The sequence below is a fragment of the Canis lupus genome, chromosome 8 (genome assembly GCF_048164855.1).
Source record: "Canis lupus baileyi chromosome 8, mCanLup2.hap1, whole genome shotgun sequence".
NCBI classification, from domain to species: Eukaryota; Metazoa; Chordata; class Mammalia; order Carnivora; family Canidae; genus Canis; species Canis lupus.
In genome coordinates, this window is record NC_132845.1 from 44,099,293 (window position 1) to 44,301,624 (window position 202,332).

Genomic DNA, 202,332 nt, shown 5'->3' on the forward strand with positions numbered 1-202,332 from the left:
CGAAGCGTGCTTTTGTTCACCGTCCTCCGGGAAAACGGCTGCTGCAGGCAACACGGGAGGTGCGGCCTGACTTCATCCATTAGAGCTGAGCAGAGGCCCTTGGCACTTTGAGGCTTTCCCCGGGGCGGGCATCACTAAAGGGCAACCCGCGGGTTCCGGGGTGGAGGAGGACGGCAGCACCCCGGTACCTTTGCTACCTGGAAGAAATTGCAGCTGGCCTACGTGAGAGGTGGGTCTCGCTCAATCTGGAAAGGAAAACAAGTACCGCATTCAGAGGAAGAAGGTTTCCTTATTGCTAACACTCTGCCGGAGGCTGGGATCAAGCTCCCACCCCTGGAGCTAGATGTGGAGAACTGCTGGCCCAGAGGATCCTGATCAGGATTCCCCAAAGCCATCTGGTCGGAGCTCTGCTGCATAAGGAAGCTAATCCATCTTTGAACGTGGTTCCTCCCCATCATCAGAGAGGGGGTGGGTGGATGGAGGGTGGGATGTTGGTTGAAGACAATTGACTGTCACATGCGCCTGAAGAGGGAGACCAGGGCAGCCCTTGCGGATGAGCCGACTCCGAATATCTGAAAGGGAACCCAGGCACCTGCATTTACAATTAATTTCCTCAGTGGTTCTCATACACACTCAAATTTCAAAACTGAAAAAATAAAAAATAAATAAAATAAAATACAATTTCAGAACTGCTGGGCCGTGCTAGAAATTTCCCTGACCCTAGCTGAACACTAGAATTTGTAAAGAGACTAAATATAAAGCCCACCCCAGAAATCCTGATTTAATCAAGGAGGAGCATGGCGTGGAGAGCTTGCAATACTTCCCGGGTGATTCTGGGGTGCAGCCAAGGCTGACCAGCAACCACTGAGCTAGAGGGGCAGTAGGCTCTTGGATTTCCTATGAATTAGTATCTGCACTCAGCTTGAGCTTCTGCAAGTGATGGACTGCTCACCACTTCACCAGGTACTTCATTCCCTTCCCAGACTAAGGGCTCTAATGGAGAGACCTTATCCCCCTAACTGAACCAAGATTTCACTCTGGACCCATGGCACTGGCTGGTCCTCGCGGCCCTGAGATCGGATCACCCCAGTGGACACAAGTGTGGAGTGGATGAGGTCTGCATCATCCTTCTTCCTTCTCCAGCTCACTTACCTCTTTGCCCCTCATCACCTCCCCCTATTCCCGCCCGGAAGCCAACGCCCTCGTCTCTCTCCCTCCATGAAAAGCCACACTCTGCAATGAGTCTGTTGCACGTGAGCATGAAGGGGTCAGCTGAGGGCATGAGCACGGAATGTCAGAGACCTGCCTCCACTTGGCTCTACCTCTGAGGCCCTCCGACAAGACCCTTTCACTCTGGGTCTCTGAGTTCCCACCTCTAGAACAAGGGTGGTCCGTCTAAATTAGTTCTTAGGACTCATTCCAGCCACTCTAGTCTAATCTATGGAAGGATGGAGACCGGTAGGTGTGGCCGCTAATGTACTCAGTCAGTAGAAGGAGATGAGGAAGGAAAAAAGAACACAGTTAGACAAGAAAGGGATGACTAGGGGGGTGGGGGGGGGAAGGATGGAGGAAGAGAAGATGGAAGGAGGAGGGAAGGAGCAAGGGAGGGAAGGGAGGACAGGTCATTGGAGCCTTTCGAAAACTTTCTAATGCATCAAGCAAAATATTTTGAAAATTTAGACAACACTACTCTTTATATAGTTACTTATTACATGGTGCTAGTGTGCTGTTTGAATCACAAATTGCATGCTAATGGCCTAATTCATAAACCATTGACATTCTTTATGGGTCCTTAGCATTCAGAAATGAAGAATTTGTGTTCAAAATATAATTTGCATTGCAAAATTCAATAATTTAGTTTCTCATATTCATTAATGCCTAAAACCACAACACATAACTTATCCCATTCCAACTCCCTCCTTAGGACACTGAGAAGGGAAGTGTTTCAGCCGGGAAATCAAGAACTGCTTTTTATGGCCAGGCTCGGAACTGCTCTGAGAGCCATGGCGAACGGAAGCCAATCTGTTTCTCCTTAAGGAGTGGGCCCTGAAGGCTTCCAGCGCAGTCGAGATGACAGAGCCACAAGGGCCTCCCAAGCACATGTGTTTTTAACGTCCTTGATCTCAGCAACCTCCCACCACCACCACCCCCTCCACTCAATCTGAGACTCAAAGCCCTGATGAGCATTAGATGTGCGATTCTCAGTGAAGTGGTCAGTGGAAAAACCATCGAAATTATGGACGTAACATGCGGTTGAATGGTCTGGGAGACACTCGGGAGTGGCGTCCATTGGATATCAAACAGAAAATTATTCTGTGAACTAGAGATGGGGAACGTTTCTCTTGGCAAGTGTCTCTCCTGTTGAATGTACAATCCAACAAGTTGGATTCATGGCACGCCCAGCTATTTTTGTACAAGACAAGGAAAGAAAGGAGAGATAGGCAGTTGATGGAAGAGCCCATGGGCAGGTTCTCCTTACGAACAGGTGCTTCGGATACTTCCCGCGCTGCCGCAACCATATGCCGTGCTACACATACACATACATAGCACGTGAAATCGTGCTATGGTTCGTTGTATTGGAATGTGCTAGTGTAAATCTTCTCTTGTGAGACAATATGTAAGCTACTGAGTCAAAGCAGAACCTTTCAAAACCCAGATCTCAGTGTCAGGACGACGAAATTGAGCAAATACAATCTCCAGGGTCGGAAGTTGTGCATTTTAATACCCCCTCTCTGCCTCCAGCCTGTTGCATGAACTTGTCCAGGTTGTATCTCTCTGGGGCCTGTAAATAGGGCAGTTTGGAGGCCATGGGCTCCAAAAAAACTCTTCCAAAACCGAAAGCCCCGGGCCTTTATGATTTGACCCTAGTCTCATGACCAAACTTGGACACTGGTCGCTCCCTGCCTGAGAGATGGTTATCTGAGCTGCGAGAAGTTCAAAGACCAAAGACCTTAGTGGAACGCAAGTTGTCTGTTGTAAGGAAGCACCTGTGTTTCCTTGAAGGCTATGTTCCCAGATTCCAGCAAAAGCCTGCGTATCATCAGCGCTCAAGGAGTGGCCACTCATTCACTCAACAGACGTGTTCTGAGCACAGTGTGATAGGCTACCTTCCACACAGTAAGGATACAAGGATGAACACATTGCTAAGTCCCTACTTTTAGGTATTTATATGGATTTTTGTTTTACATTAGAGCAGAAGAGATAGACGACCCACAACTCAAGTGCATGTGAATGAACAACACAAACAAGTTTGAAGATTAGTTAGAGCTGATAAGATGGGGTAACAGGGTGGAGAGACATTGAGATGAAGGGATGTTTTAGATTAGGTGCCCAGGCATATCCTACTTGACATTTCAGGGAGCATTTGAGTTGAGGTTGAAATGACCAAAAACAAGCCAACCATGGAAAGATGTGGAGGCAGAGCATGCTGGGATGAGGGAACAGCACGTACGAAGGTCCTGAGGCAGTAACACACTCTTGTGTGTTCAGGGAAGATGCGCAAAGGCGCATGTGGATGGAGTCTTGCGAGCAAGGGTCAATGAGTAGCTGAGGTGGTCGGAGGAGCTACGGGAGGGGATCATGGAGGCCTTACAGGCTTGTGGTCAGCAGTCAGGATCTTATTCTAAGAGTGCTAAAAAAAGAAAACACCAGAACGTTTTAAGCAGGTGAGTGGCCTGATCTGTTCCATAACGCTGAAGAACCCACTGAGTGCTCCATGGAACATTGGGTTGTTGAGTAAATGACACGCAAAGTCCCCACTCTATGAGTCTTGCCCATCGGTGACAAGGACACAGTCAAGTATTTCGGGAATGAGGGTGTGACCCTGCTATAGTGGCAGCTGACGCAAAGCCCCTCCACACACCTCCTGGGGAAGCCTGAGGTGGCTCTCATTCCAAGATTCTCTCAATGTCCTCCTCCTTCCGTCCCTGCAAAGTTGGCAACCTAAAAGTGAGAGCAAGTCATTCGTCAGCAGATCTAAGATATTTATTGTGCATATTTTAAAGGCCAAAGTGCTACATCATCGAGCTCTGCCCGGATAGGGACAAGGTTTCACGGTCCCGGTGACGGGGAGGAGGACGCGCTGAGCAAAATTGCAGACAATTAATCCGAGCAAATGGAACTCTTCGAAAGGGACAAAAGGACGCTCTGAGCACCAGAGACAAACCAGCCCATAATGACCGCCATTAAAATTTAATACAATTTTATTTAAAAAAAAAAAAAGAGGAAATCCTCATATATTTTATGGCCATCACTTATGCTACGGGGAAAATGTGAGAGATGGTGGGGATGGAGGGTACAGGACTGCTTGCGAGGGTGAGATTCTCCTTGGAACTGGGGCTGGCGCTAAGATGCTGGTAGAAGAAGAGGAGGGCATGGAGGGGGGTAGAAGACGAGGAGGGCATGGAGGGGGGCAGTGGGAAGGCTCACCATCCAGCCATCTGCTCCACGCAATCCCTGAGCCCCCTCCTGCCTCACTGTCCCCAGTCAGCACACTGGGGACCACTGTGCACCTGCACTTTTCCTTAACATTCATTTTTAAAATAAAATACAGTAATAGATATGAAGGCCCTCATAAGGGTTCCAAAGCTACCCGTATGTATAAGGTGTTGATGGTTATTGTTCCTTAAATAGAGAGGGAGGTATTTTGTTGTTGTTATTATTTTGATTCCTCCAGCCCTGAGATAGCAGATAAATCAGAGAAGCGTCAAGTCAGAGTGAAACATGGATTTCCAGGAACCAGGGTACAGAGCTTCATCGAGAATTTTTTTTTTTCCTTCTGCAATCTTTGCTGAAAGACATTGCAAGTGAAGTTAATAATTGAAACGTAATGAATAATTGCAGTTTGGGGTCCATACCACAATCATAATTGCCAGTTTATTACTTTTTTAATATATTTGCCGAGTATTAATAATATTGAAATAATGCAAGAAGATCATGGGGAATAAATGAAATATATCATTTGTCAAGGAAAAAGGGTTTCGGCTCTGTAGGCACCGCTCTTAGGAGTTCTGTGATGAATGCACCCTTGCCCTGGATCCTTCACGGGGAAGATACCACCTGCAAATGCAGCTCCTGCAAAATTCTCATCGAGTCAAACGAAGGTGAAGGTACAAAGGCTCATTGCACAGACAGCCCTGTCATCTCTCGTGAGCTTCCTGGGGCGCGTGGAGCACGGTGCTGAAGACATCCCAGAGCTACAAGGAGCAGGACCCAGGTCTTAGTTCTGCTCTGTGGTTTGATCTTGGGCAAGACCTTCCCCCGCCCCCTCAAGTCCCATGGTCCTCACTGAAAAAATGAAAGGCAAAAACAGGAAGACGGAATGAACGGGTTGAAATAGATCCTGAAGCCCATCTCCTCTGTGGCTCAGAACCCCCATTTTCCTACCATTTTTCTCTCCCCGGGGGGACTGCATGTTTGGAAAGCTCTTTATAAAGGTGGATATGGACAGAGGTATTCGAGCCCAGCCTCTCGGCATTGGTGAGCGGTGGCCGGAGGTGGGGCAAGCCACAACTCGTTCATCACCAAAATCAGCTACGGTCAAGAAGTCCGCAAATGAGCCTCTAAAACAGAGAGTGGATTCCAGGGCCCCTCTGACAACACCATCCTTGCTCCCTTATGTTCAGACGCCTCCCTTTCGTCTTGTCTAAACCGTTCCCAGGGTGCCAGGTACCAACTTGGGGACCCCCCCCACTCCAGTTGAGGTCCTGGGGATTGCAACCATTCATGGTCTATGTGGTCCATCCTCAGAATGTAACAGGAGGTCCCTGTGGGTCTGGAGAGCAGAAGATGAACCAAAGAGAATTACTCTCCAGCCTCAGGAGTTTGTCTTATAGTTTGGAGTCACCTGGGACCCGATACTCTGTCTTCTTTCCCATTTCTCTCTTTTGGAATGGAAATCCCATCCTATGCCTGTCCCACTTCTGTATTTCTTGTTATAAAGATTTTATTTATTTATTTATTTATTTATTTATTTATTTAGTTTATTTATTTATGGGAGAGTGAAAGCGAGAGAGATCACAGAGGGAGAGGAAGGAGCAGACTTGCCCTGAGCAGAGACTCAGATGCTAGGCTCCGTCCAGGAACCTGGGATCACGGCCTGAGCCGAAGGCAGACCCCTAACTGGCTGAGCCCCCTGGGCGCCTTGACCACCACTGTGTTTTGGATGCACACAGCAGTCTCTGGGTTCATGTGTTCACAGCTTGAGAGCGACTCGCTCCGTGATGAATTCAATTTCTGTTTTTTTTTTTTACATATAAATTTATTTTTTATTGGTGTTCAATTTGCCAACATATAGAATAACACCCAGTGCTCATCCCATCAAGTGCCCCCCTCAGTGCCCAGCACCCAGTCACCCCCACCCCCCGCCCACCTCCCCCTCCCACCCCTAGTTCGTTTCCCAGAGTTAGGAGTGTCTCATGTTCTGTCTCCCTTTCTGATATTTCCCACTCATTTTTTCTCCTTTCCCCTTTATTCCCTTTCACTATTTTTTATAATGAATTCGGTTTCTGATTTGGATGAGGTTTAAGTGAGGCTTTGGATTTTACACTTTAGAGTTGACCCCAGAAAGAGTTAAAACTCTGGGGGCTGTTGGGATGGAATGAATGAACTTTGCAGGGGAGAAGGACATGAATTTCCAAGAGCCAGGGGCAGGATTCTATAGATTGTTTGGCGCCTCCCACCTCAATTCTTAGCTGGAATCCCAGCCCCCGGTGTGATGGTGTTAGGAGATGGACCTCAGGGAGGTGATCAGGTCATGGGCAGGGGACACCTCAGGGATGGGATTAGTGCCCTAATAAAAGAGACCCAAAGAGTTCCCTGGCCCAAGAGCACTGGGTGTTATTCTATATGTTGGCAAGTTGAACACCAATAAAAAATAAATTTATAAATAAAGACAAAAAAATAGTTCTCTGGCCCCTCCTGCCACATGAAGATGCAAAGAGAAGACAGCAACTATAAACCAGAAAGTGGGTCCTCACCGGACTGAATCTTCCAGCACCTTGATTTTGGACTTCCGGCTTCTAAAACAGTAAGGAATAAATTCCTGTTGTTTATAAGCCGCCCAGTCTATGGAATTTTTGTTGTAGCAGCTGGGATGGATGAAGGCACTGATGCTACTACCTTAATGAACATCCTTCCCAACTCCTATAAGTATCATATACATATAGATTCAGTTTTACGTCAGTAGGATAATACACGTGCTATATGCTCATTTCTTTCTCCCCCATTCTACGCCAGGAAGTTCTTTCCATTGCAACAAAGCCCTGCAGAAGTTTTTCACCGTATTGATTCACTGTTAGTAATTCACCATCGACATCCATACAGTTATCAAAAAGCAGTTATAAAAAGAAGAAAGCTTTCTGTGTATTGATACGGAACAATCTCCGAGATCGGTTGTTAAATGTAAAAAGCATGGTTAGGACACTGTCTACTTTGCCTTCCATTTGTGTAAAAACAAAAAGAAAGAAAAAAGAAAAGAAAAAGTTGTGTGGGGAGGTAAAATATACAAACGCATTTGCTCTGGAGGAGAATCCAAGGAACCCACAGTGCTGGTTGTTTCTAGAAGAGCACCAAGTAGGCAGGGATCCGAGCCAGGACAGAGACATTTCATTGCATCCCCTGGTGCAACTATGGGATTTGAGACCGCAGGATTGCCTAGACCCAGACAAGACATGTGGGTGTTGTGTTTTTTCTACTTCCCTGTGTGTAGGTATATACATATATAACTTTAATGGAATAAATCTGTGTTATGTTTAAATGACCTAATTTATAGTGTGTATATCTGTGGCTGTAAAAGATAGTTCATCATTATATCCTCAATCCCTGGCCAAGTACCTGAGATATAAAAAAAAAAAAAAGAGCTCAGTGAATCCTTAACACATAACTTTAATGCCTGAACAAAATAAATACACTGATTATTAAAATATCCTATTTGCGAGTTGCAACTCTTCTCAAAATTACGTCCATTCTTTCTCTTTTTTTTAAGATTTTATTTATTTATTCATGAGAGAGAGAGAGAGAGAGGCAGAGACACAGGCAGAGGGAGAAGCAGGCTCCATGCTGGGAGGCTGATGCAGGACTCGATCCTGGGACTCCAGGATCACACCCTGGGCCAAAGGCAGGCGCTCAACCGCTGAGCCACCCAGGGATCCCACATCCATTCTTTCTTCATTTGGAGGTCACCATGGGGACATCGCCACAGGAACATATCACCTATGTGAACTAAGTCCACCTTGTGTGCAGGGTGGGAGTGGGGCGGGGGGGACAAATGTTTGAGAATCCCTGGGCCATCTTTTGTTCAGGATCCTTCCGGCCAGTACAGTCCAGAATTCCGAGGCGGGATCTGGAACACACAGGCTTCGGGAATCCTTTCCCTCTGCGAAGGGACTCGGGGAGTGGGGAGGACAAGAGGACGGGCAGGGCTGGTGGAGGCCAGCGCCCCCACTGCCTCTGTCATCTGTCGAAGGTTGAGAGACGCAGCAGCGTTCACAGGGGCCAAGGGCAGATGTTCCCGTAAAACAAGGCTTCCGTTGAAACTCAACTTCCAGGCTCTTTGTCTCACCAGGAGCAAGAGCTCTAGGCCCCAAGCACCTCTGCAAGAGTCCCGGCTCCACCACTCCCCAGCCTCATTTTGCGCATCTGTAGGATGGGGGTGATAATAATTGCATCGAACTCTTTGGACGGTTACAAGACTTGAAGAGACCGCGCAGGGAAAATTCCTAGAGGCTGGCAGGTGCTCCAGAAAAATCCCAGCTCTCATTCTCGTTATAGGGACATCCATGTTTTCCAAGGTTGGGGACTTACTGAGTGACTCAAAAAAAAAAAAAAAAAAAGCCAGGCGACTTGGAGCTGGCAGGGACAGGTGTAGCAGAACCCAAAGGGTCAGTAATGGGATGGAGTCCAGAGACACCGGAGAGAGGCCACGAAGGGGAAAGCAGGGCTCGGTGAGGTGGGAGCTAAGCATGGGCCAGCCCCCTGCAGGGCCTAGTATGATGTAACTACAGATTCGACAGCAGCCGCCATCAATTAATCACCTGCCGTATGCCAGGCACTGCACCGGGCGTGTTATACTATCTCATCTAAACTCACAACAGTATCATGACCTTACAGTATTATTATTTACACTTTGCAAAGGAGGACATGGGCTAAGGAAAAGGGAAGTGGCTTCCAAGAATTTGATTACTTATGTACGGCTAAAAAAGCCCTTCGGTGTCAGACACAGGACATTGTACAATTTGTCACGCAAGCAGGAAGTGTGAAAGGGACCTTAGTAGCAATGCCAGGACCCACAGACATAAAACAAGACCATCCCAGGTGATTCCAAAATAATACCTCGGGGTAAAGAAAATGCAAGTACTTTGTAGGCGATGACACCCGCCAACAGACCAGAGACAGTGAAGCCGACCATGGATTCAGGGAGGAGACAAGGACTCCGTGTAGCCAGAACATTGCTTTCTTAAATCATTTTCCCCCCTCCTCTAGAACAGAAAGCCCCATTGTACCAGTCCCATATATCTTAAATATATTTGACATTTCAAAAAAATAATTAATCTCGTCGGTTTTATTAATGTTTTAAAATATAAATTAAAAATGTGACAAATGAGTGAGAAACAGCAGTCTGTTTTAATGAAAATTTCATACTCTCCATCAATAAATCATAGACCAAAGAGAACCCAACATGGCCCATGATATTTCTTCCCTGTCAGTGTTACTGGAGTTGGCCAAAGTTAACTCGGCAGGAGGGTTCCACTTGGGGACTGCAGAGATTCTGGGGTTCTGCAGGACCCAAATGGGCCAGACTTTGGGGAGGAGGGCAGGGGGAGGGTAGCCACAATGGGGATGGCTGGAAGAGACGTGGCGTGGTAGCCCAACACAGAGTAGGCCGCACTGGGCAGGTTCCGCCCGCCGGAACACCACGGCGGTAGGGGTGAGACGTGGCGATCCAGTGCTGCCCAGCAAGAAGAGCCACCCACGCTCAGCCTGCCGGGGCGAGGTGGTGGGGATCGTACCCAGAGGAGCGCTTTGCCCAGGGAGGGAGCAAAGCCAGGCCCCCGTCACCCCCAGATGCTGTTACAATGTCAGGGCCTATTCTCAGGCTTTTCATCCAGAACTTCTACTGAAAGTTCACTTTGTCTTTCTTGAACTCTTACAAAAGATGCCTTCTCCGATCCCTGGGTAGCAAACCAATTACATCTACTTTGCAGATTTTTTTTTTTTTTTAAAGAAATCCAGAGGAGGAGATACTCTGCTCTCCCTGGTCAACCATGCTAGGTTTTTTGTTTTTTTTTGTTTGTTTGTTTTTAAGATTTCATTTATTTATCCATGAAAGACACAGAGAGAGAGAGGCAGAGACACAGGCAGAGGGAGAAGCAGGCTCCCTGCAGAGAGCCCGATGTGGAACTTGATCCCCAGGTCTCCAGGATCACACCCTGAGCCGAAGGCAGATGCTCAACCGCTGAGTCACCCAGGCAAACCCCATCCTAGGTTTTTTTTTTTTTTAAAGATTATATTTATTTATTCATGAGAGACACAGAGAGAGGGAGGCAGAGACACAGGCAGAGGGAGAAGCAGGCTCCATGCAGGGAGCCCGACGTGGGACTTGATCCCAGGACTCCAGGATCACACCCTGGACTGAAGGCGGCACTAAACCACTGGGCCACCGGGGCTGCCCCCCATGCTGGGTTTTAATCCTAAAGTTTTGCTCCTTCTTCAACACTACCTCGGAAAACCTTCATATCTGATTTGGGGTTTACAGAGGATCAAGTCAATTGACCGTGATCTGGGTCAGCTGTCCAAAAACATTAACTACGAATAAGGAGGATTTGCGGGGAGTGGAGGGGTTGAAAATGCAGATTCCTAGGCTGGTGGTCTTATAAATGCTGACTCCATGGGTTGGGACAGAGGTGACACGAGTGCTCCTCATACCCAAGCATCCCCGATGGGTAGATGCAGGTAGTCTGCAGACCACACTTCGAGAAGCGCAGGGCCGAATAAGCCTTGGCGAGAGGGTGCAGCAGAGCCCTGGGGAGGTAGGTTCTTTGGGGGAAACCAGGCTATTAGTCATCCGAACCACCTCAACGTCAACCATCCCAGCTTCCTGGCTGTTTCCCCACATCCTCCTTCTACACCAGAGTTTAGCAAACCCAGTCTTCTGTGGCCAGATTGAAATGCCAGAATGTATGGAGATTAATCACCGAATAATACAAACTGCCGCTTATCATCTCCCATATATTTGACATAATTACCCTATAAGCAACATGAAAATGTTATACTGTAATAACTCCCAGCCAGAAGAAAAAGCAGCACCACTGATAACATGAAAATAGAGAAGAATACAGAATAGAGCCCTTCGAAACTTTTAATTAATTTTTCCCCCTTTCAACATAATTGATGTCAGTTCAGGCTTCAGTGTTTTCAAAGTGCTTGGCCTCATAGCAGAGAGATGTAGGACCCGTGTGCGCTGACTGCAGAGCGAAGCTGGGCCCTGGTGGGGGACGTAGGGGGCCTCTCTGCATCTCTGAAACGTAGAACTTACCCGCATCCCCTCCCCGCTGAGATTATCCACTCCCTGCTGAGATTATTCCTAGGTCCGCATGTCCTACCCCACAGAACCCAAGACCCCACGTCCGTTGGTGTCATTCACAGTCCTTTGGGGTCCAGCACTTGCTTGCTTGGCTTGGCCGTCTTACCTTTTGTCCCACCCCCTGCACACACACATGTGACTCAGTCTTACCAAATTGCTGGAAACGTCTCTGAGGCACCAGTCTCAGTCCAGCGGGGCTGCTGTGACAAAGCGCCATAGCTGGCTGGCTTATAAATCAACAAAAACTTATTTCTCACAGGTCCGGAGACTGGAAGTCCAAGATCAGGGCAATGGGGGGGGGGGGGAGGCAGGGAGCTCTGGGAGGTCCCTTTGATAAGAGTACTAATTCCCTCATGACCTAATTATCCCCCAGAAACCCCACCTCCTCAAACCACCCCACTGGAACCTACGCAGTAGATTCCTGGTTGAAACCACCCATCTTGGGGCACCTGGGTGGCTCAGCGGTTGGGCACCTGCCTTTGGCTCAGGGTGTGATGCTGGGGTCCTGGGATCGAGTCCCGCATCGGGCTCCTTGCAGGGAGCCTGCTTCTCCCTCCTCCTGTGTCTCTGCCTCTCTCTCTCTATGTCTCTATGTCTATCATAAATAATAAATAAATAAATATTTTTTAATAAATATTTTTTTAAAAAAGGAAACCACCCATCTCTCTCTATGATTCACCGTCTGAACCAATATGGATATCGTATTATTTCCCTTTTCTCCTAGACTTCCAGGAAGCTCAAAAATGAAATGTCATACTGACTCATCACTAATTTTCTCTTCTCTGCTCTATGATTTTATTGTTGCTGCTGTCTCCTATTTCCAGTTCGCTGGCCCTATTTTCTCATTTTATCCATCATCAGTGTTGCAAACGACATCGCACAGGTGAGCCACAAAAAAGATTCATAAAGGATGTATTCCCCCTACGACTTGCTTTATGTTCGACTTAACATAAATTAATTCATCTTAAGCACACCTCTTAGATAAATAACAAGCGTAATCTGTCTGAGCAGTGAATCAGCAAATTATTTGTTGAGCATTCACTGTGAGATGGGCATCCCGCTAGTCCCATGCATACGAAGAAGGAAAGAACACGGTGCCCTCACTCGAAGAGCTCATTGCCCACTGGGAAGCAGACATGATTACAGCCTAGTGTGGGTTCCTGCCACGGCAGAGGTACGTCCTGGGTGTCCTGGGGGAAGGGAAACATGAGGCTTCCCAGGAAGTTGGGGAGAAGTTTTCTGGGAGGAGTGATATTTGAACAGGGTTTTAACGGATAAATAGGAGTTCACCCACGGAGCAAATGAGACATGCTAAAACGAGAAGTGCTAAACTTCAAAAACATCGGGTACCTGGATACGGCTGGGAGACCACACGTGGACTGAGGGGCTGGTGGACTCCCAGCATGTTGAGAAGAGGAAGGCCGGGTCATAAAACACACAGGGGCAGACCTTGCAGCTAAGTTCAGAGTCTATCCCGCAGGCCACCGGTCTATGACAACTGTTTTTGCGTGTGGGGACTCCATTTCAATGTTCAGAAATTTCATGGCAATAGTTTCAGTGCAAATTGTCTGAGAAAACCCATCACAGCCGAAGTTATGGTAAGTTCAGCGATGCGTTTAAATTAATTTGTACTTTGTTCAGCCCAATCAAATCTACAGACATTTGAGAAATAGCTGCACCCAGCAACACATACGCTATTCTCCTCAACACCATAAATAAAACATGACCGAGTCTATTTTGTGTGCTTACTCTTCTCTCCAACATCTTAGGTCGTGATGCTCAGCACTGCAGTGGGCTCTCTGCCTCGTGCACTTCCACCGTGGGGCCAGCTCACGGACTGTTTTTACCGGATGCTTCTCTCTTTTATTGAATCAGGTCTGTGCTGTAACCTTTCTCTTGTTTTTCTGATTGTTCCTCTGTCTTCAATGTCCTCTGTCCATAATCTATTATTGTCTAGTGACCATCTGATGTGTCTGCCTCATTCGCTGGTCCTCATCGGCATCCCCCAGGGGCCTGTTAAAGCAGATTACAGGGCTGTGCTCTCAGAATTTTTAACAAATTCCCGGGCCAGACTCCTGGGTGGCTCAGCGGTTGGGCATCTGCCTTGGGCTCAAGTCATGATCCCGGGATCCAAATCGAGTCCCGCATCGGGTTCCCTGCGGGGAGCCTGCTTCTCCCTCTGCTTGTGTCTCTGCCTCTCTCTTTTCTGTGTCTCTCATGAAGAAATAAGTAAATCTCTAAAAAAAAAAAAATTCCTGGGTAACACTGACACAGCTGGTCCAAGGACCACGCTTTGAGAACCACCAATTTACAGCATTTCTCTCTCTTTTTTTTTTTAATTTACAGCAGCTCACTTCTGCTTTGTTATCAGTTTGCCTACAGTCTCATGGATTTCTTGCATATTTTTACCTGTCTTAAAGTTTTCCAGCAAGAGATGCTCAAGACATATAAAAATAATAAGATAAAGACATAAATGTCCACAAATACACTCGATCTCTAATAAACCCGTCTATATCTGCGTGATGTTTGAGATGGATAGCACCGCACGTTCTCGACTCATTTCAGACCAGTAAGTAAATCAGTGCATATCATCAGTGCGACCTGTACCTGTCACCTGTCTGTAAATATAAACATCTACAAAGTGAGAGCCAAGACTTTCTATATTTATATATTTCTATATATTCATCATGAGAAACTGAATATGCGAACAGACGACGGCCAAGGTGGATGTAGAAATAGAATTCTGGGGCAGCCCGGGTGGCTCAGTGGTTTAGTGCCGCCTTCAGCTCAGGGCCTGATCCTGGAGACCTGGGATCAAGTCCCACATCGGGCTCCCTGCAGGGAGCCTTCTTCTCCCTTTGCCTCTCTCTGTCTCTCTCTCTCTCTCTGTCTCTCATGAATAAATAAAGTCTTAAAAAAAAACAAAAGAATTCTGACCCACAATCTGCAAGCAACCAGCCCAGGAAACCAACCCATCGTCTACACCCACCAGCCCAGGAGGCCAAGCTGCCCTCTATAAGTCAGACTGTGGGATGTGAGACCAGTTTCTCTAGCACCCAAATCTAACAGTTGGCTGCAAATAAACAAGACTTGATTAATCACTGACAGCACCCCCACACATGAATTTTTGACCCTTCTGCCAACTGGGGACCAACCAGAGAAAGCCAAACACACGCCCCCAACCAGTCACCTAAGAAGTCTCTGCTTCCAGTTGGCCCACATCCAGCCTCCCCAAGCCAACAGCCTGTGATCAGGGCACGTCCTAACCATCTCTTGTTTCTACCACAAAGCCTTTCTCTCCTGCCTGCCTTGGAGCCCATGCCAAAGGGCAAGGGAGTCAGCCCCCACCACCTGGGTCTTGGCAAGCTCTGAATAAATAGCCTTTGGTTGGTCTTTATTCCCAGAGAGCCGAAGGACCCAGAGAAAAGCCACAGCCAGTTGAACCCCGGGGAGGTGTAAGCATTTCCTGAAAAGAGTCACATGTGCAAGGTCCGTGAGGGCACTTATCGGGTCCACACACAGGGGTTGCTGCCTGTATGGATGCTCAGGTCCCTTTCCTTAATCAGGTAAGAGGACCGCGTGGACTTGGTGTTGACTGCCACTGCCAAGGCCGTGGGGGAGCCCTCTAGGAATTTTCCAGCTGAGATGCACCATGATCTGTGCAGGAAACACATCATCCTGGCAGCTGTGTGGAGGATGGGGAGTAAAGAAAAACAGAATCTGTCAACCAGGGTTGCTCTACGTAGAAGGACCAAGAATGCTAGACCAGGTCCTGTCCCGTGATGGAGACGTTCCTCGTCCTGAGGTGCATTCCCATTGCCCTTGGAGAGCCGGGCTTTTCCTTCCTGAGCACGAAGCACGGTGGCATCATTGTCCTCCCAGGCAGGTCCTCACATGGCCTCGAGATGAAGTCGTGCACAGCGGCAGGCCACAGTCACGGTTATTTAATTAGCATGATAGACTTCCATGAGGAAGCCAAGGGGCACGCTCACGGCTGAGAATCCCCTCTTAATTGCTGGGCATGGGAGACCCATCATTCCTTTGATGGGCCTGTGGCTTGCTCTTTCGACCTCCAACAGCTGGACCTACTGGAGCCATGGAAATGATTCCCGGTCTGGGTAAGACAAATCCCAGGAATGAGACTCTGGCCAGAACATTTGGCCAGACTCTAAATTTCATGAGGAAACAGAAATGTCAGCAACACCATCCTGGAGCTGCTGCAAGCAAGACCCTTCCCCACTCCCCAGAAAACCCTGATCCTAAATAAGTCGGTCAGATGTCCCGAGTGGGAGCCAAGCCCCAGCGCTTACAACAGTAGGACCCTAACTCTGCAGGTACCCAACCCTCTCTACCCTCCATTTCCCCATGTGTTAAAAAAAGAAGGGGTGCATAATGTGAGCGTCTGCCTCTCAGGGCTGTGTGAAAAGATGCATTTGAAGGGTTTGGCAGTATGCCTGACCCACAGCAAACTCTGAGAATTTTAACACCCACTCCTCAAACTCCAGGTGGCACCGAGAGCAGGTCCTGCAGTCAAGACCGGCGATTCCCAAATGCCAGCCCCTTAGGTCCATGCAGATTGACAGCAGTGCCTCACGGCATTTTATCCGTTGTCACCTTCCCATATAGAGTCTTTTAGGCTTTTCTTTCTAATCTCCACCCACACTCATGACATACTAATAGCCCATGAAATTTTGAATGTACACTGCAGATACATCTATATATTTTTTAAAGATTTTGTTTATTTATTCATGAAAGACACAGAGAGAGAGAGAGAGGCAGAGACATAGGTAGAGGGAGAAGCAGGCTCCATGCAGGGAGCCCAACATGGAACTCGATCCAGGGACCCTGGGATCACGCCCTGAGCTGAAGACAGATGCTGAACCACTGACTCATCCAAGTGCCCCTGCAGATATATACATATATATCTGCTTCTGTACTAGGGCCCTTTGTAGAGCCATGAATCAAGGCAACAGCCAGGATTCTTTTCACCCCCCAAGAGACAATTTTCTGAGCAGAGATAAGATCTTATATGCATCTTTTATGTTTTGTCCCTCCCATTGGGAAGTGAGTGAGGATTCGCTGTGTATATATGTCTATTCAAAGTATACACACACATACATGGACTATGGCGAGCCTCCTTTAATTGATGGGCATGACAATGTAACATATCTACATTTTGCATAGTCAGTAGAGGAACTAGTGTCAAAAGACAGCGTCTCCTAATTTTTTAAAACAAGCCAGTTTTTGCTCATGTTAAGAATGCATGCTTCCAAAGTGAGTGAACTAAAAAAAAAAAATTTTTTTTTTAACTCCACAAGTCTTCAGTTTAAAGTTCAACCTTTGGGATACCTAGGTGGCTCAGCGGTTGACCATCTGCCTTTGGCTCAGGGAGTGACCCCAGGGTCCTGGGATCGAGTCCCACATCAGGCTCCTTACGGGGAGCCTGCTCCTCCCTCTGCCTGTGTCTATGCCTCTCTCTCTGTGTCTCTCATGCATAAATAAATACAATCTTAAAAAAAAAAAAACCCTACCTCATTCTTTAAAAAATAGATAAAGTTCAGCCTTTGATTCCAAAATATTGCCCTTCCTGTGTGTGTGTCTGTGTGTGTGTGTGTGTGTGTGTATGTGTGTGTCACCATGACACTGTTGGGACAGGAGATGGTAGTGGTTGTCTTTCATCCATAGGTCTGTGTGTGCCTGTGTGTTTGGGTCCTTGCTTAATTGATGGACTTACTAGGCAAGACAAAAAGTGGGTAATAGCCTTTGGCCTCCAGAATTTTATTTTCTGTTCTGGGAAATCAGAATCCGGGTCCATCTTAGCACACCACCCCTCAGGGCTCCGAAGGTTTGCCTCCCACCCATCCGTACTTTCCCACGGGCTGTGATCTCTCCAGCTCCCGGTGGTCCCTGCCAGATCCACTAGATAGGATACCCACTGCCACCCTTGGGAGGCAGCCGCAGTAGAAGGGCTGGGCATTACTGGGCAGGTCTAGTCTGCACCAGGCCTTGTGCTTAGCATAGGAAGGTAAAAAGTAGGCAACGCACAGTTCTGACACCCAGGGAGCTCAAAGTTTTGCAAAGGTGACCCATCTTTCCCAGCTTCCTGCTTCCTCACTCATCACTGAGCACCAACCATTTACCTCCTGAGAGATATGGTCTGGTCTCCAATACTAGCAGATTTTTCTCTCCAATGGAGGAGACTTCCTTGGAATTCTGGTAAAGTCCTCCATGTTGTTATACCTAATTGTGTAAAAGCAAAAATTAAAATTAAATATATATATATATATATATATATATATATATATATATATATATTAAAGAGCCAAAGCCTTCCTAGTAGCCAAAGCAGAGAGAGAAACTCCATTATTCCCAGAGTTCTTGGATAAAAATCTACTAAAGGGCTAAAGAGAAAACTTGCCTTTCTGTCCCCGAGAGAAATCCTTCTTCTTATAGAGAATAGCACAGCTGACATTGTGGGGACATCTCGATCAACACCCTGGAATCAAATCAAACCTTGTGTTCCTGATGGATGTTTTGGGGGGGGTCTTCCCCCACTAAAACCCACGAATCGTTCCGTGAACGTAACTGTTGTGATTGCCAAAATCTGGAAACCACTCAAACTTCCTCGGGTGGGTTCAACAAGCCGTGCTATACCCACGGCTGTGGAACACTGCTCACCAGTGAACAATATTGGTTCATGCAGCAGCCTGGGCGGGCAGAGGGGGGATCTCATAGGCATTCCGCTGAAAGAAGAAAGGCCCATCTCTAGAAGGTACCTGCTGTAGGATTCCATCCATGTACTGTTCTCAAAGTGACAAAGCTCTGAGCCAGAGAACGTATATGTGGTGGCCAAGGATCAGTCTTGGGGTGGCCCTGGGCTTGCAACCATAATAGAAGGCGGCTCCTTCGTGCTGATGGAGAAGTTCTGTATCTCAGTTACAGTGGTGGGTGCATGAATCTATCTTCGCAAGAAAACTGTCACACACACAGACACCCACACCCACACACACAATAGGTCCTAATGTCCCACCGACATCTGTCTCCAGACTTGGATGCAGTAAGGATGTTGCCCCTAGCGGAAGCTGCGAGAAGAGTTTACAGGACACTGTGTCCTTTTTTAATTTTTATTTTATTTATTTATTTTTTGAATGTCCTGTGGGCCTATCATTAGTCCCAAATACAAAGGGAAACCAAGCCAATGGCTGTAATATAGGGTTTTGCAGCCTAAGAGCAGGTTGGGCTTGAAGGTGAAGCGGTGCTGAGTCAGCGCGCCCCTCCCGGCCCCGCCTGCAGCCTGATTCACAGCGTAAGCAGCTCCCAGGGCCCGCTGAGCTGTGATTCTCAAGTCCTCTTTGATCCCCCACTTTGGGTCTGTTACCACTTAAGCTGCCTGTGTTTAAACTCTCCCTGAGTGATCTCCAGCCTTTCATCCAGGCCCTTTGATGACTCAGTTCTGGTCACTTGCTAATCCGGCTGAGAACTCTGCCTCCCACCAGGTTTTCCTCTGCCTTCACATCCTATTTCCTTTGTGGCTGACCCTTGGCCCAGCTGAGAGGCCGGGGCGCAGAGGCCCTGGGAGCACATGAGTGCTGACCACTGCTGTTTCTTCCCTTAGTCTGAAGACACTAAGCTGACCCCCCAGGGGCATTGGCTCAGTGTTTCCAAACCAAGCCCTGTGATCCAATCGGCCTCATTTCAGAACCCTTTGAAATTGGAGTTCTGGAAAAATCGCAACAGGTGGTCCCTTCCGAGGGTATCTGTGACCAGGGAACTCATTTAGGGGAATGGAAGTGCCCAGAGTTTAAAGGACCGGGAGGTGGGGGTCCAAGCGTATTGGTCCACCAATCCTCATCAAGTCCCTCTTCCTCTCCTGCAGATGACCATGCTCCCCTCACCGGTGAGCTCCGGGTCTCCGAGATAATAGCAGGAAGGGGACTTACAAGCCGGACAGCACTTTGCAAGTAAAACTTAAATGGGATTCTCGCAGTTTCAACTTCCTTCTCCTCCAAGACCACCTCCTGGGTTGCTTCCATCCCTGATCACCAACGTAACTTGTCATTAGGCACACCTCGGGCTGTCCCACCTGGAGGCCAGGGGCCAGGGGGCCGGAGCAGCTACTGTGGCAGGTGGCAGCAAAACAGACTCCTGAGGCCAGAGAAGGTCCTCAGGTTATAGATGCTTGTGGCAAAACCCATTAGCCCATACAGGGAAATGCTGCAGCCCAGGAAAGCAGGCCAGCCTATAAAACACTATTCCACAGCCTACCTATTCTATTATCCAGTGCTGCCTCAACCGCCCCAATGCTGGGGGACTTAGCACAGTGGCATTTATTCTGCTCACAGATCTCCAGGTAGGCGAGGCTTGGTGCAGACCGCCAGGCTCTGCTCCACTCACCTCCGCTGGTGCAGCCTGAAGGCGGGGTCTGGAATCATCTGCAGGTTCACCCCCCTCCCACGTCCTGTGGGTGACACTGGTGGCTGGCCAGGAGCTCGGCGGGCCCTGGAGCTGGAACACTTGGGCTTCCTCATGCCATGGTGGCTCACAGTTCCAAGGGCACGTGCTGGGAGAGGGACAGAGACAACCAGACAGGTTGTATCATCCTTTATGCCCTTGCCTCCACCTCCGAGGTCAGGCAGCGAGACTTCCAGCACCTACCGGGTTGGGGCTAATCACAAAGGCCAGCTCACCCTCAAGAGAATAGGAATCAGACCCCACCTCTTCACAGGGGGCATGTCAAAGAATCTCCGGTTACATTTTAAAACCATTACACTATGCACGTATTTCATTTCAGTTTTATAAATGCACAGCGTTTCCTCTATGCCAAGGACCAGGGAGACAAGTAGGCAATTCCCTTGAGAAGAGAGACTTCAAGAACAACTCCAGAGTCGACGCCTGGGTGGCTCAGCGGTTAAGCACTTGCCTTCGGCTCAGGGTGTGATCCTGGAGACCTAGGATCGAGTCCTATATCGGGCTCCCTGCATGGAGCCTGCTTCTCCCTCTGCCTGTGTCTCTGCCTCTGTCTCTCACAAATAAATAAAATCTTTAAAAAAAAAAAAAAAAAGAACAACTCCAGAGTCAAAGTGCCTGGGCTCTACTTCTCCAACTATAATTTCATAATCGGCATGAATTTTGCATGATAATACCTATTTCAATAATGCCCGCATTGTTCAAGAATGCCTTGGTGCACCCACAAATGGTCGGGCAGGTTGAGCACTGCACAAGGGCACCCCTCCAAGCAGCCAAAGTGAGGGTGAATCCTAAACTGCACCCGCTCACCAGACTATGTGTCCTGGGGCAGGGCTAGTTTGCAAAAGGATGCTGTCTGCTTGCACCTGCTAAGCCACAGGCCCTTACTTGGAGGGGAGACCTTTTGCTAATTTACATAAAGGTACCATCAGAGCTGGTGCCACACAGGCTGATGGTAGCCTTGTTTATATAAGCAGGTGCTTCCATGACATTTAAAGAGGACAGAAAGAGAACACATAGAAGAATTAGGGGAGGGACGCCTGGGTGGCTCAGCGGTTGAGTGTCTGCCTTTGGCTCAAGTTGTGATCCTAGGGTCCTGGGATCAAGTCCTGCATTGGGCTCCCCGCAGGGAGCCTGCTTCTCCCTCTGCCTGTGTCTCAGCCTCTCTTTCTCTCTGTCTTTCATGAATACATAAATAAAATCTTTGGGGGAAAAAAAAACAAAGACACAAACGAATGTCCCCATTGGCCCCTCGGCCCCTCTCTGTGGCTCTTTCGACCAGCAGGCCCTTGTCCATCCCTCCAGCCTCCTTTCTCACTAGGGACTCAAATAGATTGTGGGACTCTCCTGGGAACCAGAGCTGGGGGTGGCCTCCAGCCACTGCATGAGAGAACGAACCCAAAGTGCCCAGCAGAGCCCTTCCCCAATTCCTGGCCCTCTGACACCCCAAGAGAGATCAAATGATGGAGGCTGGCTTTAGCCATGCTTGGGGTGACTTGTGCCATGGGAACGAGGAAGACAGGCAGGCGTGGTGCTCAGGAACACAGGTGCTGACCGGCCAGCCTCAGTTCCAGGTCCCAGACCCACCTGTCCCAGGGGCCAGGCTTGGGCCCCCATTTCCCCTCCCAAGGCCTCGGTGTCCTCGCTGTGGAAGAGACCACAGCAGCCGGGATACCGATGGGACCGCAGATGACAAAGCATACTCTGAGGACAGCAGGCACTTGACAGTGTAGCTCTTACTACTACTCTGATCTTCCAAATGACCCTGTGAATCTCCCTGAAGGAACCTCCCAGGACCACCAGGTCAAGAAGCCCCACAATCCGGGCAGCTTAAAACTACAGAAATTTAGGGGTACCTGGGTGGCCCAGTCAGTGAAGCATCCACCTTCGGTGCAGGTCATGATCCCGGGTCCTGGGATAGAGTCGTGCATCAGGGTCCCTGCTGGGCGGGGAGTCTGCTTCTCCCTCCCCTACTCCCTCTGCTTGTGCTAACTTCTTTCTTGTTCTCTGTCAAATAAATAGAAATAAAATCTTTAGAGGATCTCTGGGTGGCGCAGCGGTTTGGCGTCTGCCTTTGGCCCAGGGCGCAATCCTGGAGACCCGGGATCGAATCCCACGTAGGGCTCCCGGTGCATGGAGCCTGCTTCTCTCTCTGCCTGTGTCTCTGCCTCTCTCTCTGTGTGTGTGTGTGTGACTATCAAAAATAAGTTAAAAAAAATTTTTTTAAACTACTTTATAAAAAAAAAAAAAGAAAAGAAATAAAATCTTTTTTAAAAAAATCCTACAGAAATCTACCCTCTCCCAGTCTAGAAGACTGAAGTTTGAAATCTGGGTGTCAGGAGGGCCTGGGGGAGGCTCCTGCTTGCCTCTGTGGTTTCTGGGGGCTCCAGGCGTTCCGTGGCTCGCGGCCACGTCCCTGCAGTCCCTGCCCCGTCCATCACCTGGCCTCTTCTGTTTATCTCTGTGTCTTCGTGTGGCCTTCTTAGAAAGACGCCTGTCGCTGGGCTTAGGGCCCACCCTAACCCAGCGTAACCTGTTTTCGAGGAACAAATCACCCTCTGCAAAGACCTTTTTTCCAAATACGGTCACATTCACAGGCACTGGAATTATAACTTCGATGTATCTTTTGGAGCATACGCTTGGACTCACAATAGTCCCCTCCTTTTTAGGGAGGCCACTACGGCACCCCGAGTGTGCGCATCACCTCCGGGGCCTCTGGAGTAAAAGGTGAAGGTCAGATGCAATGTGATCCCACCCCAGTCCCACAGGAGCTGGTTCCATGGTGCAGAATCGGGATCGAGTCCTAGGTGAGGAGAAAAACCAGCGTCTGGCTCCGGGAATTCCAGGGGAGCCAACAGCTCGCCTCCCCTCGGGTTCCTGAGGGCCGCAGCTTCCAAGCAAGGACCCAAGGGCCCAGGGGGTGCCGAGGAGGGGGAGCCAGCCCCAAGAAGGAACGAGGCGGAAGGGGACAGGAGCCAGCTCTCTCGATGCATGCATATTTTATTAGTCATCAGATGGTTGTTCATCCTCTGGGGCTGCGAGTATTGCATTAAATTAAGCATTCCTAATTGAGGGACTAGGAATGAATATGGAACAGAGGCCCGTGTTCTTACAGAGTCCCGGCGTCGTCCTCACGGGGAGAGGCCCCTTCGCCCGGCGGCCGTGATGCTGCGGATTGTGTGCACCTGCTGATGGACAAGCCGCGTGAGCGCCAAGCCAGGCACCCCCGGGCCCAGCAGCATGGGCCTCAGGACCACAGTCAGGGGGCACCACCGGGGATTCCTTAGACCCCACAGATGGTGGGTGGGGACACAGGATCACATGGCCTGGGTCCGAGTGATGCCCCAGTCAATGACTCTGGACACATCCTGGCCCCGCTGAGCTTCTGCAGGCTCTGTCCATCAGTGGGGACAGTGGTGGCGGCCCCCTCCCCGCAGGACAGTGGCAAGGGTCCGATGAGAACCTGCCGCATGCTGTGGAAACTCTGAAGTGCTCCAGAGCCCGGGAAAGAAAGGCGTGGGTGCCGTGCGGGGTGACTCATCCTATACCAGCACGGAGGACAGTGACTTCCAGCTGAGCACAGGGAACGCCTCCTGGAGACATCCAGGGACCATCTGACATGGGTGAAGGGAGGTCAGATAGGGACGGCGTGACTCCTCATTGCCCTCTGTGATGAGCACACACCCCCTGGGTGGGTGGGACACTGGGGCACAAGGCTTCCCCCCGCCCTAAGCCCCAGCCTGCCTCTCCCCAGTCCTCACCTGTTTCCTTATCTGCCAGCTGCACATCTGGTTTCTTACAAAATCTGGTTTCTCTCTCATCCCCAGGAAATGGGGACTGGAACAGCCCGACGGGGGCTGTTAGCCATTCCCCTAAATAGGGCTTTTCAGACCCAAAACTCAACACCCACAACTGCTTTTCCACCAGGACCTCAGGATGACCTGCTTCGTTGGCTGATGTGTGACCGGTGTCTTGGGAGACCTTTGTGGGGTCGCAGCATCCCAAGCAGGCTGGGAGGGGGTTGGTCCACGTAACCCAGAGAACAGGGGGCCTGCTTCACAGAGAAGAAGACTGAGGCCCAGAGGGAGACGGGGACCTCCCAGGGCCACGCCGGGGAGCTGGGACAGCGAGGAGGAGAAGCTCAGGCGCATGCGCTGCCCCCTACCCCCTGTCCCCACCCCCGGCCTCCCCGCCCTGAGTCCTCCTGGCCCTGATGTCCCAGCCAAGCTGTGTGCCACAGAAGGTGAACCCGCTCGCATGCACCAGCGGGAGCCACCGCGGGGCCCAGGGGCCACGGACCCCCATGGGCAGCAGGGCCCAAGGACCCCCGGCGGCCAGGGAAGCCACAGAGCTTGAGAAAGCAAAGTTTCTCCCTCACCACTGGCTGTCTGTGGGCCCTGAGATGAGGGGCCACTGTGGGATGGGGCTCCCGGCCTGGCCCCTTCCTCCCAGACACGGCCTCCTGCACCCCGCGCCCAGGTCCTGCCCGGTGCAGGTGCACGCCCAGGGCTTCCCTCCCCACCGCCTCCAGCCCGTCCCTCCTGCTGGGCACCCCCTGCGCCCTTTCCCTCCGCCCCCACATGCAGGAAACTCCATCTTCTCTTCACTTCCTCGAGGAAAGAGAACACACCTCCCAGAGACCCCCGATGTGGGGGGCAACTGGGCTTGTGGGGGGCAACAGCCACTCTACTGGGAAGAGATTCCCAAAGTTCTACAAAGCCGCTCATTGATTTGGTTTCCATCTGGCCTGTCTCCACCCCCGAGAAACTTGAAAAAAATCTTTTCCTGGGATCCCTGGGTGGCGCAGCGGTTTGGCGCCTGCCTTTGGCCCAGGGCGCGATCCTGGAGACCCGGGATCGAATCCCACATCGGGCTCCCGGCACATGGAGCCTGCTTCTTCCTCTGCCTGTGTCTCTGCCTCTCTCTCTCTCTCTGTGTAACTATCATAAATAAATAAAAATTAAAAAAAAAATCTTTTCCTTTTTCTTTCTTTTTTTTTTTTTTTTGAGACTAATTCAGGGACACCTGCGTGGCTCAGTGGTTGAGCGTCTGCCTTTGGCTCAGGGCGTGATCCCGAAGTCCCGGGATCGAGTCCTATATCGGGCTCCCTGCATGGAGCCTGCTTCTCCCTCTGCCTGTGTCTCTGCCTCTCTCTGTGTGTCTTTCATGAATAAATAAATAAAATTTTAAAAAAAGAAAAGACTAATTCATGCAGCCCTCCACTGATCCCCGCATGCAAGCTCATCTCTGGATCTTTCTCTCCACCGCCACCAAGGAGTCACCACCAAGCTCTGCTACACGATGGCGTTACTTAAGGTCTGGCCCTTCCTCCTTCCCCGATAGGCTTGGCGAGGACAGGGGGGCATTGTTGGGGGACGCTTGTCATTGCCTGCGGCTGCCCAGAATCAGTGCTCTCGCCCAGGCCGGGGGGACACCCATTCTATGATTCATGGCACAGGGAGCACCTGCATCTCACCAGGGTGACCCAAGACCTAGATCCTCAATTTCCCAGCTTCCCTTGCAGGTTAGGGGTGAGCACACGACTCTGCTCATCCAACTGGATCCACCTGCCACGGTTGGGGTGCGGGGGGTGGACACCAGGACCCCCATGACAGCCAATGGCACAAAATCCGGTGCTGGGGACAGCACGTAGACCTGGGCTCAGCCGTGGCACTGAGCGTGAGTACCCTCCGCAGAGCCCTCGGACGGCATGACCTGCGCCATCATCCTGTCTGCATAACCCCAAGCCTATTCCCCAACCTCCCAGAAACGTTTCTCTCCTTTTGTGCTGACCCCGGCAAAATCTGTGTCTGTTGCCTGCAGCTATGAATCCCGGCTGGATCCAGCAGGGTCCCCATCCACTCCCCCGCCCCCCGCAGGAGGAATCATGCCACCCCCTCTCCTTTTAAAAAAAGACAGAATCAGACACAGTCAATGTTCATTATAAGAAGCCGTCTCATTGTTAACGTCCCTCCTTCCATGCTTGCATTGCTCCCTGCCTGCCTTCTGTCTTTCCTCCCTACCTCTCTCAAATAACCATTGCACACCCATGTCACATGAAGACTGCTCTAGGCTGGGGCCCCAAGGGATCTGCTTCCTTCCCCCGCCCCCCCCACCGTAATGCATCAGTGTCTAGCACATAGGTGACTCTTAATAAATTCCCATTGAAGTGAATGAATGCCTCTGACTTCACCCGCTAGCCAAAAAAAAAAAAAAAAGCACCCAACACCACCCCCTCAAGTCCTGATACTTAGAATTTCCAAACAGAACAAAGAGCCGACCCATGCCCCAGGGTGTGCATGGGGTGGAAAATTTGCTCAGAGAAGAGACCAGAGGCTAGAGTCTGGGGTTTGCACATTTATCCAAAAAGTGATTCTTATATGTGTCAGGAGTCAGCCAGGAATGGGAGAGACGACTCCCCGGGTTCGCGTGGAGCACGGCGTCCAGCAGGGAAAACAGACGGTGAGCCAGGCGGACACAACACAGCGCGGGGTGCCCGGGGGGGTCAGCTGGTGAGCATCTGCCATCGGCTCAGGGCGTGATCCCGGGGTCCTGGGATCGAGTCCTGCGTCGGGCTCCCTGCTCAGCACGGAGCCTGCTTCTCCCTTGCCCTCTGCAGCTTCCCCTGCTCGTTCTCTCTCTCTCTCTCTCTCTCTCTCTCTCTCTCTCTCTCTCCCTCTCTCTCTCTCTCTCTCTCTTTCGAATAAAAAATTAAAATCATTAAAATGAACGAACAAACCACAGGGCATGTCACATAGGGGCGAGTGCTCAGGTCAAGAAAGCATGAAAGGGGGGGTGAAGGGCTTGCAATTTTAGCTCCGGAGCCAGGGAAGGCCTCATCGCTCTCAGGTGAGAGAACATTCCAGGTAGGGGAACAGCAGGTGTCCTGAACAGTAGGACCAGATGTGTGTATCACCCGCTTCTGTGCAAACTAGGAAGGGCAGGGATTTTGTCACGCATCTGCACGCATGTGTCCCCAGGCCCTAGAACAGTTCTTGACACATTGTAGTGTTTTATAGAACGTTTATCAAACGAATGTGATGATTTTCAGCTCTGCCTTTAGTTACCGGAATACACACATGCTCTCTTTCATGACAATTCGTTTCTGCACCCCTCGCAGGGTTCTTCAAGCTCTGCACGATTCGCACGGGGGGCTAGGTAATCCTTGGGTGTGGGGGCCGCCTGGAGGATGCTCAGCAGCAGCCCTGGCCTCTGCCCTCCAATGCCAGGAGCACTCAGCCTCTGCCGTGACAACTGCACACGTCTTTAGACATGGCCATCGTCCCAGGCCGGGAGGGGATGCGAATCGCCCCAGCAGAGAGCCCCGGCCTGCGGAGTCAGAGCCTTGCTGGGCACCCAGAGCGCTGAAAACCAATGTCCTTGGACGCGTTTGAGAATCAGGTCCTTGGACTCCTGGGAGGCTCAGTGGGTGAGCGTCTGACTGCCTTCGGCTCAGGGTGTGATCCCGGGGTCCTGGGATCGAGTCCCACATCGGGCTCCCTGCAGGGAACCCGCTTCTCTCTCTGCCTGTGTCTCTGTCTGTCTCTGTCTGTCTGTCTCTCTCTCTTTTGCTGTCTCTCATGAGTAAATAAATAAAATCTTTTTTAAGAGACTCAGGTCCTGCCTCTGACGCAATCCCCCACCTGACAGCAGGTGGCAGCAAAGACCGCGCTCTCACTACCATGGCTGCCCTCACTTTGCGAAAATGTTCATTTCTCTGCCCATTTTGCACAACTGATTCTGGAATTCGGCTCGCTCCCCCTCCCCCCCACCCCCTGCCCCGTCCCCGTGGGGTCTTGTGAGCAATCCGCTCGGTCTGCACTTTTCCAGACCAGACACACAGGAAGCAGCAACAACGTCAGGAACCCACCTGCAGAGAGGGCGCTGCCTGGGTGGTGCAGGTGTCGCCGGTGGGCGCGGGAAGGAAATCCTCCTGGAAGCAGGCAGATCTGAATCCCCATCCCAGCTGCACTCATTTCTCTCTTTGTACCCTCGGGCCCGTTAGCTGAGCCTGCCTGTGCCTCAGCTTCCCCATCTGTACCCTGCCTTGCTTCTCTCCATAGTCCTCCCCACCACCATATGTTTTGCACGCCTCTCTCCTCCAACATGTGGCTGCTCTGGGAGCGAAGGCTTGTTCTGGTGGGCCACTGCCCCCGGTTCCTAGCATGCCGGGACCTTCAACAAGTGTTTGTTGAGCGACTGATTGACAGAGTAGTGCACTAGAGTAATAAGGACTCAGTGAGGGTGACCTGGGTGGCTCAGTGGTTTAGTGCCGCCTTCAGCCCAGGGCTTGATCCTGGGGTCCCAGGATTGAGTCCTACGTTGGGCTCCCTGCATGGAGCCTGCTTCTCCCTCTGCCTGTGTCTCTGCCTCTGTGTGTGTGTGTGTGTGTGTGTGTGTGTGTGTGTGTGTGTGTGTCTCATGGATAAATAAATAAAATCTTAAAAAAAAAAAAGGACTCAGTGAATGTCGGGATGGAGGGGGTGCCGTGGTAAGGGTGACAGTGTCGTGGCGAGTGCAGTGACATCATGGTGTTGGGAGTGCTGTTCCACCCCTAGGTACCACCAGAGCATGGACTCGGCCTGGGCATCCGGGTTTTTAAAAGATGCTCAGGTGATTCTAACATGCAGGAAGGTGACAACAAAATGCCCCCGATCAATGCCACACGAAAGATGGCCCCACACCAGCAGCACCCATGTCACCTGGGAGCTGGTTGGAACTGGGGATTCTGGGCCCCGCCTGGACCCACTGACTCAGAGCGCCCCAGGGCTGGCACTCACCAGTGGACTTGGACACCACCCCGCAGAGTCTGGGCACGCTGTACTGTTAGGAGCGCTGCCCCAGGGGATGCAGATGTGCAGCCACTTTGGACACGTCCGTGCCCGCCGGTAACACCGGACGACAGAAGGGAAGGATACGACCGGTCCCTGAGGAGCACCCCCTGAACCCCTAGTTGGTGAGCTCCATGGGAATCTTTCACTTCGGATCCTAGACTCACCCCCACCACGTACACTGAAAAAAAGCCCATGTCACACCCAGGCTGGCGTTTGCCCAAAAGAAGCCAGGCTTCCCTGGAGAATGCTCAGTGCCACCAGGGTCAAGGAGGTGGGCACCCCTGTCCCCGACCCACTGAGGCCACACAACAGCTGATGGCGCATCATTATACAGGGACCAGGATAGGTCCTTGGGACTCAGCCCATGACAGGCTTCATACCCTTTTTGCTGGTGCAGAAGCAACCTAAGTATACCCTGCTGCAGGCAGCACAGAAGACGTGTGCATGTGCGTGTGTGCGTGTGCGTGTGTGAGAGAGAGCTCGACTTTACAAAACCTCCTTCCTGGAAGCTTGTTAGATGTTGCAGAATTGGGGCCTCTGGGGGGCTCAGTAGGCTGAACATCTACCTACGGCTCAGGTTGTGATCCCGGGGTCCTGGGATCGAGCCCCACGTGGGGCTCCCTGCCCAGAGGGGAGTCTGCCGCTCCCTCTCCCTCTGCTGCTCCCCCTGCTTGTGCTCTCTCTCTCTTTCTCTCTCTCTCAAATAAATAAATAAAATCTTAAAAAAAGAATTGCACCCCCGCCCCCACCCACTTACTGAATCAGAACCTGCATTTTCACAAGCTCCCCTTGAAAGCTTCAAGTGCCCTGGGATAAACCAAACGGTGGCGGCCACTCGCAATGCTTAGCGGCCCCCACCCCCCCAGACTGTGATTCTGCTGGCCTAATGTGGCCCCGGGCACATTTTTTAAATTCTAGTGAGTGTTGAGAACCAGCTGACGTCTGTGGGTGTCGGCCTTCCTCCAGGGCTCCAGGGGGACCCACAGACCACCCTGTTCATCCTTTCCCAGCACATCTGAATCCCACCGGTCTCGGACTTCAGGCCAGGGAAGCAGGCTCAGTCAACACCATCACATGGCATGAGGTGACTCGGGGTGACAGGTGGTGCTTGGGTCCCACAGTAGGTCCGGGGGTGATCACTGGGTGTTTGAGGACGTGCTTCCCTCCCAGTTGTGAGTCTGCGGACGGTGCTTCCTTCTCGGGGTGAGCCTGCTGGTCATTCTTCCTTGTGCACCTGACTGCTCTTCCTCAGGCTGTGAGCTGGCCCGGGGTCTCCCCGGGGTCTCGAAAGTGACACGTGAAGGGGAGCAGCACCGCCCCCCCAGGTGGATGGGCAGCTCAGAGGGGCCCCCGCATCCAGGACGACCCCTGATCACCAAGTCACCGCTCCGAGGAAGCCCGGCCTGTGGCGCTTGGGGACCGTGGCCAGGCCGGGCAAGCACCCAGCTGAGGCTGGGGGACATTCGCACCGCCCAGCTGGTCAGTAGCCCAGATTTCTGCTCTCGCCCCCCCACCCATGTCACACTGCGCCCCATGCAGGGGCTCCAGGTCACATGAAGCCTAAGGACCAGTGTCCGAGGTGCAAGCCACCCCCCACAGAGCTGAGCCCCTCAGGGAAGCTCTGGTAACCGACTGAGCACTGTCCCTGGAGCAAGGACGATACCACCAGCTCGCTGTGCGCCTTTTTACAGCTTGCCTAACCTCTCTGGTCTTCCTTGTCCTTAACAAAGAGCGGGGCAGCTGAACCATGAGTGGGAGCAAGGACCGAAATGAAGCCAGCCCTCCCAAGGGGGCTGCAATCCAGACAGTTCTGGTTATGATAAAGGGGCTGTTTGGTCATCTCAGGTGAGGTGGGGTCCGCATTCCCGCAGGCTCCTCCAGCCCACACAGACACACATGGGCACGGACACATGGACACACCACACCAGGGAGCACGGACGGCACGATGGTGAGAGCCAGGCCCGGGGCTCAGTCCACAGCGGTTCTTGGGTTGGACCCCCAGGGGCCGCCACTGCTAGGGGCCTCTGAGGAAGAGGAGGCCGCAGCCCACGGGACAGGTCCCAGGGCCCCCCCGCCTCCCACGGGCCCAGGTGTGGGGCTCAGATGGCCTGGTTCTGCCTCTGTCTCAGGCTGAGCACACGGGCCGCCGCCACGAAGGCCGCCCCGGTGAGCAGCTCGGCGACGAAGCTGATCCAGCCCAGGGCCAGAGACCAGCCGAAGCGGATGTCCACCTGGTCCAGGAGGGCTTTCTCCTCCAGGAGACACAGCGCCTCCCGGAAGGCGGCAGCTGAGTACGCGATGTAGACGCTGATTCCTGCCAGGGTCACCAAGGCTGCAGGGGAGGCAAGGGGAGCAGATCAAAGCCCCGGGGCACTGCTTCCTCCTCCTCCTCCCTCTCCTACTCCCCTCGCCTCACCCCACCTACCTCTCTAGGTGGCCATGCTCCTCCTACCACAAGGCCTTTGCCCCTACTCAGGGCACCCTCCTTTCCCTTCTGTTTCCCTCCAGTCCCCTGTCGCTCCTATCCATCCTCCCATCCCAGCTCATGCATCCATTCCGGGACCTCTCCCAGTAGGTCGAATCCCCCTGGGCTTTCACAGCACCACACACCATCATGGTCCTGGTCAGAACTGCAATTTTGCGTTTGTTTTTGAAATCGCTTAGCAAATAAATGTCCATCGCCCCCACAATGGGCTGTGAGCTCCAGGGGGGCTCACCTTGGATTCGCCAGCACCCGGCACTGGACTGGCACGTGGTGGGTCCCTATGACAATGAGTTAGAGCGTGCAGTCCTGGGCCACAGCTGCCAGCCACAGAGGGGGGCTATTGAAATTTAAATTAAATTAATGCAAATGAACATCTCAGCCCTCCCGGGGTGCCTGCCACAGAATGAGTGTCGGTAGCCTGGCTTGAGGCTCCCCCAGGGCACAGCGTGGATTAGACTTCCTGCCACCGCAGAAAGGCCAACTGGGCTGAGTGGTTTCGAGAATTCGTCCCTGGGTGAAGCATTAACGCCAACGTCAATAACAGTAGTGGGTGCCTGGAGGGCATCTGAGCCTCACAATATTGTCACCTCCAGACATTCTTTTGTATTTTTTTTTCCTCCATGGATCCCAAGTGTGTGCATCACCTCTGTTCTTGTCCTGATTTTAAGGAGGGACGATTTCAAGCCCACAGGAAGGAGGGAGGCCTGAGGACACCGGCCGTGTGCTGGATTCCCAACCGGATTAACCCAGGCATTGCCTGGCTTTTCATCAATCAACAATCAAGCAAAGCAAGATGCGTCAGAAGGGCAGGGGGCATGAGAGAGCGAGGGTGTCCTGCCAGCCGGCAGCCCTCAAGCGGGAGCTGTAGGGCCATCTGTGAAACCAGGAAAACAATCCTTGGGACCTGCTCCCACCCTCTGCTTCTCTCTTGGAACCACAGACCCAGGGACGCCGTCCTCCTTTCCCGCTGTGATGTCGCAGAAGAGGAAACCGAGCCCCAGAGAAGACGCCCGCCCCTCCCTGGCTGAGGAGCCATGTGCAGCCCCTCTGGGGCCCCCACAGTCCATGCAGCTGGGGTGGGGGAGGCACCTACCTCCAAAGAAGAAGAGGGTCCCTGTGAGCAGGAGGAGAACAGAGACTCGGAGGAGGAAGCTCAGAAACCCCGTCATCCCCCCAAAAACCATCAGGATCAGGCTGAGCGGCAGCAGAATCACAAACGTCCCGTGCATGGCTTAGAAGAGAGGACGACAGCAGGCAGAGGAGCATTACCATCTTTCAGTCAATCAACAAACACTCCTGAGCCCCGCCTATGGGCCAACCCCCAGATGCTGGGAGAAAAAAAAATGAACGTCATGGTTACTACCATGTCTGATGATGATGATGATGATGATGATGATGAAACAACATGTCACCAACAACAAGGTCTCACTCTTTTTCACAGCCGAATAATATCCCATTACATAAGTGAAATAAGCAGGACAGAGAAAGATGCGTATCGTATGATTTCACTCATAGGCGGAATCCAGAAAACAAAACAAATAAGCCAACAAACGAAAAGACTCTTAAATATGGAGAATAAACTGGCATTTGCCAGATCAGAGGGAGTGGGGGGGGTGAAATAAAGGGGGTAAGACGCACGTACTTCCGGGTATAAAATAAATAAGTCACAGGGATGAAAAGTGCAGCATGGGGAATACCGTCAAAACACTAGTACCGGAATGACAGGTGGTGAATACACCTGTTAGGATGGCACCGGGTCACGTGGGGAACTGGCCAATCCCCGCGCTGCGCCCCTGAAACTAACGAGGTAACATTGTATGTCGACTGGACTCCAATAATTTAAAAAGAATCATTTTTAAAAGGGACAACCGTTGTTGAAAGTCATGTGCGCCAGGTTCTGGGTCACTCACAGGCTCTCTGGGTCTCTCACAAGCGCTCTAATTCAGACACACGCACTCTGGTTCACACGAGCATGCTCTGGTTCACACACCCGCGCTCTGGGTCGCATACGCGGGCTCTGGGTCACTCACACACGCTCTGGGTCATACACACGCGCTCTGGGTCGCAAACGTGCACTCTGGGTTGTACACGCGCAATCTGGGTCTCTCACGTGCGCTCTGATTCACACACACGCGCCCTGGTTCACACGCATGCACTCTGGGCCTCTCATGTGTGCTCTGGGTCGTACACACGCGCTCTGGTTCACATGCGCACGCTCTGGGTTGCACACGCGTGCATCCTCATGGCAGGTAATGCCACGTTCATCCACATATTCACTCAGCGTGTTTACGGTGCGCACACTCGGTGCCAAGCACTGTTCTCGGCCTGGCGAGTTCCAGGGCAAACACACCCCGACCCCTGCCCTCCAGAGGCTGGCGCTCTAGTGAGTAGGGTCAAGCAGTGAATCGACCCATAGTGACAGAGTTGAGAGGCGGTGACAGTGGCTGGGGAGGGCAGTGACCACGGCACACAAGGGGCCGGGCCAGTGAGGAAGTGATGTGCAAGCAAGCCTCAGGGGAGGGAGGGCAGGAAGGGCGGGGGGGTGGGGGCAGGCGAGGGAGGAGCAGGTGCAGAGTCCGGGTGATGTGCCCAGTGGGATGCAAGCACCCTGCCGCAGGTGGGGGCCGCGTGCAGAGGGCGACGGGAGGTGCAGGGGAAGGCAGCGAGCTAACAGCACAGCACGGCCGAGATTGAGAACTTCCGTCTAAACGAAGGAGGTCCCCGCACCCCGCAGCCCGGGGCCAGAGAATCCCACAGTGTCACTTCTCTTTCTCAAGACTTCTCTGCTGGGAGTAGATGGCAGAGGGGTGCCGGGGACGCAGAGGGGGCTCCCAAGCTCGTGTCCAGCAGGAAGCTCCACAGATGACCTGATCTGGGACGAGAGTCTTTGCAGATGCAATGAATGAGGGGCCTCCGGGTGAGATCATCTGGATCCGAGGGGGGCCCCCATCCAATGGCAAGTGCCCTGGGAGGAAGCAGCTGAGACCATGGAGAAGACGAAGTGAAGGGGGGTGCAGAGATTGAGCCACCGGCTCCACGCCCAGGGCTTCTGGGGACGGCCACCACCACCTGAGGCCGGGAAGGCAGGGACCAGATTCTCCCTCGGAGCCTCGCGGAGGACCAGCCCTGCAGACCCCTGCCTCTTCAACTTCTGACCCCCAGGACTGTGACACAATGCAGAAAGCAGGAAAAGGTGAGTCAGGTGCGGTGAGCGGGGGATGGAAGAAATCTGGGGTCTTGGGATCCCCAAGTCTAAACATTTGCCATCATCTTGGCTCTGAGCTTCCTGGCAGCCAAAGCAGAAAGGGAAATAATCGCTAAGTTCTTCTTCACCGGCCATTCGTTTACCAAATATTTATTGATCATTTACCGTGAGCTGGGTACTAAGCCTCTTTCTATCCTTACGGCAGCAAAATAGGCATGAAAAATAAATACTTTGGGGCCCCTGGAGGGCTCAGTGGTTTAGTGCCTGCCTTCAGCTCAGGTCATGATCCTGGGATCCTGGGATTGAGTCCTGCATCAGGGTCCCTGCATGGAGCCTGCTTCTCCCTCTGCCTGTGTCTCTGCCTCTCTCTGTGTGTCTCTCATGAATAAATAAATAAAATATTTTATAAGAAAAGAAAAAAATAAAAAGAAATACTTTGTCTTGCTCTGCAGAGCATGCTAAGCTCATTTCTTCCCGAAGTCTTTCCTCACACCCACATCCATGGTCTGCTCAGTGCCCCCTCCCCAGGCTCCCCAGTCGCCCTATCCGGGCATCTGTTGGAGGGCATCTTCTGTGTCTCCCATTAAGCTGTGGGTTCCTTGTCCAGGTTCCTCTTGTACGATCGCATCCCTGAGTTTCCAGGAGAGCTCTCAGGAGATGGTGAGTGTGCCCAACAGGTATTTGTCGACCTCGTTAATTAAGTAAGAGCTAGACGGTGTTTCCCGAAGGCAAGACATGATGGCAGTTTCCAAGAAATGAGAAAGAAACCAAGAAGCTTGAGAGAGGACCCCACAGTGGTTCAAACCACGGACTTTCAGACTTCGGAGCCAGGTACTCTGCGTGCGAATAAAGGCTCTGACTCTGGGGCCACGGCCATGTCTCTTCATTCGGCTGAAACCCCATTTCCACATCTGTGAAAAGGAGGCAATACTAGGGGGCTCACAGTATTACCATAAGGACGATGTGCCCGTGGAGCACCCGGAGGGCTCAACAGTGGAGCATCTACCTTCGGCTCCAGGCGTGATCCCGGGGTCCTGGGATCGAGTCCCGCATCAGGCTCCTGGCATGGAGCCTGCTTCTCCCTCTGCCTGTGTCTCTGCCTCTCTCTCTGCATCTCTCATGAATACACACATAAAATCTTTAAAAAAAAAAAAAGGCAGTGTGCGTGATGATGGGGCGACGTGGAAAAGCATAAATGTAGGTCCCACGTCCCATAGAGTAAGCTCTAGATAGGTCATCACCCTACCAGTAATACCAATGCTGGAGACAATAATCCAGCCCACTGTGACCAGATCACTTTGTCCTCAACCCTCCAAATGCCACCAACCTTGGCAAGTCAAGGAGATAAGACCAATCTCCCTCCCAATGCTTGTCCCTCCCTCTCTTTCTTCCTTCCTTCCTTCCTTCCTTCCTTCCTTCCTTCCTTCCTTCCTTCCTTCCTTCCTTCCTTCCTTCTTTCCTTCCTTCCTTCCTTCCTTCCTTCCTTCTTTCCTTCCTTCCTTCTTTCTTTCCTTCCTTCCAGAAAAATCTTGGGCCAGAAACCACAATAGCTGGTGTGAAAACCTAGCCCTGGAAGATGTGTCCCCCTGTATGGCATTGCCTCCAGACTGTGGCTGGAAAGTGAAGTCATTTCTCTTTTAGAAATTAATGAGGTTTCCTGGCGCCGGCACGGCCCTGGCGGCGCCCCGTGTGAGTTCCCCAGACGTGCCGCAAGCCGACTTGACGTACATGTTCAATTAAATGTCTGGGTAAGAACAGGCCTCCCGTGTGAGAGCTGTAAAATCTCCTGCTGAAGTTTGGCTTAGCTTCTCGTGGGGTGTGTCTGCGTGTGTGTGCGTGCACACCCGAGCGCCTCAGTCTTTGTTATTTTCAGGGCCGCAGACGTGGGAAATGAAGATTGATTCTGAGTCCCATTCTCCTTAGGAATGTATCCACTTCCAACCCCATCTCATTTGGAAACACGATGGGCCCCTAGTGCAGGCCACGCGCTGCTGCAGAGCTTGCTGACACCACAGGGGACAAGGTCCCTGCCCGCCCCCCCCACCCCGCCCCATGCCCCGCCTTGGAGATCGGGGTCTAGGGCAGGAGACAGAAGAGCAGGGAAGCAAAGTCGCGGGCTGTGATGTGTCACGAAGGAAGTAAGCGTGATGATGCAGAAAAATGGGGTAGGCAGGCAGTGGGGGGCACTTCTTTGAATAAAGTGATCGCTTTGATTTCCTTGGGCTGCATCACGAATTAGCACAAATCTTGTGTCTCCTACAGGAACATATGCTCCTATAGTCCTGGAGGCCACAAATCCAAAATCAAGGTGTCCCAGGACCACACGCCCCACCAGAGGCTCCAGGGGAGAGTCCTTCCCTGCTTCCTGCAGCCTCCCAAGGGTGCTGGCCATCCCTGCCACCACCTGGCTGGAGGCTGTGCTTTCCCAGTCTCTGTCCCCATCTTCACGTGAGCTCTTCTCTCCTCTGTGATTCTCCTTTACTTGTAAGGACCCTTGACATAGAACTCAGGGCCCACCCGGGTAATCCAAGATGATCTCTTCTCAAAATCCTGAACTTAATTACATCTGCAAGAACCCTTTTTTCAAATAAAGTCACATCCTCAAGTACCAGGGGTTAGGATGTGGACAAATCTTTTTTTTTTTTGAGGGGGGGGAATAACACCTTCTAATTCACTACAGTGTTTACAGGAGGAGCTCAACAGAGAGCAGCCAAGATTACGACATAAAATTGATAATAATAAAGGTAGACAGGCCATTTTTTCATGAGGGCAAACACGTGCCCAAGGGCAAAAAGCCTTTCAATTCAAAAATACTTTGTTGCCCCCCCCCAAAAAAAAGACGCTTTGTTGCAAGCAAAGGGAAGAGCAAATCCAGAAAGAAGCAAAGATGTTCATGCCAGGGAAAAGATGACTGTGACTATCTGGTCATCAAACTGTTCAAAGAGGTGCTCAATGAAAAAAAATTGTTTTAATTAAAAAAAAAGAAAAGAAAAAGAAGAACTGCTCAATGGGAAAACCAGGCTTCCAGTTCCCCAATGCCAGCGAGGCCAGGAAGCCATGGGGTGGTTAGCGGTGCTCTTAAAGAAAGCGGAGACAGAGCTTTCTGCAGAGACATCAGAGGCGCTGACGAGGGGGGGAAATCTCAGGAGCCAGGTCCCAAAGGGGGAAATGTCACACTGTCTTTATGTGCAAGCCTCGTCGGTGTGGCCTGGAGACCCCCGGAAGGGCTCAGAGGTATCCAGTCCTGTCGTGCCTGGTAAGGAAGTCAATCGTTACATTTCTGCAAGTCTTTGTTCTTGAATCTGTAGTGACCAGAACACAGTTCTTTGGAGAACAGGGGCTGCGTCTTCGTTCCCTTTGGGCGCTCCAAAATGCATTGCTGTGATACGGATAAAAGCAGGACACTACTCCAAGCAAAGACCTCAGTTCAAATCCCGACTCCGGGGATCCCTGGGTGGCTCAGCGGTTTAGCACCTGCCTTTGGCCCAGGGCCTAATCCTGCAGACCTGGGATTGAGTCCCACATTGGGCTCCCTGCAGGGAGCCTGCTTCTCCCTCTGCCTGTGTCTCTGCCTCTCTCTCTCTCTCTCTCTATCATGAATAAATAAAATCTTTAAAAAAAAAAAGCAAAAACAAATCCCAACTCCACCTTTTGCAGAGGGAATGTCATTGCCTCCCAAGGACCTGTCACTGTTGCCTCCCCTGCCCATTGGCCCACAGGCCCTGATTTTTGCCACACTGCTACGAGCACCAAATGTGAGAGTAACTGTTTCTTTCTCGTCCTCCAGCCACCTTGGGCTTTACCAGGTAAGAATTCTGATAATGCCCATTTCACAGATGAGAAAAGTGAGGTTCGAGGTACTGAGAGGTCAGGTGCCCGCAAAGGTACAGCCAGCCGTCAAGTGTCAGAGCAGGGATGGAACAGCCAAAGAGGTTGACCAAGGGGTGGCAGGATGGTGGACAAGGGACATTTAACCCAGCCTGGGAATTAGGGAAGGCTCTCGGGGTGCGGAGAGATCTCAGCTTAGGATCAGAGAGATGAGAAGGCGTGGGCACAGGTGTTCCTGAAGGATGTCCCAGCTCCCACAGCTGGAGAGGCGGGCAGGGCTCAAGGCTAGTTCCACCGGCCATGCAAAGGAGAAGTCCAGCCGCCAGGGCAGGCCTCCCTGGGCTTGCCTTACATGATAGCATCCTTCCTAGGAAAGACCAAACCAAGACCCACGCAGCCCCCACTCAACTCCTCCTTCGTCCCCTCCTCCCCATAGCGGACCTCTTGCCTTTTTTCCACATAGTTACTTATTTTCCTATGTTTCTACCTGTTGCTCTAATTCCAAAGGGCACCCCCGGTCACACTTTAACATCTGGAAAGAGAACGTGTCTGAGCACCCACAGCATCATCTTGCCCGTAAGGCTCTGTAAACTTCCTTTTCTCATCCCATGGCATTTCTTGATCTTTTATCCGCATTACTATATTCTCTTTACAGACTACATGATCTTCCAAAGGACAGACATACCACACGCAGACGCTTAGCCATATTTCCACCCATGAGCGCTGAGGCTGTAGCTTATTCGCCACTGTTACAACATGGCCTAGAAACCTCGGGTCCCTTGGATATGAATTTTGTTTGTTTCTTTGTTTAAAGCATGTACCTGGCTTTCAACAGGTACCCCAAGAGATGCTGAGACCCCAGGTGGCCTCTGCCCCCCTTCACCCCCCCGCCCCACCACACAGCTGTGTATAAATCACAGCGAGACTTTCCTCCTGGACTCAGCCTCTGGATCCCATTATGTCCCCAATCCCTTTGCTTCCATCCCCCACCATCTCCTCTCTCAAGTCTGCACCAGGCATCATGAGAGGGCCGGTTTTCATTTTCCTTTCATTTCTCTGCAAACAGCTGGGGACCCAAGAGAGGCCCAGAGACCCAATCTTGTGATTTTCCAACCTAACCTCCTCAGAGGACAAGCAGGCCAGGCCTCTGACCCTCGGTCAGGCTTCTGCTACAACCATGCTGTGTTGGGCCAGGCATTTGACCTCTCCGGGTCTGGTGTCCTTAGCTTAAAATGGTCAGTCTGGCCATCTTCCTGGCTCTTAGCAGATGCAGCTGAAGTAAGGCATGGGGAGGACCCCAGGTATTGCAGGTAGAAGCACTTTCTGTGCTGTCTCTGGATCACCCCACCCTCCATCCTACCGCTCACCTCTGCTACTGCTATTACTCCTTGTAATTCAGATCTCTGATGCCCAGTTGGAAGAGGCAGCGTAGGACGGGGGACTCTGAACCCAGGAAACAGGTGAGGAGCTTCTCTTCTGGCCTGCCATAGCCTCGGTCTTAGCACACCCACATTACACTGGAATTTTACTGCATGTAGCAGCCTCCTTACAGGGTACAAACTGCCTGGATCCACATCGCAGGTCTACCCATTATTGTGCAAGCGTTGGTAACTTACCCAACTTCCCTGTGCTTCCGTTCCCTCATTTGAAAAGTAAAGGGGAGAACAGTTCCTGCCTCATGAGATTGTCGTGAAGACTGGGCGAGCTGATAGATGTAAAGCACCCAGGACAGCGTCTGGCATGCAGGGACTGTCCCATAAACATCGACTGCTCCTCTTACTGCCCTTCAACTGCTCCATTGAAAGCTGCCTCCGCCACCCTTCCTTCTGTGACCCTATGTCATTCCCTTTGCTACACTTCCTGCTATTTGAACCAAGTGTACGCTTATTTATTCATTCATTCCTACGCTCTGCGTGGGCAGGCACCACACCTGCCCTGTCATGTTCTATGCCCAGTGCTGAGTGAAATACATATGTACTAAGCAAATAACCGAGTCTCCAGCAGTTAGCTCCATTTTACAGATGAAAAGCCTGAGGCTCAGGGAGGTGTTATGACTTAATTGACATTAACTGAGCTCCTACTATGCACAGTGCACCTCTGCTAGGTGCTTTTTTTTTATGTGCTCTCATTTCATCTCAGAGCACCCTGTTAATGAAAGCAGAGGATGGCCCAGAAGCCACACAGCTGGTTAGATGTGAGCTCTTATCTCTGATGGGACTGTCCCTACTCCTACCCCTTGTCACAAGTGGCACATCTCAGCCTGGTGCATCAGCACATCAAGGATTGGCTCAGCCCTGGGAATGTGATCCAATCTGGTCAAACGAGAAGTCTACCTGGAAGATCTGCAGACTTTTGGGAAGGAGAGAGCCTCCTCCTGCTTGAGTGGCTAAGACTGGAGAGGGTTTATTGAAAACAAGACCCAAATAAAGGCGAAGCCCAGAGAGGAGAAGAAAGAAATTGAGTTTCATTCTCTGGATCCCAGCACACTTGAATTTTTCAGTTATTTGGACTGGGAATTCCTTTTTCCTGTTTAAACAGGGATGATTTGCGTTCTACCACAGGACCCCTGGCTGATACAGCTAGCCTGGTTGTTTCTAGATCGTGGCTCTTTTTTCAACAGGGTGCTGAATTTGATGACTCTCTCCTCCTCCACCAGAAATAATTCCAGTCCCTGGCCAAGGAATCAAACCCGTAACATCCTCAGAGCTAATCTGGGAGACAAAAACATCCAAGCAAGACGGATTTTTAGTGGGCGCTGCTTGGGGTTTCTTGCAGGAAAAGAGTTCCTCCCCAAACACCCCCACTGGGATTTGTCTAGGAGGCTGGCTCGGAGAACATGCTGCTTTGACAACTGTCCTCTCTGCTGTGTGACCCCACCGGCAGGTCCTCAAAGGAATAAAACGTCTTCACATAATAAAAGAGCTTGGACAAGATTCAAAATTCATTCCGGGGATAAAGAGATTCTGAGAAAAGTCTCCCTCTGGGGGTGGTGTGCGGGGAGCATGCGGTCTGAAGGGGCAGTCCGCTCTCTTTCTTGGATGATATCACGGTAATAATAGCAGCTCCCACTCCAGGCGCACTTACAGAGGCCAGGCACCACTGGAGCTCTTTAAATACGCCTCCCATTCCATCCTCGCCATATTCTTATGAAGAAAAGTGACAAATACCCTCACTTTGCCCTTAAGGGAACTGATGCTCAGGGAGACATAGGAACGCATCCCCGGCCGCACGCCTACTTGGCGGTGAAGCTCGGGCTTAGACCTGGTTCTGAAACTGAACGGGTGAGAACAGACTCTGGATGTGTTTCTCAAAATCCTGGCACACACAAGGTCGCCAGCATTATTAAGTTTCACAAAGAAGCCAAACAAATGCCAACTATACTTAGTCATCCGGTTTACCCATAGATGTGACAAGGATGCTAAATGCCAGCACCCAGACCAGCAAAGGGTCAGTGCTCCAGAGATGGGACCGCATCTAACAGAGACCGGAAGGAACAGTAAAGGCTAGTGTTTATCGAGCACCTACTATGTGTATTTTTTACCTTAGCAGCTCTGGCTCCCTGGTTAGTCTCCACTTTCATGCAACACAGAGATCCCACAACAACCAGGCACTGTGTGAGGTCCCAGGTGAGGTCAATCTTTTCAGCCAACTGGTTTATGGAATTCTGAGCACACCCCCCTCGTAGTTTTGACATTTCATTTTAATAGACGTGGGAAGTGAGTCTCAGAGGTTAAGAGTGCCTGTTGTATGATCACAGAGGGCCCGGGAAGGATCTGAGCAGGTATCTGATACCCGTCTCCCTCACGTCTAGGGCAGGAACTCTACATTATTCTTGAAACATGCTCTGAGAACAACCCACATTGATTGCAGTCAGCTTGGGGCTGAGGACAGAGTTCATGGCACATCCACCCTCCCTCGGCTCCCGCATAGGTCAAGTGCCTCGGGGACCTCTCCTGCCCTGGGACCTTACGCAGTGGTGTAGCAGGTGGATGGTATCCGCTCAAGAGAGCCAACTGCTAAGTTTATAGGAATTTGGGGAGCCACTTGACATGATGTTGATAGCTAGAAGCTAAGTTCCAAGCACTGTGCTAGGCACTTGGGAATCAGCCCAGAACAGGACAGACAGGGTGGCCCCGGGGAAGGGGCTGCCCTCTGCCCCAGATTGCCTTTCTTGAATCATTCCATTTATGGCATCCCTGCTGCTGCCAGGTGCTCCTGCTAGGCCCTGAGGATACAAATCAGGCTGACACGGGGTGTGCCTTCGGGTCTGCGGGCTCAGACCTCCTCTCTTTTCAGCATTCAGCTCTGCAGGCTGGTTTAGGCATCTCTTCCGACCCCCCTCCTCACTCCCTCACACTGCTCGTCACTCTGAAACGTGACTGCACATTTCCACATCTGTCTCCACAGCTAGTCTGTGAGCTCCTGGAGGGAGGGCACGACCTGGGTCTTCATCATCAGCCCGGTGCCCGATGCATACAGAGCCTGCGATCAACGTTTGTTGAATGAATCCAAAACCGCACTCCAGGATAGGTAGGTAAGGCGGGGTGCAAAGAGAGGCTTGGCAGCTGCCTCCATCTCCACTCCCTCCTCCCTGCCCCCCCCCCCCCCCCCCCCCCGCCCGGCAGGGCCCTGCTCCTGGGAGAAGCGCTCCAAAACGTGTCCAGACCCGGGATCCTCCTGCGATCCCCACCCTCCCGGACTCACTGAGAAGTTGCCGGCTGGAGTCGCTGACGGTCACGTTCTCCTGCCAGAAGGGGTTCATCAGCGGCACACACGGGCTCTGGACTGGATGGGGCGGAAGAACCGGTGGGTGCGGGCCTGGAGGTGGGACCCCAGCCCGGGGACTCCATCCACCCCGGGAGGGCGGGGCGCGCGCGCGGGGACCCGAGCAGCTCCGAAGCCCTCCTCCCCCCCGGCCCAGGGCCCAGGCCCCCCCACCCCGCCCCGTTTTGTGCTCTGGGGCTCCGGGGCAGGGCCGCGAGCCCAGCAACAGGTGCAGGCGGGCGCGCAGGGGGCCCGCGCGCCCCTTACCGCGGCAGGTGCGCCAGAGGCCGGAGTGCGAGCTGAGGGGTTCGAGCTGGCTGCGGTTGGCGGCCCCCGCCCGGCCCCGCGCCCCCGGGCCGCCCCGCTCCAGCCGCTCGGTGTCAATGATGTACCAGAAGTCCGTGCCGATGGCGGCCGCCAGGAGCACGAAGCTGAGCGCCCCGGCCAGCGCCGCCGCGCCCGCCAGCATGCCCAGGTGCACCCGCATGGCGCAGCGCAGCTCCTCCTCCAGAGCCTCCGCACCAGGCTGCCCGGGCCTCCGGCCTCCAGCCCTCCCTCCCGCGCTGGCTCCGCCCTCAGACCCTCACCTGCGCCCTCAGACCTGCACGCGCTCCTCCCGAACCGCTCCCCCGCGCCCAAGCCACCGCCGCTCTCCGACCCCCTACCTGCGACCTCAGACTTGCACCTCCGCCTTCAGATCCCCATCTGAGCACTCATCCCTCCCCATGCACCTCTACCTGGTCCTGCAGCCCTCCATCCCCACCCCCAACCTGTCCCAGACTCTCCACCCTCGGATGGCCTCACTGCTTTCCCGGAGCCGCTCCCCGCTCCCTGCCCGGCAGGGACCCAGCCTGCCCTGCCTCTCCCTTGCCGCCCTGAACCTCCCCCCTGGCTGCTCTCCCCACACCACCTAGACTCCCCCATCCAGCCCCGCCCTTCCAAGGCTCCCCCTCCCCCGCGGAGTGTGGCCTGCGCCCCTCCTCCTGGAGCCCAGCACCCAGAGGGGGCTGGAGTTGTGCGGGCTGTGCTGCTGGACAGCACCTTCCCGCAGCCTGGGGGAGCGAGACAGTGGGGCCTTGCGCTCTGACAGCCCCACCTGGGGTTTAATCTTCAGCACCCCTCTTCCTCCATCTCCAATTACCCTTCCTCCAAAATCCACCTGCAGTTGATATTTCTAGGTTGACTACAGAGGCAAAAGGCAGATGGGATTTTCATGAAAGTTCTTTAAAGCCATGGGCTAGGCCCAGTGCTCGGAGTCTATCACCTCTACTACCTCTTTGGTAGAGATCTCCACCACTGCCATCATCATCGTCACTAGCATCACCATCATCATCTCCACAACTGCCGTCATCATCATCACTAGCATCACCATCATCACCATTATCACCATCACCGTCGTCATCATCACCATCATCCTTATCCATCTCACCACCTTCTTCACCATCGTAAGACCTTCCATTCCTTCAAGAAATACTTCTTCAGTGCCTACTATGTGCCAGACACTACAGCTTGTGTAGAGAATATAGGCATGAGCAACGCAAACACGGCCCCTGCCATTAGGAAGTGCATAGTGTGGGCTTCTCAGCCTTTTCAAAGCAGGACACAGAGAGAAAACAATTATATTTGCATGACACACAGGTGTCCATGATGAGGATTCTAGGTGCTGGAGATGACGCTCTTTGGGACCTTCAGCACCCTTGCGACACATTTGTAAAGAAACATTGTGCCAAGACTCAAAATTTGATTAATTGGACAGAGAATCATTAAACAAAGTGTCCTTTGGACAGGGTGCCATGAGAGAAAGTAACAGGAGGAGATTGTTTGGATTTGGAATCCAGGAAACGACATGGATGCTGAGACATAAAGGATGAAAAGGCATTTCATTCCTAGGGGATGACTTACATGAAAGGTTTGGTATATTCTAGAAAAGCCAAAAGAAGAGTAATCAGGCTAGAACATAGCAAGAAAGGAGCAAGTAGAGGGAAATGAGATCGGGGTACGAGTAGGGGCCGGGTCCTGTCGGTCTTGAGGTCGTGATAAAGCATTTGGATTCTAGTAGAAGCCACTGAATAGGTTTGAGCAGAAAGGTGAAACTTTAATTTACACTTCCCAAAATGTCACTCTCCATACTGGCTTTAGCATGGAGCACAGAGTATAGGGAGGCACGAAGGCCAGCAAGGAGGTCAATTAGGAGGACGTAGCCGTAGAAACAGCGAGAGCCGCCAGTGGCCTGGGCTAGGGTGGTGACCGCAGTGCATAGACAGTGTAGTGGATAGAGTATTTTTAAAATTGAAGAGGGTAGAAGTGATAGGACTTGGTGATAGACTGGAGTTGAGAATCCTTTTCCTTGTGCCTTTATTCTCTTAATCATCACTGGCATCCTCGCCTTCATAATCAGCCGCATCGGCACCCTGGATAAAACTATCGCCAGCAAGAACATATCCTCGCCTTGATCGTGCACACCATTGCACTCCATCGCTCCTCGCACCACCACCATGATTAGGATTGATCTTTCCCATAACCGTCACCACTGAAGGCTTTGCTTTCGACTCCATCCCACTGTCGCTCTTCTCCTTGCTGGCAACATCATCAAAACAGCGCTCAACTGTTCCATCAGCCCTAGGAAGCCAAGACGAAGGGGAAATTCAATGAGGTTGGCCCCGGGACCACCAAGGACGTCTTTAAAGGTGAACCTCTTCTTTCTCTCGGCTGTTTTTCTCTCTCTTGGCTTCACTCTAACCCAGGCTCTCATTTGTTGGACCCCTTCTCATTTGTTGCCTTTCACAGATTGGCAACCCCGACAAGAACAAAGAATCCCATTTTCAGTGGTGCAAGTCAGATTTCCAAAACTGAAGCTGGTAGCTCCAACTCTGACCAGTCTCTTTAGGTGGGAGGGATAAAATGGACAGGCTGGCCAGGTCGAGATCACCTGCCCACTCCCGGAGCTAATGTAGGGTGGATCCGTCTCGCTCCAACATTTGAGCTAAGGGGTGTCAACGGTCATCAAATGTAGCGAATACAAACAGAGGGGACCCAGTCAAATTTGAATTTCAGATAAATGATGAATGGATTTATAGCATAAATACGTTCCATGTTATATCTGCAATATACCTATACCCCAAAAAATGTTTTTGTTATCCAATCTAAGTTCAAATTTAACAGGGTATCCTATATTTTTTCTGGCAAACCCAGTGGCACCCCAAAAGAAAACCAAGGTGCCATTACTAGAATTAGGAGAAGGGATGAAGGCAGACCAAAACAGGAGATGCCCCTACCCACACCCGGCCTGCCCGTGTGCCTCTCCCAGGTCCCGCTTCTCTCACCTACATCACGAGGACTTCTTCCAGGCGCCTCTGCAAAGATAACCTTGTTGGTCTTGAACATTCTGTTTTTCCTGAGGATTTTAATATAATCTACGTAATCATGCTCAGTCACTCTTGAAAAACACAGACAGTAATTTTTTCAATAAATATGGAAGCACATGAAACGTTGGATGCTATCATTACTCAGCCAGTCAACTGAAAAGATATGATAAAATCGGAAGACTCCTGAGGCGGAATCCAAACAAGCCACAGCATTGAGAATTAAAGCCACAGTGGGCACCATGCTGGGTCCTGGAGTGGCAGAGAACAATGTCTGGATGGGGGTTCCACAGGCTGGTTTTGAGTCTTAAATTAGCGTCTGACAGGCTCTGGGAGCCCAGAAAGGTTGCTTTCTTTCTCTGAGCCTCAGTTTCCTTAGCTGTAAAATGGGGATGCTCATACTAGAAGTCCCTGAGGGGGCACTTCAAGGATGGGATGAGCGTGCGCTGATGATGGGGATAAAAGTGCTTTGTCACTTCTGCAGAGGTAGACCAACGTTATGACTATTAAAACATGGGGAAAGGGGACACCTGGGTGGCTCAGCAGTTAAGGGTCTACCTTCAGTTCAGGCTGTGATCCTGGGGTCCTGGGATTGAGTCCCACATCGGGCTCCCCATAGGGAGCCTGCTTCTCCCTCTGCCTGTGTCTCTGCCTCTCTCTCTCTGAGTCTCTCATGAAAAACTAAATAAAATCTTTTTAAAAAATGGGGAAAGCATTTGGAGGCAGGGTAGGGGGCGTGGGCTTTAAGAATGCAAGGAGGAGGAGTGCCTGGGTGGCTCAGGTCATGATCCCAGGGTCCTGGGCTCCCTGCTTGGTGGGGAGTCGGCTCCTCCCTCTCCTTTCCACCTGCCACTTCCCCTGCTTTCTCTCTCTCTCTCTCTCTCTCAAATAAATAAAATCTTTTTTTAAAAAAGAATGTAAGGAGGAAATACTTAAAAAGAAAGAGAAGGAGGGCAGAAAGGAGAGGATGCCAGGACGTCAGGAAGAAAGGCTACCTCTCTCTCATTCTGAAGCACCAGGCGCCCTGAGAAAGGAGACCTGCTTTAATGAGTGAGCTCCAGTCCGTGCAGCTCTGCAGCCCTGAGGCCCCTGTTTGCCTCACCAACCTCACCTACCCAGGCCTCGACCACGTGAAGTTCTTTCCTGGCCCTGGGCCTTCACACATGCTGCTCCCTTTAACTGGGACACTCCAAGCTCCACTGGGGTTTTTTGGTTTTTGTTTTCTTGTTTGGGCTCAGAAATTACTTCTTCAGGAAGGGTTTAGCTAACACCCCAGCTTAGCCTAAAGGCTTTTAGATGATGTGCTGACTCGGGGGTGCTGAATGCCCCTCCGTACCCACTCCAGGATGCAGCTTCCCAGCTCAGGCCTGCAGCATCCGAACCACACACCCCAGTGCCTCTCCATGTATGGGGGTGTGGGGGGGGAGAAGGCTGGAATTTCTGGAGAGGGAAGGCCCCCAGGAACAGCCACGGGGCGGGGGGGGGGTGGAAGATAAATAGCCCCGGCTACTTCACCCCTTGGAGGAGGACAAAGCTCTGAGGTTCTCAGTGCAGACGAGCCCAGCTGCCCACCGCACCGCCCTGTTCGATGGTACGGCCTGTGATGATTTCTTCCTTCTCCACCCTAATGCCCCCACTTGTAGCAGTGTGTCCTAGGATCACCCCCCAAATAAAATCACTTGCCCTCAAATCCCCATCTCGGGGTCTACTCCAAACTGAGACACGCATGGAGACTCTCCAATAGTCATAATGATTAATGAGGAAGCTATCTGCTACCTGTCTGCTGGCTCCTGTGAGCATTCAGGCAGCCTGGTAGGTCCTGTAGGATAGCTCATCCCACATCATCCTGATCCGACTCCCTCTTCACACTTCTAGACACCGTTTGGCCAGTGGTGACAAAAGTCTGGCTGATAAGGTAGGAGTACAGTCTGTTGGGAAGGGAACACCCAGGAAAAACAAAAAGACCTTGGGAGGAGAAGGCTTTTGGTCCACCTGGAATACAGATGGGATATCTGGAAGTACAGCAGCCATCTTGCAACCATGGGGATAATAAACCTCCTCATGGGTGGCAAAACCGAAGCAGAGTCTGAGTCTCTGCCAGGATTGCTGAACACCTGCCCCGTCCTTCAATGGCCTATCGCCAAAACACTGTGAGAAGATAAAAATAAGCCCCAATCTGCTTAAGCCCCCATTTTAGGGTGCCTGTGTTTGCAACTGAATGTATCATGAACTGGTGTAGACGGGGATTGTGTTGGTCCTATCCAGTGCATATTGTTGGCTTTTAGGTTACTGCATAATACACAGTAGATGTGTAATGAAGATTTGTTGAGTTAATAGATGAATTCTGTCCAAATTCTCTCCCTGCAAGCACAGAGCTTATTTTGTGGGGCAAACCCATAAGGAACAAACTCAGGGCTGTCGACATATAGCCAGAGTATCTGTGCAGTTATTAAGATTGCAGCACTAGAGAGAAATGGTCTCTGTTATTAAGCCTCATGAGATCGTGGTGTTCTACTGGCCACTTGGACTCCATAGGCTTGACCCGTTTCTACCCATTTACATGCAAAGCCTCCATCTGTCCATGAGAGACACCTAGAAGAGCTGGCTGCCACTCTTCACGTCCTATATGAGGAAATTAGCTTAGAATGAAAAGGGATCAGTAACCCACGGGTCTAATTTCCCCCATTAGACCCCTGGCACGGCACCAAGAGATGAAAGCAGGCTGCCCTTTCTCCATCTCTGGAAACATCTTTCCCAAATCAGAATAAAAATCTCTCGGTGGCCAGAGAGAAGCTGCTTCCAGGAGCAATGTGGTAGGGAGAGCACTAGGACCAGAAGCCAGTGCGTCTCGGTCTCAGCACGGCCAGCCTGCTGAACAATCTGGAACTGGTTACTTCCTCTCTCTGAACCTGGGCTTAAGTCCTCTTCTGGAAATCTCTTTCAGCAGCAGCTTCCGTGCCGAACTGTTACAACATGGCAGGCACATCAGGTGTGCTTCCTTTTAGACTCCTCACATCAATTTTATCAGAGAAACACACGGTCCCAACCTTGTAATTGTACAATCAGTACACACATGCACAAAAAAAAAAAAAAGAAAGAAAGAAAGAAAGAAAAAAGAAAAAGAAAAAACCTATACAGGACTAATTTATACAATTCAGTGAGTTTAGATATTTGTACACACTTGCGTTACCTGTCACCACAATCAAGGTAATGAACATATTCATCACCTTCATGTGTCCTGTGGGTTTTTTGTTCCTCGTTTTTTTTTTTAAGATTTATTTATTTATTCATGAGAGACACACACAGAGAGAGAGAGAGAGGCAGAGACACAGGCAGAGGGAGAAGCAGGCTCCTCGCAGAGACCCCGATGTGGGACTCAATCCCGGGACCCTGGGATCATGCCCTGAGCTGAAGGCAGACAGATGCTCAGCCACTGAGCCACCCAGGCGTCCCTTTTTGTTACTGTTTTGTTTTTGTTCTGTGGTAAGAATACTTAACCTGAGATCTACCCTCTTAACGAATGCTAATCCCATCTGGGAACATCCTCATCCTTCAGACACGCCCAGAAAAAGATGTTTAGTCAGTCCAGTGGACACATATAATTAATTGTCGGGTTGGGGGGAGGGTGGGGATGAAGGAGTAAAGGGGCATGAGGTCATTTGGGGGGATGAAACAAATGTTCTAAAATTGCATTATGGTGATGGTTGCACAAGTGCGTAAACTAAAAGCCATATATGTTTTATATATCTATTATTCATATATTCAGTGCATACACACCTGTATATATATATATGCAAATATATGTGTGCAAATTTGTAAAAAGCCACATCAGACTTGCCCAGGCCTGAACAAAAGGAACAAGGAGCTGCAGGTGGAGAGGGTGATGGCGGGGGTGATGACCAGAACCATAGCAATCGCAACGGCACCGCCTGTGGGAAGTGGATGTCCGCCAGGTGCCAGGCACTGTGGCTCCGCTACCTCACCTCAGAGACGTTGCCATCCTGGGAGGTGTTGAGGGTGTGGAGGTGGGGAGTCCGCGATCAGCCCTCGGGCTCCGGAGGCGGGCCACCGGGTGCAGACCATCCCTGCAGCCCTTCCTAGCCCGGGACTTGGGCAAGGTCCAAAGCCTCCCCAAGCCTCAGCTTTTCCATCCGTAGAGAAGGCATAAGAGGCCCCCGACCGTGGGTTCAGGCGGACATGACCTGTAATCAGGCACGGGAAGCTCTGAGTCCCAGGTAGCCCATGAGAGCGGCCGGTGACCTTTAGCTCCGGCTATAAGCCTGGGTCCCTGCTTGATGAGACATGCACAGAGGCTCAGAGTTTGACCCAGTGAGGCCACACAGCTAATAGGACACGAACTTGCTGTTCCAACCCAGACCCAGACCCAAACTCGAGGCTGTTGCCACTACCCACCCAGGTATGAATCTAAACAATTAGGTCTGACACCTCCGCCTGCCCCAGCCCTGCCCCAAGAGCATCTATCTCTCTGGATGATTAATGCCGGAACTGCCACATCAGTGCCCAGCAGCAGCCTCCAGTCAGCTCCCCGCAGCCCCCCAAAAACAGGGCATGCCAAGGCCATACTCAAAATTTGCTGATAGGGATTCTGAACAGTACAACATGTAGGTCTGGAACCAAGCAGATCTCCAAGGTCACGTTCCCTGGAACGGCCTGCTGCTGGGGCCACTGTCCCTCGCCTTCCCAGCCAGGACTTGAAGGGAGAGACCGTGAGAGGGGACTCTATGCTCCGGCTCAGCAGGGGCTGGGAGAAATCACAGCATCAGCCCACATATCTTACAGAATGAAAGGGGGGGGCAAAAATAAGGGTACAGTCACTCAAGCCCTCGCAGAAGACACAAAGAGGGCCACCTCTGGTCAGCCTAGCAAGTTCTCATTTGCTGAGCAGCGACTGTGTACCAAGCACTAAAGAAAGAACAGGAATAGGACAAGGTCCTCTTCTTCTTCTGAGACCCCCACAGTGTCCTGGGGGACACAGAAAAGGGAACGAATGCATGCCACACGATGTAGCCAGCAGTGTGGCATCTTCTCCCCTCTCTGAACCTCTGCCTCTGTCTTTACACTCTCTCCCTCTGACCCTCCTGCCCCCCCCTTATAAGGACACTTGTGATCACATGGAGCACACCCAGAAAATGCAGGAAAATCTCCCCATCTTCATTCGAGACCCTTCACCTAACCACATCTGTGAAGGCCCCTTCATTGTGGAAAATAATATGGCCACAGGTTTCAGGGATTAGGACGTGGAAACTTTGGGGTCCCTGGTTCTGTCTAGCACAAGCCCTAATAAGGTGGGGGCTGACCATCACCCCCATGTTAGAGATGCAGAAACCGAGGTTCGGTTTATGAACACTGACGCAATTTATCCAATGTCTCAAAAGGGGAAGGGATTTGAACCTGGGTTTACCTAGCCCCTAAGAGTACATAAGTTCTGGTGTTCACTCTGCTACAAAAGACAGTGGGAAGAAATCCCCAGCAGTCAGTGAAAGACTCTTCGAGAAAGAGGAGATCCCAAGTCCAGTGGCACCTGTAGGGCATCCTGGGTCTGAATGGGCGCCACGGCTCCCCAGGGCGTCATCCACGCATGCAAGATGGGGGAAAGGAGCTTGGTAGCCGTCTCCCCGAAGTTCCAGATCATCACGACAAAAATAGTAGCTGACCTGGAAGCTTTAACCATCCACCCAGTTATCTCTACACAGGAACTTAATTTGAATATTTGGACCCTCTACGAGCATCTCCCATCTGAAAAAAAAAAAAAAGAGAGAGAGAGAGAGCAGAATTGATGTCTATTAAGGTAAGTGTATTAACCACCCTCCCTATATCCTTCCATTCGTCTCTCAGGCCCCGGAGTTCTATTCAGAAGCATTTTTCCAGTATGAAGAAGGATCTCATTTCTACAACAGCCGGGGGAAATAAGGTGTCTAGACACAGGCCAGACAAGCCTGGCCTTCCCCAACCTCTGCTGTTACTCAGTCTGAGTAGAAGCCCTTGGAGAAGTTGCAGTCAGGGACTCCTGGGGCCGTCCAGGCTGGGAAGGAGTGGAAATGGTTAGTATAAAAATAGTACGTAACCTTTTTTCTTTTTTAATCTTGGGAAAAAGGAAGAAAATAAAAGTCGCCTATTACCCCATAGCAGAGCAAGCTCTATTAATATGGGAAGCGCATTTCTTTCTCATCTTTTTTCCTATGAATAAAATAATGATAATGGCAATTATTAAGCTTACTCTGGGTGCAGGGTGCTGTTCCGAGTGTCTGCATCCATTGTCTCCATCCTCGTGGCAATTGCATGACGGAGGTGTCGTTATCATCCACAGTTCAAGGTGAGAAGAAGCAATAAAATGATAAATAGGGCCAGGATGGTGGACAGAGAGCAGAGGCTTTGCAGGCAGACCACCAGTTCTTTCTTTTTTCTAACTTTACATATTTCTTGTGTAGGTAAAATTGAGATACGTTGTGATTTGCACAAGCTTTAAAATTCAAAAAGCACAAAATGCCACACCATGCAAAGTCTCTCTGCCTCTCCTGATCGCAGCCACCAGGTCCCCTTCCCCAGAGGCAACTGCTTTGAGCAATTTCTTTGTATCTTTCCAGAGGTATTTCAGGCAAACAAATATGGTCTTGTACACCCATATATGCAAGTGCGTGGGCGTGCGTGTGCATTCCTTTTTACAAATAGTAGTATATTCCACACTTCTGTTTGTTAATTTAACAAAATATCTCACTGGTCACTACAAGTCAGTCGAAGGTGGGCTCTCACTTACCAGATGCATAGCACTGAGAAGCCCATTTCCTCCTTCATCCCATCATTGTGAGACGCAAATAATGCAGGTAAAACACTTAGCTAGAGCCTAAGCACTCACAATATGTAAGATATTATTATTAGAATTGCAATCATACTGCTTGTCGAGTCTTCTTTTCAACTCTAATTGTATCTCATCATATACAAAAGTAAAAGTGAACTTCAATCCTTACCGTGTGCCCCATATTAGAATGGGCTCTACATGGACCACAGATCTAAGCACAAATATCAAAGCTATAAACTAGAGAAGCAAGCACATGGGAGGAAGGCCTTGGGGCCTGAGCATAAGTAAGATTTTTCAGGCTGGACACAGCACCACTCATAAGAGAAAACCATGGTCCCCAGTGATACTACCCCCTGGTAATCCCACACACACATAACCCACTCTTTGTGAGCGGGGGCGGGAACCTCGACTTGCTCATAAACAATCAAACATGGGGCACCTGGGTGGTTCAGCGGTTGAACATCTGCCTTCGGCCCAGGGCATGATCCCAGAGTGATGGGATCGAGTCCCACATCGGGCTCCCCACATGGAGCCTGCTTCTCCCTCTGCCTATGTCTTTGCCTCTTTCTCTGTGTCTCTCATGAATAAATAAATAAAATCTTTAGAAAAAATCAAACACAGCAAAGTTGATGAAATGTCATTTCCATCATGAAGTTACCCAATATGTGGTTGGAATGTCCATCTTGCCCGCAGACTTTGTGCATTTGCCTTCTCATCCTGCACACTTCGTGTCGGCAAGACCAACACAGCCAAAAACTGCACGTGGCTCTCTAGCTAGCACCGGTGAGCCACTCACACCCTCAGCTCTAGAGGAGGTGAATTCTACCAACAACCTGAGGAAGCCTGGGATCAGACCCTTCCCCAGTCAGGCTTTCAAATGAGACCTTGGCCCTAGCCAACAATGAGGTTGTATTCTCAATCTAAGACAGACACACAGAGGACCCGACCAAGGTATACCTTGGTCTCCACCCCACAGAAATGGCGAGATAAAGAGATGTGCGCTCTTTCAAGCTGCGAAATGTGTGGTGTTTGTTACACAGCCACAGAGAGCTGATACAATCAGCATGTTTCCAGAAACCAGTTTGGTGCTGTGTGTTGAGGACCTCAACACGTACATGCTCTTTGATTCTAGAATTCCCCTTTGGGAAATAGCCAATTTCTCCAAAGAGCAGTACACACAAGGATATTCATCACAGGGTGCCTAGTCCGAAAAAAAGTATCAAACATTTAGTGAGGACCTGCTATATGCCAGGCACGTTGTGTGCTTTACTTGACCTAAGCCATGTAGCAATCCTGTTCTTATAATAATATTACACCCATTTTACATGACAGCTAATAAAGTCTCCGAGACAGGAAGTGACTCACCAAAAAATGAATCAGACGATGCTCATTACATTCGTAGCACAGTGTCTGGCACTAGGCTAAGGGTTCAATAAATCTTACAGTGCTTGTGCTTATTTAGTTTTGAGTGGCAAAAACCTATCCCCAAATAGTCTAAGCTAAAAAGAGCTCGCAGGGCAGCCCAGGTGGCTCAGCGGTTTAGTGCCACCTTCAGCCCAGAACGTGATCCTGGAGTCCCAGGATCAAGTCCCACGTCGGGCTCCCAGCATGGAGCCTGCTTCCCCCCTCTGCCTGTGTCTCTGCCTCTCTCTCTTTCTGTGTCTCTCATAAATAAATAAATAAAATCTTAAAAATAAAAATAAAAATAAAATAAAAAGAGCTCACAGAGTTGGGGAATTCAAAGAAGTGGCTGCTTCAGGTATGGCTGTATCGAGGAGCTGGAAGACTATCTACCATCAGGATTCTGTCTTTATCAATCTATTAGTTCTGCCTACTTCTGTTTTTCAGGTTCTAGGCACATGACAGGCAAAGGCCCCAGACTTATTTCCTCCTGGCCTAGCAAACCTGGGAGAACTAGAGCATCGCTTTCCCCAAATCCATAAGCTCATCTCAGAGAAGAATCTGATTGGCCCTGATGGGGTCATATGCCCTTTTCTAGAAATACATTGCCAAGAGGTTATGGCTGTGTATGACCGGACATCCCAGATCACACAACCATCCTTCACGGGCATACGTGTCTTGACTCACTGTCCCTCCCAGAACCACAAGCATGGGACAGAGTGATCCCCGTGAGGAAGGAAGTGCTGCAGACAGAATGGGCATAGCCACCCCCACTGGCAAGGGTTGTTTCAGCATGAACATTGAGGCCAGACCACAGTCAGGCACCACCGTCAGCTCTGGAGCTCACACCACACCCCCATCTCTTACCTCCCTGCTCTCAAACTTCAGGGCAGCTCCAGAGTCAAGCCGAAGGCAGCTGTCAGCAGGCCTGGAAAACTGCTCCCAGGCCTGACAGCATGCGGTGAAAAGCAGCTCGTCGGAGAGTTCGGTGAATGAAACCAGCTGGATGCAAAGGTCAGAGCCGAGCAGAGCATCATGACAGGCCCCCCAGGTCCTCGCACGCAACGGCCCGGTGCTGCTGACACCACTGGCGATGCAGCCAGCCCAGGGGAGGCCCTCTAGGAGGCTGTGGGGCTGGCCACTTCTCCCAGGTCGCCCCCATATTAATGGAAATGGTTATAAATTGGCAATTATAGTGGTGGCTGAGATCTATCTGAAGTGTGACTTCCAAGGAGAACAAGGACTGGGTCTCTGGCTGCCCCAGCACCCATGGACCTGGAGCTGGAGCTGGAGCTGCATGCAACATTGCATGTTCCTCGCATACAGAGGTTCGGTCCTCAGGAAACAGCCCACCCACTCCATTTCCGACTAGGCTGACTTTTCCTGACACCCCGCCCAGTAGAGCCCCAGGGCTCGGGCCGCTCCCACGCCTCGCCTCGCCTCTCCTAACGGGAGTTATGACGGCCCGGCCCTGTATGTTAGCTGGCATGTTGTCTGTCCCTGCTGCCAGAGTATAAGCTTCATGAGGGTGGGAACGGTTGTCTCTTTTGACCACTGCTAAATAAATAAAGATTTTATTTATTCATGAGAGACACCGAGAGAGAGGCAGAGACACAGGCAGAGGGAGAAGCAGGCTCCCTGCGGGGAGCCCGATGCGGGGCTTGATCCCAGGACTCCGGGATCACGTCCTGGGCTGAAGGCAGATGCTCAACCGCTGAACCCCCCAGGCGCCCCTAGCCACTGCTTTATGCTCAGCTTACAGAACCTTCCTGACACCTCACATGCACTCAACATGTGCTTACTGCATGAAAAAGTACATTTCTTACGACCCGATCTCTATCAATTGTGAAAAACAAACACACAACAGAGGAGACCCAGAGATGTCCTGTTTTCTTGTTTCAGGAAAAAACGGATGAGAGCATATGAGAGCATATTCACCTGCAGAAACATTTGTGTAAGCAAACCACGTATTGGCCTGACCGGCCTGATGCCTTTAGCATTTGAGGTTAGCTGTGGAACCCTAGTCTTCAGTGAAAATCTAAAGAGAGCTGAAGTTTCCTATAAGCATCTATCTTATATATACATAAAGACTCAACCAATGTCTACTCAAGGGGCCAGAAAAGTAAATATTTGAGGCATTCCTGGCCGTATGACCTCATCACAACTGTTCCACTCTGCCACTGTAGCATGAAAGCAGCTGTAAACAGTTGCAAATGAGTGGACCTAGCTGTGTTTCAATAAAATTTTACTTCTCAAAGCAGACAGCCCCACTGGATTTTTGCTGGCTGGTTCTACATGAACTCTTCAGGGATTAAAGAGAAGAATCTGTGTTATAGAGCAACTATTATATATACCAGGTGGCAAAATAACTTGCCCAAAGTCACGTGGCTCATTAGCAAAGGTCAGGACTTGAATCCAAGACTCCAAAGCCCTGGCTTTTGTGGCCACATTGCACTGACTGCACTAGGATGGTTGTTGGTTCCAGTGATCCCCCTCCAGGTCCCTCAGCGCCTGTACACCCCTATCCCCACTGGCATTCCAGCCTCCCCCCACCCCCGCCCTGCGCCTGTGGAAGCCTGCTCATCCCTGACCGTATGCAACCTGCCCCATTTGCCTGCAGCCCTTCCAAGCAGCCCACCCTCCCTGGATCTCCCTCCCATCCACCCGCCCCGACAGCTGTCTTGCTGTTTCCTTCCCCCGGAGCTCAGCGCTGCTCTGTCAGCAACACATTTCCCTACCCGGGAAAGAAGAAATCGAAAATTTTGTTTTTGCACAAGCTGTCCTCTTCGCCTATGGCTAAAATCCCAGAGAACAGGAATAATAACCAAAGTTGTACATAAAGTCGATATATATTGAGCTGGCACATGAGCCGGCAGCTGATTAGGTGCTGGTTAGAAACTGGAGAGGCAGGAGGAAGAATGAAGAGCCATCTCCAGGAGTGGATGGAAGCAAGCACAGACCCTCCTGCAGGAGCATGGAGTTCCCTTAATTCAGCCTGGCAAGGGAAGCGGGGAGACTCCAAAAGATGGGAAGCTTGTAGGAGCTCATCAATGGGAAAGTCACAAGGAAGGGCATTTCGGTGCAAAGGTCTAGAAGGAGAGCATGGTCCTGGTGAAACAGCCAGCAGCCTGGTGTGGCTGGCCACCAGGAGGGAGGGCTGTCTGTGGGCATCTGGGGTTTCAGGCTGCCCAGCACCTCTTCCCCCTTCTACACAGGAGCACCATACTTTCCACTGCACAGTCCTAGTGGGGCTGTCAGTCAAGGTGTCCCACCCCCTCACAGCAAGCTAGACCATTCAGATGCTCCCGTTTCTGGAATTTGCCTCAGGAACACAGAACACAATGAAGGAAAATGCTTGGGGGCATTGGGTTTACTCATTTCTAAGATGATGCCTCTCAGAAGATCCCTTTGCTTCTGTCTTAAATTTTCTGAGCCTCTCCAGCCCCTGTCCCTTTCAAGGCCTGGCTTCTCCAGCTTGTCCTTCCATTTGCTATGAGACCCCCCACATGCATTGTCACACCTTTTAACATCAATCAGCCATTGCTGGTTCCAGGGGCTTCTAACCAGGCCGTCCAAACTGATGCCAAGCTGCATAGGGTCAGGCGGTCATGGGAGATAGTAGAGAAGGGATTGGACGATTGGACTTTAGAGTGATTGAGTCTGGTGTCAGAAATGCAAGGTGGGCAGTTACTGCAGAAATACAGGTGAGCAACAAGGTGGCCTGAACTGTGACAATGACGTTTGGAACCAAGAGGAGGGTTGTGGTCCAGCCCAATGCCAGAGATGTGCATCATTCATTCAATCACAAGCATTTCTCTAGCACCTGGCATTTGCCCACCTGCCTGCTTCTTGGTCATCTGCCACTTGTCTCCTGCAGTAGCTGCACAACAAACTACCCCAGAAGTTGACAGCACAAGTTAATACAATAAGCATTTGTTATCTCCTGTGAGTTGGGAATTTAAGGGAGGCCTCGGGGGTTCTGGCTCTGGACCTGTCTCAAAGCTGCAGCCAGGATGCCAGTTGAGGTTGTAGTCATCTGACGGCTGGACTGGGGCTGGAGAGTCTGCTTCCAAGACGGCTTGGTCACATGGCTAGCAAGTTTCTGATTGCTGCCAGGAAGGCTCAGTTCCTGCCACATGACCTCTCCATGGTTGAGCATCTGCACGACATGGCAGCCAGCTTCCTGGAGCAAGTGATCCCAGACAGAGCAAGCAGGAGCCTGCGATGCCTTCATGACACAGTCTTGGAAGCCACACATCTGCTGCTTTCTATTCGTTATAAGTAAGTCACGAATCTACATGCGAGGCAGGAAGGGAGGCACATCAAAGAATTTATGGACATATTTTAAAACTACCACAAAGTCACAATACTGCTCTTCCTCCACCTGCCATCTCTATGGGATACTCAGGCAACTCAAGCAAATAATAACAAAAGCCCCCATCTGCTGAGTACCTACTATGTCCCAGGACTGTGTTGGCTTACTAGGGCTGCTGTAACAAAGTGCCACAAATTGAGTGGCTTAAACAACAGAAATTTCTTCTCCCACAGTCTGGAGCCTGGGGGTCTGAAATCAAAGTGTTGGCAGGGTGGGTTCCTTCGGAGGCTGGGAGGGATCTGTTCATGCCTCTCCCACTTTCTGGTGGTTTGCTGGCAACCTTTGGCATCCCTTGGTTTCTGCTACATCATCCCAATCTCTGCCATCCTCTATTTGGTGTTCTTTCTGTGTGCATGTCTATCTCTTTCTCCAAATCTCCCCTTTTTCTGAGGACACTAGTCATATTGGATTAGGGCCTACTCTCATGACCTCATTTTACTTTGATTATCTCTGTGAAGACTCCCCATCTCCAAACCAAGTTACACTTGGAGGTCCTAGGGTTAGGACTGCGGTATATATTTTTTAAGGAGGACACACAAAAAAAAACCTGTGATAGGCTCTGTCCTAATTCCTTATATATTTAAATTTTTTTCTCCTTGGGGCTCCTGGGTGACTCAGTGGGTCAAGCATCTGCCTTTGGCTCAGGTCATGATCTCAGGGTCCTGGGACGGAGCCCCACATCAGGCTCTCTGCTCACCAGGGAGCCTGCTTCTCCCTCTCCCTCTGTGCCTCCCCCTGCTTGTGCTCTCTCTGTGTCAAATAAACCAAATCTTTAAAAAGAAAGAAGACGAGGGGACACAGACATGGAGGCAAATTCCACATGAAGACAGGAGCAGAGACTGGAGGGACGCACACCTGCCAGGAAGCACCCAGGGCGGCCAGTCACCACCGAAGCTGGGAGAGAGGCAGGGAGCAGATCCTTCTGGCAGACTTCAGAGGCCCCCAGGACAGTGAGGGAAGGAATTTCTGCCATATAAGCCACCTAGTCTGAGGTCCTTTCTTGCAACAGCTCCCAGGAAACTCCTCCACTCAACCACAGAGGCTGGATTCCCCTTGAGCCCTCCCATGCCGGCCCTGTTCTGCCTCTCTCTCTCTCTCTCTCTCTCTCTCTCTCTCTCTCTCTCTCTTTGCAGGTTCAATCACATGCATGTGAGTTCTCATCTCTGGGTCTGCTTTCGAGAGAGCCTGACCTAACACAGCTTCAAATTTCTGAAACAATTTGCAGCCAGACTCTCCCCAGGCCAGTCCTCTGGGAGCTGAGTGACTGCAAGCAAGTGACTTCGCATCTCTGACCTGCAAAACAGGGCCAGCCTTGAACCTTCCCCATCAGGGGGCCTGGAGTATGTAAGCACGGGTATGTAAGCCTGGGCTTGGGTGCCATGTTCTGCACTGTGTGGTGGGAACGGGGTGGGCAGTTCCCCAGGCAAAGCAACTAAACCCCCAGGCAGGCTCTCGAGGCACATTCTGGAAGATGCAGACTCTCCACGAGCCCCTGGCTGCTCGGTGGTGACCAGAATTGGTGTGTGAAGCGTTCCCAAGATAAAAGGAGCTGATGACGAACCATATAATCAAAGTGTATTTGTGAGATGTGAAGGCTCACGAAATATCTTAGGATAAAACAGAGAAAAACGCAAATTGGAGAGAGGGAAAGAAGATAGACCACAAAGGCCGAACAGCCTGCATTGGGACCCTAGAATAACAGTCCCCATTTCTGTCCCCAAGGGTGGTGCTGACATAGGGGGCAGCATTGCAAGGGAGAAAGCATTGAATAATCCTGCCCTCGGTCATCCAGAAAGAAGCCAGAGCTCAGCGAGGTTGCCCACAGTCTCCTGGGCGGGGGGAATCTCAACCCCAGGTCAGCTCCAGTCCAGAGCCTGGACTCCCAGCCCCTGCCTCCCTGATGCTGCCCAAGGTCCCTCCTGACCCTGCTTTTCTCCAGCCTCCAGCCTCCAGCCTCTTCCATCTCCACCAAATTCAGCATTTCAAATCACAGGCATTTTTGGAGGTTCCTACTCAATACAGCCATGACCCCCAGAGGAATGATGGTGTCTCACAAACAAACAAGAAAGCGTCCCCATGTGACAAGCAATGGTCATCCATCAGACCATCATTTTCCTGGATGACTGCCCACCTGTGCAGATTTCAAAGTGCCGCGAGGAAACAGCTAACTACAGCTCAAGCTGGGAGCATCTCTGCAGTTAGTTTTGGTGTATGAATGACGTAATGAAAAAGTACTCTGGTGGCACAGGGAGAGATTTAAATGCACTTCCTCCTAGACAGGGCTGGACAGAGTTTAGAATTTCACCTGCTAGGTGCATCCCTCTACTTGTCCAAGTGAAGTTGAGGCTGTTTGAACAAATTCATGGCATCTTTTTTGCTCCACGTGGGGCCAACACAGCTGAATACAACTGAAAGAGCAGATGTAAAGTTGCTGAGATGGAATCACCCCAATGTCCATCACCGTAGTGTGAATAAATAAATAGCAATATATATTTTTTAAAGGTTTTATTTATTTACTCATGAGAGACACAGAGACTGAGGCAGAAACAAAGGTAGAGGGAGAAGCAGACTCCCTATGGGGAGCCCGATGCGGAATTCGATCCCAGGACCCCAGGATCACAACCTGAGCCAAAGGCAGATGCTCAATGGCTGAGCCACCCAGGCGTCCATAGCGATATGCTCTTTCCATGAAATAACATGCTGCAGTGAAAATGAGTGCCCTGCCCCACCTATGGCACAGACTAACCTTGAAGCACTGGGCAACAATACTCAAACGCAAAAGAATAGACAGTTTCGTATGAGTGTGTTTTAAGTCCAAGAAGGCAAAACTACACTATACTGAGGGTGTGCATGCACAAGTGGTAAAACTCTAAGGACAAACTAGTAACTGAGCACCTAAGTTACCCTCGTTACCTAAGTTACCTAAGTTACCTTCTGGGGGTTCTGGTAATGCATAGATTTTCACCCGGTAGTAACACAAGTGTTGGCTTTATAACTATTGTACTTTACACGTATGTCACGTGGGTATATCACAGCAATGCTGTATTTCGTAATGGGTTAAGACAGTCCTTATGGGGTTGCAGATGAAAACAACAACGAGGTACCCTTACGCACCTGTTAGAATCGCCAGAATCCAAAGGCTGACAACGCCAAATGCTGGTGAGGATGTGGAGCAAAAAGGAAGCCTCATCTGTTGCTGGTGGGAATGCAAGATGGCAAAGCCACTTTGGAAGACAGTTTGGTGGTATCTCATAGAACTAAACATACTCTCACCAGGTGATCCAACAATCGTGCCCCTTGGTATTCTCTTAAGTGAGTTGAAAACTTAATCGTCATACAAAAACCTGTCTGGAACAGCTTCATTCTTAATTGCCACAACTTGGAAGGAACCAAGATGTGCCTTGGTAGATGGGTGGATAACTAAGCTCTGGTCCATCCACACAATGGAATGTGATCTGTCTCTAAAAAGGGATGAGTTCTCAAACCATGACCAGACATGGAGGAAGCTTAAATGCATATCCCCAAGTGAAGGAAGCCAATCCGAACAGATGGCATGCCATAGGATTTCAACTATATATGACCTTCTGGAAAAGGCAAAACTATGGAGATGGTAAAGAAATCAGTGGCTGCCAGGGGCTAGAGCGGAGGGAGGAATATATGAGCAGAGTGCAGAGGATTTCGGGACAGTGAGCACACTGTGTATGACTATGATGATGGACACATGTCATTATGCATGTGTCCAAACCCACAGGATGCACACCACCACCAGGAGTGAAGAACAAGGCGACCTATGGATTTGGGGTGATGATGACGTGTCCCCATGTGCGGTCCTCAGTTGTAACAAATGCGCCCCTCTGCAGAGGGTGTTGAGAGTGGGGGAGGCCCCACGCATGTTGCAGGAGGGGCCTAGGGGCATATGAGAAGTCTCTATAATTCCCCTCAGTTCTGCTGGGAACCTAAACCTGCTCTAACAAAATAAAGTTTGGGATGCCCGGGTGGCTCAGTGGTTGGGCGTCTGCCTTCAGCTTGGGACGTGATGCTGGAATTCCGGGATCGAGTCCCACAGCAGGCTCCCTGTGGGGCCTCTGCCTATGTCTCTGCCTTCCCTCTGTGTCCCTCGTGAATAAATAAATAAAATCTTTTTTAAAAATTTAAAAAAATAAAGTTTATTCATTTTTTTAAAATGTCAGAAACGAAGGAGAGGCGAGGAGGGAAAGGTGTTGGGCCTGTGACCTTACCTCTCCGGCCTCATCTGTAAGATAGGGATAGCAAGCCTTCTGTCCTCGGACCCTGCTACAATGACCAAGAGTGATGCACTATGCAGGATGCCTGGCCTGCCTTCCATTCCTCTGGGATTACCAACCAGGACTTGGCTTTGTGTTCCAGAGTCACTTCCCCTTACAGCTCAAGAAGATCAGCCCATGCCCAGCTCCAAGGAAACAGACATATTTTAAATAAAATGAATTAGAAATCAGATGACAGACCCAAGAGGCTGTTGAGAAGTGGGGGCCCTTCTCTGGGGACATGGCACATTAGCCCCCCTCCCTGCCGCTGGCGTGCTCTTGCCGCTCTCGGTGCTCAGAGATGATGTACCCCACCATTGGGGCCCCCGGCGATTACCCCAGGACCTTACAATAAGTGCCAGCCTGCAGCACTGGGATGCCTTGGTTGGGCAGGACCATAACTGGAGGAGGGAGGGACCCAGCTGGGAAGACATGTGGCTGCTCGGTGTCCGTCACCAACATCCTGGATCCCGGATAACCTAGCGGGAAGAAGAAAAACAGCAGGCTTGTGACGACTGGAAATATTCATTACTCCCCAGACACAGGAGAGAACAGGGCGACTCTGTAAGCTCATCTCTGAGGAGAACGTTTTGATCCAGGTCTAAGTGGATCAGTAAAACCTTTCCTGCTCAACACACACAGGGGGTGGGTAGAGGGTCCACGGCCAGCCTCTCTGAAGTCGGGGTTCCTGATGACTCCAGCCACGTTCCCAGGTTCTCCAGGCTCTCGCTCATTCTGCAACTGCAGGTGCTCAGCATTATAAGGACGACCAGGATGGGGAAGGCCCTGCTCTCATGCAGCTTACATCCTAGCGCAAGAGACAGACGATGAACAAGTAAAAAAATAAGTAACAGAGCATTCCAGAGAGCAACAAGCCTATGCAGAACATAAAACAGGGGTGTGAGGAGAGCCCCTGCCCACCCATCCCCACCTCCCCGGCCCAGGCAGGTGGTAGGGGCAGCACCGAGTGGGCCAGGAGAGCTCTCTGAGCAGGGCGCTTTAGCTTTGGGCCCAGCCCTGAGGAAGCCCATGGAGCCCACAGAGACTGGGCTGGGCACTGGCACCCTGAGCCGCGGCAGGAGCGGAGCCTAGAGGCCCGAGCCAGTTTGGGACTCTCCCGCTAGTCTGCTAATGGAGCATCACCAACAGGGAGGCTTCAGCAACAGGAATGGATTCTCTTGCACTTCTGACCACCCGAAGTCTGCAGTCAAGGTGTCCGCAGGGCTGGTTCCTGCAAGAGGCTCTGACGCAGAGAATGCTCCACGCTCTCTCCCGCCTTCTGGGATCCCCGGCTTGTAGCCACATCCCTCCAATCTCTGCCTCAGTCTTCACAGGGCCTCCTTCTCTCCACGTGCCTTCCTCTTTCCGTAAGGACACTCCCAGGATGGTGGGTGATTTCATCTCAAAAATCCTTACCTAGTTACATCTACGAAGACCCTATTTCCAAATAAGGTCACATTTGGAGGTTCTAGGTGGACAGGAATTTTTGGAGGCTACCATTCAGCCCGCTACACACTGGAAATGGTATGATTTTAACACTGCGGGGGGTCACCTCCAATGAAGGAGGTGAAGATTGGCTAGGTGATCCTCAAACAGTTCGCAAGAACAACAGTAGTAGGCGATATGGATTCATTACCATAGCCCCTCGTCTACCATAGCCCCTCGTCTGCACCATTTCTGTGCTTGCAGGGCCTGACTTTGGACAGGCGGCCCCAGGACATTTTCTCTGGAGTCACTCTGTTCACACACACAGCTGACCAGAAAAGCCAAGGAATTAGCAGCCCCAATCAATGACTGTAGGATTTTGGGATGCCTGGGTGGCTCAATGTTTGAGCATCTGCCTTTGGCTCAGGGCGTGATCCCGGGGTCCTGGGATCGAGTCCCACATCGGGCCCCCCGCAGGAAGCCTGCTTCTCCTTCTGCCTGTGTTTCTGCCTCTCTCTGTGTATGTGTGTGTCTCTCATGAATAAATAAATAAAATCTTAAAAGAAATAAAAAAAAGAAATGACTGTAGGATTTGGTGTACAAATTCCCCGGTGCTCTCACCTCTCAGGTGTAGTAACTCAGAAGCCCATGTTTTACCTAGGTTCCAAGAATTCCCCAACAAGATTAAACTCCAGGGACCTGGAGCCTTTGCACTCAGCTGGAGGGAATGTAAAATGGTGCAGCCACTTTGGAAAACGGGCTGGTTGTCCCTCAAAAAGTTAAATATAGCATTACCATTGGAGCCAGCAGCTCCACTCCTCAGTATGCAGCCAAGAGAAAGGAAAATTTATGTCCATATAAAAACTTTACATGCGTATTCATAGCATCTTTATTCATAATGGGCAAGAAGTAGAAACAACCAAATGCCTATCGACCAGGGAAGGCACAAACAAAATGTGGTCTAACCGTCTAATGAAATGTTATTTTGTAGTTAAAGAGGAATGAAGCAGTGAGCCAAGCTACAACACGGATTAACTTTGAAAATATGCTCGGTTAAGGAAGCCAGACACGAAAGAGTACCTATTGTAAGATTCCATTTCTATGAAATACCCCAGACAGGCAAACCCATAGCCAGAAAGCAGATTAGGGGCTGCCAGGGAAGAGGGCAACTAGGAGTGAATGCTCATGGTTTCACAGTTTATTTCTGGGGTGATGAACACGTTCTGGGATGAGATGGTGGTGACAGCGGGATGGCCCCGTGAATACACTAAATCCACAGATCCGTACACCCGCTCATTGGGGCTGCTGTAACAGCACGCCAAAGAAAGAGTGGTTCATAAGCCATGGAGATTTCCTTCCCAAAGTGCTGGAGGCTGGAAATCCGAGGCTAGAAATCCTCCCGAACCTGCCCCCATCCTATCTTCACCCAAGAACAAACCGCTACATCAATCTGAAGACATCTTTCCAGACCTCTGAGCATTTACATCAGCTGTGTGCATCCTAGAAAAACAAAACCATGTAATATTTGGTGAGCATTTTTTTCTTATATAACTGATATTTATACACTTTGTATGGTCCTGCAATGTGCTTTTTTTTTTTTTTTTAATCTAACAACATGACTTGGTAAAATTAGTGAAATTCAGGGATTCTTCAAAATGCAACGGATGCTATTAGATCACCCCAAGGGGGCAGGAGAGTCATGCCTGGCACCTTCCTCGTGTTCTATTTTTGTTATTCATTCTCAAAACAACACTTCAAGATAGGTATGATTTCAATTCTGGAGAAATTCGAATGTTAAGTTCTAGGGAAGTAATAACGTGCCCGACCACCTAGCATGTGGAACGTTCCCCGCGATTCCGAGTGGAAAGGACTGGCCAGCGGCCCCACTGAGGATTCGAACCCAGCGCTGGCGAGCAGGCAGGTCAGCTCGGTGCCTCTGGGCCCAGAACCAGGAACCAGAGAGCCAGGCGATGATCGCTGCGCATTTGCAGCAGGTGTTATTAGAAGCTAGAAGCGGGCAGAAGGCAGGGGGCAGAGTTATAATCGCCTAGGGGAAGAGCTCTCCCTCGGAGGACAAAATCTTCCAGCGCTGATTGAGAAAACACATGAAGCATTCGGTAAACACAGCACCTTTGGCAAGGGGGCTGCTCTGGATGCCCCAGCCAGTCATAATCACCTGACGGCAATTTCCTGCAGCCTGGCTTCTCATCACACATCTGGCAGTGCGTCCGCCGTCCTCTGTCGCATACATGATTTGTCATTAGCCCAGGCGGTGGGGGTAATGTACACGCCGGCGAGTGTGAGCTAGCACTGTAACCCTGGGGTCGCCAAGCCTTGGGAGAGCCACTGGAGGGAGGAGGCATGCAGGAAAGGGCCTTTCACTGAGGCGTCATCCAGCAGGCAGGCTTGGACATCTGGGAGACGGCCTGCCAGCTCCGCCATGCAGAAGCTGGGTGACTCCCAGGAAGGCACTGGGCCTCTCTGAGCCTCCGGGGTGGTCGTGTGGATGGAGGAACTGAACACGAAGGGGACAGCAGAGTGGCTTGTAAATAGCTGAGTGGTGGAATAGGGAGAGACCTCTCCAGACACCTGCAGAGCTCTGCAAAGAAGGGCTGGCTCTCCTCCCCCTTTATTCTGATAGGCTCCTCTCCAGTGGCAAAGGACCTCAGGACCTCAGGACAAAGTGGCATAAACAGTAACCCTTTTGTTATGTTCCTGGATTCTGTGGGTCAGGAATTCAGGCAGGGCACCGTGGGGCTAGCTTCTGTTCTAGGTTGTCTGGGAGCCTCAGCTGGGAGGACCAAGAGGCTGGGTGTGGAAGGGGGGGGGGGCAGTACTCACAAAGCAGGGGGCTGAAGAGCTGGGTCCAGAGCATCCCTTCCAAGATGCTTTCTATTGTGGGTTGAACGGTGTCTCCCCAAAAGATATGTTTCAGTTCTAACCCTGTACCTGAACACAACCTTATTTGGAGATAGGGTTTTTGCAGATGTAATAAGGTGAAGATAAGGTCATGCTGGGTTAGGTGAACCCTAATACAGTAACCGGTACCCTCACAAAAAGGCAATTTATTTATTTCCTTAAAATATTTTATTTATTTACTTATTTGAGAGAGAGAGAAGGGGATGGAGGGAAAGGGAGAAGCAGGCTTCCCACTGAGCAGGAGCCTGATGTGGGGCTTGATCCCAGGACCCTGAGATCATGACCTGAGCCCAGAGGCTTAGCAGACTGAGCCACCCAGGCGCCCTGAAAAGGCAATTTAAACACATACATACACAGAGGCAGAAATTGGAGTAATGCATCTATAAGCCAAGGACTGCTGAGAGCCATCAGAAGCTACCTCCTTGCCTCTGGAGGTAGTGTGGACCCAATGTTTGTGTCCCCACAAATTCATATGTTGAGGCCCCGACCCCCCAGTGAGGACATATTTGAAGACTGAGCCTCTAAGGAAGTAGGTAAGGTTCAATGAGGTCCTAAGGGTGGAGCCTGACTGTGGAGAATTAGCATCCTTGTAAGAAGGGGCACCAGGGAACCTGCTCCCTCTCTCCTTGTACACATGAAGCAGAAGCCAGGTGACAACGCAGAGAAGGCAGCTGCCTGCAACCCAAGGGGAGAGCTCTCACCAGAACCCGACCACGCTGGCACCTCGGGCTTGGAATTCCCAGCCCCCTAACCTGTGAGGAAGTAAATGTCTGCTGTTTAAGCCATGATGTCCATGGTGTTCTGTTATGGCAGCTTGAACCGACTAATACAGAGTCTCTGGAGAGTACAGGGCCGGTGACACTTGATTTCGAACTTCTGGCCTCCAGGACTGTGGGAGAATAAACTCGTGTTGACTTAAGCCATCCCATTTGTGGTAACTTGTTACAGCAGCCATAGGACATTAATACAGTTTCATGGCTCACATTCCCAGGGCCCGGAAGGATGAAGAAGAGATTCACCCAGGGCTGTTGACAAGAATTTATTCTCCCACAGTTCTGGTAAGAAAACTGGTCAGCCACATGCAAAAAGAATGAAACTGGACCACTTTCTTACACCTCACGCAAAAATAAACTCAGAATGGATTAAAGACCTAAGTGTGAGACCTGAAATCATAAAAATCCTAGAGGAGAACGCAGGCAGTTAACTTCTTCAACATCCGCCCTAGCAACTTCTTTCTAGATGTGTCTCACTTGTTTCTGCAAGGGAAGCAAAAGCAAAAATAAACTAGTGGGACTTGATCAAAACAGAAAGCTTCTGCACAGCTAACGGAACAATCAACAAATCTAAAAGGCAGCCTACAGAATGGAAGAACATATTTGCAAATGATATAGCTGAGAAGGGGTTAGGATCCAAAATATATAACGAACTTGTGAAACTCAGCACCCAAAAACCAAATAATCCAAGTCAAAAAAATGGGCAGAGGACACGAACAGACATTTTTCCAAAGAGGACATACAGATGGCCAACAGACACATGACAAGATGCTCGGGGTGATGATTGGGATCAGGGACATGTAAATCAAAACCACAATGAGATATCACCTCACACCTGTCAGAATGGATAAAATCGGGCAGCCAGGGTGGCTCAGCAGTTTAGCGCCACCTTCGGCCCAGGGCATGATCCTGGAGACCGGGGATTGAACCTGTCGGGCTCCCTGCATGGAGCCTGCTTCTCCCTCTGCCTGTGTCTCTGCCTCTCTCTCTCTCTCTGTGTCTCTCATAAATAAATAAAATCTTTTTTAAAAAATGGATAAAATCAACAATACAAAAACCAACAGGTGTTGGCGAGGACATGGAGAAAAAGGGACCCTCGTGCATGGCTGGTGGGAACACAAACTGGTGCAGCCACTGTGGAAAACAGTGCAGAGGGTCCTCAAAAAATTAAATAGAACTCCCCTATCATCCAGCAAGAGCACTCCTGGGTATTTACCCAAGGAATACAAGAATACTCCTTCAAAGGGATACACACACACACACACACACACACCCGTTTCTAGCAGCATTATTTGCAAGAGCCAAGATCCGGAAGCAGCCCAAGGGTCCATCGACTGATGAATGGGTAAAGGTGTGGCACAGACACAAAGTGGAATATCACGCAGCCAGAGAAAAGAATGAAATCTTGCCATTTGCAATGACACGGATGGAGCTACAGTGTGTGATGCCGAGTGAAATTAAGTCAGAGAAAGATAAATACCCTATGATCTCACTCATGGGCAGCATTTCAGAAACAAAACACACGAGCAAAGGAAAAGCAGAAAGAGACAACCCCAGAAACAGACTGTTAACGATAGAGAACAAACCGATGGCTACCAGAGGGGAGGTGGGGGGAGGAGGAGGATGAGAGAGTACACTTACGATGACGAGAAAATAAAAATAAAATTTAAAAAAATAAAAATTAAAGCTTCTCCCCCCCAAAAATAAATCACGTCTAAGTATAAATCTTTTTTTAATTTTTATTTATTTATGATAGGCACACAGTGAGAGAGAGAGAGAGAGGCAGAGACACAGGCAGAGAGAGAAGCAGGCTCCATGCACCGGGAGCCCGACGTGGGATTCGATCCCGGGTCTCCAGGATCGCGCCCTGGGCCAAAGGCAGGCGCCAAACCGCTGCGCCACCCAGGGATCCCTAAGTATAAGTTAAAAAAAAAATAAAAATTAAAGCTTCTCCCCCAAAAAAACTAAATCATGTGTAAGTATAAATTTAAAAAAAGTAAAAATTAAAGCTTCTCCCCGCCCAAAAAATAAATCACGTGTAAGTATAAGTTTTTAAAAAATAAAAATTAAAGCTTCTCCTCCCCCCAAAATAAATCACGTGCAAGTACAGTTGCCATTTCCTGGGTGCTCGCAGCATGCCGAGGATGATGCTGCTTTCCGAGCATTATTGTGTTTCCCCTTTCCGATTCAGAGAAGCCCAGCATGGGTTGCAGATGTGAACCAGCAGCTTTTTCTCTCCCCAACGCATTCAAAACCTAGTGGGGGAGACGGTAAACAGGTCTTGACAACCAGAGTCACAGGCGCTCTGATGGAGAGAGCTGGAGGAGGGGGAATCCAGGAAGGCTTCCTGGAAGAGGTGACCCCAAGTAGCCTAGCCCCTGGCCCATAGCCTACAGTAGGATCCTCGTGGCCCGACGTGCAGGTCGGTCTGTGCCAAGCCTCGTGAATGGCGAAAGGCGCAAAGTCCCAGGGCTGCAGGTCAAGGCAGGGTACCCGGCCCCGCCCCCCGCGCGGCTCCGCAGGTGGGCGTGGCCACGGCGCGGCGGCGGCGGAGGGGGCGTGGCCGCGCCTGCGCAGACCGCCCACAATGGCGGCCGCCTGAGCCCGGCGGGGAGAGGCCTCGGCCGGACTCCCTCCTGCAGCCCGCGGCGGGTAAGCTCCCGGGACAGGCAGCGGGATGGGGACGGTGCAGGGAGCCTCCTGGCCGCGGCCTGGCCCTGACGCCAGCCCCCACTCGGCCTCGCTGTCCCCTGCCGACCCGGGCCGGTGGGAGACGGGGCCGCGCCGCCTTGCAGGTTTCGGTCCGGGGGTCCAGGCCGCCCCCGGGTCGCGGACCAAGACGGGAGGGCGAGGCCGGAGAGGGACTGCCCTGTGGGCGGCACCGAGGGAGGCGGCGAGACGGGAGGGGTCCCCGCAGCCCCCGACTCCGGGCGCCGAGTCTGCGCAGGGCTCCCGCGCCCCGGGCCGCCGTCCCTCCGCCGCCCCGACCTCCCTCGCACCTGCCCCGCCGCAGCCCGTTCCCTGCCGCAGCCCGTTCCCCGCCGCAGCCCCGCCCCGCCGCAGCCCCTACCCCGCCGCAGCCCCTTCCCCGCCGCAGCCCCGCCCCGCGTCGGCTCCTGCCCCGTGTTAGCCCCGCCCCGCGGCAGCCCCGCCCCGCGGCAGCACCTGCCCAGCCTCAGCCCCCGCCCCGTGTGAGCCCGTCGCAGACGTGCGCCCAGGGCCCCGTTGGTGAATGCGTGAGTTGACCAACACCTGGCAAAGGGAAAGCCTGGGAGGCCGGGAGGTCTTCTAATCCACAAATAGGAGACCCTGACTGGGGGGCCCGAGGGGAGAAAGGATGAGCCTGGCCCCCGACAGCCTTGGAGAGGCGAGCTGCTGCGGGATGAGCCTCAGCCCCAGGGAGGCCCATCTGCAGGCTAGGGGTCCATTCCCCCCCTCTCCAGAGGCGCCCGGACTGAAGCCATCCAACTGTAGCATTCCCAGAGACTCTGAGTCAGCTGTTCCTAAGTAGAAACACTGGCTCTTCTTGCCTTTTTCCACCCTCCAGCACACTCTCCAATAGTAATTACTTTTTTTTTTTATTTTTGTTTATTCATGAGGGACACAGAGAAAGGCAGAGACACAAGCAGAGGGAGATGCAGGCTCCACGCAGGGAGCCCAACGTGGGACTCAATCCCGGGTCTCCAGGATCATGCCCTGAGCCAAAGGCAGGAGCCCAACCGCTAAGCCACCCAGGCATCCCTAGTAATTACTATTGCTGCAACAATTGACACTTACTGTCGTTACATGTTGGCCGTTTAACTCTGTCCTGAACCCTAAAACCGATGGTCTCATTTAATCTTCACACAGGCGGGGGGTGGGGGGGGCAGGTAGGTACAAGACACTACTGTTCCCAGATAACTGGTCCTAGGAGAAGCCCTCTAAAGGGATCCCACTTCCTGGTTCTCAGTCGTAGGGTACATTTCTGGGAAGCCCGGGTAGTTTGAATTTTAAAACTAAAAATTCAACCAGAAATGAAGAATTTGAGTTTGATTTTTTTTTTGTCTATGTTTAAAAAGAGTTAGTGTCGAATTATAATATTATGCTCCTTCGTGGGATGTGATTTTTCCAACGAAATTGCACTATAGCAAGGAACAGCAAGCGTCCTTTGGTTGTGTTTGACTTTCAGAGCATCGTCACAGAGGATCTTTTTTTTTTCTTCTTCTTCCAAAACTGTATGTGGAAGTCCTCAGGATATCTTTCAGCCCTGGGAGAGCCACATCTACCTTTGAGACATTTATTCCTGTCTTTGGATCCAGCCTAACTGTTCCAGACCACATTGGTTGAGGGCTTTTGCCTGAGGAAGGAGCATTTCTCCTCCATCACTTTCACTGGCACTGTGAAATCCTACATCATTTTACTAGATTCACAGCATCACTTCTCAATCCACTTACTTTGTGCCGGCTTCTGGTGTCAAGTGAGAAAGCCAGCATGGAGGCTGATTTAACAAGGGATCAGCTTTTCCACAAAAATTTTTTGTGGGGGGACACCTTTGGCTTCCCCATGGCACATCCTTAAAGGTAGGAACTCTAATTAGGTGCGCTCAGACTGTGAGGACAGCCCAGGTTACCGTAATCCCACTTTCCAATTGAAGAAATATAGGCCCGAGAGGTTTCGTGCCATGCCTAGGACACACGGCTAGTGCATGCACCTACCCAGGTAGGAACAGCTCCTGTAGAAGGTCAGGGGTTATCAGCAGGTTTGGGCCAAACGCGCCTGAAACCAGCCCAAGACAAGGAGTTAACAACTGCTGTGGGGCCACAGACTCTGCTCAGTTCTTTATGCCCCGGGAACCCTGTAAGGTGAGAATATAGCCTAGAGGTGAAGAAACAGGTCAAGAGAGGTGAAGTGATGTCCCCCAGGTCACATGGCGACGATTCAGAAACGGGTTTACACCCACTCCGCCAGCATCCCAGCCCATGGCTGTGTGTTGCTGCCATGCAGTGAGGCAGACGTTTAGTTGCAGAGGGAGCCTTCCTGTTTTGACCCCTTTGCCTCAGAGGTAGTTTCCGCAGCCGTTGGCTGTGTCACCTGCATAATCTCTCACATCTGTACCTCACGGGTACAGTGATTCCCTTGGCTGCTTTATCTTTGAATCTCCGCTTGGTGGCTCATTCTCTTTCTAATTTAAAAAGAATGCTTTAGGGGCATCTGGGTGGCTAAGTCGGTTGGGTGTCTGCCTTCAGCTTGGGTCATGGTTCCAGGGTCCCGGGATCAAGCTCCATGTCAGGCTCCCTGCTTGGCATGGAGTCTACTTCTCCTTCTCCCTCTGCTGCTCCCCCTGCTTGTGCTCGCTCTCTCTCTCCCCCCCCCCCATCAAATAAATAAGTAAAAACTTATTTAAAAAAAAAAAAAGAATGCTTTAGAGCAACAAGGGTATTTGGGCAGTTGAAGTCAACTTCTAGAATTAAAAAAAAAAAAAAAAAAAAAACCTAAAGGAGAAATAACTAAATGCAAAGCGTAAATTGTGATTGAATACTGTTTTAGGAAAAGCCAGCTATAAAAGCATGAGAAATGGAGAAAGTTGGCTATGGACAGGGTTGGGGTTTTAAATGGTACAAAGAAATCTTAGGTTATCTTAGATCTGCTACTGATCTTGTGGTTATATGACAGCATGTCTTAAGAGAAAGACAGTATGGGGCACCTGGGCTCAGTCGGTTTAGCGGCTGCCTCCGGCTCAGGTCATGATCTGGGAGTTCCAGGATGGAGTCCTGCATCGGGCTCCCTGCTCGGTAGGAGTCTGTTTCTCTCTCTGCCCCTCACCCCACTCATGCTCTCTCTCTCATTCTCTCTGTGTCTCTCAAATAAATAAACAAAATATTTAAAAAGGGAGAAAGAAACTGTAGAGAAATTTAGAGATAAAATGTGTCTAGAATTTCCTTTTGGTTCAAGGGAGCAAAAACCCAGGTAGACAGATCAATTGACCCCATATGACAAGGTGTTGATGACCACTGGATCTAAGCAGTGGGTATATAACAGTTTATTATGTTATGCCCTCAACTTTCTTGTCTTTTTGAAAATTGTCAAATGCAAAAAGTAGGAAAAAATTAAAAGTGAAGGAAAACTTTATCAGTATAAATGGAAATCTGGATCCTTTGCCATAAATAAAAGACTCCTGTGAAACTGAACACACTGTAAACAGAATAACACAATTCTAGCTGGATTCTTTTCCCTTGCAAAGCCTCCGAGACTTTCTCCTTTGAAAGAAAGGAGAGAATCCTTGAAAAATTGAGAGAATCAGAAAAGGGAAGCATCTTCCCCCAGAGAAAGTTATTTACTACCGGGTTGGAGAGTATTTACACTGCTCCCCTTTGGGACCTGCTGTCCTGAGGACTTGATCTTGCCTTCCAGGTGCTGCTGTCCCATGATTAACGTGGAGCCCGGCCATGGTAGCTGGCCCCTACCCCAGCCATGGACGAGGTTACGTTCAGAAGTGACACTGTGCTCTCAGATGTCCACCTCTACACCCCAAACCACAGGCACCTCATGGTGCGGCTGAATGGCATGGGGCAGCCCGGTAAGGTCCTGCAAGTGTGCAGAGGGGCCCAGCACCCTGTGGATCTGTTTTGTTTTCTACTTTCTCATATTCTTCTTTGGGGGGAAAAGATCAGCAAGTTTACATTGTTCAGCTGCTACTCTTGTTGGGTTGAGTAAACACCTGTGCTTTCCTGAGCACCTACTCTGTGTAGGGTGCGGGGAAGTGGATGGCAGTGGTGGGCAGGACCTGCTGGGAGTGAGAAGGGAACAAGCCAAGCCCTGCCCTTGGGGAGCCTGTTGCCCAATTTGGGCTCCTTTTGCCCCACCCCAATTCAGGCCCCTCTGTCACTTGGCTGGATGCCTCCAGCTCCTCCCACCAGGGCTCCTTGGCTCTGCTCTGCACACCTTCCCCTACTCATCTCCCCAGCATCCAAGGGGATCTTTTAGAAATGTGAGTCACATCAGCGCCCTGATTGAGACCCTCTGGTGTCTCCCTCTTGCTATTAGAATAAAATTGGACTCTTCACCCTGGCCTGTGAGCCCAGGCTGACCCAGTGTGTTCACACTTGCCTTTCTGTGCTCTGTTCTGTTCCTCACACACTGCATGCACTTCTTCCCTTCCAGCCCTGACTCCACATGTCTCCTCACACGGGCCCTCCCCAGCTTTGACACCCTGTTTCCACTTGTGATGTGATTAATACTCCTCTTTCCCTCATGTCCCAGTCTGGGCCCTGAATTCAGAAGCCTGAGATTCATGGATGGATCATTGCCCAGCCTGGGTCAGATAGCCAGGGGAGAGGGGGACTGCAGCCCAGGTCTATCCCCTCGATCCCTTGTACCTCCGCCTCCAGCCCACCTGTCTGGAACACATACTTGTCCCAGTAACTTTCCAGCCACAGATGGGGGAGGCGGCATGGTGTCCTTGTCCTGTCCTCTGGGCTGGGTCTGTGTCTTACCTTGGCCGTGTCAGAAGCTGTGTGGCCTCGTCAGCTCCTTTCATCCCCCCAAGCCTCTGTGTCCACGTTCATAGGGTGGAGCTGGCACCACTGTCTTCATAGCGCAGGAAGGGTTAGGGTGATGGAGGCCGAGCACTTTCTCTATAGATGCTCGTCAAATGCTAGCTGCTCTCAGTGAGTGGCCCCAGCTTCTCGGCTGAGTCAAACGGGCTTTTTCTGTGGGCATTACTATGCCTGGCCTTTAGAACTCTGTCCCAGTGGAGATCTGGATTTTCTGCAGGGAGGAGACAGCCCGGAGATACCGTGTTCGTCTTGCCTTTCAGTTTTCCTGTCCCAGTTCAAGCTTCTGTGGAACCGAGACTCTCAGACAGACTCAGGGGCAGAGGGCGGCAGTCATGGCACGGTTCCCGCCGAGGACACGCCCCCACGTGGGTCGGGCAGTGCCAAGCCCCCTCTGGGGAGTGGCTGCAGGATTGACACTGGCCAGGAGGGTGTGGGAGCTCAGCTGGACGAGGACGGGGATTTGGACGTCAAGAGGAGACCCCGGGCTGCTACGGACCCCGAACCAGCAGGGCTTCCAAGAGACAAGGTACATCCCACGATTCTAACGCAGGAGGAAGATGACCCCCTGGCAGACGAAGCACAAGAGAGCAGCCCCCACGATATCATCAGAATAGGTAAGTACAGGCAGGCTGTGTTCTAGGCCATTCCATTGGGGGTGGTGCGGAACTCACTCCAGAACCCTACTCTGTGTCTTTCATGGATTACCTCTCTTCCTCACGGCCTTTCCAGGGATGAGCGTCCCCATTTCACAGAGGCAGGAGCTGCAGCTCAGAGAGGTTGAGGAACATGCCCCAGGTCACACAGCCAGTCAGTGGCAGAGTGGCGATTTGCACCCGGGTTTGCCTGACACCGCAGCCTATGTTTGTATGTCACGTGATCAGACCATTGGAACGTTCTGTCCTGGGGCGGGGAGGTGGAGGGGGCATGATGACTCTTTTCACTCTCAGCCTTCACTTGATTAGCTTCGCTGAGCAGGGAATGGCAGACTTGGGTATTCTATACCGAGGGCTTGGTCTCTGGTGTGTGTGTGTGTGTTTGGCGTCCTGGGAATTTACCTTCCTGACCTTCCTGCAGGCTGAGAACAAAGTCCCACAGCAGAGGGCCAGGGTATGGCCAGGTTCCTGGCCTGTCCATATCACAGACCTCGTGCTGAGGCCCTTCCTTCAGCATGCTGTCACTCCTGCCCGGCCTGAGGGAGCCAAGAGGCAATTAAATGCTCAAGCTCCAGGGATAACCCCGGTTGTGCCGTCCCCGCTGGAAGGTGTGATGTGAGGGACCAGATCTTGGACTCTGGTGCCCTGCAGATCTGGGCTTCAACCCACTCCACCCCTCACGAGCCAGGTGACCTTTGACCCACAGAGCCTGTCCCGTGTTTGCACCCATAAACGGGGTACAGAATACTGCTCTCTGGTGATCATTCGGTAAATAACGCCCAGTATGTGCCTGTACCGAGCCTGATACAGAGTCGACCCCAAGCAGATGTCTGTCTCCTGACAACCATTTTCCTCTGACCCCATAGACCAGGCCATTGTTTTCAGGTTATGGACCCATCTAAGGAGCCGATTAAAAAACACCCGGAGGGGAGGGGCGCCTGGGTGGCTCAACCAGTTGAGTGTCTGACCCTGGATCTCAGCTCAGGTCTTGGGTGAGTTCAAGCCCCATGTTAGGCATGGAGTCTGCTGTAAGAAAACAAAACCCAGAGGGGAGGAGGATGTTTTTTTCCAAATCATTTGAGAGAATTGTCAAAAACCCTATAAAGGTTTTCCATGGACCTTCTAGGAATCCATAGATCCAAGGTTCAAAATAAATTATGATCATTTCCTGGAGAAAAGACAAAGAAACTGAGACCCAAACAGAAGAGAAAGAGGCAGGGTTGGAACTCAGATTCTGAGTCCTGTGCCTCTTCCCTTGACTCAGTGAATTGGGTAAGTCCCTTAATCACTCAGGACTCAGTTTCCTTGTCTGTAAAATAGGTATAACTACTTCCAGTTATAAAGAACAAAGAGATGGCTCCCATAGAGCTTTAGCACAGTGCCTGGCACATAGTAGCTATTCAGTCAGTGTGATCTGCTGTCAGCTTTAGTCCCTGGGGTCTGCTCTAAGTGAGGAGACAAGATACTGGATGAGAGAGAGTGGGGTCCCTGCAGGTCCAAAGACCCTATCCTGATGGGAGCAGGATACAGACCAGACTCTTAAACAATCTTCCTCACCCGGTTTGCTAAGCTTGGTCTCTCACGGGTATAATCCTGAGGCTGGGAGGAGGCCCACCCAGGGGATGGTGCATGGTGGGGTGCAGAGACTGGGGAAGGGGCCGGCTGGGGCAGCCGACACCGAGGGTCTGGAGCAGGGCTGGAGAAGCAAGGACCCTGAGGAAGCCTCTTCACTGCCTGCTCTCTGCTGCAGGAGCCTTCACCACGACAGGCAGGTCCTCCCCACCCCCAATGCTCCATGGGCACCCTTTCAGGTCCCACTCTACGCCTGCCACTTCCCAGCTCTGCCCACAGGCCACCTGCACCACCTCCGTCAGCCTCATTTCCTCACCTGTGAGGTAACACTCAAGCCTGTTTCACTGGTGGTTTTGAGGATTAAATGACAGGTTAGGGGATCCCTGGGTGGTGCAGCGGTTTGGCGCCTGCCTCTGGCCCAGGGCGCGATCCTGGAGACCCGGGATCGAATCCCACGTTGGGCTTCCGGTGCATGGAGTCTGCCCCTCTCTCTCTCTCTGTGACTATCATAAATAAATTAAAAAAAAAATTAAAATAAATAAATAAATAAATAAATAAATAACTGACTGACAGGTTATTCACAGAGCATTTGGCATGGTGCTCAGCTCAGAGAAAAAGTGCTTTCCCTATAACTTCTACAAATGCCTCAGCTTCAGTATCTTCATCTGTAAGTCGAAGCGGTGGTAGCTATTTCACAGGGCTGCTGTGACCCATCAGGAACAGCCTGCCTGGCCCCAGGCCTGGCTGGGGGACATCTCTCCACTAAGTGTTTAGTGAGTTAACTCTGTTGTTGGTGGACATGTTTTTATTCCACTTTCAAACCAGGTAGACAGGTACGTGTTGGGCTTCAGGAACCTGAAATCCTGAAGGGAGTGTATTGTACTAAAAGTGACCTCTTCCGAGCCACCAATATCCAGTCCAGCCAAGATGCTGGTGGACAATGCCTCAGTCATCTTCTATTTAAGGATCAGATTTTAAGTCTCCATGCAGGGCAGAAATCTTGGGTCAGATTTATCATGGAGAAGCCTGCAGAGCAGGGGCCCAGGTCCCCAGGAAGACTACACATGGCGGGTTTCTCCCCTCTAACCTGGGGACAGATGGCTACTGCTTCCGTTGAGCACCAGACAGACAGGTTTCCTTCTGTTCTGGACCCCACTCAGCTTTATTTTTAAAGATTTTATTTGTTTATTCATAGACACAGAGAGAGAGGCAGAGACACAGGCAGAGGGAGAGGGAGAAGCAGGCTCCATGCAGGGAGCCCAATGTGGGACTCCATTCCGGGTCTCCAGGATCATACCCCAGGCTGCAGGCGGCGCCAAACCGCTGCACCACTGGGGCTGCCCCCCACTCAGCTTTAAACAGGACTCTGTGAGATGCTGGTATTTGAGAGCTCAGGGGTCCAAAAACAAGGGCCTTCAGGCTGCCCCCCTCTCCTCGTAGGGCAGACCCTCACAGACAAAGTGTGCACAGCACCACCCGTGCTGCTTCTGACCCTGCAGTTCTCCTCTGCCCTTGGCCCCTTCTCCTATTTGTCACAAGCACGTGGTCTGATCTGGGCAACTCTGACAAGGACACGAAGCTACCCCACCGTGCACGTGTTGGGCATGTTTTAATTTGATAGCCATCGCCGTCTTGCTTAAAAATACCAGGGCTAATTCTTCTTTAACAGCAAGGATGTTTGCCACGTTCCTTTTTCTGTTTGGTCTCATATTTCTGTTCTCTCCCCTGCCCCCCACACCACCATCAGATTTTGTCTTAATACGTTTTGTGCTTGAGAATGCTTCTTACCATAGTTCACCTAAGAAAGGACATAAATTCCAGCTTACTTTGCTAACATCTGGTGTGGTTCTAAGCAGAAGAAATACTTGGAATGCACTGTGAGTCTTGTCAGCATAGAGACCCAGACAGCACAAATACGCTGGGACTGTAGTGCCCAGTCACGGGACATAGTAGGGTGGAGGGCGGGGTGTGTGTTTGGCTGGATTGGGCCAGGACGTGCAGTGACCCTGGTCTTCGGGCTGTGGGGCAGAGCTTCCCTGTTATCCAGGCAAGCCTCCGTGCCTGGCCTGGGAGTGCTGCTCACACACTGTACTCTCCCGACTGTTGCACGGCCCATGTTCCTGCCACCCTGCAGAACGCCCAAGGCCAGCGCTCATCAGGCCATGTTTGCAGATTGCCATGCACCTTGTCTGTCTTGTGTCCTATCTGTCCCCATTTTCATGGTGGCCCTTTCTCTTTTGGTTTCCATCCTGTCCAGAGCACACCATGGCCACCCCCCTGGAAGATGTTGGCAAGCAGGTGGGTAGGTCCTGTCCACTCCCTGTGGCCCCAAAGGGTCTCCTCAGAGCCTCACGTCGGCTGTCATTCCTTGTCCATCTCACCCCCAGGTGTGGCGGGGTGCCCTGCTCCTGGCAGACTACATCTTGTTCCAACGGGACCTCTTCCAAGGACGCACCGTGCTGGAACTTGGGGCGGGCACAGGGCTGGCCAGCATCATCGCGGCCACCGTGGCACGTACCGTTTACTGTACAGGTAGGCCGCCATCCCAGGCTAAGGGGAGCAGTCCCTTCACAGGGCGTGTCCTGACTGTGTCAGAAAGTGAGGGGGAACAGCTGGAAATTGGGCCATCCCAATTGGGTGTGGTTGATTTTGCCATCCCATTCCGCTGGTTCTCTCCTGGGTTGTTTTCTCAATAACAGCAGGATGGCCCAGTGCGCCCGCAGGTGCAGGAGCACTTACACGGCAGGAGACATCGCTGTCCTGCTGACACCACCTCTCACACCCCGTGAAAGCACGGGTGGCTCAGAAAACCAGGATGGATACGCCTTTTATAGGCTTGAAAACAGGTGTACATTTTCTTCCCAGTTATAGACATCGTGCCTACTTTATTATTTTTTTTAAGATTTTATTTATTTGAGAGAGAGAAAGAGTGAGAGAGAGCATGAGCGGGCGAGGAGAGGGAGAAGCAGGCTCCCGCTGAGCTGGGAGCCCAATGTGGGACTTGATCTCAGGACCCCACAATCATGACCTAAGCTGAAGGCAGTCGCTTAACTGAGACACCCAGGCGCCCCCAAGAAATTGTGCCTGCTCTTAGTGGAGACTTGTAGGATGGGAAATCAAATTGACTCATACTTTTACAATCCTCAGATTTGTTCAGCAGTATGCAATTTATTCAGCGCCCACTCTATGCCAAACACAGTCCTAGATGCAAGAGATCCAGGAGTAAATAACAGAGTCGCTGTCCCCCAGGAGCTTTAGAACCATTACTTTCACTGTTTGTGTATGGTTTTTAATCATTTTTCCTCTTTTTCTTTGAGTGTGTATACTCCCAAATAGTAGCTGAAATCAGATTGTGTATTCATTGCTATATGTTGCCAAAAACGTGGAAAAACATTTCTTTGAGAGCGTTTTTCAGAGTCATCAGAAACTTTTTATAAGTATGACTTTTAATGACCAGGTACTATCTCATCTCTTTTTTTAACCATTTTCCTGTGTTTGGGCATTTTTGGTTGTTCCCATGTGCTTTGGAGTTTTTGTTTTTCTTTTTGCAACGTTGTCAGGTGCACCATTGTGCGATGATTCTCAGACTAGGTGTGAAGCAGGTGTGACCCTTTTTAAGCTTTTGATACATATTGCCAAGTGATTTCTTTCTCAGTTTTTTATTTTGAAACAGTACTAGGCACACATAGAAACTGCTAAAATGGTACAGAAAGTGCCATAGACTCCTCCTCTCCTCCCCTCAGTGATGGCATCTCATGTACCATAGTTCACTGATGAAACCAGCAATTTGATGCGGGCACAGTGCTCCCAACTACACCCCACTGGCCCATGCGCTTTTTCAGCTTTTTCCTAAAGAGTGTACCAGTTCGTAAGAGGGTAGGATTTCATCAGGTAAGTGTCCCTGCACTTTAAATCTTCAGTGTCTGCTAGGCAGAAAGGGGACATCTGCTGCTCTGGTTTGCACTTCCTTGATTCCTAGTTCCCATCCCCATAGCACACGTCTTTTGCTTCTGAGACAGGAAAGGGAAGCTAGGGATCACCTATGATGCCGGCACACTTTCCAGATACTCTGCATTAGCCACTGGCCAGGAGTGTACAGGGCAGGCCCCCGGTTCCACTTCATGCCAAGGTTCACATAAATTGTCAACAAGTACTTCCCAGAGTCATGTTATCATGCAACACCCAAGAGCTTTACCCTGTGCCTGGTGCCCAACAGCAGCACAGAATCAAATTGTCTTATTTTTGAGAGGGAGGTTTCCTGGCACAAAGAAGGGAGCTTGGATCTACATGGCACATTATTGTTAGCAAAGCCTTGCACGTGCTTCAGTGCCCACTCATAACTTCACAGTGACCCCGGGCAGTAGCCGGGGCACCTGTCCCCATCCATTGTCCAGATGAGCAGACTAAGTAAGTGTAAGGTCAGGTGGCTGGCCCCAGGTTGTACACACAGCTGCTCACACTATGGGTGGGCAGGGCCCCCGTGGTTCAGACTGTTTTCCATGAAGCATAGGGAGGGGCCAGCAAAGGGATAATTTGGGGGCAGCTCCAGGGCTCTGGTCTCCCACTGCTACTTGGCCAGAGGTGCTCCTCTCTTGTATGTTTTATGTGTTAGAACCCCACAGAAGATCTGTTTGGACAAAAACTCCCATAAAGACTTACAAGCTACTGTCAGGCACACACCACCAATATTCTCTCCCCAGTGGCCCCGGGAAAGGAATAGGTGTGTCCCTTTGGTGAGCGGGGATCTCCCCGCCCCCATTCAGGCTCTGCAGGTTCCTTGGAATGGAGAGTCCTCAGGGGGTGGCAGGACAGGGTCGGGGCGTCCACAGCTATAGTGGGCCAGCCAGATGTCACTTACACAACGTTCTGTACCTGCCACACATACATTCTCCTAAGTGAAAATCAGATTTTGATAAAATGCCCACACCCCACACTTCATCAGGGATGCAGTATACAGAGTCTCGGCTCTGCTGAAATGAAAGGAAGCACCAGCTCATCAGAGCAGCAGTGGCTCAGGAGACACAGATGGCCGAGACAGCGAATCATGCTCCCAAGAGCACGTCCCCAGCCTGCAGGAACCTGCTGTGTATCTCCATGAATCACATCCAGACACCGCACCTGATTGACACACGCTCAGAACTGGAGCTCTCACCACTTCCCTCTGGACTACACAGAGTCCGTCCCCACCAGCACCATCATCTCTTAAGGGAAAGATCCTTAGAAAGGGCCTTAAGGTGAACATACTTAATTTTGGCTGTCAGCACATGGGGAAACTTAACTTTCCATTTTGCACCCTTCTGCTGTCAGGCTGTCGAACCTGGAGAGGGGTGTGGTGATGGCTGGTGTTTCATGGCGTGCCCTTCTGTTATTTCAGATGTCGGCACAGATCTCTTGGCCATGTGCCAGCGAAACATTGCCCTCAATGGCCACCTGACTGCTGCTGCAGGTGAGGCCCAGCGGCCCTTCTGCCTGGGTGAGAGGGGTCTGTGTTTGGCAGGTGGGACACTGAGAGCTGGGGTGTGCCCACTGCCCTGACACCCCCATGAATGGAGGGAGCACGGTCCTGGCTTCACAGAGCTTTGTATCCGATGACTCTACCCTCGAGCCATCCCCTCCTCCCCATGCCCACTGCTGCGTCCTGCTTCAGCCCTCCCTCCCAGACAGCACAGCGGCCCCCGCCCGATCTCTCAGCTCCTTGTCTGATCCAGCCAGGCTATCCTCCCTGTAGCATCTACAGTGACCTTTTGAAAATGTGAGCCAGACCCTCTACTCCCCACAGAAAATCTTCAGGGGTGCAGTCCAAGCTCTCCCTCTGGCTCCCAAATCTCCTAGTCTGACCCCTGCCTGCTTTTCCTTTTCTCTTGACAGCCTTATTGTCCAGCCCTGTGTCCAGTGATCTGAGCACTCGTTTCACGTGCTCTTCCCTCTGCCCAGACCGTTTCCCCACCCCCCACCTTCCTGATTGTTGGATTTCTGCACCACTCGCAGAAATGAGTTGATGTGATAGATGCCGGCAGCCGCTCCTCACCGGACTTCTGTCCAGAGCATCTCCAAGCAGCTTGGGGGATACCTTCCCACTCAGCTCAGGTCACTCCAGCCCACGGGCTTCGGACCCTTCAGAGGTCTCCCCTTGCAGTCTGAGTGGACTCCGAACTCCTCTGCCAGTCTCATAGCCTGTGGGGGCCTGGCCCTGCCATCTATCACCTCTGCCTCACAGGACCCCTCTGTTCCTGCCGCTCCAGCCTGTCTGAGAGCCGCAAGGCCTCCTGTTGCTTCCTCATCACGCCCAGACCTCCAGACTTCCAGACGAGGTCACGGGTCTCTACCAGAGCCTCATTTCATCTTGAACCATTGCATTTTGACGTTTGTGTGACTGGTTGATACATATCTGGCAGCCCACTAGGCCACACGCTCCATGGGGCAGGGGTCTGTGTGTGTGACACCCTGTCACATTTGCTGAATGCCTGTCAACAAGAGCTGGAGGGGAGGAGCACACAGGACTCAGCCGCTCTTGGAAGCCTCCCCTGACACCCTAGTCTGACACCAGAGCTCCTGTCTCCTGTGCCCCTGGCACGTCCCCTCAACCACACCCTGACCACACTGCCTTGTCGGTGCATGCTGACCAGCCGCTGCTGGGCCCTAGAGACAGGGATGCACCCCAGAAACCTCTGTACTCCCTGTGTTCCGTGCCAGACCTGATACCTGGCACTCAGAAATGCTGAAGGAAAGGAGGGATGTAGAGAGGACGTTGATGGAGAGGTGGAGGGATTTTGGCACAGAATGGGAAGTGTCACCCTTTTCCTTGTTTTGAGTTCTGCTTGTTTTTGCTTTTGCAGGCAGTGTAGTTAAGGTCAAAGAACTGGACTGGCTCCAAGACGACCTGTGCACAGGTGCATACCTCCCTGTCCCCCTGTCACACCTTGAGGCCGTCAGCCCTGTGTCCTGGGCTGAGCAGAGGGTCCTGGCTGGTGCCGTGGTCCCTCAGTACACAGCCACTCCACTCTCTTGGCTGATGAGTTACAGCTGCTGGCAGCCTCCACCTACTATGTCACTCAGACTCGCAGTGTCCCTGTACTGTAGGCCCAGTAGTCCCTGAGTTACAGGTGAGGCCTGACACTCTGGGTTAAACACCTGCCCAGGCCTGGGAGGCAGCCTCCCAACACAGCGCTGTGTCTTCTGTCCATGGCAAGGAGTCCTCCATGTGGCTTCAGGGCCGATTGAGGGGGAGAGTTTTCTGAATTTATTATTCACTGTTTTGGACCTGCATGCTCACTCACTCCTTGTATAAAAACTTCTTTTCCTGTCAATGGCAGGCGAGGAAAATCGTGGCTCATTGACTATCCGTCATCTGCCACGCGCTTAGCCCCGTAGGCCCTCTGTCTCCCCAGCAGACCTTGAGGGCAGCGTTTCTACACCCATTCCGGTGCAGAATGAAACCCAGAGAGGTGAAGCACCTCTCTCAGGGCCACACACCAAGTTTGTGGGGGCAGCAGTGCCTGCCCCTCAGCAGCGGAGGCAGATCCCCGGTCCCACGTAGGCAGCTGTGGCCTGAGGCTGGGGCGCTAAGATTCAGACCTACCTGGCAATGCCCGCCATTTCAAGCTACCCCCAGCTCTGTTTCCTCTCCTGGAGCTTCTTTATTCAGCCTCAGAGCTGGCCTGCAGAGAAAGGAACGTGCCTAAAATGGCCTTTCTTCTTTCATAGACCCGGAGGTCCCCTTCAGCTGGTCTCAGGAGGACGTCTCCGACCTGTACAGCCACACCACCATCCTGCTCGCGGCCGAAGGTAGGGCATCCTGATCAGCAGCGCCAGTATGGTGGGGCATCAGCACATTGAGCCCTCCCCTGAGCCCTCTCCAGTCTCCCAGGCGCCCCCCGCACCCACTTGCAGTTTTCAGCCCGAGAGCTTTCCAGTCTGAGCGTGGCTGTCGCTGCATGTTCCTGGAGACCCAGTGCAGGGCCCCGGGGTCCTCCGAAGGACACATGCCCCTAATGGTTACATTTTCCCCTCGTGCCCGTTCTTTTCCCCACAGTGTTTTATGATGATGATCTCACCGACGCTCTGTTTAAAACACTCTCCCGCCTCGCTCACAAACTGAAAAACGCCTGCACAGCCATTCTGTCTGTGGAGAAGAGGTGAGCTCTGCACCCCCAAGAGCCAGACTCCCCCTTCTGGATGCGTTCCATCAGCATCGTCCTGTCACTCACTGAGCATGTGCCATGTGCCCTCCGTGCCGCCCCTCACACGTGGCCTCCCGCCACCTGCCGGCCAGCCCTGTGCCTGGGTGCTGCCGTCCCACCATCACTGGTGGAGAGAGGAGGGCTTAGGGGCAGCAGGGAACCTGGCACAGCTGCTCTGTGAGTGGATGAGTGCCCAGAGCCAGGACACTTGGCCACGGCACTGTCAAGGGCCTCTCTGAATGTCCCATCTGGACGCCGCCTGTATCCTCAGGGCCCCAGGCCTGTCTACCCTCTTCTGATGCAGACAGAGCTCCCCCAGGACACGTGCACTTGAACATCCTGAAGCATTAGGGCTCCCATTGAGGGAGTGTCAGTTTTGTGGTAGACATAGTGCTACACCGTTTTCTCCAGTTCTTATGCTAGGGCACAGCTTTTCTGAAGGCACTTTGGAATAAGTAGCAAAAGCCATAAAACTGAGGCACTTGGCTGGCTCAGGCAGTAGAGCATGTCACTCCTGATCTTGGGGTTGTGAGTTCAGCCCCACATTGGGTATAGAGATTACTTAAAATCTTAAAAAAAAAAAAAAAAGTTATGAAACCAACGATACTCACCCAGCATCCAGCATCTCGAAATCCACCCCATTGGAAGCACTCATGTCTGTGTGTGCACCGTCCTGGTGTGGTCATCACAATGTTATTCATCCCGGTAATGTCAAGGAGCTTCTTCAAGGCACAGGTGACCAAGGGCAGCACACGGACCTCACTTAGATGCTGATTTTATAGACAAAGGGAAGCCTCGAGAGCGTCAGGAAATGTTGGGCCCTGACTGGATATTGGAATGTTAAAGAATTATCCTTGAATTTGTTTTAAGTGAAACAGAAGCAGAAGAGGGCTTATCTTTTCGGGATGCATGTGGCTGTACTTCGAGAGGAAACACCATAATGGCTGGCATTAGCTTTTTAATAATCGGGTCTGGACATGTGGGGAGGCAGGGCCCACAGCGGCCCCGAGCTGGCAGTGGTTGACGCCGGGACAGTTCATCACACTGTTGGAAATCTCTTGTAGTGAGAGACCTTGGAAAGAAAAAGGAAAGAGGCAAAGAATTTGAATTTCAGGTCAAACCATGTTGCAGGTTCGGGTGTAGAAGTGGCCGTGTGGCCAGGCTGGGAGGACCGATCCTGAAGCTCCCCACCCACCACCTCCCAGCACCCTTCGCTGCTGCTCTCAGGCCCTGCCCTTTGTTCATTCATCACCTGCACCCTGTGTGCAGATTCTGTGCCGGAGGAAGCTGGGGAGGCCAGCAGGCGGTGTTCTGCGTCCACCTCCTGCTCTGCTTTGGAGCTCAGGGCAGGGCCTGTCTTTCAGGCAGTGGTATCTGCGGCACCTGACTTTGCCTTTCTGAGCCTTGGTGTCTGTGTCTGTAAAATGGAAGCGCCTACTGTGTCCCCTCCCAGGCTTTCTAGATTCAGGAAGGAAGTGCACTCAGTACACAGTAGCTGCTCTGTGCAAACCCACTGGAGGGCAGTGAGGTCAGGGAGGCAGCAGGAGGGCAAGGCGTGTGTGTCGGCTGCTTGTTTGCAGGCTGAACTTCACACTCAGACACCTGGACGTCACGTGCGAAGCCTATGACCACTTCCGCTCGTGGCTGCAGCGCCTGGAGAGGCTTGCGGATGGCCAGCTGCGCTTTGTGGTGGAGCCGGTGGAGGCCTCCTTCCCGCAGCGCCTCGTGTATGAGCGCATCCAGCAGCTGGTAGGTGCGGCCCCCTCTACACGCAGGCCACTGTGGCTGTGCATGACGCTGCTGACCCCAGGGTCCTCCAGATGCGGGCCCCACACCCTGGTGCTGTCGGGCAGAGGATCAGCTGGCAGCCAAAGGCTGTGGTGGGGTCTCCCCACTTAGGGGTCTTCCACCTTAGGGGTCACTGTGTCTGCAGGTGGGCCTGCAGTTGTCACCTTGGACTTCACACCACATTCTATCTCTGAGCGATTCAGGGCCCAGAGGAAGCAGGGCTGAGCCCAGGAGGTGGTTGGTGACCCAGGAAGTTGGGATGAGGGGCACTTGGTGGGGTTCTTGATGCAGAAGCTGCAGTGCTAGAGGCCACATCTTCACTGTGGGAGGTACCCTGGCCTCGCAGACTGGGCAGGCTTGTCAGGTGACCAGTGGCCCTTCTGACCGGGCACAGGGGGCCATCAAACTAGGCCTCGGAGTAATCATCCTAGTAATGGTCCTCAGGCCAGGTCCCAGGCCAAGCTCCTCCCTCCCCTGCCTCAGTGGATGCCAGACAACGGGAAGTCACCCTGCCAGGCAACAGCAGAGCTGGGACTTAATCTTACAGCCATGTCACTTCCTATTAGAATTTTTAAACCCAGCTCATGGGGAAAATCTGATAAATCAAAATTACCCTTGAAAATCCCTTATAGGGGGATCCCTAGGTGGCTCAGCGGTTTAGCGCCTGCCTTTGGCCCAGGGCGCGATCCTGGAGTCCCGGGATCGAGTCCCACATCGGGCTCCCAGCATGGAGCCTGCTTCTCCCTACTCCTGTGTTCTGCCTCTCTCTCTCTCTCTCTCTCTCTCTGTCTATCGTGAATAAATAAATAAATAAATCTCTTAAAAAAAAAGTCACTAAAAAATATTAAAAAAAAAAAAAAAAGAAAGAAAGAAAATCCCTTATAATTACCAGGAGCTGCAAGTCCCAAGGTCTGGAATGCCTGGCTCCTGTTCCCTTTGCCTCTCAGCTGTGACCACCCCTTCCCTGGGTCTATGGAAACCAGTCCTAGATATGAGGAGAGGGGAGGGCTGGGGTGGCCAAGGGCTGTCCCTCTCACATTCCCCGTTGTGTTCCCCAAACAAGCACAGCACTGAATTTGTGTGGTTGCCATGCATGAGGAGCAACCTTCTGTTCATGGCTACGCCGCCCCTGGACTGCCTCCCTGTAGATGGCAAACAGTCTACTCCTGCCAGCGAGGACTCAGGTTTCCACTAAGAACTTGGTGTGTTTTTGTACCTCCTCCACCTGCCGTGTCGAGAGGAGCAGCACATGGCCAGGAAAATCAGCTCCTCATAAAATGCAGAAGTCACAGGAAGTGACACCTAAGATCTCCCCAAATGGAAAAATTGTGATTCGCTGCCATTCTTCTGGTCCATCTTGATGCATCTTGGGTTGATGCCAGCTTTAACTCCCATAAACCCAGCTTCTCTCCCAGAGTGAGGCAGAAAGAACGGCCCAGAGCAGCAATCAGAAGCAGCTCCCCACCCCTGCGTGAGCTTGCATGCTGCCCATGGTTCACGTGTGGTTTGACTCTTCTCCTTTGCTAATTACTTCCCTCTGACGTAGTGAGGTCTCCTTCACAAACCTCAGGAATCTGCTTTCTCTGTTTGCTGCAGGAACTCTGGAAGATCTTTGTGGAACCGGTAATGTGACCCATCATCGCATCCACAGGCATGGCTTCTCGACTGTTCTCAGAATACGTTTCTAATAAAATTGAAAGCTCACAAAGTAATGTGTTTGAGGTCGTATCATTTTAGAAATGGGGCAAATGTAGTGTATATGCCCCAGGACTGTCTTCTGGAGTCAGTTGCTACCTCCCAACAGCAGCCAGAGAATGTTCTTGCTCTCGGCTGGAATTCTAGTCCAGTTAGTTGCATGTTTTCTGTGCTGCATGTTCCAAGATACCTCAAGAGCGGAGACCGTGTCCGGCAGGTGTTCTCAGCTTGATTCCACTAGAGTCGATTACTTCAAGCTCCCTGGCGGGCAGGGGATCCAGGGCCGGGCCAGTAGCATCTAGTGCTCCCTCGATTATCTGCTTGCAGACCTATTTAACATCGTTGCCACAGTTACAGTAGGAACACTACACAGTATGCGGTACAGGAGCCTCACTGCCTTCCACAGCTGTGTGTGCCCCATCCCCATCCCTCAAGTGAGGGCCCGTTCAGAGGAGGTGGCAGGAGCCAGCAAAGAGGCTTTTCTTTTCTGTTTTAGCTCATTATAACCAAAACCGGGGTGAACTTAGAACAGACACAAGAGGGGATCCCTGGGTAGCTCAGCAGTTTAGCACCTGCCTTTGGCCCAGGATGTGATCCTGGAATCCCAGGATCGAGTCCCACATCAGGCTCCCTGCATGGAGCCTGCTTCTCCCTCTGCCTGTGTCTCTGCCTCTCTCTCTCTCTCTCTCTCTCTCTCTCTCTTGCTCATGAATAAATAAATAACATCTTTAAAAACACACACACAAGAGCAGCTCTTCCTGGTCCCGTGGGCTGACCCAGGGTGGAGCCGTGATCTGCCTCACAGCCTTCCCTCCCAGAGCCCAAGCTTCCCCTCCTCCCCTTGGGCCCCTTTCCTGCTTCACCACATGTGCATATCTCTGTCTGACTTTTTATCTTTTTCTCTGTGCCCCTCCCACCTCGACCCCTCCCCATTGCTTTACACCCTTTCCCACCATTTCTCCCTCCTCCTCCTTCCCAGCTCTGGTCCCACCCTCCTGCTGCCTTGGCCCTCCTCGAAGGTCCCGGCCCACCCCGGCTCCCTTCCTGCCCCGCACAGCACAGATATCCCCTGGCACCTCTGCCTCTCCAGCTCCATCCAGACACCAGATTAACTCCCTCCATCTTCCCAACAGTTAGGACATCAACCTGGTTACACCCATTTCACAGTTTGAAGACTACTGCTCTAAAAGGAAAACATCTCCATGGGTCAGAGCCCTGTCTGTCTTAGACATCAGTACATTCCTGCCATATGGTGTAGCCCAAAGTGGGTACTCGACACCTACTGTTGAATGAGCAATGGGTAGGAGCTGGTGTTGGGGGAGACTGCTCCATCACAGACACTGCTGCCTTCAGGGGCATTTGGCAGTGTTTGGAAAGGGCGATGGGTGCTGCTGGCCAGGGATGCTGGTTAAGCATCCTGTAATGCACAGCCAGCCCTCCATGCAGGAGTGCCGAGGTTGAGGAATCCTATTAGGAAGAACATAAGCTTCTTTAGGAAGGAAAAACTGGTCTCAGCTGAACGTGCAGAGAAGGTGACCCAAGAGAATGAGTCTCACCCTCCCCTCTAGGAGTGGGAAGAAGAGTCACACACATCATCTCTAAATCTTCCAAAGACCCTAGAAAGCAGAAATTAACCCCACCTTACACATGAGAAACCTGAAGTTCAGGGCAGTTGGGCCACCTGCCGGACATCGCACAGCCACCAAGTGGCAGAGTTGGGCTCAGAGCCCACACTCTCCCTTTTCCCACAGTGAGTTTCCCGGCCCACCAGCAGCAGCAGCCCCAGCCCCAGCCTGACTCGGAATCTGCTCTTTGACAAGACCCCAGGGATTTGTGCACAGTGAGTGGTTCGGGAAGCTAGCCTTTGAGCTTTTCCCATTTTCTGAGTTTCCTACACAAAACCATCCCCGATAGACTTCCCCTAATTGGACAGAGTTGCAGATCATAATGGGATATATTAATAACGAGTCCTCCAAACAGAGCCCCACGAGGCTGAGCCCCCAGCTGGCGATGTGTCAGCACTAGCTGACATTTTCCTGGCACTCCCGGGGACAAGCCCATAAATGTAATTGGCACTAAGCAATAGAGTCACCGCGCCTTTCACCTGGCACATTAGGGTGAATGCTTTCATGTCTAAAGCTCTTGGCCTGAAAGCGTCCTCTAAGTGGGGCCCAGAATTAATCTTGATCCACTATAATTCAAAGCATCGTCAGGTTTTCACTTCTCGGAGTTGAAATGCACCCTTCTTGCTGTGTTTTACGGCTTTGCTTGAGCCTCTAGAAGTGTTCGTTTGGCAGCTGTATTTCAGAGTCCTCAAACCATCGGGATATTCTGCTAGGGAATTAACCTTGATAAACCACTGCACTTATTTTATTATTTTTTTATACAGTGCAACCTTTTCGGAGAATATATGGCCCAAGGAGGGAACTTGGTTGTTCAAGCCTGTGCAGGAAAGATTTAATAAAACCAGCAAACAGTGATACTGTGGCCTCCATCACTTCTCAAATTACTGTGCACACAAGTCACATGGGGTTTTGCCAAAACGCAGATTCTGACTCAGGTCCCTCTGGGTGGGGCTTCATGCTGGAACTTCACTAGCTGCCGGGACTTGCTGGCACGACTGGTCCAGCAATCACCGTGAGGCACGCAGCTAGGCCGTGTCATTCCTGGTTAAGAGCACAAACTTGGGCTGGGCAGACCCGGATTCTGATCCTGGCTCTGCCCCAGACCTGCCAAACAACCTGGGGCAAGTGGCCTAGCCTCTCTGAGCCTCCGCTTTCCTCATCTGTGAAGCAGTTAGGCTTCTGTCCTGAGAGTGATTGTGAACGTGATTACTAGATAATCCACGTGAGATGTACCAGGGAAGTTTTCAATAGAGTGCGGGTATTGTCCTAATACAATTTTTTGGTTCAAGAGCATCTTCAGCTTGTACGCTGTGGCCTAACATCACCACCTTCTAGAGAAATCTTTGTTCCCATATCCTCCAGCAGTAGCTGGGCAAAGAGCAAATGTGAAAAGTCATGTGGAACAGGCCTGCCTTAAGTTTGGGCTCTGCGTTACACACTAAGGGTCACTTTGGACACCTAAAAGGCCCTCGGAATAGTCAGGCCATCATCCACACCGCGGACCCCAAGTCCAACGAGACACCCCGTGGGCTGCCGGCAGGAAGAGACATGTTTCCTGGGGACGTGACCTCAGAGACCAAGTTCTTTATAAAGTGAAGATAAAAGTGGGCCGTGGTGCCTGCCCGTCTGCAGTGAGACGGTCGTGTGCCGGGTGACCTGGACTCTAAGAGCTCTAAGCTGGTGAGCAGACCTTGGCCTTATGTGACTCTGACCTACAACATGGGTAGGAGACCCAGCTCCCCATCTGTGCATCAAGGTGACCCACACACGTCTGGACTCTCAGCCGCAACAGCCATACATGCCCCTACCTTGGGTGCAGGGTGAAAAAACCGTGTGCTTTGTCCTCCCAAGGGGATGACACCCCTGTGCGTGCTGGTTTCCTGCCCTGTATGCTCCTAGAAAGCTAAGAATGTACTTTCTCCTTAGTTAGGTTGCAGCCTCCTGCATCTCAGGAGGGACTGCCGGTTGGAACCCACCTCTGCCACTCGGCCAGTGCACCTGCCCAGCAAATAGCGGTGCCACAGACATTGGAAGGAGCGGGAGTTTCAACCCTGGATCCCGGCTCAAACCAGGGAGACCTTCCAGATTGTGCTGCTTCTCACATGGCAGCTCAGGGCAGCGTCCCAAAGCAGGTATCAGCAAGGGTCTGCTCAGCCGACATGGATTAGTGATTCTGCCCAGGAATACTGGGCTTGGAAATCCGTGGACTGTTAGGTGGTGTCGGAGCCTGGCTCCCAGCAGGCCGGTACCATCAACCTGACAGTTCTGTGCACCGAAGCCCTCTGATGCACCCCCAGGGACCTGGCTGCTCTAGAGGGTAGTGGGCAGGGTTGTCACCGCAGACCGTGGGCTTGCGTAGTAAAAAGTGCCCTGGACTCTTGGGGACAGCCCCGATTTCTGTCCCCACACAGACCCTCATTCTTGTCAGCCCAGACTGGCATTCAGTCCTGTGATTGCCTCACTGAAGAGATGAATAGAAAGGGTGGAAGGGGAGGGGCCCCAGGTGACTTGGGCGGCTGCGTCTTCTTCCAGAAAGCCTTTCCCAGGTGTCCACAGCCCCTGAGCCTTCAATGATATGACCTTTTATTTTTTTTTAAAGATTTTGTTTATTTATTCATGAGAGACACAGAGAGAGAGAGAGAGAGAGAGAGAGGCAGAGACACAGGCAGAGGGAGAAGCAGGCTCCATGCCGGGATCCTGACATGGGACTCGATCCCGGGACTCCAGGATCATGCCCTGGGCCAAAGGCAGGCGCTGAACCACTGAGCCACCCAGGGATCCCTGATATGACCTTTTTAAAACTTGGTGTGATAGGTCTGTTTCCCTGCATGCCTCACTCACAGATGGTGAGCTCTGTGGGGACAGGACTGGCGTCATTCAAACCCAGGCCTGACACAACCCATCATTCTGTAAATATTTGTCTGCCCTTCTCCATCTGCCGGATGCTGACTGGGTGCCTGGGAGGCAGCAGGGAGCGAGACATCTCACATCCATGCCCTCGTGGGGTCCAAAACTAGATGAGGCAACAGGCAAAAAGCATAAACACATAGCGTGCATCAGGTCGTGTCCAGAACAATGATCCGAAAACCAGCAGTATGGCCTGGGGCTGACTGCTCGCTGCAGCCATGGCAGAGCGTGTTTGTGGAGCCCACTGGGCAGGATGCAAGCATCTGGCAGTTCTGGAAAACTCAAACCATGTGACTGAGGAAAACCCCAAGGGGAACGGTAGTTTTGCCCTGAGAGATGTTAACCAAATTTGGGTCTTCTATGGCGATTTCATCTTTGGTTTTTCCTGCGTATGGTAAACATCCCTGCTTCTCGAGGTGTCACCCTGAGTCGTCGATGTCATCTGACATCTCAAGGTCATTGGCTTCGTCCCTCGTTTGTGAATTGCACGAGACCGACCTGTGCTATCGATTTTTTTAAAAGTACATTTTAGTGGTTTGAGCCTTATAACCTTGACGAGGTTGATGAGGGCAATGAAGAAAGGTAAAGCCATCTAGCACTAGGTGAGCATCCGAAAAGGCCAGGTGAGGGTCCGTGAGGGGCCAGGCGAGTGTCCGTGAGGGGCCAGGCGAGCATCTGTGAGCGGCCAGGCGAGGGACTGTGAAGGGCCAGGTGAGCGTCTGAGAGGGGCTACATGAGCATCCGTGAGGGGCCAGGCAAGCATTCATGAGGGGCTACATGAGCATCCGTGAGGGGCCAGGCAAGCATTCATGAGGGGCTACATGAACATCCGTGAGGGGCCAGGCAAGCATTCATGAGGGGCTACATGAGCATCCGTGAGGGGCCAGGCGAGCATCTATGAGGGGCTATGTGAGGGTCCTGAGGGGCCAGGCCAGCATCCGTGAGGGGACAAGTGAGGGATTGTGAGGGGCCAGGCGAGCGTCCGTGAGGGGACAAGCGAGGGATTGTGAGGGGCCAGGCGAGTGTCCGCGAGGGGCTACGTGAGGGACCATGAGGAGCCAGGCGAGAGACCTTGAGCGGCCACTCGAGTATCTGAGGGGCCAGTCAAGGGACCATGAGGGGCCAGGCGAGTGTCTGTGAGGGGCCAGAAGAGGGACTGTGAGGGGACAGGCGAGGGACTCTGAGGTGCAGGCAAGCATCCATGAACAGTTTTGTGAGGGTCCCTGAGAGGCCAGGTGAGAATACTTGAGGGACTATGTGAGTGTCCTGAGGGGTGACATGAGTGTCCGTGAGGGGCCCGGTGAGCCTCCGTGAGGGACCATTTGAGTGCCAATGAGGGGCTACGTGAGGGTCCTGAGGGGCCAGGCCAGCATCCGTGAGGGGCCAGGTGAGGGTCCTGAGGGGTGAGGCCAGTGTCCGTGAGGGGCCAGGCAAGCGTCCGTGAGGGGCCAGGTGAGCATCCATGAGGGGCTATGTGAAGGTCCTGAGGGGCCAGGCCAGCGTCAGTGAGCGGCTAGGCGAGCATCCATGAGGGGCCAGGCGAGGGACTCTGAGGGGCCAGGCGAGCATCCGTGAGGGCCCAGGCTGCATCCATGAGGGGCTACGTGAGGGTCCTGAGGGGCCAGGCCAGCATCCGTGTGGGGCCAGGTGAGGGTCCTGAGGGTTGAGGCCAGTGTCCGTGAGGGGCCAGGCAAGCATCCGTGAGGGGCCAGGTGAGCATCCATGAGGGGCTATGTGAAGGTCCTGAGGGGCCAGGCCAGCGTCAGTGAGCGGCTAGGCGAGCATCCATGAGGGGCCAGGCGAGGGACTCTGAGGGTCCAGGCAAGCGTCCCTGAGGGGCCAGGTCAGCCTCCATGAGGGGCCAGGCGAGGGATTGTGAGGGACCATGTGAGCATCCCTGAGGGGCTATGTGAGGGTCCTGAGGGGCCAGGCCAGCGTCCTTGAGGGGCCAGGCAAGCGTTCATGAGGGACCAGGCAAGGGACCAGGAAAGGGACTGAGGAGCACAGCGAGCATCCGTGAGGGGCTACGTGAGCGTCCTGAGAGGCCAGGTGAGGGACGGTGAGGAGCCAGGTGAGCATCCATGAGGGGCAGGTGAATGTCTGTGAGGGGCCAGGCGAGGGACTGGGAGTGGCCAGGTGAGTATTTGTGAGGGGCTACGTGAGTGTCTGTGAGGGACCAGGTGAGCATCCATGAGGGACCAGGCGAGTGTCTGTCAGGGGCCAGGCAAGCGTCTGTGAGGGGCTACATGAGGGACCTTGATGGGTCAGGTGCGGGACTGTGAGGGGCCAGATGAGCATCTGTGAAAGGCTATGTGAGCGTTCATGAAGGGCCAGGTGAGCATCCGTGAGGAGCTAATGAGCGTCCGTGAGGGGCTACGTGAGTGTTCATGAGGGGCTACGTGAGCGTCCGTGAGGGGACAAGTGAGCCTCCAGGAGAGGCCAGGGAAGCATCCTTGAGGGGCTACGTGAGCGTCCGTGAGGGGCCAGGCGAGCGTCCATGAGGGGCCAGGCGAGTGTCTATGAGGGGCTATGTGAGCAGCCATGCGTGGCCAGGAGAGCGTCCGTGAGGGGGAGGCTAGGGACTGTGAGGGGCCAGGTGAGTGTCTGTGAGGGGCTACGTGAGCATCCATGAGGGGCCAGGCGAGTATCTGTGAGGGGCTACGTGAGGGATCGTGAGGGCCAGGTGAGGGACCGTGAGGGGCTTTGTGAGCATCTGTGAGGGGCCAGGCTAGCGTCCTTGATGGGCTACGTGAGCGTCCGTGAGGCGATCGGCAAGCCTGTGTGAGGGACCATGTGAGCGTCTGTGAGGGGCCAGGTGAGGGTCCTGAGGGGCCAGACGAGCGTCCGTGAGGGGCTACGTGAGGGGCTATGTGAGGGACCATGAAGGGCCTAGCGAGAGACCGTGAGCAGCCACTCGAGCATCTGTGAGGGGCCAAGCGAGGGACCATGAGGGGCCAGGCGAGTGTCTGTGAGGGGCCAGAAGAGGGACTCTGAGGGGACAGATGAAGTACTCTGAGGGGCCAGGTGAAGTACTCTGAGGGGCCAGGTGAGCATCTTTGAGGGGCTATATGAGTGTCCTGAGGGGTGACACGAGCGTCCATGAAGGGTTCGGAGAGTCTCCATGAGGGACCATGTGAGTGCCCGTGAGGGGCTACATGAGGGTCCTGAGGGGCCAGGCCAGTGTCTGTGAGGGGCCAGACGAGGGACTGTGAGGGCCCAGGCAAGGGACTGTAAGGGGCCAGGCGAGCATCCGTGAGGGGCCAGGTGAGTGACTGTGAGGGGCTACGTGAGGGTCCTGAGGGGCCAGGCCAGCATCTGTGAGGGGCCAGGCAAGCGTCCGTAAGGGGCTATATGAGCCTCCGTGAGGGGCCAGGTGAGCATCCGTGAGGGGAGGCAAGAGACTGTGAGGGGCCAGGCGAGCATCCATGAGGGGCCAGGTGATTGTCCATGAGGGCTACGTGAGGGTCCTGAGGAGCCAGGCCAACGTCCATCAGGGGCCAGGTGAGCGTTCATGAGGGGCCAGGCAAGGGACTGTGAGGGGCCAGGCGAGCCTCTGTGAGGGGCGGGGCGAGCCTCTGTGAGGGGCGGGGTGAGCGTCTGTGAGGGGCCAGGTGAGCGTCCATGAGGGACCAGGTGACCATCCGTGAGGGGCCAGGCGAGCATCTGTGAGGGGCTACGTGGGGGTTCAGGGGCCAGGCCAGCATCCATGAAGGGCCAGGCCAGCGTCCGTGAGGGGCCAGGCAAGTGTCAGTGAAGCGTCCGTGAGGGGCCAGGTGAGCCTGCGTGAGGGACAATGTGAGCATCCGTGAGGGGCTACGTGAGGGTCCTGAGGGGTGAGGCCAGTGTCCATCAGGGGCCAGGCGAGTGTTTGTGAGGGGCTATGTGAGGGTGCTGAGGGGCCAGGCCAGCGTCGGTGAGGGGCCAGGCGAGGGACTCTGAGGGGCCAGGTGAGCATCCGTGAGGGGCCAGGTGAGAGTCCATGAGGGGCTACGTGCGGGTGCTGAGGGGCCAGGCCAGTGTCTGTCAGGAGCCAAGCAAGAGACTGTGAGTGGCCTGGCGAGCATCCGTGAGGGGCTACATGAGGGTCCTGAGGGGCCAGGTGAGGAACCCTGAGGGGCCAGGTGAGCATCCATGAAGAGCCAGGCAAGGGACTGTGAGGGACCAGGCGAGTGTCCGTGAGGGGCTAGGCGAAGGACTGGGAAAGGGCCAGATGAGCGTCCATAAGGGGCCATGTGAGTGTCCCTGAGGGGCTACGTGAGGATCCTGAGGGTCCAGGCCAGCAATGTGAGGGGCCAGGCGAGCGTCTGTGAGGGGCTATGTGAGGGTGCTGAGGGGCCAGGCCAGCGTCGGTGGGGGCCAGGCGAGCATCTGTGAGGGGCCAGGTGACAGACTCTGCGGGGCCAGGCGAGGGACTGTGAGGGGCCAGGCAAGCATCTGTGAGGGGCCAGGTGAGGGACTGAAAGGGGCCAGGCGAGCGTCCGTTAGGGACTACGTGAGCCTCCGTGAGGGGCCAGGTGAGCGTCTATGAGGAGCCAGGCGAGCATCCGTGAGGGGCTATTTGAGCGCCGTGAGGAGTCAGGCGAGCGTCCATGAGGAGCCAGGCAAGGGACTGGGAAGGAGCCAGACGAGCGTCCGTAAGGGGCCATGTGAGCATCCCTGAGGGGCTACGTGAGGGTCCTGAGGGTCCAGGCCAACTCTGTGAGGGGCCAGGCGAGCATCTGTGAGGGGCCAGACGAGTGTCCGTGAGGGGCAGCTGAGCGTCTTTGAGGGGCCAGACTAGGGACCGTGAGGGGCCAGGTGAGGGACTGTAGTGGCTAGGTGAGCGTCCGTAAGGGGCAGGTGAGTGTCCTTGAGGGGCCAGGTGAACGTCCCTGAGGGGCCAGGCAAGCATCCCTGAGGGGTTATGTGAGCATCCGTGAGGGGCCAGGTGAGCATCCATGAGGGGCCAGGCGAGGGACCGTGAGGAACCAGGCTAGCATCTGTGAGGGGCCAGGCGAGGGACCATGAGGGGCCAGGCAAGTGTCTGTGAGGGTCAAGCGACCGTCTGTGAGGGGCTCAGTTGGCGTCCGTGAGGTGCTAGGTGAGGGTCCATGAGGGTCTATGAGGGCTAGGACCAAGAGGGGCTAGGCGAGCACGTATGAGGGGTAGGTGAGCGTGGATGAGGGGCAGGGACGGGGTTGTGGGGGGGCGAGGGGCGGGCTGAGAGAGGAGCCCAGTCTGAGAAGGAGCCCAGGGTCTGAGAGAATGAGAGGATGAGTGAGTGAATGAACAGAATCCCGGAGCTTCCAGGGCTCCTTGCTCTGGGCCAGCCAGTGGTGAAGACAGGTGCGGAGACTGTTCTTGGCTTCACGTGCCGGGCAGCCTGAAGGTCATTTTTTCCTCCCTGAGGTTGCAAGTTTGTGAGGCTTGAGGAGGCCAGCCTCATGGGCTCTTCACTGTGGGCTGGCTCCATGGAGGACCCTGGCCACGAGGTGGCGCACCAGCCTCATGAACTGACCGCGGGAGCTGCCCCATGGAATCCAGGGCAGTCCTCAGTGCCTTAGTCGCTGGCAGCTGCTCCAAAGCGTGGGTCCCCAGGGACTCTCGAGGCACCCTACGTAGCCTGCTACGTGCTGCACAGTAGCATGTTGGCTCTGAGAGCTGCCCGGTGGGCTGAGGCTTAGGAAGCATACGTAGGCTGTGTGAGGCCAGGACTAGAGGTAATAGGGGTGTGGTCTACACCCAGGTCTGTTGGATTCTGTGGCCAGCATTTTTCTATCTCCTCCTGCCCAGAACAGGGACTGTTTGCTGAGGGCCAGAAGGAGTGATGTGGATTGGAGGCTGTGCTGGGCCTTTGTCCTGGGGGAGGTTGAGGCGCGGGTGCGCCAGGAATTCCACCCAGGCTCTACGAAGCACAGACATCGGAGCCAGGTAGGAGCTCTTCTGCCACCAGGGGCGTCTGGATCCGGGCGGGCGGCGCTCAGAGTCGGTCAGGCCGGGTGGTAGTGTCTCCCGCTTCAGAGCTCACCAAGAAAGAGCCTGGAGCTGACAGTCTAGATGTCGGGGCCACAGTTCGAAGGAACCGAGCCTTCTCCCGACGCCCACTTCCGCTGGAGGCTCCTGAGAGGCGGTCGCCCTCGGCGGGTAGAGCATGGCACATGGCGTCCGAACTGGGCTCAGACCAGCCCCAGCACTACGCCTGTGAGCCTCGGCACCCTCATCTGTAAAACGGACTCAATACCGACCTCACTCTCAAGGACGTACTTGGTGAGCACGTGAAGCACCTGGCACATAAACTGGCCGGGAGGGCCGGCGCAGGGCACGGTGGCCGTGGCCATCTCCGTCGCCATCTGGGGAGGGCTGCCAGGGTAGGGCAAGGCCGCCATCGCCGTAACGGTCATCATCGTGACTATTAATTACTCGCTGTTGCATTGCTATTAACTGCCGGTGGCAGGGGTGGAAGCTCTCCAAGCGGGCGCCTTGCTCAGCGGTTAATGATGGCCAAACAATCTCCCTCGCCTCACCACTGTGCCTGAGTGTTACTTGACTGACAGCATGGGTTATTTTGAGGAGAGGAAAAAAAAATCAGTCAGGCTCTTGCTGTCCCTGAAAGGTTTCCACGACAACGCACACCTGGATGTTCCAGGCGGAGGATGGCCCCTGGGGGAAGAGTCAGAACCAGACTCCAGGGGTGGGGATGGGGTCCTCCCACTCCTAATCTGCCGGCTGTTTGGACAGCCCTGAGCAGGACACTTTACGGGCTCTCCCTCTTGAGCCCCTCCACAGCCCTGCTACCATTCTAACCCCCACTTTACAGATGGAGAGGCAGAGGCTCAGAGAGATTGAAATGGGCTAACATATTCGGTGATTTGGGCCTTTCTGGGTTTCACTCGTCAAACTACAAGAGCCGCACTAGAGCGGGTTTCTCAACCTCAGCACTGTTGACATTTGGGGCCAAATAACCCTTGTTGTGGGGCCGTCCCATGCACTGTAGAAGTTTAGCACCTTCCCTGGCTTCCACTCATTGCCGGGAGCATCTCTCTCCTCCCAGTTGTGGCAACCAGTCAGGGGAGGTGCTCAGAAAGTCAGGCTGAAACCCAATGGTCAAGCTCCCCGTTGGGCTGCCCTCGGTCTGTGGGCAAGGAAACCAGGAGTCAGAGGGACGAGGGGCCCCCAACAGGCTTGCTGGAGGCTCACGGGCGGGCGTTCAACTGGTGGCTGGGCGGTTTCCGGTGTAGCCTGTAAGCCCTCCAGACCCCAGGGGCCTTACTTGCTCACACGATGCCACCAGCTCAGCTTACTGTGCTGTATCACAGACTTGGGGACAGGCCAAGGCAGCCAGGCCAGCACAGCAGATGTCAGGTCTCAGCGACAAGTAGGGAAGTGGCATGGGGGGAGGGCTGTGGTCTCCCTGGGGTTACAGAGGCGAGTACAGGGTATTTCAAGGAACGCAGCTTTGATGTGGTGGTCCCCATCAAGGGGCCTTCCGTGGAGCCAGGATTGATTTCCCAAGCTATGTGCACAAGCTGTCACATTCAGTCCTCTGAGCAAACCAGCAAGAAGAAGCTGCCAGCCGCCTTTAAAGAACTTAGGTCAGAGTGTCCGTGACAGGCCCTAAGTCACACAGCTACAGAGCAGTGGTAGGTCTGGGGCTGGAACCCTGGAGAATCCAGCTCAGGAGCTGCTCCCTGGAGCCAGTGTGAGGTCTGGTACCTTCTGGCAAAGCTCTTCCATCTATTGCCTCTGGATTCAGCAGGAGAAGGAGCATTTGCACGCCCTTCACGCCCGCCAACTCCCAGGGAGCCTGGGATTCATTTTCAGGAAGACCTTTTTCCATGGGAAAGGTCTTTTAAATATCAGTCAAGCAACTGTCTAGTTCCCACCAAGTCCAGATCTTTCTGGGGCGTTCAGTTTGGAAAGAAAGAAAAATAAAGGAGGCCATTTCCTCTAATATGTTGTCAGTTCAGTTAAACATATACTGAGCCCTGCTCTGTGCTGGGCACTATGCCTGGCACCTGGCGTGGGGTGATGAGTAAGGCCAAGGGCCTGTCCCTGTGGAGCTTACTGGCCAGAGGAGATGGCCCTGAAAGAGATCCTTTAACAGCCTGCCTGACACACAGTAAGTAGCTGGTCAGCAGTTTTGGTGAGAGTGGGAGAATAAATGGGCAAGTACACACATGAGCAAATGAGGACTGGAATCAGCTTGTGAATTCGTGATGGAATGACGGAATTTATGAATACGTAAGTGCTATGGAAATGGTGAGCACAGACTATGGGAGCCTAGAGAATGGCATTTTAAAACCTCAGCAGTGACCAAAGATGAGGATGGGACAGAAGGAGGAAGAAATCCAAAAAAAGTCTGGAACACTGACAGCACCCAGTTCTGAATGTAGAGCAACAAGATCTCTCATTCTTTGCTGGTGGGAACACAAAATGGTACAGCCACTTTGGAACAGTCTGGTGGTTTCTTACAGGACTACACATACTCCTGCCATATGACCAACCAATGACACTCCTTGGTATTGACCCAAGGAGGTTGAAAGCTGGCATCCATGCAAAACCCTGCACACAGGTGTTTATAGCAGCTCTATTCTTTTTCTTTTTTTTTTTTTAAGATTTTATTTTTAGGGACGCCTGGGTGGCTCAGCAGTTGAGCATCTGACTTTGGATCAGGTCGTGATCCCATAGTCCCGAGGTCAAGTCCCACAACAGGTTCCCCGCGGGAAGCCTGCTTCTACCTCTGCCTGTGTTTCTGCTCCTCTCTCGTGTCATTCATTCATTCATTCATTCATTCATTCATAAATAAATAAATGAATGAATAAATATATCTTTAAAATAAAGATTTTATTTTTTTTAATTTTTATTTATTTATGATAGTCACACAGAGAGAGCGAGAGAGGCAGAGACACAGGCAGAGGGAGAAACAGGCTCCATGCACCGGGAGCCCGATGTGGGATTCGATCCCGGGTCTCCAGGATCGCGCCCTGGGCCAAAGGCAGGCGCTAAACCGCTGCGCCACCCAGGGATCCCAAAAATAAAGATTTTATTTAAGTAATCTCTATGCCTGATGTGTGGCTTGAACTCACAACCCCAAGATCAAGAGTCATATGCTCTACCGACTGAGCCAGCCACGAGCCCCATAGCAACTCTATTCTTAATTGCCAAAACTTGGAAGCCAGCGAAATGTCCTTCTTTAGATGAAGGGATAAACAAACTGTGGTCTATCCATGGAATATTACTCCGTGCTTAAAAAAAAAAAGAGTTACCAACCCGTGACAAGCCACAGAGGAGACTTAAATGCATATCGCTTAATGAAAAAGCCAATCTGAAAAAGCTACCTACTGTATGATTCCAATTATGTGACATTCTTGGAAAAGGCAGAACTATGGAGGCAGTAAAAAGACAGTGGATTCCGGGGGCGAGGGAGAGAGAGCGCTGGCAGGCAGAGCACAGAGGGTGTTAGCCTGTGGGATGCTGTAATGACAGACACACGGCATGAACCTGTGAATGCACAGGAGTGAACCCTGATGGAAACTCTGGACTTTGGGCATTGGTGTGGCCATGCAGGTTCATAAGTCCTAACAAATGTCCCCGTCTGGTGGGGGAGGCCGTGCATGTATGGGGACAGGGGTGCATGGGAAATCTCTCTACCTTTCCCTCAATTTTGCCATGAACCTAAAACTGCTCTAAAGTCATTTGATAGGAAAAAAAAAGTAAGAAAAATACCTTAGCCATTGATGGTAGAGAGGGTGGGGGGCCCAGCCACTGCCAATGCTCTGCCCAGCATTCTCTATGTCTTTGCACACTCACTTGCCTTCAGTCTGTTACTGCCTGAGACTCAGCCTGATGTGGGCTCTCTATGGCCATCTCTGCCTGTCCAGCTCAAAAGGGACAAGCTGGAAGTGCTGGGGAGTTGATACCCTGGGCCAATTCCCAGCACTCCCAGCAGGATGCCACCCTGGTTGACCGCTGTGATCACATTATTGCCTACCTTTCCCATCCTGGCTCACTACCCTACCCCTATTGGTGTCTCCTGGGTCCCTTCCCAGATAAAACCCTCAGGATCTTGTCTCAGGGTATGTTTCTGGAGGAACCCAAAATATGAGTGATGATTATGAGAATGGTCATGATAATCACCAGTATTTGTGGAGGACCTCCTGCAAGCCATCCAGTCTGCCACATGCTCTACAGATGGTTCTCCCATTTGACACGCAGGCGAACCCAGTCATGCAGGCATTATTATCATCATCCTCATCGTCTAAAATTCCTCATTGTCACAGCTAGATCTCCAGAGTTTAAAGATACAACTGCTCTACCGCTCTGTGTCCTGGTTTTTGTCTTCTGTTGTCTGTAGGGAGGAGAGGGAGAGAGTGGAGTAAGAACTTCGGGATTTGCTGGCCCTGGGGGAAGAGTTTGATCTGTTTGATGAGATTTCAGCAGGGAGTTGATGGACAGCTCCCGGAGGCCAAGAGCTCCCCCAGGGAGAGATGAGAGGAGTCAGCACTCTCCCTCAGCATCCTGCTTGATACTGTCCTTTTCACACAATGATATGGATCAGTATTCATAGAGCACCTGCTGCATGCCAAGTACTGTCCTCAGAGATCTCAGAAATGCCATAGGTCTCAGACATGCCAACAAAGTCCTCAGAGATCTCAGATAAGACATAAATGCTTAGCTGTGTTCCCCAGCAGTGGAGATGAGTCAGGGAGCCACACGCCTCCATCTGCAGTGTCTTCACATGTATGGGCAAGAAGAATTGGGGTGAATACAAGTGCATCTCCAGCCCCAGGAGGAAAGGACCTAGAACGTATTAAGCTCCTTCCGTATTGTTGAAACTACATACGTGTTATTTAACAAGAGGCTTCTTCACCTCAGCACTAGCCACATTTTGAGCAGGATAACTGTTGTTGAGGGTTGCCCATGCATTTACTGCACCTGGGAAGCCCCTCAGGCATGAGAATGGAGCTGGGCAATGACACAGTTCCCCTGTCCTTTCAGTGTGTCCCGAGCTAGAAGGAGAACTGCACTATTGTGTTTCTTGGGGGCTGGCAGCTCTGAGGGACCCAGTCATCACAATGACAGTGGAAGTGGAACAAAGCTGTGACACATCCGTGACATATCAGAGGTAGTAGCTGGGGATGGCACACTCACCTTACGGGGGTCGTGCAGGTAAGGAGAGCCAGAGGCAGCCCCTGGGTCTTCGAGGAGCCCAGCACAAGGGACAAAAGCATGGGAAATCCACCCTGCCTCTCTCTTAGCGTTCTAGCCTCCATGCAGATGTCACATCCTTCCAGGCGACCCCCTGGTCATCATGGCTGTTGTACTTGCTCCGACTCTGGGCACATTATCCTACTTTTCATTCCCCCCAAAGCACTTATTGTCAGAAATTTGTTTCCTTAGTTCATGTTTGCCTTTCTTATCCTCTCTCTCAGGCCTATGGAAGATGGAAGCCCCATGGAGGAGGGACCTCAAATCCCCAACCCTAGTACAGCTTAGCACCTGGCACAGAGTAGATGCTAACTGTGTCTTTGTTGACTGGCTGACTGAATGAACAGACAAATTACTGAATGAGTGAATGAGAAAGCTCTGGGCAACCTCACACAATTGGGCGGGTCACTTGGGGAAGCTGGTAATAACAACAGCTGCCCAATGTGTGCACATCCACCAGGCGCGGAGCTGAACTTCTGTCATTTGCCCCAAACGGTGACCTACTCTGCTAGATATGTTTTTCTTGTTCTAGTAAAATACATGTAACACAGCATTTACCAATTCATTATTTTTTTAAGATTTATTTATTTATTTGAGAGTGAGAGTGAGCAGGGGGGACGGGCAGAGAAAAAAAGAGAAAGAGAGAAGAGATAAGCAAACTCCCCACTGAGCGCAGAGCCCAACAGGGGGGCTCAATCCCACGACCCGGAGATCATGACCCAAGCTGAAATCAAGTCGGATGCTCAACCGACTGAGCCACTCAGGCGCCCCAGCATTTACCACTTTACAGTAAACAGTTCAGTGGTGTTAAGTACATTTACCATGTTGTGCAGCCATCACCTCTGTCTAGTTCCAGAACACTGTCATCAACCCAAATGGAAACCCCATTTCTACTACCATTCCTCCCTATCTTCCACCCCCAGCCACTAATCCACTTTCTGTCTCTGGATTTACCTATACTGGACATTTCATCCTGGATCCATACAGCATATGGTCTTTTGTTTTCAGGGTTCATCTACATGTCATGTACCGGTACTCCATTCCCTTGTATGACTGAATAATACTCCACCGTCCAGACCTTCCGCAATTTCTCCGTCCATTCATCAGCTGGTGGACACTTGGCTTGTTTCCACTTCTGGGCCACTGTAAGTAGTGCAGCTATGAACATTCATATACAAGTTTTTGTTTAAACAGCTGGTTTCAACTTTTTTTGGATATCTACCTAGGAGTGGCATTGCTGGGTCATATGGTGACTTATGTTTAACTTTTTGAGGAACCGCCAGACTTTTCCACAGTGGCTGATTTGTATATTCTCACTGGCAGTGTGTGAGGGTTCCAATTTCTCCACATCCTTGCCAATACTCACTATTTTCCATTTTGTTATTACCACCATGCCAGGGAGTGTGAGGTGGTATCTCGGGGTGGTTTTGATTGACATGTTCCTAATGACCGATGACGATGAGCATCTTTTTATGTGCTGGTTGGCCATCTGTATGTCTTCCTTACAGAAATATCCATTCAAGTCCTTTGCTCATTTTTGAATTGGGTTGTCTGTCTTTTTGGTTGTTCAGTTGTAAGAGTTCTTTATGTATTCTGGATCCTAGACTCTTTTCTGATATGTGATCTGCAAATGTTTTCTCCCATTCTATGGATTGTCTTCTCACTCTCTTGATGATGTCCTTTGATGCACAAAAGCTTTTGGTTTGATTAATTCCAATTTATCGGTTTTTTCTTTTTTTTTTTTTCTTATGCTTTGGTGTCCTATTTAAGAAGCCATTGCCAAATCCTAAGTCATGAAGATTTACAGATCTCTGTGTTTCCTTCTGAGAGTTTTATGGTTTTAGGTCTTATATATAAAAATATAGGTCTTTGATTGATTATGAGTTAATTTTTGTGTACAGTGTGAGGTAAGGGCCCAACTTCATTCTTTTACATGTGGATATTGTGCTGGACACTTTAATTGTTCAGTTCAAAAATGAGAATACAGACTGAAAGGGAATAAATGACTCATCCAATGTCATCATTGGATCCAATTCACTACCAAGTCCCCAGCCAGTCCCAAAAGCCCTCCATGATATCCATGTACTATTTTGTGAGCTAGGAGTGTGGAAAGCATGGACCTAAGAAATAAGGCGCACACATTCTAGTCTGGTTCTGGGCAAGTTCATCCCCATCTCTGGGCCTCCATTGCCTCCTCTGTACAATGGGTGGCCCATCTCTAAGGGCCTTTCCTGCTCAGACTGCTGGCACCCTGAGAGCTTCACATTCCATTGCCCTCATTTCCCTTCTCAGAAATGCTTTTCTGGAAGGAGCTCCATCCTGGGCCAAAGCCAGCCCCTGGAAAACATTGTCAGCATCCCCTGCAAGACACCTGCAGGCCCAAGCAGCCCCGTAGGAGAACTGGGACTGTGGAAAATGCAAGGGGAGCTAATGTGAGAAAGGCCTTGCCAGCATGCTGACAGTTTTCTTCACAAGTGTCACAATGAAGCTACTTGAGAATCAGCTTGCAAAGCACCTGACTGCTAATATCCCTCTCTCACCCTTCCTTAACCAGAAGCAATGTAGCTACTCTTGAATGCCCAGTACCAGGGCCTAACTCCCAGTGGGTGCTGTGCATGTTTGTTCCCCCTGATGGTCTTGGACCAGGCCTTGGCAAACCTTTTCTAAAAGGGGCCTTGTGGTATATATTTTGCCTTTGCAAGCTGTGTGGTCTCTGCTACAACTACTCAGCTCTGCCATTATAGCACAAAGACAGCCATAGACAATGCACAAGTGAGGGGGTGATATCACTGTGTGCTAATAAAACTTTATTTATGCACAGCGAAATTTGAATTTCATTGTTATTTTCATGTGAAAGAAAATATCACTTATTTTTATTTTTTCCTACCATTTAAAATATAAAACCCACTTTCTACCATAGCTTGCAGGACATATAAAACACATGGTAGGCTGCATGTGGTTAAGCTTTTGCTTTTTTGTTTTTCATTTTAAATATTTTTTTTGCTTACTATAGGAGCAATATATATTTGTTATAGAATAATCAGAACTTGGTGATATATAAATAAAGTAAAACTATAATCATCTATAATTGTAATATACAGTTCTAACTATACTAGTGAGCATCTTTTTTTTAATCTGTCTCTCTCCCTCTCACTATCTATCTGTATTGGTGCCTTCAAAGTGATAGCCCCTAGCTATATATGACTATTTGACCTGAAACAAAACTCAGATAAAATTTAAGTTTCAGTTTCTCAGTTGACTAGCACACGTGAAGTCTTCAATGCCTAGGTATGGCTAGTGGCTACCATATTGGATGGCACAGACACAGAACATTTCTGCCATCAGACAAGGTTCTGTCGGACAGCACTGATCTATCTAGGTCTATCTACATAGATTTAACAAATACAGAATGATACCAAATAAACTTTTTTGGTGAATATCTTTGTTCACTTAATATTTTGAGATGACATTTTCATACCATTCAATACTCAATACTTATGTTTTACTAGAGGCATTCTGTTCATGCAACAGATGTCCCTTTAGAGTCTCTGTGGTTGTACATTTGTTTCCAGTTCTTTGATACAATAAACAAAATGACACTAAACCAACTTAATCACTAAACCTTTGCACCATTCATTGTTCTGGAAAATGTTTTTAATAGGAATACCTAGTTTCTCTCCAGGAAGGCTTTGATCATTTGTACTCCTCTCAGCAATTCATGAAATTGTCCACGTCCATGAAGCCCCCACAAATAATTGTAGTTATGATTATAAAAATTAGGCAATTTTGGTAGATGAACTCTTTCCATCTCTTTAACATGCCTTTCTTTGACAAACTTTATTCCCTCCTATATTTATTGACCATTTCATGTCTTTGGGTGGGTTTGAGGCAGTAAAGAGCATTTCTCTGTATGACTTAGGCCAAGAAAAAAATTACTAGATTTATAATCCAGGCTTCATAAAGCTCTGCAAGCAAGATGGCAGGATAAACATACCACAAAGATTGGGAAAGCTCTCTTAATTTCAGCAGAATCTTGGATCGATCACTTTTTCTATCTGTTCCTTTGAATGATTATTGTTTCCTTTTGGTCCCTATGGTCATAGGTCACACTAGAGGGCAGGTAAGGGTTTTGTTTTTTGTTTTTTGTTTTTACTATTCTTAAAATTTTGCTTATTTGCTTGTTCATTATTTGTCTGAATTCCTTAATTTCTAGCACCACAGTCCTTGCCCAACCAGAGATAGGGCAGCCTGGATTCCTGGAAAGCAGCAAGGAGGGTATCAGGTTTCTGCAAGATACCAGCAGACTAAAGAAATAATTACTGATCAAGATGAATAAGGAAAAGCAAACTGTGTTCTTTCGTGGCCTTTGAGGGTCTGGAATTTCCATTCATTGTGAGCTCTGGGTGATCTCATATTCTGATGGGCAGTTTCTGCGTCTCTGACTACCACTGAGTGAAGGTGTCCTCTTTCCAAATACCTTTAGAAAGCTACGAGGTTATCACACATTCACCCTTTAGTATTAACTAGCTTTCACACCACATTTTAAGTTTTATAAAATCACCTCCATCACACCTACAATCTCACTTACCCCACGAAGGAGGTACTATGACTATTGTCTTTATTTGCTGTTAAGGAAAGTGAGGATCGGTAGGTGGGGTGACCCGCCGTAGATGATGCACACAGAACCATGGACTCCTAGTCCAGTGCTCTTTGCATTGCCTCCAGCGTGCACAAGCTATTTCTCTTGCAGAGCTGGTGGGCCAGGAGGTGTTAAATGAATGGCAGCTGGGAGGGCTGAGGGCGAGAGCCATGAACGCCCACCCCGGGGGGCGGAGAGGGGCAGGGCATCATCATACACGGACTCTGACTCCGGATCTAGGGTTCCAGAGCCAGGGCGCGGGGCGCACGTGGGGCAGCTACGCACACCCGGAGCCCCCGGGACCCGGGAAAGGGGGCAGGAGGTAATTAAGGTCTAGGTGAAACCAACCTTTTAGGGACGCGCCCTCCGCCCCCGCTCAGACGGGCTCCCCTCCCGCCTGACGGGGGTCCTCGGCCCCCTCCGCGGCGCCAGCCCCGGCTCCCGGCCCTCGCGCTCCCTCCTCCGGGCCCCCGGCTCCTCCGCCCCCGGAGGCCGGACTCTGCTCCCGCCCTGCCCTCCCCCTCCCCCTTCCCCCTCCCCCTCCCCCCGGGGGCGGTGGCCCGTGGCGGGCGCGCTCATTGGCTGCGGCGCGAGCGAGGGCCGGGGCCGGCAGCGCCGATTGGCCGGCGAGGCTCGGGGAGCCAGGAAGCCCCGCGAGTCGCTGGGGGAAGCGGGGCAGAGGCTGGACGCGCCGGAGCTCGGAGCGCAGGAGCCGCAGGTCGGAGCCCGCGGACCGGAGCCCGCGGATCGGAGCCCGCAGACCCGCCGGAGCCCGCGGATCGGAGCCCCGGCCTGCAGGTAAGGGCCCGGCGCCGGGGCGCGTGGGGCGGGCCGTCCACGCGAGATGCAGTCCTGCGGCCGTGCCCCCAGGGAGCAGAACCGGGGCGTCTTCCCCCAGAATCGGGGCCCTCTCTTCCCGAGACGCGGGCCCCCTCCCCCAAAACGAGAGGGTCTCTCACCTCCCAGAGAGCAAAACAGCTTCCTTTCCCACCAAAAATGGGCTTTTTTTTTCCTCCTGGCCCCAGGCTCTAGAGCTAGGATTCCTCTCCCCGTTTTGCCCCTGGAATGGAATGCACCCTCCCAGAGTGGAGTCCAGCCTCCACACGGATTTAGGCCCCCCCACCCCATCTCTTCGGAGATGCGCCTTCCGCCTCCCTCAGAAACTAAGTTTGGGTCTCTTCTCCCACCCCTGCTTCGCCAGGATGAGGGTCTTCTCAGCTCGTAGATAGCAGTATCCTCCCTCCCATGGAAAATGAAAGCCCCCAGCTGTCCTGGGAGATACGCCCGTCCTTACCACAGGAAAATCTCAAGGCAGAGACTCTGGCAAGTCACCCTCAAACCCAGTAGGGATCTCCCTGCATACCTCACCTCAGCAACTGGACTCTGGGATTTGCCTTCAGATATGAATGACTCCCTCCCCCACCCTGCCCAAGACCCCCTTCCATCCCTTACAGAGGTATGGTTGCCTCAGACACCACCACATTAAAGCATTTTGGGGAGGTACCCTCTTCCTCCAACAGATGTAAGGTCAGGGGCTTTCATACTCAGCAATAGGACAAGGGCCTGGCTGCCCATCTGGACCAAGTAGCCCACCTCACTCCATGTCTCTAACCCATTCAAGCCAACAGCCTCTCACTAACACCCTACACCCACTCTGCTGGCCTCTCCCTAATCTCATCCTTCCCCGCCTATACTCCCACACCTCACTGCCCCACCTAATCCCATCCCACCTTCCCTCTCCCACCCTGGCCAGAGATGAGACCAGAGGAGGTTTAAGAATGAAGCCCTTAAAGCCAGGATCCTGGGCCTAAGGACCCTTCTAGTACCCTCTGAACTCTGACAGCAAGATGGCCTCTGAGGCAGCAGGACCACTGGGGACCCCACCCTCACCCCCACACCCCACACAAAGGGCTGGTGTTCAAGATGTTCTCCTCTGGAGAAGAGAGTGTCAGAACACAGAGAGGGTCCAGCTTGCTCCCTGGGGTTGCCCCCTTCCCCTCAGCTCCAGTGGGCACTGCTCAGTGGAATCCCTGGGCACTTGGCCAGAGGAGGTAGATGCTGCAGGAACCATCCATCAGGCTGGAGATACTGCTGGCTTTGCTGGGCTAAGGGTCAGGATGTTGGTGACTTGAGGGGGGTGGTCAGAAACCGGCGAGGGTGGAGGACAGGAAAGAGAAAGACAAGGAGCTTTGCCTTGCTCTTTAGAGCTGTACTCAGGACATGGGGTATGGAGAAATGTGTGTCCGGGATGACCAAAGAGGTCAGCCCCAGGGAGAGGTTAAGTCTGGTGTCTCCAAACCTCAAAGGGCTTCTAGATTAAAGATCCTGCCCCTTCATTTAACAGTTGAGCAAACAGAGGCACAAAAAGGGGAAGATACTTGCTCAAGGTCATCTAGCCCAGTGGGTGGCAAAGCTGGTCACAGTCTCTCCAGGGATTGTGGGGTGCTGGCGTCTGGAACGGAAGCTCCAGTCCTCACGTTTACAACTGGGACTGACGGTACTGACCTCTCCACTTGTCAGAGGAGGTGCAGAGGCTCTGAGAATGCCACGCAGCCAGGAAGGGGCAGAGCTGGCACTGAGGGGACCCTACCCTCACCCCCACCCCACACAGGCCACCTTGAAGAATCCATTCCTGGGGGTCTGCACTTAACCACTCACCCCATGGGAGCTTTTTACTGAGCCCACCACCAAACTGACGCTTGCCAAAAACCAAATTGACCCAGGATGAAAAACAAGATGGGTTGCAATATACTGGTGCCTGAGACCACTGCAGGAGCCTCAGTTGTATATCTGGGTTTGTTCCAGGAACTTTGGACAGGCCCCTTCCCTCCTGTCTCGGCTCAGGGTATGATTTCTGTTCCTGAGGCACTGAATGGGACCAGAGCTGAAACCAGCAGCAGGCTCTCCAGAGCCACCCAGCTGGGCAGCAGTGACCGGGTCCCTGCAGATGGCTGGGTCTTGAGGAGGGGGCTCCCCCCTGCCTCCAGCTGAAGGGTTGGCTGTCATGCTTCAATTTAGAACAGGGAACCAAGTCCAAGGAGCTGAGGTGAAAGTTCAGAGCATGAGGGGGAAGTGGAGTGCATAAGGGTTAAGAGATCGGTCCCTGGAGCCCTCTTATCTGGGTCTAGAGCCCAAATCTTCAACTCGGTGTGTGCTCTTGAGGAGATTATTAACCTCATCCCATAAAAGGAGTTAATCTTCATAAAGTGCGTAGCTTCTCCTACAAACGGGTAGAAGCAATGGTTCTGATTTCAAGTGCAAAGTCATAAAACCTTTGTGCTTTTAGGACCGCAGACCATAAAGTCAGATGGAGCCTTGAGTTGACTCCTGCCTCCTGCTGGCTGGGGATCCTTGGGCAGGTTACTCCCTCTCGAAGGTCCCCCTCCCTCATCTTTGAATGGGATTTGTTGAGGGGTGGGCATCAGTTGAGAGCTGCAGAATGGGCCGTCTTATTCTTAGCAGTATTGACCCTGGCGTCAGAATAATTCTCTGTCTCGGGGGCTGTCTTGTGCACTGAGGGTGTTTAGCTACATTCTTGACCCTCTCCCTACTAGATGCCAGTACAAGCCTCTCCAGCTATGCCAACTAAACTGTCTCCAAGCACTGGCAGACATTCGGGGGGGAGGGGCGGAGAATCACATACACACACACACCCCACTGAGAACTGCTGGCCTAAGACACATCCTTGATGTGTCTTGACATAACACAGCATCCTTCCCCTTCCTCCAGCTCCTTGTTCTGCCTTCTGCATAATGGGGGGTAGGGGATGTCCAGCCGCCGAGCCTCTCAGCCTTAACCACAATCTCTGTCCTTCACATCAAACAGGACTTGGCCACCTCCAGAGCACCTCCGTGTGCATTGCTCTGGGCCTCCCCATTTTACAGCTGAGCAGACTAAGACTCACAGAGTTAAATGGCTTGCCTAAAGGGACTACCCCCTTCCCTGCTAGAGGTCAAGGAAATAGTCATGCCAGCAACAGTTTCAGAAATAACCTGGTTACGGAGCCTTCTTTAGAAGGTCATCTGTGAGTCTCTTCTAGAATTCCAACTACCCTCCCACTTCTAGGACTCTCCTATAGCAGTCCGCACTCATGCGTGCAGGCCAGCGAACACAGGAATGTCTGCTGCAGGACTTTGCAACACCAACAGAGGGAGGGGCTACATTACCGTGTATTCACACAGGGAAATGAGTGGTCACTGTAGAAAAATGAGGGCAATGTATATTCCTCACCTGGAAAGTTCTCCAAGATATTTAGTGAAAACAATAAAGTTGCAGAATTAATATCTATAGTATAAAAAAATATATGTGAATGCATATGAGAATGATTAGTCAGGCAAGCAAGGGACATGAAAGGGGCATATATATATATATTCATGGGGGAAGAAAAAGAAAAGAATCCTCTAACCAGCTTCCCATGCATTAAAATTGAGCAAAGCACAGCACACAGAGGTTGACAGACTTCCTCCAGGTCACTCTGCCAAGAGGTATGGCTGAGGGACTCCAGCCCACAGGAGGAGCCCTGTCACTGTCCCCAGTGTCAGCATGCTGGGCACAAGCGAGGTCTGAGGACCACACACTTGGGAAGTGCTCACGCCAGCAATTCCAGCGGCTGAAACTCAGGCCTCTGCACTTGCTGAGAGTTCGGGAGCCTTGAGACATGAATCTGAGGCTTCCCCGCCCCAGGCTGAACTTCTGCCCTGGCCTTGGAGAGCTCCTTAGAATTCCAGTGGGCTCTGGGGTCAAAGTGATGACAGCTGAATTGGGCTCCTACCAGCATGATGGCTTCACACTGTGACCACTATACCTCTCAGCATCTCATTTCCCCACCTTGGAAGACAGGATAATAATGGAAAGCAAAAAAAAAAAAAAAAAAAAAAAAAAAGGAAAGTAGTGGGAGGAGGGGCAGTAGTAGGACCCCCTTCTTGGGTTATCCTTAGAGGATCAACCAAAACTGTGTTCCAACACCTGGTCTTCTCTGCTGCTATGAACATATATGTACAAGTTTTGGTTTAAAGACAATTTTGGTTTTAGTTCTTTTGGCTATATACCCAGGAGTGAACCACTTGATCATAGGATCAGTCATCTGGTAATTCTTTAACCTTTTGTAGAACTGCCAAACGACACCATTTTACATTCCCACTAGCAACGTGCGAGGGTTCCAATTTTTCCACATCTCTACCAACATTTGTTATTTCCCACTTATCATTCTTATTACTATTACCGCCATTCCAGTAGGTGTGAAGTGGTATCTCATTGTGGTTTTGATTTGTAGTTCCCTAGTGACTAAGGATGTTGAGCATCTTCTCATATGCTTTTTGGCTGTTTGTCTATTTTCGTTGGAGAAACGTCTATTTAAAGTCCCTTGCTCATTTTTTAGTTGGGTTGTCTTTTTGTGGTTGAGGTTTTTCTAAAAAATATTTTATTTATTTATTTATTTATTTATTTATTTATTTTTAATTAATTAATTAATTTATTTATTTAGAGCATGCAAGTGGGGGCAGAGGGAGAAGGAGAGAATCTCAAGCAGACTCTGTCTTCAGTGCAGAGCCCTCTGTGGGGCTCGATCCCACAACCTGAGGACATGCCCAGTGCCAAAATCAAGAGTCAGATGCTTAACTGACTGAGCCACCGAGGCTCCCCTTATGGTTGAGTTTTAAGAGCTCTTTATATACATAAATATATGTTTGTGTTGCCATTTCCTCCTACATGTAAACATTTGCTCAGCTTCTATGGGTCAGGCAGTCCTGCGACCTTGGGATATTAAGATGACTACAACACAGTTACTGCCTACAAGGGGCTCACGGTCTAGGACAAAGTTTCTCAACCTCCACTATTAACTTTGAGGGGCTATCCTGTGTATGATAGGATGTTTAGCATGATCCCTGGCCCCTACCCCACTAAATGCCAGTAGCATAACCCCCCCCCCATGTTGGGACAACCTAAAATGTCTCCAGACATTGCCAAATGTCCCATAGCAACAAACTGTCTAGTTGAGAATCACTATTTAGAAGCTAAGACAGATGTGTATATCTGCAATTTCAGTCATATTTCTTGTGCCTAAGAGAGTTCACAGTGGACATTCAGGACATACTTGTTGGATGGATGGACACAACCATTTTGTTGGTTGGATGAATGTGTTAATGAATGGATGAATAGATGAATCCAATTTATAAAGCCCAGACATACGCCTGAAATTCTACTATGGAAAAACAAAACACTGTTCTTAAAAGTAGACCACTATACCTTAAAGTAGAGCTTTCTACCCTTTTTCTCCACCTAGCACAGCAGCTCTCATGCTTGACCATAAGAGGCCCCTAGAGGGCTTGTTAACACACAGATTGGTGGACCCCACCATGAGACTTTATGATTCAGTAGAGTCACTGGCCTAGCAGAATGCTCCCAACCTGGTTTCCATGTTCTTTGAGAACATGGAAACCAGAATCCCCCACCTTGCCAACCCATCCTTTCTCAGAGGTCTATGGGCTTAACCACCAACACCTCCCATTTCGGTCCTCACATTTATTGCCTTGAACTATTGGCAGCATGCAGGAAATCTGTTCCTTAGCCACATTGAGAATTCTTCAAAGCTGGGACCCATTGTGTCCTAGCACCTTGCTTCTGGAAATGTGGTACAGCGCCCAGCAGCATCTCAGCATCTGGATACACATGTCAGCATCTGGAGAAATGCAGACTGTTGGGGGCACCTGGGTGGCTCAGTCGATTAGGCAACTGACTCTTGGTTTTGGCTCAGGTCATGACCTCAGGGTCATGGGATGGAGCCCCAAGTCAGCTCCATACACAGCAGGGAATCTGCTTGAGATACTCTCTCTCCCTCTGCCCCTTCCCCTCCCTCTAAAATAAAGAAATCAAAAGAAAGAAAGAGAGAGAGAGAGAGAAAGAAAGAAAGAAAGAAAGAAAGAAAGAAAGAAAGAAAGAAAGAAAGAAAGAAATCCAGACTGTAGGCCTAGCTACACTGGCCTACAGAATGCAAATCTTTATTTTAACAATATCCCAGGTTGGGGGGGATAGGGTGGGGAGGAGGAGTGAGACTTAAGACTCATGGTCACATTCAAGTTTAGAAACCTTGTCCTAGCACATCTATCTCTATCACCCTCACAACTCAGCTAGGCCCCCCGGCTTAGCTTTGCCACTGAGTTACATTGGCAGGATTTGTTACAGTGTAAATGGTGTCTGGGCTGGAACATCATCTGGGCATTATTAGTCATTCTGATTTTTGCCTTACGCATTTTGTCTCTTGGAATGTCTAAGCTGAGGGCTTGACCCATGGGAAAACAGAGGCCCAGTGGGGCAGTGCCTTGCTCAAGGTCGCAAAATGACCATGATGCAAAGTGGAGATTGCCATTCATTCTCTCAAGGGGAGCAGGACCCAGAGGGGTTGAAGTGTTGTGGTGGTGACACAGGAAAGCATGGCGTGGGAGGGGGGCATTCTGAACCTGCTGGGTTTGTTCTTCCAGAGTAGAAAAATGGGAGATTACTTAAAAGTAGGCCAAGAACCAGAAGGTGAGTGGTATGCTTTCATTTATTCAACAAATATTTATTAGGTATTCAGCAGATGCCAGACATTGGCACTTATATATGGCCTCATCCTTAGTGGCTTCTGTCTAGGTAAGCAGTCTAATTGCCTGACATTTGTTCATTCGTTAATGTGTCTGCTTGTTGCACAGTTTCCATGTGTCCTGTAGAGTACTAGGGGAGTATGTGTATGGATAAGGCAGAGATAGAGACCCAACTGCTACACCAGAGGATCTTCTAGGCTAGCTGTGGGGAGACAGACCAGAACAACTGCTGTTCAGCGAGATGCGTCCTGGGGAGGTTGGGGGTACATAGAGGTTGGAACTCAGAGAAACCCTAGGGATGCTGGGGAAGAAATTGTGGGAGGAAAAGGCAGGAAAAATGTTCTTGACAAAGAGAACATGAATAGAAGCTCAGAGACTTCACAGAAAACTGTTAAAAGAAAATCTTCAGAGATAAAGGTAAAATCATGACTTCTATGCAGACACAAAAACAGACACTTGTTTAAGATTGTATTATGCTGGGGCACCTGGGTGGCTCAGTCAGTTAAGTATCTGCCTTCAGCTCAGGTCATGATCCCAGGGTCCTGGGACCAAGCTCCATTATTGGGCTCCTTGCTCCAAGGGAAGCCTGCTTCTCCATCACCTGCCCATCACTCCCCCTACTTGTGCTCTCTTGCTCTCTCTGTCAAATAAATAAAATCTTAAAAAAAAAAAAGATTGTATTAAGTTCACTCAATGAGGGAACTGGACAGATGTTAGAACCAGTTTGAAGGCAAAGTCAACTAAAGTACAATTATGTATGGAGGAAATGAATGCTGAAATGAATTGTAAATGGAGGGGGGAAATGATTGGACAAGACTGAATTTGCTTGTCTTATCAGTTTCCTGCAACTTACAAAGGACTGGAAAAAAGAGCTCAAAGATAGTGAACAGGACTAGAATCACATAACCCGAAAGTTTGTATTGTATGCAGATAATGCATAATATTCCATTGAAAAATTAACACAGTTTTCCCCCTGTACAACTACTGTTCAGGGGTTGGGGGAGGGAGGCCTCTGGTGGAGCACAGGGTCGGTGAGTGAAGAGAGGAGCAGCTGCAGGAGAACCAGATCATGGACATCCAGGTGGCCCATGAGAGTGAGCAGACTTGACGCAGAGACAAGTAGGGAACCACGGAAGGGTTTTTAAGCAAGCAGATGCCCTGATTTGATTAGCACTGGAGAAAGATCCTTCTGGAAGCTGGGTGGAGAGCAACTATAGGTGGGTCAGAGAAGCCTGATAAAAGATGGGATGATGGGGATATCACCTAGAGTAAGGCTTGGCAAATTTCTTCTGTAAAGGGGCAGATAGTAAATACTTGAGAGTTTGGGGACCGTACAGTTAACAATCACTATTCAGCTGTACCAGGATGGCAGCTAGAGACAATGTAATGAATGGGCAGGTGTGTGTTCTAATAAAACTTTATTTAAAAAATGGGCCAGTGAACCAGATGTCTCCCCCTACCCAAACCCTCCCCCACAGCTTGTCCATCTCCTACCTAGAGTGGTAGTGGAGTGGCTAGAGCTGTCCATGGTTTTGACAGGCCTACTGTATGCCCTCCTCCAGCTGGATCTTTAGAAGCCATTGGCAGCTCTCCTGGCGGGAGCCTAGGGACACTTTCCCCCATCTGCCTTTGAGCACAAGTTCCCTGAAGGAACCAGACAACCCCTGGGGCAGATCGCTGGCCTTTCAGCAAAAGCTTTTAGGACCTCATAACTCCTCTGGGGACAAGGTTGGCCATATAGCCTCTTACAAGCAGCCAAAAGAGCAAGCCACCTCAGGAGGGCTGTTCCTCTATGGGAACAGAGTCTGCTTCCCCTCTCCTTGCCCAGAGCTGTAAATAGCTCTCTGCTGGCTTTGCAGGCTGAGCGCCCTTCTGGGGACAGGCTGGAAATGAGCACACCAAGGAGCACTTGTGCAAATTACTGCCTGCATGTGGGTTTGCGAGCCTGGCATCCTGCCCCAGCCTGAAGTGCACAGTCCTCCCAGGGCCTGAAAGCCCATCTCACGGGAGATGGGCATACACAAGGACACGGGCGTTCTGACCCGGGGACAGGGTCCAGGAGGGATTCAGAGCGAGGCTGTCAGAGTAACGACAAGCCAGAGGGAGGAGAGGAAACATCTCAGAGGACCTACCCTCATGACAACAACCCGTAATAGTGGCTGCTCGTATTTGCTGAGAACTCAGTGGGTGCTAAGGCTATCCTGGGAGATTTATGTATATTTTCTCAGGTCAATGCTCACAACACCCCCGGAGGAAAGACTGGTCAGGTTGCAGAGGGGGAATGCAGGTGCAGAGAGGATAGCATACTCGCCTGGGCTCTCAGAGTAACAGCAGCATGTCCGCAGAGAAACCCAGGTGTAACCCTGACCCCCACGGATGCCGTTGGGTGGATCGTCCCCACCCCGTCTGACCTCCCTTTACTTCTCAATCAGCCAACAGGAATAATAATATCTTATCCCTTGACCAGCTGCTGTGGCAAATGAGAAAGCAGAATTAAAAAGTCAGAAATGCCAAGCAAGAACAGCGATAGGCAGAGGAAAGTCCAAAGTGCTTCCTTCAGTAGCCACTGCCCACAAACAACTTGGATCATTTGCAGCCATTGATCCCTTTCAGTCATGTGCACCACCCCCACCCTTGAGGGTCCCCTGTGAATGTGGGTTGGGGTCTGTTTCCTGGATGCTCCTAGGGGTCAAGGGAAAAGTCACAGGTTTGGAAAGCAGCCGTGTTGCAGCTTGCTGAAGGCCCTGCAGATAGTGACTCCTGGACCTCAGTTTCCTCATCTGTAAAATGGCAGCCATGCTAGCCCGTCTTGAACATATTGGTGGTTACTGGGTAGGATGGTCAAGGCAAACGTGGTTGAATGTTTTCTACCTGCCAGACGCCATGGCTCTGTTTGGATGATCTCTTAATGCTCTCAGTACCCAGATGGGAAGGTCTTCTTTTGTGGATGAAGGCAGAACCAGAGAATTTTTTAAATCCCTTGATCAAGGTCAGAGGTAGGGCCAGAATCTGGACTTGATCTGGAACCTGCCTGGCTCCAATGCCTGTCCTCAAACACGTGACCTCCAAGGGCCAGAGAGTCAGAATCCCGCTCCTCACCTTCCCGTGCCTTTATCCACCTGGCCTATACGTACATACTTTGTTTTTGACTGGTGATTTATTTTCTGAATAGGCAAAGTAATGCCTGGTAAAATGCTCAGCCAGTGCAACCTTAGCCTACGAAGGAAAAGTAAATTTCCCTCCCTTATCTGCATCTCCTGGGCCTCTTCCTCTCTCCCTAGAGGCAGCTCCGTGTTTTAAGAGGGGTCACTGTTTTGCACGTTGTTTTTTTGTTTTAAAGGGGGAGGATTGGAGGGAGAGAGAGAGAATCTCAAGCAGACTCCCCGCTGAACACGGAGCCCAACTCCAGGCTGGATCCCAGGACCCTGAGATCATGACCTGAGCTGAGATCAAGAGTTGAACACTCAACCGACTGAGCCACCCCAGTGCCCCTCACGCTTTGTTTTTTATCCTTAATATATCACAGAGACCTCTTCTTACCCCGTTTCATGGCCGCAGAGTATTCTGTGGTGTAGGGCACTTACTTACTTACTTACCCAACCAGCCCCCGTCCATGGGCTCCAGCTTGGTGCCAGTATCTGGCCATCCCAGAGGAGGCCGCAGTGCACATGGTCATTTCACACATGTGCAAATATTCCTGTAGGATAAATTCCTAGAAGTGGTATTGCTACATCAAAAGCTGTATGTGTAGGTTTTTTTTTTTTCAAATCCTTTCCATAAACCCTTTTCTTATTAAATATAGCATACGTAGGGAAACAAACACAAAATGCAAAAGAACAGCTCAGTCTTTTTTTCACGAAGCCAGCGGTCCTATAACTGCAACCAAGTCAGCAAGTAGATCCGTCCACTGGGAGCCGGAAACAGCAGGCTCCACATGCCCTTCTTAATTGTGATCCCATGCCCATGGAACCCCTTCCAGTCTTTCCCAGAGCCCATCCCTGCTCTTGCATTGTGCTCTTGCACGTGTTCCACCTAAGGATGTGTCCATTCATGACATGTTAGTTTTGCCTGTTTTTTTTTTCCATTGTGTTGGGTTGTGTCTAGCTTCTTCTGCGTTGCTGTGACCACTGGGATTTTATACATGCTGTGCCCTGTGGCTTCGTCCATTCATTTTCATTGTTGGCCAGTAGTCGGTGTGTACATGGGCCATCATTTCTTCATCTACCCCACTGCTGGTGGACACATGCATTGTGTGCAGTGTGAGGTCTGTTTTAGTTTGCCCAAGCCGCCAAAACAAAATACCAGAGACTGGGGGGTCTTGAATAAAAGAACTGCATTTCCCACAGTTCCAGAAGCTGAAGGTCTGAGGTCAGGATGCCAGCACGATCCAGTTTTGACAAGGGCTGTCATCCTGGCTTGCACACGATCCCCTTCCTGCGATGTCCCCACATGGCAGAGACAGCACTCCGACATCTCTTCTTCTTATAAGAATACTTATCCTACCATGAGAGCTCCACCCTCACAACCTCATCTAAACCTATTTCCCAGAGGCCCCGTCTCCAGATACCATCACACTGAGGGTTGGGGCTTCGATGTTTGAAGGAGGAAACAACACAGTCCAGACCAAACTGTTACACATAGTGCTGCCATGAGCACAAAGTGGCTGCCCAATTCAGACTCCACCAGCCATCATGAGACTTCACTTGCTCCATATCCCATCCAGCTCCAATACCTTGACTTGCTATTGTGTTTTGTACTTTTAGCCATTCTGGTGAGTGTGTACTGGTTTTTAAGATTTCCGTACCTACTCACTGATTTTGATCATCCCTTCTATGTGTTTCTCGGCCGTTTGCATTTGCTCTTTAATGAAGTGCCTATTTGGATCTCTTGTCCATTTTTCTTTTGAATTGTCTGGTTTTTTTTTTCTTTCTGCTTTGTAAGAGTCTTTGTCATGCTTGATAGTGATCTCTTTGGCAGTCATATGTTTTGCAAATATCTTCTACCCTGTGGTGCAATTTTCATTTTCAGTGGTGACTGGAATTTTTTAATTTTTGTATAGCTCACATTATCATCTTTTCTTTTATGGTCAGTGCTTTTTGTGTCCTATTTCAGTAACCCGGGGTCATTCATAGTACCCCCTCTTATCTCCTAAAAGCTTTCACATTTTACCTTTCAGATCTATGTCTACTACGCCCGGGGATGATTTTTATGTGCGGCGTTAAGGAGGATCATGACAAGTTTTTCCTTCCATAGGGATACTCTAACTGACCCAGTATCACTGCCACTTTGTCAAAGGTCTGTTCTTCTGCCCTCTGTTCTGTTGCCTTGTTAAGCGTGTCTTTGTCCCCACACCGTGTTGTCTTAACCACTAGCCTTAGAGTATGATAGAACATGGCCAAATTGCTTTCTGAAGAGACTTACCAGGGGTGCCCGGTGGCTCAGTCAGTTAAGTTTCTGCCTTCAGCTCAGGTCATGATCCCACAGTCCTGGGATCAAGTCCCACATCGGGCTCTCTGTTCAGAGAGGAGTCTGCTTCTCCCTCTCTGCCTGCCCCTCCCCATGCTTGTGCTCTCTCTTTCTCTCAAATAAATAAACAAAATCTTAAAAAAAAAAAAAAAACTAAACAAAGAGACTTACCAGTCAATGCTTCTTAAAATCTAACAAAAATGTATTGAGGTCCCAATGTGGTGCCAGACAGTATAATGTTGGGGATACGATTTTTAGTATAAACACAGCTTAAAGAGTTTTGCAGTCTTTAAGCAGCCAGACATGAACCAAATAAATAGAAACAGAGATGCCATGTCAATGTGATGGTGACACAAAAGGCAGAGGCCTTGTGGGTTTAAGAGTGTGTGAAGAGGGGGATCTGATCTGGTGGGACAGGGTCAGGGAAGCCCTCCTAGAAGAGATGCGCCATGTGTTGAATAGAAACTAAGGAATTAAAAAAAAAAAAAAAAGAAACTAAGGAATTAGAAGCAAGGGAAAAGCATTTGGGGTAGTGGGAACAGCATCTGCAAAGGCTCTGAGGTAGAAGCCTACATAAGGCAGATACCAGATCCAAGGGGCAGACCCAGAGGGAGAGAAAGGGAGTATATGTGGGAATTAGAACGGTGAGTGAGGCCAGACTTCCAGGCCTTTGAACCATGTTCAAGGTCTGGTTTTTGTACCAAGAACCATTATCCTGAGCAAATAACAAGAGTCCCCTTGAATCTTCCAGATTAAGAGCAGTCCCAAGAGCCCTTTCAGCACACCTAGGGTTACTTCTTTGCAGGAGAAAATGTGCAGCAACCTCTGGAGTGATGCCTCTGTTCATTTAACATCATCCTGCAGCATCTGGAGCTGAGCAGTTGGGTTTTGCCAGCCGTGGAAGGGACAGCTCCTCCACACAGGTCTGCCCGGGTGCTGCCAGCAGCAGCGTCTACCCGGCACTGTGTCAGGTCTGGAGCCCTTCTGCCCCCAGCCTGGCAACCATGTCTTGCCTGCTGGACTCCGCTGGGATGGGCCTGGTGCCAAACACCGTGCCACGGGCTGGAACTGTTCCTCTCACTCTTCATCACCATCCTTGCTCATCACCCCAGGGAGGCACAGGTATCCTCACTCCATGGATGAGAAAACGGAAGCTTGGGGAGCTTAAGTCACTTGTCTAAGACCACATAGCTTACAAGGGACAAATGTGACAGTTGCTGGCTCTCTACAAATTTAATTTCTAAACTTGAATGGTACTTTTTTCTTTTCAAAGAAAGGAGTGGGTCAGACTGGTGAGCATCACCACAGCCCTGTTCTGAGTCAGAATTCTAAAATGTCCCCAGATCCATGCCCTGAGCTGATGAGTATCTAGGCCTGAGACACATCCCCCCACACACACCCCGCCCCGATCCTGCTCCTGGCACTGCTGTTGTAGTTTGGGGTTTGGGTTCTTTCTGTGCCAAGCAGAGTAACTGAGAAGGTTTTAATCAAGGTGTATGTCTGCTGGGGTTTTATAGAATTGGGAAGTGAGGAGGAGCTCTCTATACACCAGAGCTCAAAATCTCATTAAATGGGTCCATCCCTGTTTGGAGACAGGAGATCCAGACAGAGCCGACAAGATTGATGTTGTTTTCATGAATCTGGGCATCTGTTGTGTTCCTTGTGAGTTTTCAAGGCAAGGAATTTGTTGAGAGAACGAAGAAGCCAGGAGCTCCGGGAAGGTTTCAGAGCTCAGAGAGATGGTGCAGTTTGGAAATAAGGATTGGCTTTCCCCTCTCTGGTGGCATATGTCAGGGGGTAGAAACCAAGCAGAATATAGATTTCTGTGAGTCCCTACCTCTGTCAGACCATGCTCCCTCGATGAGCGCACAGTCTGTGTGCTGAGCATCTGTTCTGTGCTTGGCAGTCAGTGCGTGTGCTGGGTGCCGCAAGTACCCTCTCAGGAACCCCCTCACTACCCTGTGATGTGATTTCAGACCCATCTTGTTGAGGAAGAGCCATGACCAAACTTGCACCAAACTCCCCAGAAGCCAAGAGCAAGAGCTAGAATTTGAACCACTCCACCAGAACTGCTCTGTGGGTTCCCTCATATCTCCTTGGGTGGGGGGATGACCTGCCATTGTTCCTCAAGAGTAGGAGATTTCTACTGGGGCAGATGTGCCTTGCCCTCCTCCCATGCTAGAGGCCATTTGTCACGGTCTGGAGGTATTTTGGGTTGTCACAGCATGGGGGAGGTGGCAATATTGGCACCCAGTGAGTAGAAAAGCCAGGGATGTTGCTAACCATCCAGCAGCCTCCACCACACACAACAAAGAATGACCTGATACACAAAACCCATAGTGCCAAGCCCGAGAGACCCTGCTTGAAAAGCACGCCTTTTCCATACCCTCTCTAGAGTTATTAGAGGACATTTCCACTGGGGAGCACCTCTCTCTCTAGCACCTTGTCCCTGGTGATGGGTTCTTACAGGGTTTCTGGGTGTTCTCCCGCTAGGATGGGAGCTCTGGGTTGGAGGCAGTAAAATGCTTTTGATAACATCAGTAAGGAGGGAGCAGCCGAACCCGTGATGTTGAGCTCAGCATGGATTTTAAAACTCACCATTCCAGATCCTGCATTCCAGGCAGCTTCCAATAGTGCACATACGCCCCTGGGTTGTTGGGGAAGTTGAGAAAAATCCCCGGTGGGGGCCTGAAACCCGGGGCACCTGCCATGTCACATTCTTGCCCTTCTTCTGAGAATGAGGAATGTTCATAAACTCAGGCCATGCTGCTCAGCATGGCATGCCAAAGGTCACGTTTACTCAGGGGAGCTGTCCACAGGTTTATCTCGAGGGGATGAGCAGACGTGCAAACCTCCCCTTGCCCTTCGCATAGGGATTCCACTGCCTTGCACAACCAGATGAACACTTTCCTCAGTACAGATAGGGAGAGATTCACTTGGTTTAGACCTTTGAAGGAGCCAAAGGTATGTTGTAGGAGATAGTAGACAGTAACTGAATTTTGCTGGGACTGGTTATCATTAACCTGGAGAAGGTTATGAAATGAGGCATGTTCCCCTTCCAGGTGCCCGAGTTGCCAGGAAAGTCCGGCCAGGGCTCAGCTGGGGGCTGCAAGGACCCCCTGTGCATCCTGCCCCTGGCGTAAACCAGCAGAGCCAGCTGCAGGGCTCAGGGATGTACGCACACGAAGCCCGCCGCCCTCACCGTGAGGACTAGCTATGTGGGTGATGCGGAGGCTCGCCTCTGCTTTTCACAGGGAACAAAAGGGCACAAGAAACCCTCTGACTAGCCTCTGTTGCAAGCGCTTTACAGTTATTCTCATTTAACCCCCAAGGTAGGTCCTGTTCTCATCGTCTTACTAATAAGGAAGCAGGCACAGAGGGCATAAGTAACTCGCCCAAGATTATATGATATGGTTGCAAATTTTGAAATTTCCATCTTAAGTGATTGAGAGTTCAAGGACAGTCTGACCCAGAGACGCAGCCTCTTTTTGGGGCAGGCCCCCCATCATTCATAGAGGAAAGTCCTCTTGCTGCCCCAGACCAGGGTGACTGCCTCTCTTCGGGGAGGTCCTTCTCAGGGCCATCCTTGTCACAGGGGCTTACCACTCTCTGTCATATTTCTCTAGCATTCAGCTGTGAATCCCATGAGGACACAGGCTTTCTAGGTCCTCTCCGTATCCCCAGCATCACCCCAGGAACTGGCATAAAATAAACACATGGCCAGTGTTTGTTGAATAATACATGAATACGTTCTTTGGATGAACTTTTTCAGAGAAGTTCTTGACAGGGTTTCGTGTACATTCAGGTCCCAAATATGCTTGGAGGGATTTCTTTGGTTTCATCTTGCCTTTTTCCAGTAAGCTCATTGTTTTGAGATCCTTGTATATTCACACATTATAAGAAATACAGGGAGATTCCGTATACCCTTCACTCAGTTTCCCCCACTAGTAACATCTTGCTAATGTGTAGTCACAACCAGAAACTCGGCATGGATGCCGTCTACCCATCATATTCAGAATTCTTCAGTTCTGCGCACATGCATCTTGTATGTTTCCAAACAACGACGATTTCTGTCCTCACGAGGGTGCCAGCTAAAACAAGGAAAGTAACAGCATCCCAGGGTGGCTCAGCACTTGGGCTGGGGTCTTCAGAGGTAGAGGCTGTGGATGGTGAGGTAGGGCCACCCTGTGGGTGCCTGGTTACCTGTGGTCCGGCTACCTGGGCTCAGAGATGGAGGACACTGCACTCTGAAAGCATGGTGTGGCTGTCCCCTAAAACGTGCCCCAGGGGGAAAGACAAAGGCAATGTGACCTCTCAGCCATGAGAGCCTTGAAGGTGACGTCTAATAAATCCCTGCAAGCAGCCCATGTGCTCCCCGAGTACCACCTAAATCCTTGTCCATGGGTCTGAATCCCCACTCAGCAGTAAAACCTCAAGCTCATCAGTTAACCTCTCAGTGCCTCAACTGTAAGATGGGGGTAACCATTGTATCTACCCTGGTCATCGTTGAGGGGATTAAGTGAGGTAATACAGGGGGACACTCAGAAGAGTGCCTGACACGGAGTTAATTGCTCAGTGGAAACCAGCATTACCCTTGACATCATGCCTTTACATCAAATCAATTTGCTGTTTTCACTGCGCTTCGTTCCAGGCACCCATATCTGCATACTGATGCGGTTTTAGACTCTAGGACCCGGGGTGACTCAGTGGGTGTTGGGAAGTGACGTGACTCTGAGCCTATTTGTTGACCTGGAGAATGGGCGTGATGATAGGACCCGCCTCACAGAATTTGTTGTGAGATTTTGGTTGTCGAGACACACGGCTGACCCTCTGGAAATGGAGCCCTGTTCCTTGCCACCTAGAACCTCTGATAAGGCATCAAATTGCTCATCTTCTCCAAGCCTTGTTTTTTCACTCCTTTAAGTGGGAGGGTTGGACAAGATCTGATTATCCGGCTTTCAGTTTTAAATTTGAGATTCCCAGTCACCGCCACCACTTTGCTGAAAGAGGGTCTCGTGTTTGGGTGGGATGGTGCATCGGAATTGGCTGTGACAGGTGCCTCTGAAGGCCGAGTCACCCCCAGAGTAACTTAGAAATCTGGCCATGCACCACACCCAGGCAGAAGCATCCAGGCAGAGAAGGAAAAGGAAAACGTGGCGGGCTATCACATCCTAACACCGGAGTTCTGGTTTGGGGACATAGCTCTGCGCTCCCTTCTTCACTCCCAGGCTGTGCTTCCTGTTCCAATGTACTTCATGGGGACACAAGGCCTGGCAGGCCACATGCTGCCCGCACTGCTCGGCTAGGGATACCAGGCTTGAGCCCGAGCCACTGGTACTGGGGCCCCTGGCATCCGTGCTCGTGACCAGAGCTCTTTATTCCCAGTCTCCTCTAGCTCTGCTGGGGAACGTCCTTTGGAAATCAGAGTGGCACGTCAGTGCCACGTGGTTTTAGGGGAAAGTTGCTGAGTGTACAAGACGTCTCCCCACTTGATCTGGCATTGTGGGAGAAAGGGGGGCACTCCTCAGAGATTTCTGCTTCAAGACCGAATGAGAAGCAGATGGTTGGTTCACACTGGCTGTGATAAGAGGCAGGTGCCTTGCCGGAGTTTTCATTTCCTGCAGGAGCCAAAGGACGGTAGAGATTGCGCTCCTCCATCTTTTTAGAATCACCCCATAGCACCGTGCTCATGATTGTGGAAAAGCCAGGCAGCTAGGCTGATGGGTTCAAATCCCAGATGCCACTTACTTGCTGCAAGGGTGGGGGTGAGTTTGACCTGAACTACTCTGAGCCTCAGTTTCCCTGGCAGTGAATGGGAATGAGTCTTGCCTGCAACAGAGCGCCACTAAGTCTCGAACGAAGAGCACTCGCGGTGAGCACAGGCACAAGCAGCTACTGGTGATAACCGAGTGCAGCAGTTTGCCCCCGGACGTCAGTTACCTGCCGTTCCTTGGAGCAGAGCCGTGGCCCCAGGAGAGTGGGCAGGCACACAGGCACAGAGTCTCAGAACCTGGGCCTGGGATGGACCTCTGTGCTGATCCAGCCTAACCAAGCTCTTCCCGATGCTTAAAGCCCCTCTCCTGCATCCTGGAAGGGATGTCCAGCCCCTGCAGGGGAACTCATTCCAATGCAAGAAGCTTTCTTTGTTGTGAACCTGAGATCTGCCCATTTTGGTTATTTCTCTCTTGTTTTGTAATTTATCCAAGACTACAACCACAGTACAGGCATGCCTGGAGCTCAAACCTGCATCTCAGCACACAGCTCATGCCCATAGCCTCTAGACCCTCTTACCTCTGTCATTCAGGGTTCATTCCACTTTGCCCAGGACTCAGCAGGCCTCTGGACACACACAGGGCCAGTGTGACCTTGCAGGGGGAATCCCAGATTAGAAGGTTGCCTTTGGCCTGTGAGCTCTCCAGAATTTGGGGGATCAGCCATCTGACCGTGTTCCTGGAGTCTGAGCCAGCCCTTCTTGTCTGCAGATGCTGACTGGCTGATGGGACCACTGCAGGAGAGGTGTGGGAGTGTTCCCGGCAGCTGGGTGCCCTGCAAGACAGATGTAAGACAGGCCTGTCTGAGCTACCCAAGACCGCCTACTTCCCCAGAGGGAAGCTGCCCAGATTGAATGATCATTTATTGATCTTAGGTTTCCCTTGTACAAAGTCATCCTGCCACCCCCATTCACAGAACTGTCCACATCCCAAGGACATAGCAACATTCAACACATAATTTATGTTGTGCACCCACTATGAAACAGAGGAGAGCCAAAGAGATGAGGCACTGGCATTCCAGGGCAGGAAGACAATCCCGTCAATAAACAAATGAGAAAACAGTGACAGGCCATGACAACAATAACGTTCGCAGATGGGCAGTCACCTCCCCTAAGGGAGGGGAAGCTGTTAGCCGAGCTGAAGAAGGCGCTGGCTATTCAGAGATGGGGGCACAGCAGGTGTATGGCACAGGTTTGGGAGACATTGAGCTTCATCCTTCCGGCTGCCCCGGAAAGTGGATTACATGGGGGCCACAGTGGAAGCAGGAGACCATTTAGGAGGCTGCTTGCAGTTGCGGTAGCTTGGATTTGAGTGGGGACAGAAAGAGAAGATGTCCTGGAATTGTCTGGAGTGACATCAGGCCACGAGGGGGGGAGTCAGTGCCTGGGTTCAGACCCAGGCCCAAGTGGTACATCTGCGAGCTGGGCCTCTCCTTCCCTCGCGTGCACATGTTAAAGTGGAGGACACGACCGTTTGTAGACTAGAGGTGATGAGAACGGGGCCTATGACACATGACTGGGTAGAAACACTCTTTGAGATAATGCACACATTTGCCAAACTTGAGACAACAAAGTACCATAGACAAGGTGCCTTGAACAGCAGGAGTTTATTCTCTCACAGTACCGGAGGCCAGACTCCAAAGTCAAGGTGTCAGCAGGGCCATGCTCCCCGCAAAGGCACGAGGCCTCCGGCTCAGGTGCCTGAGTATTCCTGCTGCCAGAGGGAGGACAGAGAAGCTGAGCCTGTGGCCCCTAAAGCCAGGCCCCATCATAACCTGCTGAGAGAGGAGAGCTGCATGGGGGAGGCAGTCGGGCAGGCCAGCAGGGTTGGCCAGAGCAGTGGACAAAGCGGGGCTACATCCCTGGCTGTAGGTCTCTCCTTAGACCCGCCTGATAAAACAGGTATAGCCCCTTGTCTTAAGGAAGCTGGCTCCCAGTGACCTGCCAGAGCTAACAGTAGGGACCAGAAGAGCCAATATTTGGCGCAGAACTGGTGTATTTTCCTTCCTATGGCAAGTGGCCCCTGGAGGGCTCTCCCTCTACCAGATGGCTCCCACAGCGTGAGCCTCTGAAACTCAGTGGCTTCAGACAGCGCTGCATCATTATGTCCCCCACCCCTGCGGTCTGGCTGGCCTCAGCTGGACGCTTCTGGCTTGGGGTGTCTCATGCAGTGATGGGCTGGGTGCAGCTGGAGCTGGAATCATCAATGGGGCTGGACGTCCAGGATGGCTTCTTTACCCCCCAGCCTGCACTGCAGTGCTCCTGACCTCTCCCTCTATGTGGGTGTCAGCCTCCAGGACCTCTCCTGGGACTTGGGCTTCTCCTGGCCCAAATGTGTCCCAGGTAGTCCCTTCTTCCATGGAGGCAGACAGAGGTCATGCATGGCCTGGCACCACGTCGCTTCCACCACGTTGTTCTGTTTTTACAGTTCCATCATGATATGATTCACATACCATACACTTCACCACCTTTATTTTTTTTTAATGCTATAATTGATTTTATTTTTTTTATTCTAAAGATTTTACTTATTTATTCATGAGAGACAGAGAGAGAGGCAGAGATACAGGTAGAGGGAGAAGCAGGCTCCATGCAGGGAGCCCCATGTGGAACTCAATCCCAGGACCCCAGGATCACGCCCTGAGCCGAAGGCAGGAGCTCAAACACTGAGCCACACAGCCATCCCCACTTCACCCCCTTCAAAGTATACAATTCAGCAGGTTTTGGGTACATGACATTATTAAGATTTTCAAATTGTGGTTAAATATATATCGCAAAATTTGACATTTTTCAGTGTACAATTCAGTGGCGTGAATTACACACACACAGTGCTGTGCAACCTTTACCACTGTCTGGTGCCAAAGCCTTCTCATATCCTCAAACAGAAACTCTGCAACCAGTCAGCAGTAGCTCCAGCAACCAGTAACCTTAAATCTACTTTCCACCTCTGTGAATTTGTCTGCCTCCGCTCTGTCGTGGAAGTGGACCACACGCCAACCTTCTAGGTCTGGCTTCTGGGTAGGAAGCCGTGGGGGGTGTCCTGGGAGTTTGGGCATGAGCGGCTGTGGTGGAGGTGGGATGACCAGACAGATTCTGGATTGGTTTCCAAGGCAAAGCCAGCAGGATTTCCGATGGGTTAGATGGGATGCCGGAGGGGGGCCCCCGGAGGGATGGGGTGGCCCGGAGCCTCATACAGGCAACTGAGTTGGGCACCTCTGTTGCCATCGTGTCATTTCTATGGGAACCTGCTATTTGTGGCGAGCGATACTGCTTTCCAGACAGAACAGCGATGTGAAATCACCTAAGTGTATCTGTTAAAATGCGAGATCATTTGGAGGGAAAGGGTCTTACGAATACTGGCAAACACAGCAAAGCAAGGCGGACTGCAGGTGCCGCGTCTGGAGAAGCATGACCCTCCGGCGCTGGTGACACGTTGGCAGAAAAACGAGACACTGTCTGCTGCGGGAAGCAGCAGGGTGCTCTTGCCCTCTCGGAAAACCCAACTCCATGTGGAAGGGGCCGATGCGGACCATCGGTTTGTTGTGGGGAACACGGGACAGATCTGCAGCTTCTTGGCCGCAGTGCCTGGACGGAAGGTGGGCAAACTGTCCACCAAGGGCCAGCTGACAAGTGCTCTGCGGGTTCGGTCCCCGCTTCTCTGCTCTGCCAGCCTCACCCTTCAAGGCAGCCACGGCCACCGCAAATGATCGAGTGTTCCAGAAGTGTCTATTTGCAAAATCAGGCAGCTGGCCGGCATTTGGAGACCCTGAGCCTAGAGTCTGAATCCTCTTCAGGGACCTTCTGTGAACCCCAGGCCTGCCAACACTGAGCTGAAGCCCGAGCTTCCCGTTCTCCCGTGGGCCGGGGTGAGCCGAGCAGCCCCGTTTCGTGTCCTGTTTTCGAGTCGACTGAACTCCTGCTGGCATTGACCCACTTAAACCTCGTAAGCATTTCCACCTGGGGATTGGAATCCAGTTTGACCTGGTTCCGTGCCAGAAAGTAATCTCCTTTTTAGAGCCCATTTGGAAGCCCGTCTCCTCTTTCCACACCTTCCGAAACCATACCGAATGTGGATCGATTTTGAAGTGCCTCTGGGCTCTGTGTTAATGCCATGTCAAATTATTCATTAGTTGTTTTCCTATAATTAAATGTCTAGACGCACTCGGCTGCCATGAACTGAGGTTGCACTTACCCCTCCTCTGCCTTCTTTCTGTATATTATTATTTGAGAAAGCCAAAGGGGCGTCTTTCCTCCAAACATTGGAATAAGCTAATAATACACGTCACAACGATGATTCAGAAAATGCAGAAAAGTAGACTGTCACCCCACAGATGAAAGATAAAAGTGTTGAACAGGAAATGCATTTCTTTCTTTTGAGCCTTGCTTCCCCATGTACTGGCTTATGGTTTTATTTTCTGCCTTGACAAAATTATAGCCAGACTGCATGTAAAATTTCCCAGTTCTTTCTCTCGCGTTGCTTCAAAAATCGTTTCCCTGCGTTTTTCTGCAGTTTCGGTAAATAAATGAGCTATCGTATCACAGCTTTTTTTTTTTTTGGGCGATCCCTTACTGCTGGTTGCTTACATTATTTTCAGTTGTCCGCTCTCGTAAACTACACTGCTGTGACCATCTCTGAGTACAGACCTGTTCCTCTGTTTAGGATTACTTGCATTAGCTAAATTTCTGGAGGTGGAATTATTTGGGTTTAAAATATTTAGTATCTCTTGATTCCTTGTGGCTATATTTTCCAAAAAGGCTGCACCCAGGGACTCTCCAGCAGGATGTGTTTGGAGAGGCAAGGGTGATGTTCTGACACTCAGTCCTGAGATCAGAAAGGCATTAACATAACTTTTGGTTGGTCTGTTGGTTTTTCCTCCCGGAGATCATTTCAAAGAGAGGAAATTGGCTCCACACCTAACACACAAAGCAGTTAAGAGAGGAGGCAGGCTGCGTAGTCCCATAGCGAAGGATGCCCATAGCGAAGGATGCTATTTCTGCATACTAGCCTTTGCCCACATTTCTTGGTAGAGCCTTCAGACCCTTTGGGTTAGGACTTTGCACATAGTAGGATATCAATAACGTTTTTTAAAAACAGGAGTGTCCTTTGGGCAAGTTTCTTTTCTTCCAAGCCCTCAGATCTCTTATCTGTAAGATGAGAATAGTAAGAATTCATTCAGCAGACACTGAGCATGCCTGTCATATGTGCCAGGCACTGTGCCATCTGCTGGGGATGCATTGCATCTCTGGGGAATGGCAAATGGCGAATGGCATGAAGGCACACTTTCAGGTGATACACAAATGAATATACACGTGCAAACGGTGGTGAGTGGGAAGAAACAATACTACTCTAACAAATTACAATGGATACTTTTACTTCTATGCAGTTAAGAAAAAAGCTTCTTGGGATCCCTGGGTGGCTCAGCGGTTTAACGCCTGCCTTCGGCCCAGGGTGTGATCCTAGAAACCTAGAGTCCCACATCGGGCTCCCTGCATGGAGCCTGCTCCTCCCTCTGCCTGTGTCTGTGTGTGTGTGTGTGTGTGTGTGTGTGTGTGTGTGTGTATCTCATGAATAAATAAATAAAATCTTAAAAAAAAAAAAAGAAAAGAAAAAAGCTTCTCTGAGATAACATAGGATGTTTGAAATCTGAGGTGCACATGGAAGTTGGCCAAGCAGGAGTGAGGGAAGCAGTCCAGGCAGCAAGAATAGCCCACGCAAAGGCCCTGAGGCCAGAGAGCTTTGTACTTTTCCAGGAATCGGAGGCAGTGGTTGCTTGGGCAGCATCTCAAAGGCCTCATGAAAGCCTGAGAACCAAAATTGAGCTGAGAAGTGACCAGCTGAAGGCGAGGAAGCAGGAAGGTGACTGTCCCAGCGGTCGATGACCATGGTGGTCTAAAGGAGGTGGTGGAGACGAGTCCTATTTCAGACACAGATCAGAGTTCCCTTTTAGGCTCCTTTCTCTGGTTTCATCCTCCAGCTGATGACCAGGTAGTTCTGGTCATGTTCAAGAAGTCAGCACTAAAGAGCAGTTGGCTTCTAAGCCAGTTTGTGAGAGGCAAGAGTGAAGACTGCATCTCTGAGACAGCAGCCACACCCTGGAACCAAAAAACTGGCTGGACTGAGCTCTGGTGCATCCCAGCCAGGAGTCGGGGATGCTGGCAGCACCAGAGCATATATCTCTCAGGCTTTGGCTAGAATCACCTCAGAATGAGTCACAAAGTGAGCACCACCATCCCCATCCCCAGCGAGACACAGCCAATTCTTGCATGTCACAGATCAGGTCAAATCTGGCCTGAATGGGAGGAGCAAGCGAGAGCCAGCTGGCTTTCCCACATGTGATCTCATGAAGGAATGGGAAGCCACCACTATGTCCGACAGGGAGCTGCTCGGAGTGTAGATGCTGGACTAGACAGGTCCCTCTAACTCACATCCCGTCAAGACTGGTGGGGGAATCCAATGTCTGCTTTATTATCGATTCTTAAGGTCCCAGGCTGGTACAAAGTTCAGAGTAAGTTGCATGCTTTTAGCTAATGCTTAAATGATCTTATGTATTGATTAATCAGATTGTTTAAAATTAAGTGCCACAAGTCAAATCCTCCTCTAAGGAGTTTAATTTTTACAGACCCACATGACTGGCCTGTTGTAATAGGATATTTGGCATCCATTGGTGGCTACATTTGGGGCCAGGTTTCTAGATGAACTTCAGTTCAAACTGCAGCTCCTTAGGCAGGTAATTAATTCTATGACCTTGGACATGTTACCTAAACTACCTGAGCTTCATGTTTCTCCTCTGTAGCTCATAAGAGCACCTGCTTCCCAGAGTCATGAGAATAAGTGGTGTCGATATATATGAAATAATTAGAACAGGGCAAGGCATATAGCAGGTGCTCAACAAGTGATGAGGTTTGGATGCACAAGCTGCATTCTCCAGCAAGCCACCACGTGTGGCTCCTGAGCCTCTGAAGTGTAACTGGTCTGCACTGCCAGGTGCTGTAGGCATAACACACACACTAGATTTCAAAGATGTAGTATGATCAAAAATAGTAAAATCTCATTGATTAGTTTTCATATTGATTATCTGCTGAAATGATGATTTGGGGATATATCAAGTTGAATAGAACATACAACTAGCATTAATATCATCTGTTCCTCTTTTTTTTCTTCTGTAATATGGCCACTAGAAAATTTTAAATTCCGTCTGTGACTTGCATTTCTATTTATTTTTGACAGCACTGATCTAACGGCATGATTTAAGAAGCAGGAATAATTAAGAAATGGGAAAAGCATAGACTTTACAGAAGGATTTAGGGCTTGGGGCACCTGGGTGGCTTAGTCGGTTAAGCATCTGCCTTTGGCTCAGGTCATGATCTCAGGTCCTGGGATCGAGTCCCATGTCTGTTGGGTTCCCTGCTCAACGGGGAATCTGCTTTTCCCTCTCCTTCTCCCCCTCCTCCTGCTTATGCTTTTTCTCTCTCGCTCTCTCTCAAAAAGAAGGAAGAAAGATTTATGGGCTAATCAGGGTAGTACCATGCTCTGTATGCTACTAGGGAAGTCCCCTAACCTCCGTGTGCCTCGCCTTTCTCATCTGCAAAGTGGAAGCAAAAATCCCTACCACAAACAAGTTTTGAGTCTTGAGTGAAACCGTGTGTATGAAGTGCTGAGCTGCATCCTTGGCCCAGGACAGGTGCTCAGACACAAACAGAGGTTATAGCCTTTGTTACAGGTGCGGGGTGTGTTTAGCATCCCAAGGGGGCAAAGTAGATCCTGAGGATACCTTCATAACTACTTAGTGGTGCAGCAAGCCGACCATGGCATGCTGTTTTCACCCCCGTTGCCACATTTGACCTTCAGAATGACCCCGGGAGCAATAGCTCCTCGTGGAGCTGAAGGAACAGAGGCACAGGGGCCCTTTAGGGTCTGAGCAGGAAGCGGAAGCCAGGTGTTCTCCTGTCAACCTTGTGCTTTCTGGAAACTTGCAAAGTTTTCCAGGGACAGGTTTCAGTGTCGTTTCCCCTCCAGTTAGACAGCATCCCCAGGCATCCCCTGAACCAAAAAGAAGACCAGCACCTAATACAGTCCAGCAGTCTGCAGGGCAACCTCACCTGGTAGAGCCGGTGGGGTGCTGTGCATTATGGAGGCGATTTGAAAGGCAGGAAAGGCACCCCTGGGCCTCTTGCTCCCCAGCCTGGTGGAGAGTAGTGTTGTTGCTTGTGGCGGAGAAGAGGAAGCTCCCAAAGCCATGCGCCCTGGACACACTGGCACCCCCTTATGTCTCAAACCAACCAGGTACCCAAGAGTACAAGCTTCTGGGGCACAGCAGACATGCTGCATTGCAATGTGCTTTAAATTAATATGTTAGACACTTTCTCTCATCAGCACATAAAGCGCTACCTCATTCTTTTTTATCGGATGAATGTTATTCTGTGTTATGGATGCACCAAAATTTATTTAGCCAGTTCCCAGTGATGGACATTTAGGTTGCTTTCTGTTTATACCAATGAGGCAAATTCCTTCAAGTAGAATGATGCTTAGAAAAAGTGGTTGGGGCATTTAAAAGTTTGTGGATTTGATTAAGTGCTGTCCAAAGTATGCGTATAAATGGGTAGCCCCACCAACAAGGTATGAGGTGCCAGTTCCCCCACACCATCAACATGGCCAGATAGTTCACGTTGGGAAGTCCATGTGGAAAAAGCAGAGGGAGGGTGAGGTGGCAGCTGGGAGGCTGGGGCAGCTGTCCAACTAGGAAACTGGGTACTGAACCAAGACAAGAGCAAAAGAGGGGAGGGTGGAGGATAGAGCTACAGTGGTGCTGAATGAAGGTAATGGGACAGAGGAACCAAGCATGGGTCTCAGGTTTCCGACTTGAACAAATTGGATCTGTTCACTGAGATGCTGAACATAGGAAAGGGAACAAGTGTGTAAAGGGAAACAATGGTTTTAGCTGAGAACCTACGAGCTCAATATGCAGGACATCCTGTTGGTGGTGTCTGCAGGCCCAGGGAGGAAGATTTGGGGATGGTAAATCTGTGGAAATCATGAGTGTGCATGAGATCTTCTTGGAGTGCATGGATGGATGAGTGGGTGGGTGGATGGATGGACAGACAGGTGAGTAGGTGAGTGGATAGATAGACAGACAGGTAGATGGGTAGACGGATAGATGGATGGACAAACAGTGGGTGGATGGATACGTGGATGGATAGACAGTAGATGGGTAGATGGATAAATGGACAGGCAGACAGGTGGGTGGGTAGATGGATGAGTGAGGGGTAGATGGGTAGATGGATAGATGGATGGACAAACAGGTAGGTGAGTGGATGGGTAGATGGACCAACAGGTGGGTGAGTGGATAGAAGAAAAGATGGATGAGTGGGTGGGTAGATGGATGGAAGGATAGATGGGCAGAGGCAATGACAGACAGAAATCTAGATTTTATTCTGTTTGGATTAAACCATATGAAATTGCTGTCTTTATTGTTCACAAATGACAAAATACTTAACTTGATGCAGGCTAAAGTATGTGAGGGGGAAAGGTACATCATGCCGTCTGCAATTTACTTTAAAATACATCAGAAGTAGAGAGGATTAATGGATGGATAGCAGGGTAGATATGTGATAAAGCGAGCGTGGTACCATGGCATCATCAGAAGCTGGGGGTGGAGGCGGCATACAGGTATTCACTGTCAAATTCAACTTTTCTTTATGTTGGAAATTTCCGCAGTAAATTCATGGAAAATGATTTTCAGTGGTCAAATGTTGGCAATTTCATGTGGTTTCACTTAATATGTATTCCTCATTTGGCCAAGAGAGCTTTCTGGGTTCCCATCTGTGGCATCAACAGATCTGCCTCACAGTCTCTTTGGTCTTATTCTTCCCGGAGTTGGGGGCTGGGGGTCGGCGTTCCTCCCTCCTGGAGTTAATGTTGAATTGCCCTAATGAGCTGATTACTGCGCCAAGTTCGTTGGTATCTGGCTTGTAATAATTATAGATTTCCTCTGCGATTTGATCCCATTGGTTGCCACAGCAACAGCGTAATAGCTCAACTGAAGTACTGTCACGGTGATTTAGAACCAACATGTCTCTTGCAGCCTCCAGTCTGGGTGCCCCCACCCCCTTGCTGTCGTCATGGCAACTGATGAGCAGCACATGACCAAAAGCTCTGTGTCTCCCTCCCTCTCCCCTCCCCATATTGCAACCATTCCCCGATTCCTCTCCTGGACCCCTTGTGGACAGGCATTGACCCCAGCTTGGCTATACTGGGGGGCTAGAGTAATCGATGCCCCAAACCTTCCACGGAGAGTGGGGGGTTAGGTGGATTGTCAGAGCCAGAGCCACCCCTCTGGCCCCCAGGGGTCTTGGAGATGACTTGGTGCCCCTCAGAGCCCCTTCAGGTCTGGGGCCATGCCATAGGCAGGATCTGCTGCATCGCCCCCATAGGAGGGCTGGGGGGGGTGGTCATTTAGAAATCCAAAGCCGTGGATCACTGCTTCATACTCCAGGGGTCCGGAGCCTATGAGAGAACAATCTAGGAAGAGGCTCCTGGAAGAAGGGGGGGTGGACGGGCAGAGAGCCTATTTAGAAGGTCCTGGGTCAGGTGCCTCATCCTTCCGGTTTGAACTGAGCTGTACTTAAAACATCTTTTTTAAAAATCCATGTTCTATTTTTCTCTGTGTGTTTATCTCTCTTTTTTTTTTTTTTTCAGTCTCTGTCTGTCTTTGTTTCTGTGTGGATCTTTTCCTTTCTGTTTCTGCCTGAAACCTCTTTGTGAAGCCACCTCTCAGCCTCTCACTCTCTTCCCTCCTCCTCCTTCACCCCCTCTCCATCCCCCTGCCTCTAGCATTTGCTGGGAACCAGCTGAGAGCATCCTTTGCCCAAATCTGCTTTGCTTCTGAGGCTCCTTTCCTCCCCCGGTACCTGAGCCCATGTTTCAGGGACTGCCTGGAAGTCCGGAGCATCCTCCTGAGGGGGAGCTGGTACCTGGAGGCACCTCTTAGGATGAACCCAGCCTTTCTCATCCCTGGGACTCTGCATAATGGCATAGAGCAGGCGGGAGCTGGGCTTGCTGCAGGACCCTGACTACCCGGCACTGTGAGTGCAGACGTGTGTGCATGCGTGCGCGCGCGTGCGTGTGTGTGTGTGTGTGAGATATGCATTTGTGCATATCTACTGGTATGTGGAGGTATGTGTCAATGTGTGTCAGTGGCTCTTATCTGTGGTGCTGGGTATGCGAGTGTGTGTGTGCATGTGTGTACCCATGGTCATGTGTGCAAGTGTGCCTGTGTATGGCTTTTGGTCTAAAGGACACACAACTGTACATGACAGATTTTTCAAGGATGCTCAGTGGAAGGAACACAGTGGGATGAACCCCTTTAAAGTGGGAACAAAATTAACAAAAAGTGGTATTAAAATGACAGATAAGCAAGTCGCTTTTGCCAGCCGGCTTGCAAAAGCACTTCTACACGTGTCCGCCTTCTGTCCCCAGGAAATGAAGTAAGGGTCACCTTGAAAAGCTCTTTTTGCTCAAGAGCTAAAATAGATCCTTTCCATCCTGAGGGCTAAAACAGCACACACACACATGCACCTGTGTCTTTGAAACTCGGGAACGGGAGGCTCAGGGGATCGCCAGCAGGGGTATTCTGCTTCGCCCGCCAGGAGAGCAGAGTTTGCAGGGAGACCCTCTTGCCTGACAGCCAGGATGGCCTGTACCATGCACCACGAGCAGGTAGGAGAAACCTTTGATGGCGACTCCCCTCACATCTCACACTTCTGTGGTCAATTAGAAGTTCATTGTGAGTTTTTCTCACTGCGGCAGCCCGTGCCCCAAGGGGCGGCAAGAAGGAAGCAGGCTCAGAAAGCAAAATTTCACTTGTAGGGCAGGACATGGCAATCCGGGTGACTTGCCGTTTTGTAGTTAGTCTGTGAGAGCTGGCAGCTGCGCCACCCCGGGAAGGGATTCCTTCATGCTCTGCCTGACCCTGAATCCCGGGGGGGACTTGGCAGCTGGCTGCTCGGAGTGAATGCTAACATCTCGGGGAGAGGATGGGTCCGGAGGTGGACACAGCCTCAGGAAGGCTGCAGGCCAGCGAGGGACAGACTCCAGTCACCTGGTGCCACACCCTCACCCTCAGAGGACTGCTACCACTTGAACCTCCTTGAGGCCAGCACTCTTGTGGCCTCCATCTGCCATGGCCTCATCTCCTCAGTCCATCTGCCAAAGCCCTCATCACCTCCTCCGTCCTTGCCTCCAGGAAATCTTTAACTTCCACCCGAGTAGAGCTGCCCCCAAATACCTTGTACCTCCAGCAGCACGTACCCTGCAGACCTTTCTCCACGTGCCCATGAGCTGCAGTTTGTTTCACAAGGACTTTAAGAAAAATATCAATGAGGATGAAATACATACAGAGCAACTGGCCTGGACGCTTAAAAAATCCATGTCATAAAAGGCATAACGGCTGAGACATGGTTCCCAGTTAAAGGAGACCAAGAGCCATGTGAGCAGACGCAGAGAGCCGTCCTGCAGTGGCGCCTGGAACACAAAGGACATTTCAGGTTCAAGTGGGCGAACTTGAACGTGGGCTGTTAGATAATAACATTGTGTCAGTGACAAATCACCTGAGCTTGAAATACTTGTGTCTCAGATCACTTGTGCTGAGAGCACATGGAATGCTCTTGTTCTGTTTTGTTTTTTGTTTGGTTAACAGAACGATAATAGTAACTACTTTAGGGGATTGTTTGGAAAATTGAAGGTGCTATATCATATGTAAAGAGCTTAGCATGGGTCCCAAAGTAGGCGATTGGTAAATGTAGTTGCTGTTGCTGGTTACTCTTTTTTTTTTTTTTTTTTAAGATTTTATTTATTTGAGAGAGTGAGAGAGAGCATAAGCGGGGCATCAGGGCAGAGGGAGAGGGAGAAGCAGGAGAAGCAGGCTTCTGGTTGAGTGGGGAACCCAATGAGGGGCTCCATCCCAGGACCCTGAGATCATGACCTGAGCCAAAGGCAGATGCTTAACCAACTGAGCCACCCAGGAGCTCCTGGTTACTCTTGTTAGCATTTTCCAGGCACCCTGTGATTGGATGCAAGTGAAAGGTCTTTCTCATCTGCACCCAGGACCAGCTTCCCTGGCTTGTGACCCATATGGTCACACAGGGCCCATGCTCATGGAACCCCATTCACACTTGGTTTAGTACTCTACTGTCACTGTCTTCAAATTCTTAATCATTCTTGACAAGGGACTTCGAATATTCATTTTTGCACTGGGTCCCACAATCACCCAGCCAGTTCCCTCTGCACAGCCATCGGGAGCAGCTCTTAGACTAAACTCCCTGTCACCTCATCACAGCTCAGAGAGTCCCAACCAGGCTCGTACATTGCTCCACTCCAACCCCAACACAGTGCGTCAGCCTGCAGCATCCAGCACAGCGGCCGCTCCCCATGTGTGACAGTCAAGCACCCTGAGATGAGGCTAATCCAAATAGAGATGTGTTGTGGGTATAAAATTTATACTGAATTTTAAAGACATCATACAGGGAAAAAAAAGGAATATAAAATATCTTAGTAATAATTATATTGATTACATATTGAGATGATTTTTAGATACATCGAATTAAATAAGATATATTAATTTGACCCGTTTTTATTTTTATTTTTAAATTTTTTTATTTTTAAGTAATCTCTACCCAATGTGGGGCCCAAACCCGAGTGGCATGCTCTACCGACTGAGCCAGCCAGGTGCCCCTGTTTTAGCTTTTTTGGCATGGTCACTAGAAAGTGTAAAACGACTTAGGTAGGTCGCACTTGAGGCTCGCATTATATTTCTGTTGGACAGCGTTGCCTTCAACCAGATTACCTACTAGTCCATCATGACCTGAAACCAAACCAGGCCAGCAAATGAGAGCCCAGTGGATCAACTTCCAAGGGCATTTTTTTTTTTTTAGATTTTATTTATTTATTCATGGGAGACACACAGAGAGAGAGAGAGAGAGAGAGAGGGAGGCAGAGACACAGGCAGAGGGAGAAGCAGGCTCCATACAGGGAGTCCGATGTGGGACTCGATCCCGGGTCTCCAGGATCATGCCTTGGGCTGAAGGCAGGTGCTAAACCGCTAAGCTACCCAAGGATCCCCCCAAGGGCTTTTTTTTTTTTAAACCAAACTCCAGCCCTGGTGCTCCAGCTTAGACCCACATCTCCCCGCCAAAATCCACCAGGCACCTCTCTCTAGTAGGGTCATCGCTGCTGGCCAGCCTTTTGTAACTCTTGGCTTTCTTCCTGAAATGCCCCAACATACTGATTTTTAGACCCAAAGAGTTTGTCGAGTGGCCTAAATATATTTGCAAGACAGAATGGTGGGCAGAAAGAACCCTGGACGTGGAATCAGAAGAAATAACTCAAGAATTAAAATCCCAGACCACCCCTTCTTTGTCCGGTGAACCTGGGCCCTGTATTTAACTTCTCTGTGCAGGGAAGCAGAACAGCACTGGCTACAGAGTCTCGCAGACCTGGGTTTGAAGCCTGGCTCTGTGGTGTACGAGCTGTGTGACACAAGACAGGCCCCTGTCCCTTAAACACACAAGTTCTCCGACCTTCCGGAATCCACAGCAGAGGGCTGGCACCAGCCTCTCCCATTTTGTTTATTTGTTTTGTGTTTCTTTCCCCACCTTGATGGTTTCACTCCTCAGGGTGACCAAGAAAGAACAGAGATGGAGTGTTTGTAAATTCTCTCGTGGCTCTTTGGTGTTGTGGGCCAGGTGTTGACAGGCTTGAAAAGCTGCCTGAGAGCCAACTGGGGAGGGGGGCGGTCCTCAGTTCTGAGCAGGTGGATGGATCCCCAGTCATCTTGGTCCCCCTGCCTGTCCCCTTGCCATGGTGACCACCGGACACAGGCTGTCTCAGTGGGACCCCACAGTCGGAGTATTCCACTCCATGGAGTGCAGCACGTTTGGTGAGGCTTCTCCGTGTGACATGGTGCTAGGTGCTGGGGCTGCTGAGCCGAAATCAGTCACCTACTAGCAAGTGACACTGATGATCCCCCATCACAATATGAAATTATCTTATTTATGGTCTGCTCCTTCCATTGGAACAGAATGCAGAGACGCTGCTGTCTGGTTCAGCACCCCTGCCTGGGTCCTTAGGGTTTCAGCGTTGTGTCTTCAGGCGGCAGGTGATCAGGAAATGCCTGACAATGAATCCATGAATGGATGAACGAGTGAGTGAATAAATGAATTTCCCTGGCTAAAGGGAGAGACAGAGATGGTCTCTGTCTGTCGACATTATAGGTGAACCGGAAAAGAATATGTAACATCAGTTTATAGATGACATATGCATGACAAACGTTAGCAGTTGTTGAAACAAGGCAGTGGCTACAGCCAGGCTGACCCTGAGTATTTGAAAGTCTTCATTAAAAAATAAACTTAGGTTGCTGGAGAGATGCAGATGAGTGGCATGTAACCCTGAATTGGTGAATCAGGAAGGCTTCCTGGTATAGGGAGCCAGAGGTGCACTATGAAAAATTACACAAGGGTAAAGGAAATATAAACAGGAGGCAGAGGCAGGGTGGGGATACAGGAAGGACACTTCAACAGACATTAGTGCCTGGGTGATAGATGACCTGGAGGCAGGGAAAAGCAGAATGTGAGCAAGTCAGTGTCACGGGGCAGGGAGGAGCACCTGTGCACCCAGCCAAGCAGCTGGGCTTTACTCCGGGGATAGTGGGGACCAGGGAGTATTCAAGTAAGAGAGTGGCTGGGAAGCCGTGTTATGTAAGACAGTAAAATGGTTTCATTCAAGCCTTCAACCTGTTTCCCCAACACTTCTCATTTCCCCTGGAGGATGACCGGAGTTTTTGTACGTCTCACTCAAGGAGTAGCATTGTAGGGATTTGCATTTTTTTTACTTAGCAAGTTTGTTTTCCCCTAAAGGTATCAAAAAGTCATAAAACAGGGGTGCCTGGGTGGTTCCTGTGGATGGAGCGCCCAACGACTCTTGATTTCAGCTCAGATCGTGACCTCAGGGTCATAAGATCGAGTACCGCATCAGGCTCTGCGCTCTGCACTCAGCTCAGGTCTGCTTGAGATTCTCTCTCTCCCTCTGTCCCTCTCCCCAACTCTCATTATTTCTCTCTCTCTTTCTCAAACAAATAAGTCTTAAAAAAAAAAAAGTCATAAAACAGGAGCATTTCTCTCAAAAGGAAGGAAGGAAATATTTGGACACCTGGGCGGGTTTCCCTACCACGGAAGGTGCCAACCCAGGATGAATTCCATCACAATTTTCTTCACTCCGGATGTTTGTCTCTATGTGGACAAAACATAGGGAACACAGTTGTGTTTGTTTTTGGACAAAAGTGACGCTTGTCTGGCCTCAAAAGTTGATAACCCTTCTTCCCCAGGCTTATATCTTTGCACTCTCTTTGGTGCCGTACTTTGTCTTCCAGGTGCCCCACTCCTTTTGCTAAATAAGCTAAACAAGGCACTGTCAGCTATGTGGTTCACGGCTCCCACCATCTGCCCTCTGGCATCCTGTGGGAAGACTCCGAGCACTCCCTAAGTGAACAGATTACATTTTCTGTCTCAGAAAAACAAGCTACCAGATGGGGAGGTAGGGCTGGGCCTGAGGACTCCTGAAGTCGACACACAAGGGCCATCCGAAAGGCCTGCCTGTTTGGCCAGGGTCATGTGATTGACAGCCACTGTGGTGCACCAAAAGCACGGGGTGAGCCTGCCTGTGTGTGACTGGAATAGTTTTTACAGAAGGTGATGAATCGGGGTGCTATTTCATGACTACATCCTTGGACCTGCCCTCCCTCCACTGGCTCACCCATGGCAAAATGCTTAAAGAGTTAGCCAGAAAAATTAGGAAACAAGAAAGGGTAGACAAACTCTTTTTCACAGATTAAAGTTTCAGATACTCTGCACTACTTCTCCATTACCTAGAGCTGTCCTAAATACTAAGGACTCTAAAGATGGCAGTTCTTCCACCGAAAAGACCTTCCATTCCATTGGGTTCCTCGTAGAACTGGGGCTTCTGCACCCTGGAAGGGACGGCAGGGACAAGTGTTGGGGCACAGGGGAAAGTCCAAGTGTGGCCTGAGGTTGGAATTGTCAGTGAGGGCAATTGTAGGTCCCTACTGATGAACATGTGGCCAAAAGATGAGAATCTTTTTTTTTTTTTAAGATTTTATTTATTTATTCATGAGAATACACAGAGAGGAGAGAGAGAGGCAGAGACACAGGCAGAGGGAGAAGCAGGCTCCATGCAGGGAGCCCGACGTGGGATTCGATCCAGGGTCTCCAGGATCAGGCCCTGGGCTGTAGGCGGCGCCAAACCGCTGAGCCACCAGGGCTGCTGCCCCAAAAGATGAGAATCTTTGGGAAGACTGCAGACACTGATAACTGTTGGTTTGAAATTCTTCGTTCTTGTTAAAAAAAAAAAAAAAAAGGATGCATCGACCTGAGTTGTCTGATGAGATTTCTAGGTAAGGACTGAAGCCGCCACCCTGGGAATAGGGCCAGGTCTCGGCCTTCAAGCTGACCCAGCCCTGGGTCTAGCCCAGCTCTGTTGTCTTCAGCTGTGTGACCTTGCACAAGTGGCAAAACCCCTCTGAGCCCCTCTCCCACCAGAGAAAATGGGAAAAGCACCATTTACCTTTCACGAGAACAGGCAGTGTGTTGAGCCTTGACACGGCAGGCATCTGTCCATTGAATTGTAGCAGATCCCTGGGTGCACACGGAAATGAACAATCCTTTAAATTACTGAAAAGGGAAGACTTTTCCAAGGGTCGGTAGGAACACAGGTACGCCTCATAACTCGAGTGAGCAACAGTATTTCCAAGTCACTGGCCCTGCAGAACTTGGAGGGAAGAAATTGGCTCCTTTTGTTATCAGCTGTGGTATTTGTACCCTTGGCAGGTCCTGGAGTCCTTAAAATGAAATATTTTCCCTGAATAGGAAATGTATCTCCTCCAATCACCCGACCTTATTTGTTTGCTGCTGTTGGCTTTCCCACGGGAACACAAGTTCCCTGAGAACAAAGTGGGACATGTCCTCATTCAGCGTGGCATCTTGGGGGCCCTGCCTCGGTGCTCCAAATGCACTTGTGGAACTGAACAGATTTTAAAGGCCAGAACTCCCTTCTGCGGCTTCGACCTGGGGTAGCTTCTTCCCCGTTGGCACAAGCATCCTTTCCAAACAGATTCTGTTCCTTCCATCCTTCCCCCTTGTAGGGCGAGAAATACAAAACTGACTTAACTGTTTGCAGATGCTTCTTTCCAAATACTTGCTACCCCCAGAACAAAGGCTCTCTGTCTTTCCCTCTTGGAGGGCTTGGATTTGACGCCTTGTCTGTTCTCTTTCCCCTTGACCCTATTCACAGGCTGGGGGCCACCTGCCTTCCAGCTTCAAAGCACTCAGCCTCCCCCGCTTATGATTTAAGTTCGCCTCATTCTTCCCGATGGAAGCTGGTGGGCAGGGCAGGTGGGCGAGCTCCAAGACAGAAGCATGAGGATGGAAGAGGTTGGGACAGACCAGCTTCTCTGTCGTGGAACTTGGAAGGTCAGGCTCGTAGCAGGGAGCAAACAGCCCTTCCCAGCACTTCAGGCCATGGAGCACCTTCCCTGCCAGGCAGAGGGTTCTTTGGAAACTGAGGAAATAGTGTGCCGTGTCTTCTATGTCCTGTGTGCCTCCTTCAGGGGGGCCCTGACCAGATCGAGTGCCTCAGGACCTCTCGGGTAGCTTCCATTCTTCCCATTTCACAGATGGGGAACCTGAGGCCCTAGTGAGTTGCACAACCAGTCCAGAGTCATCAAGCTCGTATATGGCACATCTGGACTCCATTTCTGGCTTGCGTGACTTTCTCAACTGCACCTCTGCCTTTGGTAGGAGCCGACACTTGCCCCTGCCCAAGAATAGTATCGCCCTCCCCTTGTACGAGTCACCAATGATTGTATGATGCCGCAAGAGGCAGGGCATAGGACACCATGCTCGCGGGGAGGGAGGGCTGGGGCCCATGCTGCGGAGACAGCCAGGGGAGGCTGCCGGCGCTGGCAAGGGAGGAGGGAAGCCAGCTCTGAGATAAAGCCTTCTGTCCCAGCGCCATCCATCACAGCCCCATGAATGAGGCCCTGTTAGCCATCTGCACAGGCCCAGGGCTCCCGCTTTGTTGGTTGCCATGGTGACCCTTGGCCCTGACAACAGAGGCGCACTTGGCTGTGTGTGTCATTGTGTCCCATTGAGTCTGCAGAAAAGCCGACAGACAGCCAGGGCTGCAGACAGGAAAGGAACGTCCCATGCCTCGGCCAGCGCTGTTGTCTCGGCCCCAAGAGAAGATAGGAGAATGAGAGACAGAGCATCTTTTGGGGCCCCAAAGAGGCCTGGGGTCCATTGCTAGCCAATGATGCAGGCAGAGAGTTCGTGTTCGCCGGGCCTGCTAGGCAGCGTAGCAGAAAGGTGAGTCAGACACCATCTTCAGGACATTTATGGAGTGGTTGCTATTTATTCCGGGAGTGTTTACAGCTAGGCACTGCCCTGGGGCTGAGGATACAGCAAGGACCCACGTCTCACGTCTCAGTTCAGTTCACACTTCGCTAGCCTATGAGTTAGGTTCAAGTGGTATTATCCCCGTTTTACAGATGAGGAAAATGGGACACAGAGAGGTTGCTTAACAAGCCCAAGGTCACACAGCCAGCAGAGGAGCCTGGTTTCACATTCAGCACCCTGCACACTACTTCTCCAGACAGCCACCACGGGCTTCTTTCTTCCTGGATTTTTGAGACATTTAACTCCTAAAGTCAGAACCCTCCATTTGGGGATCCCTGGGTGGCTGAGCGGTTTAGCACCTGCCTTTGGCCCAGGGCGCGATCCTGGAGTCCCAGGATCGAGTCCCACGTCGGGCTTCTGGTATGGAGCCTGCTTCTCCCTCCTCCTGTGTCTCTGCCTCTGTGTGTATGTGTGTATGTGTGTGTGTGTGTGTGTGTGTGTGTGTGTGTCTATCATAAATAAATCAATCTTTAAAAAAAAAAAAAAGAACCCTCCATTTCCAGGGATGTGGGGACCACACAGACCCAGGTCAAGTGCAAGGTGCACCATACACCTCTTAGGGCAGTAAGTCTCAGCCTCCCTTGGGAGCTTCACCAGTGCCCGTGTCACACTCGTGAGACTGTGGTCTAATGCTGGGTGAAGCCCATCATTGTTGTTATGCTCCTGGAGATTCTCATGGGCAGCCGAGGGTAAGAACCACTGGCTTTGAGCTCAGGTACCCTGAGCCTGCCATCCTGCAGATGGCTGAAATTACAAATAGAAGGTACATTGCATATAGTAAGTGAGCTGTTGATGTATTTTATTCTTTCTCCAGAGCATTTTTTTTCTTTTTTTCTTTTTGCCCTTTCCCTGAATTCTCCTTACCCCATTGACTTAAACACTACCCCGGCCTCTCCTCATCCCATCCCACCCTCCAAATGTACGAGACAGATAAGAGGAAGCAGAGAGAGCTAATTAGCATTTTAATTAAAGAAAGGGGGACAGGGAGAGGTGGGTGGGCCTGGAGGGCTCACTGTCTGGTTAGACCAGGGTTTGCAACATGTTCTGACTGAGACACACAGTAAGAAACAGCATTTCTTGCAGGTGCCCTGCATGCCTCAAACAAAAATCACCATTGCCCGCCATGCACTTGAGTGGTTCCTATTCTCTCCAGTTTATGGGTTAATTTAAATTTCCCTTTCAGTTCTGATCATGTGTGATGCTCACCTGCCTTTGACACCTAGCTGATCTCTATCTCTAGATGTTCAGATTGCACAGGGCGCGGGGGTGCAGAGCAGGGACATAGATGCTCAGATGCTCACACTGCCTCTGGGGCAGGAGCAGGGGGTCAGGAGCAATGCAGTGGGGCTTTGGGCATGCCTGCCAGGTGGTCCTCAGGGGCATGGAGACTATGCGATCCAACATGTGGGGAAACTGAGCCAAGAGAAGCACGTGTCTTCCTGACCCAAGGGAGGGCTGTGGTGGACAGTCATGTACACAACAACTTCAGACTTGGGCAGAGGGGAATATTATTGTTAAGTTGTTTCAATACAAATCTGAGACCTGCTCACTAATCTTCATATGAGTCCTCCAATGGGTCATCTTTTTTTTTTTTAAGATTTTATTTATTTATTCATGAGAAACAGAGAGAGAGAGAGGTAGAGACACAGGCAGAGGAAGAAGCACGCCCAATGCAGGGAGCCCGATATAGGACTCGATTCTGGGTCTCCAGGATCATGCCCTGGGCTGAAGGCGGCGCTAAATCACTGAGCCACCCAGGCTGCCCAGGTCTTCTTAAAAGGCAGGTGTTGGTGTCTCCGTTTCACAGCTCAGACATGTGTTGAGTTCACTCACTGCATAAATTGACCTGGGAACGGCGCTGAGGTCTGGGTCCCGTGGAGAATAAGAAAAGCTTGATCCCGTCTCTCTTGGGGTTTGTATTTTTCTAAGTGTGATTGGAGTGTTTCAGGCAGGAAAGTGATGTGAGATGAATTATCCTTAAAGAGGTTGAGGACCAAGTAGAAACTGATGGAAAGCAAACAAGTGAGGAAGCCAAGAAAGCACCGAGGGTGCAGGTGAGACGATGCAGCCGTGGCCCCTAGCAGGACCCTTGGGCACCAAGCTCCCTGCCGTCACCGTCAGACGAAAGGGAGCCTTCCCTTGGGACCTCCTTTCATCTGAGAGGCCCCAGAGCCAGTCCCCAGGGAGAGTCTGCCTTTTCTTGGGCCCCTTTCCTCCGTGACCCCAGAAACCTCCACGGACCTCAGACCACCGAGCTCTAGAACCAAGCACTGCATCATCGGGCAGAGAATACAAAAGGAAGGGACAAACCAGGGACAGAGGAAACTCAAGTGCCTGACGCGCCTACGATCCCTCAGGCTGTATACATCACTTGTGCCCAATTCCCAGCACCACCAGTAAGAGAGGCACCGCTCCCCCGCATCCCCTAAATGAAGACACTGAGGCTCAGAGTGCTTTCGAAAGTTTTGCTCTGTCAGTTACATAAGACAGTAGAGCTTTATAGCTGGAGCCCAGGCTCCGGGCATAGCACACGTGTGTGGAGTGCCTGTCACAGCACACACGACAGACATCATTCATCTATCACAGCTCTGTTTCTTCTCTGCCTGGGTCACCGTTCATCACCAGCACCTACACACAGCGCCGGGCATATCACGGGGTGCGGCGATATCTGCTTGGCAAATGACCCAAGCAAGCAGGGTCAACGGCAAGCTGTAGTAGGCAGGAACTCAAAGGCAGGCCTGCATGACCTCAGTGTGTCCTTATTCCACACCCTTGTCTTGTCGTCTCCCATCTGTAAAAGGGGAGGGCCAGTCCTATAATTCTCGCGTTTCCTTTTATTTTTTATCCTGGTCAATTCACGTAACAGGATTAACCCATTAACCGTTGTAAGTGAACACCTCAGAGCCTTTTGGCACATTCACAGTGAGGCAGACATCGCCACCAGCTCCAGAACTTTCTCATTATCCACATCAGAAACCCCGTACCCACTAGACAGTCCTCGCCACTGTCCCCTCCCCCCAGTTCTGGGAGCCACTAACCTGCTTTCCATGTCTTGGCATGTACCTGTTCTAGACATCCCATACAGATGGAATCAGCGTGTGGCCCTTTGTGTCTGGATTCTTGCACTGAGCATCCTGTTTTTGAGGTTCATCCACTTTGTAGCATCTGTCAGCACATCATTCCTTATTTTGGTGTGGAAGGGCTCCATGGTGTGGACAAACCCCAACTGGCTGCTGATGGCCACTCGGGTGGCTTCCACCCTTGGCATTGTGAATGGTGCTGATACCACTGTGCGTGGGCATGTATTTGTTTGAGCTCCTATTTTCTATTCTTTGGGGGTGTACACGTAGGAAGGGAATTGCTAGCGGTGCCCAGGTGGCTCAGTCAATTGAGTGTCCGACTCTTGGTCTCAGCTCAGGTCTTGATCTCACGGGTATAAGTTCGAGCCCTGCACTGGGCTCCGCACTGGGCATGGAGACTACTTAAAAAAAAAAAAAAGGAGTGGAATTGCTGGGCCATGTGGTAACCTGTGTTTAACTTTCCAGGAACCTGGAAGTCTTACAGGCTGGGGATTTAGAAGGTGGTCTCTGGCTCCTTCCTCCCTCTCAACCCTCACCCCACTAGGTGCCCCCCAACATGCCTCAGGAACACCCCCCTTCAGTTCACAGTGACCCCAGCATCTCACTGACTGTGGCTTGTTCTGTGCACCCCTCCCCTTGTCCTGTCCTGGCTGACCAGGACCCTTCTGAATGAGACCGGAGCGCTGGGCTCCCCCACACACACACAGAGGGTCTTCCAGCCAACCCTGGGCCTCACCTTCCCTTCCACTCCTCGGTGATGTCCCAGACGCCCTCCCTGTGCACCCGACTCCTACCCATTCCACGTCTCATCACCCCTGAGCGCTTGCTCAAGCCTCGACCTCCTCTCTCCTCCATGGCTTCTGAAAATCTCACCTTTGAAGGTACAACGTGGTGACCCCACACTGGCATCGTAACCCCCACCAGAACAAATCTGCCTCTCTGCGTTCCCACTTGCACCTTTTTGTACCAGCAAAAGTCATGATCTCATCCCACCATGTACAGAATTACTTGTTGACAGTGAACTGGAAAATTTTTATGTACGCATCTCGCCAGGTTATTTTAAGGATTTATTGACATGAAGGGGAAAGTAGCCTAGTACATTAAATTCTCCCATGGTCTCCCCCTCCTTCCTCTGCCACTAAATTATGAGCCTCAGGAAGAGAGCGTTTTACCCATCTCAATACTTACATGATGCAGTGCCTTGCCTGTAACAGGCACCTAATTAATTTTTGTTGATTGAATTAGCGAGCTAGAGAAAGCGAGCGCATGACATCAGTTCTTCTGATTGTTGGAAACGTATTGTGCCGAGAATTCATGTCTGATAAAGATCAGGTTTTGTTATAAGGTCAATTTCAACTGCAGGCCACTGAAATGTCACCACCATATATTTCGCATTGTGACATTTGTAATTGAAAGTGTGCAGGTGCGACTCTCACTTTTGCAGAGCATTCAAATGTTAATATGAGCGTTCTCAGAGATTCTCGCATTTTCAAACACATGTTTAATGGAAATTAAATTGTGTGGAGTCTTAAGTGCTCCCGTTTGAGACAAATGGCTTTAAATGAGAGACAGCAGCCGCTTGTTCTGCATAGTCACTGTGCTGCTAAATTAACAGGCTTGCTTTGAGCTGGATATGCTGCTGGAATAGATTTAAAAAAAAAATCCATTGAGTTATCAAGGAAAGAGTATGGTTTCTCAGTTAATTTATGGTCACACTTTCCAGACCCGTGCTCTCCCCGATAACATTTTCTCTGGTGAAAAGCAACAAAATCTCCTCTCTGAACGAGACCATTTGTATTCATCAAGCCCCAGGATCTTATTGCGGGGAGGTGTTTTGTTATTCGCTGAATTAATCAATGTTGTAATGAGCAAAAGCAAGGGCTTTGGGGTCAGACAGTCCCGGGCATTCCTGTAACCAAGGCCAAATCATAACCCTTCTGAAATTCCATGGTCTCATCTCCAAAATGGGGGACACCCTCCCCGCTGGATGGTTGGGCACATTGAGGGGGATAAAGTGCCCTCCAGAATCATACCCAGCGCCCTGAGACGACAGTCACTTCCACCTGGACCGCATCCCAGATCGGCCACCACCGGGAAAGACTTCATCCTTAGCCACCCTGCCGGCTCAGGTCCACCTGCAGTGCTGAAGAGGAGAGCCACAGGCAGGCACTCCCAGGGCACCCCCAAAATGTGGAGCTCGGTCTGAGTCTCTAACCATGCTGTGAGCCAGACTCTATAAGCAAAAGAAATCCAGATACTCAAGCTTTAAAAAAAAAAAAAAAAAAGGTTGGGAGGAGGAAAAGACGGTGGAGGGAGCTTTCTTCTGGACCCGGCGGATGGGAACACTTCTCCCGCAGTCCTGATGTTTCCTTTCATTTGGAGGGACAGCTATGAGCCTGACACTCCTGGCCCTCCCCCCACCGCACCAGCTCCCCCCCAGGGATAGGGGGACTCAGCTTGGCCCCAGCAGGCCCAGCAATGCACAGTGCGCACGCGGCCAGGCAGGGCTGCAGGCTTGAGGTGGACCCAGGGAGCCTCTGCGTCCAGGACCCTCTACGTCCTCTCCCGCAGCTGCTTCTCGGCTGCACATTGTTCTGAAACACCCGGTTTGCATGCCGGCTCCTCTCATGGGGTAGAGGGGGCGCCCGGGTGGCTCAGTGGTTAAGCATCTGCCTTTGGCTCCGGTGGGTCGTGACCCCAGGGTCCTGGGATGGAGCCCCACATCAGGCTCCCTGCTCAGTGGGGGGTCAGCTCCTCCCTCCCACTTGTGCTCTCTCTTGCTACCCCCCCAAATAAATAAATAAAATCTTTAAAAAAAAAAAAAAGATGAAGCAGGGGGTGGACCCCACAACTCCCAAGGCTCTGGCCTATCCCCGTCCAGGCTGCGGCCAGTGGGGCACACAACACAGACACGGCTGCCAGGTATGCGCCCCTGTAGACAGAAGGGGGCCGTTTCTGAGAGCAGGGAGGCACGGTGTGCTGAACAGACACCCCAAAGTTACCTCCTGCACCCACTTCCCAGGAAGCACCTCAGTTGTCTCATCTGTGAAGAGTTGACACTGACAGAGCCACTCATCCCCTGGGGCTCTGGGGATGAAACAGGGTGGTGTCTGCAGCACAGCTAGGTGCTCAGGACATGGTTGTGCTTGGAGGGCAAGCACTGCCCCTGACCGATCCCTGTGCCCAGTGCCCACCAGAAGGGTAGAGGGGCGTGTAGTAGGTGAGCTGTGAATATTCACGGAATGAGTGAGTCTCCAGCCAGTGCCAACACCACCTCCTTTGTTCAGTCCTTGCTTCTAATATTGTCCCACGTCCCGTTAGCTCTGGGGGTACTGGGTCAGGAGCACTGCCTGCACATCGTCCTGAGCTTGGTCGCAGACCCGCCCCCACGTGTCCTCACCCTGCTGCTAAGCCCACCGCCACCTCAAGTTGGCACTTCGTCCGTGCTTTGTTGCAGAGTGAATGGAGGGACATGTGTGAAGTGTAAGGACTCAGTGACTCTGGGGTCAGACCTGTTTTCAGACCCACCATTAACCTCTCTGTGCCTCAGTGTCCCTATCTGTAAATAGGGGACCACAAAGCCTTGTTGTGAGCACTCATAACAAAGATGAATGTCAGCAGTGTCCTATGCAAAGAGCTTAGCCCAGTGTGCTGCATGCAGAGGACTTGGGAAACAAGCTCCCTGAGTCGTGAGAAGTGAATGGCTCCATCGCTGTTCTGAGATCCAACACGATATACCTGAAAATACACACTCCAGATACCAAAGCAGGGGTTTAACAAGAAGACCCACAAACCAAAAGATGCAGGGGGAACACACTTGAATGGTGGCCTGGGGATGGGGTGGGGGGAGTGTAAAGGAAAACAAACCAGGTGGGGAGGGGTTGATCCAGGCCCACAAAGCAAAGGGTGACTAGCAGGTCTAGCCAGGGAGGGCAGGACTTCGGAGGGGTCTGGGGTGCTTCAACATGGCTGGGCAAGGGGGGCATGGGAGCTCAGAACCCTCGCTCCCTGGGTTTCAGAGCAGGGTCCCACATCCAGGGGAAGCCCCTCCATCTCCAGCAAACTCGAGAAGGCTGGTCACACTAGAGACATGCACTCCCCGATACTGCACTGGGTCCCGAGATTCCCAGACAGCCCTGGGGACCAGTGTTCTGTGTGGAGACAGGGCAGGGGGGCCCAGCCTCCCATGTCATGTGGCCACTACATCTGCTCCGAATCTTCCTCCATCTGAGCCCTCCCATCTTGCAGACTGGGCCTGCTTGTCCTGGACGGATGATGCCCTGAGTTTGTCAGCTCGCTACAGGGGGATCTCTGTCCCCTTTCTCTGGTTTTCCACCTAGAAAATGTGTATAAGGATGCTGCCCAGGGTGTGGTCAAGGCCAAATGAAAACACCTGTGAACAGGCTTTGCTCTTTATTTAAAGAACCGCTACAATTAACGTGGGTCTTGAACTCATGACCCAGACAACAAGAGTCACATGCTCCTCTGACACCCAGCCAGGTCCCCCTGGCCTTTGATTTTTCAAGTGTATGTTCAGTATGAAAGCAAAGGACGGGATGTCAGAAGAACCTTCTCCACTACATGGGGTGTGGCAGGGAGTGGGATGCTTGGCGGCAGGAAGGTGCTGGTGGCTGGCCTGACTGTGCATTTCTGGTTTCTTTCAGGGTAGAAGCGTGTGAGGGAGGCCTCTGTTCCTGCAGGAGAGGACCATGGCCTTCATGTTGCTCCGCCGGCGGCTGCCCTGCACCTTCCAGCACAACTACCACCTGCTTGCCCCCAGTAAGCCGTGGGGGGTCTTGGCAAGAACCGGTCCTGATGGGAAACACAATCCAGACTGGGGATGGACGGGCTGGGACAGCCGTTGGGGTAAAGGGACTGGCCAGCCAGTGCCTTGGGGGCTGTCTTCCCCTCATGCACAGTAAAACTGTCCCCATCACCACCACCCCCATCTCCCATCCCCGCCATGAGCTCCTGGCCTGAAAGAACAGCTCTGTAGCGAGCAGGAAGCTGATCGGGCCTGGAGCCACGCTGCTGACTTGAGTGGTGGCCCCAGCAGCCGGAGGGTCCAGGTTGTCCTCATAGAGACTGTTGGGGAAAACATATAGCTGAGCTTGCTTCCAAGAAGCAAGAAGGCTGTAAGCAACCTCGTGATTGACCTAAAGGCCAGGTGTGCTTCAAGGGCACTGGATAGGAGGCGGCTGCCCCCACCGCCCTCGCCCTCACCTCCACCCCACACACCCAGCTGGCTCGCCCACCCTTCTGCCACATCTCTTATCACTGAGTTTAAGCAGCTTAGCCAGGCTGGCCTCATCAGCTTGCAGGCTCTCATGAGACCCCTCCCAGTAGTCCCACGAGGAAAGCACGCATGAATCCCGTTTTACAGGTGAGGAAGCTGAGCCTCAGAGAAGCCAATCACATGACCAATTGAATGCAAGTCAGTCTGGCTGCAAACACTCCTCCATGTGTTTCCTTGGGGCTTTGGGGGGAGAGGGGCTAGCGGCAAGCCCCTTAGGGGAACCCTACACCCCACCCACAGCCTGTCCCATTCTCTCAGAGCCCCATGCTTTGTCATCATGGTGTCCCTTTCTTGCTGGTCTCATCTACCTTCTGAAGACTAAGAGCTGGCCATGGCCTTGGTTGGCGTGTTGAATGCTGGTGTTTATGTCCCAGGTGGGATAAAAAGCAGGTGTGTTCTCGCTCTCTCTCTGTCACACACACACACACACACACACACACAAGAGTATTATATTAGGTTTGGTTTTATTTTTTTTATTAATTTTTTTTATTTATTCATGAGAGACAGAGAGAGAGAGAGAGGCAGAGACATAGGCAGAGGGAGAAGCAGGCTCCATGCAGGGAGCTGGACATGGGACTTGATCCTGGTTCTCTAGGATCACACCCTGGGCTGAAGGTGGCACTAAACTGCTGAGCCACCTGGGCTGCCCTAGGTTTGGTTTTAAAATAAATCTTTTAATTTTGGTTGATCTTACAAGTACAGAGAAATTACCAAAATAGTACAGAGAGATCCCATGTGCCCCAGTGTCCCCCACAGTTACCATGCTGCATCACCAGGCTGCCCTTGTCAGAACCAAGAGGCTGACCTCGTACATTACTATTAACCAACCTCTAGACTTCTCTGGATTTTACCAGCTTTTCCCTTGATGCCTCTTTGGATCCCAGGATCCCGCCCAAGTTCCCAGAGCGCACTTAGTTGTCACGTGGTCTCCTATGGTCTGTGAAGGTTTCTGCCTCCCCTTTTTCTTGACCTTAATAGCCTCCAGGCATTAGGTTTTGGGGTTTAATTTTGCCTTATTCAGTTATAAGAGAAGCACATTAACACTTACCCATTATTATGTTAAAAGTAAACTGAAACCTGACTCAAATGTCACAGGTTTGATGTGCTCCAAGCAGAAGGGAGAATCGTCCCTGGCGGGTACTGTTGAACACCTACTGGGTGCCGAGCACTGTGCCAAGTGCCAAGGATACAAGAGAGAGTGGCCTGTGAGACACCAGCCTGGTGGCTCCCCTTTTGCTGGTCACTCTCAAGGCCATGAGGGCCTCCCCAGGGAGACAGCAAGGAAAGAGCAGTAGGTCAAGACTCCTACAACTGGGCCTCGTTCCATCAAGTGAGCCTGACCAGTGGGCAGGACCCTGAGCCTCCATTTCTCATCAGGAAAGTGGGGATGGTCCCGGTGTCCTCCCTCCTTTCATATGTCTTTTATCAGAAGGAACAGTTCATGTGAAAGCACTTGTTTATGCTTACGCTAGGTGGGAAGTGGCCTTACTCCCATTTTACAAGAATTGATAGGGAGACACAATGAAAAAAGGAGACAGAAATGATTAAATCAGAGGTATCAGCTCTGCATTTTCTTGGCCAAAGCTGAATCTTTTTTGGCACACTTGTACCAGATATAGAGAACCATACTGTGAGATTTTTTTTCTTTTCTTTTAGCTTGTCAATTAAAGATAACTAGTCATAGATGGATGGATAGGTAGATAGTTATGAGTCTTTTAATACTAAACCATAGTGTTGGCAAAGATACAGGTACATGTGGACTCATACACTGCTGATGGGCAAGGAGCAATAAGGAAATAGTTTTTAAATGATAGCTAACCTTTAATCCATTTAGTCCCCTGGGAGAGGAAAGGGAGACTCAGAGAAATCATATAACTTCCCGGAGCTTCAGTATTAACAAGTGGCTGAACTAGGCTTTGAGTTGAGAGCCAGGCTGGCCCCAAAACTTGCAGCGTTAACCACTGTATTAGTTATTTATTGCCTTATGACAGCCCCAAATTTAGCAGGTTAAAGTAATGTGCATCTATTATCTCACAGTTCCTATGGATTAAGAATCTGGGGGGCAGCTTAGCCAGATGCTCTGGTTCCAGGTCTTTCATGAGGGTGCAGCTAAGCTGTTAGCCAGGGCTGTGGTCTCATCAGAAAGCTCACCTGGGAGCTGGGGGATCCATGTCCAACCTCACTGCCGTGGTTCTGGCTGGATTTGGTGCCACGTGGACATCTCCACAGAGCAGCTCACCACACGGCACCTGCTTCCCCAGAATGAGGGAGAGCAGGAGGGTGCTTCAGCCCCCCACCACACCCACTATGTTTAGGTGTTTGTGTGGTGTCTCCACCTGTCGGATCACTTGGAAACTGTTAGACACAGTGGCTTATGGCTGAGACATGGCCTTGTTTCACGCCCCATCCCCCCAAATCACTGATGATCGTGTACTGGCAAATGGAGTGCAGAGACTGGGAGACTAGACAGCAAAGCAGTTATCTCTGGGTGGTGAAATTATTGACATTTTCCTCAATGACCATGTTATAAAAAAAAAAAAATAGGTGGCATGCTGTCTCCCTGAGAACAGGAGAAAGAGCTGGAACTTTGCAACTCAGAGGCAACATAGTGCACAATTCCCTCTGACCATCCCATACCTTTGATGCATTTGGCAAAAGAGACCAGCCCAAAGAGTCCCCTGCCCTTCAGAGAAGCAGGACGCTCAGGCAAGTAATGCAGGAGACCCTCTATCACCAAGTTCATCCTCAGCTCCTGCGGTCTCCGGTTTGGCAGATGCAGACACGGATAGTAGCTATCCCTTCAGGGCTCAGCAAAATGACTACCAGGGAACCAGAAAGAAATGAAGAGCCACTGGGGATGGATCGACCCCTGAGTCCCCATCATCCACAGGAGTCCCTGTCCAAGTAGCCACTTCTCCTGCTTTCCCAGTCTGCCACAGTGTTCCTGTTCCCAACGCCTCAGTTCAGGTTAAAGGAGAACCCACATCTCCTGAACAAGATGAGAATGTGAATGCTGTGTCGTGAGGCTGTGAGTTGCAATGTGTCCGAGGAATTACTGCAAGCTAACAGAGAGAACAGTGCCAGTGGTCCAGTTTATCCAGCCATCCCTGCAACATCATCCTTCTCAGGGCTCACAGAAGATTTCCAGGAGCCTGGCCAAGAACTGAAGTTCTCCGTGGACCAAGGAAACACCAGGAACAGAGGAGACGCCCCTCTTCATAATCAACCCCTCTCTCCACCAAACATAGATTTAAAAAAGGTGAAGAGCCACCCAAAGACAATAGTGGGTCTTCCAAGGTTGTGGTTTGCATCAGAAGCACCCTTGGAGAAGGAGGCCCACTCTCCAGCTGGCCGGCCTGCACACGGGCAGAGTCCACTCCGACATCAGCTGGGAAAGAAACTCAGGAAGAAGGCTCTGTGGGCTGCTCACTTCCTGAAAACAGTGACACTGGGCAGGATGTGTCTACCACTAGCCCTGCAAGGGACGTAAAAACAGGAAGGTCAACCAAAGTGGCGACCCTGGGAAGGCAACAGAACTAGCCCCAAACAAGTGTCAGGGATGAGAAGTCCTAGAAATTCCTAATGCTCAGTTTCAGGCAGTGGCCATTGATTCCTCTGACTCTGGACAAGAGAAGCCAGATGGTCATTCTAGAAAGGATACTTGAGACTCCACAGAGAGAACTCATTAGAAACACGTCGTTGTGGTTGTGATGAAGTTAGCTCTACTAGTGAGACTGGCCCTTTCTGTAAAGGTGGTGTCCCTGTAGGTATGGCACAAACTCTGTGATCTCCTCCGTGAGGGGATCAAATAACTCTTTACAAGTATCCTCAGAGCCCGGAGATGATGGGGGTTGCCCCCCGAAGGAGCTCTGAGGGGCACCCAGCCTCAGTGAAGAATGCAATGCAGATGCTTGAGAACTTGCCCGTTCAGCAGAGGAAAGTGTCCAAGCTTCTGTCTGGTGAGTCGCAAGTGCGTGGTGTCTGTGAGGGCCGTACCCCCGAGTGAGCTGCCCCCTGGATCCTGAAGCCTCTGGGGAGTCTCTGCCCTTCACACTGGCTACAGCGGCCGCACCATCTGCTGCTACAGCACCACGATGTGAGGGTGTCTGGAGCAGCCACAGCTGGAAGGGCCACACTAGATGGCCAGTCCTCTGTGCGGGTCTGGCGGACGCCCTGTGGTCACCTTCAACATAAACAACAAACCAGACCTTGAGATCTTTGAATGCCGTGGCCCCCGGGCCGTCAGCCGTCTCGCCACAGCTTAGGAAGGGGCCCCAAAGCAGGCTGTTGTTGGGTCTCGGGCGTGTACCACTAGATGCATGGACCGGAGGCGTCAGAGGACTCCAGCAAACCGTTCTTTGCACGAAGGTGGTATATGGCCTCGTGTACAGGGGCTCCTGCCCAGACCACTCAGCCCATGCCCACAGCATTCGTACTGGTGACCTTGCATGGATCTGTGAAAGTCACAACGGGAATACCCTGTGCGAACGTCCTAGCAGAAGAGATGGTGGCCGCTTGCCTGGAGAAATTTGTCCGTGTCTGTGGGGTACAGTCGCACAGTTGATGGGAGGTGTTTGGAGGACACAAAGATGTGGTTATGTGTGTGACCATCCACAGGAGTAAGACTCATACCGGCTGACATCATGCCAGGATTCAGGCCACAAGGCTACATCCGACGCAGACTTACCGGCCTCGTGGCACGGTTGCTCTCTGACGTTTGGCCTTTGTAGCTTGTTCAGAACAACATCTGCTTGCTGACTGCACGAGCCCAAACTTTCAGACCCTGAAATGTAGCTGCAAGAAGTGCAATGCTCTTCTCACTGCGAGGAGGGAATCCAAACAGGATGCTGCAGGACACCCAGAACGACGTGCGGAGAATAACAGCAAAACTGATTCATCAAGTTTTTTGCCTCTCCTCTTGGGAGGTCCTTAAATTGAACTAACTTCACATCAGCCCCACACAGAGGCCCCAGTTTTCCCTTCTGCACAGAAGCAAGGGAAGGAGGAAGTGGCTTGCAGCCGAGTGTGCCAGCAGCAGAAGTCTGGGCACGTCTATGGGAAGAAGGTTACACTTGAAGTGCTTACTGGAGGCTTTGTCAGATTTTAGGGAACAATGCTTCTCTGGGACAGTGTAGAATGTAATAATTATGCTACTGGTAGGCTCCAGATGTTTATCGAAGATATAGATCTTCATCGGTTAAAAAATAATAATAAAGGGATGCCTGTGTGGCTCAGTGGTTGAGCACCCACCTTCAGCTCAGGGCGTGATCCTGGAGTTCAGGGATAGAGTCCTGCATCGGGTTCCCTGCATGGAGCCTGCTTCTCTCTGCCTATGTCTCTGCCTCTCTCTCTCTCTGTGCCTCTCATGAATAAATAAATTTTTAAAATCTTAAAAATATATATAATAATAATAAGTAGGGTGGACAATTGGGGAGAAGAGATAAGATTTTTTAAAAAAGAAAAGAAAAGCAGAGCAAACAACTCCAGTTGAACTTGACCTTGACTTCGGCCAGGTTCACATACAGAGCCCTTGCTGTTTGGGAAAACTGGCGCTCATTTATGACTCTCACTATCAAGATTAAGAGAACATTAAAAACATTTGATGGCTGTTTTTATAGTTTGGAGTTAAACATTGACTCTGGATTGGCGAGGCCCCAGCGGGCAGCAGGCATTGTCATCAGACCCGGAGAGCTGGGCTGGACCCCACCGTGCGGGGTCTCGGGGGTGAGGACACACGCCTGCGTCCTGGCGGTGCTGCTCTGCTCATGACCGAAAATGCTGGATGGTTCAGTATTAATTCACACTTTCTTTGTGCCTCTAGGAATTTGTCTTTGAAGGAAGTGGGTTATTTTGCTGCAAATGTTTAATCTCAGAGCCCAGCACTAGATGAGATGAGAGATAGTATCTGGGAAAGGAGAGGTCTGAGGGACAGCCTTGCAGCTTAGCCTCTTACCAGCTGTGTGACCTTGGGCAAACTATTTGACCTCTCTGAGCTTCGGTGTCTTCTTCTGCAACATGGGAATAATCATAACATCTACCTCCCAGGGGGCTGTGAGGCTTAAGTGAGACGTTGCCAGGCATGCTCACTATAAATACCCCATGAATGGACATCTCTGCTCATGTGACTTGTAAGCCATCCCATTGACCATTTAAATCTTATTACTTTCTCTTGTGGTTTATAACATTACATATCATCATAAGAGATCGGCGGTGCCTGGCTGGCTCAGTCTGTAGAGCATACTGCTTTTGATCTCAGGATCGTGAGTTCAAGCCCGACGTTGGACATGGAGCCTACTTTAAATGCTTACGAGAATAGTTGTTGTATTGGTATTTGGTTATTTTCCCCTACAAAAAGTCAAATTGAGATAGAGTAGGAAAAGGAAAAGTATTAGACATGGGTTCAAAACCTGGCTCTGAGGCTAACTAGCTGTGCGGCTTTGGGAAAGTTGCTTAACCTCTCTGCTCCTCATCTATAACCTGAGAACCATCTCTCCTGAGAGTTGTGGATAAATGAAAACAGTGGAAGGGAGCTCGCCTGGGTAGGGCCTGCCTAGCACACAGTGGGGGCTGAATCTGTGTCGGCTGCCCCATCTTCCCGTGTTCGATAGCACAGCTGCCCGCCAACTTACCAGGCTGTGGTTTTCAGGATCTCTGCCTGGAGGCCTTGGCCCTCTTCCATCCTCACCCACGAAGACTTGGCACATGGCAGGAACCGAAACAGACCTGTCTGCCTGCCACCTGGCCCTGGGCTTCCCCGTCTCGTGCCCCATCCATCCCTGATCCCTGGGGATGGGTTCTCCATCTCTCCCCCCTGCCCCTCCCACCCTGTCTGCTCGCAGCCTCGACGTCCTCATACCCAGAGCTCCACACAGCCCCACTCACTCCCGTCGTTCCTCTCAAGACCCTTTCAGCTGCAACTCCCACTGGGGCTGCTTCCAGTGCCGGCATCTCCACTTTCCAGATCCCAGGAAATCTGGCTGCTGCCGCATGGTGTCAAGACACTTTCTAGAGAAAGGAAGAGAGGACCTGCGTGTCCTCACTGGAGGACAGCTTGCAATTTTGAATTTTTCACTTTCCCTCTTTACTGAAAACAGAGCAGATCCACATCAGTCCAGAACTGTTTTTTATACAAACATGTGTCCCTGTTTCATACAGGTCTAGCTGGAATCAGTTTGGACCAGTAAGAAAGAAGTCATCAATATGTTCCACGACCTTTTACTCTCTGCTAACAGAACAGACTCTGTAGGGATTCCCTTTTCATTTTCAGATCAAACAGAAGACAATAGAAGCCGGCTGCTTCATGCTTTAAAATAAGAGTACCACTAGATTTTAACTGGACTTTATGTTCAAAGGGCTACAGCTTGTTGCATAATTAATTCAGAAGCCCTCTTTGATATCCAGAGCAATTATGGAAAATTAAGAATGAATTTGCGTTTTCTAATATGGTTTTGTATACTTTGGCAAGCTGTGTGTGTGTGTCCGAGAGAGGGAAGGAGGGACAGAGCCTAGCACATTCTTTGCTTCTCTGAGTTTTGGTTTTCTCTCCTATAAAACAGAAGCAACAATGTGCCTCTCAGGGTTGCATAAAGAGAAATGAGATGGTGTAGATGACTTACACAAAATGTCTAGTGATTCCCTATTTGATGCAACCCAAGTAAGAGGAGCTAACATTTCCCAGCCACCACATGTGTGCCCAGGGTCAGTCACCCCACACTGACCTTGGGTTCACCACAGCCCTCTTTCAACCAGGGCTCAAGATGTGGGACCGAGCTGCCCTTTATCTTAGCCATGTGCTGAGCTCAGAAGCCTTTGTGGGTCAAGCCTGGGACCAGCCCCCCCCCCATGCATTAATTACTGTACAAAAGTAATGTGCAAGCCAATGACTTGTGCCCCAAACTTTTGTTTAAACAACAACAACAAAAAAACATAAGTGGGGAACCACCTGAATTTAGACATTTGATTATTCCTTCCTCGGTGATTTTTGAATCTCACAACTAGGGACATAACTCGAGGGGCCATGCTACCAGCATCTGGTGGGTGGAGCCAGGGATGCAGCTCACCATCCTTCAGTGCCCGGGATAGCCACCACGACAGTTATCTGGCCCAAAATGCCATTCGTGCTAAGGCCTCGAAACTCTGGCTTATGTATATATTGGGATATATATCTGGGTATAAGTTAAATTTTGACAACATTTGGATAATTTTTATAATCTGCGCTTTCACATGGTAATACCATGGCCATCTTCCCACGTCCATAAAAATTCAGAATTTCCAGGGGCACCTGAGTAGCTCTGTCGGTTAAGTGTCTGACTCTTGATTCCAACTCAGGTCGTGATCTCAGGGTTGTGAGATCGAGCCCCACATCGCACTCTGTGCTGGGTATGGAGCCTGCATAAAATTCTCTCTCCCTCTCCCTCTGCCCCTCCCTGCTCATGCTCTCTCAAAAAAATAAAAAATAGAATAAAAATTTCCATGTCCATGAAATGGTGGAATATGTCATATCGTGTTTAGCTGCTCTCCACTGTTGAACATTTAGGTTGTTTTCTTGTTGAAAGGCAGTATTATTATAAATAGCTTTAACCTACATTTTGTGTACTGGTCCCATTATTTTCTTAAGATGAATCCTAAAATGAGACTGCTTAGTTAAAAGGAATAGAAATGTGTCATTAGCTGATACATCAGCAGGACATGAGCATGCCTATTTGCCTACAACTTTGCTAGCACTGGGCTTTCCCATGGGTTTTTTTTTGTTTGTTTGTTTTTAATCTGTTGTGTTTTTGTGGTGCCCAGGTCTGGCCAGAGTCTGTGTTCATGGATGGTCTGACTAGGATGGGGTTGAGGCACTGGCACTGTCTCCACTGGAGACATCAGGCACCTGTTAGGACGGAATTCTCATTACAGCTACTGTTACCAGGGATTCTCATCATCTTTGTTTATTACAGGCTCCAGACACATCAGTCAGGCCGCAGCCAAAGTTGATGTTGAATTTGACTATGACGGGCCCCTGATGAAGACAGAAGTCCCAGGGCCTAAATCTCGGGTGAGTTGAGCACACTTGAGTGGTGTTCATAAGAACAAAGTGAAAGGGGTCCAGGTGGTAAGAACACAGTGAAGCATAGGGACCTGCATTCTTAGCTGCTTTTAGAGAGCCTGCCACTAGAGATGCAGGACATTAAATGAGGCCGTTCTGCCACAAGAAGTCAAAGAGGCCTTCTCAGAGGAGATGTATCAGTTACCTATTGTCACAGTAATGCTGTGTAACAAACAATCACAAAACCTCAGTTGCGTTCAGATTGCCTATGCATCTGGGGTTAACTGGGAGCTAGCAGGACAGCTCCGTCGGGCCCATCTACATGCCTGGGGGATGACTGGCCACTGGTTGGTCTAGGCTAAGCTTGTCTTGGGTCTCTCGTCCTCCAGCAAGCTGGGCTGGGCTCGTCCTCATGGCGATGGCAGACGAGAGCACATAATGGGTTTCCTGAGGTCTAGGCTCCACATTGGTCCACCATCACTCCTACCTCATTCTGTTAGCCAAAGCAAGTCAGATGGCTTGCTCGGAGTCTAGAGTGAAGGGCTGGGGCAGGACATCTGACCAAGATGGAAGAACGTGGCATGACAGATGGCACAGGACAGGGAGAGCAAAGGCCCTTGATCTTGACCTTGAAGGATAAAAAGGAAGAACTCACTAAAGGAGCGCCATTCTGTTGCAGGTGAGGGGAACAGTATGTGGACAGGTGTGCAAGGTGACAGGACACAGCATATGAGACACATTGGGTAGCTCTGGATCCCTAGAGTATATGTTATTGTGTGAGATGGAAGAGGTGCAAGACGACTCTGATGAGGAAGGTTGGCACCTCTCAGAGATGCTACAAAACCTGCATATAACACATTTCAGAAGGCTGACTAACCTTGATTCTGTTTTGTGATGCGCTATACTATTTCTAATGTTTGCATCAAAAAAACAACAATGTAAACCTTTTTAATACAAATTGGCTTTTTTCTTGGCCAATTTGCAGATTTTATCCACAATGTCTTTTTTTTTTTAACTGTCAGAAGATACCCCTTGTGTTATTGCAATTAGTTTATAAATCTGGAAATCTCATGTATTAATGCAAGTGATTGTAGTTATTTTGATAGCATTTTACTAACAAAAGAAGGGATATTTTTCATGCATATTTCTGTGAAGGAGAGGTGCATTTTAATTTCATTGTGGTGAAAATACCTGGAATGATCATTTTATATTCTTGTCATTAATATTAATTTCTATTTTTTTAAGATTTTATTTATTTATTAATGAAAGACACAGAGAGAGGGAGAGAGAAAGAGGGGCAGAGACGCAGGCAGAGGGAGAAGCAGGCCCCATGCAGGCAGCCTGATGCTGGACTCAATTCCAGGACTCCAGGATCAGGCCCTGGGCCAAAGGCAGGTACTAAACCACTGAGCCACCCAGGGATCCCCATTAATTTCTATTTTTATGTGGAAACATGATTTTACGACACCAATTGCTAAAGTTGATTTTATGTTGAATTATTTTTAGAGATTGAATCTATATAGTAGTAAAGCAACTAGTTCCCAATTCCCAATACATAATTCCCAGTTTCTGTATAGACTTGTACATGTGGTTTTTGGAGTGTTTAGACTATAATTACAAGTGGTTCTTTGATGTGCAAGTTTATATTTTCAGTTAATTTTATTTTTTATAACAGGATATTAAAGCCTTTTTTCCCCAAATGAAAAGGGAACCAGGGTGCCTAGATGACTCAGTCCATTAAGCATATGACTCTTGAGCTCAGCTCAGGTCTTGATCTCAGGGCTGTGAGTTCAAGCCCCATATTGGGCTCTACACTGGGTGTGAAGCCTACTTTTAAAAAAAGAGAGGGGGGGGGCCCTGGTGGCTCAGCGGTTTAGCACCACCTTTAGCCCAGGGTATGATCCTGGAGACCCGGGATGGAGTCCCACATCGGGCTCCCTGCATGGAGCCTGCTTCTCCCTCTGCCTGTGTCTCTGCCTCTCTCTCCTTCTGTGTCTCTCATGAATAAATAAATTAAAACTCTTTAAAAAAATTTTTTTTTAAATTTTTTTAAAGGAAGGGGGAACCTATGTTTTATGAGCACTAAACACCTTTAGCTTAAATATTTTTAATGTTTTATTTTATTGCTATCCTTCCAAGTTTCTACATTTCTGTTTACAGTGGTAATGTAGCTGGCAGGAATAGTTTCCTGCCAACTATTTATATTAAGCAATTTTTTAATAATTGTAATATTATTAAATTACCTATGACTAATTACCTATGAGGTTATTGGCATAAGGCTGGGGAGAAGCCCCAACACTTGGAAAGACATGAAAGACTTGAACCTTCTTTGGCAAGAGTGTGTCCTTGCTATAATGCTTTTTGCTCTTCTTGCCTGCAGGAGTTAATGAAACAGCTGAATATAATTCAGGTAAGTGAGGATGAGCTAGCATTCTCTCCACTGCTTCTCTATTATAACTTAGCTTAGGGACACAAACACTTAGGCTGTGCTGGCTCTTAAAAAAAAAAAAGAAAAAGAAAAAAATACAACTGATTTTGTTCTAAACCTTTTTTCTCCTAATTTCCCTTGTGATTTCTTTTTCAACTCATTTGTTATTTGTGTGTTGTTTACTTTTCACATTTTGGTGAACTTCCCAAATTTCTTTCTCTTACTGATTTCCAATTTCATTCTATTGTGGTTGGAAAATATATTTTGTGTGATTTCAGTCCTTTTAAATTTACTGAGGCTTTTATTTGGTCTATCCTGGAAAATGTCTCACATGCACTTGAGGAGAACCACTGTTGGGTGGAGTGTTCCATAAGTGTGTGGGATCTATTGGTTTAAAGTGTTAAGTCTTATTTCCTAGTTAATCTTTTGACTGGTTGTTCTATCCACTATTGAAAGCCAGCTATTAAAGCTGCTAGCTATTCTCTTATAATTATATTTTTCTTCAGTTCTGCCCATTTTAGCTTCATGTATTTTGGGGCTCTGTTTTCAGGTGCTTACATGTTTATAATTGTTACATCTTTTTAAGTGGACTTCACCTCTAGAAACATTTTTGTTTGTTTTACAGTTGATTTCGTCTGATTAATATAAACCATTTCAGCTTTCTTAGGATTGCTGTAAGAATCATGTATCTTTTTCCATTCTTTTACTTTCAACTTATTTGTATTGAACTGAGAGTACACCTTGTGTAGACAGCATATAGTTGCATCTTTTTATCCAGTCTGACAGTTTTGTTATTATTGATATATTCATATCTTCCATTTTACTGTTTGTTCTCTGTATGTCTCATATATTTTTGTTTCTCTTTTACTCTGTTTTTTTTTTTTTTTGCAGTAAGTGGATATCTTCTAATGTGCTGATTTCATTTCTTTCATAATTGGTTTCTTCATGGTTGCTCTAAGGCTTACCATTATCTTAACACCAGAATCTTCTTCAGATTTATTTTGTTTGTGATATATAAAATACAAACTTACACCTTAGTAAACTATCATAAAGCAAACCATTCATGTAAGCACCCACAGATACCCTCTGTGAAACCGCTGAATAGACAGGACATGGTTTACTTCACCAGTTCAAGCTTCATCCTGAAAGATGGAGAATCTAGGGGATTGCAGCAACCCTGAATCAGTCCCTGCTTTCTCCAAGAACGCAGAGGCTGTGCACTTTTTCTGCAATTATGAAGAGAGCCGAGGCAATTACCTGGTTGACGTGGATGGGAACCGGATGTTGGACCTTTACTCCCAGATCTCCTCTGTCCCCATAGGTAAGAGCTGAGAAATCCATCCTCATATGTATCTCCTCTCTGTTAGCCGTGACTGCCCAGACTTTACATGTTCCTTCCAGCATGCACATCCCTGTGTGCCGCCAGACACTTCCCTCAAGGGCAGAGAAATGGAGCAAGTAATTGGTAGAGGGTCTAGTATAGGGACTTTACGTGACTTCTCTTCTCTCATTTACTCTTCCTTGAAACCCCACAGGGTGAATATGTATTAATACCTCCATTTTGTAGACAGATAAGCAAAACTCAGAGAGGTGACCTGGCTTGCAGAAGAAGCATGGCTAGGACGTGAGCCCAGGTGTGCGGGGCCCTAGCCTTTAATGTCAACTGTCTTAGGTCTTGTAGAAGAGCCTGAGGCATGGGTTCTGTACAAGTTGCTTATTAAGGGCACAGTCTCAGGAGACAGAAAGGAAGAGGGAAAGGCTAAGAAGGATGAGGTCTCAGCCAGAGACTAGCCATAGCCTGACACACAAGGGGCTCTGGAGCATGAATTGCACCCCAGAGTTGGTCCCTGACTGCATCAAAGAGGCTGGCCTTTTTGTACTCCAGTGCATTCCAGCTGCCAACAGGAAGGACATGGCTCATCTCTCGGGCAAAGTGGCTTCCATTCACCAAGGGCAGTTTTCCAGAGAAAGAGGCGGATGGAGCTGTTACTGGTCCCCACACAGGCAGTTGGGAAAGGGGTGGCCTGCCCAGTCAAGGTGAGCGGTGGGGGGCATCAGCAGCGTCTGTCCCACCAGGCTGACCTCTGGGCCATACAGAGCGTGACTTGCTGCTGGAGGAGAGTAGGGCAGACGATGGGATGGATAAGGCTGACTCAGACACACAGGTAGCTGCTGCGCACAATGGTGTGTGGGCTGAGCGTCTCATTGGGTGAAGCCTGTCCCTCCATGCATGGTGCCAGTCCCTATTTATTTCCCATTAAGATGCAATTAGACAGTAAGGTGACTCATTCCTTTTGGGCAGCTCATCATTCAGACACACTATGGTCTCCAAAGGCATTTTGGGTTCTGTGAACAACCTTCTTCGCATTCCAGATTGGTGTGGAAGGGCCAGTTCTGGAGTTCTTGGGGTCAAATCCTAGCTCTACCCTGTAACAGCCATGGGCTGTAGGCCGTTCTCTTCCCAGCTAGCTCTGTGTCCTCCCATCCCCAGCCCCTGTGGGCCTCCCTTAGTCTTCATCCCCATCCAGATGCCAAATGTGTGGGGGGATGTGGGAGATCAGGCCAGCAGAAGTTGAGAAAGCATGGGGAGTTCTGAAAGTTCTCCTCTGGTCATCTTCTCTCCCCTATCTGGAGTCTTTAAAATGATTTCTCCTAACGTAACTGCTGTGAACTTGCCACGTGCGTGGCACCCTACACACTATCCCATTAGACCCTACAACCGTCCTGTCACAGTAGGTCTTTTAACATCATCTCCAGCTTTCCTGTGGGGGCCAGGTCTCAAAAGGTCACAGCATTTGTCCAGCATGTCCAAGGAGCCCAAGGATTTGAACCAAAGGCCCTCTGCCTCCTAAAGTTTCTTCTGTGATAGCAGCCTCACAGTTGGCTGCCTTGCCGCACCCCACCCCGCCATGCAGGGTCCCACAACATTAAAAGCCCAGGCATGGATTTCCCTGATCAGAGGGACCAGCTCTGCTCTCATCTCTCCCTCTGAAGTCAATAAGACAAGCTGCATCTGTGGTTTAATAAGATTTTTCCTGGAACTGGCTTATCTACTGAGGCAGAAAAGTCATAAACACCCAGGCAGCATGATAAAGAACCAGAGCTGAAAGACCTCTGGCTAAAATACAGTTGGAAAAAACCCACAGAGTGCTTGTTCCTTCCTTGAGTAATGAGCACCCTGCAGCCTTGGGCCTAGGATGCCCTTGAGAAGGGCAGGAGGGCAGGGAGGCTGCTCACAGCTCTACCCGCTGGGCCCCCCAGGTCACTGCCTCAGCACACACACCTGTCCACCCTCCTCCAAGCAGGCAGAGTGAAACCACAAGGCTCATCAAGTCATTCACTCTTTGATGCTGCAGAGGAGAAAGTCTCCCCAGGGTAGTGCTGGGACCTTATCACCCCTCTGAACTTGCTAGGCTCCTCTGCCAGAGTGGAGCAGGCCCTAGGCCCGGGGCCCTGGGCAGGCCTCTCACCAAAGGGATATGAGTCTCCCCTCCAAGTAGTTCATTTAAGGCTGCCTGACTGGCTCAGTAGGTGGATCATGTGACTCTCAATCTTGGGGTTGTAGGTTCAAGCCCCGCATTGGGTGTAGAGAGTACTTAAAAGAAAAAACTAAATCTTAAAAAAAAAAAAAAGTTTATTTAAACTAAAAATGAACTGGTTTAAAGAAAATAGGTACAAGGTATGCATGGTAAAAATTGTGATCCTGGAGACCAGGAGTTGCCCTCTCTGCCTCCTGCACTAAGACCCACTGGCTGGTCTCCCTTGCGACAGTTCTGGGCTCTTGCCCGTGTTGCTGGATCTCCACCTCATTTGTTCGCTTAGCTACTGTGTACCGAGCACAATACTTGGCCACTGCCTTGGAGGGTCCTCCAATCTGGTCCCCTGACCTCTGTGCCCACCCCCCGACACACACAGGCCTGCTCTTCCCAGTGGAGTCATTGCCAGGATTGGGAACGATAAACAGAAGCTGAAAATAGGGACCCAGGACTCTGGCCCCAGTGCTGTGAAGTGTCCCTCCTCCTTTACGATAAATGCCTCCCCTGACCAAGCATCTGTTGTGTGCAGCGGGCTTTCTTTCTTTTTTTTTTTTTTTTAAGATTGTATCTATTTATTCATGAGACACACACACACACACACACACACAGAGACAGAGACATAGGCAGAGGGAGAAGCAGGCTCCATGCAGGGAGCCTGACTTGGGACTTGATCCCAGGAGCCCAGGATCACTCCCTGAGGCAAGGCAAATGCTCAACCGCTGAGCCACCCAGGGATCCCATGCAGCAGGCTTTCTGTTCCTCATGGCCCCTGGTAGATGTTAGGTTGCTTTCAAACCTGGAGATACTAGAGCATCACGGTTAAGATGCGTGTGCATTGGTCACTGTACATGCGTGTAGGGCGAATACACAGAAGGCCAGCTGCTGAGTCAAAGGATGTATCCTGAGCCTTGTCGTGCAATCCCAGGCTCAGCCTGCACGGTCGATGCAGTCGATTCTAGGAAGCAGTGAATGTACAAAGGGTGGTGCGCGCGGGTCACAGGTTACAAGCTGCACCATTCATTCGCTTGGTTCCTGAGCAAATGTGTGTTGTGATTCAACTCCAGCAGTGGCCTGGGGGAGGAAGGTGAGGGCCGCATCCACAGTTCATCACACTCGCCTCGGTCCTGAAGTGAGCCTCAGCCTTGCATTCACTGCCTTGTCTGTGTCTAACCCCCTACGGCTCAGACCTGGGCGTCAGGATCAACTAGAGAATTTGGGAAGATCTCTGGCAGCGGCCTGAGTTGATCCTGAGTCCAGAGGTCTGGGTGGGCCCCAGGAATGGGTCTTGTCTGCAAGGGATAAAGAGGCCCCTCATGAAGGGATTGGGAGGGGGTGACAAGCCGTGGGGGAGGGGCGCGAGGACCCTCTAACCAGGACTCTAACCGAGCCCTCTCTCCCCAGGCTACAGCCACCCTGCTCTCCTGAAACTGGTTCAACAGCCTCAAAATGCGGTGAGTCCTGGGTTATGCAGTGTTCGTGGTGATCCAGAGGATCACTGGGCAACCCTTCATTCATTCCACAAATATTTATTGAGCACATACCATACACTAGAGACTTGGAATGCCTTAGTGAGCAAAACCACAGAGCCCTGCCCCATGGTCAGTTAACCACACACATGAGCAGGGATCTGCATCCAGAATGAGGCAGACAGTACTGTGTTGGTGCAAAACAATGATGGTGGCAGCAGAGGTTGACATCTATCGAGAGTGAAATGTGTGCCAAATGCTGTGTTCAACACTTTGCAGCTGTAATTGTTGATAAGTCCATGGGGCAGGGCCCCGTTGTCATCACCATCCTACAGATGAGGACACGGAGGCACAGAGAAGTCAAGGATTTGCCCAAGGTCACACAGCGAGAGGAGGTGCTGGGACTAAAACCCACAGGAGCAGGGCTTTCCAGGGATTGAGGGGGCCGGGGGTCAGGGAAGGGTTCCAGGGAAGTGACTGAAGAGGAGGAGAAGCCTCCAGGGCCCCTGCAGGGAGAAGGGAATGGGAGGGAGAGCAATGGTGAGGACAAGGAGAGAAAGAGGACAGGTGGCCAGAGCGGAGCCGCAGGGACCGGACAGGGTGTAGATGTAGGGACCACATAGGCCGGATGTCAGTCTCGGGGCATGGGGATGCTCGGAGTGGCGGCCAGCAGCGTCCCCTCTTCAGTTGTGAGAACCAAACCTGCCTGCAGACACTGCCACGTCCCCGGCGGGGGGGGGGGGGGGGGGGGGGGGGGGGGAGTGCAAGTAGAGGTGCCCTAAGACTCGCACCCCTGACCCCTGGGGGGCACACTGAGTATAACACGCTGAGCGGCGCTTCCCCCCAGGTGCACTGCTCGGTGACCCTTCCCATATAACCCGGTGTCTCTCAGCTCTGCTTTCGTTATTACTTACGTAAGGAGCCTTCCTAGACATTCTCTTCCTAGTTGTTTCCGCCGTGGCGTAACTTCAGTGCCTCCGTGTTTCCTGCTGCTGCGTGGCCTGAGTCTGGCGGCTCAGCTGAGCACTCTGCTTGGGGTCTCACAAAGCTGGAGGCTCTGGGGCAGAACCTGCTTCTGCGCTCACTCGGGCTGTTGGCACTCATTCTCGGGGTTTCCACGCCAGCAGTGCCGGGCCAGTCCTCTCTGCCCTCCTCCTGCTTCTGCTCTTAACAGAGGGCTACCCTGGTTGCACTCAGCCCATCCAGAAAATCCAGAGTAATCTTCCTATCTGATCTGATCAAGGACTTTTAATCCCATCTACCCAAATCCTCTTTGCCATGTAAGGCAATCCCGTCAGGGATGGGAAGAGGGTGGGGCATTTTCCTGGAGGCCAACATAGCGCCTACAAGTCCCCTGCCAGACACAGACCTCAGAATGGGCTGTGCGCTCCCGTCACGGGGAGGGGGGGGGTGCTTCACCCCCGGGGAGAATGCCTCAGTGGCACCTGCTCCCCACAACATGCCCCGCACCTGGCTGCCAACCCCTTAAGTCTGACGGCATAGGTGCATCTCTAACACGCTTTACCACCTCGTAAGCGGAGTCCTGCAGCCGGTGGTCGCACTCGGCCTATTTCCCTCTGAGTCTGTCTGTGTGATTCATCCCGGTGTGTAGCCGCAGACCAGCCGTGCCCGGGCCATTGGAGCGTCCTCCGTGTGTGCATCCCTGCAGTGAACCGGCCCGTCCTACCGCCGGTGGGCCTTTGGGTGCTTCCCCATGCAGACACTGGTGAACGTTGGAGAGCCTGGGTTTTGGTGGCCACGTTCGTGCGTCGCCGCTGGGCTCTGCTGGCCTGGCGCTGGCCTGGCAGTGTGCACGTGCAGGTGGCTCCGGCAGCTCCAGCGGCTCCCACCAGCCTGTCCCTACTGCGCCCCCTCCCCGTCCTCGCCTGCACCAAGTGTCACTGCGGGGCCATCATCCTACTCAGAGTGACACAGCAAGTGGGGCTCCTGAAGAGAAATCTAAGCCAGGTGGACGGTGGGGGTCAGGCGCATTGGGGACCCGGCTCCCAGGCTTGAAGTCCCTCCCCTTTTAACCGTCAGACTTGAAGGTGACAGGAGAGAACCACATTTCCCCTGAGGGATGTCCCCGCCCTGCCTGGGAGGGGCTTGGGCCTGGCTCCCCCCACCCCCTTGACGCACCCCGCTCCCCCCCGCCCGCCCCCCGGCCCCCAGTTCAGGGGCTGCTGGAGCAGAAATGGGCGTCCCCTGGAGGTGCCTGGCGAGCCCATTTGGGAGGCTCCATGGGGATGTTTACATTCAAAGCCTGGCTTTGTTTCGAAACGTTGTGCAGATCCCAGATGCCTCAGCAGTTGGTGCTGAAAAAACTGTGTCAACAAACATGTCACACACATTTGCGGTGTCAGCTGCATCCGGAGGCAGAATCATCCCCGAAAACACGTGACTTCGGGGCCCAGGGATTCTGATTCCAGGGGATGCCCTGCCCCCACCCTTCTCTGCCAGGATTCGTGTCCCCTCCCCTTCTTGCCTCTCACCCCTCACCCTGTCCAGCCGGCCCTGGTTTGCGTGTCTCCAGCAGCCCCTCTCCACCAGCACCCCCACCCCGGAGGGCCCGTGCTCACCGCCCCCGAGCTGCGCCTTGCCTAGAATTCCTTCTCCTACCCACTGCCTCCAGGATGCACCCCAACTCCCCCACTTCAGGTGCAAAGCCCTTGGTGGTTTGGCTCCTGCTTCTTCAGCCTCATTTCTTGACATTTGTTCAGTCATCAATTATTGATTGAACACCTCCTGCGTGCTGGGCACTGTTCTGGGTGCTGGCGAGGTCAGGGTCTGTGCTGACGGTGTTCTCCTGCAGAAGTCTGGGTTCGGCCAAGTGAAAGGAGCCCCTGGGCACAGTCTCAGAGAAGTGGGAGCTGCCCTAAGTTCAGGGGGGTACACCTGGGGCACCAGGCTGGTGGACCATTGGTTGACATGGTGGGTCTTCCAGATTCTTGGCTAGAGATGCACTCGGCAGCGATTATGGGACTTTGCCCATCGAGGACAGGTTCCTGCCAGGTCATTGTAGTCCTACGAAGGGGCTAATCAACCCTTTTGTACCCCAACCACATCACCCTCAAACTCCAATGTAATTACTTCATGTGGCTGCAAAAAAATGAAACAGTGGCCCCTGGATCCAATTTCTGGGTTCCTGCCCCAGTTCCAGTTTCTTGTGTCACCAGGGCCACTCGTTACAGTGCCCAGTTCCTAAATGATCAGTGCACAGTCATTGCGCTGAGTGATGAGTGCAGCCTGACATCGATGACACCTGGGACTGCTGACCTGGTCCAGTCAGACACCTGCCGCCACCGTCACCTCCTGGCCTGTCTGCTATTCATCTAGACTGAGCTGCTGCCTCATCTTGCACTTTGACGCATCACTGGCTCCGTACAGGCAGCAAGGGAGACGTCCCCCTTTTGGAAGATAAGGACTCTGAAGACCAGAGAGGTCACCCTATGCCCCAGGTTGCACAGCCTCTTAAACCAAAACCCATTCTCTTCACACTGTGCTTTAGGACTGCTGAGCCTGACAGCAAGGGTTCTAGAAACCTGTCCTCATTTGATTCTGCTACCCAATGTCCCAGATACCCTCTGTTCTTAATGTCATGCTTTGTTGAACAAGAACACCACCCCCACATCTTCCCTGGCCCCAGAAAGGCAGTCAGGCTACCAGCCAGCACGGCCCTCCCCTCCGTGAGCCCCTCCCCCCACTGCCTGTGACAGCAGCTCGCCTTGACCCTGACCTCACGATGCGCTTGGTTTCCTTGGAGCCCCACTAACAGCTGGAGCAAAAGGAGATCCCCCTCCAGGCCGCTCCAGGCCGCTCCAGGCCAGCCAAGGTCTCTCTGGGTTGCACTGGGCCGACTCATATCCTGCATTAACGTTCTCAGGCAGAGGCTGCCCGCCGTGTCTGGCAAAGGAGTGGCTCTGAAGTCAGCGAGCCTGCTCGGAGTCTTGATTCTGCTCCAACCTGCTGTGTGACCTGGGGCGGGTTGCTTGACCTCTCTGGTCCTTGGTCTTCCCAGCTCTACAGTGAGGAGGGTTAACGTCCCCAGCCACTTACCCTAGACTCACCCAGGTGGTGACAAAGCAGAAAAAAATAAGAGTATGAATCCGCCCCGATTTCTAGCCATCCGAGCCCAATTCCAGAGCCACCAGGAGGGCGCATCTGAGGCCTCCCTGTCCAGCGAGCGCTACCTGGATTTGCCCTAAGATGACTGCACTGGTTACGTCTGAAAGAGAGGAACCTGAGCAGCCCCCAGGCCGGGTCATTACCTGTGCATTTAACGAGGTGATGCGACCATAGACTAGCTTCAGGTGCCCAGACAAGGTGGGGACGGTGCCCACCTCCCTTTCACCCAGTTCGCCGGTGCCGACACCTCTCTCCCCACAGCACCTTGTCGAAACTAAGAAATTAGCACGTTGTGTAGTGCAGACCTCGTTCAGATTTCCCCACTTTCCCCAATAGTGTCCATTTCCTGCTCCCGGGATCCAGTCCAGGATGCATTCAGCACAATCCCTTTTTAAAACCCAGATCCACTCCTGGGAACCTCGCTGTTTACGCATTGTGCAGAGCCTCCCTGGACCCTTCCCGACCCCAGCCTGGGGCACTCAGGATCTCCAGGGGAGGGGGCCTCTGGCCTTATTCCATCTGAGCCCACAGACTCACCCCACGGGGTCTGCATCTTTCCAGAATTAAATGTTCTCCTTTATCCTCACTTTAAAGCACGTCTCTGCAGCCCCACAAGCCTGTAGGGAGGCTTGGGGCCCTTGGCCCGGCATGTGCCTCCAACTTGTCATTGTCTGGGCAGCTAGTGGCCACGCCTGTGTTTTGAAGCCATCAGGCAGGGAGAGGCTGGTTTTCTTCAAGAATGCAGCTACCTGAGTGTGGGACTGTCCCTTGGTCAGAGGTTGTTTTAAGAGAATTCTGGCCAGCATTTTATAGTGGGGTGACTTCCCATTGAAATCTACATTTCCCTTTTCTTTTGAAATTTGGAGGCGCTGGCTCCCTCGGCCTGCAATCCTGCTTCAAAGTCACAGGGCAGAGCTGACCAACACTAGGGCCAGGCAGGTTCACCTCCGAGGCCACCAGGCCCCCTCGTTTTCGAATTATCAGAAGCGAGTGCCCATTTGGAATCAGATTTGCACTGTCAACTCCCTTGCAGAGGGAAATACTCCTCTGGACCCACATCTATCAAAATTAGAATAAAACACCAACATATATAGGGAGTCAGGTAATTTTTCTAACACTGGTTCTTTCATGCTCCTCCCATCCCACTTCTGAAGAGCTGCAGCCTGCATCGTGATCAGATGGCTCTCCTAAGCCCGGCTCGGTGTGGAAATTCCAGGACCAACACTGCCTCTTAATGCCTTTCCCCCACCCCTTTTTTTTTTTTTTTTGATCAAAGTATAATTTACATGTAGTAAAACCCATCCTTTGTGCTCTGTAGCTCTGTGGGTTTCACAAACACACAGTCGTGTAGTCGCTGCCCAAATCCAGGCACCTTCATGCACCCACATTCATAGCACCGTGCCAGATGCCAGGCCTGGACGCACCCCGAGTGTCCATCAATGGATAGAACAGTGTGGTCTCCCCATACGACGGGATATTATTCAGCCTCACCAATCCTGAGTCACTCTGCACCACAGATGAACTCCGAGGACATGATGCTCAGTGAAAGCAGCCAGTCACTAAAGCCAGTGTGTGAGTCCACTTAGACGAGGGACCTAGAGTCGTCGTCAGAGTCCTAGCGACAGAAACATCGGTGGTGGTTGCGGGACTGGGGGGAGGAGGGATGGGGAGTCGGTGGTTAATGGGGACAGAGTCCTAGTTTTGTAAGATGAGAAAGTTCTGCAGATGCATGGATGGGTGCGTGACAACATACCTAACACTGCTGGACTGTACCCTTAGAAATGGTTACGCGGGTACGTTTTATGTCACCTGTTGTTTTTTTAACCACAATTTTTAAAAATCCAGACACAGCACAGTTCAGCACCCAGACATTCCCCCAACCCGGGCCAGCCCCTGGCAACCATGCGCTGCTGTCTCTTGCTAGTCTTGCCTTTTCCAGAATATCCTAAGAAGGGGACAGTGGGGCATGTGCCTCTCTGACTCCAGGCTCTTTCAGCATCATGACTGAGCTGCCCCTGTGTTCCCCCACATGTGTAATAGATGGTTCCTTCTATTGTTGAGGGATATTCTGTGGTGTGCAGATACCCATTCCCTTATCCTTCCTCAATGCGGGGACGTGCGGGTCATTTCCAGTTTGGGGCAAATAAAAATAAAACCCACCATAAACATTCACGGATGATCACGTCCTTTCATTTCACTTAGGTAAATGCCTAGGAGTGGAATTGGCGAGTGACGGGGCGTGTGTGTGTGCACGCGTGCGTGCGTGTGCAAGGGCACGTGTTCCACATTGTAAGAAACCGCCACGCCGCTTCCCAGTTTGTTCCCACCAGCTGTGAACGAGGGTCGTGGGTGCTCTGCACCGTCGCCAGCACGTGTTAGTGTCCACTCTTTGTTTTTGAGCCATTAGGATGGGTGGATTTTTTAGATCATAATTACAGTGTATAAAATTAGAATTACAAAATTATGATCATAAAATTGTGACTTAATCATAATTCACAGGAAGTTGCAAAAATAGTACTTTTGCAACTTTTGCTTCCCCCAGTGGTAGCATCTTCCGGAACTATAGTGCAATACCGCAACCAGGAAATATCACGGTACTTCTTACACGTGGAGCGATCCTAGCAGATTTCTCTGACGGTGCAGGGAAGCCAGCTGCTGCCAGCACCTAGCGAACACCGTCCGCCCACCTGAACACACCCGCTGTGAATAGCTCGGTTGGTCTCTGGCCGGCAGGGAGCCAGGTCAGGGCTGAGAAGTCACTGTGGGTCTCCTGCCTTTTTGCAGAGCACATTCATCAACAGACCTGCCCTGGGCATCCTTCCTCCTGAGAACTTCGTGGAGAAGCTGCGGGAGTCCTTGCTCTCGGTGAGTTCAGGGGTAGGGCGGGTGGGAGGACAACCTGCTGGGACCCACAGGGAGGCCCTTCCGGTCTCTGGGAGGGGGTGCCCGCAGGGGGAGGAGAGGATCCAGACCCACTCCTTTGAGGATGGGGGTGTTAGTCTTGCTCTTGTGCTGGTTCTTTCATGAAGGGCATTTTTAATTTTCCTCTTGAAGAGAAGAAGGGATTCCTTGTGCGCAGGAAAAAGGAACCGGGGGGATTGATATCTATTGCTTGATCGGAGCTTTGCGTGTTATTCAACCCTTCCCAACATTTCGGTTTTCGTGGTTGCAACAATTAAGGTCATTCTGAACCTCAACTTCCCACCGTAAAATGTGGGTGTTTCAGGGGATGGCTGTGGTGCCAGGCAGGACAGTCTGGGCTGCTCTTTGTGGTTTTGTCCTCCTTGCCCTCCAGCCTCAGGGCCTTCCTGGGCTTCTCACCACCCCCCTGGAAGAGCCCAAGTCCGCTCTCCTAGTCCTGCTCTCGGGAACCTTCCTGGATCCCTCCCAGCTCCCCACAGCCTCCAGCGTCCAGCGTGCACCTCTGCAGAAGTTCAGCACCAGCAAGGGCCAGGTGGAAGTCAAAACAGAGCCAGCCCACAACTGTCTTTCCCTGCAGGTGGCTCCCAAAGGGATGTCCCAGCTCATCACCATGTCCTGCGGCTCCTGCTCCAATGAAAATGCCTTTAAGACGATCTTCATATGGTACCGGGTGAGGTTTGGGGCATGAGCATGTGCACGCACACACACACATACACACGGGCTCCCCACCCCCAGCCACACACTCGCCCCTTGTCCAGCTGTGCATCCTACCCGGCCGGAGTACGGAACAGCAGTGACCATGGTTAAAACCCAGAGAGGGCCACTGCCTGGATGGGGCTTCCCAAACATCCCATGGTGGGTGGTGTAAGGAGCTGAGTTACCCAGTGTAATTACACTAGTTTCCTTGGCATAACACACCTCAGCAGCTCTTAGTTGTTCCAATGGAAGAATAATGCACCTGTGTGTTCCTCTACTTACTCTGCTGCGAGCACAATGAACCCTCTCGTGCTTTGGTGCATAGGTGCACCAGGCAGTGTATAGGATCAGCCCCGAGAAAGCACTCGCTAGGGATCCAAACTGAACGTGGGTTTGCATACAAAGTGGAAGCCCCTCTCCCCCCAGGGAGTCTGAGATTTCGTCTGTTGTGTTTTGTCAGAACAAGGAAAGGGGTCAAACAGGTTTCTCCAAAGAGGAGCTGGAGACGTGCATGATCAACCAGGTAAGCACGGCGGGCCCTTCTGCCCAGGCCATGGGACAGCTGCCACAGCCCCTCCAGCTGGTGCTGGCTGATGGACCCCGGGCTCTCGGGGAGCTCAGGCTGGACAGCTTCCACAACAGAGATGTATTTTCTCCCAGTTCAGGAGGCTGGAGTCCTAGGGGCAGCTCAGTTCAGTTCCCTGGGACAGGCTCTCTGCATGGCTCATAGACGGTGCCTTCTCACCGTGTCCTCATGTGCCCAGGTGCCTCATGTGCAGGCGCTCTGATGCCACCCCCAGGACCCCCCCAACCCTGACCACCTCCCAAAGGCCCCTCCTCCAGACACCATCACAGTGAGGGTGAAGGCTTCCACACAGATGTCTGGGAGGCGCACAGACATTGTGTCCCTACCGAGGGATCCCCAAGCATTCCCACTCCCTGGTTCATCCCCCTGGCATCAGGGCTGAGTGGGGCCCTTCCTGGCCAGCACTCATCAGTTTCCCAGGACAGCTGCCTGAATTTGACTGAGGAGCCTTTAATATACTTTCTAGAATCATCCAAAATGTCAGCACAGAGGCACGTACAGGGGCATTCTCCCCATTGGCGCTTATAGTCGTGATAACCGGGAAAGATTGGGAACCACTTGTATATCCAGTTACGGGGGATGGGGGACAGAGTGTAGGGGTTCCAAATGGAACCCCAGCGGTCCAAAGAGGCGCCAAAGAAGCTGGTGTCGGAGGCGGGGGCTGGCGGTGGGGGTACAGGGAGAACAGGGTGGGTGGATGCCAAGCTCCCCAGCCAGCTTCAACCAGACCAGGCCTGTCCTCCCTCATTCAGTGATTTAGACAGAAGTGTCTGCTGAAAAAAAAAAAAAAAAAAATCAAGAGCCACTATACTCAGTGACCCCCTGCACATACCCACAGCAAAAATAGTCACAAAGGGTTTCTCTTGGCCTGGAGACATACGTGCTGTAATTCAGTGAAAACAGTGGAGGTAAATCGCACAGACACTGTGCTGTCAACCACGTAAATAAGTACACGAGAGATTACCAGAAGAAATCCTGCTAATACGTTTACAGTGAGCTGCCTCTGGGTGGTAAGGTTGTTTTTGGTTTCTTTGCATGCTTCCTTAATTTTTTTTTTTTCCTAATCTACCCCTTTCTCTGTGTTCATACAAACCTGCACAAACTTAAGCGTTTTCTTTTTCCTTCTGGCCATCTTTGAAAGCAGTGGATTGTGCCGACCCTCAGTCTCATCCGACACCCACGGGCATCTTGTTCCATCAACGTTTTTAGATCCCGTTGCTCACATTTAGTGGCTGCATCGGGGCAAACAAGGAAAATGACAGGAGGGTATTCCAGAGTTTGTGTGGAGGCAGGGGGTGCTTTCCTGGAGGTCTCAGGGACCTGGAGATGAGCCAGCCTGAGAAAACACTGTGTGCGCCTCCCAGCAACCCTGGGTCCCGGGGTTACTTCTGCAGCCCAGAGTCGGCCTGAAGCCACTGGAAACGGGTCTGGCCAGGTTAAGGGGTTGGGAAACAAGGCTGCTGTGCCATCGGCAGGGAGTTCCTGCGTCCCTCCCGAGCCCAGGGCAGCCGCTGTAGGAGGAGGCCACAGCCCCGCAGACCCCTTCCAAGGGCCTGGAGCACTTCTGGTGAGATGCCTGGTCCAGCCCCGTGTCCCAGGAGGCACCCGGCCCCCCTGGAACAGTGGAAGCCAGAGCAGTCTGCTGGCACGAGGAGTTCAAAACTCCAAAGCCCCCATAGCCCAGCAGGGGATGTCGGGGCTTAAGGCAGCATTGGGCCCGGGGCAGCTTGCTCGCCCAGCCTTTGTGCTCAGCCACCTGCTCTCGCCACGGGAGGAGAAGGGGCCCAGATGATGCAGAGCGTGTGAGAAGCCAGAAGTTTAGATACTTATATTAAATCTCTCGATTAAAGAATTTTTTACTTGACTTCATGGGCAAAACAAAACGCCTATGGGCTGGATGCCAGACCTGCGGGCTCAGTCTGTAACCTGGTCCTGAGAAGGGAGCGCGGTTCTTCCAATGCACGTGTGTTCCGCTAGGTGTGCAGGGCCAACAGTACAGCCCCCATCCCTACAGCAGCGACTGACAACCACCGTTTCTTGGTCCTAGGCCCCCGGCTGCCCCGAGTACAGCATCCTCTCCTTCATGGGCGCGTTCCACGGGAGGACCATGGGTAAGGAGGACCCGGCGTGATCCCCCGGTGGCAGTTAGGGTATGAGTGACAGCAGCAACCGTAGTGACGCTTGCCGTAGCTCCCACCCTGACAGTTTTCACGTAGTGTCTCACTGACACGGGATGCCTGGGTAGCTCAGCGGTGTCTCACTGACTCCACGCCGTTTCTGCAGAGCGGGGGTTGGGGATTGTCATTCCCACTTCACAGACGTGGAAACCAAGACGCCGAAAAGAAGGAACATCCCAAGGCCATCCAGTGGCAGAGCCAGGACTTAAACCCTGGCTCCGTGCCTCCAAAGCCTGGGCTTCATCTGTGATGATTCAGAAAGTAGAACACATGCACATGCACACACGCACACATGCACACGCACACACGGGCCCACGGGTTCTGCTTTAGCTTCGGGGTGTCACCGGAACTGCAGGCAGCAGGCCTCCCTGGGTGTTGGAAGACGTGGCCTGCACTGCCTGTCATCTCCTTTTCAAAGACTGTTCCTCCTACGTCCCCAAGCCAACCACCTTCTGTTTTGCTGGCCCAGGATGCTTAGCGACCACACACTCCAAAGCTATTCATAAGATCGACATCCCTTCCTTCGACTGGCCCATCGCTCCGTTCCCACGGCTGAAATACCCTCTGGAAGAGTTTGTGAAAGAGAACCAGCAAGAAGAAGCCCGCTGCCTGGAAGAGGTAACCCGGGACCGTGCACATTCTCCCGCCCCGTCTCCTTACCCCCGGGGAGGAGGAGCACAGAGTTCACCTGGGACCCTCGTGGCAGTCTCTGGGGGGGACGCGGAGACAGACACCTTGTGTCCCAAACGTTCCACATCAGGAAAAGTAATGAGACACCTTGATTTTGCCTCCTGGCATCCATCTCCCTGTTTCGGGTACTGATACCTTATCGTTTAAGCTTCTTTGGGGGCAGGCTTCGTGACTCCAGAAAAAGACAGACTTTATGAGGCTGTGGCGCAGCCCATAGAAAAAGTGGATGCCAGGGACCCTGGAGCCCACCGCTTTCCAGCCTTCTCCCAAGTGCTGGGGCTGCTTTGGGGTTGCAGCAGGGGCAGGCCAGGGCCTGGGGACGGGCAGCGTCGCAACCAGCAGCCATCCTTTAATCTGTTCCACATACTGGGGTTCCATGTTAGGCACTGGACAGAGTCTTCACTGGGGAAAAGAAGCTGGAAACTCTTCAGGTTTGGAATTTGAGCTCAAAAGAGGCTGATTTGAGGCTGGTCAGCCTCTTAGACTTGTCATCCTTTTCAGTTAATAATTAACACGTCCTGGGTGGGAAGCAAGGTGCTGGGTGCTGGGTACTTGTGGCAAATAAAAGAGACAAGACAATGGAGGCCACTCAGCCCTGTCCAATAGAAATATTTAACTACACATCATTGCAGTTTTTCTAGAAATCACAGGTTTTAAAACAAATACGTATCCGAGAATCTGCACAGAAGAGACTCTCTTACCAGTAATGGTCTCACACTAATGACCCTGTAGCAACAGCGGCGGCAGCAGCAGCGACCCCTTCTTTACACCCGACCCTGTGCTGAGTGGTCTCATTCAGCCCCACCCCCCCCCACCCCCCCGTGACCAGCGCCCTGAGTTTCTCCACCAGGTGCTAGCACCAGGCCCAAGTCGGGCACATTCCCACCCACACGAGCGGCTCTGAATGGATGCGATGAACACACGTTTAGCATCGCTTCGGGGGCAGGGGGTGGAACCCACCTGCCCACCCACAGATGCTGCTCTGGGGCTCCCGCCAACTGTTGTTACTTGTCCCCTGGGAACACAGGTGGAGGATCTGATCGTGAAATATCGGAAAAAGAAGAAGACGGTGGCCGGGATCATCGTGGAGCCCATCCAGTCTGAGGGCGGAGACAACCACGCGTCCGACGACTTCTTCCGGAAGCTGAGAGACATCTCCAGGAAGGTCAGTGCACAGGGCACAGGGCCTGTCGGGGCCATGGGCCCTCTGCAGTGGGTTTTCCAGAGCAAAGGGTTAGCCCTGGGATCCTTGCCCATGTCCAGAAGGTCAGAGGCTGCCCGGTGGCCTCACGGTATTGGAGGCAGGAAGGGAGGGAGTTTCTCCATAAAACCTCACTGCAGGCTCAGCCTCCACCCTGCCAGCTAGTCAGGGATGTTCCCCATCAAGAGAAGGCCTCGGCCTCCTCCTTGTCTCTCTCCAGACCCATCTCCTCTTGCAGCCCAGTGTGGTCCACTCAACAGACACCAAATGAGCAGACTCTAGGTTAATACCACGTGTTTACATGTGCAACTGGCACATCTAACCAGTAAGATGAGTTGCTCTAAACACAGATTCTCAGCAAGTAGTAGTCGGGGTGGTGAGCAGAACTGGCCACAGGCCAGCTGGAGCCTGGGAGGCAGGCGTCAGCTGCTCTGCTGGAGGAAGAAGACCCTGCGCGGCCTGAAGCCCAATGCAGCGCCGCCACGCTTCCGTTCAGGACGTCCTAAAGTGACGGTCCTATCCCAGCTCAGCAGTCTGAGGACAGGTTCAGACCCCGCTGCGGCAGAGCTGCTCTGCAGGCCCAGGAGCGGGGGCTTGGTCCACAGGCCAGAAGGCAGCGTGCCTCTGGGTGGACGCGGGGTCCCAGGCTGGTCCGGGGCTGGTCCTCGGTGGTGGGTGCTGATGTGCCCCTTGTCTCCCGTCCTGACCAGCACGGCTGTGCCTTCTTGGTGGATGAGGTCCAGACAGGAGGCGGCTGCACCGGCAAGTTCTGGGCTCATGAGCACTGGGGCTTGGCTGACCCGGCGGATGTGATGACCTTCAGCAAGAAGATGATGACCGGGGGCTTCTTCCACAAGGAGGAGTTCAGGCCCAACGCCGTGAGTAGCCGCCTGCCCTCCCCTGGCTCACCACCCCTGGCTCTTCCTCCAAACCAGGAGCAGAGGGGACCCTGGCCGGGTCACACCACTCCTGACCCATGTAATTAGCCAGTGGTTATGCTCACCCAGCTCTGTGCAGGGCGACTTCCTCGCAGCCACCGTCAGTCCCCTGCTTCCCATGTGCCCATACCATAGTGTTGGTAGCTGCTGCCGTGAACTGAGCACGTGCTCTGTGGCCGGCCCAGTACTTTTAATTCTCCCAGCAATCTAAGCAAGTAGGTGTTATTTTTCTCTCCTACTTTACTAATGAGGAATCAGGTACAGAGAGGTTAAGTAAGTTGTCCAAGGTCACATAGCCTGTGAAGTGACAAAGCCAGGATTCAAACATGGAGCCCACGCTCTAAACCACTGCACTGTACTGCCGGGTATCCACGGGGATGCTCATACGTACAGGCACACAGTTATCAGGGACCCAGGACCCTTTCCTCTACCATTCCTGCCTGTGACTTCCACCCTCAAGGTTGCCTCATGATCCAAAATTACTGCTGGAGCTCCAGCCATCACATACCAATTCCAAGCAGAAGGAAGAAAAAAAGAGGGAAGGACAAAGTGGCCCCCGTCTTGTCTTTAGAAAGCAGCCTTCCCAGAAATCCCACAATATTTCTGTTTCTAACACTTTGACTGAGATCTGGTCACACGGCCACTCCTGTCTGCAAGGGAGGCTGCAAGTGTGTTTTCGGTGTCTCCCCTAACACCTGCGTACTTCATAGAGGAATAAATGGGCGGTCATGGTGAGTGGCCATCGAGCCTCTCCTGACTCCACCACCATATTTTCTGGGACAAATCCCGTACCTTCTCAGACTTGGCTCCTTTGTATAAAGTGAGGTCACCGTAGTTACGGGCCAACTGTCGCGGCTTCCCCAGGACCGAGGGACTGCCCGGGGCGTGGGCCAGCTTGGCCTCCCCAGAAGCAGCCCCTAGCTGTAGGAAAGAACCCAGGGAGATGCCGTGTGTTGCCCTCCCTGAGCTTGGTCGATGCTCGCCAGGCTCGTTTCTCTCCTAAAGGAGGGACGGGTGTGTCTGAGGGAAGCAGGGGGCCCTCCAGGGTCTGCCTGTGTGTGAGCCCCTCCGACGCCCCGTTCCAGCCCTACCGGATCTTTAACACCTGGCTGGGGGACCCGTCCAAGAACCTGCTGCTGGCCGAGGTCATCAACATCATCAAGCGGGAGGACCTGCTGAATAACGCAGCCCATGCCGGGAAGGCCCTGCTGACGGGGCTGCTGGACCTGCAGGTACCCCCGACCCCGGCCGCGGCTCCCCCCACCCCCGCCACCATCTCCCGTTCCTAGGGGCTCCATCCCTCCCCCACTCCCAGTTCCTGGTTCCCTTTGACACCAAGTGCAGGCATCCGTCGCCCCACTCACATTCCCCGCAGCGTGTCGCCTGGTCCCTCGTCGCGACTGCCCTCCTCTTACACGCCACCCCGCAGCGGCACCGTCAACAGGAGACGTGGGAAGCCCCAGAAGCCATTTTAAACGTTCTAGTAACCAAACAGTAAAAGGGAAGGAGGCAAAGTTAGTAATGACAGAGTTTCCTGACCCATTACACCCTGACTTGAGCCTGCCGTCAGCACAGAAAATACCGAAGGGGGCATTTCGCGTTGCCTTCCGTGTACCAAGACTTCGCCATCCAGCCCGTCCTTCACCCTGACACCCTGGCACAGCTCCCCTTGGACTTGGCACATTTCAGGCCATGTGTGGCCGCCGCACGGGACAGCACAGCTCCCGGTTACACTCGCTTGTCCTTGTTACTTCATGCTCCCTGCCTGCCACCCGCCCCCACCCAACACACGCATGCACAGGCACGTGCACACACGCACATGTGACTCTCCCAGACAGGGCAGGGGCCGTCGGGGGCCCAGTCCAGCCCAGGAGCTGGAGGAGAGATGACTCTCCAGCGCACCGGTCAGAGAGCCCTTCTGCCGGGATCTGAGCGGAACCACCAAGGGGTTATGGCCGTGGTGGTGGTGGTGGTGAGGGGGGGGTCAGTTGGTGGTGGTAACAGCTTCCATTTATTGAGTGCCCGCTGCATGCCCAGACTGGAACAGGGGCTCTCGTACGCCCGTGGAGTTAAGTCCAGTACCAATACAGTGAGTGGAGCCACCATTACTATCCCAATTTTACAGAAGAGGAAACTGAGGCGTGGAGGGGCTAGTAGCTTGTCCAGAGTGACACAGCTTCCCTGTGACACCCATGGGCTTGGAAGCTGATTCTGGTGGACTTCAAAGGCCGAGTTCTGTAGGTGCCTGGGTGGCTCAGGTGGTTAAGCATCTGACCCTTGATTTCAGCTCAGGTTGTTGTTTTTTGTTTTTGTTTTTTTTTTAAGATTTTATTTATTTATTGCTGAGAATACACAGAGAGGAGAAAGAGAGAGAGAGGCAGAGGGAGAAGCAGGCTCCATGCAGGGAGCCCGACGTGGGACTCGATCCCGGGTCTCCAGCACCACGCCCTGAGCCGTAGGCGGCGCTAAACCTCTGAGCCACCGGGGCTGCCCTCAGCTCAGGTCTTGATCTCAGGGTCGTGAGCTGGACACGCTGGGCACCGAGCCTACTTTAAAAAAAAGTCATGTCTCTGCCGGTGTTTACTTCTCTGATGTGATCAAGGACCTAATGATAATGGTTATTTCCATTAATTGAGAACTTGCTAAGCTCCAAGCATTGTGTTAAGAGCCTTATCTCATGTAATCCTCAGAATAGGTGGACTTCTCCTCCTTTAGAAGGAGGAGAAGAAAGCCAGCCCACCCCCATTAAATTTAAATTCCAGTAGTCTGAGGCCCAGGGGGCAGGCACAGGACTTGGCTCCAGACACTGGGCAGTGGCAGGAGCTCCAGACACCCTCCCCCCACAACATCCCAAGGTAGGGATACCAGATTTAACAAATCATAATACAACACCACCAGTTAAATTTGGAAAATAGCAACTAATTTCTTTTTAGAGTGAGTATATCCCGTGTACCATTTGGGACATACTTATACTAAATTATAAGTTGTTGATCTGAAATTCAGATTTAACTAGGTCATCCCGCATTTTTTTTTTCAGGCACTCCTAGCTCAGAACAATTTGAACTTAGGAAAACATAATGATGCTCATTTTCTGGGTGAGAAATGGGAGGCCTGGGGAGGTGAGCAGCAAGGAGGCCAGGCTTTAACCCCAGTCCCGCCTGACTGCGGACTCTGAACTGGTAAAGTGTGGCTCTTGGAACAGCTGAGACCCTCCAGCAGGTGCAGTGGGTGGGCTCTGTGTAGAATTTCTTTTTCTTTCTCTCCTCCTGGGCTGGATTTGCATTTTAACTGGAGTTGGGTAGAGGTGGGTCTAGGAAAAGCCTTTGCAAGAGTTGTGCCCTTCCTTCCTCCCTCCCTCCTCCCTGCCTCCCCAGATGAGGGTTCTGTGGAAACCTCCCGGAGCCAACACTGGCCGCTCACTTTGGGGGGCCCCAGAGGCTCATCTAAAGGGATGGAAGGGGAGAGGGCCCTGTCAGGACCCTACAAAGCTTTAGGCAAGAAGGAGTTACAGAACACCCCAAAATGATGAGCCAGACAAATGGGTGAAACAAAAGGATGCCTGTGGATATGGAACAATAGTTGAGGCCCTGCCATGAGGAGGGGTTGGGAGGGAGCTCCACGTCCTGCACTGATTAATCAGGTCAGCAGACACTCAGCACACGTGTGCGTGTGTGTGTAGATGAGACCATGTCCCCAGAGACAGCAAGAATATGGGACTTGTGGGTGGCTCGGTCCATGAAGTGTCTGCCTTCAGCTCAGGTCATGATCCCAGGGTCCTGGGATGGAGCCCCGGGTCGGGCTCCCTGCTCAGCGGGGAGCCTGCTTCTCCCTCTGCCTCTGTCCTTCCCCTTGCTTGTGCTCGCTTACTCTTTCATTCTCTCTCTCTCTCTCTCTCTCTCAAATAAATAGTTGAAACCTTTAAAAATAGAGGAGGGGGGAATATATTTGAAGCGCTACCTCCCAGCCAATAGGCAGGTGCCCAAACGAGCAGAGAAAGTGCTGGAGTGACTGCCAAACCTCAGTTCCCCAGAGACCAAAGAGGCCCTCCTCTGCTGGTAGATCAAGGATTCAAGACCCTGATTGTAAGTGCCTAGCACAGCGCCTGGCACACACATGGGCCCTTACCACCACCAGAAAGTGGCATCATCTCCACTCTCCACCGAGGGACTGCAATGAGATGACACTTGCCCCTTGGCTCTGCCCTCACTGTCCTGAGGTTTTTGTTTTTGTTTTTTAAGATTTATTTATTTTAGGGGGGCAGAGAGAGAATCGATCCCACAACCCCAAGATGAGGACCTGAGCCCAAATCAAGAGTCAGATGCTTCCCCGACTGAGCCACCAGGCACCCCTGCCCTGAGATTAGTTTGGGTCATGCCTTCGCAGGGACGCTGGAGTTGAGAAGGAGCAAGATCTCCCACACCCAGTGGACGTAACTGGGAAGCTAACTTCCTCAGGCTGCTGGGCAAATGACCACAAGCTGGGTGCTTTAAAATAGGAATTCATTCTCTTGCCGTTCTGGAGACCAGAATCCGAAGCCGAGGTAGCAGCATAGGCACTGATTCTGGAGGCTCAGAGGAAGAACCCATCCCACGCCCTGCCCGGCTTCTGGAGGTTGCCAGCCATCCTCGGCAGCCTCCGCCTGTGGGAACCCAGTCCAGCCTCTGCATGCCCGTGTCTCCATCCAGACCTCCCTCCTATAAGGACACCAGTCCTTAGTGTTAGGGCCACTCCCATCCAGTGTGGCCTCCCCCCAACCTAATTCCATCAGCAAAGACTCTACTTCAAAGTAGGGCCACATTCACAGGTTCCAGGTGGGCATGACCTCGGGGAGGGAGCACCATTCAAGCCAGCACCCCGTCTCAGAGCCTGGAGTGAGGATGAGCTTCCTCTCCTGCCAGAACCATAGCTTCTCTAGAGGAAGCACAGATAAAGATGGCTAACGTCCTCTGAGCCCCTGCCAGGGGCCAGGCCCGGCGCTTGACACAGAGATCTTGTGTCGCTGAATTCCCACCATGGCCCATTGGGAGATGACAGAAGCTTCAGCTTACAGAAGAGGAAACTGAGGCACGGGCCACTTGCGTGACTGGCCCAAGGGTGCATCAGGAGAAAGAGGCAGAGCAGATTTGGGACTCGGGACTGGAGGTGTCCCCAGCCAGAGCCCATAACCCCACCACCGTCCTGCCAGACCCAGGGCAGCACCGCACAGGTGACAGGCTTTGACATCACCTTTTCCCCCCATTGCAGGCCCGGTACCCCCAGTTCATCAGCAGAGTGAGAGGACGAGGCACCTTCTGCTCCTTCGACACGCCCGATGAAACCATTCGGAATAAACTCATTCTAATGGCCAGAAACAAAGGTAAGCGAACAGGACCGGGAGCCGAGCTTCACCGGGGTCCCAGGTCACCTGGTGACAGCGCTGCTCGGGGCGCCTTGGGGCACGGGCCAGCAGGGGGTGCCTGGGGCTGAAAACAGTCCGGGTGCTCTTTCTCAAAAGAAGGGAAAGAGGCCGCCGGGATGTCCTTACACACTCACTCCGTAGCTATTCTCGGAGCCGGTGAGTTGCAGCAACACGGGAGAGAACTGAGACGGGAGTGAACTAGACCATCAGGGCCCTTCCTTCAAGGAGCTTCTGGCCTAGCAGGCGGGGATGGGGGAGACAGCATCCCTAAACCACCGGCTGCAGGTCCCAGCAAGGAGGACGGGGTAGGATGGAGAATTGGGGCGGGGGGGGGGGGGGGGCTCAAAGCCAGGAAATCAGGAGAGGCTTCCTTGAGGAGGAGGCAGAAGCGTGTGCAGTTGTCTGAGGCCCAACAGAGCCCCTGGAGACCGGGAAGCCTCTAGAACAGAGGGTGAGGAGGGGTTGCCAGGTGCACATCACCGTGGCCTGTGGAGCCCGTCCAAGAGGCTGGGCTCCTCCCTGGGCTGGGGGGAGCCGAGGGGGAGGCTCAGTGGGGTCGGAGTGTGTGGGCAGAGGGCCCGAGGTGGGTCAGGCCCAGACGGGCCCTTTGTGTCTCAGGATCCCCGAGGGGCAGGGCTAACCCACCTCCTTCTTAAAGTGAGGAAGTGGGTTTTGCAGGTGCTGTGAGGCCTCGACCAGGGCACCCAGCCAGTCAGTGCGGAAGCCTCTGGACCCCAAATCAGCAGACCTGGCCCCCCTGGGGACAGCCCGGCCCCCGCACCTGCTCCCTGCCTGCCTGCCCTTCTGTCCTTTCCCTGTTTGCTTCTGGCTCGGGGGCGGGGGGGGGGGGGGGCAGCAGCAGCGGGGCAGCAGTGCAGGCATGTGAGGTGGGAGGCGGGAGGGAGAGAAAGAGAGCCTGCTGGGCAGGCGGGTGGAGGGAGTGCGGCTCTGCGCCCCCCCCCCCCGCTGACCCCCTCCTGCCTCTGCTTTCAGGCGTGGTGTTGGGAGGCTGCGGGGACAAATCCATTCGATTCCGCCCCACTCTGGTCTTCAGGGATCACCACGCACACCTGTTCCTCAATATTTTCAGCGACATCTTAGCAGACTTCAAGTAAAGAAGCCATTTCCACTACGCAATGAGAAAGCCCCGATCTCAACTGTTGTCAAATTGATTAGTTTGCCTAATTCATGTCTTCACTTAAAGTATCAGAGGCGAATGCGTAAACTGAAGGGTTCTTCGTGGGGAGGGGATGTTCGTGGTGGCTTGGGGGGGAGGGGGGGAGGGGCTGGTTTTGATTTTCCTCCCTGCAGAGCCAATGATGCACATTGGTCTAAGCCCAGAAATTCTTGCGTGAGCCCTGGACGTCGTCTTAGGCAGGGGCCGTGAGGGTCCTGTGGCCATGGATCTGCCGGCCTTGACCCCCCCACGGTTTCTTTGGAAGCCAGGCAAGGGAATGACAGCTGCTCCTGGGACTGGGGGCTGGGACCTGTGGGTTCCGGTCCCCCCTCAAGTGCCATATTCTGTGATGGAGGATGCTGGCCCCCCTCACCCTATGCAGACAGATGTGCTGTCCCCTGCCTGCCCGGCCTTGGAGCCCTGAGCAGGTCCCATGCACGGTTCAGTGAAGGACAGGTCAGATGGCACGCAGGCAGGACAGCAAGGACAGCAGGCTTGAGCTTGCAGTGTGTGGAGGGGCCCTGTGGCCTCCCTACGATGGGGCCGCTCCGCTCCGTGCAGCTGGGGATCCTCTAAACTGTGAATTCTGTCCTGGGTGGGGCTTTGCCTCGAAGCATCTCCAGGTGCCATCGGTGGCACTTCTTACCACCCTCCGTTCCCCAAACACTGTCCCCTCTGTGACCGGTCATCCCAGGCCTCGGGGTGGGGGGCACAGCCTGAGCATCCACAGGGACACGCAGGAGCCAAAAGGTCGGAAGCACAAGCCAGTTGCCCGGAGCGGAAGCCCAGGGCCTGGGGCAGCAGGGCCACCTCCTCCTGCGTCCCCGGGCATCTGGGGTCTGACTTGTAGACCCCACGCCCGGGGGCACTGTCTCTAACTTCTCCTCCACCTCTGCTCCACCTGTGAGCAGCCCCGCAGGATGGCAAAGCTGTGCGCAGCTCCTCCATCGCAGGGAATCCGCCTCTGAACTAGATTTCTTCTCGAGGGAAGCACTGTGCGTGCAGGCGCCAGAGCTCCGCGCAGAATAAAGATCGCCTGTTGGTCCAAGGTGGTCTCCTTGTACTTGCCACCCACCCCGCGTGAGAGGTCTGCCCGACGTAAAGGGTAGGTAGATTACCAGGCAGATGAGGGCTACGTGCTTAGTTGGACTGGTGCTGAGGCTAAGGGGCCTCTTGTGGAGGCAAGACATTCCTGAAACCGAGGTGACCCCAGACGCTCCTAAAAAGAGCATCTGGTTGTCCCACAGCAACGGACTGGTGTTCGGTGGGCGGACTCGGGAAGCCTGGCTGCCCTCCCTGCCCGATAGGAAGCGCTCCATCTCCAGGTGCGTGGCCGGCCGCCTCGGGGGTGGACATACCAAGGTTTTCAGTCCAGTACTTTGCTCTCCTAATAACTAATCATCCAAAGACCTCAAGCTGGTGGTGGTTGTCTTGTTGTCTCTCTTTCTTTTCTGCTTCCACCCTCCAGCAGACTCGGTCATTGACCTATTTCTGTAGAGAATGAAAGGCACCGGCACGTCTAACAGGCACGGTCAGAGCCATGGGCTGTGTGCGCTGTGCATCTCGCAGTCCACGCTAGCCGCCGCTGTTAAGAAGAACTCTGGTCTTGGGCAAGGCTGTCCGGGCGCGCTGTCCCCCTCTCTGTGCACGGTGTCGCTCGTTCGTATACCCATCCGTTTACTCTCACTCCTTCATGGAACTTTCGTCAAGCCCCTGCTCCACCCCGGGCCCAGGGCTAAGTACTAGGAGTACAAGGGGAAACGCAGCATAGTCCCTGCTCTCAAGGGACTCCCGTGTCACTGGGGAAGACAGACCCTTAAGCCAGCAATCAAAGCCGAGCAGCAAGTGCTGTAACAGACGTGGGGGAAGACAGGGAAATCAGACGGAGTGCCAGTCAGGGTCAGGAGGCTTCAGGGAGACAGTAGCACTTGAGCAGGCTTTTTTGTAGAATGAGCAAGAGTTCTCCAAGCAGACGAGGCAAGGAGGAGGCGGAGGAGTGTCGCAGAGACAGGAACAGCACGTTCACAGACACATCAGTCCACGGTCTCCCACCTTTCACTGGGGTTCCAGACCCCACAGGCAATATCCCAAGATTCCAAGGCCTTATTCAACAAACAAGCCAGATGCAAACCAAACCATAATTCATTTATTGGCATAAGTATGCTTTCTCTGGAGAACCCTAGCGCTGGATGCAGACGCTCGGTTAAAGGTTCCCAGAGTCTGACAGGTTTGCAAGCCCGGCCGCAACCAGAAACTCCGCTCTCTTCGGTGGAGGGAGTGGGCTATACATATTTTGTTCTCTCCCACGGGGCCAGCGTAGAGGAATAACATCGTTTCACCTGGAAAGTCATTTCCAGACTTACTCCTTACCAAGGGAAGTTACTTCTCGTGAAACTTTTTAAGCCATTTATCAACACACTCTCGTTGGCTCAGGGCATAACAGGAGTTCCCGAGGCATCCTCTCTTGGGGGGTGGGGGTCAAGCTGGAAGAACTTCAAGGCAAGGAACTCTCAGCCGGGCTCAAGCCTGTAGGGGGAGAGGTGGGTGAGGCGGGGAGCCCAGCCGACAGCTTGCCGCCTGGGGCCGGGCCCGCGGAGAGCTTCTGTGGCCGACGGTCTGGGAACGGAATCCATCTCCATCCGTGCCATAGACTTCAGTAACTATCTCTAGCAAGTCTTGTCACTTTTCCAGAAAACAAGGTCCTGTAATAGCAAGTCTTAGCACATCCTCACTTTTATTATAAATGGGTGTTTTTTTATAATTTTTACTGACACTCAGTAACCATGCAAAATTGTGCACAACATTAATATACCTGTATATCTGTACCTATCTCTACACACACACACACACACACACACACACACACACACACATCGGCTCATGGTAGAGAACCACAGCTAGGGAGTACCGCCGACTTACGCATTCAAAGTGAACTTGTTTACAGTATTCTGGTGACAGTGCCAATACATGATAAAGAAATTAACATGTCACAATGTAACTGATGACCATACGCACAATTCCGTGAATTAAATCTGTTTCCTGTGTTAATCGGTATTCTTAAATTAAAAAAAAAATTTATAACGGAAACATCTGCACGAATGTGACCTCTTTGGGGTTGGAAACAGTTTCCTTAAGTGATTGTCTGGCAAGTACGTATTCAGTACCTATTACAGACCTCTGAGGGATGTCCTGGGGGATTCGTCGGCCTGCACAAGCCTGCCTCGGGCTCAGGAAGCACCGTGAGGCCACAAATTTCACAGGAGCTTGTTGAGGACTTACCATGTGACAGGGGCCCAGGGGTGGACGAGGCGTGGTCCCTGGGCTCAGCTCATCCTCTGGCGGGACAGAGGTCACAGCACCCCACAGGGACCGGAGTACGGGCGGACCCCGGATGCTGTGGAGGCACCAAGAAGAGGCCCCAGGTCGGGGTGGAAGTTCCATCTCCAGGGTCGAGCGGGAACTGTGAGTGACTCTGAGGAGGGATGGAAGGCAGTGCAGACCAAGAGCAAAGCTAACCGGAGGCACGAAGGCAGGGTGAGGGCAGGGCACTCAATGGTGTCATCACAGAGAGACCACAAGAGCCAGAGACCAGACCGAAGAAACGGGCAGGACTCGGCCCCAAAGGCCTTCTGCGCCCTGCCTAGAGGCCTGGCGTTCCCACGCTCTGGTGCAGGAGCTGCAGGTTCGGAGCAGGGGGTCACCCAACACGCTGAGCACTCCTGTGAAGTGACAGGGAGGCCAGTCAGGAAGCGACGACAGTCAAGGTGACGTGGCGGCCCGACCTGGAAGCGGGGTCATGGGCTCCTGCCTCACCGGTCACCCCCGCGCTGCGTCAGTGACTGTGGGTGGCTCTGACTCTTCTCACCTGTAAAATGCATGGTGTGGATCATGTGGTTTTGCAGGTTCCTCCCCCATCCCGGACACTCAGCACGTCTATAAAGGAATAATCTCGGAAGGCAAGATTTACCATCAAACATATTTTTCAAATAATCACATAGAGTAACGGGAGTTATCATTTGGTGAGCATCTGCTCTGTGCCAGAGTATTCTGCGGGGGCTTTATAATTTTCATGACAAACGCACGAGCTATGTACTTGTATGCTTGTTTCTAAGATGAGGAAACAAGGTCAGAGAGGTTGGGGGAACTGCCCCAAATCACACAGCTTGGAAGCCAGGATTTGAAACAGAGATGTATGTATGAAGGATGGTATATTAGTTAAACAAATGTGTGTGGCCGCCTTGGGATCGGGTGAGGAGAGGCACTGTCCCGCACTCCAGGACCTTCGTCTCGGCCAGCCTAGCTGCCAGCCCGGCCACCAGCCTTGGAAAGTCAACCTGAACCGGTCAGTGTTGCTGTGAGCTCCTAATGTACCTTCCTTTTTCTTCTTCTTCTTTGTTTAAAGATTTTATTTATTTATTTGACAGAGAGAGGGAGCAAGCACGAGTGGGGAGGAGGGGCAGAGGGAGAGGGAGAAGTGGGCTCCCCAAGGAGCAGGGAGCCCGTGACTCGGGGCTCGGTCCCAGGACCCCAGTACCATGACCTGAGCCGAAGGCAGACGCTTCACCGCCTGAGCCCCCCAGGCACCCCTTCCCTAAGGCGGGTGGTGGAAGGCGTCAAAACGTCAAGGTTAGAAGCAGACTCTGTTTTCTACTTACTGTTCTGCTTCCTTGCCAGGGAGGGAGGGCGCTGCAGGGGAATGACCTGACTCGGCTGCTTTCTAGCTGGGTGACCCCCAGCAAGTCACTTCACCCCTCTGAACCTCTTCTGCCAAATGAGGTCGCTGCTAGTGAGGCACACTAGGACTCAGCAAGTGCTTCCCTGGACCAAGCGTGATTCTAAGTGTGTCCCCAGAAGTCAGGCGGTCCTCCCAGGCACCCTCGGGGGGGGCCGTGGCCATCGCTGCTTCCCGGACAAAGGACCCAGGGCATGAGAAACCTCTAACCGGGCACAGTTACCAGGTGGCAGGACACACAGTGTGTCGCATACGGCTCTGAAGAATGATATGTTTCCGTCACCATCTAAAGGTCCCGCTCATGGATATTAAATCTATTTCCCGAAGCGGATACAGGCCCAACGGAGTCCCGGAGTGGATCTCAGCTGTTAATCAGCAAAACGGATGTTTTGTCCCCAGAGTTGGTTCAAACACGGCCTCGTGGCCGGGGCCCTGCCTGGTGAATCGGGCCCGATTTTATAGTTGAATGCCACAGGATCAAAACAAGGCCATAAAAGCTGGACTCTGCCTGGGGTTCAAAGGGACCCTGTTGCTTTCCATCTGGGGACTCCAGTCCTGAAGTCACAAAGCAGCAGTGAAAGGACAGCTCGCACCCCTAGCAGTTCAGCCCAGACCGCACCCCCCAGCCAAACCCCCCAAGTCAGCTCTGGGAGTGCGGTAAACACGGCCACCGAGTGGCGCGTACCAGGCCCCGTGACATGGAGGTCTTATCTTTGTAGCCAGGGCACTAGGACACCAGCTGTGCGATGTCCCCTCGCCACGGCCTGGGGGTCGGTCTGCTCAGGTGGCTACCACAGGACGACACTGAGGGCCTACCAGCCCCTGGCGCGCTCCCCAGGCACACACTGCCACCGGCCCCCACGCACAGAGGGCAGGGAGAGACCGAATAGGGAGGCACCCCCGCAGGGGGTGGCAGGGCAGCAAGCTGGGGGCCTCAACTGGGGTGGCCGCAGGAGGGATGCGACCCACACCTGCCTACCAGAACCTGAAGAGCTGATGCAGGGCCGTAACCAGGTTAGTGGTGGCCACTGGTGATGGGTCAGGGCTGCGTCCTCGGGTGGCTCCAGAAACACAGAAGTCAAGCGACACCAACACACACACCAAGGCCAGGGGACGGGGAGGAGCCCCTGACTGCCCGGGGCCAGTTCGAGGGTCAGTGGGCCAGCTTGCCCTCCAAGGCCCCCCCCACCCCAGAGGCTGGCGGCTTAGACAGTGAACATGTATTTCTCACGGTTCCGGAGGCTGGAGGGCCATGGTCAGGTTCTCAGTGAGGACGTCTTCCTCGTTATGTCCTCATATGGCCTTCCTGGGGGGGGCAGAGACAGAGAGCCCCTGTAAGGGCCCTAAGCCCATCATGGGGACCCTAGTCACCTCCCTAAGGCCCCACCTCCAAACCCCCTCACACTGGGAGTTATGGTTTCTTTTTTTAATTTTTTAAAGATTTTATTTATTTATTCATGAGAGACACAGGCAGAGGGAGAAGCAGGCTCCCTACAGGGAGCCCGATGCGGGACTCAATCCTGAGACTCCAGGATCACGCCCTGGGACAAAGGTGGCACTAAACCGCTGAGCCACCCAGGGATCCCCCCCCCTTTTATTTTTTGAGTTATGGTTTCAACATATGAATTTTCCGAGGGCCTATACACCTTTCTGTCCATAGCAAGCACCATACGGACAGTGGCATGGTGCAGTCCACCCCCTGCCCTGCAGCCCAGGGCCCGGAGCCGCCCAGAGTCCAGGGGGTCTCAGCAGACAGGCAGGAAAACCACTCTAGAAGGGACAGACATGACTGTCACCAGTCTCCACAACTGAATGCTTCCCGATGTCAGCTCAGCTTCGGAGGCCAGGATGGGAATTCGTGGTAGAGAAACTTTTCACCCTGAAAGTTGACGTGAAAGGGATCTTGTCTTTCACTGCATGTTTCTTCATTTGTTAAGATGGACAACACGCTCCTCGTGAAAACGTAAAACCAGTATTAGGTTATAAAGTTGACCGTGGACGCCTTCCCTCCAACCCATCCACCACCACCCCCCCCCCCGTCCGTAACCACTGTGAACCAATTAGAATCTACGGGGTTTGTACAAACACAAAAATAAGACCACACGAAACTATACTGTTCTATGACTTGTTTGTCCACTTAATCACTACCCTACGCTTGGTTATCTTTCCGCATCAACAGATAGAGTTCAACCCCATTCTTTTCTTTTTAGACGTATTTATTTTAGCGAGAGCATGTGCACGTGGTGGGGAGGGGCAGCAGGAGAGAGACACTCAGGCTCCCCGCTGAGCGCAGCCTATCTCGGGGCTCCATCCCATGACCCGGAGATCACGACCTGAGCCGAAACTAAGAGTTGGACACTTAACGGACTGAGCCGCCAGGGCGCCCCTCGACCTCACCCTTTTTAAGGGCTGTGTAATATTCCATCCCATGGCTCCACCAACACTTATTCACCCGTGCTGCCTACTAACAAAAACTCAGTTTACTTCCACTTTTGTCATTGCTATTCGTTTGTTTTCCTATTAGAGACATTCAGTGAGCATCCTCATAGGTCTGCTTGGGGTTTTTTTAAGTACTTCTTTAAGACCAACTTAGCAACCGAGCTAGTGAGAGCACGAGGAGAGAGGAGAGGGAGAAGCAGGCTCCCCGCTGAGCAGGGAGCCCAACTGGGGCTCCATCCCAGGACCCCGGGATCATGACCTGAGCTGAAGGCAGACGCTTAACCGACTGAGCCACCCGGGCACCCCATTTGGGTATTTCTATTAGATCACTATTTTGGAATTGTCGTCTAAGTGGGGGAATCACCAATATATCCACCACCTGAATCAAAGGACCCCTTGCATCTCCTGAGAAGCTGATTTATCATCTGCTGTGTGGCTTTCAGGAGGGTAAATAAATCTCAGTGATTCTCAAAAGTTGGGGTGCCTTGGAATTACCTGGGAATCATAAAAATACAGATACGCAGACAGCCCGGGTGGCTTGGCGGTTCAGTGCAGCCTTCGGCCCAGGGCCTGATCCTGGAGTCCCGGGATCAAGTCCCACGTCGGGCTCCCTGCATGGAGCCTGCTTCTCCCTCCGCCTGTGTCTCTGCCTCTCTCTGTGTGTCTCTCATAAATAAATAAATAAAATCTTAAAAAAAAAAATACAGATAGCCTGGCATCTACTAGAGTGCGCAGGGGCGGGGACCGGTGGGTTTCGTTGACTTTGCTGGTGTCGATTCAGGGGAGTTTGGACGGCTCCAGGGTTCGGCCGCCCATGTGCTGCAGGAGCCCGGCGGTGGTGGAGGTGCCCAGGGATCTGGGCCGCCAGCTCGCGAGGAAGGGGATGGAGCGATGCCTTTGCTGTGTGTGCCCTCTGCTGGTCCTGTGTGAGCAGACCACACACGGAAACCCAGGCTCTTTGGGGCCAAGGCTGGTGAGAACGGGGCTCCCACCTCCAGTGCGGCGACGACGCTCCAGGGCAGCGCCGGTCAACCCAGGCCACACGTGGGAATCGCCAGGGGAGCCCTGACAATGGCAACGCCTGGTCACGGGCCCGCACAAGGATATTTTTTTTAAAGATTTTATTTATTTATTCATGAGAAACAGAGAGAGAGAGAGAGAGAGAGAGAGAGAGAGAGAGGCAGAGACACAGGCAGAGGAAGAAGCAGGCTCCATGCAGGGAGCCCGATGTGGGACTTGATCCCGGGACCCCAGGACCAGGCCCCAGGCCGAAGGCGGCGCCAAACCGCTAAGGCACCTGGGCTGCCCCACAAGGATATTTTTAAAAAGCTCTCCAGGTGATTCTGCACGCGGATCCAAGAGCTGAGAACCACTTCTTTGGGGAAAAAAAAAAGTTGGCCCAGGAACACGAGGTCCCCGAAGGCAGGAGTTGACTCTGCTGTTTTCTGCCCTGATGGTCTATTTCTGAAATTCCCAGCCTGGCTGCACTTCAGAATCGGCTTCACACTTGTCAGAAAGACAGATTCTGGGGACCCATCCAGACAGAACTAGAATCTCCAGGGCCGAGGTTCACGCAGTCGCTAGCTTACAGCTAGACCAGCCCCAGGGGTTATCCAAGTTCACTCCTGTCTTTAATGAGGTCCGAGTCCAATAATTAATACCTTTTAAGACTTTTGATAGTAAAGACTATCTTTGGGGAAGGAGGTTCACAGTCACGGAAGGAGCTGGCAAGCAGATGAGGGAACCCTATGAAAAAAACCCCACAGCCACACGGAACTGCTATA

General features: G+C 51.6%; 3 protein-coding genes, 2 long non-coding RNA genes and 1 pseudogene across 20 annotated transcripts; 3 read left to right on the forward strand and 3 right to left on the reverse strand.

Moving 5' to 3' along the window:
* Window positions 1-27,833: 27,833 nt before the first annotated feature.
* On the reverse strand, window positions 27,834-43,652 carry TMEM114 (transmembrane protein 114). The gene is made up of 4 exons (XM_072835722.1): window positions 43,431-43,652; window positions 43,104-43,184; window positions 32,460-32,597; window positions 27,834-31,213 (listed from the first exon to the last, which is right to left on the reverse strand). The coding sequence occupies exons 1-4, from the start codon at window positions 43,648-43,650 to the stop codon at window positions 30,981-30,983; spliced, it is 672 nt and encodes a 223-aa protein (XP_072691823.1). The 5' UTR covers window positions 43,651-43,652; the 3' UTR covers window positions 27,834-30,980.
* A 27,378-nt stretch (window positions 43,653-71,030) lies between these two features.
* Window positions 71,031-110,039, forward strand: METTL22 (methyltransferase 22, Kin17 lysine). Of its 13 annotated transcripts, none has more exons than XR_012035459.1 (12): window positions 71,031-71,170; window positions 74,909-75,074; window positions 76,314-76,667; window positions 80,536-80,576; window positions 80,666-80,810; window positions 83,653-83,751; window positions 85,115-85,168; window positions 85,983-86,063; window positions 86,311-86,413; window positions 88,039-88,207; window positions 106,669-106,805; window positions 109,874-110,029. XR_012035459.1 is itself a non-coding variant. In XM_072835726.1 (12 exons), exons 3-12 carry the CDS (start codon window positions 74,969-74,971, stop codon window positions 89,439-89,441), a joined length of 1,284 nt encoding a protein of 427 aa, XP_072691827.1. In that variant the 5' UTR covers window positions 71,156-71,170; window positions 72,118-72,225; window positions 74,909-74,968; the 3' UTR covers window positions 89,442-89,954. The 13 variants fall into 13 exon arrangements, 11 of the variants coding, with proteins under 11 accessions (XP_072691825.1, XP_072691833.1, XP_072691835.1 ...); XM_072835726.1 differs by lacking the exons at window positions 106,669-106,805; window positions 109,874-110,029 and adding exons at window positions 72,118-72,225; window positions 89,310-89,954 and having other exon boundaries at window positions 71,156-71,170; XR_012035460.1 differs by lacking the exon at window positions 88,039-88,207 and having other exon boundaries at window positions 109,874-110,039.
* An 898-nt stretch (window positions 110,040-110,937) lies between these two features.
* On the forward strand, window positions 110,938-193,417 carry ABAT (4-aminobutyrate aminotransferase). 3 transcript variants are annotated; one of them, XM_072835739.1, is made up of 16 exons: window positions 110,938-111,097; window positions 156,375-156,489; window positions 165,949-166,046; window positions 168,418-168,447; window positions 169,669-169,786; window positions 173,403-173,452; window positions 180,377-180,457; window positions 181,092-181,184; window positions 181,671-181,733; window positions 183,844-183,907; window positions 184,443-184,591; window positions 185,691-185,828; window positions 186,575-186,742; window positions 187,888-188,034; window positions 192,047-192,158; window positions 193,194-193,417. In XM_072835739.1, exons 2-16 carry the CDS (start codon window positions 156,420-156,422, stop codon window positions 193,313-193,315), a joined length of 1,503 nt encoding a protein of 500 aa, XP_072691840.1. In that variant the 5' UTR covers window positions 110,938-111,097; window positions 156,375-156,419; the 3' UTR covers window positions 193,316-193,417. The 3 variants fall into 3 exon arrangements, with proteins under 3 accessions (XP_072691840.1, XP_072691841.1, XP_072691842.1); XM_072835740.1 differs by lacking the exon at window positions 110,938-111,097 and adding an exon at window positions 139,875-140,191; XM_072835741.1 differs by lacking the exon at window positions 110,938-111,097 and adding an exon at window positions 148,357-148,540.
* LOC140638420 (uncharacterized) lies at window positions 150,254-154,054 on the reverse strand. Its single transcript, XR_012035461.1, has 3 exons — window positions 153,744-154,054; window positions 152,899-153,349; window positions 150,254-152,111 (listed from the first exon to the last, which is right to left on the reverse strand). It is a non-coding gene; the product is annotated as an uncharacterized lncRNA (long non-coding RNA).
* On the forward strand, window positions 159,482-161,057 carry LOC140637620 (zinc finger protein 106-like; annotated as a pseudogene).
* Window positions 193,418-195,501: 2,084 nt separating the features above from the next.
* On the reverse strand, window positions 195,502-200,114 carry LOC140638421 (uncharacterized). 2 transcript variants are annotated; one of them, XR_012035463.1, is made up of 4 exons: window positions 199,756-200,114; window positions 199,341-199,415; window positions 196,657-197,242; window positions 195,502-195,903 (listed from the first exon to the last, which is right to left on the reverse strand). It is a non-coding gene; the product is annotated as an uncharacterized lncRNA (long non-coding RNA). The 2 variants fall into 2 exon arrangements; XR_012035462.1 differs by having other exon boundaries at window positions 196,657-199,415.
* Between the last annotated feature and the right edge of the window lie 2,218 nt (window positions 200,115-202,332).

What these genes read in the sequence shown, in the direction of transcription:
- TMEM114 (XM_072835722.1), bottom strand. Translation starts at nt 43,650, where the DNA reads ATGCGGGTGCACCTGGGCATGCTGGCGGGCGCGGCGGCGCTGGCCGGG. An exon ending in CCTCTGGCGCACCTGCCGCG is followed by an intron (nt 43,185 to 43,430) that starts GTAAGGGGCGCG and finishes CGCCCCATCCAG; the next exon opens with TCCAGAGCCCGTGTGTGCCG. An exon ending in GACCCTCTTCTTCTTTGGAG is followed by an intron (nt 31,214 to 32,459) that starts GTAGGTGCCTCC and finishes CCTCCCCTGCAG; the next exon opens with CCTTGGTGACCCTGGCAGGA.
- METTL22 (XM_072835724.1), top strand. Translation starts at nt 74,969, where the DNA reads ATGGACGAGGTTACGTTCAGAAGTGACACTGTGCTCTCAGATGTCCAC. An exon ending in GAATGGCATGGGGCAGCCCG is followed by an intron (nt 75,075 to 76,313) that starts GTAAGGTCCTGC and finishes CTTGCCTTTCAG; the next exon opens with TTTTCCTGTCCCAGTTCAAG. An exon ending in ATGAGCGCATCCAGCAGCTG is followed by an intron (nt 88,208 to 89,309) that starts GTAGGTGCGGCC and finishes TCCCCAAACAAG; the next exon opens with CACAGCACTGAATTTGTGTG.
- ABAT (XM_072835739.1), top strand. Translation starts at nt 156,420, where the DNA reads ATGGCCTTCATGTTGCTCCGCCGGCGGCTGCCCTGCACCTTCCAGCAC. An exon ending in CTACCACCTGCTTGCCCCCA is followed by an intron (nt 156,490 to 165,948) that starts GTAAGCCGTGGG and finishes TGTTTATTACAG; the next exon opens with GCTCCAGACACATCAGTCAG. An exon ending in TCTAATGGCCAGAAACAAAG is followed by an intron (nt 192,159 to 193,193) that starts GTAAGCGAACAG and finishes CTCTGCTTTCAG; the next exon opens with GCGTGGTGTTGGGAGGCTGC.